Source organism: Calonectris borealis, chromosome 18, assembly GCF_964195595.1.
Source record: "Calonectris borealis chromosome 18, bCalBor7.hap1.2, whole genome shotgun sequence".
In the NCBI taxonomy this organism is placed as follows: Eukaryota; Metazoa; Chordata; class Aves; order Procellariiformes; family Procellariidae; genus Calonectris; species Calonectris borealis.
The window spans coordinates 7,088,040-7,364,675 of NC_134329.1; the positions used below are offsets into that span (position 1 = coordinate 7,088,040).

The window sequence follows — 276,636 nt, forward strand, 5'->3', positions numbered from 1 at the left end:
AAGCATTGGAACAGGCTGCCCAGGAAAGTGGTGGAGTCGCCATCCCTGGAGGTATTTAAAAGAAGTGTAGATGTGGTGCTTAGGGACATGGTGTAGTGGTGGACTTGGCAGTGCTGGGTTAACGGTTGGACTCGATGATCTTAGAGGTCTTTTCCAACCTAAACGATTCTAAATGAAATCGTCCAAACCCCACGGAGAGAGGACAGCTCCCGTTGCTGCATAGCACACGCCAGCCCTGAGGCTCCTCTGTACTGCCTTGACACCCTCTCCCTCTGCACCTGGTATTTAAGGGCCCTGCTCTGTTGCTCTCCACCTACTGCTGTTAGTTTTTGTTTTTAACTGATGCATTTTGGGGATTGTTTAGAGAAAGTATTTCACGTCAGTGCCAGGAGAGGAGGCATCCGGGAGCGCTTGCAAGCAGAATGACTGACGCATGCAGCTTCTGAGAGCACCTCGAGATGGCAGCTGCTGATCGTGTCTGTGGGCTGGCAGGTAACAGTCTCCCTCTTCACACCTCCCCAGATTAATTCTAACGACCTTTGCTAGCCAAGTGTCTGGTACACCCTGTGTGTCTTTGTGGCTGAGTCCTTGTTCGCCTGACATTGCTCCAGGTGTGCCAGAAGGCTGTTTGTAAGAGGAGAGCAGTCTGGAGAGTAGGAGAGTCGACAGCAAGAGGCTGAGAGAAACAGGGGAGCGACAGACAGGAGACAAGAAGGATGTGAAGAAATAAAGTCGTCCTGACAGCTGCAGTGCAAGTGTGCAACGTACCATTCTCATGGCTGTCTCATGCACATTAAATACGTGAGACAAAAAAACCAGCGTGCTTAGAGGACAAATCTCACACCCTTATCTTACTGGAAAATTGGACCTTACTTAGTAAAAAAGTAATTTAGCTGCTATATTCTGAAAAGAAAGTTGTTGCTTATGCAATGAACGTATAAGCTAAAACTCTGCTTGAAAAATGCCATTTTCTAGCAAGTTTTTGGGAGAAGGAACCCAGAGTCCCTGTGAACTCATGTTTTGTGGATAAATCTCATCCTGGAACTCAGTCAGGCTGTTCTGATAAAGGTCCGCAATGACTGCTTTCCTCTGGCTGTTTCAGTTCAGTAACTCCTCTCGTTGTACTGACTTTATCTACAGTATTTTACCCAGTGAAACAGAACAGACTTCTTGGATCATACAAAGCATTGAACTACAGTTTCTTTAACCCACATTTTCTGAAGAGGAAACATAAAACTTGCAAATCAGGAAGGTGTTGGTAGACCAGTTTTATCTACTGAGGCTTTTCATTTTTTAATTGCGATGGGCCATGCTGCCTTTCATTCCAAATAAACTGCTGAGCTCCTTTATGGTAACAAATAGCTGGAACAATGCCATTCTTCAGCCCAAATGCGTCATCACCCAATTCAAAGACAAGTAGAAGGGTGCACAACTGAAGAGTCGTGTTGTTTATGGAAATCTGTGTGTTTGTGAAGGATAAGCAGAAAATGGCAAGAGAGGTGACAAAGAGTGGAGAGCAGAGGGAGATACCAAACACATCCTGACAAGTTCTCAAAACCTGTTCTCTGAAAAAGCCTTTTTTTAATGCTTTTGAGAATGTATTACAGAACATAATTGCATTTCATGCAATTAAAATTGGTGTTTTTTTCACACTTTTAGGGTAGTATTCAGTTGCCTAAGCACAGGCATCTTGATCCATGTGAGAGAGCCCTAAGGTGCCCGAGATACCCACATGGTCCTGTGTGATCCACCGTACAGTCCTGTGCAAAATCCACAGCTGGAGGCCACAGGAGATACAGGTACCTAAAACGGAGCCCATGACGACGTGTAGGCATCTGGATTCCACTCCTAGCCACAAAGACTTCATTAAACAATTCTTCTCACTATTTTTAAGGAAGCTAGGTCAGCTGCTAGTCCTTTGTTATAAATACTAAAACCTGCTAAGATTTTCAATATTTAGTGTCACAAACTAAATCTGTGTGATGTTGAACAACTCCCATTCACAAACTGAAGCATGTTTGGTTTTCATAGCTAAGCCCAAGCCTTTTGCATCATCCGTTGTTCCCTGACCTGAATTTGTACAACGTAATTCTTCCTCACTGTAGCGCTTTTCACCTGTCTTCATTTGACGTTGTCTTGTTGATTTCAGGCCATTTCTCCAATTTGTCAAATGTATTTTAAATTTTAATCTTGTCAAATGTCTCCTAGTCATCTTCCTAGCATATATTTCCTCTTCATTTTCTCCTGCAGGCCTTTCTCTGCAAAGGATTCTTCTGTAAATGCAGGCCTACGCACAAATAAACCGTCCCTTCCACTTGAAGGAGAAGGCCTACAGGAATGAATGTGCCAGGGTGACAGTGTATCTTTTTGGGTAAGTAATTGAGATTTTTGCAAACTACTCTCATTCTGCATCTGAGGAGTGCACGCTCGGAAGCCCTACCAGATCGCTACAAGAGATCACATACAGGAACTGTCCTTGGGTTCCTGAAGCGTTCACTGTAATAATGTAATTTTCGGCAAAGCCCCTTGCCAAAATTGAGCGGTTCTGCAGCCCCGTGGGCTGGTGTCGTGTTCCCTAGGAGACCCTTTGTGTCCTCCCGGGAGCGGAGGCATCCAAACCAACTTGGCTTGGCTTTCCCCGTGGACGTCTCCATCCTCTCCACTCCATTTTCTCCGAGTCTGCACCCCGCCGATGGGCTGGTGGTCAGACCCTGATCCCTGGGGGGACGAGGGCCGGCGGTGACACGGGAGCCGAGCCCCGGCCCTGGCCAGGCTGGCGGGTCGCACTGCCGAGCAGGGAGGGGAAGGGGAGGGGGCCGCTGGCCGCCGGGCCGCGGCCGCCCCGCCGCCTCTGCCCGCCCCGCCGAGCCGAGCCGCGCCGCGCCGCGCCGAGCCGAGCCGAGCCGTTCCCGTGCGGCTCGGTGCGGGCTGCCGGCCGCCGCCGGAGCTGTCCAGCCGCCCGCGCCTGCCTGCCCGCAGCTCCAGCCATCCCCGCCATGCGAGAGCGATGAGAGCAGCTCCTCCAGACGCAGCCCGGCAATGGAGGATGATTTATTCCAGCTGAGACAGCTGCCGTGAGTAGCACCGATAGGGGAGCGGGGATGCGCAGGATTTCTTCTAAACGGGCTGCAGGGATATTGTGAATCCTGGTGATTTTTAAGGGAATTATTTCTAGGAAGTGTCTTAGGCCCTGGGAAGCAGGCCGTTTTCCTTGTATAGCTGCCTGGGTTCAGCATCCTGGGGGCATGCAGGGATCCATTTGTTATATAAATTCACTCAATTTTTATTTTTTGCATTAACTTGATGGTGGTAGAAATAAGGAGGAGTGGAATAAAACCGTGGAAGTGCCAAAAGATTTTTTGAGAGGAAACATTACTATTGCATTTGCAAGGTGGATTGCATCTGTAAATAACGTTGTGCTAGGGAAGGCATCTTCCTCAGCTTCTTCCTTCATACCGAGAACTGATTGCAGATCAGAACCTTTTTTGCAACGGTGTGTTTGCAGTGAGTATCATCGATATTTGCTAACTGTATGTTTTGGAGAAGCAAACATTACTGCACAAGGAAAATGCTGTTATTTGTGAGGAACTCCTTGCTGTTGGGATGCGGTTGCTGGATCTGTGCAAAAAGGTGATAAAAGCATTGCTGCCTTTTAACACAGTATTTCCTTTCCTTTTCATGAATGCAAAATGTTTCCTTTAAAAACAAGTGCATTTCTCCTAATGCGCCATTATCAGGTGCTTTGAAACATATTCCTATTTATAAATCATTGGCTCTGCAAGGCAGGGAATAAATGCTTAAAGTCGATTTTAAATATTAGTGAGCTCATGTCAATTACAAAGCAAACTGTCCCATAACATTTCTAATAAGTTGGGAAAATGGACATGAACTCCAGTTATTTTCAAATGCTGAGTTCGGATGCATTCAGCTTATCAGTAAAAAGAAGAAGACGTGATTTCATTAGGCCATTTTTCCCAATCTTTTTTTTTAAAAAAAGCAAAACAAAACCAAAAAATGTTCTAAAGTACCTTTCGGTGTAGGTGTAATTAGACTTATTCGGTGCTGTGAGATCTTGGAAACAAATGCAGCTCTCTGAGATGTCTCAGCTGTGAAGAATTTTGCAAGTATGGAACAGTAAATATCACTGTGTGTTTTCTTCTTCATTTGTGTCAGTTTGTTTCATAGATTCCTAAGTGATAAACATATTTTTTTTTTATTTCCTGTGATGAGGAATGTGGCCAGATAGCTCTCTGCTCAGATTACCATTGAAATATTTACGATTTTCAGATCAGTCCTGCCTTTATATAGCATCTGGAACCATCATCTCCAAAATGGTCAGTTCTGAAAGTCTACTTAAACAAATGTTACAAAATAAGAAACAGGAATACAGGCAGTTTGTGATCAGGTACTTGAAAAGTCAGGAAGGTTTTTATTGGCATGTTTAGTTTGCCTGTGGCTTTCTAGGACACTGAACAGTTACCAGCATAGGTTGTATGAATGATTTTCAGTCATAATCCCATGGAGTAATGGCACTTTAGACCTCCTGAAATCTAGGGAAGAGCTGTCCATATACTTCAGTGAACTTTGCACCAGGCATTGAAGCTGCTGAAGTTGTATTAATAGTCTTCCTTTAAAAAAACACAAATATAAAAGTTTACTTCCTGTATAGTTAAACCAGGTGCTTGTAAAGCCGTTGCAAATAAGATATGCATGGTACTTTGATATTAATTGTCCTTTGTAATAAAAAAGTAATCTCATGGGCATACAAATTTCAGTGTTTGTTTGCTGAGAGTATGTGTTTTGTAGGTCATATGAGGATTATATCTTCAGTGACAATTTTAAAGTGAGAGTAATAATTACTTGTGTTTATCCTATCGGGTCAGCAAAAGAAAATTCAAACGAAGATAGTTGTACTGAGGTTAAAAAACCAAGCAGGTTAAGAGAATTTAAAATTGCGTTTCTCCATGACTATGAACCTGAATTCAGATGAGTTTCATTGGTTTGTTTGTCTTTTCTTATAACTGAGTGAAGGATCCTCTGCATACCCCAAATCAGAATGTGAGATAAATCCTAGTTTCACTGCAGTCAATGTCGTTTTCTTGCTCATTTCGAAGAGGCCTGGGGTTTTACTCTGTGTTCTTATGTTTAAGATCTTCAAATGTTATCTTAGAAAACAAAATTTGTGACTCCGTTATTTGTCTGCCAAGACATAAAGGCCAGAGAGAAGGCTTTCAGTTTCCTGCTACAGATGAGAGCATTACTAAAGTAGTACAAGGAATATTTGCCCCATACAGGTCTTGGAATGCCCTGTTTACCTGAAAAAATCATCCCAAAACATCTCAACAGCCTGTAAAGCAGACTGTCCTAAGGATGAGTGATAACCTCACAAAATAGTCACTGTACTTCTCTCTCTCTCCAGGTTACTGCCAGAATATCATTAGTGAGTATGCGCAATTCCCCAGATGGGATGTGGTCAAGGAAATAATATATGTGCCAGGACTGTGAGAAAAAAAAGTTTTGTATCCCTTTGCTTTATGTTTCTACCATAGTGAAATCTTAAGCTGGACTGAATGGCTGGTCGTGGCCAGGACTTCTCTCTTTGTAAAAAACCCCATGGGTGACCGAGATGTTCATTGCTCCATCCTCTTCTCCACCATTGAACCAAAATCCATTTACAGGAGTTTTGTAGATTGCCCATCACTTTGCCCTTATATTAAGTATTGGTTGTCATCAGCACTTGTGAGAGAAAATAAGAGTTGAGGTCTTGCCAAATACAAAAAGTCTTTCAGGTCACCTTTAGAAATGTCATACATGTCAGTTTGCTGCAGCTGCAGTTGGCAAGGATGCTGATAGTTTAGTTTTGCTGACCCTTAAACCAGAGGATTAAACTGAACTTCAAGAGGCTCTCTGCTAATTTTTATTGTAGAATTAAAATGTTCAGGTATTGGAAGTCAGAAGAGGTAGTAGCAAGACTAATTTAATCTATTTCCAAAACACTATTTAACCGAAGTCCAAGAAATTGTCTGTTGCCAAGGTGAAAAAGTTACACCGATGTTGCAAGTAAGTGAAGGAAGCTTGAGGAATCTGTTACGTTAAATATGGTAGATTTGTTTCAAAATCTTTCTTTGGTCACAGGAAACCTAACTGACGGAAAATGGACCTCCTCTATACATGAAGCGTTGCACAAAATCACTCTAACCAAAATGTCAAAGTTGTGTCAATTTAACAAAGTTTTGTTTTCATGTCGTCTTCTCTCTGTGGCCTTGCTGCAGAGATCAGACGATTATCTCTCAGCGAGTGCCAGAAATGATATAAAATACAGACAGCTGTGAGCATGAGACTCTTGTGACAATCATCATATGCCAGGGCTGTAACTGGCAGGCAGGTACACTCTTCAGTCTTGACTTGAACTTAATGAAAAAAGACGTATCCTTTGATTCACTTTCTTACTCTGTCCCACCTCATTACCTAAGAGATTAAAAAAATGCACAGATAAACCAAGTATTGGAAATCAAATAGTTTCTTAAAATACAGGTATTTAACTAATTACATAATATTCAGGCTTCAGTTTAAGATAAAAGATGAAAGCAATCATATTTATAGTCACGGAATCATCACCATAATGGAAAAAATCAGTCAATTCACTGAATTATCTTATGAATCCTACTTCACTAAGTAATGTTTAAAAATCTGACAAATTTCAGGAGTTCTGCTTCTCCTAAGACACAAATCACTCTTATGAAAACAATGTGGAAAATCTACAAGGACAAAGCACTTGTTTCAAATTCAAATAATTCAAATTCAATGACACAGCTATGTCTAATTTGCAATAAGTCTAGGCACAGAAAACATGGTTATCACTAAATATGTATAATTTCATCATATTTTTATAACCTGTATGTTTTTATAACTTTATATGTTAGCATGATAACATCCTCTTTGTACAAACATGATGATTATATCACATAGCAATGTATCTCTGTAGTTTTTCCAAAGCCAGTAGCAACCAACAGGATACCCTGTCTAAAAGCAGATACAAATACAAGTCACAGTGTTCTCTGTGAATGTGAAATGGAGACAGGAGGGTGGGGAGAAACCTGGCTGCTCTTTGACCAAATAGGGCTTCAAGACTAACCAAACACAGCTTCAACCTGGAAAAGACCCACCAAAGTATTAATTCTTGTTTCTGTATTCTTAGGGTGGTCAAGTTTCGCCGCACTGGGGAAAGTTCAAGGTCGGATGAGGATGTCATTTCAGGAGAACATGAAATTCAGATTGAGGGTGTTCGGACAGAGCTAGAGCCTATTGAGCTAGAGGATGGAGCTGCAGTGCCAAAAGAATTTGCCAACCCAACTGATGGTGAGTAGGTTTCTTGTTTTTCTATAAGGAAAAAAGTGTGGCCTCTTCCTTTCAGTTATGTTGCAACTAGGCTGAATACATTTGGTTTAGAGAAGTTAAAGATCCCCAGATAAAAGGAAACAATAACACAGGCAAATTATGTTACACCTGAAAATCATGATTTAGCTACCTTATTCTCTGAGGGATGCATTATGTGTTTGTTTTTATATTACCCGTATTAGACCCTTTTAAGGAGTTGTGTATCCAGTTGTCACCACCTATTTCATACAGGAGGTTTGACTTAGTTTCCTTTAGAACTGATCAGTGCTCCTAAAACGTCACCAAGTTCCTGGAGCAGTTGCACGTGGCTCACCTTCAAGGCTGAGCATGAAGCCTCTGCCGTGTTTCTGTCTCCTCCTCGCCTAGAGGACAAGAGGGACAGAACGAGTGTACATCCCAGCCTCTGCTTTCTGCCTAGCAGAGAAGTGCTGACTGCCCTGAAGGCAACACCAATTTAGAAGATATGAGAAGTGTTGTTCCTGTCTTAGCACAAGGCATACTAAAATTTTGTAGGATGACTATTTTCCCAGGGACTTATTTATTACCAAATTGATGCAATAGGAAGCCAGAATACCATGGAGTGAGCTCAATGAGTTTCTCAAAAGACTCAGTGCATCAGTGCAAGTCTGCAGATATATGTAGAATTTCTACATCGCCCAAAAAAGTGCAAGTGATGCAACAACCCAATATGCTGAGCTTCAGTGCCATCACATCAAATGCCTGGGTTGAAGTCACAAACTGAGGTCTTGCGACATCTCTGCTTCGTTTCATCAGTGAGATTTTGTCTGATTTCCTTTTGGTCTGTGTTTTTGTCTTTTGCTTTGTGGGGATGTCCAACTCTTAGCTAGATAAGCTGTGGCAAATGTACTTTTTAAACTGCTGGAAGTGTTAAAACTTAGAGACTTAAATTGATTTAAGCAACTTGAATATGAAAATGTATTTTTGTTGTATATTTCAAAGGAATTTGACATATCTCAGCTTCTTCAGATGGAACAAAATAATGAAGTCATGACAATGTGTGGGAAAAAAGAACCATCAGCATTTTTAACAGAAGTATGTTTTAAGATGTATGTGTCTTGAACAAATTCTTGATTCGAATAATTACACTTTGACTCTCCATGCAATAAAATATTCGTCTGCATTTTCCATCACTTGCATAGTACCCCTATGTGCTGTTGAACAGCTCATATACTTCTCACCAGAGGAAGCTGCAATTCAGTGGCTGGTGGAGTCACTCCCAGGAGTAATAGGCTGAACGTGCTGCAGTCATTGGTGCTACGCTGGTTTACTTCTATGTGAATAAAATATTCTAGGAATATTTAGAATTATTTTGGCTTTGGCACAATTCCTGAAGAACATAGAGATTTTCCTGAGTAGGAACTGTATAAAAGCTAAGTAGCTCTCTGTTATATATTTTAGATCTCAGTAGATTACCCAGTTAATAAGTAATTGCATTCACAGAAAATGCTGTCTCAAGGGATGGCTTTTACTCGGCCATCTTACTCGGCTCTTACTCTTACTTCTGCACTAGAATTGTTTTCTTTCTAGATACTTTCATGGTGGAAGATGCGGTGGAAGCCATTGGATTTGGAAAGTTCCAGTGGAAGCTGTCTGTTATTACTGGATTAGCATGGGCAAGTAATTGTTATCAAGGTCAATTGCATGATCATCAGTTGAAATCTCAGTGATTTCAAATAATGTAGCCGTTCTCTGTTGACAAAAAGTCTCCAAACAGATAATTGTACAATAAAGAAGGAATTTTACTTGAAATTCTAAATGACAGCTGGGCTCAAACTTGTTATGTGGGGGTAATGAATAACATTGATTTCTCTGTCTCTGAAGTTCTTATAAATCAGGCTTTGAAAAATCATGTTGATTCTCTACTTCACATGCTTGTTTCAAATGGAAAGGGTACTAGGCTATTCCTGCAGAAGCATATCTCAGTTTTCATGCAGTGTTTTTACCATGTTCATCCCATTAGCTACAATCTCTGTTTTCTGTATTAGTCAGTAGTATTGTAATCTCAGTTTCAGGTGAACAGCAATCCAGTACTTCTAGTTTTAACCTTGATATCAAGAACAGAAAGACAGGCTTGGTTTTCACTTTTCTGCTGTTTCTGAAGCACTATATGTTACATCTACATCTGTGGTACATTTTAGGGTAATGATATCTGGAGCCTGTATTTACCAGCTGTTGTCTACGTATTGTCTACAATCTGCTGTGGTTTAGATGCTAAGTCAGTAGTGGAATTTGGCCTACAGATGATGTATCAATATCTTTGATATAAATCCAGAAGTAGTGTATAAGGGAGAAAGGGAGTAAGTTACAAGGTAATAAACAGTTCTGACTGAATCTGTGTGTGAAGGAGTTGAAAGCTCATCCCTGTAATATGCAATATGGAAGTGACTGACCAGACAAGCCTCCTTGAAATCACCCACTGATAACTTTTGGTTTGGCTCTTTGAATCCTCTCTGCCAGTGTTACTAAACATTATGACAATCAGAAATTAGTTTAAAAGTGCACCTGTTGCTTTTTCTTTCTACACTGTGTACATCCACTGTACCTTGCAAACATAACTGTTTTGTTTCACCTACAGAGTGGGAATGGCACCAGCAGAAACAAGGTTAATTTCAAGAAGGTATATTATTGACTGCTATGTCAATCTAATATTTAGGCCGTTATTTATTTTTGTTTCTTTTTTACCCTTCTAGATGGCAGATGCTATGGAAATGATGATTTTAAGTATCCTAGCTCCTCAGCTTCATTGTGAGTGGCGATTACCAAGCTGGCAGGTTGCATTGCTCACATCGGTAGGAATAATAACTGACAGCTCCTGTATTCTGTAAGGTTTTTCCACTCACTGTTATTCAGACATTATGCTTTATATCCCAAAATTAAATCTGTTCATGGCCTTTGCAGATTGCCTTTGGCTCAGAAGAATACAGGGGTCTTTTTTAAAAGCCAGAGCTTAAAGAAATGAAACTCAGTGAGCACTGAGAAAATTTTGCAAGTTTCAGGTTCAAAGTTCCATGTAATTTCTGGAAAAATACATAAATTGACTCTGACTCATCCTAAAATTCAAACCGTTTGATTAATTGAAAAAAAGGATTGGTAAATTTTTACTTATCTTTCTTGAAAATCTTTCTCTTTTACCACATTTAAGTTCACTTGTACATAGACAGACTGAGAGCCGTGAGAGAGAGCAAGCAATCGCTTTTCGAGGTGGATCATCCTGTGATCTTTGCAAGCAGAGCTCCTACAATACCACCTCTAAATATGGTGCTATGATGTTGGAAACATGCAATGCCTTTAGGGATAAGAAAACTAGTTTTGGGACAAATGACAATATGCCATTGTTGTATTTTCTTTTTCCTTTAGCTTTTGATGCCATTTGTGTTGTTGTGTAAATTGGTCAAAATGCTCAGTAGAGTTAAGTCAGTTTCCCATACCTGAATGCAGCCAGCCCATGTGAAGGAGGGTCTCATCCCTTCTTTCATCTTCTTCCATTTATCAAAAGCTCAAAAATATTCAGCACTGGTATAATTCAGTAGTTCACAAATTAACAGGTAAGATAAGGGCGAGGTGATGACAAGTAGCCTGGCAGAGATTCGGTTTATTTATTTATGTGTTTAGATGCCTGACCTCAACAAAAGCAAGGCAACTACTGAAAATGGGCCCACCACCGGAAGAAGCTGAGAGACCTTGGCTTGAACAGTCTGCTGACCCCCACCCCCATTCCTGGGCAATAGCAAATTCCCTTTCAAGTCAATGGAAGTGAAGTTAGGCTAATGCTGAGTGACTTTTGAAAAATCCCACTGTATGAATAATTATCTTTAATAGTCTCTACTGCAAAGGAACTATACCCAGAACACCTGGACATTTTGCTCTATTGTTAGAGTTGAAATTTTCTAGTTTCACTGTGAAGTTGTGTTGTCTTTGCTGTCATGTGGAAATTTTCACTTGTCTTGTTGTTAAGGGGAATATTTTTTTCTGGTGTTTCACAGGTTGTGTTTGTGGGAATGATGTCCAGCTCCACCCTCTGGGGAAACATTTCAGACCAGTATGGGAGAAAAACAGTAAGTCTTCAGCTCCTGTTGGAATATTATTCTAATATTTCTACAGTGTGGAGATTTCAGTGCATGATGTTCACAAATGTCATAGTCCACATGTATGAAGCAGAATTAAGCAGAGCCAGAATTGACCTCTCATGAAATAAAAGGAGTTTGAAGCTCTACTTTACATTTTGTTAATTTGTGTTACAGCAGAGACTTTCTTTTCCTCATGCTTGTTTGTTAAATACAGGGCCTAAAGATCAGCGTGTTGTGGACGCTGTATTATGGGATCCTCAGTGGTTTTGCACCAGTGTATAGCTGGATCTTGGTGCTGAGGGGCCTGGTGGGCTTTGGGATTGGAGGAGTGCCTCAGTCGTAAGTAAATATTCACAAGTCCAAACTTTCTCTTTTCTATTTATTTTTTAAAAAATGCTTATGTCAAATTGAAGACATGCCTCTGTTCAGTTGTCCCAAACCCATTTTTTTTCTAATTATTTTGGAACTAATATATTAAACTCTGAGAAGGCTTTGAAGATACCTAACACATCACTGAGGTGAATCAGATTTACAATGACTTCTATGTGAAGAAGCTGGGTTCCTAAATGTAATATGTTATATGCCTTAAGTCTTTAAGCTTCTCTCATTCCCTCAGGTAAACCATGAGGGGAAAATGAGAGGCCCAGAGAGCCCACCCAGAAGTGGGTAAAACACAGCAGACAGCATTTTGTAGCTGTGCCCAAACGCTGCATTGCTAGATTGTATTTGCGGAGTCCATAAGAGACGACGTGGTCTTGTTGCAAGATTGGTCATGACCTAAACACTAGCATTTAGAGGTAGAGCTGAGCCCTGAGTCCTGATTGTAAAACTGCAGATTATTGTTCAGTCAGAGCCTGAACTTTCACGTCTGAACCTGAGTTGGAATTCCAAAACCACACAGCCCAAACCTGGAGCACTGAAGATATCTTGATGGCTCAGACACATTTCTAAGAAGAAGGTAGCATCAGGGTATTTCTCTATTACTGTGTCATTCCATTCACTGAAGAGGGGATCTCTAAATTTTCCACCTGGAATAAATAACTCTGCTCTAGCCTTTTAATTATAAATGTAAAGGGAAGAGTATAGCCATTCTCTCTCTGTGTAGTCTTTTATCCTTATTAATAATTGATATTTTGCCCCATGGAAGTGCTATTTCAGAGTAGTTAGAGTCTAACTTTGATTGATGGCTCATAGACTTCTTCACAAGGCAACTCAATATCCTGTCTTTTCTATTGCCATTCCCAGATAAAAGATTCAGAGCTGAGATGGAACATCACAGTATTATTAATTTTCTTTTACTGCTCTCCTGCCCTCCCTTAGAAGCTGCACAAAAGCGTAACGTGTATGTAAAATAGGAAAGTCCTTAGACCGCTGTGTATTGACCAACGGTGAGGCAGTTTCTGCCATGCAGTTCCAACTGAGCACAACTGGAATGAGGGAGGAGAACAACAAAGACAAAGCGTCAGAGTTAATAACGCCTTGTACTGCAAACACATATTAATGATGTTCCACAGAGCCCCAGTGGAACAGCTACAGCACAGCTAGTGCCATTTTACAGAGGGGTGGATAATGTACAAAGGCTACGTGACTTAATGAGAGACAAAGAAGAGCCGGTTACAGAACTCCGAGTGGATTCCATTGCTGCTGAGTCTGTTTCTTGTTCTAACTAGAATAGTGATTCCTTTGACAGAGAAGTAAATATGTATGAAGCAGGGAAAGTAGCTCCTTTCTAATATCCCTAAGTAGGCTATGTAACTTTGGATATGAGTGGCTGAATTTCAATGGAATGACATGGGTATCTTAATAATTGTAGATTCTGTAATGGGTATGAGAGAAAGACTTTTATGAAAGGTGCTATTAAAAAGAAAGCATCCAGCAATAATAAATTAACTGACTATAGCAGATATCCCTCTATCCATACATATGTAGGAGCTGCATCTGAGAAGCTGTGGCCTCCTGTGGGAATTTTCTGTGAGATATTATCTAACGCTGAGTATGACTATTCATTCACAGCGCCAACATCCAGACTTGCAAAGATATGGAGAGTTCTCTTAGGAAAACAGTTCTATACAGGATTAATCAGCTCCTGTTTTCTGCTGTGATATATAGGGGACTGCTTTACATTTCATTACGTGATTTTACTTCCTTCTCCTCTTAATCACTGATTTAATATAATAATTGTGTGCAACTTTGTACTTCGATGAACTGAGTTCTGGGAAGCTACTCAGAGATCAATCCACCATTTGTCAAGTTAGTAGGAGTTTTGTCACAAACATCAAAGAAAGTCTAAGGAGTTTAGAGGCAGAAACAGGATGAGTCAATGGAATGCAAACAGAGTAGGAGCAAAGAACGACAAGTCTTACCAGACGGTTTGAAGAAGACGAGAGAGTCTTGACTGGCTGCTGGCCCTTGCGTTCATCCTCAGGAAACACTCACAGAGAAGCTGTACCATTACTCTTTGGCACAGTCATGAAACAAAGAGTCTGCAGAGTTAGATGATTTCTTTTTGAATTCCCACAATAAAAGAATGCAAATTATTTTATACCAGTAACAGGATCAGACCTTGAAAGTATTCACCTCTTGGAGAATTGAAACCTGGCAGAGTAGACTGATTTGAAATTCTCTGAGCCAGTTGTAAAGCCCTGAAGAAATACTTTACCCAGCAAGAGTTTGTGTTGAATGCTGATGGACCACACTGAAAATAACAGGCATAATGCCTGTCCCAGACCAGAGCAGGGTTGTGAAAACATGTGCATCAAGAACTGCTACATTTAGCTAACAACTATAGGGTTACAAAATCACATGAACAGAGCAAATTCTGTCCTCCACTGCAATGATGAACTAAAGGGGTTTTGTTCTGATTTAGAAAGGGGAGTCTGAACCAGTGTCCACAGTCTTGCGACTCTGAGGGCTAGGAAGGGTTTTGCGTTACTACTATGGGTTTGGCAATTTTAATAAAAGGCAAATGAAATGTTTGAACCTCTCTCATTGCGCCAACGTGGCATTTTTCTCCTTCTGCTAACATGACATTTTTCTCAATGTTCACTCTTTACAGGGTAACCTTATATGCTGAATTCCTTCCAATGAAAGCCAGAGCAAAATGCATTTTATTAATAGAGGTGAGCAGTGTAGCTATGCTTACTGGTCCCTAGAGGGACAAATTCTGCTATTGGTTGCGTCCATTCAATCCTACTGACTAGAAATCTCACACATAGTCAAATCTTGATTGTCCAAATTAGCGTGGAGCTCCGGTCCAAAAGCAGCATAAAGCATTCATGTAACGCTCCACTCTTTTTGTGAATCTGCCTTTTTGCAAATTAACTTGCATCCAGTGCTGCATAATTTGCTGTTGTTAGCACAAGGGGGGACATTTGGGTGTCACCTAATTTCATGGTGAAATCAATCTACAACTCAGTAATGGATAGTGGAGAACTGACTGTTCAGTAAATGCAGGGCTAAATTCAGCTCCCCATATTCAATCCAAATGTATCAAAGTCACAGAGAGCAGAATTTTGCCCTATAAATACTTTAAGGCAAAATTCGCAGCCCTTTAATGGATGGTTGAAGGGTCAGAGAACAGTACTATTACTTGTCTGCGTCAGTCAGTTTGGAAGGAGCATCCTTGTGGAAAACTCACCAAACTGAAACAGCTTCTCAATGCAAAACCAGTCCTCTAAGATACCTGCTGGCTAGTCCTACATTCAGTTGATTAATCTTTCGTAAATAGAGTTCAGTAGATGAATTACTCCTTTCTGTGTCACTTTTTTTCTGGCAGTTTGGGTGCCTCTGAGCAACCCTGTGTTAGAAATATATTCTGAGCGTTAAATAATGAGCTAAGTGGATTCATAATCTGAAGGAGAACAATCCTGCATGCGTAGGATATCCAAGAGGATGCGAGCTCCATTATTTGCTAAGAAGGTATCAATTCCTTGTTTGGTTTTGGTAAGGAAAGCAAATACCATAAATCTCATGGTGGTAGCTGGGAATAATACTCACAGACAGATACATTAATAGTCATTTTGCTTAAGAAACACCATGTGATTAGTTTATTGCTTATGAGAAGCTACCTACAGTTAAACATGAGTGTCTAGAGAAAGTCGATGGTACGTTTTCAGAAATGAATATTTTAGCTTCTGCAACATTTAAACAAATCCCCTTAAAATGTCTGGACTCTATTTCCATACAGTGCATATTTGAAATGTCTCTGGCATTTCTCTCGCCAGCTGTCCCTACAGAGCACATCCTGGAATGTTACAAAGAAGGAGGCCTTAAGAGCATTCTTATTCTCATTTGTGACTGTTTCTTTTCCCTTTGGCAGGTCTTTTGGGCCATTGGGACTGTGTTTGAAGTCCTCCTAGCCGTGTTGGTGATGCCCACTCTTGGCTGGCGGTGGCTTCTCATTCTTTCTGCCCTCCCACTTTTGCTCTTCGCTGTCCTATGCTTTGTAGGTATTCTTTCGAAGGCGAATGTATGTTCCGTCTAGCTACCACTTCTCTACCTGATTCTGTAACCTGGTTGAAGGAAATCGTGACAGTTTTGAGTTCTCTGTTGGTGTCTTCTTTGAAACATCTGAAATAAGGACAAAAATGCTGATGTTTCAACATGGTGCTAGTAAAAACATTCCAGTGAGCTGTGTTTATGTGACTGTAATTGCTGGAGGACAATGATGGGCTGGAATTTTGTGAAACCATATCAGGCCTGGAAACCTCTCCAATTTAATGACTTTGTTTCAACTAAGCTCAGTGGAATCAACAACTTATCAGAAGCTGTTGTGATTTCCCTGATTGCTCTTTAGATTTTTAAATTATTTTGTCAAAATCATAACTTTTATAATTAGTGTCCACTTAAAAAGTCCAAATCAGGGGTAAAATCTGCATAGTGCAGGTCAGATTCTAAAATAAGACATATATCACTTAAACCTGAGCTTCAGTGCACTGTTAGGTAATATATTTGCCAATCACTCAGTCTTCTCAAAGATATATGTCCTTGTCAGGTTGTTTAGCAGCTCTTGTTTTTTCTTAGTCACTGACATTGTTTCTCAGAAATACCTCCAGTTATACAGGTGCTAACATGCCGGTTTTTAAAAGGAGCTTAAAAATGCAAATTTTGGAATGCCTAGAGCATCTTGTTATCTGCCCTGGATGCTTTGCCTTTCCTACTGAGAAGGTATAATGTAAAATGCCTAACGAAGGTAACAGAAGGGAAAGATTTTAGACTGGAGTTTTTGCAGTTTCTAAAAGCCTATTGAGGAGTTTGACATTTGGCAGAAAAATGGTTCTCTGAATTGTTACAGATTAGTTCTGTAATCCTTTCTTATGCGAATGGTCTGCTGCAGTCACTGAGATTTCCCACTGTAAGCCCACAAAGAAAATCCCCAGTTTGTTTATTGCTGTGTTTTTGACATCATTGTGCATGTGCTCTGTTTTGCTCTTAGTGGCTGCCAGAAAGTGCCAGGTATGATGTATTATCTGGAAATCAAGAAAAAGCAATTGCCACTTTAAAGCGTATAGCAACGGAAAACGGAGCTCCAATGCCTTTGGGAAAATTAATTATTTCCAGACAGGTATGTACAGGTAACAGGCACATTAATAACGTGGGATGCAATGGAACTGTGCTACATTCATATGTATTTTTATGAGCAAATAATCAATGTTAACTTTAATTTTAATGTCTCAACCAGTAATAAAAAAATGAGATATGATCATATATGCCTCTTTTACAGTGAGGAAGACTTAGTTTCTCATTTTTATTTACATGAAAATCCTGAAAGTAAAAAGGACCTTTAAAATGGGCATTAATATTATTTAACCTCACTCTAAGACCCTGTTATTAAAGAAAATCAAACCTTGAGGCTACCGAAGAACTCAGATCAGAATTCCCAGATCTGAACTCATGAGACAAGATGGAATTTGAGTCTTTAGCTGTACCTCATTTTTAATCTAATCCTGATTTTCTGGAGTGGGAAAGCTGCAAGCTCCTATTCAGTCCTAATGCATGGAGTAATTCAGGCTGTTACTTCTGAGCTGCATATTACTGTATGAATTGCATTGGATTTTTTTTCATTTCAGCTTTATATGGCCAACTTTTCAGCACCCCTGTCAACATTTAAAGCAGCTCTACATTTACAGAACAAAGAGTAGACTTTTATAAGAAAAGAAAGTTACAAAGCTAGCCAGCAAGGAAGGACAGCAGAGGGAGACCTGTAGATTTGAACAAGAGCAAAATTGTAAAGCTAGGCAGGAGCCTGTTGGTAATGACAGTGTCTTACTAATCAGAGACGTAGGTTTGATTTTCTAAGGTCTGGATCAGTGAGGATTGGAGCTCTTGTGCATTTCACAAATACTTGGTTCAGTCACGGTAATTTTGATGCGCTGTGCAGGAACGCTCTCCAAGTTTTGGATGGTTTTGTTTTCAGGGTGGGGTGGGAAAGTACTTTTCCTTAACCACAAGTTTATGGGCTGAGCCCTCCACTCCCTCTCTCTAAGAACCATGCAGTTTAAAAGGGGTCTGCTTGCAGGAGGGCTGCTTGTAGTTCCTCAGTTCCTTACCCTAGATCAGAAGCCCTGAGGGGCTGCTCTAATTTACAGGAGCTGGCTGTGGGCCACATGAATCATATGCCACCTGTGGACTGGCAAACTTCTGCTTTACCTCTTTCCAGCCCCACCTTGTTCTGACAGATCCTCACCTTCCTTGTGGAGGAGTAGCGTGCCCTATGCGTGAACTGTTTTTCATATCGTTATGCTCCTAGAGAATTCCCCTTGGCAGAGGAATTCTTTACTTGGATCCCAGCTCCAGTGTGGCTCCTACAACTTGAAGAGCCCTCACCTGAAACCAAACACTCACCCTGAGATATAGTACATAGTAGTGTGTATTTTATTATCCCTTGCCGCTCTGCATCCTCCAGTCCAGGACCAGTGAGTGCCCTGATCATCTGACTTCTGCTTGTTTTCAACAGGAAGACCGAGGAAAAATGAGGGACCTTTTCACGCCCCATTTTAGATGGACCACATTGTTACTCTGGTTTATATGGTAAGAGGAAATATAAATGGCTCAATGCCAACACAATTCTAAATGGTTTTTAATGGAGGTATTTTACAGTATCACTAAAATACAGCAACTTCCTCCTCCTCAAAAAAAACCCACCTGTATTGATTTGTAATTTATTAAACCACCCAATCGCTAGCATTCTCAATCTAATTGCCCTTTCATTTTCTAAATGCTGATAGGAAATAGCTTTGAGGTAGCACTTAGTGGAAGTCCTCACACAGTAGGTTCCATTTTGATTCATGTTGTTTACTATAGGTTTGACCAGCTGAGACTTCCTCTTTAATTTTCTTCCTTGCAGGTTTTCCAACGCTTTTTCATATTATGGGTTAGTTTTATTAACTACAGAGTTCTTCCAAGCAGGGGACGTCTGCAGCAGTGAGTACCAGTCCATTTTTTCTTTTTAAATATACCCTGTTAAGTGGTGGAATATCTTTTATTAGATCACCTTCTGCTGTTAGTTTGGAAAGAACTGTGACTGCCAGCCTGAATTTTAAGGCATCTACTTAAAGGGTTACTTATTTTAAACATTTTTGATAGGCTGTTTCTCATCTCCTGCACAATGCAGAGAGGTCCTGCAGTGTCTCTGAGCCCAAAATGTAAAACAGCAAGACAACCTTCAAGGGAGACCTGTTAGAAAAAGTATCTGTTCTTCTTGAGAAAAAAGTGATTGAATAAATGTAAGTTTCCAGATTTGACAGGCTTAATTAGTTCTGAGATAGAGATTGCTGCTGCCATGGAGCTCCCAGGTTCTCAAGTTGTGAAGACCTGCTGAGAAAAAAGATAATGGTGGGAAACCATCACCCTTTTTGTTGCAGATTTTTGTGTTTAAAAAAAAAAAAAAGAAGTGCTTTGACTGCATTAAGAAGAGGCTTGAAAAGTTTGATTCCCCAGGGGAAGCATGACTGTATTCAGAACACTTGTGATTAGTGAAAACTGTCTGATAGTTGGAAAATTATGGAAAGAGGATGGGTAGTATTGGGACAAGACACAGATCCCAAGCTTGTACAACAGTGTATTAGCTATTTGAGAGGTCTAACTCTGCTCAGCCTCCACAAAGGAGCATGCATCTTTTAAAAATACTTGTTTTCACAAAGACACGGTATTATTCAGTCTTCTCAAAGTATAGATTAAGTGTTAGTATCCCAATTTATGTAGGGAGAAACTGAATCATTGATGTTAACTCTGTTCACTGTCATGAGCCCTGCACGGAAAAATAGCTAAGCCTGTACAGCTGATAAGGAAGTGTAAGTTTTCGTTCTGATAGTGACGGTTGCAGAGGTAGGACATCCTGCCACAAATAAGATTATAAACTGTTCAGTTTCAGCTGTATCTTCCAGGTAGAACATACCTGCTGTGCAGCAGGGTCTTTTCAGTACATCCTTTCTATCAGTTTCAGCAGTAAGAGTAATAAAGACATAGCAGGACTAAAGGAAGGCAAGCAGAGATTACTTAAAATATATGAAATGATTGGTTTTCTACTTTTTCCTCCCACAGTATCCAGTAGAAGGAAAGAAGTTAAAGCAAAGTGCAGCCTGACCTGTGAGTATCTGACAGAGGAAGACTACACTGATCTGCTCTGGACCACCCTGTCAGAATTCCCTGGTAAGTGGCAATAAGAAGCACCAGTTCTTCATTGCCAGTGGCTCTGTGATTGGAATGGGCTCTGGTACAAGCAATGAAAGGGGCTCTTCTGTCTGGCCTAATGCCAATGTATTTCCCACAGCACTGGAGCTCCTTGCTTGGGCTACTTGATATATGTAGTGCACACAGTAGTTGTAGCTCTCTTCACTGCCCGTGTGATCGCTACAGATAAAATCACTTGTAATTGCTTTGTGAAGCTATGTGACTATGGATTCTATCCAAGCAACATATTAGGTGTTCAGAGGAAGAGTAACAATTAAATCACTTGAACTTTTATCCATAAATGACTTTCCAGAACTATTTTAAAAGGATCGTGGGTACAGTGAATCAATGGAGAACTTCCTTCCTAAAGCTCTGTGTCCAGCCTCAGTCGTGATTTTCAGTCGATTTCAGTGAATTTCAGTGAACAGTTTGACACGGGACAAGCAAGATAGTAAATATGTAATAGCCATTGTTCCTTCAGATGTAGAAGATGATCTTTCAGTATTAATCTGTTTGACATAATACTGTGAGGCAGTGGTCAAGTTATTTTCACTGTCCTAGATTATAGTTTCAGGGACAAATGCTCAAAGAGAAGCCATTTAATAGGTGAAAAGTTTTAAGTTTATGACTGGTAAATATGTGTAGTCCTAATGGGAGGACTGTCCTGCATAACAGTCATTTTGGGGAGGATGTCGGTGCACAGTGGACAGAAAAGAGAATATGTAATCTTGTATTGATGCTATAGCTGAAAGGACTGATGTGATCCTGAGACATACTAAGGTAGGAGTAAGAAATATTAACAGGGATACCTCTGAATATGACACTGGCAACTCTGATGCTTGAATAATCCCCACACTTGCTGTACATCCACTTTTTAAAAGGATCTGGAAAAGTTGCATGAGAGAGAATACTTAACATTGTGAGACTTACAGAGCTTGATCTATTTCCTTTATCAAAGAGGAGGTGAGAAATAATTTGATGGCAGCATATAAATAACGCAATGGAAAGAAAATACTAAGTTCTAAAGAGCCCTTAAGTCTACCAGTAGGAAGATTAGCAGGGAACAATGGTCAGAAGTTGAACAAAAGATATTCCAACGAGACATAAGGCAGGCATTTTTAGCATTCACGTTGGTAACCACTGCAATAACCAGTGGTTAACAGAGTTGATTGCTCTCTCCTACTTCAGTGTGTAGCCCCTGGGTGTGTGGGCATGTGGATGTGTGGACCAGTGGGGCTGTGAACATGGAGCAAGACTCACCGGCTGGGACACAGAACTTCTGTTTTCATGTGGCACCAATGGCTGGGACAACCCATTCTACACCCCTGCCTGATGCCTCTGCGAGCAAAGTATTTTAAAGAAAGAGATAACTAAATTTCAAATCTAAATAACCCAGCCTATGTTAAACCCAGCTGCTGCAGCCTCCACCTTTGCTCAATTCCCAACAGTCAACTTGTCTCCTTCTACAGGTGTGTTAGTAACACTATGGATTATTGATCGGATAGGTCGCAAGAAAACCATGGCCCTGTCCTTTTTTGTCTTCTCCTTTTGCAGTCTTCTGCTCTTTCTCTGCGTTGGAAGGTAAGTAAAACCCGGTGAACAACTGGTATATCTGATTCATCCATGTTCTCTCTTGATTACGGCAGGAGAACTGGAAGTGGTGGTTTGAAAAGCCGTGAGATGGTCATGCTCGACTGGAGAAAGAATTAAGGATGGTATTAGGTTTTCTCACCAGAGTTTGGAAGGAAACTAAGAGAAGCAGGAGAGGAGAAATCCTTCACTATAATCTTGCGGACAGAACAATCCAAAGGGGAAAATAAGAGCTTATGTCTGAGTAGGAGGTGACCATCGGACAATTTTTAAATCAGATCTGATGTCCTGAGCCTCGGTAGCAGCTCTCTGCCGTTCATTACCTATGTTTCTCCAGGCTGACTGTATCAGGGCAGTGCTTCACAACCAAGCCCAGTCTCTGCCTCCCATTCAGCTGCTTCACTTGTCATGGGCTCTTGGTGATCTAAGTGCTATGGCACAATTACGTGAGAAGCAATAGACACAGACTGGCGCAACCTCGAAGTTGTATACAGTATGGCTGGTGGAGCCTGATGCTGGCATTGCAGATACATGGGGCCCGACTTTCAAAAGAACTTGGGTTCACATTTTTGTATTGTTCAGTATCTGTCCTTCACGCAGATTTTCCAAAGAACAAGTCAGTTGGCAGCTCTGCCCTTGAATCTCAACAGTACCAAATTTCCAACTGAGCTCTGAGAGTCTGCCTCTGACTGCATCTGGCCTTCATGCCACATGCATGCGACAACGTCTGTACCTTGGGGTTGACAAACAAGGCAATGACCTAACAGCCCGAGGAGAGCTCTCTGAATTTAAACCTTTTCAGGCACTGTACAAAACCTTATAGTACAGAAACCTTGTAATAAGAAACCTTATAAAGTTGCAAATATCCAGGTGGTACGTAGGTTCATGTCTTTTAAACAGGAAAGCTGCACTCTCATTTCCTTCTCATGTGTGCCATTTTTTTGTTAACACCATTCATAACGTAGAATATGCTTTTCTTATTTAGATAAGCTTAGGCATTCGCTGCTTATTTCAATAGGCCACAGCTGTCAGTTGGAATGAATACACTTAGAAAACTGATGTGATTGTAGGAATGCAGATTGTTTGGCATCATTGTTATATTAAAGGTCCAGAAAAAATACAAAGGATTCATTAAAAAAGAAAAGGAATCGTTCTTACAAATTTAGCATTTTTATTGCACTTGCCTCCAAGTTAAACAAACAGATTGTACAGAACAATCCCAAACACTGCTCTCCTTTTTATTCTCACAGAAATGTTCTTACTGTGCTGCTCTTCATTGCAAGAGCTTTTATTTCAGGAGGATTTCAGGCTGCTTATGTTTACACTCCTGAGGTAAGGAGGTTGTTTTTGTAATGAGAATATTTAAGGGGAGTGAGAACATGGTGGGAAAGTCATTTTTCTGACCTCTTCACAATGGACCTTACCCCAGATATGAGTTGATGATCTGATTGTCATTGTCTGACAGAACTTGCTGTAATACCACTTATTAATTTCCATTGATTTAGGAGACTGGAGGGAAGAGAACTTCCCACTAGCGTTAATGGGCTGATGCTTTGTTCACAGGTTTATCCAACAGCCACGCGTGCTTTGGGCCTGGGAACATGCAGTGGAATGGCCAGAGTGGGAGCCCTCATAACCCCGTTCATTGCACAGGTAAAATCCCTTCCCCTTCTGAGACTGAAGGCACAGGAAGGTGATGGAGAACCTGCTTTTCTGCTGTGAGGGCCAAACCAAGGGCGATTTGTGCATGATGTGTTGAAGGAGGGTCGGTTTTGCCTGTTCCTTGAGGAGAGTTCAGGCTCATCTCTGAATTTACCTTGCTCCAGACTTCCATATGTTGGGGGACAAATAACCAAGAAGCAGGCTGCTGGATGGATGTAAAGACACCTCGGAAGCCACCACCTGGAGATGGGATTTGTGAGAGGCAGGGAATTTCTGTGCGTGGTGCAATGCCACCTTTCTCTTGAGATCCCAGACTGAGGTCCTGGGGGCTACAAACCTTCAGGGTATGTGGAAAGAGCTAGGCGGGGAGGTTGGGGGAGCCAGGCTCCACAGGGACAGGTCTCAGAACACTGTGTCAGAAGCAGTGGCTCTGCAGATGGGTAGGTAGAAAACTTGTGATTTGCTTAAGTCCTGTCTAATACGTAAGGGCAGCAGCACCTTGTGGCACTTGTAATCCAGACTGTTTTGTCAGTGTTTAATAGGTATGTGTAATCATTGAGGAAAGAAAGTATGCAGCAGTGCATGTTAAACATTTTTTCCAATGCTGTAATAAAAATTCCTACTACTACATTACTATTTGTATTTCTTTCTGTAGTAGGGCTCAGGCTATTTTGTATTTTCTGCCTTTTTTCTGCAGGTGATGCTAGAATCTTCAGTCTATTTAACACTGGTGGTTTACAGTGGATGTTGCCTGCTGGCCGCTGTGGCTTCCTGCTTCTTGCCCATTGAAACAAAAGGTCGTGGCTTACAGGAGTCCAGCCACAGAGAATGGGGACAGGAGATGGTTGGGAGAGGATCTCATTCCCCAGGAGTTACCAGGTCAAACTCTGGATCACAGGAATGATGGGACATGAAAACCTGCTGAAAAAATGAATGATACGAGCAAGATCTTTTTCACAAAAAATCCAACCCTGAAGCATAGAAAGCTGACCATACTGTCACTGCCAATGTCATGTGTCAAACTGCAGGAACTTTTGGGTTGAGCCTAAGCAAATTGTGTCTCTGCTGCTCTTTGCTCACACACATAAAAACTTTACTTCTGTATTGAGAGGCATTTGATCCAGATATCATTTGAAGTTTAGCAGGAAGGGTTTTTCTTAAGTCTGTTGTGCTTGCATGGTCAGCTATTCAGCTTAAAATGTCCCGTGTCAAGCAAATAGCTAACTGAATGCAACTCAGTATAAGCTGTAATTAAAATAATGTACTCTTGATGCCTAAAAACAAAAGATTAATATTTATTGCGTACCTGGCATAGCACACGGTGGATTCCATATACTACAGAATAGGTTTTATGAATTAGATGCCTGCCTTGCACTTTTTAGCCATCAACCACAACAACAAAATGTGATAACAGCAAATCAACCAATGCTTTCTAGTTCCCTTGCTTATCGGTTCTGTTCCTTGAGAATTAGCAGGCACTGATTGCTTGGAAACGATTTTCTGAATGTTTCTCCCATCCAAGGCAGGTAGTTTGCATCAGTGAGGAGTGGTATTTGTTGCAGAGATGGAACCTTATATGAGAAATATAAATCCTCATGGTTTGGAGCAGAATTTGACTTTTCTAACATTGCCAGAATCATTGAGCACTCTGTCTGTTGCTTGGTGAAGACTGCTTCAGCTGTACTGGTGTCTCTTTGTGTGTGGAGATGCACGCTGTGGTTTTCTGCATGGGTCCAGGTATGTTTCTGCTCAGTTTGCCTAAGTAAGTTCTCGCGGTGGTGTAGCCAAAACCTTTGATAAAAATGCCTCAGTTTGAACAGCTGTGTGTAGCAGTTTGGATGGAGCTGCTTTCAAGTGTCTCCCAACAGAAGCTGGCCTCCTGACAGCTGGGCAGAACTTTTCGATAGCTGCTGATTGTCCGTGGACTGTAACGTCAAGCTGGTGACAAAGGAATGTAGCTGGCATCATGTCGTAAACGAACAAAAATCATAGGAAGAGCCGAACTGCAATCATCCTTAGATGAGGAACTTCACTCCTTCAGATGTCGCTCCTCGAGGTTGATGATTCTGCTCTTGTTGGAGAATGTAACAGAGTTCAGGTGAGGATAAGTTTGTCTTGTTTGTCAGAAATCCGTCACTATGCAGGAAGTCAGATTTCAGAGTCTGTGGGTGTGCAGCGAAGAAATGCATAAGGAAACTGAGACATCTCATCCACCTCTCAGTTTATTTTCAGGATTCCAGACTATGGAACACACAACCAAATGTAAGTGAGATGGACTAAATGCTAATCACTAGGCTGTGGGAAGCAATACATTTTTATAGTATGTGTGGTCAGTTGTCTCACGTACACACAGTTAAGTGTGCAAGAAATTTTTGCACAGTAGAATATTTTAAGTATTCTGAGAACTAGGCCCCTTTTCTGTAGGGCAAGAATAGGTCACTGAGTCCATGTTTGGGTGCAATACAAATGAACACAGTTGGGGTTCAGCTTTCACTTAGGGTTTTACAGCACTGCAGTTCAGTATAATGCTCCAAGACATGTTAGGCTGTTTGTTTATAGCACTGAAGGAAAATTAGAAGTGGATGATTCCTTAAAGAAACTGAGGAAACTCAAACAAATAAAAAAAGGCCAAAGAGGTTATTGATATTCTGTGTGTGGGTATCTTCTACTGAGAAAAGTTAAAGTTTGACAAGGCACCAAAATATCTGTCCATTCATTTACCACTCGATGATGGTGACTGCAGTGAAAGACTCCAGAAGCGGTTGGTCTAAACAGGCAAACTTTCCTTTTCACAGTATCACAAAAATGCAGTTCAGCTCACAGGGGATCCCACTTTACATGTGGCTGATGGCATAGAAACACACCGTTCCAGTGGCTGTTGCTGTGTGCTGCTTTGGTTATCTCTGTCTCTGCTGTCTCTGTATCCTGTGTGCTCAATCTCCAGCAAGCTCAAGTTCCAGTCGATCCCCAGTAAACAGACAGGGCTCTCCCGGCGCTGACAACCAGTGCAAATAATTTTTTTTCACCTCCTCCTGTCAGGCTGTAGTTGGGTAATTCTCCCTAATGCGCTGTGCAACTGGGGTAGCTCAGTGCTGCCTCAAAGTAGAGAGAGATGGACTTGTTTCCCTTGGACTGTCCCTCCGATGTGCGAGATGGACAGGACATTGGCAGTGAGGAAGCAGTTCCTGGATGCGTTTAGATCAGATATTAGACCACACGTGTGACCAGCGAGCTAGAAAACCTGCTTGCCTTTGCGTAGTATGGATGGTTCACCTTTCAATGACAGTTCTGACTGCCATCTTCTTCCTCCTGTTGGTGAAGGCACTGGAGAGCATGCCAGCCCACACCTGACGGGGGCACATCCAGATGCTTACATGTCTCCCGCCATGTGGGCTTGCCATGAGCTGTGTTTACTGTTAGGTGTACACCCCAAAACTGGATGGCCTCTAGGAGAATTCAGGAGGGCGTAAGCCTGCATTAGAGGTGAGAAAGAATATAAAGTGCATGACATCCATGGCCTGAAGGAATGCCACCTTACAGCCTAGCTGCTAAGTTTGTTTGTTATTGAGCGCCTTGAGTTAAAATTCTGCTTTTCCAGTGTTAATGTTCACATATCACTTCATTTTTTTTGAGTCAATATTCAACAGTTTTAAAGGACTGCATTGCAATGGCCTTCAAAGTGTGCATTCAGAGTGTTTTAGGTGAAGTATATGTATTTCATGAATTTGCACATATGTATACATGAAATAAAACATTTCCCAGGTAAAGATTTATATGTAATGCGAAACCTTTTGATGCTGTTGAGTAGTTCAGTTTTAACCTGTGACATTTACAGTATTAAAAAGAATTGAAGGCATTTTTGCTTTTCACTTTTTATGAATTCTGCATTGAAAATGTATATACTGGTATAAATGCCACGATTGGTCCTGCTGAGACGTCTTCATACTCTGGGTCTTTGTCTTAAAGACAGTGATGCCTAAAGCATGATCCAAAGCTCACTGAAGTCTGGGAGAACCTCCCACGGACATTCGTGGGCTTTGGGTCAGCTGAATAGAGGACGACGGGCAGGAGCCCGCCACAGCTGATCCCACCCCACTGAAATCAGGAGGAGCCTCTTGGGCACTGAAGAAACAGAACTGAAGTTCAGGTTTTGCAGGTCCTTGCATATTGTTAATAATGGAAGGACATTTTAGATTGTTCACTAAAAAACTGAAGAACATTTGGGTTGATACACAATAGCCTATAAATAATCACAAGTCATATTTTGTTAATATGGCAACACCACTGATGTATATAATAAGCTTCCAAAGATTGTTTTACACACTGTCAAGTATTTTTCACTGATGAAGGAATTAATATAGCTAGTTCATTTAAAACAATAAAGTGAGATGATTTTGAATTAAAATTGAGAGCAAACAGAATTGTGGGATTCAGAGATTTGCTAATTGTCCAATATATTAATGTGCAAAGCTGTTGTGGGAAAAATAATTCTCCAAGTGTGCTTTGATGGAATGATTTATTATTCCTAAATGCTTGCCGAAAGAACATTGAATGTTTTCCTGTGTTTGAATGTACAGTTTCTAAGCTGGATACATTTTAATGTTTAAAAACTTTGTGTATATCAAGCTTGTTGTAAAATACTCCTTTTGTTCCTATGTTACTGATGCAACATTGGATAGTTTAATTCCACACTAGATATTTTATGTTAAACAAATAAATAGTTTTTTCAGTAAAAATGCTTTTGGTTGTTCTGTGGGGCTTTTACAAAGGGTCAGTAACTTTACCATTTTTTTTGTCTTGATATTTAGAGATTTGAGAGATATGCTGCTCTGTGGACTCAGCTGGATATGCAAGGGCTCAGCACTTTGCAGATCTGACTCATTTTGTGTGTGTGTTTTGTGCATTTGGACATAGAGAAAAGTCACAGGATTCATGTTCACATTATAAGTAACCTCACAGATAACTACAGCTAAATATTTTAAAAATTATCTTAAGATCTTTAGTTGCTTTGTGCATTTAATTCAGTTTGGACAATAAAAACCAGTCAGTTTTGCTTCTTGCCTGTGGGTAATTTCTAGCAATGCCTTTCATGCTGCAATATGTGATTGTAGGTCACGAAGGCATGTTGGGAGGAGGTGGCTTAGCATGTGGCTGGACTTCGGGGCAGGGAGGGTTCCTTCTATTTATGTACTTTTTAATGTAAACTTTTCTTTTACCTATCTTGTTTTTATAAAATATAATTAAGTGCATAACCCTGACTGTATTCCTTTGCCCTTTAAATCATATTCTTATTTTGATGTCCAGTAATTTACAAACATAATGATGTTCTTGTCTGAGTCAAAATGACTAACGATCTGCAAATACTTTGCATGCTAATACAGTGTGTTCTCATCTCGGCGTGCATTAATCTTCCTTCTCACAGCTTGCACAGCCATTGGCAGTCCACTGGGATGAAGAGTCTTATTTCTGGGAATGGAAACAGTTGGTAACTGCGGAAGGGTTTGTATCGCGGAAGCAAGACTTAGGGAGAATATTCATTCTTCTGTGTTTTCTGTGAACTTTTTGGCATCCTCAGCCATTTCTAAAGCTCATTCTGTTTTCCAAAATGCCAGAGCTGCTGTTTGCTTACAGAGGATAACTTTACTGATACTTGATGTATTTCCAGCTTTGTTCTGTGTCACAGGCAATTGTTGTTGAGAACTGTGAGTTCGTAAAATGTGCTGATGCTGGCCGCTGGAGATGGCGTTTTGTGCTTGTCAAGAAAGTACGTGCAGTAGCTGTCCAGACATCCCACTGACTCTCCCTTGCCTTACCCTTGCCACAGAAGTGAACTGCAATCTCATGGCTCTTCTGTCCCAGTGTTTCATCTGTGGCTGCCAACAGTGTAAAATACCTTTCTGTCGCTCTAGCCGCAGAACGGAGTGATCAGCTGAGCTACATGAGAGCGTCCCAAACGTTTCTGAGCGTGAGTTCTTCATGGGCCGGGGGCTACTGGCAACTACACGCAGGCAACCAGGTAATGTCACACAATGGTATTTCAGGTTCATTTGTCTACTCAGAATCTGAAATGACAGCTCTTGATGAAAATGTTCAGGAAAAATGTGTGGGGAGACATGGAATGATGATCTACAGGGATATTTCTATGGAATTAGCATTTGAGGCCCTATCCATGCCATCATTAAGAAGAGAAAGCACCACGCACGAGATATTTGAATATTACCTTTATTGTGAACACATATTTAATTGTGGCCTTTTAGAAAATAAGCAAAATTAGACTGCAAATAAAATTACACATCTAATAATTTCTGTTCGTTTTCTAAGAGGCCGTGTAAGATCACAGGACAGCTGCTCCTATAGGCTCTAAGATCAGAAGAATCAACTGCTTATTGCAAGCTATACAATGATTTGCTACACCCCTGCTAATCCAGTGTAGCTCCTCTGAAATCGGATGAGTGGTTTTGGATTTACAGCAGTGCAAATGGGAGGACAATACGCTCCTTAATATCTCATATTTGGAATAAGTGAAATTGAGTGGATGCTATTTCACTGAATGGCTTCTACTGAAGTGGTATCGCAGACCATTAGGTTTAGCATTAATCAACGGTAAATTTTCTCCAGCTATTGTTTCTTTTTTCTACCCTTTTCTTGATTATACCCCTTTGAATGTGGCTGCAATAGATCAGGTGAGCTGCCAGATAAAGTGGGAAACCCTTTTGACAGACAGACTGGACGTGACGGGGGCTCCTAATTTTCCTACGTCTACTTTTGTTTTTTAAGCACACTGCAGAGGTGCCTCAGCTCCCAGACAACAGCAGGCTCTTTAACGCACAGCCACGCTCCGCTGCCTTCCGAGGACGGACACTGGTCTGCCCTAACCTGTGCCGTAACTCCGTAGCAGCCAACAGTTTCCCTGCGGTGGCAGCTGGACAGGGCTGGCCTAAGCGACTGTGTTCTGCAGTCGAGCGACACCAGAAAGCACAAATGACCACAGCTATCATAAGGTGTTTTATACTTTGCAAGGATGTGAGGAGCGCTCGTGTTAGGCCAGAATCACAGTCAGAGGAACTTCAGCACCTGCTCTCGTTGGTGCCTTGGACTCGAGTGCCACAGGCATGAGAATTCCCATGCGGTGTCACTTTGCCAGCGCTGCAGGTGTCGTAGCAGAGGCAAACACACTTTTACAAAAGGAAGAGAGGAAGGGAAGGGGACAGGGCAGCAGCTGCTGAGAAATTCTGGCCCTCACGGTGAGAGTAACCATTGCTGCTTTTGTAAAAGGGCACACAATTAGCAGATGCACTCAGCAAAGCTCGTCAGAGCTTTCAGACCGCTCAGGGTGTGTAAGCTGGAGAAGTATACAACGGTCACATAGTGCTCAGTGGAAAATGAGGTCGCTGGAAGGTCTCCCAGGGCCACGGCTCTGCTAGCACAGTAACCTCCTGACAAGTCTCATATGCACCCACAGGGCAGCAGCTCTCCTGTGCATGGACCATTTCCAGCAGCACTGAGTGCTCATTGATTCCTACAGAGCCTTCACAAGCTTCTCTTTTCCTTGGTGAAACTGAAGCAGCATGTCAGGAGACGGGTCCTTCGGCAGGGAGCAACTCTGGTGCCAGGCTGTGGCCAGGAAACGTGCACTTTTCATGGGACTGTTTTAAATCCAGGTGCCCGGGAGGTAAAACGAGCCCAGCTGCACTGCAGCATCTCTCATTCACTAGGTGCAGCTGCCTGGTACATCACAAATCAGGTTGATGAGCTATTTCTGGCACATGGAGTCAGAGGGAGAGAGAAGCTGCATCACAGATGAGTAAGAAACAGTTGGCTTATCTGCGGAGGAGAGCGAGCTAGGCACTGTGTGCCGGGCTTGGGACAACCGCTAGCCTTTGGATTTGAGGTAATGCTTCTTGACCATTCAGTACCTTGTCTGTGATGTTTTTGAGAGCAGGAAAGACAAGTGGCATGGAAAAATCAGCCAAACTCTATCTTCAGAACAGTGCATTGGCTCCGTAGCAGCAGCACTGAACACCTCCGAAAAGTCGTACCCTCCTGGGAGCTGTCCCCAACTCCTTCGGGAGGCACAACCTACCCGAGTCAGCTCCCCTCTCCGAGCTGCTGCTCCAGCCGTGTTTCACAGCTGGAGGAAATGAGAAACTGAAGGGCCCGTGGGAGTTTTAGGGACGAGAACAGCTATTTTGCGTATGCTCTCTGCTATATATAGAGCCTGGCAAGTACACAGGGCTGGAACATGTTGCTTTTGTTGCTAAAAACATCATTTGGAAAGCCCATTTTAGGCAACTGCTGCTGTCTATTGCCAGATACACTAACCAGGTGCTGTAGACCCGTGCTTTGTCCTGGCATGAACGTAAGAAAAGCTATTGTAACTGAAGCATGTGCTTTTAGAGCTGTTGTTACTTCCCTGGGAGCTTCAGAGCTTCTTCCTACTAAGGAGCTTTTGCCTCCTGGGGGAAGCTTGCAAATCTAATTACATGCTGGGTGTCGGAGCAGTCAGTGAAGACCTCAGGTGCCACTGGCTCGGTTTCAGATCCTGTCCCATCGTGCAGATGAACTGCAGGACTGTCAAGATTTCAGCTGAACCCTGCCTGCCCTTTGCAGACTGATCCCTGGGACAGAAGTGCACTTGGCCACAGATAATTAGTCCATATTTTAAAGCACTTCCTCTAGGTAGGTTGTGCAAGGCCAGGGTGGAGGGAACTCGGCCGTCTGGCAAATGGCAGCAACTGGAAAACGAGACACTGCAAACCAGTGTTGGAGCTGGCAGGAGGGTCGAACGGCCCATGTATATCACTGTGTTATTCGCATCTTTCTGCTGTGATTTCTAAGCTACTGCTCTCACGATAATCCCGGGTGAACAGGCAACTCACAAGCGGGGCTGCGGCGGGCTGGCCAGCTTCTTTTCCTGGAGGATGCTCCCAAAGAGCCTGGCTGCTGCCATGGCACAGCCCCAGTGGCTGGTGATCCCGAACCCGCCGTGGCCATAGTTGTGTATCACCTGGGGAGAAGAGAAGGGATCAGTGCCGGGAAAACCACGCTGGAACCCTCTGGGGCTAAGGGCAGTAAGGAGCCACGATAGTGGCTGGGAATGTCTTTAGTGTCTTTAGATCGACCCTTCGATCAGGGAGCTCCCGGTGCACAGCTCAGCGACCCACTGCTCTTTCCCTCCATCTAGAAGCCGCTGGAGAGGCAAGAGAAACTCTGCGTGGTTCAGCAGGGCCCCGGAGCATGCTCTGCACCCGCTGCTCCAGCCACCCCGAAACGCAGCAGCGTGGTCCTCAGAGCACGTTACATCCTACCTAGTGTTTGTTCCTGCCAAGGTACATTACTTTGCTTCAGCGGGAGCCCTGACTCATCGCTGGGATCAATAGCCACACCTCTCCCGTGCCAAGGCAGCACAGATGTGATGTGCTGATAAAGGAACAGAGCGATCCATAAATGAATTCAAATACAGCATTGCTTTGAACCGTGCTCTGGGCTTTGCCTAAATACAGCGTTAGCTGGATGTCGGTGTTGCCCTGCCGAGGTCGCAGTGACTGACGCACAATTAGCGCGGTGGTTAACGGCACTCGGTATCCGGGGGCTGTGCACGGTACCTCTGCCTGGAAATGCCCATGGCGGAGGGTCTCCCGCTCCAGGCGAACCCAGGGGCGTGCTGGTCTCAAGCCGCTCCACTCCTCTACGATCTTTGCTTTCTGAAAGCAAAACCACATCAGCGCCTGCCCAGCATTTCTCCGAATTACAGCAGCCAAATGTCACCCCACCAACCGCACAGCGATCTGTGGGAGAAGGGCTCTTGCAATGAGCGGGGACAGAGGGTCCCTCATCCCTGCTGCTGCACCGGCTCCTGGGATGCTGCATGGGGTGACTGAGCAGAACACTTTGCGATCGCAGCCCGCACATCGCCAGCCTGCAGCAGAGCCGGCGAGGCAAACCGCTCTGCCAAAGCCCCGCGCTGCCTTTCCTGCTAATCCAGGGTGCAACGGCAGCGTCAGGAGTCGATACAAACCAGCCTCACCACACGCCAGCCTTTCTCTAATGCAGCAGCACCAAAAGGTGGGGGGGGACGCACCACGGCCAAAGGGCTGGGACCTCCCAAAGCTTTTGTTCTTATTTTTTACCAGCTATATCAGTAATTCCTTTTTCCTACAAACCTTGTCTCAAAAGTAATGCCAGATCCTGACCCTGCCTGTACAGAGCCCGAGATGTGCGTGATGAACTCAGCCAGGCACGCACAAACACCGAGCCGTGCCACCCCGCCGTGTTTTACCCTCTTGCTGAGAGCTAGGTGCTGCTGTGGGGTGCACGCAAAAAGCCCGGGGTTCCTCTGTGCGCACACTTCACCCATCACTGGCGTGTTTCTCAGCGCAGCAGCTGACACTGCATAAGCAATGGTCGCTTTACAGCTCTCCTGGCCTGCTGAAGGCAGACACCGCGTGTTACTCGTATAAAAATTCAGATTTTTTGTCCTCAGCATCCTTCCCCGGCGGCCTGAGCTGCGCCCGGGCTCCCCATGCCCCCTCCCTCCCCACCTCCCGGCGGTGGGCGTTGCGTTGGGGTCACCCACCTGGAGAGCAGGGAGCAGCCGGCAGCAGTTCTCCCAGATGGTTTTGTGGTCCTGGGCGCTGTTTTCTTCGTTCCAGTTGCCATGCTGATAGATCCCTCCCAAGACCGTGAACTCACTCCTGCACCAAAAGCCGAAGGAGATAAATGGTGGTGAGTGTCCCCAGCCGTCCCTTGCGGGGCCATCACACGGAGGGACGCTGCGCCTGTGTGATTTATGGGTCCTGCTACGCCCTGAGCCTGCAACATATTCCTGCCGGAGAAACTCTCACGCCAAGCAGGCAAGAGAGCGGTGCCTGCGTGCCTGCTCATGAGCAAGTCATTCATTAAATACTATCAGCGCCCCAAAAGCCCTTGCCTGGGCAAACCAAACAGCTGATTTCATCTTCTGTCAAACAGGTCTGCTCCCGCCTGGCTGGGGAAGAGAGTCGGAAGGAATGGGATGCCTGCAGTGGGGAACACAAAGAACAGATTTCTGTTGCTGCCACCCCAAAACTCCTGCGGATTAACAGAGGACAAAAAGCAGGTTAAGGCTGGGGGGAGCTGGGGGTGTCTGTGCCTGATGGACCCTTCTAAAACCTTGCTTGAGCCCTGGGAAGCACAAAGACAAAAGGGCTGAATGCTGGGGCGTGCAGGAGGGGAGCCCCGGGGCTGAGCTCTCCAGCGTGGAAGAGGTGTCCCCCATGCCTGGGTGCTGGACCCCGCTGCTTCCCTTGAGAGCCAGCCTGGTGCCCAGCTATGACAGCTCAGGCTAAAATAAATACAGGGAGAGGAATTCATATGTAGCTGGGACTGTGATCAGAAATTGCTGGGAATACTTTGCTTGGGGGCTGTGAGCATTCAAAGTTCCTATTTACGTAATGGCTTATTGCCGAATCCTGAAATACCAGCACAATAGGAAGTGCCAGAAATGCAGCATCCAAGCTACAGCTTAAAAACCCCTCTCCATTGCCAAAGCGGGGTAGATGGCTGCTCTCAGGAGGAAACAGAGGCGGGATGAACAGCAGACGTGTTTATTTATCCTGCAATTTAGCTCCCTGAGTACATGCATACGCTGCTGCCTCAAATAGATCCCAGCTCCCCTAAGAAAGCTGCTGGTGGGAAGCAGGTGGAAAGCGCAAGATAAGTGCTGGAAGCTGGGCTCTGCCCGGGCACAGCCACTGCCGCTCACTGAGCGCGGGAGATGGTGCTGTCGGGGCCAGGATCTCGTTTCAGCCCTCCTCAGCCCCATGCGGACACTGAAATAAGGCTTTCCCTTGGGATTCCTCCTTGGTTCCTGCAAGGAGGCGGCAGGGAGCCCTGCGTGGGTGCTAAACCGAACGGGATGCCCTCAGATATCTCACCAACAGCTGCCGGCACAGCTCAGGGTAACAGTGCGGGGAAGGCTGAGCTTTTTAGGGTAGGTTTTTATTAAAGTAAAAAGAATTCCTGCCACTGGTTTTAATGGGAGCACGGATCAGAAGAGCCTTTCCCCCTGACGAGCTGCTGTACGGCAGTTTTGTCAACGCCATTGACAAAAGAACTGGGTCTAAAGGTGAAAACAAAAGATCTCTCCCAAAATGCTTGCCCCACTGTCAGTGTTTGGCTCTTTCGAGGGCCTGGCCAGGACTGGTGTTTTGCTTTGGCAGGATTTGCCCCTTGGAAAAGGACAGGTCCAGGGACATTGAAGCCCTGTGGTGCTGCCTGATCCAAGAGCCCAGGAACCCAGGACCAGCCCGGACCCCCCTCGCGTCCGAGTGCCGAGCCGGGCTCTGCGCAGGAGCTTGCGCTCTCTGTGCCGACCACGGGAGCTCCCTCGCTTTGCCTGCCCACGTCCCTCTGCTTTCCTTCCACACCGCAGATAAAAGCATCATCAGGCCGGGTATGACCCCAGGCCTGGGCTGCTGCGACAGGGGTGCTGCAGGGCAGACGCCAGCAGGGAGCCGCGTCCCAGCCGGGGCTTCAGGAGCCCTGGTAGCGTCGCCAACCCTGCCTCGCTGTCACCTACCCCGGTATGACGTACGGCGAGTTGTAGATACCAGATTCGATGTTGTGGGTGATGATGAAATGCTTCACCCACGGGGCCAAGACCTGGGAGACAAAGGGGAGAGGGTCAGGGAGAGCTGGAGAGCGGGGTCCCCGGCTCGGGGAGGCAGCGGGAGGGACGGGGGCAGCTCAGTGAATGCAGATGCTGGGGTCCGCACGTGGTGCCCTCTCTTCTGCTTGGGCTCTATGTAAACCACGGCGCTGGCTTCCCTGCGCTGCCGCCTTGGGGAGATGGGGAGATGGGAGGGCAGGTAGGCAAGCGGAGGAGCTTCCTACCTGGCGTGAGTCTGTGTTTCCCCAAATAATCATCCTCTTCTCCCAAGGATTTTATGTCTTTTTATTACTAGCTTTATGCCTCTGGCCTCCCGCCACCTTCACCCGACCAAGAAACGGGCTGGAGACTCGGGGCATCCCCACGGCTGAACCAGGAACGGGATCCAGGCTTTCTGCTCTGGCCTCCCCCCCCGAGGGTTTTACATGACCATAGTTTGCTGGGAATCAGGACCTGATCCCAGCGTGGGTCCAGCCCACAAGCCCGCGATTTGCCCCAGTGGGCGTATCTCATAAGGTGGCTAACGAATGGCTCCTCCAGAAAAAAGAGGGGGGACACAAGCCCTGCACCCACCTCACCTTTATGACCTGTCCGCGGCCGGGCTGTAGCTCCGGGTCGGGCTGCAGCTCCCCTGCGCGCACCCCAGTGCAGTTTATTACAACATCCACGCCCTGGGCAAACATCTAATGAGAGACAGACGCGGCGCGGTGAGCAGTGCACACAGAGTGATGCTTCCGAGGGCGCTACCCACGGGGGGCACGAGAGTCGTGCATCAAAGCCAAGGCATGTACTCGGTCCAACAGTCTGGTAATGAATAAACCATAAGGGCCGGATCCAGGGCATAGCTTCCCCGGCACGGCTCCCGCAGAGACCCCATGTGTGCAGGCAAGGAGAGTGTTTGCGGTTTAAGGGAAAGCTGTACTGCCCGTGCTTGGCTGCATCTTCACTCAGTGCCAGCCAAATGCGCTACCCCGTCCCCTCTCAGCCATCTCTTGATGCCCAACAGCCTTTATCTTTCCTGGTGGAATTTTTTTCCTAGATCTTGGCGTAGTCTTGCTGCTGTCCCCTGGCCCATCACTCATGCCAAGGGACATCCCAGAGCAGCACATGCCTGCTGGATGCTGCTTCTCCACGCTGGGACGGGGCTGTGCCCGCTGCCCCGCTCTGCCCCAGCTCGACATCGCCACTCACCTCCTGGAAAGATTCAACTTTCTTATGGAAAAACTTCACTCCTCTCTGCATTAACCTGGGAAGAACAAGTTCATTTGTTACCAGCAAATTAAAAGCAAATGTACCGTTCAAATTAGCGCCTGTAATGAATACCCAGAGTAGGTACGGCTTGTTGCTCCTTGTAATAAACATCCACGGTCTTCTCATGGTTCCTAATAGTCTCCAGTCATTAGCTCATTTCCCTAACGACCCAGAGCTACCGAGGGTGATTAGTCCTGCTAAGCCCTGCACCAGAGCCCAGGCTTTCTGCCGTGGATAGGGCACCCGCTCCACGTTAGAAATGGCAAGAACAACACCAAGCCCCAAATGCTCCCATAGCTAAAAGTCGCAAAGTGCTCAGATGCAGCTCTAAGTACCCCATTACTTGAATTTTTATCATGCAAAAATAGGCTCGTGCAGTAACTGTTAAAGTGGGGAGTCTGTTACCCCACTGGGGCAATGAGCTGGAATTCCAGACCCTCCTCCCCACTTCCCAGGGATGCATCCCTGCCTCCCCTCTCCTTCGGCTCATCCCACCGTGCCCTCGCCCCTGCACTGCTGCTGGGGGTGAGGGCTGCTGAGAGCCGCGGAGGATGCTCAGGTCCCCTGTGGGTGCTGTCACCTGGAAGCCACCAGCACCAGCATTTTCAAGCTGAGCAGGTCAGAGGTGCAGCAGGACATGGGGTGGCCGCCTAAAACCACTGCTGCCTAAACTCAGCCACCAGCTTGGCATGAGAGAAGGATCCGGGGCAACACCTGATGTGCAGGATGAAAATCCACACCTGCCTCCCACGTCCTGCCGGCCAGAGAAACCGGGGGGAGCGGCAGCTCTCCCGCACCGGCACAGCCCCAGCCCCAGCCCCAGCCCCAGCGCCGCCGCGGCTCCGCACTCACCTGTTGGTGAGCCACGGCAGATACCTCCTGCACTCCAGCATCAGCGCCGTGTTGAACCAGCCGTAGCTGAAACCAGACGAGGAGAGGAAGCCATAAGGACCCGCAGCAGCTTTACATTAGCAGCCGCCTCCCGCCCCGGCGCTCCCGCCAGCCGCTGCAGCTCCGGGACCCCTATTCCCCCTCGCACAACAAGTGCATGATTTTTTCCCTTCTGTTTACAGCCTAGAACACCTTCTGCTGATTTTATTCCCCCAGTTTGACAATATCTGGTGAAGTAAGAGAGGGGCTGGAATGGTTTATATGCTGGGCTCCGGCTTTTTTGCTTTGTTTGAGATGTTTCCTACTTATTTTAAGGGAAGCGGCTGTAACGAAGCAAGGCCACTTATGCGCCCGCAGTTTCTCATCCTCGCTGCCCCTCGACAGGGAGGCGTCTGGGACCACCCAGCCATACCTGACCCGCCTGGGGGAAAGCACATCAGTGACCCTCCAGAAAATGGACTGAAAAATACCTGTAACCAGGAAAGAGTTCAAGCTCTTTGGGTGTCAAGTTCCTGAATCCCAGGACAATGTTCTTCCAAGACGGGTCCTGCAGTAGTGAAAAAGGCCCAAGCTCGTTAATGAAGCGCATCGCCGTGCCATCGTGGGACAGAAGCCGGGGGGGACACAGCCCACCCCAAAGGAGCGCGGGCAGGCGTGCAGCTGCGGCACAGCACGGCCGGCGAAGCTCTGCCGGCTCCCACCCTTGGAGGGCTCAGCCCTCACTTCATACCAGTATTGCATCGCGGGACCCAGAAAACACCGAGTCCCGGGGAAACTGTCACAAGACAAACTTGGAAGGATTGGGAAGCATTCAGAGCATCGTCTGGGAAGAAGTACAACGCTGCCCACCCCCGGGCAGCCTCCGAGCTGGAGCCCTTCCCAGCCCTGGCTGTGACTTGCTCCTTACCGGCACTGGCTGCGTAAACAGGTTGTAGCCAGAAATTAGGAAAAGTCCCATTTCCTTCGCGGCCGGTGAGCCCAGGTGCCCGAGGAGGTAATCGAACGTCTCTTTATTCCAGAGCCTGCGATGAAAACAGGAGAGCGGTGGCTCTGCCAGCCCCATGGAGCTGTGCCTGGGCAGCTCAGCCCCTCGTGCGCCTGCCGGGGGGGACACGGCACCAGCCGCCTCCTCCTCCTCCTCCTCACTTACGTCTCCTGCAGGTTGCCGTGGTCGCTCAGGTAGGGCTGCCACAAGCTGGCCGCCCCATCGCTGGTGGTGTGGGGCGTGCAGCGATCCGCGTGGACCTCCACCTCCAGGGAGGGCACCAGGCCGTGGTACTGCTCCTGGATGCACAGGGCGGTGGAGAGGCCGATCACCCCGGCCCCGATGACGGCCACGCGCATGGCTCCGGCTCTCTGCAGGAGGAGAAAGGCCTGAAGGGCAGCGTCGGGGCTGGGGAGCTGCTTGGACAGGCTGGGGCTTCCCGGGAGGGAGGGTATCAGGTCCTGCAGGACCCAACCTGGCCTCGGCTCTGCTGCTGGGCTGCAGGGAAGGGGCTGAGCTGCCCTCGGTGCATTCGTGTGCATTCCTTGTAAAGCCTCCCAAGTCCTCTTCAACACCTGCCTGCGCTGACCAGGCACTGAAATCACAGATGAGGGAGGTGTAGTTTGCTACGCTGCCAGGGGAACGTTTCTCCATTGCTTGGCACGGCATGCCTGGCTCTACCCTTGGGTGCACTGTAGCCACTGGTGACCAGTAAAGCTGCGGCTCAGCTGCCCACGGCCGCGCTCCTCTGCCTGGCAGAAAGAGCCGCGGTTGCTTCGTGTCCTGCGGCAGAGCGGCACAGCCATCGGCATCCTCCTCTCCCTCCCATCAGCCAGCACGCCGAGGGCGAGCGGCTGGGAGAGGTGGGAGCACCCACCCACTCGCACCGTCTCCCACGGGACAGCGTGACCCCTCCGTGCCCAGCGACCCAGCCCCGCTCCAGGGCGCCTGGCTCTACCCTTGGGGCACAGATGAAGGAAATGGGAAACAGCGGGTGTTTTCCAGGGAGCAATGCCAGTGCCATAAATGCAAGGACGGCTCCTCCCGCTGCTGTTGCCCTCGGGGCTGCCTGCACGTGGGGGCGGCTGTGCCACCGCCCCAAACCCTTCCCGGCACCGGCTGGCTGCAAAGAGGGTCTGCAGCCCCTCTCGGTCCCCTGGCTCTTCCCTCTCGCCGGAGCTTTCCTGCCTTGCAGCCTGGAAAAAGCCCTGTGGTCCCCGTCTGGGCAGAGAGCGGCCAAGGACCGATTCGAGGAAGGGCTGGGGGTACAACGGGGCAGATCACCTCAGCCTGGGTCACATCCCTGGACGCTCCGCTGCCGGCGTGCGGGTAGGGGGAGGGACGCCAGCAGCACGCCAGGCCTGATTCTGGGCAGGATGAGTAAATTCTAGCTCATAGTTTTATTTGGACAAGGTGAAGTGCAGCATTTCTGCTGTGAAAGGCAGCCCGCAGCGGGACTGACATTTGCTGGGATGGAGGGATGAGTCATCGGGATGGCGAAGCACCGGCAGCAGTGGGAGAGCCGTGCTGCTTCCCATCTGCTGTGGTTTTATAACCCACGGCCGGCAAGAACCGGGGCCACCTCCTCTACCTGCAGCTGCAGGGACTCGCCCCGGGCTGTCCCTGCAGCACCAGCCAAGGAGGTATCCACCTCGCCGGTCAATAAATAACGGAAACACACGTTTTTCACCAGCTTACCTGCAGAGTGCGCGGTCCTCAGGGCAGCCACCGCGTTTTTCAGAGACTTCGACGGAGCCACCTTTTCGGGGCGGCTTGTTTACAGCTCAGCAAACTGCCCGCAGTGCAAGGTCTAAGTGCCAAGGGCAGCGGGATCGCAGCCCGCCCCCGGGCAACGGGGCCAAAGTCTTTGCTCCAGACCCGGGGAGGTGGAGTCCCCCGCGCCGGACCCCGCACGCCGCTGGCAGCTGGCCCCGGAGTCGCTCCTCTGAAAAGAAAACGGGGTCACCACGGTCTGTGGCAAAACGCCATCTTGACGTTTGTCACCATGGTGACTGCTGGCTGCCCCGAGGGGTCCTGGCGGAGGGGGACGTGGGGACAGGACTCCCCAGCCACTGAATGCCTGTGCGATACGGGAAAATTGGATGCTCTGGTGTTGATTTTCACCTGGTAAGAGAGAAACGGCATTGCCTCCCTCCCGACAGACCCCAGGCGCTGTGCCGCCCAGTTCCCCCTCTCAGGGGTCAGATGGCTTCGTTTCTCGTTTCTAAGCTGCCTCTCCCTTCACAAAACCCATAACTTTGGGTTCTGGGCTGAAAAGCCAGGTTTCTGTCGGTGCGGATATCATTACCAGCAGCGGAGACAGCTCTGGAAGCACGGGTAGTGCTTGGGCAGAGTTGCTACAATTAGGGATTTTACTGTGCCTAAAGCTTTTATAAAGAGAGGTAACGAGGATAAAAGATATGGGAACCCATCTCCCACACAGTCAGGTTGCAGACACGTCTCTGGAGTCCCCGGGCCCAGTTACGCAGCGTGACCCACCGCAGGGGATGGGAATTCGGTCCCACAAAAGGCAGAGGAAAGGCACGGGCAGGCGTACGCCGGCCTGAGCAGAAGGGTGCTTTACCCTGCGAGGTCAACGGGGATGGTCCGGGAGGGTTAAGTCTGCGGGCTCACAGGGCTTAAGCACCCAGTACCTTTAATGCTTTTGGGAGCGCAGCACCGCTCGCACACATTTCCAACCCCGAGCATCGTTGCGGGGGCTGCCTCTCGCTCCCGGGCAGGGGCAGCAGCACCAGCGAGCGACCGACCCCATCCAGGCTGCCTGGCCGGCTCCCGAGGGTGGCAGCTGGCGAAGCCACGGCTCGGGATCCCGCTCTGGATGCCATGAAGGAGGAGGCTCGTCCGCCTCGTGTGCTGCCTCATCATCGCATCCTCCCAGGGACGCTGCCAGGAGAAGACAGTGTCCGAGCCCCGGGCACCCAGCCCCTCGGACCCAGGGTGCTTTGGCACAGCGTGGCAGGGACGGAGCGGGACAGGCAGACACCCAACGGCCTGAATTATTAAGGGCTTTACATACAACCAGCAAAGCCTCTTATACTAATTACCCCATTACTCGTCTGCCTCTTGCTTTTGGCACCGCTGACCCCTCGCACTTTCTTCGGTGGGGTTTGAAGGATGCTCCTGGCCGCTGCGCCCCGAAGCCCTTCAGGTGCTTTAGGGGTGGAGCTCAGACCCTACCGACCCTTTTTGGGGTGACCCCCCCAACCCCGTGCCGAGGGGCTGGACCCCCGCTGGGGCGGGGTGGCCCGTGGGCGCGGCCGCCCCGCCCAGCCCAGCCCAGGCCGGCCCGGCCCGGCCCAGCGCGGGGGTCCCCGGGCGCGGCCCCGGCCAGGCGGGCGGGCTCCGGGGGACGCACCGCCCCGTCCCGCCCCGGGGCCGCCCCCGCCGCCGCAGCGCCCTCGCCCCTCCCCGCGGCGCGGCGGCCGGGCGGGCTGCGCAGCCGCCGGGGCGGTGGAGGCGGCCGGCGCCCCGCAGCCGCCGCTGTAGCCGGGCCCCGCCGCCGCCGCCGCCGCCGCCGCCATGGCGCTGGTCACGCTGCAGCGCTCGCCGACCCCCAGCGCCGCCTCCTCGGCCAGCACCAGCGAGGTGAGACGGGCCGGGCCGGGCCGGGCCGGGCCGCGGGGGGCAGAGGGGCAGAGCAGGCCCCGGCGGCGGGGGAACGGGGAGCGGGGCGGGGCGGGACGCGGCCCCTCAGCGCCTCGGCTGGGCCCCCGCGGCCCGCAAAGCTTCACGGCCCGCGCAGCGCCAGGCCCCTCCCGGCCCCTCACAGGCCCTGGCCCCCCGCAGCCCCTCCTGGCCCCAGCCCCTTCCCCTCGCAGCCCCCCGGTGCTGCCCAGCCCCTCTCTGCCTCAGCCCCCAGCCCTTTGATGCTGCCGGGCTGAATCAGGCCCGGGACCCCCCAGCCCTCTCCCCGCTCTGCCCCGCCGCACGCCGGCCGTCCCCTCCTTGCTTTTCCCCCACCTCAGCCCTCGCCCGGCAGCAGCTTGGGCTGGCTAAAGCCCGGGGCGTCCTGCTCCGCTGCTCCCTGCCAGGTGAGGCCCCGTGCTGGGCCTGTCTCTGGGGAGCAGCTGTGCTTGCTGGCCCCTGGGCCCCACACGTTCTCCCTCCCTGACGCCCCACGGCCGCCGCCACCTCCTGCCCCAGGGATGCTCTGCTGTCCCCGCTGCTTGCCCCTCTGTCCCTCTGCAGCCCGTGCTGCAATGGCACTGCCTTTCCCCCCAGGAGCTTCTGTCCCAAGGCAGCGGCGGGCAGTTCCCTGCCACCGGAGCAGCTCCCGTCCCGCTCCACCTGTGTGGCGTCCCCGTGCCATGCTGTCCGCTGCCGCTGCTCGCTGCAGCGCAGGCTGCACCATGCTGCTGCCCTCTCCTCCTCCTCGGCTCTGCTGCTCTGCAGCCATGCACCCGCTGCTTAACCTGCTGCCCCCGTAATGCGGTGCTCTGCGCGTCCCTGCCCTGCCGGGACAGGCACGCTGTGTGTCCCAGCTCTGCTGCACGTCCCTTCGCTCTTGTACCCCAGAAGCGCCTTCTCCTGCCTCTGCCCGGCCTTGGGCTTCTGTCTTCCCGCACCGCAGCTCCCACGTGCCATCCAAACACAGCTGCACCCTCCAATTTCTTTTTCGTCTTCCGCGTGCATCCCTCTTTTCCATGTCTTTTGTGATCCCCAAAGACAGGCCCGGTGTTTCCCTGCATATCCTCCCTGTGCATCCCTCCCCCCTCCATCTTTCCTTTGGCGCTCACTGCCCTTGGCTTCGCTCTGTCCCCGCTCCCGCCAGGTAAACAATCCTATTTGTCACCTGTCAGGTCCCGGTGACTCCCCCGATTAGCCGGTCTGAGGGGGGAGGACGGGAGGGGGACGGTGCCACGAGGCTCACGGGTTCTCCCTCGCCCGGAGGGGCCGCGGGGGTTCCCTTCGCACGGCCCCCGCGGGAGGCACGACTCATCCCTTCCTTTCGCCGACTGTTCTGCCGTAGATCCGTGTCCTGTGGTTTGGGCTCCTCAGGCTGCAGGGACCCGGTGTTTGGACCGCGCTGTGTTCACTGAGAAACTTGGAGACAGGACTTGTGCTTTTCCGAGGATTTTTCCGAAGGAATTTTCTGGGATTCTGATTTAGACAGAGTCTTAAACGAGACCTAGTGGCCACCTGATCTACACAGGTGGAAATGAGCTGTAACCCTGTTGCAGGCAGTGGAATTAGACTGGATTTAACTGGTGCAGGTGGGAGAGGAGTCAAAGCAGTTTGCCTCTCGCCTTGCCATGTACATCTGCGTTAGGCATTGCATTGTGTAGGAGCTCTGTGTCCGCTATTACTTTTTCAGTGGGGTGACCGTAAGAGTCTCCCTTTCCCTTTGAAAATGTTGCCCCGAAGTTGTCACCTGGTTTTGTCCATGCCAGGGCACTTCAGCCACTGATGTCCGTGCTCAGGTGTACTTTGGTGGCTTCCACCGAAAAACATCAGCTCCCATTCTGTTCGAATGGTCCCTTCTGGCATGAAATACCATAAAACTGTAAACCGTCCTTTTCCAAATTCAGCGTCTCGTTTTTACGAAGCTAATTTCAAAGGAAAATCCCATCAAAAAGTGCCAGCCTGTTCACTGATCTTTTATGATCTTTCTGGCAAGGAAAATCAGGGCTCTTTGGGGCTACATCAATAATTAGAAGATTTTTTTAATGGAAAATGGTGATCATACATCCTTGCTAATTGTGAGTACGCTGCTGCAGCCTCTTTTAACTCATGAGCCTGAAGGAATTTATAAAATGGATGCTGCCGCCTGCAAAAGGCTTGCTGCCGTGTTAAAGTAGCGTGCTGTAAATTCTTAGGAGGAGAGAGTAGTTCATACACACTTGCAAACTTGCACGCACTTGTTGGCTCTGCTGCCGTCTCCCTTCCACGCCACCTCCCGCCCCGTGCCAGGTCCTTCTGCCCGGCCGCGCTCTGCCCAGTCCCCGGGGAGGGGTGCGGGCGCGGCTGGTGGAGGTCTGGCCCCGCCGCTGGTGTCCGTGCCGTGGTGGGATCCGTGGGGCTGGCGAGCAGCTGCAGGTCCACGGCATCACGCGCGTGGTGGATGCACTGTAAAACCCGCCAGCTCGGAGGGATGCAGAAGCCTTGTTTTGGTTTTACTGCAGCTTTTCAACAGAAGGGAGAGTCGACTTTGAAAGCAAGTCAGCTTCTGCAAAAGATGAGCCTGGAGCAGGTTCAGGGGCCAGCTCTGCTGCAGAGCTGACGACAGTCATGACTTCAGAGTACAGTTGTTGAGAAAGAAGAAAAGTTTTTCTCCCCCTTGTTGCTACGTGACAGACCCAAACAAACAGGAGGGTGACCTTACCAAGGTCAAAAACCTGCCAGACCTTCCCAGGGCTGGGGGGATCGGCTGGCGGGGGGCACTGGGGCTCGGGGTGTTCCCAGGGCTCTGCCTGCTGCCCTGGCCGGGCTGGCTCTGCACTGCTGCTGCACGCTGTAAACAGACTAAAAATAGCGATGGTATGTTTCTCGCCATCAGCTGCAGTCATTTTGGATGGGATTTGTGTATCTCTTTTCCTCCAAATGGCTATATTTCTAATATCCGGCCTGTGTGGTTGCATTTGGGGTTTTTTCCTGGCATTACTTGGTTCTTGCAGACTGTAAACAGAGCAGCTCCTCTGCGCTTGGCCTCCTGAGTCTTAACTTGGAGGGGTGGGGAACAGCCCAGGTCCTACGCACACACAAAACTTCAAGCTTGGACATTTTACATGAAACTATTTGCTTATTTTTTACTTCTACAAAACCATCTGGAAACAAGTAACCCTTGCGGTGGCCCTTATTTGATGTGGGTTTTAAGCAATGTTGTAGTAAATAACGAAACGTTCCCCGAGTGTTAGCGCTGATGGAGCAGGATTTCTTAAAGGCCTGTGTCCCTCCAGCCTCCTCAGGCTCTGGTGTCCGGTGTGTTGCAAGTTTGAAGGTTTCCCTATTGCTGGGCGATCTGTAAGGTCCCTGCTTCGCGTCCTGGGTCTGAACCATCTCCCCAGTGCAACCTTGCCCCTGAGGGGATGCTCCTGGCCCCTTCTCTTCTGTCTACTCAGGCAGGACTGAAGAAGGGGAATTATCTTTAAGCCTTTTTTTTTTCGGTCAGCTCTGGTTGCAATTAGCCCCAACTCTGGTTTTCTTTAATATGGAGTTTTGTCCAGAAGCTAATAGAGAAGTTGAAGGGGTGGCTGGCAAGCACAGCTATGTGAAAATGTTTCTCTCAGAAAGTAGGCGTAAGTCAGCTAGCACGCTTCTGCTTTAAGGACAGTAAATAAAGCATAAGGGCCAGTAATGTCTCCTGAGCAGCCAAATTTGCTTCCAGGGGGATTTTCCACCAGTGTCCGGAGGAAAAGTGGCCCGTTTAATACATGCCTGCCATCAAAGCAGTGTGTTTATCAGGAAGGCAGCAGATGTAGGACTTGTTGATGACTGGGCAGCCAGGTGGGCACCATCCAAGCCTCGGGACACGTCTTCTGCCAGCGTCCAGATGGAGGTGGCCTCGGCGAAGCGGCAGCTCAGGGACGGCGGCGGGTCCCGCCGGTGTGCGCGGCGGAGCTGCACATCAGTGCCGGGTTGGGGTTCAGGTGCTGGAGGCTGGGGCAGTCCCAGCTGGGCAGTTTTGGCTGCATCCGCTGGAGGGCACTTGTGCTGTCGCTGCATGCCCTGAATTACAGCATTAATTTGCGCCCAGCTCTTCGTTAGCAGCCTTTCGCTCGGGACAGGTTCTGCCCTCACGTGTGCGCTCAGTGGGAGCGATGTGCATGCACTCTTGGTGACGTCGAGGTTGGCGATCTTCAAACCGATCTGCGCTCTAGGACCAGCTTGCAGGATTAGGACCTAATAGCTTTAAAATCCCCGTGAGCCCCTTTGTCACCCGGCACTGGGTGCTGATGGCATATATGGCCAGGGAGTCTCATTTATCCCTGGCACCAGAAAAAAAACCCCGCAGAAAACCACCACCCAAAACCTGTTATTGCAGGGATGGTTTTAAAAGGCCTGGGGACTTTTTCAAAGTTGTGGTATGGAAACAACCAGCATGTAACTTTCTCTGTATCCTTCTTTTCTCCCCTCAGCTGGAGGTTGGCAGTGATGAAGAGCGTAAATTAAACGTGAGGTAAGCAGAGCTATTTGGCTCTAAACATCGTTTCCACTGTTGTTAATTGTCTGCCATGTTTCTGAGTCCTGATCCCGCACGGGACCCCAGCCTCAAACGTGTACACTTGCCCGGAGGGGATCGCATGCTCTGCAGAGAGCTGAACACCGGGGATGCTCTCTCCCTTATCAGTTCAGTTTTGAGACGAGCGTTTAATGGACTGAAAGCATACAGGAGGGTTTGTGGGTTTTTTTCCTGGTGGGAAGGAACTGGAAAATTGCTCGTCAGCTCTGGCCACAGCACTTAACTGTTATCGCAGCATCTCTGTCTCTGCTGCTGCTCTCTGAGGTTGGGGCTCTGGGTCGGGGAAGGGGGGTACGTTCCTAGGGTGGGTTGGGGAGAGCTCTGCTCATTCCTGGGTATTAACCATCAGGAATTTGACTCCTTTGATATAGGGGTTGTGTAGAGCTGCTTTCTTCATGCAAGGGGGAGGAAAGGGCTGAGGTATCCTGCTGGAGAGGAGAAAGGCTTCTCTTGCTGACATTGTGCAGAGATCAGAAGTAGTAACGATAAAGCTAGTTTGGTGGGACCCTGGCCTAATGGGGCTCTGAGTAATTACATGGAGCGTTCACTCTAAACCCAGCTGTTGCAAACAGCTCTTACCCTCTACCCTGTAAACCGCAATCTGAGAGATAAAGTGTAAAAACACAACGGCGGTTCAGCAGGCTTGCTCTCCTCTCCTTGTTACTATTTCCTACTTTAATTATCCCAATTTCAGGTAAAAGCAAAGCCACTCATGCGGCTGCTTGGAGTTCGATCTTGTTGTTTCCATCCCATTTTATGTTTTGAGACCTGCTGTTGCAGAGAGATAAAACTGAGATGCTGGTGGCAGTGGGTTTTCTGTCGCAGTCTGATGGACTGAGACTGGGACAAAGTGGAGTTGGTTTGAAGTCTGGTTAACCTTGTGGTTTTGGAATGGCAAGTGGATGTTAGAGTATAGACGTCTTTACCCTGCAAGTGAAGTCAGAGAGCAGAAAAGCACCTTTATGGAGTAGGAAAGTATCAGGCCTTGCTATTTCTGTGTCCCAGGGGTGATTTGTCGTGGCTGCAGCCCGTCTGGGAAGCCTGGTGTTCGGCAGCTGTCCTGCTTGCATGCACGTGGGGCAGAAATGTGCGTTTGGTTGCTGTGGTCTCCTGTGTACGGGCATTTAATGGCAGTTTGTAATGTCATTCGTTAGCTTTTTTTCTGGAAAATGCAAAATTCAGTATTCCTGGTTCTGCTCCCAGCTTGGTTGTGGGCTTATTGTACAATTCAAGGCTCAGGCAGGAACCTGCTGAAGTCATGAATAGCAACAGATCCTTAATTCTTGTGCTTTTTCCCACGTTGTATTAAATAGAAACCCTGAACCAAGCAGTATGATAGCCTCTTCTTTTGTGTATATGGTTCTCGTGCTGAAAGAGGAAATACAACTTTATCCCTCTTCATTGCAAATGCACTCAATGACAATGTACAGATAAATCGTTGTGAGATCATTGGTTTTGTGGCTACCTTTGGTCTGTCTGGCCTTTTTGCAAGCCAGGCGTGTGCATCCATCCCTGATCAGAGCAATCGTGGGGGTAGATGTAGTGAGACTGGGCTTAAAGGCTGATACTTTTCTACTGGCTGTTGAAAAATGCTGCAGCACTGACTTTAGGTACCGAGATCGCAAGAGCTTCCTCTGTCCTTCAGTCTCTTGGGGCTGCTCTTCCGTGTACGATTTTCAGGATAAGAATCTGGTAATTAAATCACTAGACAGACCTCGAGAATAGGATGGCTCTTGTGCAGAGCCTTTGCTGTACTCGGGGGGAAGCACCGCCAAGGACTGAAGAAAATGTGTGGCCCTAGTGTGGACACAGCGTAGGTGATAAATGAAGCTCCTCTGGCGGGGAGGTGGGTAGATCCTGTCCCCTTCTTGCTGGCAGCTGCTCCGGATCAATTCGCCGAGACTTTACCCGGTGCCCATGGGGTGGCAGAATTGTTCAACTTCATTGTTGAAGCTGCTTCTCCAACAGCTGAGTTCAGCTCTCCTCTGAAAAAAATGCAGGAATGGGCTATGATGATATTTGTGAATCTTTAAATCCTGGTCTAGCCTTGGTGGAGACTTAGGTGACAGCTGTGCTTTGTCACATGTGCGCTGGGCGCAGGGGTCGCCAGCCCAGCGCCTGGCTTTGCAGACCTCAAAGATCCTAACGGTTAGAAAAAGGAAGGCTTGTTGGAAACAAGACCCCGTCTTGCTGCCAGCTCAAACTGCGTTTCATCGATACAGGGTGAATGTGCTATTACACGTTTATGACATAACTTACTCATCCACTTGCTGAACAGATTATTTTCATTCATTCCAAAAAAATTGCAGGATTTTCATTCGAGACTGCTTAGTTGAATCTGGTTGCATGAGCTATCTGATTTTTTTCTTGGAGGAATGGGTCTGTATCGTGGTTTTATAACCAGCTGTGTGTCTTGCTGCTCTCTGGTCGGAGAGCAGCAGGCCTTCCTTATGGTTTCTCTCATTCCAAAATGCTTTTCTTTCTGTTTTCTCCGTGAAACAGCTTCTACCCTAAAATAGACCGAGGGGACATGTTCTAGGTTCAGCTTTTCTTTCAAAGATATTGTTGCTATCTGCATTTTCTTAGACATTAATGTGATTTAAAGTCGTCTTTTTCGCTCACTTTCCAAAAATTTTGTGGAAGCCTCAATAAGGTAACACCCACACTGTTTCCAGCAGACACCCAGGAGTCCATTTTGCTCCCCAGTGGGTAAAGATTCCTAGGAGAAGAAAAAGTAAGAGCACAGGCTCAGATCTAACAGCCCAGTCGGGCTCGGTGCAGCTGGTGCAGACAAAAGCTTGCATGTCTGATTCTCTGCGTTATTTGTGTCTGCTGAAATCTTCCTTCGTGAATGCTGATCAGCCATGGGATGTTGTGGCTCGATCCCTTTTTTTCCCTAATGGTGCAGCACACCCACAGGAGACATCTCACCCAAATCTTAATAAAACTGGCGCAGTTACGTCAAGTCCATGGGAGTATGCATTAGCTTAGAGTTAAGCACAACTTAAGTTTTACAAGATCAGGGTCCACTGAGTTCAACGTGAGCCTTGTGTGCACAGTGCCTGCCACCTCATCGCAGAGCCACGTCGTGCTCTTCTAGCTCAGAGCAACCTCCGAGAAGATGATAACAAGCGCGGGAGAGACCGAGAGCAGAGCTGAGCTCTTTTCCAGCAGACTGCTCTGGGAGGATGGGGTATGTGCAATTTTTCCTACACTGCTTTTTGGTGCAACCCGATTGACTTTCATCACTCACCGTTGGTTGGCTCTCCAGCACCACGTCAAAGGAGATGTTTTACAAAGCCAGTCATGTTGTGAGTGTTGGCTGTTTCTCAGATGCAGTTGGCAAATGCAGCAAGATAATCACTGGTTTTAATTACAAACACAAGTAAGTTTGTTTAGCCAGTCATTCTGTAATCTTTGCCATTATTGGCTTTTCAGTTGCAATCTGAATGCGGTCAGAAGCAGGGCCAGGTGAGTGTTTTCGGGCACCTTCTGCAGGGAGATGGAGGTTGAACTGCTGCAGAAGGGCCTGGGAGTTAGTTGTCTCCAGCCTCTGATCAAGCCTGAAGATCGTTATGGAAAGAACTGTTCTTACTTGGCACCGCTAAACCCAGTTTTAAGAGCTGGCAAGAGCAGCTGTGGGAGGTAAAGGTTTTCAGGATTGGGCTTGTATACATTTGCAGAGTCTTTTCAGGGCGTACGCTGCTCCGCTGCCTCTGCGTGCTGCACGAGTGCGAAGTGGAGAGCCTGCATTGAGAGCGCTGCCTGCAGCATCCAGCGTCCTGCTGAACAGAAAGTGGTAGAGGAGGAAGAGGAGACTGGGGGTCTTCCTCTCTTTGCTGATGCCATCCTGTGTTCCTCGACAAGTTACTTCATGTTCCCGAGCCGCTTTCTCCCGTCTGCAGCCTGGCAGATGACTCTTAGCTCATCTTCTGAAACACTCAGAGTAAAGCGTTAGGTCTGTTCGGTTTTATTCAGCATTAAAACCTTTCAGCTGTAAGAATCGTATGGCTTTTGAGCTCTTGGGAACTATGGCTGTTTGTGATGGGTAGAAGGCACCACATCCCCCTTGCTTTCCGCCTCACTTACTCGCCTTTGTGTTTTGCATGATTACCTGGTCAGGAATGAACATGCTCCGCCACACTGGTTTGATAACCAGCTCTGCAGTTCCTTTAGTTACTGCTTTTTTGTTGTAGTTTAATGAAGTAAAGTAATTTTCTCTTTTGAAGGTGGTGGAGTTACACTGGGCATTGGTTTGACTTGGTTTTGCGTTCGCTGCAGGAATTAGGTGGAGCCCTCAGGTTGATGAAAACTCCCTTTGCAGCTCAGTGATCAAGAGGAGGAGTAATTGCTGCAGACAGACTTTACAGAGCATCGTCCCAGCTGGCACAGGCCGGCGGGCTCATCGTAAGGAGGCTGTTTGGTTAAAGTCGCTAATAAACCAGACTCCTCGCGGGTGCCACGGCTGGCCTCTTCGGTGTGGAAACTCGAAGAGCGAATGCAGCCGCAGCCCACTGTTCAGGCTCTTCTCCGTGCAGCCGCCTGTTTGCTCTGCACAGCTCTTCTGCGCTCTCTGAGTGCCCACCACGGCTGGGGATGTTTATACGTTATACTCTATTGTATATTATATTTTAATGCACCAAAAATTATTTATTAACACCTTGATCTTTAACTGTTTTAGGGATTTATGAGCATGTTTTGCTGGAGGCAGCATTGAGTGAATGGCTTGTATCCGCAGCTTTGAGTGGCCGTGTTTATGGTACTGGGAAGGTGCACGGGGCTGGGGGTACGCTGTCCTGAGGATTTATTTGTGGGGACAGCGGCTCATTACATGCTTGACAGGTCCTGCTCGCTGCAGTATTTATTGTCTCCCAGTTATTTGGTGGGAGATCTTGGGGCAGAAGTTGCTGACTTTATCAACCGTTCAAAACAGGACGCTGAATCACATCCTGGCAAGGCTGCAGCATCCTGCCTTAGCGTGCTCCATACAATGGGGAGGCAAATTCACAGGCTCGTGACCCTCGGTAACTTTCTGGCCCGTAGGTGTGGCCGTGGAAGCCGATGGAGATATAATTAGGCCTTTACATTTTGTGGTGGGTTGTGTGGGGACGTTCAAAGACCATGGAGCTGAGAAAGCGTGCACTTATTTGACTTATTTAAGATCTGGCCTTTCCAGGAAACTGTTGCTGACTTGAAGTTGAGCAACGCGAGGAGTTTACTTGGATGTAGGTAGAGTAACAGCAGGAGGCCTGGCAGTTTGAAGATGTGGTGATCAGACCCTTTTCGGAATTGTATCTCCTTTTTTTTTCCATGAAACCTCAGCAATTTGGCAAGAACCAAAACTACTGGCTCTGCTATCAAACGTACTGGCTTTGCACTGAACATTTTTTTTTCTGTAAAAGGCCAGTGTGGTTACTGTTTATTTAGGTGTTAAAGCTGGGTCAGAAAAATATTTTGGTTCCAAATGCCTCTTGATTTTAAATACCTTAATCTTTGATAATCGGTTGCCAAGATCTGTGAGTCAGGGATTTCTCATACAAATCAGAGCTGTGGTCTGCCTGACAAGTGCTCTTCAGATGTTTTTGGAGAATGTGAAATGGACACAACGCTTCATAGGCATGGCTTTACTTTTAATGAAGTGTGGTGAGTTTTTTATTTCCCAAACATTTACGCATCCCTCTGCAGCATTTGAATCCCCGATGCAGAATCACTTTACTGCTACACAAAAAAATCGGAAAGCAAAATAAGCCAAAAATAAGCCCAGCCTCAAATGGATTAGGATGCAAACTGCAGCCGTTAGTTGTTTAGGTTTATATAGGATCAGAAGGACTCTTCTCTGCAGAGCTTGCCTTCCCTCTCTGAAAGTTTTAGAGTTGCAGTCCAGGCAGCAGTCAACGGTGTTGAGCTTGTGCAGCCCAGCGAGCTCTGCATCAGCTCTCCGTAACGTGAGGTATGAACGTCCCTAACCAGGGTGCGAGCAGGTGGTGGTTAACGGCTTTGCCGGAGCCGCTTGTGTGCATAGATGTCTGCCCCTAGCAGCCAGTGCAAAGGTTTATCTTTTGCCACAAGAGAGGTGGGTTTCCCTGCGTCCTTCCTGGGACAGGAGCAGGAACACAAACCACGCCTGCGGAGCAGCCGGTGTGCTGTGTGTTCGTACCCACCTCAGCTGGTTCCTCGCCGTTGGTATGTCAAGGTATTGCCCATTGCACCAAACTCTCCCCAAAGTCCCAGTACTGACGTAACATTTGTTGTAGGACCCGGAGTCTGTGCCTGACGCTCGTCTCGCTAGCACAGAGACCCTGTGCAGGGGGACTCGCCAAACTGACAAACCTGCTCACCTATGTTTCTTGAAGAAATCCTTGCTGGAAGAATCGCTAGTGAAGGCAGCTGCTGGGGGATCTGTGGTGCTGACCGCTGAGCAGAAAACCTCTGGGGCTTAGCATCGGGGGCCAAGGCATCCAGAAATGCAGGGAACGGGACAAAATGGTCCCTTTCAGATTTTCCGGAAAGCTGCCAGGTTGCTCGTTTGCCCTGTCTGCCGCCCAAACGGTCATGTCCAACACTCGCATCCCTGCGGAGACCGCTGCCTGTGGGGCTGCTCGCCGCGTGCCTGCGTGTGGGCATCTCCCTCCAGCCCTGTAAAACTTCTTGGACTGCAGATGTCTGCTTCCCTCTGCAACACTGATTCTGCTTGTAAAAGATGGGTTTGGAGTGGAGGGGAAAAAGAAGGATGATCCTGGGGTTTTTATGAACACTTCTCTGTCTTGAGGTAGCTTTGCCCCTGGCTGGCAGTCTCCTAATTTCTGGGGTGCTCCTCCTCCCCGTGGGGTGCTGGCTGCAGACCCCTGGGGGACCCCAGGCAGGCTGCGGTCTAGCTAAACACTAGAGGGGGTGTCAGGGTTGAGCTAGAACTTTTCTCGCTCTGCTTTTACCCCACATGATCCGTCTAGATTTATTTTATTTTATTTTTACGCATTACCAATGTGTCAAGTACTCCCTGGTCTCTGCTGCCTTTTTTGGAGTCGTTCTGAAACCCGGCTAAGCTATTTTTTGGGTTGCTGTGCCGCCGCTGCCTGTAGGGTTCTCAGTCGTGCTTCCTATGCTGTTGCCCGTGTCCTGGCTGACCTTCGCGCACGCCGCTTGGAAGCTGCTTTCTTAATCCTTGAAACTATTATTCACCTTCCTTTTCTTTTCCAGTGGCGCCTTTGGAGAGTTTCCACTTGTTTCTCTGGCCTGTCTCCGGGAGACACCGCTGAGTGGGTGAAGTGGGGTGACTTAATAAAATAGTTTAAAGGATTAAAACAATGAGTTGACGGGAGGAATGCAGGAGGATCGGCCGATGTGCCGACAGCTCGGCTGGGGAGGAGGACGGGAGCAGGATCGGCTCCTGCCCGGGAGTGCGGGCGGGAGGCTCTGCCTTAGATGTGCCCTCCACGGCAGGAGCCTGGGGGCCGGCGTCGTCCCACCTCTCCTTTGGCTGGGACCGAGACACCTCCACGGCACCCCCGGGCTCGTGGTCTGTCCTCCTCCCTACCCGCGGTCATGGAACAGCTATGGCAATAACATGACAACAACAACATCTAAAAAAGTGATTTGTAGGAAAACACAGGGTGTCTTTTGGGTCTTTTAGTGTGGGGGAAGAAGGGAGCCACTGTTTTGGGAATAGCCGGCTTCCCTCAGACCACCAGGATGGTGCACGAGGCTGGAAAACCAAGTTGTTTGCTATCGCTTGGACCTCTGTATACGCCTCTCGCGCTTCCCTGCGCTGGCTGCCGCCTTCCCTGGCCTTGCCCTTGGAGTCCGTGAGTCTGAGCCGCTGCACGGAGGAGCATTGCTCAGCCCTCGCCGCAGGGGGCTGGGGTCAGTCCCCAGGCGCAGGCTGGGGACACGGGTGCTGGGAGTCTCTGTAGGGTTAATACGGAGCGAGAGAAAGGTTTCTTTATAGCAGTTGAATGGGCAGTCAGGCAGGCTGAGGCTCGGAGAGGGTCTGGCCCTGGCCTCCTGGGACGGTGGCTATCACACAAATGACCTCATGTTTCAGTGGGAATCTCAGAAATGCTCGTTGCGAGTCAAACCGTTGGTTCCAAGCACATGGCGTAGCTGGATGATGCTGTGATCAGCCTCGTGCCTTTTTGAACTCTGCGATTAATGGGATGAGCGAAAAGGCTTTCTTTTTCCTTGTGAAACAATCTCTTATTTTATTTGGCTTTTCATCATCCGAGTACTAGGGATTCCTAGAATTTTCTCTTTTCCTAGCCTTTTGGGAGCTGTTCTGCTAGCTTATTTTGCGCAAGACCGCTGGAACGGGGAATGATCCTGCTAATTTGTTCGCTTCCCTCTTCCTGCCCTTTCTCTTGGACGGTTTATCCCAGCAGCTCCCGCGTTGCCTGCAGGCACAGCCCGGGTCGTGCTCTGCCCTCGGAGCCGCGCGCCGCCCCGGCGTGGGGTACGCACGGCTGACCTGGTTCGGCTCCGTGCGGAGCTGGGGCCATCGCTGCTCGAGCCCGATGCATCGCTCACCCGGTGCGCAGGAGCGGCTGGAGGCACATCATCAGCAGTCTATTTATGTTAGGAAATTAGCTTTTGTGGGCTTCATGATTGATTTCATTTTTTTCTTTTTCCTCTTTGTGCTCGAGGAGCGCTTGTATCTGGCGCTGTGAATGGCCCGCAGTGTCTCAAACCCTTCTCAGCATTCTTGCGCTGTGGATGTGGCCCACGCCTTTCAGCCGAACAATACATGCTCAGACTCCCCTTTTGTTGCTGCGCTGCTAAAAACACGAGGGCGAAGCCTGCCGGGTCTTCCTGCCTGCCTGACCGTCTCGCTCTCCTTTGAAATAGATGGGGAGATGTTTGCCCCTGCGGGGAGGCATTACGAGACCCCCCCGCAGCGGAGGCTGCTGCTTGGCCCCCTCGCAGGCAACTTTTTGCCGTTGCATGATGGTGCCCCGGCTGCCTCTGAGGAAGGGGAGATGTCCTCCATGTGTCGGAAGGAACGTCAGACCTTGCTGTGGTTCGCAGCTTACGTTTTGGGTTTCTTCTTGGGGTCTTCAGCTCAGGAAGTCTGAGTGTGATGACTTTTTATAGCCCATCAAAGCCGCACCCTAACATAGCCACAAGTATGGAAAGAGCTTTCCTGCCTGGCTTTTTTTTTGTAATAAAATAGTATTTCAGAAGACAAACGCTTCCAAAAGTTGCCCTGAAAGTAGCTGCCTCTGGCTGAGGTGCATCACAGATTGCAGCAGAGGTAGAGCACTGCAATCCAGGCGATGCCGGCAGCTCTCGCCGAGGTCAGCAGGTGTATTGGGCACCTCAGTCCTGATCACGGGTCAGTTCGTCAGCGTATCACAAAGTCTACGCATGTGTGCAATAACACTTCGTGTTAAAACAGCATTGCACGTGTTGAAACTGGGTCTTCCCTGGTCCTGCTGCCTGGGGAGGGCTCTGCTCGTCCCTCTGCACGGCAGCCCGCTCCGTCTTGGGTGAGGCAGGGGTGGTCGTGGCGATACTCTCAGCTCTGCTTGTAAAGGTGATTCCTTTAAGTTTCGTTTAATTTTTCTGTGTCGCTGGACTCTGCGTGACTGGTGTGTGACACAGAGCAAAGGCCACTTGGAAACACGCAAAGTACTTTTTTTTAAAAGCATGAGAAATGACCTGCTGCTGCTTTTAAAGGCTCTCGTTTCTGTTTCTCAGGTTGTACAGTAGCACGTGAGCGATCAGCTTTGAAGTTCATTTTTCCCTGGCGCTGTTTTCTGTTGCTCAGACCCCTTCTGGAGGCCCCTTTCTTGGTCAGGAAGTGTTATCTGATGTGCCTGCTATCAAGCCAAAGCAAGCAGTCAGCGAGCCTTAATCGTCGCCTTGGCTTGGGAAGCAGGGGCCGCGCAGCTGCCCCCTTGCCTTCCTGCCATTTCTCTCCCCGCATCTTCCTTCCCGTTTGATGTGCTCGTTTCCAGTTTACGTTGCTATTTCGGTATGACTGCGCGATGGCCCTCTGGCTCGCTGCAGCGGCGCGCTGGCTTAAAATCCACCCTCCGGCGCGTCGAGGGCCTGGCCGGGCTGCGGGAGCGCCCGAGGGGACTGGCTCGGTCCCTGACCTGCGGCACCGCGGCAGAGGGGTGCACCGGGGAGACCCCCCTCCAGGGCTGCCTTTCGTCTTCCTCCTTAATTGCCTTGAGATGGCTGGGCTTTTTCCAGACTGAGAAGAAAAGGGGGAAAAAATCAGTTCTCTTCCTCCTTGTCAAAGGGGCTGTGGAAAAGGGAAGTGCGTTTAATTTCGTGGAGCCTGGGAGGCCTGGTTTGTTCCTCACCTTATCCGTTTGGAAACGTTTGGGGCAGAAGATGCCGTAAAACCCAAGGAACCGGGAGGCTTTGTTCGTGCCTTTGTCAAATTGCGACCAATTTTGAATATTGCTGTTGTGTTTTTTTTTTTTTGCCTCAAACACGGTCCTGGTTGCAGGAGGGCAGCTCCTCTGGGTGCGGGTAGGAGGGCGGGCGGGCCTGCTCCTAGCCGTGGCGCTGATGGATGCTGTTGCGGGGCTGCTCCCGCGCCAACGCTGCCTCTGGGCAGCCTGCTGTCAGATGAGCCCAGAGGCCATCGCCGTCCCCCGAGCGCTCCGGCTCAGCCCTGATGGATAGATGACCTTCTCTGCCCCCGCACCGCGCGTACGTTTTGTTCCATTAATGAGGGGGAAATTAAGAAACTTAATTTGACAGAGATTTAGTGCCCGGAGAGCATGATGGTGCGGCCCTGTGCCTGGGCAAGGCTCCACTGCAGAGCTGTTCTGGAACATGGAGCTCTGCGCCTGAGCCGCACAACACACGACAGGTCAACAACGTGGGAGTTGCTGCAGGTAAAAGCTTAAAGAGAAACAGAAAAGCTTCAGGTGGGAGCAGATACCTTGAAAGAACATCTGGAATATTATCTCTTTGGGCGAGGAGGATGTAACTGAAGTGTGTCGGCAGGCAGGGGTGAGCGCTGGATGTCAGCTGAAGCAAGCTTTGACCCATCGGGCACACGTGCCTCGGTCCCCTGGTCGTGCTGGGCAGCTCCTGAGGACAGCCTGGGCCCGGCTGTGCGAGGAGCAGCCCCCCTCTCGGCTCCCTGCCCTCGGACCTGCCCCTGGCCGGAGTGCGGGGCTGCCCGAATCCCCGAGGGAGAAGCAAGGCAAAGCCAGGCAGAGTGAAGTCTGCTCTTGTTCACTGCGTGAACTCAGCACCAAAACGTGCTCTAAGAGTAGAGCTGTAAGCAAGCGGATCTGAACAGCACTTGGGCTAAATGAGCTTCTCGGTTGTGATCAGCGGCAAACACAAAGATAACGAGTTCGTTACGGCTCCAGAAATACCGAGGGTCGTTGCAGGTCTGGTGGTAAGCCAGGCTCCTTGGGCATCCCATGCACTGAGCAATCCTGTGGCAGTTTGGGAGCAGCAGGGATACCCGGCCAGACGCAAACTCTGTTGTTTCTGTGTTCTGCCTCTTTTAGCTGGATACTATTTTTTAATTCTTAGACTAGAAGAGGCTGCTGAATCAACCTCAGGCTTGGCTGTGTCTTCCCAGGGAAAGTGGTTTTCTCTCTACTGACTTCTGTGTGTGGATATTTATTTTGAGATGAGTTATGTAGCTATAAGATATATGAACAGAGTGTTTTCTTGTATCCTGCAAGATGATTACGTCTTATGTGGGATTTCCCATTAAAGCAGGGAACTCGAATACCCGAGGCATGCAAGGTTTCTTCCTGGGACACACCACAGCCTGAGCCACAATGGCAAAGCAAGCTGCTTAGGGAAAATTGTCCTGCGACTGGCAGCTGGCTTCCAGCTCGCTCTGTCTGTCCAGTAACACGAGCAGCTCTGTCTCTTGTTACGAAACCCAGTATTTTTAACAGATTGCTTATTGGCATTTGTGGACCCGGGGGGCGGCATTTTGTAACGATTAAAAGGCACTGCCTATTGTGTTCTTAAGCAACTTGAAATGTAATTGATGTGTGTTGCAGTCACGCTCTTCTGGAGCTTTCCCAAAGGGGAAGAAATATTTCCTTTTCAAGTTGAGCAGCACGGGGCCAACGGATGGAGCAAGGGACAGTGAAGCAGGAGACGCCGGAGCCTGCTCTCAGCGGTGCGGTGGCCGTTAAGCACCCTCTCCTTGCCAGCCTCTGGGTGCAGAAGGGTGCCTGCGTTACGGACAGCAAAGCACCGTAGCTGTCTGTACCCTCCCGTTGACACCCTCAGCATGTCCCAGATGCTTGTAAGCATAGGTTTTTACCCCCCTTAGGGGGTAAATGCCATTCGTTTGGTAAGCTGAGGTTATGGAGTGGAAAGGGGACTGGTCTGCAGCTGTACTGGAGAACTAGGGAGCACCAGGGTCCCAGGGCTGTGACAAAATTCGTGGGCTCTGCATTTATTTGAGAGCCTGAAGTGACTCCTGTAAAGTAGCTGTGCTGGTCAGGATTCCTGGAAGGGCACCCAGGGAATGGGTGGTTTCTGTTGTGCATGCCAGTCGGGCTGGGTAAAAATTGGACAGAAGGCTGCTTCTCCCCCTGGTTGGGCTAGTGGGACTGGTGAGGCGCGAGCGTGTGGTTATGGTTTGTGCCTAGAGAAGGAATTAGTCAGGGGTCTGTAAGAAACAAGTCTTCAGTGAATTTTATTATAGCCAGCCACTAACAAATAAATACCAAGCCACCTGAAAGACTTTCTTGTTCAGTCGTAGCTCAGTAACTCGCGACTCACCCCGACAATCAAACTGCGGTAGCTGTACAGTAAGTGAAGAAGCATTTTAATGTGACAGCTAATGCCTTTGTCATATGTATATTACAGTGGTGGCATGCAGTGTTTTAATGGTAAAGAAACAAACAGGCATTAGTCGATACGATGCTTTTCATCGAGTCCTGTCCCAGGGAATACGGACTTTCTACAGCGACGGGCTGCTCTGCTTTGCGGTTGCTGATGGTCGTTGCCTTCGGAGCATGCAGGAGGAAGCAAACAAACAAACAAGTCTGGAGGAGGGAAATGATTAGACGAGCCTCAGCTGGTTTTCTCCCCTCTTGAATGGCCCTCTTTCATCAGGATATGTTAGGACAAGTGCTTTTTCAAGCCAGGATATCAGTGGAAGACACAGTGTTCTGTAAAAGTCATCCAGTTCCTGGGTAGCATCAACAGACGCGATTTCTCTGCTCCGCACAGAATATACGGTCAACCTTTTCTTTTCCTTCTTTTCTTTTTATTTTATGGGTTTAGAAGCAAAAGGATGTGAGTTTTACAGCTAGTTATGAATCTTTTCGAATTTACTGACTTCTGTCTGACTCTTGGGCCAGCACAATGCTTCTGCTGTTCAAAGAAAACCAGTCCAAATTAGTATGTATACGCCACTCGTTTTTATGCTGCTAACAAACGCTGCTTACTAGGGCATTTATCACTGCTGCCGAGGGTCAAAAGTTGGGGATGTTCTGTAATGATAGGCTTTTTCTGTTCTTTAGGAGATCTTTTTAAAAAGGCTGGGTTTTTAGTTGTTTATTGGAACTGCAGGATTTAAAAGGGTTTTTTAAAACTGGGTTGGAATATCGTGCCTTGCCTTTTTCTCACTTTTATTTTGTCAGCTGTCTTTTAGAGCAGTCGTATGAAGTGACTGAGAGCAAAGGGTGTTCCTAGAGCGGAGATAAGGGACGGTGTTGGGTAATGTGGCTGTTTCAGTATGGTGTAAAATACGAGCTTTTGCAAAGAGGGGCTTGGATGCGTTACCTCTGTACGGCACCGCGCTGGTCGTATGGAAATGGGAAATCGGGGAAATGTGGAAATCGGGGAGCGCGGGTAGTGCTGGGGAGGGGCGGCAGTCCGAGTCACGGCGAGCTGCGCTTTGCAAGGTTAGTGCGCAGTTTAGGAAACAAACATTTAAATTAAAAAAGAAATCTTGCTCTCAACAGGTTCTTTGGCTTTGCTTTCCGGTTCATTTCCATGCAGATGAATACACGGTGACAAAAATTTTGCTTTGTGGGTTGTCCTTTTCCTGCAGTCGCTTTCTGCTCTTGCAGCGCAGCTTTCTCATTTGCCTGCAACTGGGAATATTCTGCTTTATTGTAAAAGATTTCCTGACTGCAAGGGAGGAGAACATCAAGCGAGATGAACTGTCAGAGCAGGAGTTACCGATCCCTTTGGGAAGGAGCTCTGTCTCTTCCAAGGTTTTTCCTGCTGTAGAAATCCCAGTCAGTACTTTATTAGGGATAAAAGAATATCCTTTGGGATATTTTTTCACTTGCCCAAAGAAATATTTCCCAAAATTCTTGGGGCAGGAATACTGTGATTTATCTCCTCGTGCATTATCTAACCATTCCCTTCCTCTTGCTTGCAAAAACAGATGAGTGCGCGTGAAGCTGGGATCTAGCTGAATATCCTATACATTGTGTTGGTGTCGCTGCTTTTGTGTAGCTTCTGGCCTTTTTTAATGCTTTATTGTGAGATCTGGTGTGCGAAGGAAACGAGACTCTTCCTGGCTCACTTATGGAATGAACCAAATTCCCGATTGCAGAAATTCTTGCCGTTAGCTTGTGTGCCAGGCAGAGCAGAGCCGGTGTTTCGGATCACAAGCAAACTCTGCGCGGCTCCTGTTCAGACGCAACTGGCTAGCGAAGTGAGTGGTGAGTGCTAGAATACTGTGGGAGTGTAAATGGAGAAAAGCTTGTTTTAATTAGCGTGCAGTAGTCCTGCTGGCATTTTATTGATCTGATATATGACTTGTGGAGCCTGGAACTTAGGCGAAAATTTTAGTTCACTTTTTAAAAGCAGCTGAAATCTCAAATTTAAACTTGATCCAGATTTTTCGGGGAATTTTGCACCCTGAAGATTCAGCTGAAAAATGAGGAAGCTTTGCCTGGGAACCCTGGCTGCGTTCTCAAAGAAGGGAAATGCTAAACTTGCAGCAAAAGCTGAAAAGACATGAAATTCATGTCTGTCTTCACAAAAAGACTAAGGTAGAATGGAGCATTAGTGCTCACTTCTGCCCAAAGGCAAGGACCCCAGATGAAGTACAGAAGAGACGAGTGCTGGGAGTAGTAGCTCCTGTGGGATCATTTTCTGTAGCATAAGTAACTCCCGTGTAGCAGAGTCTCATAATGGAGCACTTATATTTAGTAGATAGCAGACAGTAATTAATGATGATCTATGTTTGGAAGTGTAGGGCGGCAGAAAATTGGGCTTTGTAACAAGGAATGTCTCTTGTGATGTTTTGAGCGGTGTAGGAAACGCAGTGTAAGCAGTTACTGTGGCAACTAAAAGGTAGCTTCGTAGATGTTGATTTTCAGCCTTGTGGGAAATGCTAACTTTACCGCTTACGTCCAAGTCTATTTCTAAAACGCTCGCGAGGGCATTGTGGTACTATGTAATTAGGCTTGTGCTGGTGCTTAGTGTAACTACTGGTTTTGTTCAGCCTTCTCTTTAGTTATGCTCTGGGGCCTGTGTGTCATTTGACTCTGTGGAAATATCGTTATGTATTTGCATGTTCTGCGACCTGCCTTCTTATCAGCAGTATTTTCCAGTATCTAGCCAGAGCAAAGGAAAATCTTTGCTATTCTGTCGGTTGTTTTTTCCCCTGAGGTTTCAGTGCAGTTTCCTTTCTCTTGTGATATGCAGGTTTCATCTGCCCTCCCTTCCTCTTTCAAACTACAGTTTATGGTTACATGTTCTTGTTTTTGCATTCCAAAGACATCTCAAGAAGTGAAATTAGTAGGAACTGATTGACTCGGAACCTGATCTTTAGTCATTTTACAGGTCTAAGCCTGTAAAAAGTCTTACCCTCTACTGTTTTTAAGTTGCAGAAGTTGATAAACAAATGATAAAGTCATTTCCAGCCCATGACAGCTCAGGCAAGTATCTCCTGCGATGGCCAAGTAATAAAATGTTGGTGGAAAATGACACATGAATAATCCATGAATAATGCTGGAGCCATGCCATGCAAGTGGCAGGATCAGCCTTTGGGAACAGCTTCTCATGGCAAAATCCTACTACGTTTTAGTGAGGGGAAGCCCTTCCTTCCCTCGGCGTGCAGACCTGAGCACGCATTTTGCTGATATTTCCTTTCAGTTGACTTCCTCTGTCATTTGTTTTCCAGCCTAAGCGAGAGCTTTTTCATGGTGAAAGGCGCAGCCCTTTTCTTACAACAAGGAAACAGCTCCCAGGGCCAGCGAAGTCTCCAGCATCCTCACAAACATGCAGGTAGTGGATTAAATCACCTACTCAAATTCTTTTTCCCTCTTGCCTTGCTGCTCATCCCGTCCACGCGGTCGGGCTAATAGCACGCGTGGGTGGGTGGATGACTCCTCGAATTGTCGTAGTGGGCCTTGTACGACCTGCCGAGTAAAACCAGGTTTTCAGCCCACTTGATTTGAATGGGAACGTATGATTATTGAGTCTTCGTTTAAACTTCCGTCATTATCTCGGCACTGTAACTGGAATAGAAATTTATTCTCTGCAGACATTATGGCATTCAGCATGGCATTCTTTAGGCAGGGATGCCTGCTGAGCCAGGAGGTCTGCGCTGGATATGAGTCCCTGCTTTCCGCAGCCGCAGGTGAAGAAACGTCACTCGTGCTTCAGTGATTTGATCTTTGCCTTCCCCTTTGGCCTGTGGGGAGGAGAATGGATGGGCTGAGTCACAGGGCTCTCGCACCTCTTCTGTAGTTACCGAGGTCCTGATTCAGCACATTTCTCCGAGTGCTCTCCCAGCCTCCAATAATCTGAAGCTTTCGGGACTTTCGGTGCCAGCTGACAGCATTTGGTCTTTTGAAACTACCTGTTGCTGGTTTTGTTTGCTGTTGCCAGTAAGAGTGAGGAACATTTTACAGGATTTGGGTCTCTGGGTAGACATATGTTTCTTAGCTCCTTATATCCCCTTTCCTGGTTTCAGGAAAATCCCCTTTTCCGTTAACTCATCACAGTCTGGCCTGTAAGAGTTTATCATGGTTTAAGAACAGACCCTCCTTCTTGCCCCAGTCCTCTCCAGTGTGCCAGACTGGTGGGAAGAAATGGTAGGGAGTTGTACGGTGAACGTACATAGGGATCAATAAGCAGATAGGGGGTTCAGGAAAGCGGATTCTACTTACCCGGTGGTTTTATGCCTTCTGTCTTTGACAGTTTTGGAATAAGTGATTACTGGGAAAGAAGAAAGAAGATCATCAGGGCGTTTTGAGAGCAGGAGCATGTGGGAAAGGCACAGTGTGGTACTGTGCGTCTGCTGCTTAGTAAACACTCCAAGCACAAAGAGGGTGTTTGAATGCCAAGCTTGGCTTTGGGTTTCTTTAATTGTCAGCAATTTCATATACCCAGCAAACATCCTACGGAAGGAATTTTATCTTGTATGGAAAGTTATGAGTGCATTACCGAGTTATTAGATGTGAACTTGTTTTGTTTTCTTGTAGATTCCTTGTTCCTTTCGCTTGCTTTCACCAAACAGAAATGTACCCTCCGCTCTAGAGCCTAAGGGACTTGTTGCATGAGCAGCACTGTGAGATAGAAGGGATCCATCACCCAAACCGGGCCACTCCTGCAGCCCTTCCTCCTCAGAGGTTTCTTGTGTTCAGATATACCCTCCACAAGGCCAGTGGGGCTGATCCCACGATGCTACGTGTGTTTCACAAGTCAAAGTTTTTCTTTTCTCCTTTGTTCCTTTTTTGTTTTTTCAATCAGAGTTGTTCCTCCTGCCTGTCCTCCACGCCCGTATCTTTCTGTCTTCTCTAAGATGCTCTAACAGGAAGAGTATCATCAATTGTGCCAGTCACAGGTGGTCTCAATATATTTGGTGGCTTCCAAATACTGTAAGGTCGAGTTCTCACACAGCCAGATAATGCCCACCCAAGAAGCTCACTTCTGTTGGTGTTCTTTGGGACAGCAAAGTTAATTGGCCTCCCTTAAATGGTATTTTTTGACATAGAAACATCCAATTTCATTAAAGGTCAAGACTCTGCTGATTCTGAGTGCAGCAAGTGAGAGACCCTTTCTGATTATTTCTCTGCTTTCTCTGCAGGTGATTTGCCCCAGCACCTCCAGGTGATGATCAACCTCCTTCGCTGTGAGGATAGAATCAAACTGGTAAGAAAAGATGCATTTTCCTCCTCTCCTTTCTGTTGGAGGCATTTGAAACAGACCTGTAGAGGTTCATGAAAAGCACTGGCAAATCCTAGGTTTCAGAGTCAGCTTAACTCTGTGCTGGTTGCCAGCCCTACCGCATTTTCTGTCCATTCCTTTTGCCCTGGTCCTTACATCCAGGAAATGAGTTGGGTCAGGAAACTGATCCCTCTGAAGTGTGTTTGTTTGGTTAGATTTAATTTTCCAGTCAGCTGACAAACACTAATACAGGAGAGGAGACCGGAGCTTGCTGGTGCTAGTGGACACTCTTAAGTCAGTCTTGAAATTGCATCCAAATGGGGCTGCGCTTTCTTTAAAAGAAATCTGCAGGGGCTGTAAAAGTCACTGCAGAAACGTCTGTGTCAATTATCCCCTCCAGCATGACTAACGTACTTCAGTGAAGGCTTGTGAGTGGAAGAATCCTCTGAGCCCACCTCTGTTTTCAGTTCAGTGCGTGACCAATGGTTTTACCAACTTTCTAGTTGAGCCTCTTTAGAGCAAATCTTCAGGTTACATTTTTGTAGTATTTCTCTGAACTGGGGCAGGTAATCTAGGCTAATCTTCTCCCCACCCCATGCCAAGTCAAACTGGCAACTAGCCTTGCTGGAAGATGGACCAGCTCCCCCCGTGTCTTTCGTACTGCAGCTAAATAAAGCTGTTGGGCACAATCACACCTTAAAAAAAATATTGGGCAGCAATGGAAGTAATAATTATCCAAAAACTAGTTTGCAGAGCTTGATGACCTTTTTCTAGGCTGTCCGTTTGGAAAGTGTGTGGACAGACCGAGTCCGGTACATGGTGGTCGTATACAGCAGCGGACGACAGGACACAGAAGAGAATATTCTGCTGGGTGTGGATTTCTCCAGCAAGGAGAGGTACGTCTAAGGCGAGGCTGGGCTTGGAAATCAGGCAGGCTGGGTTCTCTGGAAAGCCTGTCAACACCAAGCTGTCCCCAAGCAGTTGCTTTACATGTATCTGCAAATTCTGTCAAGAGAAAGGGCATGTGTTAAGTTTTCTGACCAGTCATGAGGGCGAGAGGGTGATTTTCTTTTTTTGTTCCAGAAAGCTTTCAGTCTCCTTGGAATCTCTGGGCTCTCTGGGCAGTTGTGGGCAAAGCATTCATGTGTAATCCATCTGCAGGGCTGTGGCACCTACCTCGTCTGTGGTAGTTTGCTGTCTGCGCGCTGCAAAATGCTCTTGCAGGCACATTGGCAAAACTGGAACTTATTCTGTCCCCCAGACTTCAAGCCTGTTGATGGTATGATGCAATGGAGCTGTTTTTTGGGGGCGTAGCTTAGTTGCCAAATAACGTCAAAAATAATACTGCAAAAGTACCTCCAAAACCAACAAACACATGTGTCGGTAATGAGCTCTTTCTTTTGTCTAACTGATAAAAGCACATAATATTTTGAAAAGCAAATAAAATATTTTGTTATCGCAGACCCTCTCACATTTATTACAGTTCTAGGTGAGTAAACCAAGGCAGAAAAGCTCTTGGCTTGGAGAGATAGGGCTGGTTTGGCAGAGCTGGAGTTAAGTCAGAGCTTCCAGACTGTTGTTTCTGCTCTCCAGAGATTTAGCAGGCTGCCATGTTGTGCTGGTGCGGCCACTGTGACTTCTGTTTTCTTTTCGGAAAACCTCAGTGGTTGTTTCCATTGCTGTAAGTGGGAAGGAGGGAGCTTTTGCACTGCAGTGAGATCTGTAGGGAAACTCCTAGCTGTCCCTTTCTAATGAGATTATTGTCATTGGCTTTGATGGTGCCTCTTGTATCTGCTGTTAAATTACTGCTGTTAGCGTTGCAGAGGAAATTCTAGTGTAGCCTTTCCTTACAGCACACGCAGTGTGCACCGGCAGTGAATGTTTGCGATGTCATCTTCCGATCTGAAACAACCTTGCGTAATTTGCCTCTGGTGATTATTGATGTGAGACAAGAGGAAAGATGGAAAAGTTATGACAAATCCATCCTAGCTGTAAGGTTAGCTGCCATTTCAGTTACTGTCTCTCCTGAAAGCCAAAGGTTTTGTTAATTAAGGGTAAGTCTCATGCATAAAGAAGTCAGTTGGCATTAGCGACCTCACTGAGTGACTCCATGGCTCTGTGTTGGGGCTGAAATGTCACTGCTGAGCTGTAAGTGTTCTGACTGCTGACAGTTTGACTAGTCGGGCGCTTTTGTGGGTTTTATTCCTTTTACATGTGTTTAATAAAAAACATTTTTTCATGCAAAGCTCTAAAGTGCACATTATCCACATGTGTGTTCAAACTGGCCTGTCAAAGCCTTTGATCTGCTGTAGAAAGCAGCTTAAAAAAGAAAGGAAAAGAACAAAACAAAACTGAATTCTTTGCTAACTGGCTGTTGCTGTATGCATCCCAATTTCCTTTAAAACTTTAATATCTCAGTAGCTTAATTATTTACTAGTTGAAGGTTACTGGCCCCCATTATAGAACGGTTTTCTTGCCAGATTGCATCTCTGAAATGGAAGTGTTCTTTTGGGTTAGGTAAACTCATAAAATCCATTTTTGTCTTTTCTACCAGCCAGTGATGAAGTGAAAATCGAACACGCAGTCCTTTGAAAGGCCCCTTGGGTCCCCTTTGGAAAGGGCGGGCGGCTGCTCTGCCACCTACCCCGGCTTGCTTTCTGCCTCGCCTTAGTGAGCTGGATCTCTGCAGCCAGATCGCTGTGATCTGCTTTTATGTCCTGCTGGGGAGCTGCCTTGCACTGAGCTTGGAGGCTGAGAGAGCAGGAAAGACGTTGGGGCAGATGCTGCAGTGCTTTCTGGCAGGCTCTGGAGGGGGAGAGAAGAGCTGGTGGTTTTGATTCTTGCCTCTGTGATGTTTCTCCAGCCCTGCGGAGAAACTAACGCTAACACCAGAGTAGACCTTTAGACTTCAGCTGCCGGTCTCCTTGTGTGTTATGCATTTGATGTCCTGAGATATTACTAGGAATTACTAGAGAAAGGCTTGAGGATTTTAAAAATTAAAGAGTATTAATAATTCAGGATATTGGCATGACCGCATTGTGGCCTATATTTAACATCCTGTATAACAATCTCTCTTCCAGTAAAAGCTGCACCATAGGAATGGTTCTTCGTCTGTGGAGTGATACTAAAATCCATCTTGATGGTGATGGGTAAGAAACCACATTAAAAGGATAAATGTGAATGTCCTTCCCTACTTGGGGGCTGCTGTAGGAGAGGTTCTCCATCACCTTGCAAATGAAGTTCCAATTTTGGATTCATGGCTGCAGTCCTCTTGTTCAGGCAGTGCGTTTTTGTCTTGCTGCCCTCAAACTGCTCGGTGGAACCTGTGATACCCAGTGAATGTTCTCTGAAATCCCCCTCGAGGGGTGGAGCTCCCATTCCTGGCAGCCTGCGCCGGGAAGGGCATCCGCTTGTCATTCTTATTTGGGAGGATGTTGGAAAATCGGTGATGCAGATTCTCATCCCTGATTCCTTTTGACTGTGAGTGCCCCTATAGCTGCCTTGCAGTAGCCGTTTGTAGAGTGCAGCTTGTGATGCAGAGAAGAGCAGTTTCTGACTGGTTTTTTTTCCCTTCTGTCTGTTAGTGGCTTCAGCGTGAGCACTGCAGGGAGAATGCACATCTTCAAGCCAGTGTCGGTGCAAGCCATGTGGTATGTGTGTTAATTAGCTTTATTGAGAAAGAGACTGTCATTTCTGCGAATAAATTAAAAACAAATAAACAAACTGCATTTTAGCATTCTCCATAATTGGTATTTAGCGAGCTGCAGCAGAGATGCTGCTTCCCTGTGTCAGCAGGTAGCAGTACTATAAAGGAACGATGAGAATACTGATCCAAACCCAGGATCTTCTGCTTCTGTTCAGAGCAGCTATGTGCTCTTCAATGTAAGGGAAATGGCAGTAGCGAGACGAATAAACATGAAAGACCAACTTGAATTCATCAGGCTGCAAACCCAGTCTTTCTTCTCTCTGCATATTTTTCTAACTGGCTGAAGGAGGAGTCTCGGGACCCGTTGCCAATCTGATGGCATTCCCGGCGTTCTGCCTCGTTACTGGGGCCAGGCTGGGGTTCCTGCCGCGCGGAAACTTTCCGTGCCGCCCCGGGTGCCTGTTCACCTTTCAGCTCCTGTCACCCCTCCCATGTGCAGGGATTCCAAAACACTGAAGCAGAGGTGGCTGAATCAGCAGCAGCTGTGCCAGCAAATTCCTCCTTGAAGAGGAGAAAAAATGCATCTCTTTTGGTCCCGCACAGAACAAATGCATCTCTTTTGGCCTGGCAGTTTGCTGGCTCCTCTTGGAGCCTCGAGAGATCCTGTCCTCGTGGCATCTGATAGGGAAAAGGTACAGATGTAGAGAAGGATGTCGTGCTAGGGATGATTTGGTACAGAAACAAAGGAAACTCTTGTTCCTGTCATTTTTTTAACTCGGCCCCTCCTGTTGGCAACCTTAGATGTGGTTAATGTATTCAGTACAATGACATCTTCGGAGCAGAGCCTTAAAAAAAGAAAAAAAAAAAAAAGGGAAAAAAATGAGGAGGGAAGGAAGGAAAAAGTAATGCTAGAATTTGCAAAAACAAATGACCCAATCTGGGCCTTGTCCCTGGAGCATGTCAGGGGCCAAGAATGCTGGTAAATATGCATTTGACTCCTCGCTGAAGGTGGTTTGAAAATTGTCCATGTTCTTTATTTTCCTTTGGTCTGGCTTTACAAGTTAGCTAATGATTAGATCCCAGAGCGACTTGTGCTTTGTGCTTGCCTGTTAATCAGGAGAAGATTTCAGCCTCTGCCTTGGACCGGCTCTTGAGAAGACCTCTAAGGTGCAGTTTGTGCCCTCTCTGAACTCTGATACAATAAATCTGCTGCTCTCAAAAAGCAAACTGCAACAAACAATGCTGAAAATCTTTTTTCTCTGTGAAAATTTCTCAGATCCTTCTCTGTCTGTCCCAGCTGCTCACATCTGCACAAATTTGTTCTCCAAACTTGCAGGTCTGCTTTACAGATCCTCCATAAAGCCTGTGAAGTTGCAAGAAGGTACAACTATTTCCCAGGTGGGATGGCCTTGGTCTGGGCCACATACTACGAAAGCTGCATCAGCTCCGACCAGAGCTGCATCAATGAGTGGAATGCAATGCAGGACCTGGAGTCCACCCGCCCCGACTCTCCAGCCCTGTTTGTTGACAAGTCAGTTCTGAATTTTATTCGAAAAAGTTGGCTTGGCTCACGGGAGAAATGTCCCCTTCTCCCTTTTCTTCTCCAGTGGTTCATTTCCTTTCCTTTTGTGAATGTCTTCAACTGTTTTTATTCCATTATTCTCATAAAAATTGCTTTTAATACAAGTCTTCACCACACTCCTCTGTACTGTACAAGTTGCACCGTATGTTTACTGCCAGCTTGGAGACACCCTCTCCTTTGCCTTTTCAGGCCAACTGAAAGGGAACGAACAGAACGGCTCATTAAAGCCAAACTCCGGAGCATCATGATGAGCAAAGACCTGGAAAATGTGACTTCTAAGGAGGTAAATATAAAAATTTGCGCTATTTCATTCTTCCTGCTAGACTCCTTTTCCAGAGAGTGCTGCACGATGAAGAGACACCATCTGACTAGGTGTCACTGGCTTTGAGTGTGTATTTCCAACTGTTCCGTAAGGGTTCTGCTCTTTGGCTTCGCTATACCTGTTTCTCCAGCAGGGAAATCGGGGTAATACCAACATCAGAATGCATTTTTCAAGACCTTAATAACGAGTATGTGACTTCCATGTGCATAGCGCCTGGTTCTTTGCCGACAGAGTGGCATCAGAGGTGATACCTGCATTACAGTTGGTTGTAGCACATGTAGGCATGTCCAAGCAATGAATTTGCAGCCGCTTATTCCTCAGTGTATCCCCGTGAGTTACGCAAGCAAAGGCAGCATTCAAAAGATGCCGTTGGTGGCTTGAAGCCTCACAGCTGTGTTAGAGGAGTGTCCTGATCTTCACTTGCTTATGGGCAGTGTAGAGCAAAGTATATGCCTTCCTTTCTCCTTGTTGCCTTCATTTTAAGGTTTTATTTTCTTTGTTCCTGAACAAATGTCAGAGGGGCTTGCAGACAACATTTTGCTAGTCAGTTTATGGATGGAAAAATCACAAGTCAAAGCTGGTTTGGATCCATCCCACGGGCTGGTGTAAATACGTCCAGCCGCAGTGCAGACATATTCAGAGCAAATGGTAATAGTTCTCTCTGGGTTGGGGTTTTGTTTGTTTTTCAAGGGAGGCTATTAACATGCAGGGCTTTCCTTCCTAAAGCTTAGCAGCGAAGGCTTCGGATACACTCTTGTATAACAGCCGTGTTACAAGTTGTAGGCGTAAGCTGAGAACTCGTCTGTCTGTGTTCTTAACTCTTGCTGCAGTCAAGATGCTTTGATTTTGCTGCAACCGTTTTCCATGTGGGTTAAACAAAGTTGTGCTGCTTTGCATTGCACCTTCCTGAAGCTGCGGTGCAGCGAGAGGACTGTATGGCGGTGCCCTGGCGTTTTAAAAAGGGAGAGTACTAGAAATATCTCGCTTCACCAACGCTGCTGCCATTATTCGCTCCTTGCTTCTGATGGGTTTCATGTTTGTTAGCTGCTCTCCAAGGTCTTGCTTTTTCTCTCTCGAATTATTTTTAAGAAGCAGGTACCCCAAAATACGGATGTTATCTGAAGCTTTAATTACAGATCTTAAATCTGGGGGCTTAGCATACTTGGAGAGATGCCACATAGTGAGATTTCTTGTCTCCAAAAGGTCGAATCCCTCTTGCTGTTTTTAATGAAGTACAGAAAAAGTGTTTTGCAGAGGAGTGGCAACAAATGTTTCTGTTGAACAAACGTGATTCTAGGTGGCATCCTTTGTTTTCTTCTCTGCAGATACGAAATGAGCTGGAGAAACACATGAATTGCAACTTGAAGGAATTCAAGGAATTTATAGACAATGAAATGCTGCTTATCCTGGGTCAGATGGACAAACCATCTCTGATTTTTGATCATTTATATCTGGTAAGCTGCAATGTTAGGAGTTCCAGAATAGCAGGAGGTTCAGTGGGAGTGATCTGACAAGTCACTGGGCTCAGGGGATTTGGTGTTAAGGCTGACTTGTGCAGCATGAGCAAGAAGTACAGCCCGCCGTCCTGCCCTTTGTGCAGACTTTACTCCAGGAGCCATACTGCTTGTAAAAGCCTGCAGTAGAGAAGCCCTTTTTTCAAGCTACGTTCTTGTTTCTGGCACTTGATATAATGGTTCTTTCCTGGCAGGTTGATCCTGTTGCAGGACACACCATAGCGTAGCTCAAGTTCTCTCTATGCATGTTCATTTTCTGTTTCTAGCAATGGAGATTTTCTTTTATGACAAAGAAAGGGTCTCGCTGTGGGTGCTGCCCCGGTGTGACAGCGTTCGCGCTTTGACTCTGATTAGGGTCACTGTGTTGTTTTTCTCGATTGAGCTATGAAGTTCTGTACGCGTGGCTGGAACTATGTAAAGAATAAGGCTGAAGGTGATGTGCTGTGCAAAAGCAGAGAACGGTGCCTGTTCCCTCTAATCTTTTGCCACTAGATGGTACTCCAAGCAAAACCAGGCACTGCCATCTGGAACAAAGACTTGCTTGAGATGAACACATTTGTGCCCGTTATGCTTGGGTCTTTTTTTTTTTTTTTCTTCTGGAGAGAGTCAGAGGAAGTGGTCATGTTTGAGGGCAAAACCTTCTTTCTAAACCCTTTTTAGCTTACTATTTTGCAAGTATGGGAGCGATTCAAGGTGTAACCACGCCCATAACTTTCAGGATTTGCCTCACTTCTCATATACCTGTGGTCCCAGTCATGCCACACATAATCATTTTCTTTCTCTGCATTATTTATAGCTGTGGTCAAAAATGCAGAGTGGCCAGGGGCAGTGATTTGGGATGTGCTTCTGGCCTAGAACTAGCTCCTTAGGTGGGGACATAATGCCCTTGTCCCCTTCTTCAGGAGGTCCCTGCCTGTTCAGGTCAGGACATCTCTGTGCTGAGCTGCAGCGCTGGCTGCAGTGGTGCCTTGTTGCTGTTTCAGAGGCTGTACCGGTATTTCAGTGAGGCTGGGGGATTGCAGAACCTTAGGAAGGAGGGAGGGGCTCGGGCTCCTTTGAAACATGTGTTTTGTGGCTGTTGCAGGGGTCTGAGTGGAACGCCTCCAACCTCGAGGAGCTGCAGGGCTCGGGGTGAGTACTGCACCTTTCAAGCACCAGCCTTAGACTCTGAAACCTTCAGGCGTTTGCCTTTAACTTACATTCAGCTCTCTTGAGATGACATACGACGTTTGTAGACTGTAGGGATGGGTTTGGGCCCATTCCCAGCGGTGTGGGTAACTTACCATCAAGACCTTGGTCGAGAAATCTTTCCTACCTCATTTCTATCGATCACACGTAGAGTGGAAATAACAAAACTTCTCGTTTGTGAAGTACATCATGATCTCCGAACCCCCTATGTGTAGCAGCCGAGCGTGAAATGGCCATACATATTGTTGTGTCAGGTGTGAATTCCTGCAGGCTGCAGAAGAGCAAATATTACAGTGCTAAGCTTAGGAAAAAACTCTATCTAAATGGAGCAGAACTTCCTGTGGATGAGCAATCTCCATCTCACCTGCCCAGACAGGCAGCTGCAGGGCTGTCTTTCACCACGCTCTCATCACCGCACCACTTCTTGGCTTGATTTACTTTCACGCTTTTTGGACGAGTGAGAATTTTGCATATAAATATTTGCTGCTTGCCCAAGGCATACACCAACCCTGATGTGAGAAACTGAAAAATATTGCTCAACAGCATGACTAAAAATGTTTAATTTGGAGACCTTGGGAACAGATGTCTGAACATCTTTGAACAAGTAAATCAACAGCGTGTTAATACTTTTGATCTACAGGGAAGGCATCTTGACATGCAGTGTCTAAAAGTCAAAGCTGGGCAAATTCTGAAACAAATACCCTGCGTCCTTGATTTGTCTGAATGATAGGAGGTAATAAATCAATATGGGCATTCGTTCTCCCCGGGTACATTGTAGTCCCTGCTGTAATATTTGGCAGGAATCGAGAGATACCATGTGACTCTCATTTCATATTTTTGGTCAGAAAGAAGAGAAAGGGACGGTTTTGCAGCTAAAGCCTGCAGTTGAAAATTGAGATTCCTGGGGTCTGTTCCCAGCTCTTGCCCAAACGAATCACTTGCAGCCGACGCGCGTTTCTCCTTCCAGCGTCCCAGAAGCTGTGTGTGGCACACAGCGAGGAGTTTGATTAGGTTACAAAGCCTCGGCAGACAGGATAAAATAAACAACTCCCTCCTGTGCCCAAGGTCTTCTGACGCTTTGAATGGGATATGCCAGCGGTAGAGATGGGTGAACGTGCGTGACCTGCGTCACCGCGTCTCCCAGGGGTTCGGGATTAGGGCTGTAGGTAAAACCTTACAGTTTGTGTCAGATTTCCTGGACTTCACAATGTTGTCAGTTCCCTTTCGTGACCATGGCAGTTCAGCTTCATTTTTCTTTTCGTTCTCCACAGCATTGACTACATCTTGAATGTGACCAGGGAAATTGATAATTTTTTCCCCGGTTTGTTCGCATATCACAATATCCGAGTATATGACGAGGAGACGACAGACCTCCTGGCTCACTGGAATGAGGCGTACCACTTCATAAATAAGGCCAAGTAAGTGGGCTGGGTGACGCGACTTAGTGTGAGAGCACATCCAAGCCACGGGGTCTGACACCGCGCCCTGCGGGTTTCATCCAGCGTGGAGCTGGACCCTCCCTGAAGCCACCCCACCACTGCAGGAGGCGGCAGGGCTTCTGCATTACTGCTTTTGCCAGGAGTTTTCTGTGTCCCTGGAACTTCCCCATACCTCCTCTCTTCCTGCACTGGCACTAACCTGTTCCTAGCCGATGATACATATTATTATTATTATTTTGTTTTGCTTCCAAAAGGAAACGGGGACATTTCCTCTTCTTAAGAAGTTCTGGAAATACTCCAACACGTGTCCACGTTGGACTAGTCCCAGCTGTCTCTGCAAACAAGAGATGGTGACGGAGCCCGTCAAACTCTGCTGGGCTTTTACACTCAGGTTGTTCCTGCTTATCCCTGTATCCAAAGACTCGGGCAGGCAGGCAGGAGGCTTCATGGTGGTCTCTGAAACGGCAACATGATTGAAGCTGCCCTTCTCTAACTCCTGACTTTTCTGGAGAGAGATTCTTTTCATGGCCCACTTAGTCCAAAATGTTTGTCACCTACTGAGCCGTGGTGTTAGGGTGGTCAGGGGGACAAAGTCCCTCCGCCGTGTAAAATGGTAACAACAGATACCATAACCAGAAAGATGAGACGTATTTTCCTGTTTGTCCTTCTGCAGGAAGAATCACTCCAAGTGCCTGGTGCACTGCAAAATGGGTGTGAGCCGGTCAGCATCTACTGTTATAGCCTATGCAATGAAGGAATTTGGCTGGTCGCTGGAAAAGGCCTATAATTATGTGAAGCAAAAACGCAGCATTGCAAGACCAAATGCAGGCTTCATGAGACAGCTTTTGGAATATGAAGGCATTTTAGATGCGAGGTAAGGCGACAGGATGAATAGAAAGGTGACTTGCGGGAAATAAAGGAGCTGACGTGAGGCAACCTCTGGTGTTTTTGTGTGACAAAATAGTAATTGATCTCTATGAAGTTCTGTTCAGGCAATAGGTTCTTCTGCCGATGTCTTGCACACATGCGTGTCATGCTCAGAGACGCTGGCAAAGTGTGCATGGTGCTGAAGACCCTGGTCTGAAGGGTCCTCTTTAGAAGGGCAGACGCAGAAGCCTGGGCTAATTGTGTTTTTCTAAACCTTTTCCATGCCAGGGCTCCCTGGATGGAAATTAGCTGTCTTGTAGGGAGATCTGCTCTGGTTTAATTCAGTGAGGGTTTCTCTGCGTTTGGGAAGCATGTTCGTATTTCTCAGCAGCCAGTACTGTTCAGCAAAACATTGTTCTTGTTTTATGAGGCAGAACTGAGCTCGGGCAGTGTTGGAGGCAAATCATTTGCAGTTCTGGGTGACCATGCCAATCACAAGGCTTTGTCACTGCAAGCGCTGTAGTATCTAATAAGGGTTTCTGCATGCACTGCTTGGCCTCTGCTCTACTGGGGGAAGAGGAGGAAAATTTTTCACTCTGGTTCAGCAGGAACTGTGCCAAGAGACGTGCAGAGATGTTGGTTCAGCGTGTTGCTCTGACGAAGGGCTCTGTGCCCCGCCGCCCTGAGGGTCTCCTCCCAAGGGCTGTTCCCATCATGGGTGCGGTGCAGGGCGCTGCTGTGGGTCTGCTGGGCCGAAGAGACTCTGGAGCGGGCAGGCGGGAGGGACAAAATCCTGATGCTAGAGATGGTTTTGCCCAGGTGGGACTGCCAGGCTGGACCCACCGTTCAGCCTGTCAGGTCCAGTTTGTGGAAAGGGACAAATGTTCCTGGAACTGGGCATCCTACAGGTCAACGGTGGTCACTTGTGTCTTTGTCCTTTCCCCCAGCAAGCAGCGCCACAATAAGCTGTGGAAGCAGCAGGCAGAGAGCAACCTACCCCAGAACACAGACGGCACCACGGGGTCGGGCGACTTCTTACTCGAGAGCTTAGACATCGACCTGGAAAACCGCCTGGCTGACCTGGACACGCCTTCGCAGTCGGCGTTCCTGGACAACCGCGCCGGCACAGAAGTGTCTGTGGGGTTTAATTACTGCTTCCGTCGCCTCTCGGACACGCTGCTGGAGAACAAGATTCCTGGTGACAGGGAGGGCTTTTTTCACGTGGAGGAGCTGGAGCGGGATGCGCTTGCGGAGCGCACTGCCTCGCTGGTGGGACAGCCTCCGTCGGCGCGTTCAGAGGGGAGGCTGCTGGAGGCGGCCAAAGCCCTGGAGGCAGCGGAGCCGCTGGCAGAGCTGAGCAGTTTCAGCGAGAAGGAGGTGAAGAAGAAACTGGACTTCAGCCCCAGGAAGGGAAGGATAGTGCTGGGCCCCGGGGACCCAGGGGAGGACGGTGTCAGGGAGGAAAACCCGATGGAGAAGTGGAAGCGGCGTTTGTCCATGCACAAGGAGGAGAGCAGGCTTAATAGAGAGAACTTGAATAACAACAACAGCAAAAGGAGTTGCCCAGAGGATTTTGAGGTGCGTATGGAGTTGAAATGTAGGTGATTAGCATGGCTGACTCTACTGCAAGTGAAACTGCTCTTCTCATCTTCATAGCACAGTTTCATTTGACTTGGATAAAGCCTTTCATTCCATGATGAGCTGCTTCCTTTTCGAACATGGCTTTGCTTGCCCAAGCTATGGATTTAGATGCCAGAGGGAGAGCGCACGCATGTGAGTGCCCTATAAACTGCTTTGGGCGACTTGCTTGCATGACCGTCGCTTGGTACCGCACGGTAGGTATTCTTCCGTTGAAGGTACTGTCTGCTGAGAAAGTACGTGCCTTTTGTTCCTGCTGCAGGGCCTTAGGAGAAGTGGAAATGGGCTTCTGCGTGGCTGTAAATATATCTCGTGGTCTGTGCCTCTCGCTCTGCTTATTGCTGATGTCTTGTTCTGTGCACATTTACCTGTACCTGTTTTCTTTTTTGCAGCATGATGCCGTGTTCGGGATCCTCAGTAAGGTCAAGCCTTCCTATCAGTCTTGCGCTGACTGCATGTATTCCTCGGCCAGTTTGTCTCCCGACTCCTTTGGGGAGCAGTGCGAAAAGTTGAACCCCGGCACTGCGCGTCGCAGCACCACCATCTGCACGCAGCCAGCCCTCCTCTCCCACATCAATTCCAGCTTGGCGGACCCCCTGCCCAGCAAGGCGCACTCGGAGGAAGCAATCAGAACTAAAAATAATGAGGCTCCGCTTCCTCTGTTGGCAGGAACTGCCACTTTGGAGGCTGGCGCTTGCAAATCACTTGATCAACACTGCAGCGTTTTGGAGAAAGGAAAAGATGCACCAAAAACCCCGGTGAAAACTCTGCTGCCCAGGAGAAACTCGCACTGTGACAAGAGCCTCCTTAACGCAGAAGCGGTAAAAGAAGAGTCTCTAGCCAGAAAAGATAGCAAACCCACCAAGGATCTGAAGTACTTGTTGTTCAGCAAAGACTTGGAAAAGCCAAGTGCAAACAGTTACTTGATGCAGCATCAGGAGTCTCTCATTCAGCTGCAGAAAGCAGGCTTGGTTAGGAAGCACACCAAAGAGCTGGAGCGGTTGAAAAGCCTGCCCTCGGACGCCTCATCGCTGCTCAGAGAGGGCCCCCTGAGCAGAGTCGACTCCGGCATTGCGGAGGAAAGCGAGGTTTTAATTTCGCATCACGGCCTCGTACCTCTTCTTCAAGCACCGTTGATACCCGAAGATGCAGAAAACGATGTGGAGAAGTTAGAGGTGAAACGCGTCTTGGAGGGGGTCTCTCAGAAAACCTCCACGCCCGTCATGTGTCGGTTGGAGCACACGAGCAGTTTCACCAAGGACTTCCTGAAGACCATCTGCTACACTCCCTCCTCCTCCCGGAGCTCCAACCTGACGCGGAGCTCCAGCAGCGACAGCATCCACAGCGTGCGGGGCAAGCCCGGCCTGGTGAAGCAGCGAACTCAGGAAATTGAGACCAGGCTGCGGCTGGCTGGCTTGACTGTGTCTTCTCCTCTGAAAAGGTCCAATTCTCTCGCCAAGCTAGGATGTCTTAACTTGTCCTCTGAGGATTTATCAAGTGACATGGATGTGTCAACCATAACGGACTCGAAAGAGGCCGTTTCAAGCGAGTCTTCCGTGCTCTGTGAGCCACAATCCACGCTGAGGAGTACAGACGTCCCCTCCAAACTGGCAGCGAAGCCAGCGGTCAGAAACTTGAAGAACACGCTTTGGATGGGCAAAAGTTGATGCCTTGAGTGGGGGGGTGGATTTGGGGGTTTTTATGGCATTTATTCATTGCACCGATGCAGTTTTATCATCTGACTTGCAGTAGTTCATCTGATGCCACCTCTTCTTCCCCTCCTTGTACTCTAAGCGGGGAGAAAAAAAACCATAATGGGTCATAACGAATGGCACAAGGGAAAATAAAATGTGTTGCATGGCTTAGAAGAGGACTTTGTGTGTGAATTGCCTGTTGTCCTGCAGGATGCTATTTCTAGTACTGTTTGCCAAGTATAATAATGTGGTTTTGTGTGTGTGTATATATAGATAGATATTTGTATCTATTTATCTATCTATCTATATATATAAAATGCTGAAATAATTCTGTTTCAAAGACTCAACAAAATAATTAGTCATGACTTTTTTTTACAGAACAAACACAAGTCTCTCGTTAGGGCACTTGTGGAAAAATCCTTAAAATGGTGACATGAACACTACCTCTGTTCTTGCTGACTTTTAGTCTCGGTTTGTTGTTTGTTTTTTAAAAAGGCTTTTCCCACAGTCCCTGCCGTTGTTGGAAGGTATTCCCTTAACGCTAACTGTAAGGGCCTGGAGGAGCGTGGAGCCAGAGGCTTTACCGCACCGAGTGTCCTAGCTGTGACGTGAAGGAGTATCGAGCTGTGTTCGTGTTGGCTGTGTGACCTGCTGGCGTTAGTCCGTCTTCGCTGCGTGACCGGGTGGATTGTCATAGTCTCGTGTTGGTGCCGGAGTGACACCCGGACCGTGTCGCTGTCGCAGGCTTACGCTCCCGTGGAGAGGCGTCTTGTTCTTTGGGTGTTTTTGCTGTCGTCGTGGTTTGTAATGTCCCAGTGCTGATGACGAGCCTGGCCAGTAAGTGACCGTGGACCCTAGTGAAGCTTTGTGTAATGCTGTGTCAGTGTCGTAGGTCCCGGGTTGGGGACCCTTCTTCATCGGGCTGCTGGTGGCACCGTGCCGGCGGGGTGGCCGAGGCGGGACGGCTCTCCTCGGACTCGAAATCCCGTAGGCAATAGGTGAACGCCTGTCTTTTCTGATTATTGCTGTTGGCTTTGGTAGAACAGTTCCTGCGTTTGCCGGCAGCCTGGGAAGCTGTTGACGAAGTCCGAGGGGATATTTATGCTGGGTGTCAGGAGGCTGGGTGGCCCCAGCGCGGGGGGCCGGGGTGTGCGTGTCCCAGCTCTTGCAGGGCTGCACCAGCCTCCTGCCAGGGGTGACAGAGGCGTAAATCCTGCCCTCGGCGGGGTGCGTCCTTCGGGGCGAGCAGTCAAACAGAAGCAGGGGCTCACTCCAAAGAGAGAGGGATTTTGAAGGTGACGTGAGATCTCCTTTCGGAGGAAAGCTGGCCTGAACCTGCAGGGAGGAAACCGGGGGCTGCCCGCGCTCTGCCTCGGCGAGGCGCGCGTGGAGCTGCGAGCGCTGCAGCGATCGTGGCCGAGGAAGCGCGTCCCTTCCCACGCCAGAGGCTGGCTCTCGGGGACCGGTCTCAGACCAGCGTTACCGTGCGCTCCTCTTTCTGCCCTGCTGTGGGAGATGCTTGAAACGCAGCAGTTCACCGATGCTATAAGAAATGCACATTTTCTTAGAATATGTTGGGCAGCCAGCCAGGTCAAGAACTGCACTGTGCGAGATGCGCTGGCCAAGTCAGGAGGGAAGAGCTTGAGAAGCGTGTAGGGGATGTGCCCCAAACCTTGGTGCTCTCCGAGTCCCGTCTGAAACCGTGCTGGCTGCTTGTGCCTTCGGGGTGATCTTTCGAAGCAGGCTTGGGGGTCAAAACAGACCTCGGTGATGGCAAACGGATGAATTTGCTCGTTTAGCAACCAGGCTGTGAGTGCGAGCTCTCCCACATTTTAAGATCCCCATCGAAAGCCATTCTTAAAAATCCCCTCCTTGAGGTGGGGGAGAGAGCAGGGCTGCAAGCAATCGTTCTCAGAGTCTGTATTAATCAGAAATCCACTGTCTTGAGAAAGGGAGCCCCGTGTTTTACTGTCCTAAATGCCCAGAGTTTACCTTTTTTCCCTTAAGCATAAGACCCCACGTTTTTATATTAACAGTGTGAGGACTTGTAGGGACTGGCAATCAGTCAACAAACGTCCCTCCTTAAAGACTCCTACATTTGATGTACGTTTTTAGCTTAAGGCACGCTTCCTGTTTCACCCGTGAAAGCTGGTGTGAAGCAAAGGCTGCTGCGCGAGGGGACCCTGGAAAACGCGCACAAGCTTTTGCTTTTCAGGGCTGAGAAAACGCTGGGTCGTGTCCAGAGTAGGACTGAAATACCGTCTACCCGATGTCGGCGTACCAGGGGTGCGTGTGCAAGTCCAGATCTGCAATGAATTTCCTATATTTGTATCATCTTTGCTATCCGTGTGTACGCCCAGATTCTGATCACGGCAGGGGCAGACAGCGGGGGCACGCGGAGGCCCCGGGGCTGTTCGATGCCCGCAGGGCTCGGGGCAGCCTCCTGCCCGGCGAACCTCCGCCTCGCAGCGCCGCGCTCGGCTTTGGTCCAGCGCAGTTTGACCGTCAGCCCCGGCTTGCAAGGGCCATTTGCACGCTTATTTTTTTCTGCTATATGTTACACCGGCACCTTTCAGCGCTGCAGACACTTCCCATTGCTGCCCGGCCAAGGGAAGAATTGGGGGGGGGGGTCAGATTTGAATAAATCCAGAAAAATTCCGTGAACATACATATTTCCTTCCTGTTTTCTTGAGTGCCTGCCAAGCTCTGCTGCGTACAACCCACCGCTTTCCCGGGGCTCCGCGCCGACCGCCTTCCCCCCGCCTGGCGCTTGGACTCGGCTCTCGCTGGACCAACCCCGCCGCTTCGCTCGTTGGGCTCGGGGCTCTGTCGCTGCGTCGTCGCGACGCTGTCGGGATAGAGGCACGGTTTAGTGGGAGTCGGTCTCGAAGCCGACGTGCGCTAGAAGCACTAGTGTGCCATTTCGAAGGTTTTTGGTAGCCAAACCTGTGATGCTTGCAGACTTCATTAGATTTGTTGCATGAGAAGGTAGATGTGTTTGTCCTCTCCCACGTATTGTAATTGTTCTTTTACAATTGAGTGCCTTAATAATAGTTTACAAATACTGTGTATTTATGCTGAGCTGTTAAACTCTGCTGTTTGCTGTTCTTTTTTTTTTTTTTTGGTGCTTTTGGTGTTTCCGGTGGCAGTGAGACCGTTACTGCTTCTGCCTATCGACCTCCCGGCCCCGCCGAGCTGAGCGCTGCTAACCGCTTCCCTTCTGCTCTCCGTGGCGAACCCAGAGGGCTGCCTCGAGACGCCGCCGTGCCGGCTGCAGCTCCCAGTGCCCCCATTTATCTATGCATCGCTGCAGAAACGCGGAGGGGGGGTGTCCGGGGAGGCGTCCCGTCGCCGGCCGGCCGCGCTTTGCTCAGCGGATTGCCGGGTGTGAATCCAAACCCAGTCCCGTTCTGCCAGAAAACCCGAAATGCACAAAACTAGCACCTCATTTCCAGTCCAGGCTTTGTCGGTCTGTGTGATAGCAATAGCCGTGCTCCCGGTTGTCCTTTCCACGAAGGTGGTGGTTGGCTCGGTCGTGTCCCGCCGCCCCCCCTGCAGGCATCGCCCGCTCTCTGCCGGGGCGGTGGAGACCGTCCTGGTTAGACCCTGACCGCAGCCCCGGAGAGGAGGGGTGGGTGAGTAACGTGTAGCTGTTCCAGTGCATTGCTGTACTCTAGGATAACAATGTTCCTTTTATTTCATGGTATTTCTTAATTCTGGTTTTATATTTAAATATGCAGTATCTTTTGTACTGTACGTTCGCGGTAGGGGATGCATAATGCACTTTTTTTTTTACTTTTGTTTGTAAAAATGTACTGTATATTTTATGTGCTTCTTGTGAGAAAAATAAACTTTTTTGTTTTCCTTTTACAAATGAGCTTTGCAGCAATTTTTGGAGGTGGGGAAGGATCGGCCCGGCCGTGGGGAACAGGCCCCGCGGGGGCGGAAAGAAAAGGCGGCGACGGGTGCGTATCATCGGAGCAGCAGCCGCTGCCTGGCTCCCGCGGTCCCCTGCCCCGTGTTATCTCTTCCCGTCCGTCCTGGCTGCGCTCCCCTTTTTTTGGGTCCTGGCTGTTTTCTGCCGCCCCTGAAGGCCAGATCGGGAGATGCCTTTGTCCCTCTCGGCTGTGTCCTTCAGCGCTGGACGTGTTTCAGGTGCCCTGCCGGGACAGCGAGCGCTGCAGAAACGCACCCGAGGCGTCAGACGGGCTCACTTGCAGGTTTTTTAAGGGGAAAAAGGAACGAAATAGAAATATGCTTAATTCCTGGAGGCAGGAGTAGGATGGAAATCTGTAATTCTCGGCCTAGCTTCTTTCCAGAGACCCCAGGCTGGGTTTAAGGAGAAGCTGCTCACGTTTCGGCGCGCGTTCCGCGGCACCGAGCGGATGTTGGCAGCGGAGCGGTGGTGCCTGTGACAGCGATGCCTGCGCCGCGCTGAGCCCGCCCCGCATGGCGCACGGAGAAGTGCTTGTCTGGAGGGGGGCTTGGTGCCGCCGCAGCAGCGTGGGCTTTCTAATTCCCACAGACCGGTGCTACGGCCTCCTCCGAAGAGCAAATCCCCGGTGTGAAAGCTGGGGAGCTAAATCCCGGGATGCGGCTCTTCTGCCCCGAGCCGACCGGTCCTGCTGCGCCGCGCGATCCAGCCGAGGTGGGACCAGCCCTTCCCGGGCATTCACCAAATTTTGCCTTTAAAGGCAAACAGCGAGCATCTGTCTCGTGTGCCTGCGAGGAATCTTGTTACCGCCTGGGATTGTTCTCGCTCTCAAAGCTGCTTCGGGGAGGAACATGTCAGTGTTTACCTTGGCAGGGTAGCAAAGCGCAGGCTGGGGATGCTCTCCAGCTTTGGCACGCTTGCTAATTGCCTCAAAGAGTCGTTAACCCCCACCAGAAACGTTTGCTTTTTAGGGGTTTTTTGAGGATTGATTTGGCTTGGGGTTGGCGGCTCTCTGTCACCCATCAGTCGAGCGCAGCAAAGCGTGATTTAGTGCTGCCCTCCCTGCCCCGGCGCTCGGCCCGAGGGGCTGCGACGCTCCCCCGGGCCCAGCCATCGGACCTGGGCAGGAGCCGGCGGCACCTCCCGCTGACTTCATGGTGCCAATTTGCCAGCTCCTCACGCGCACAGAGCTCAGGCCACAAACTCATCGGGGTGAATGAAGTGACTGAAGTCCTACCGCAGCCTTAGCAGGGGCTGGGTTTGATTCCGGTGTGGTGAGGGTGCAGAGCTGTGCCAGAGCGGGGGGCTGGGAGCACCCTCCTGTCACCCTGCAGCCGCATGTGGCACGTGCCGGCTGGTGCCGCCTCGCGTCACGGCACGGTTCTAGGCTGCGCTCGCGGCTTTGCAGGGACTCGGGCGTGGGCAGCAGCTCACCAGCCGGGAGAATAATCTGCAAATGATGGAGGACAGAGCCCTGGGCTCCCTGGGGTGGGTTTGTGAGGGGTTTGGTCTTCTCCGGACTCCTGAGAGCACCTCGGGTGGAAATGCGGCTCTTCCCCCCGATGCGGGAGCAGGGTGCTGAGCTGGCCTGCCGCTGCGTGGGCAGGCACCCTGCGGGAGCTGCAGCATCAGGAGCTGGAACCCGCACCCGACGCTGCCCTGATCAAGGACAGAGACCCCGGGCTGAGTCGCCCCGGCACGGAGCGCTTGGCTTCGTGTCAAGGCCTTCCGAGAGTTGCCCAGACATGCTTAGGTGATGACACACGAAGGAAAACAGTGGGAGCGAGTGTGCGTGTGTGTGTACAGCTTTTACACGCTGGGGTTAACTCTCTCCAGCGCCGAGCCGCAGCAGAGCTGGAGAGCTTGTGCCGAGCTGGGAGCCCCAGCGGCGCCCGCACGCCAGAGCTCCGGTTCGGGGAGGCAACAGCCTTCTCGCTGTAGCGTGCTTTTGAGGTCCTTGGGGCAGAGTCCGTCCCTTAGCCAACGCCATTTTGGGGTCAGATGTTTGCTGTTAGCTCATTTAATTCACACTTCCCTTGGCTGATTCACAAGACGATGCTCCCTGCTCGTCTCGGCTTCCCAAAGATGGAGATCTCCCCACCGTAGCGGTTCGCAGGCCTGCATCTCGAGAGTCGCAGGTAAGAGGTCGGAGGGAGACAGGACTGTGAAATGGCCGGAGGGTGCCCTGTGGCTGCCGGTGAGTTCGTGTGTCTTTTTTTGTTCCTGCCACGATTGAAAGTTGGTTCTTTACGGAGCGGTTCTTGTTATGGCCGAATGTTACATCCTGTTGTGATGTTGCTATGGCAAAGCCAGGCAACATCTGGAGCAACACAAGTTCTCTCGGGCGACCGTCGGAGGGTTTATTTATAGCCTGGCAGGCGAAAGGAGATGCCTGAGCATGAAGTCTCTGTGGGCAGACCATGGCGGGGGCAGCCGGGCACTGGGTGCCCTCCTGGTTGGGACCCGGGGCGGGGGGAAGACGCGAGGTCCGGCCAGCCCCTCGCCTGCCCCGGGGAGGAGCCCGCAGGCGGTTCCGAGCAGAAATCGGACGGGAGCGGATCTCCTCGAGGACCCCTGACTCGGTTCTTCACCCTGATGGGAGGAGGGTGGTTCCCTACCAGCGGTTCCCGGTTGGGTGCTGGGGTGGGGTGACCGCAGGGGTGGTGAGCAGGTATTGTAATGATGTTGTTGGGGGAAAAGGGAAGGTTTGGCAGGTGACTGGGGCCGCTTTTAGCGAACAAAGCGATGTGCGGAGAGAAGCAGCAGGAAGGACACAAAGGCCAACGGCTGCACTTCACCACCAGCAGCCGACTGCAGCAAAGAGGAGAAGCTGCAGCTCCGGCCGTGGGTCTCCAGCTGCCTGCAGCCCCAGGTGATGCCTCTGTGTCTACTTACACGGGGTCGTGGCCGGACGGCCCCGCTGGCTCTGAAGAGGTAGAAATGTAAATATTTTTCTAAGCAGAAGCTGAGAGTCGGCGCTGCTGATGTGAGACGAGCTGGCTCCTGCAGCGGATGGAGGGCAGGGGAGCCATTGCAAGGGTGCTGCTGCTGCAGCGCCTGCGGCGGCGGGGCCTCTCGGTGTGCGCGCATACGCACACGCGCATTTCGTGTTGGTAGCAGCAGCTCTGCTGCTTCAGCCAGGGGAGCTGCTCGGCTGGGGAGCAGCGGGTGAGCCGGTCGGGTTCGCTCCAGCCTCGCCCCTCGCCCTGGGCGCTGCGTATTCCCTAAAAGTCTCTTCCTCTCTGGTTTGCAGGATGGGGCAGCGGCAACGTTGCTGCAGCTGCCATTTCCTTTTATGCAGACGGGTCAGGAGGAGAAACCGCGTTGCTCCCGTGTCAGACTTTCCCGAGTGTTTAATAAGCAGCTCGCAGGAAAGCGGTGCAAAACGGAGGGCAGGGCAAACCCAGGTCCAACGACCCAGCAGTGCAGGTTCCACACCAGCCCTGGGCTCTACGATCCCCACACAGGGCAAGCCAAAAAAACCCAAGATGATATCTCTGGATGATGATGGTTTGTGAGAAACCCAAAATGTATTTGGCTTTGGCATGGGGGACCAGGGCATTGACTCAAGGGGAAGAACCCCGAGTTATTGATCAGCTCATCGTGCCAACGTCACACGTGCCTGCGTCTGGCCAGTTTATCCTGCGGAGAGGTGACTTGGCTTTAAAATTTGTCACTCATGCAACTGTCAGCAAATTTTGCTGCAGCATTTCAGTACCTGGCAGGATGGGTGCTGCAAGGTCCCCCCCACTGCCGGCGTCAGCAGCGACCATCGCCTGCCCCCGGCACGGCTCGGTAGCCCGGCCACCGGCCCCAGTCCTGCTGGGAAGCGGTTGTGTTTGTTTGGGGCAGCCTGGGTAGGGATTTAAAACTTCCAGTGGTAACAAATGGTGTTTTGTCTCGCTGCAGAGCCGCTCTGCAACGTGCATTGATAAAAAACAACCCCTGCGAGGGGGCCGGGCTGATAAGGGCTGGGATAAGGGCTGGGATAAGGGCTGGGATAAGGGCTGGGATAAGGGCTGGGATAACGGTCGTCCCTCGCTCCTTCCCCTTGGCGGTGGCTGGCGCTCGCTCCTGAGCCGGCTCGTGGGGCAGGGGACGAGGCGGTGGCATCACGAGAGACCGTGGTGCAGGCGTCACCCACGCAGCTCGTATGAGTGCGTTGGCTGTGCTCAGAGGGCTGCCGGGGTCCCTGGGGGCTCTGGATGAGGCCCTGGCAGGATTTTCCAGCCCCGCTGAGGGTCAGCGGGATGCCTTTAGCCCGGGCTGGTGGGCAGGTCGCTGGGGGCTCTTTGCAAACCCTTCGGGCTGACACTGGGGTAACCCAGCCCCTGCTGGGAAGCAGCACCCGGCTCGGCCCCGGCACCGCGGAGGTGCCTGCGTCTCTTTAGGGACCATCTAGGTGTTTTCCTGCATCCTGCCTCGGGATGCTTCCCCGGATGGGGATCGGGCGGCCGGCACCTCGTGCACCATAAAAGGCAAAGCGCTGGGAAGAGCTGCTGGGGTGGGAGCCTGGGCGGCCGCCGCGGCTCGCTGCAATGCCAGGCATCCCGGCTGTGTATAAACGGATTAGAGCCCTCCAGCTCTCCCGCTCTCCCTCCTTCCGGAGAGTTTACAGGAGCCCGTTTGGCAGAAGGATTATCCAAAGGGAGGAACTTTCTGCTCGGAGGGTTGTTTAGAGAAGTGCCCAGAGTGTTAATAGGGATTTTTGATAAGTTATGTTTTGGAGTCTCCTAAGGGAAACTTGTTTCTGAGGCTGCTGTCAGGCTTCTCTGTTTATCTCGGGTAGACTTTTTTATGCCACAGCAATTCCCTTAGCAATAACGTATTCCCGCAGATCATTCCAGCCGATCCGTCTCTGCCCTGCCCGCGCCGTGCAGGCGGTATCTCTCCCCGAAACGCTGGGACGCAGACCAAGGCTGCGCGTCGCTTCCAAGGAAGGAGCGCTGGGGGAGAGGCGCTGGGTCCGTCGGGCGCAGGGCAGGGAGGCAGGGAGGAGTGCCAGGGGCATGGATGCGGGTTTCCAAGCTCTCCGTGAAACCCACGGAGGAGCTGACGGAGGTGATCCTGCCCAGACGAGCTGCAGCAGATGACCTGGCAGTAAATCTCTCTGGAAGCAGCGGGATCGGAGGGAAGCCAGGGAGGATTGCTGCACGGGACCGTAGGGAGTTATTGCTGCAGCAGGTTGGGGAAAAGAGGCGCGTCCCTGAAGGAAGATGCAGATGGGCAGCAAGTCCTGCCTGTAAAGTGCTGTGGAGCAGCAAATTAGCAGCTGGGGGGTGCTTTTCCAGTTATTCAGGTGGGATATATTGGGGTAGGGACCAGCGTAGCATCAGCTCTGACAGCTGTTGTGTTAGGAGAGAGCCTCCTGCCCTGCCGCAGAGGATGGGCTCCATCGCGCCAGCGTGCGTTTTCATCTCTGCTGGCCATGAGGCTAAAAACCGCCGATTCACATGACCCAGGCACGGAGGCTTCCAAGCTGCCTCCGTCTCTCCCAGTAGCAGAGGAAGGAGAAGGCGGTGCTGAAAGTCTGCCGAGACCCAAGGTGGGAAGAAATCTTGGCTGGCCAGTTTCGAGGCATTTGGACCAGGAATTACGGTGACTGAGCTCCCGGCCATGGAAGCCTCCACCTGGCAGTACTATGGATATTTACGGGATGACACAAGTAAGGCGAGGGGGAGAGACTGCGCTGCTTCCCGGGGAGCCTCCTCAGGGACCCGCGAGGATTATACTCTGCTGCAACTCGGCCAGGAGGGCCTGGGGCACAGGCTGGAAAGGGGGGACCTGCCCGACCCCCGCAGCGACACGCAAGCCCCTGCCAAGAAGTCAGAGACGAGCAGCAGCGGGCAGAGAGGGCAGCGGGGGCTGGCAGGGGACCCGCGCTCCGAAGACCACCCCGTGTCCAAAGGGTGCAGGAGGGGGGAGGAGGGAGAAGCCCCTCCGAAGGTGTACGAAATGGAGGTTGGGCACAGGCGGGCGGGCACGGGCAGGACGGTGAAGCCGGTGGTGTACAGGCTGGAGGAGAGCGAGTACAGGCGCCTGATGGAAGAGGCAGAAGCAGAACCTGAGGAGGAATGGGAAGCGACAGAGCACAAGGTACCTGGGATGCAGGAGGGCTACCCAGGGGATGGGAAGGCGGCAAGTCCGAGCCTAAACCGGCTCAATGCTTTCCAAGGAGTCCTGAGGAGGCAGATAAGCCGTTCAGACTCTGAAAGTAGCGCAGAGAGCCGGCAAGTGAATAAACTGACCCTGAACTCTCCCTCGGAGAGAAACAAGCCGAGTATCCCCATCAGGTCAGACAGCTTCGAGCGAAACGCCATGCTCCTGGATTACATTTTGCAAAGCAAACAGGAGGCAACAACATCTGTTTCCTACGTCCCCAGAGAAAGCAGCAAGGCAGCTGAAAGCTTCAGGCAGGCGGTGAGCTTCGCCCCCCAGCCTGACGGCGCTCCGGACCTTTGCCAGAACGGCCAGACCGGCGAGGAGGACCTGGCCAGGAAGCCCGAGCCAGACAAGCAGGTAGCGAAGAGCCTCGAGAGAATGGTCTCTGCGGTTGCAAATTATGCTTCGGTGGCTAGAGACACTGAAAAGCTTTCGAGACAGAGCAGCAGCCAGCTCCTTGAGGGCAGGGAACAGCTCGGAGGTGAAGCAGATGCAGGGATACTCGATTCATACAGCCCGAAAAGAAGCCCCCCGGCCCCTCCTGTCAGGTCCCACAGCAAAGAGAGCCTGGCTTTGAGTATGAGCAAGACTGTGGCAATGACGGAGGCGCTGCTGGAGCCCCGCAGCGATGCAGCGAAGCCTGCCAAGGAGCAGTGGGCAGCTGCAGGAGCGGAGCAGCTAACTGGAGGCAGGACTGCGGGAGGAGGGGGCTCGGAGGAGCCGGAGCGGAAGGGGAGGAAGAGTCAGGAGGATGAGAAAGTGCTTAAAGTTGCCGACGCCAAGAAAACCTTCGAAAAGCCCAAGCCGGCGGAGGGGAAGGCAGCGACGCCACCGCCCAGCGCTGCCAGAAAAGGTGAGGCGTGACGGCTCTGCCTCGCGGCGCCGAGGGGCCGGGGTGGACCCGGAGCCGAGGGCTGGTGGTGAGGGGAGGTGGGAACACGGCGGTCGCGAGGCTTTTCAGAAAATACCTGCCTTGTCATAGACGGGATGCGCTCGGGGCAGATTTAGCGATCTATGGTCCTAACGAGGCAGGACAAAAATCAGGCATTGATTCAAGGCTACCGGCAGCCCGGTAAAAGTACTTCTTGCAGTGAAACTGTTTCGTGAGAAAGGGATTTGCTTTTTAAGACTCTCCTGTGTACAAATAAGTATAATATCCAGTACTCCTATATTGCTTTTGATGAACAGATACAGTGCAGAAGCGCCCGTATGATACTTTCTCCCACTGTCATGTGGGATTATTTGCCTCGGTCTCTCTAGGCATTGCGTGAGCCAATATAATTTTGTTTTAGCTATGGCATAAAAAGGAGGCATTCTTTTCCTTAGGTTCTTTTTCTCCTGCACTGTGACTTAGCTGAATAAGCCTTTCAGGAGAATGACATCAACTTGGAAACCCTTTCACTGAAAAACTATGGATAAATGAACTTTGTTGAAATTTTACTGGTAAAACAGCAGTTATGCAGAAATAGGGAGAGATTAAAAATGAGTGTTTGTATGAGAGTTTGGATCCTTCAAGAACATATCAGACCCATGCTGGTTAACTTACATCCTCTGTTTATTGACAATCTGCAATTGTGGATTTCCTTATAAGGGAAAATACATGTTTTAAGGCACAGGAAATCTATGCTAGCTTTGAACTGAATAGCAAGTTTACTTAAAAAAGAGGTGTCATTATCCCACGGTGCTTGGTGCATTGTGCTGTCAATTACTCTCATTCACAAAAGTCACGAAACCAAGTCAGAATATGAATATTGCCACAGAGTTTGTATGTGTGTCAGTGATAACAAAAAGCCTACAGCAATGAAAAACAGATCCTATCCTCTCAGGAAGCATCTGAAGACACATTATCATTCTCACGATGGAAAGAAGTAGGGTTGTGAAATATCTGTCACTGCAAACTATCTGCCGTCTGACAGGCTTAGGCTCTGTACGTGAAGCAGTGCTAGTGCTGGTATTATCGGGGTGTCTGGATCTACGCAGCCTCTCCACTCCTCCTCGAGTGGGAGATCAGTCTGATTAAATGGTACAGCTGATACGGCGTGTTGTCATCAGCCAGATCCGACGGAGGGATCTTGTCATCAGCAATGAGGCATGCGTCCTTCGGGGGGGACGGAGGAGCAGGTGGGTGCAATAGGTGATCTTACAGAGGAAGGGAGTTAGAAGGGACTACAAGAAATCATGCTCCATCCCTGAGGCAGTACTGGCTACAGCTAAATCACTCCTGACAGATGTTTACCTACTTGTTCTTCGGAAGAAATAGGGAGGGAGCTATTTCAGTGCTGAACTGTGAAAATGTTGCAATAAAGAAGAGTAGGAATAGCTTCTCATTTTGCTATATCTGTGACACAGTCTGTTTGTTTTTTTTTAAATCTGTTTCTAAACATATATCTTCCCAAATCTCACGCTGCCTAACTGAACACGAACATCTCGCGTATATTTACCATTATATGATTCCTTCTTTATACCTCTGATTTTTCCAGCACCAACTTGATCCTAGGCAGCAGGGAGAGAAACAGAACAAGATGGCAAAAGGATTCAAAACTGCTTGAATAATGAGGACAAGACTAGGATATGTGATAAGTGTAACATGGAGTGCTACAGGAATCACAGCGCCAAGCCTCACGTTACTGCTCACTGCTCAAAGCCCCTGCTCATTACGCGGTGCCTGGCCGATTTTTTTCTGCTATTCAGAATGCTAGGAAGTGTCAATCCCAGGATATTCATGTTGTAAATAAAATACAGCTTGCTTCTTTCTTTTTTTTTTTTTTTTTTGTGTTCTGCTTTCTTGTCTCTCTCTTTCTACTTAATCATCTGGTGTAGTGGAGATAGCAACAAAGAAAATCCCATCTGTTGCAACTAATTGCTTCATTTGTATTTGGTGTCCCAATGTTTTAATTAGGTATTGGGACCACCTCCCCTTTATCACAAAAATGGGAATAAAGAAAGAAAAAAATATTTCACAATCCTGTACAATGCTGGAGAAGAAAAATACATGAGGAACTAGACTAGCTTGAAATTAATTTAGAGATTTCCTTTTGCTGTAGAAACTGTAGGCAGCACGTATTCTATGCTTCTCCTGTGGACGAGTTGGTAGGGATGTGTACGCCATCTATATTACTGCATATAACATGCATGAGAGTGTGTATATGTAGTAATAAATGTGCTTTATGAAATGTATTTTAAATCATTAATAACAATAGCATAAATTATTAATACCCATCCTGACCTAATGTTCACTTATCATTACTTGTCAATCTCCAGCATCTTCCACCCACGCCAAGCAGCACACAGCCGATGTCAGCGCAAGTGCTCGCTCACCGCAGCGGATCTGCATTACCCTTTGGGGAGGGGGCTTGCGATCTGACCCCAATTTACTGGGTCTGGAAGTAGCGCAGGGACTCGTTCGATGTCACGCAGAAAGGTAGGGCGGATCTGGGAATAAAACTAAGGGGTGCTGACTCCTCTGCTTTAATTCACGTATTCCTCTTTCCTCCTTCTCCACATGCTCTGATACGCTCTCATACGCTTCTCCCTTCCTGGCTGTTATTTTAAAAATCTGATTGAACATATTGCTCTCCTTATCTTCGTTCCATAATTCTACAGCTCCCCTTTCTGGCCAAGGATTGAATAAGGCCAAACCAAATGGATTTTGCTCTCTCTCTCCACACAAACACTTGGAACACTTTGCCGGAACTGGGGAACAGATCAGCACAGGGCAACACTTCCCTGGGCAGAACACGTCATTACAGGACTGATTAGCCGTAATCAAGAGCTGTTATGTGGTGGCTGTTAGTACAATTTTGTCTTGGCAGCTGCTCAACATTTGATGATCGTTGAAATGTCCCTTAAATACCAGACTTGGAAGCAGTTTAATAAAGCTACCCTCGCCATTCAATAGGTGCCCAACAGACATTGAGAAAACAAGGCAGAAGGAGTAAATCTAATGCTACTCCACGCACAGAAAATGGCTTCGGGTTTGTTTGTTTTTTCCATTGCAATCAGTTCAGATTTTCCTGCATTAAAAACCCATTGCATTCCAGTGATGTTATGTGAAACGTAAGATCACATCACCGATTTCAATGGGAGCGGCTCTTCTCAACGCTGTTGAATCTGGCCTTGCGTATCTAAATCACAAGAGCCATAGAAGAAGAAATAAAAAAATACGCAACTTTCAGGTGGGAGAACCTAGTGCTTCCTGTAAAGTTGTTTAAATAGAATAATAAATCAAAAGGCTTCAAGAAATAAATAAATAAATACTGGGCACAAATGTCCTTCAAGAGTTGTATAACTTGGATATCTGCAAACCCGAGGTCCGAAACACAAACTGTCATGTACAGCGTATTTTGCGTGACTTAGAAGTTAAGCTGCAAAATAACAGGACTTTAAATTGCTGATCTCTCTAAACCCTCTGTAAGCCGTTTTCCTTCATTCAGAATATATTTAGCAATGAGGATTTAAGCAAATTGAAATGTTCGAGACAAATTCATCCCTCAAGTGACTTTACTGGTTCTGAAAGACTGGGTTGCCGTCCACCTAAGATTGCTCAAAGACTCCAAGCCAAATTCTATGATGTCAGCTGAAGGCCAAAGAAGCCATCAAAATTTCTCCTAGAAAGAGGCGCCGCAGGTGTTTGTGTCTTTCTTTACCTTTTCTAACTAACACCACCGCGCTGGCAAGGAAGCTGTCGGGCATACCGAACGCGTTACGTATAAGGCATGTCAAGATTATCATAGGAACAAACCAGCGTGATTTACTGCAGTGATGGAATTGATGCATATTTGCAAGCAAGCTAAATTTAGCTGCTGACATAAGTTTCAGAGGTGGAGTCTGTAGACACGGTGCTGTTTCCGTATAAAGGCTGTGAGACAGACTGCAGCAATCGTGCATCGATGTAGCAGAGGGTAAAATATGTGGGATGGATAAAACTAGTGAAATGTATTTTTGAATAAATTCTGAATCTTTTCTGCAAAATTTAATAATCAGGCGTGTTGGTACCGATAAAATGGAAGGACAAACTTTCTTGCCCTTATAGCTGCAAGAATTTGGTAATAGGATATTTTCCTTTACAGAAATTAGAATTTCTGACATATTTTGACAAGTTGTTAGGCTTACATCACTCTGCCTATAATTTAAGTACTGTTTGTTAGAATTATTTTATTCAGCTGAAGTGATGAAGATTACTGTTTACAGTGGGACCAAAGAACATGTGTAAAACTTTAGCCATTCTTTCTGTTGTTGAAGACTTCAGCCTGAAATTCATGTCATTTCTTCACCACCTTGTACGGTGAGCTGCTGCGATCTAAATGCCTCATTAATCCAGGCCAGGATCTGCGTGATCTTTGGAGCGTTTCCATCCACACGTTTAAGGAAGCGCTAGCAAAAATTCAACAGGTATCATTTCCTTCTGAGTCCATCCTTAGCGACTCTCGCAACGACATGTCGAGCAAGCTGTGCTGCAGGAGCATCCATCCCTGCAGCGACAACGTGAACCAGGAACCAACCGTTCAGGTGGCAGTTATTGGGAGGATTAGGTTAAAATCAGATTTCTCAGGACAAATTTCACTTCGTGTCCTCTGTGCGTCGCTCTCTTTTTACATGGGTGCCAAAAGTCTTCCCTGGTTTCTCTTGCAAGCTGTTGGGTAGCGCTGGGTACTGCTGCCTTCGCTGTTGTTTTTCAGTCCAGGGTAAAGCATCGGCTGGTATGTGATTAAAATATCATTTCACGCTTGCCCACTCTTTTGAGCTAGAAGGAGCTATACGTACGTATATTTTTAAGTACCATTTTATATGCTTGTATTAATTGTTTTTTATAGAGTTTAAGCCACATGCACAGGTTTGAGACTCCTGATAAATTAATGGCCGTGGGACTGGCAGTCAAGATACTCGGCTCTATCACTGACTCATTGTGTGACCTTCAGCAAGTCACGTACCTACGTGGAAAATATGAATCACAATCTAAACCCACTGAACTACAGATTACCTGCAGGTCTGCTCCGAGGCTGCCGAACTGCTTTTGTTTTCTTCTTTCTTAGCTTTAAAGAGATTGTTTGAGGGAGGAGGGTGGAGAGTAAGTGTGCTGGGCTGGCTTTCAGAAGGAAGGTATTAATTTCACAGTAATTGGTGCCGCGGGCAGTGCGTGGCAGGGATGCAGGCTTGCAACTCTAATCTTTGGGTGTGTAATTTTTTTATCAAGGTGTTGCTCAGTATGTAAGAGAGACTTTCCTGCTTGTTGAATCAGTGGTTAAACTAGTGTCAAAGTTTAACAAACGTTGGATAACATTTGTTAGTTTAATGTGTAGCTACTGTAGCATCTGATGTTTCCATCAGCTGTAATCAGTCAGACCAGCAAGACCATGACAAATGCATCTGAGAGGGTTTCTGCATGTTTCCACACCCGGCTATCACTTAACAGGGTAGTTCACAGCCCTGTTGCAGTTTCACCGGGGGAGAGGAGGGTGCTCAGCTCAGCTCATCACAAAACGCGTATTTCTCCAAATTCTGAAGGATTATAAGGGGAGTTACGTGCGTGTCGCTCCCCTGAAAAATTAGGCCCCTCAAGCACCTAACCACATGCAAACGAATTTGCAGATATTGGCCAAAACGTATAAGGAAGCTAGAGTAGCTTTTGGTTTTGGCCATGTATGGTAAACACTGTGCAACGTGGGTACTGATCTAGCATAATTCATCCGCTTTTCAAGTTCCCCGGAGGAACAGAAACACGCAGCCTTTGAGAGTGGTATTACCCTGCCTGCCTCGAGGTATTTGCTACAAAGGTACTCACCTTCTTACTGTGTACTGTATTAATAACTGTTAACCTCTCTCATTGAACAGTGGAGATAAAAAACCCTCTTTACAACCACATAAGCCAGCATCCCCAAAAGCGGCTTTACTTTTAGCGCAATGGGGAGAATCTTCGGTTTCCAGCTACTGTCCTGCGCTTCTCATGAAAGTGTGATTTTTAGCAGGGGATTAAGCTCTCCTTTTGTCCCCGTCTTGCCGGCAGTGCCGCTTTCCACAGCAGCTACAGGCCCCAGCAAGTCAGCATGACAAAGTGAGGCGACATGGTTGTTTTTCTTGCAGAACTGATGCTTCTCTTCAGCGTTGCTTTTGTCGACAGCAGGCTCTGGCTGTGCCCTGCTCGGCCCAGGGCTCACGAGGAGCCGCATCCGCGGGTTTGTGCCTCACTCGTCGCACCAGCGCTCGCAATTTTCGGTTTTGCTGCCGCAGTGCCCCAAACCCTCCCTGTCCCTTTGCCAGGGCATCCCCACCTTTGCTCCCACCCTAATCTAAAGCAGAGGACGGGAGTGTTGTCCCAGCTGGGCCTGTGAGGGAAGAGGCCTGAGGCAGGCTGGGGCGCAGCGGGGGCCACGGCGGGGCGCCGACCCGGCAAGGGGCTAAGCGCCTGAGGGGAACCGGGCTGCTGCGTCCCCGCCGGGGCCGTGAAGGGGAGAGGGGACAGGCGGGGGGCCGGAGCGCGGGCCCGGCCCCCTCAGGGCGGCTGCTGAGGGGCGGCTGCCGGGCCGCGGCTCCCACCGGCCGGGAGCGGGGAGGGGGAAGAGAGAGAGCGCGCGACCACGCGTGGCAGCGAGCGCCGCGCCGCCATTGGCTAGCAGGGCCGCCACTCACTTTACCGCCCCCGCCCTCCGCCGGGAGAGGCGGGACGGGAACGCGCGGCATCAGGCGGTGCCGGTAATGAGGGGGCGTGGCCCGCCGCGGGGAGGCGCGGCCACGAGAAGGCGGGGCCTCGCTCCGGCGCTGCCCGCCCCCGCCCCACGGCGGTCAGTCGGGCGGCGGCGGCGGCGGCAGCGGCAGGCGGCGGAGGCGGCTCCGCCGGGCTGAGGAGCGGACGCGGGGGAGGCGGCTCGGGATCGCGGTGCGCGGCCACGGGGGAACCGGGGAGCGGGGCGGCAGCGGGACGGCGCCCTGCGGCGCGGCGGGTGGCAGCTGGCGGGGCGGGAGGGTGGCGGGCGGCCCGCTGCGGGGTAGGCGGCGGTGCCCGCGGTAGGGCGGCGGCGGGCGCCGGGGCAGGGCAGGGCAGGGCAGGGCGGGCGGGGGTCCGGCCGGGCGGGCTCTTCCTGCTCGGGGCCGGCCGCTGCCGCCGAGCCCTTCCTGAGGCGGCGGCCGCTGTCAGCGCCCGGGCCTGCGGCGGGAAGCGCCCTCCCCACGCCGGCGGTCGGGCGCCCGGGGCTTCTCCCCCGCTTTCCTCCTTATTAGGTAGCGGAGCGGCTCAGGGTCGCCCGCGGGTTCCGGCATCCGCCCGGGGCTCGCAGGTTGCCGGCAGGGCATGCCCGAGGCGGGGCCGGGCTCTCGGGCCGCAGCTCGGGCAGCCCCTGCGCCGCACACCTGATGCCCGCTGCCAGCCCCGCCGCCTTCCGCACGGAGGGGCCGGGGGCTTCCTTTTGTTCGGCAGGTTTTTTCCCCCTTTTTTTGGGGGGGGGGTGGTGTTTCCTTTTTTTATTATTTTCCCGTGGCGATGCAGCAGCGGCTCGCTGGCACCGGCGTCGGCGTGTCACCCCCGAGCGCCGCGTCCCCGCTGCCACCCTGTAACGCTGCAGAGGACAAAAGATGAGGGTTTAGTTTTGGTTTTGTTTTTTTTTCCTTTACCCTCGTGTTGAGCGGGTACGTGTCACGCCGTTATTAATGGTTCTTCCGAGTCTGTTGGGGAGATGTGTAAAGTCCTGGGTTGTGTGACATGTTCCTGGGGTTTGTTTTTCTATGCAGAAAGCCACGTTGTTTTAATAGCGATATGTCAAAGGCCAGAATTTAAGGGTTAGTACTTATCCGGGCTTTGTGAAATTAGCTGCTTCTCCGCTCATGCACGGAAAGGTGTCCGACGTGCAGCCGCACGAGCGCTCAGCTGTGGTACCCCGGTCTAGACAATGTGATGCGGTGGCTGCACAGGAGACAGGTCTGGAAAAAAAAAAAAGGGACTGAAAGCTGACTGGAAACAAAAGTAAAACTGATTGATGCAGTTTTATTGTTAAAGTGATATGCGTCTTGTGTTTTTTTTAATAGCTGTAGTTTCAGCCTTGTACGTGTTTGTTTGAGCGTGTCTGTTCAGCCTATTCGTGCAGATGTGCGGGTGGATTAGTATAAGCAAGACCAAGGATGTTAGCAAGATGAAAGAGTGGCATTTTGAATATCCTAGGCTGTGGCTGGTTTTTTTTAGTTGGCTGATACCGATTCTGGTTTAATTTTAGGCCAGGCTGTATCCAAATTAGCTGACACTACCCTCTCTCTTCGTGTGCCTCTGTAAGCACATGCAGGAGAGAAGCTCTGTGCCTGCTGAAGTGTGGGAAAATGGTGTGAACTGGCACGGTCCGTCCTGTTGAGAAGCGTGTTCGTATGTGCTGAATGTGTGATGGCTAGAGAAAACAGCGGGTGTCTTGTGCGTGAGGCAGGAGAGGATATATTCGATTTTCATTTGAATAACAAGCATTGAATCATCTTTTCGGCTCAAGGGGAAAAACAGATGGTGTGCACTCACCGAGACGTTTTATTGCAGCTAATATTCGTGTTTGCTAAAGACTGCGTACACAAAGGTAGAAGATCAAATAGTGTTGTGATAAAGTCAATGCATGTTTATTTTGTGTATATATTTTTTTAGTATTTTCAGTAGCCGTAGTAAGACCTGACACACTCGGGTACACGTCAGGGAGCATTAGCTTTGTGTTTGTTTTAATATAGCACGTTGTAATAGTAATTTTTCAATGGTCACTTGTAGCCTTTTATACAGATTGCTTTAATCAGCATTTGTGTGTCTCTCTTTATATTCTCTGTTGGCATTACTCTATCTTCTACTGAGCTGCCTTTTCAAACATCATTGGATTTTTTCAAGTTAAATCTTCATGCTTATTGCATCTGTCACTTCTGGGATTCACTCCAAGCAAAAGGCAGAGATTCAGTTTAATGGCAATGAGAAGGAATGCACAGAAGGGTAAAATATCAGCTTTCCTGAGTGATACAGCAAAGGACGCCGAGAGATCTGCCCTCGGTAGCTGTTCCATGCATCACGTTCAGTATCAGACTTTAATGACGGCTTCATAAAATGGCTCATTAAAGCACAACGTTGCATTTTGATCGTAAGAGAATTTATGTTGTTGGTTTTAATTTGATTATCGATTCCGAGGAACGTAACTCGGATGCCAGCTTCCTATTCTGAAGACATGAGCAAAACACTTCCTGGCCTGGGTTTGCAGCTTGGTGAGGTCATCAGCGCACCACTCCCAGGGCCAGGAATGTCCTTTTAGGCAAACTCACAGGCACATTTTCACTTGACTTTTGAAGTATGGGTTTGTTTGTTTTGATTTTGTTTTACTGAGGCTTTTGTGATAATCTCGGTCCTTCTCTAAGGATGTGTCGGAACAGAAACTCACTGAGGATTTGAAGTGCCCCAGTTTAAGCGTTTACAGGGCATACGAACAAGAATTAAATGTCTGTTCTCTTCTAGCTCTTTCCCTGTAGTCTCCCCCACCTAATATTTTTGGTCTGCTTACATTCTGGTTGTTAACTCTGAAATTAGTCTGATCAGAAACTGCTTACAGCTTCAGTTTACAGTCACCCTGGTTATGTGGCCACATGTGAAAAGTCAGATTGTTGGTGGCTTCAGGCTGACAGGACATGAACTGGTGTTTTTTTGTCACTATATGCACAAAAGCAGGTGGTGGTGGCATTGCTGGGGTGAACGCCAAGTCAAAACGAAGGCAAAAAGGTTTAGGTTAGCTGAAGTGGCTCAGGAAAGCTAGCGGTGGAAGTGGATTATTCCAGATGTGTTGAATATACCAGTATAGTTGGGAATCGGTTACTGGGCCCTTTCTTCCTATTTACTAATAGGATTGCTTTGTTCTGTTTTTCCTCATGTGAGTAACTATACTAAAAATGGATTATTTGTTTCTTTTTGAGGTTATAATCATTCAGTACATGACTTTATATGTGTTTTTTAGATGATGGCGTAGGGCACGTAAAATACCAGGGTGACTCTAGAATTACTCAGCTTCTTGGCGTAGCAGCGACGAGCCCGGGAGGTCCCACGGCAGGTCTGGCTTTGCGCTGGAGGACTCTCTGATGCCGAGTCTGGCGCTGATGGTCCTCGGAGGAGCAAACTGGAGAGGATCCTAATGGAATATACCAGCCATTAGTTGTATTACCAGCCATTAGTTGTGTACATGCCTGTGTGGTTTGTGTAGTGAATACAAATCTGATCAGAATTAATGGCTGGATGTGGAGGTAATGATGTAGCTATAAAGTAGAAGGTGACTGTTGGGCAAATAGATAATTTTACTTTACTCCTCTCCCGTGCAGTTCTTCGTGCCAGTAAGACAGATGTAATCTCTTTACAGCAGACATCTTCGTAACAAGTCACAAAGTACTCCTGAAATGGAAGAGGCTTTTGTGATGGAATACCATAAAAGCTTTAAAGTCCTGCTCTGTAGGTCAGGAACTAGCACGGAACTTGACAGAGAAATAATGAAAATGGTATCTGCTGCTGCCTCCTAAGGGAAAAAACCCACGTTGTTCTTTCGAAGGCTGCCAGCCTGCTGGCGCTCTGGTGGTGCTCGTCGATAGAAGAGGTCTCCGTGGTTTAGAGGTGACGAAGTAAAACATGGGCTCTTTGACCAATCTTTGCTTTTCTTCTTCGTTAATGAGTTAGACACCAAGGTAGAATCGCCTGCATTGGAGAAAGGACGATAGCATTTCTTCAACATTATCGCTTTGCTGCTTCAATGTCATTTGCTTTGTCTTATCCCAATTTTGTTGATGATAACAATGAATGATATATAATATGCTTTTGCTATGAGCATGTAATGACTCTTTTGAGGTCTGCCTCTCAGTGGGAGAAGCTGGATGTGGTTGGATCGGTTATAGTGACTCTGTTTGACATTGAGCTGGGCCTCTCGATCCATCATAATTAGGTTTTTCTTGTTTTCCCTTTTAATAATTTAATTTGAAAAAGCAATGGAAATCAAATTAAAACAGTAGTGGGATCTGACTTAAAGTGATTAAGGTTCAGCCTGATGCGGTCAGGCGCGCTGAGATGAGCTCGCAGCTTTCAGCTGGAGTATTGCTGAGCTGCGCTCAAGGCCAAGGGCTCCCTGTAGGAAGGATCGTGGTTTCCCTGTGGCTCTCCAAATCTTGGCCGGCCATAGCATTCGTTGCATGTAACCTATGTATGTACAAGCATATACGTAATCTATGTACAATTCTTCGTAGCCGAATATTAAGGCAACCATTTCTGCAGTCTTATCAAATATGCCTGAGCAGGATTTCATAAAACTAGATGGGGATGGTGTGCCTAAAACTACACCTTGTTTGCATCCCTGTGTGAACCTAGGCAATACTTTACACCTGCAGTTCCTGGTATAAGTAGTCCGTGGAAAATGGACTTCAAATCACTCTGGTCGGAGTATTTAGAAAGATGGGAACTTCCCCTCCTTTCCCCCTCCATCCCCCTAGTTCTACATAGAGTTGCCATAGAGACTGTGTTCTGGAGTCCTTGAAAATCCGTTGTTTATCTCACATAAATGTATAAACCTGCTGTATTGAAACATCACATTTTGAAGCATCCTCTTCCCAAGCAGATCTGATAGGGACTTGACATCCTACGGTGCTGCAGATTTGGGTATTGGACATGCGTCAGGCACAGTCAGACAAACTGATAATGGGTATAATTAGCACCACCAGGGATTAGCAGGCAATAACAAATTCAAGCCGTAGTAAGCACTCTGTCCCTTGGGAGCCGGGCAAACTGGCAGTACTGGGCAGATGATCACTTGATATGGAAGAAGTCACCAGCAAAGCCTCGATGGCGAGGGCCTCAGCTCAGTGCTAGCGTTACCTCTTGAAATTGCGTTTTGTTTTGTTTTTTTTTTTTTCCCTTCCCCTTTAAATACTTGAAAACTTCACGCTGTGTTAGCTCGTGCTGGAATCTTGAGCACTGATGGACTTGGGGGATACGCTTGGCATTTGCTTGGCATTTTTCATCATACAGTGGCCAGTCAGCGTTACAGTTGTTTCTCGCAGTTTCCCACGTGAAACAGATGGATATCCTTGTTTCCAAATCGGAAATGGGAGGTTAAGCGTTTTGCTCAGGGTCTTGCAGGTACTAGGCTGGCAATACTTCTAGCATATAGTGCGAAGTGTACTGGTTCTTTTACAGGTGGTTCATGTATTTGCACCAACACGCATGGTGGGGGGGTGTGGATAAATGGCCATCCTCACACTTGGCTTTTCAACTGCTAATTTCTTACTGCAGTACTTATATTAATTATACTGTATGTTGGAGGTTGGAGTAAATAGGCACAAAGCTGTCTTGCTCAGAACAGGAGGTGGATTAAATTTTTTTGAGTTTTCAGTGAATAGTTTTTTTTTTTAAGGTTTATTTTCATTTTTGGATCTGTTGAGATCAGTTTGCAAGGCAGGAAAAAATCCTGAGCCAGCTTAGACAAACATGAGTTGCCAGACGTACTTCAGCAATATATACTTCTGCTTCAGCACAGCGTGAAGTGTAGGCACAAAACACTTCTAGCTGAGCGTTGTTGTGCCTTCCAGCATCTTTTTCCTGGCCACTGCTGCTTTCTGGAGCAATTTGTTAAAGTTCTGCGTGGTGTTTTAAGGTGCTGTTGTTTAAAGGTGGGCTGCCCCGGTTCGGGCTCCTGTTTCACCATGCTTTGGATGCACGTGTGTCACCTCTAGACACTTCGCTTTGCTCCCTGGTGTTTCTTTGGGGGTAAAGGTTATCTTTTTGTTCTTTACATGCAGTGCTTGCTACATTGATCTTCTGGTCTACTAGGGGAATTCTTAAGCGCTATGAAAGATCACATAAAAAACAGCTGGAGCTTATCTCAGCATAATACTGAGATACTGTTGTTTTGGCTGGTCTCCTCCAGAACTGCTGTAAATGCCACAGGGACTCTCAAAGGGCTGGGAGTGCGGGTTGCACGTGCAGTAACACGACTGTCAAGCTGACAGGTAAGTAAAGCTTAAAGGTCATCACACACAGACTGTAATTCTTCATGCCCCTTGCTGAAAACCAGTTCCCCAGCTGAGAGCAGCCAGCTGCAGGTCCCTTCCCTGAGAAATCAGCCTTCGCCCAGCGTGTGTCAGGCTGCGATTCTCCCCGTCAGGTAGGCGGAGAGCTGCCGTGGGAGTGCTGGGGGTGTCGGGGACGGCAGGTACACCCCTCCTCCTTGGCACGGGGCGCCTGTGGGTGGAGGAAGGTGTTTTCCCTTCTTGCATCTGAAATCTTTCTTCATAGTGTAGCAGGAATGTTTATTAAAGCTGTTTACTAAACTAAATACGCTTTCCTAAGCCAATTTTTTTTTTCTTGCCTGCCTAGAGAGGTGAGAAAGGTGCTCCGTGCTGCTCTCGTGGTTTGACACCAGCTCGCTGCCCTCTCAGCCGCGGCGTGCAGCGGCCGGCGCTCTGCGCGGCACAGGACAGCAGCCTTGCCTGAAACGGATCAGCGACAGAGAACATCTGTAGGATGGAGGAAATGTGTTTGAACTTGGAACCCTTTGCTAAAACAGATGTTTGAGGGGCTGTAATTGGTACCACAAGATAGGGATTTAAAATCAAGTTAGCAGATTGAACTATCTGGATTTGAGTTTGAGCCTCCTCCAGTCCCTCCCTCCCTCCCCCAGCCCTGATTTCAAATTGCATATTACGGAAACGGGACAGAATGACAATGGTACTCTTTGAATTATAGGCTGCTTGGCCAGAAGAGCTGGCAGGACAGCAAATGGAAATCTGGAGAAATACACACCAGTTCCAACTGTGAGAATTGAGATTCATTTTGCAGCTTATTTGTACAGCATTAAAATCTGAAACGCGTTTGCATCCAGTCTGAACCTTCTGCGTTCTTGTATGCTGAGGATATTGACTTGTCTTTGGCAATTAACCATTGTTGGTTTTATTTCGAGAACATCAGAAGTTCAACCTGAGTGCCTCACCTGTTGGATTGAGTAGCTTGAGAAGTGAAAGTTGCTAAATTGGGCTCTGATTTAGCTAGCTTTTGGACGAAGGTGTCTCTTAGGGTATGCTAAGCAAGCCCATTACTACTTTTTGGAGTAGAGCGTCTCATTCAAAATTGCAGTGTGAGGGACCACACTTGTCTGTGCTGTAACTCCAGTCTAACCATGACCTTGTCCAGGTCTCTGGCCCATCGCATTTGCCATTATGGGGCTGGAAACAAACTTCAGCCACCACGACAGCTGTGTACGGCTGCGGTGCTGGTCCAAGAGGTGCTGCCGTTGCTTGGCCATCCTGCTCCTCTCTGATCACATCCCCCCAAGGCAGCACCGTCTTCCCGGCGGGCTCCCGGCAGGTCTGGGTGTTGTGCTCCATCCAGCAGACCAGCGGAGCGTTTGTGGTCAGGCAGGGCCATCTGGAGAATGCTGCATCCTCGCTTGGTCAGTCTGACTCACACTTGGCTGGTCTATTTGTGAGCCTCGGTTGTGCTGATCTGTTGTTTCTGCTTTATTTCTAAGTTGTGAGGAATTTGTGTCCCGGCTAACTTTATGTTTATAGTGGAGGGCTTTCTGCAGGTCTTGGTTTCCTGATGGTGGCTCTCAGGCTGTAGTGCTACAGTGCTCTTGAAGAACTGGGACGTGGGACCTGTTACCTACGAGACCGTTTATCTCCTTAAAACATCTGTAACATTTATAGTTTCTTCCTGTGGATACCACGGCATGTTGTAATTGAGGAGGAATAGAAAACAGTTTATCAAGTCCGTTGGAGATTTCTCCTTTTGATAAATCTTCTTGTCATTTTTTTAAGGAATGATCCAATTAACTGTAAGCCAGGAGAAGCAGTGTAATGTTTCCAATAATGTCTTAAAGCCACTGGACTCGAACAGGAAACGTGCTTACCTTAGAAAATACTGTGTTAATCAAATTACCTTCATGTCTGCACCTCTTCTTGACTTTTGCAGGATGGGAAATCCTGCACGTGTTGTTCTCTCTGTGCTTTAGGCTCCCAGCACCTGGGTACTGCTCTCTTCTTGGCTTCTAGCTTAAGTTCATCACTGAAGAGGACAGAGCACATCCTGTATCGGGAGTTGAGTTTCAGGTCTGCTGGCTACCAGTGAGCTCTGTCACACACATAGACTTACGTTTGCCGTTTATTTCATTTGGACACGTTCGATTGCTTCAAGTTGTAGGAGAAAATACAGTTGTTTTCTGCTGTGAGCACTCACGTTAGGAAAAAATGCTTGTGCCTTAGCTGGTTAGTGGGGAAAGGTGGGACCTGGTGGTGATTTGGTGAGAAATGAATGAAGCTATGGTGGGGAAGAGCTCTTTCTCCATTCGTAATCACCATCCTTAGCTGGTGCTATGCTTTTGCCCTGGAAGAAGCTTGTGTGTAAGCTTCAAGAGAGCAGAAGAATTCAGCAAATTGGGGTAGCAGCTCTGAACAGATTGATATTTCCTTGTTAGCTCAGTTGCACTGATAAGAGAACTAGGTCAGCTCTATGGAGAAAGCATTTTATCTGCATACTTCTCTTAACTGGAATCCTGGCGCTTGGCTGTTGTAAAAGGCTTGCTGACTTGCAGCTCTGCACCGGGGGTTGTGCTCGCCGTCTCATGTTTTCCTCGGGGTCAAAGTGTGGTCTGAAGCCCCGTTGCTTTCCTCTCCGTGGCATGTGCTGCTTTTACCATGGGGGTGATGCAGTCAGTCCCCAGGGGTGTAAGTAGCATCTTCCATCACGCTGGTGTAATGTCTCTGGCTGAAGTTCATGGGGCTGTTGTTCAGCTCTGGAAGGATATTGCTCCGTCTCTTGGCAGTGGATGAGGGTACAGTGTGTGAAGCATCATCTCTGGTGTTTATTCCAGTGGAGAAAGTGGAGGAGAACAAAGGCTCTTGGAGGGGAAAGGCTATGGCCTTCTGTGGTCAGCCGCTGGAGCAGCGGTGTCTTAAGGTGGGATTCTCTCTACTCCAGTGCAGGGTTTCCCTTTCCTTACCCAGTAAAGCTTGGCTGGTGCCCACCAACTGTGTAACTGTCTCCGGTGGCAGCAAAAGTGGAAGCTGAAATGCAGAGGTGCACTGAGGCATCTGGGATGCTTAATCCTCAGGTGCCCCAGTCCTCTTTTCCCCATGTGTTCGGTACGTTACTTGCCTTTACGAGGTTTTCTCCCGGGTTTCAATGCTTCCCCCCCCCTCCTCTATTTTGCGCTCCTCTGTTTTCATTTTTACTAACCTTTTTTGCCCAGCATGTGTTGAATTGCCCCCCATACATCACCGCCTGTGAGGTTGGCAGCTTCAGTGCCAGCTGACAGCAGATGCTGTAAAAGCTGTAAACCCAGAAGAGGAGGTTGGTTTGGAGGTTGTTGCTCTGGCACCTCTTCCCGCTGCCTCACCGTTTCGGATCCAGGGTTTGTGTAACTGCTGTAGGGTTTCTCTTTGCTGGTTACCCACCCCGTTATGGCCTCCTGATAAATTATTTTGTGCAATGATTTTTGTGTGCATTCATTGCTCTGGCTTTATGGTAGATGACACAGATTAAATGAAACCAGAGAGTGCTCTCTCTTCGGGGTAATGACTTTCAACTGCGGTGTCCTTTTGTCACTGTAAATTACGGTAAATGATGTAACGTTAGACCATAAAGATACAAGCTACAAAATGGCATGAGTAGTAAGATCCCCCAGGAAGATGAATTGCATACCTGGCAATCTTTAAGTGGAAATATCCATTGCATCCCTATGTGCCCGTGAAAGGAGCGTCAGCCCCAGCCGGGAGATGTGCACTCGAGACAAGCGTGCGCGGGGTAAGCACTTAGGAAATAACACGTGCTTCCTGATGATGCCTTAGAAGATTGAAACATTATAGGCACTTCTGACTTAGAGTTCTTCGTATTATAACGGTCTTAGTGTGATTGTTTCAGGGTACAGCTCTGAGTCGTATCAAGTATTTCACAGGTTAGAACCAACACCTTGCACTTTGTCCAGAATAGCAATTTCAGCTTATTTTAAGTTTGGGTTGTGTTACATTTTTGAATGTGCTGGGCTCCCCAGTTGAGATATAATCGAATTCCCTGGTAGTTTGTGGTTTAGGTTCCCATCCCAAAATAGAATCTCGCCAGTGGTATAACAGCTGGAAATTTCAGTATTAAGTTCATATTCCAGCTTTTTGTCTTTAAAATGAAGTGAAATCAGATGGCAGGGTCTTGCTCAACCTAGACTAAAGTAACCAAAGACTGAAAATAATCTGTGCACAAATATGATGTATTTTGGAATTGTGACCATCTGTAGTAGTGTTCACCCCTTCGTTTAAATAACTCTGAACATCTGAAAACAAAAGTTCTGTCAGCAATGGACTTAATATGAATTGATTCGAAATGGTATACCATAGAGGGAATAGCATTATGTTTAAAAGTAGCGGACTGCATCAAGGTATTCCTGGCTGTTCCTTTTTTTCTGCCAGAGGTTTCATGTGAAGTTGTAGGGCGAGCTGAAATTTTTGTGGCCATGTGATTCCCCCCCCCCCCCCCCCCCACTTCCTCCCTTGCCCAAATATTGCAAGACTTAGTATCACGAGGCTGAGTTCATTGGTTCCCTTGATACTTGGAGAGGGAGATGAAGTCCTCCTTCAGCCTTGCTGGTGGCGTACTGGTGACAGTGGCGGCAATGTGCTGCTCTTGTGGGCTAATGCCAGTCGTGGCCCTGAACTCGCTGTAGGACACGCGCTCGCCTTGGTCTCCCGTGGTGGTCAGCTTGCTCCTTTGGGGCTTGTCAGTCTGTGCTCGTTTGGTTTCAAAGAAGGGATGGTCTTCGCTGCCCTTGCTATCTGCATGGTTCAGCTGGCGGAGCCGGCAGCAAACGCTTGCCTGCTTGCTTCCCCCACGGATGTGTCTCCCTCTCCTTCCTCTGCCAAAGGTGTGCTCAGACATGCTGTCCTTAAAACGATCTGGCAGGCTTTCCTTCTGGAGGAGCGAGTCTTCTGAGACATTTGTAAGACACTGTCCTGTGCAGCATGGTAAGGCTGTGAAGTATTTCTGTGGAATATGCGTGCAGCTCGACCAAGCAGGAGGCAGCACATCTGCACAGGCACACCTACCTCTGCTTGTGCCGCGTACAAGGTGCCGTGCACACGCGTGGGTTACAGAGAACCCACGGAGGTTGCACAACCAAGCGCTCTGAAGTTAAGAAATGCCAGAAGTGAGCGATTAGGAAATAACCTGGGTAATACTTGTTCCCTTTTTCACGTCGGCTGTTAGCTCAGTCCCCGCTCCACCGGCCCCTTGCTCTGTTGGGCTCGCAGCGGTGGTCGTGGCGGGGGGATGGAGTCCTCCTTGCCTGCGTGGAGCAGGAGGTGCGATGGGATGGTGGTCTCTTTATGGCCTTAAAACCTCTGCATGCTTATATCCTCCGTTCCATATGCGGCTCTGTACCTTATCTACCATATGATGTTCAAAGCTCTCTAAAGAGTGAATTACTAGATTCCTTGTGGGCTTTTCTCTGGTGCTTATCTCCGTGATGGCCAACTGCTCCGCAGATGTGGCTCGGCCCTGCTGTGAGGGAGGGTGTTTTCTCTGTGCAGAGGGCTCTTAGGCCTCAGGTTGAAACATCCATGGCGTGATTATTGGCTTAGGATTATAAAATACTTTCTATTATGCTTTTTAAAAAAGGTTTCAGCTCTGAGCACTCATCGCTTTTGCAGGTGAGGCCCAAGCATCTCAGCCCAGGTGGTCAGAAAGACCTTGGGCTGTGCAGTCAATGCGTCGGTACTCGAGACGCATCGGGCGCCCGTGGCGTGGGCTGTCCCGTGTTGCAGTTTCACCGGTGGGACCGTCCCCTCCCCCTGCCGGCCCCAGCACCCTGTCCAACCCATAACAAATCATAGAATCATTAAGGTTGGAAAAGACCTCTAAGATCATCGAGTCCAACCGTCAACCCAACACCCCCATGCCCACCACACCATGTCCCTAAGCGCCTCATCTACACGTCTTTTAAATACCCTCAGGGATGGTGACTCCACCACGTCCCTGGGCAGCCTGTTCCAAGGCCTGACCACTCTTTCAGTAAAGAAATTTCTCCTAATGTCCAGCCTAAACCTCCCTTGGCGCAACTTGAGGCCATTTCCTCTGAGGCAGGTGCCCCCTGGTATTAATCACCATTCGTAATTGGTGCTGGTGGCATTGCCTATAGTGTATCTTGATTTTTTTTTTTTTTTCCTCCTTATCTGCTTCTCATTTGTGAATAGTTATCTGAGACTGTACGTTTATTCCAAAGCTGCCATTGAAGCATGTGCAACCTCTTCAGTGAGGCGCTAATTCTGAGGCCGGGGGCTCGCCATCAACAGCTGCAACTTACCTCGACATTTTCCACTTCAGGAAGAGCCTTTCCAGTCCCAAGCACCAACCCTCTAGAAGTGCCGTTCTCCCTATCCCGTGGATTTGTATCTCCTCACCCCCCTTTAACAGTAGCCTTCGGCTGCCTGTGACTTAAACTAGCCTTTTATTTCAGATGTCTTTTTCCAGAAGGGATCACAGTCACATGGGCTGAGCAGGATTTTGCCATTAGTGGGGGGTTTTCCTGTAAGTGTTCCCTAGCAGGATGCGTTTCCTCTTGCATAAGCAGGCTGAAAACCCTCCGAAGCCACAGAAATACATCTGTTGGATTCTCGAGACAGATAAATCCTTTATAAACAGGAAAATGGGCAAACTCATGGTAACTCTTGTGACACATCATGATGGGAGATCAGAAAGAAATGGAATGAAAAGTGTCACTGTGCAAGCACGGCTGACGGCATCCTCCTGCCTTTCTAAGGTCCTTTTAAATGCTGACACAAAGGGCAGCGGCTGAGCTGTACGGCGGGCACAGACAGTGGGAGATGAAGTTAAATGTTTGGTAAAATTCAGCTGGAAGTCACTTGACATTTGGGGGGGGTGGGAAGAAGAGTTTTGAAGGCTCTTTCCTATGTCCCTACCAGGATGCGTAAGATGCCGTGTGTCGCGGAGCGGGATCCAGGAGATCAGCGCAGTCGTAGATCTGTCAGCACTTCTATTGTCGTGGTCTTTGCAGGGTGTCTAACGCTTCTGGTTTAATTTTGCTGAGGGCTGTAACTCTGGCAAAATTTAAACTCCTTTCAGCTCCCAGTCGTGAGGTTTTAAATCCTCCAAATTTGTACTTTACAAAAAAAAAGAAAATATTTCCTGTCTAGCAAGTGCATGGAGATCGTTCCAGCTCCTTAGCTAAGATTTAACAGCACAGACAATGATCTAATTAACTTCCTTTTTGAAAACTTGCTCCAAGTCCACTTCCTAAGAGTAAGTCCCGAGCACGGCCCCGTTGCCCGTGGATGCGCTTTCGTGCCCACTCGGGTATTTCCCAGGTCACTTCCCAGGGGTCCCAGGTCACCTTCTGCATGCGTGACAGAGGCTGAATCCGTCTTGGGGTGAATCATCCCAGAGGTTGGTGTCTCACCTGATAAGCCTACAAGTGGCCAACCTGGGGGCGCAGCCTGCCTGCAGCCTGCCTGCAGCCTGCCTGCAGCCTGCCTGCAGCCTGCCTGCAGCCTGCCTGCAGCCTGCCTGCAGCCTGCCTGCGCTGGTGGCTGCGCGTGGCCCTGCAGAGAGAACCTGTGGCAACCAAATTCAGCTGTGGTTTTCTTGCAGATGGTGGAGGAGGGGATCCTTCGCACTGCAGTATTGAGAAACAAATGAGGATACTAAATGCTCTTCACGTTTTAACTAGAGGCTGGGGTAGGGAGAAGAGGACTTTTTTTTTTTGGTGCTCAGGATCAGGCTAACCCTGTTTTGTTTTTCACCTGCTCGTTTTCTCTGCTGTGCTGAGACATCCACAGTCGCTGCTCTTTATAACTACAGCCTGCACATTCCCCCCCCCCAGCTTTTCTCTGGAGAGCAGCCAGATCAAAATGGCTCTGATCCAACGCCAAGAATCACTCCCTTTGCTATGGAAATGAGGACTTGGAGGCTGCTCACCATGTGTTCATCAGAGAGTTCCTGCTAAGGATGATGAGCTGTAGGTGGGGAAGAGGGCAGCGAAGGTGTGCTGGAACAAATCCGTTTGGAACAAATAAGGATATTTTTGGATACATCTGACTCTTTGCATTTTTTAAAAGTCATTTATAGAAAACCGAAAAATTACCCTTTCCATCAAATGGTGAAAATGAGGGAAATAAAGTAGTAGAATTTCACCACAGGATAAAGAGTGTTTCTCTTCCATTGGAGTGGAAGGGGTGGCAGACCTCCCAGTATCTGATATTTGAGATAAGCATCTTTTTTTTGTGGTGTTCTGGTATTGATCAAGTGAAGGAAAGATATAATTATCCAAGCTATACAAATAATCCTCCTTCTTCGCTATCAATCCACATTCCCAGCATTAAAGCGGACAAATTGCAAAACCCCTGGGTATAGGATAGGTTGACACGGGGTAATTTGCTGCGCGTTAACTTGGCGAGGCAAGTTTAAGCCTTCGCTTTACCTTCTTCTAAACCATCAGATTTTAATCTTGATGCACAGTGGGATGGGAACATTGCCAGTGGGTGAACAGTCATGAAAATCGACTGTGCACAAAGCAGGGTACTTTTCCCTTCTCTTAGACGAGTTGCGCACCCCAGGCAGATGAGCGTGTAGGGTTTTGCTGCAAAAAAAGACCTGCGAGGTGTGTTTTCAGAAGGGAAAGGGCTGAGCTGTTTGCAAGCTTCCTGCGCTGTTGCAGCACGTTGGGCTTTGCAAGAACATCCCTGCTTCTTCAGGGTGGCCTGGTGTCACCTCGCGCGCCAGCGAGGGAGGGAGGAAGGGGGTGATGCTGCTCTTGCACGATGCTCGCTGCAGGATTTGGCAGAATCGAAGCCGTGGATGCAAAAGTCCGGGCAGCAGAGCCCTGCCTGCCGTGCAGAGCCCAGCGGCTTACGGCTGGGAGGAGCCCTCTCGGGATGAAAATGTCTGACAGGTCTCTGAATGAGTCTACACAATAAATTAGTAACTGGGTGTGGAACTGCATTTTTTTATGATGTATCTTAATTGAGCCTCGGGCAGTTTGATAGTACAGCGTGTTTCTCGTCTTTCGGGGATCTTTTAAGTTGAACTTCACCTTTTCTTTGTGCGTGACTCAGTGGGGCTGGGGCTCGGCTGGGATCATGCTCCGAATCCACCCAGGGAACGGGGCTGGTGCCCTGGATGGAGCTGTGCCCTGCCTCATCCACCCACCCTCCCCGCTGGGGACGGCCACGCGTGCATCCCTGGGGAGCCCACCGAGCCGCCCGCGCTGGCAGCGCTCCATCTCGAGGCACGACGTACCATCTGCTTCGGCAGCCTTTCCCCCATCCATTTTGGATAACTTAATCTCTTCCTTTGCCTGAAAACAAAACAAAAACCCGCATCGCACTGTGAGCGGAGCAGTTGTATTTTTTCCCCCCAAAAAATGGGTGCGCTTCACTGCCAGGTGATGAATTCTCTGTCCCGTGTGCGTAGTGGTTTGCTCCTAATATTTCACAGTCCCATCGCATGAAAGGTACCGTCTGCCCTACGGCTTCAGCTGCTCCATCCGGCTGTAGAGCTGAACGTGAACTCTCAGGTGTTGCTGTGCGTTACGAGCGTAAAAAGAAACGGGTGTCTGGGTGCTGCACCCTTACCTGCCGCCGGAGCTGGAGAGCAGCTCCTGGCTGGCAACTTCCCATTGCACTTCGGTGTCCCCGGCTGTGTCCAGCGTGGAACAGGCCTTTTATTTGTGCTGTAAGTGAAGTAGTTGGCAGAAAGCGTATTATGCAATTCTATTAACTGATGTGAAGTACAGAGGAAGCTAAAGTTCATCTATAATATGATAGTAATTATTAATAATTTATGTATAGCTTTTTCACGTGGACATCGTAAGCACCCCAATCATTCACAAAACTTTGCATTTAAAAACTACACCTGTTTTTTCTTAAACTGCGTGAGGGTGTTTGTGGCCCTTCTGTAGCTTTGAAGTGATCAAGTTAACTGGGGAGATTTAACAGGACATGAGTATAGAAATGGTACCGAGAGAAACGCTGCGGGGAAAACCCACCTACTCGCAATGGCTGGAAAGAAATGCAGAGCCCTTCACCAGCCGAGTTCAGGTCATCGGTGGCCAAAAGCCATTGCCAGCTGCGTGGCCCGTGTGAAGGCGGTCGGTGGCCTCCACCCCACGCCTGGGGACAGACGTGGGACCCCGTAATCGGTGCGTTTAATATCCGTGTCTGCGGAGAAGCTGCCTTTTCCCCGCACGGCTAACACGCTGCCTGGGCTGTGACCCTCGGTCTGGGCTTTGCTCTTACCCTCGCACCGGTGACCGATGGCAATTCCACCGCGGCGGGCCCGTGTCGGCGGCAGCTGCCCAGGCTGGAGCCGGAGCCGCTGTGGAGGTGGCCAGTGCCAATTCCCAAATGCTTCAGCTGGACGTGGTCTGGGGGAGCTGGAGGAAAACAAACACTCTGATTATTTTTTTCTTATCTATGCGGAAACCAGAGCATTTCACTCGATAGCTGTCTGTCATGTTAATTGTAACATTTTTCTCCTCTTCAAACATATTACATGACTGCTTATTTCCCAGCTCTGATGAGTGCTTTCCTCTAGTTATTCAGCTTTTTGTTGCTGTTAATTTTTTTTTTTTAACCTCCGAGACTACAAAACAGCGATCATTCTGAAGTCTCTTTTTCGCTGCGCTTTCATGCAAAGCCTTTGCAGTTCGAGACAGACACGCAGCCTTTTATCGCTGTTGCTGCAGACAGGCTGCGCGGAGGGAGTCGGGCTGGAGCCGCGTTCAGAGGCTCTCACTTGAGAGCATCAGGCTGGTGGGTCTGGAGCAAGAAGCTCCGTGGAGCTGAGCAGTTTTTCCCAGCCTCTGCATGTGCTTGGGGACCTACTGGGAGGCAAGATAGGAGGTTATTTTTATTTTTTTTTTTTTTTTTTTTTTTTTTGCTTTCCCTAGAGAATGGGGCAGAAATATTTTTCTCATATGTAAAAGCAAGATGCTATATGGAGGCTCCTCGTTCTCCTGCAAGCCCTGATTGAGGGAGAAAAATCTTGTACGATGGGAAGAGTCCTTCCCAGATGCGAGGGCTCCGTAGGTTGCGTACACGGAGGGCGATACAGTCGCTCACTTCCAGCGTTGGTTTTCGCACGCGGTGTTGTGCCCGTGTCTTCTTCCAGGGCTCGGGTGCTGGAATTTTCCATGGCAGTCCCTTTCCCTCTATTCTAACCCAAGCCCTCTTGAAAATTATTTTTCTGAAGAGAAGGAGAAGTGCTACAGACACACTAAGTTAATTTGAGTCATTAGCTTGTTTCCATTACTCCTTTCTGCCTAGGAAACGAATTTTATTATTTTTTAGTGAGATTTTGGAGTTAGAAGAAAGAAATGGAAGCTAGCGAACATGTGGAACCACTTCACAGGAACACCGGATTTTGAGAGCTTGCATTTTTATTTACATCTTCTGGACCCTGTCTGACTTGAAAGTAAACAAGTTCAATCTGAGACCAGATTTATCCCTGAAAATATGTGGAGACTTGTCTAAAAACTGCTTTTAGGATTAGGAACTTCCTTTACTGCAATAAGAGAATACATTTACAATGGGAAAACTGATGCTTAACCGGCAAATTCTTTCTGTGAAACACCCTTGGAAGTGCAGTTCAGTTGTTTGGTGCAAAGCAGCCTGAAACTTTATTAAAAAAGCCAACACAAAAAGGGAAAACTGGCTGAGAACTTAGCAGGTCTAAAGCAAGGTGCAGGAATAGTGAGTGGAACTGTGATTCTGTGTGGCTGGAAGCCGGGTGATGGTGCAAGGAGAGGGTCCGGTGGAGGTCCTTGGCATCTTCTGGGCAAGCAGGAGGTCTCTGCACCTGTAACTGATCTCCTTCTTTTGACGTTCCTCTTCTCTGCAGACACAATGAGGCGAGTGGTACGACAGAGCAAATTTCGGCACGTGTTTGGCCAAGCGGTGAAAAACGATCAGTGTTACGACGACATCCGCGTCTCCCGTGTTACTTGGGATAGCTCCTTTTGTGCTGTAAACCCCCGATTTGTTGCAATAATTGTAGATGCTAGCGGTGGCGGAGCGTTCCTGGTGCTGCCTTTGCACAAGGTAAGTGCTTTTTGAAAGTTTCTCGCTATTACACGCTCAGCTTTGTTGTCATTTTGGCACTTGTTTATGAATACATGAAGGCTGTGAAGTCTCTGTGACAAATGCTGCTCAGTAGTGCCATGTACGAATCCATTTAATGTCTCTCTAATCAGTCTGATGCTTCCTGTACATTAAACACAGTAAATAAGCACTTTGCTTGACTACTCTGAGCCAATTCTTTATGGCAGAAGTTTCTACGTAGAATCATATGCCTAATGAAGCCTTTTTAGTTATGATAGCAGTGGGCAGGTTTTTCCACTGTCAGGGATTCAGCTTTTTGAGCTCTGCGATCATCACTTAATTCAGGAATGCACCTGAACCTAATTACTCCCTGTATCAGATGGGTGCAAAGGAGTGAGCTGGCTCCACGCAGGGCATTTCCATCGGAGCTGGCCTAGGCTGCTGCCAGTCCCTTCAGTTACTTTTTATATGGTATAAGACAAGAACAATCTGGGTGAGAAAACAGCTCCTCCAAGTACCATGGCAGCTGTCCTGCAGTTGTCCCTGATCACAGGGCTGTGTCTAGGCTTTATACTTCAGCCAGATCTTGTTATCCCCTAGTACCTGACATAGAATCATAGAATCATTAAGGTTGGAAAAGATCTCTAAGATCATCGAGTCCAACCGACATACCGAGGAGAGGGGCTTCATCTGACCTTGGGCAGGGAAACACCCCTTACGTTCTCTGCTGTGCAAAACGCTGCTGAGTCTCCAGTAAATAATCTTTCAGTGAGCCCGTATATACACTCTACTTCTTTCCCTTATACTTTGAATTTATTCGTAGAACCCCAGGGGTGTGCTTTGCAGAACAGACAGAAAAGTTAGGTTCCTGCCCATCAGCCGTGAGAACGGCCGGATCAGAGATTTGGAGGGAGGCTGAAAAGATGGGTGCAGAACCCTTCCTGGCAGTCTCTTACAATGCTGTGGTATGAAGCACGCAAATGAGTAGGAGCGGTGTCTCAGACTGAAAGAAATTCCTGTTGCCCCCCGATACAAAAAATCGCAGAGCGTCTTTCTTCCACCCTTGTTGGAGAGCAGCGCTCTCATCTCCCTTTCTGATGCTCAACCAGCAAATTCTTGTGATGAAAGTCTTCTTCTATAACATTAATTATTTTCTTTGTGACCCTCAAGCTTCTCTTAACTATACACTTAAAATGTCCTCAGTCTGTCATCAGCCCTGTCCTTTTTTCCTAGCTCCGTTTGCAGATCTGCCCTGTTTATATATAGAAATAGTGACCAGAATTGAATATAGCATCCCACATGGCGAGTGCATTACAGGAACAGAGGCAGCGAGTTCTCACTTATGCCTCAGTTGTGCTAAGCGAAGCAAGCCAAACCCCTAACCTCCTTAAATAGCTCTCCATTTTGCTCATCTTATTATCAGCTCTTCTTTGCAAGTATTCTGGTTTGCGCTCATCTTCGGGCCACGTGTCCTGCTCTTGCCCAAGCCATGCACGATGGCACAGATCTCGATCAGAAATTCCTTGCTCAACACAGCGCGCAGTTGCACTTGTGTTGCATCACGACACAATCAAATGCTGACGGCAGAGGACGTGCACCCCTCTTTTTCTCTTACTTCCCAATGTTTTCTCAGTCCCTGGCAGAAATTCCTGCTCATCCTGAGTGATGCAGCCTTTTGCATTTTTAAGTGCCATCTTATGTTTGTTTGCTTTTTATGTTTATTCAGTTATTCCTCCTGCTCTCCTCTGTATTTGTCGTTGCCTTTGTGCCCTCAACGATGTTCCTGTCTTGTCTTATACAGCTACTTAATATTCACATATGACAAGGTTTCATGCAAAGCTGGAGGAACTCTGTTCCTAAACCCCCAGCCTGACACGTTCTTTTGCAATGCAACACGTTGCTGGCTTTGCTCTAACCAGTTCCTCTCTTCCTCATTTATTTTTATAGCCTCGGCTGCTGAAATTGCTCCTCCAGTTCCTTCAACACCCTAACATTTTGATTTCTGTTTGAGCCCGTTTAGCAGAGGTATTCATTGAGTTCCCACAGCAAGATCCTTGCTGTTATATTCGGGAGAGGGGAAAAAAAAGGGTCAATTTTAAACCATGGTTTTGGTATGATTTTAAAATTGAGCCATAAAAATACACTTGCTGCATTTCAGAGCCTTCGGGAGGCTGCCAGGGTCTGCAGGGAAAATGGCCCTCCTATAACTTAATTGCATCGTGTCCGCTCCAATCCAGCGCTGTGCGGGTCACAGTGAATTACTTCTAATGTGGCTTGACCTTCCGCCCAGCCTGCGCTTCAAAGGGCCCGGGCGATCACAGAGAGGGAGTTTTTCCTCATTTTAAACGTTTTTTCCCATTCCAAGTTCCAGTCGTACTGTGTTTTTTTTGTTGTGGCAGCCTTTTTGCTGCCAGGCGGGCGGCTCCCGGCTCCCTCCCCGGCCAGGGGCAGGGGCTGGGGGTCGGGGTGATTTTTGGGGCGGGATGAGCGCCCCGGGACCCCCGCATCGAGCACCCATGTGCCGGGGAGGAGGGCGCCGGGGTGCCCCGCCCCGCCGCGCGCGCGCACCCGCTCCCGCCGCAGCGGCACTGCGGCGGCCGCGGCTTTTTACCTTATATGGTCATGGCAGCGCTCGGGGCCGCCGGCCGCCGCCGCGCTGATTGGCGGGGGCGGGGGCGCGGCGCGGCAAGTGCGCGGCCGTTAACCCCTGCGCGGCCGCGGCCCCGCCGCGCCCCTCGCCCTGCCCGGCTCCGGGGTCCGCGCTGCGGGCCGCGCCGCTCCTCCGCCCCCCTGGCCCCGCGGGGCGGACGGAGGCGGTGGTGAGGGTCCCTCCGGGTGGAGGTGTGCGGGGACCCAGGGGGCTGCATCCTCCCTCCATCCCCGCATCCTCCATCCCCCGGGGCTCCCCGGTGCGGAGCAGCAGCAGCCGGGGCTGGTGGGGCTGAGCGGGGTTTGCTGGCTGTGGAAATGCTTTGTCTGAACTTCCTGTTTTCTTGCCTGCACATGTGCAGGGCCTTTGCCAGGAACTCGCCATTCCCGTGCGCCAGCAAGAGCCACGGCCGCTGTCTGAGTTGCTGAAAATTGCAATTCCCACAGGTCGGTTGGTCTGCGGAGAGACGGCCTCCGTTGGAATGGACCACGTATTTTTCAAAAGCTGTAGTTTATATCAATTAATGGTGTGTAAATGATAAGAGTCAAGCTAATCAGCATTAACGGTACACACCAGGGAAAAACACTGAAAACTTGCCTGCTTATTCTGGACTATGGGTGACTGGTACTGAGCAAAGCGTTAGTGTAGAATATCGCCATTAAACTGGGAACTTGCAGGCTTTTAGAGTTGATTTTCTTTGAGCCTTGTCCCAAGCAGAACAGTGGGTGCACAGGGAGGGAACCCCAGGATAAAACTCTTCAATCAAGTGGTGCCTGCCTCAGCCTTTGCTTGCTGGTGGGCACATGCTGCTAGATTAGATGGAGATCACCTCCGGCATGGTAGGTAGTTACTTAGGGAATGGAGGAAGAGTCAGGCAGGTGAAGAAAGAAGCGATTCTCCTGCTCACGGCCCCCGGAGGTCTCCGGTGTGAGCGGGATGGGTGTGCGCAGCTGCCTCGGTGGCTTTCGGTGCCCAGCTCAGCGGGTAGGTTGGGTGCTTTCCCAACAGCGTTGTGCAGGGGCCGAGAGTCGGTCGTTCTGCCTTGCCCCTGCAGCCCTCCCGTGCTCAGCCCGGGTGGGTTGCTTGGTGTTCGGGTGGCGGGCTTGTCGTCTTCCCTGCTGTGCGTCATTCCCAGCAGGATGAACTCAAGACTGCAGATTTATCTTCTGGGATGCTGTTGGGTAGGGTTGTGCCCCTTGCTGTGCAGCGTGCGGTGGGCTCATCTCCCTTCGGATGGCGATTGAAACAGCAGGGCAGAGATCTGCCTGCCTCTGCTGTCAAAGGAGAGGGGTTGTGTGGGCTACACTCGCCCAACTCAATGGGTGATCCCTGTTTTACAGCCCAGTTAAAAATTTTGTGGATTTCTTGGTGGGCTGGGGAAAGGGGCTTGCAAATACCTGGGTTTAGTGCATGGTTCTGGTGCTGGGTCTACGTTACAGCAGAACTGGGTACAATCTTTTTTTCCCTCCTCGAAAAATCTTTGCAGTTTGTATCTGCAAAGAAAAAAGCTGCTGCAAAGGGTTCCTTTTTGTTTCGGTTCATCTAGAAAGATGCCTTCAGCTGAAAGTCACGTTATGTAAGGCCTTTAGAAGAGGCTTATTCAGTCCCCTTTGCATACACCTTTTATTAGATTTTCCATTTGTGTGCCTGACTTCTTACTGCACTCCCTTTACATAGGCAGCATTCCTACAGAAGCTGTGATCAGATGGGTGCCCTGAGAGGCAATTAGCATGTGGGTGGGTGAGTGCACACCTCAGGAGTGATCTTCGTGAAGGAATATGTTGTTCTGCAAGTGACGTGCCTTAGTGTTCAACCATGGCATATGTAAGTTGTTAATCAGCTGTTCCAGATTCTCATTCCTCCAGGAAGGACTGGGAAAAAATCATCCTTTTCTGAATTGTGTGTAAAATAAAATCGGGAGGTACTGCTGTGATGGGTTCATTGAGCCCTTCCAGCAATTTTAGATGGAGTGCGGATGGAAGGATATGAATTAAAATGAGTTCCTGTCATCTTGACTTCGGCTGCCACGGAGCCCCAGTCAGTACTAGTGCTGTAGGTCTTTTTCATAGCAATGTCCCTGTGAGAGAAGTTTGAAAGGTTGAAGACTGAAGGGATATTTCCCCCTAAATTTTCGTCAGACTTCCATGCAGCTCCAAGTAGTTTTGAATGTTGGGTGGAGGAGATTAAAATTCAAGACAGCTCCGCAACAACTGAATAAAAAAGCAAGACATTGGTGGTTTTTAAAGATCTAAGTTATCTTATGACCAGTGGAATTGCTAAAACCTGGTTTCTTGCAGATTTTTCCTACGTTCACTCTGCAGAGAGCAAATGTTCCCCAGCTCCCTTACTTCTCCTTTCTCTCTCGGTCCGTCAGCACGTGCCCACCTCCCGTGGGTGCCTCGCTAGCCCAGCCGGGGGGCCTGTGCCGCTCAGCGGGGACGTGGGCTTGGGCTGTAGCTGCACCTTCCCTAGTCGGGCTCTAATTTGGATTTCTTTCTTTTATTTCACCTTGGATTTTCCTCTAAAGCTGATTTAAAAAAAAAAACCCACCACGTTTATATTTATCACTACCGGTTTGATTCCAATGGATCATCAGGTTCTAGTGTACTAGGGAAGAGAGGGCAGGCAGTGTGGCTAATAAATCTCATTTCTCTAGGAAAGCAAGCAGCAAATACTCTCCCCTGTCTTACGGTCAGCCAATGGTTTGCACAAATACTGCTGCAGCTTTAAGGCCTTGTCCAATAATGAAAATGGAAGTTGCGCTTGATGGTTTTGTCTGCAAGCAGGTACCAAAGAGAGGTTGTTGCACCTGGAGAGCACCACGCATGCTGCACGGCTGCCTGCCTGTATGCAGCGGTTAAAACCGAGTGTGAGGAGTGGAGTAAGTCCTTGTAAGTTGTGCAGTTGTCCAAGATTCAGATGAAAAATAATGCATGAATTTCTAAGTTGTTGTCTCCATGGCATAACGTCACTGGTTTATGTAGGGTACAAACATACATATGCAAACCATACATATAAGCACACTTAGAGCAGGGCTGCAGGTGGGCCTGAAACGGAGGGTGAAATCCTGGATTAGCTCTTTAAAACTTCCAACTAAACTGAAATCTTGGAAGTCCAGGGACAAAATGAGTTCAACAGAAATGGTTGGAATAGAATGGCTTCTTCCCTGGGATCTGTCCAGACGTTCTTCTGTTTCCTCCTTCCCCGTCTGCATTTTTACTGGTCCCAGTTTGTTTTGCCGTGGCTGATGCTGGAGTCCTGGATCGTCCGTTCCCAGCCCTCGGGGATGAGCGTGTTTGGGTGACGCGAGGCTGTTGTTCCCCGTGGGTGCTTCTGGGTGCTGCCTCCTCGCTCAGCAGCTCTGTCCTCCCTGGATGGGTGCTTGTCTTCCGCCGCCCCCGGAACTGCAGCGGGGTTTTACCACTTTGTCCCAGAGCCCTAAACTTTTAGGACACCAGTTAGTTTTCCCTCAGTTGGAAAGGTAGTACATCTGTTTTACTAAAAGGGGAATTAACTGCTTTTGAAATCATACTTTAGGGGTGGAACAAAAGAGCGACTCTGTATCTTGTTAATTGTAATGTAATTCTGGGCAGCAGGTCTCTCTGTTTTGAATCTCTGCATCTTCTACCCGAAGGGCTTCCTCAGCTGAAAGTTAGGCTGAAATTTAATTTTGAAGTGTGTTTAGGGCTTTTCCTCTGGAAACTGGGATGGACGTTAGCTGAAATGCTGGAGCCGCACTGCGCACCCAGCTCTGAGTCATGGGAGTTAGCAGGTTGGCTTTCGGGGGGTTGTTTGCATTGTCTTTTTCCTTTTTTAAAGCCAGCATGTGAGCAGCTGATTGTTGCAACCAATTTTGTGAAGGATTCTGCAGACAAACATACCCTTTTCCAGCGTAAAGCATCCTGCAGGTGCAACCAGCTCTTGCCTCTCCATTCTCCGGTCAGCTGCAAGCACCCGCTGCAAACCATGAAGTCCCCCAGCTGCTCCAGTCCTCTCCCAGCGGCATGGAACGAACCTCGCCATTGCTGCCTGCCCACCCGCCTGAAACCCTCCGTACTGTGCTTTGAGCGGTGGTGCCAAATCTGCTGGGGCCGCGCTGTGCCGTGGTTTTTTAAGCACTGCTCGGGCAGGGTTGGCTTTGTGTAGGATTCCTACCTGACACCGCGTTTTTCTTCCTTCTGGATGCATCCATTTACGTCTGGGCCCTCCGGAACAAGGACCTTTGTCTCCGGTTCTGTCGCAGCCTGCAATGTCTACAGTAATGTCCCAGCCCTGCAGCTGTCAAGGTGATAAAACGAGAACAGGAACGCTGCTGAGGAATTTTTGGAGGGCACAAGCAATGTTCATAGAGGTCCGGTTTGAAAGCAGTATGTAGTTATGAATGCCTTAAAGTCTCTTATTGCATGGCATTACAGTAGACCTTTTGGGAGTAACACTTTTCGTAATCTTCTGAATTAGTTATGGATGCCTTGATTGGTTTGCTGGGTGACTAATGTCTATTTGTCATGGTCACGAGAGAGCAATGCACTTTCATTACATCCTACTGCAGTATTTTCTCCCAGCTGCCTCCTGCATGACCAGCTGCTGCAGCCAGAGGTGGAGGCTCGGTGGCCAGAGCACATCAAGCTCCACTCGGCTGGAGTTTGTGAAACTTGAGTTTGCTGTAAGGAAAACAGACCGTTTAACTAAGAAAAAAGGAATATCCTCTCTAACAGAGAAAAGGTGCTAGTCGGTTTGTATTTCAAACTTTGGAGTTGTGACCTGATTTCCTTCCTCAAACTTCTGCAGAGTAAGGGGGGGGAATTGCTTTTGCTTGTGCAACTTGATGCCACTTCCCTGTTTTCAATGGCGATCTTAATGAGCGCAGCCACGGGTTGGGGGAAGCAGCTGTTCTCCGTGATATTTTTACCATAATCCATGAGCTGTTTCCTGCAACCAATTGCCCTTTTCTGGCAGAGAAGTGATCGTAAGAGAGTCAAATGAATTCATAAAACTACCACTTTTAGGAACAGTTTTTCTGTGCCGCTTATCTGTCCCTTCTGGATTTAATAATTTTTTTTCTTCTCATCTGTCAGTTTTTTCCGATCTGGGATACATGAAAGCACTAAATGAATTCATTTGGTGAGGTCAGCTTACCACCTGGTGAAGGACCTGCATACTAAGTGTGCTTCTAGTCAACGCCATCCATATTAATGCTAATCCTCAAATTCACCTTTTTGGCTAACTTCTTGTAAAATACAACTCTGAGCTTCAAAAGTTGTTACTGTGATGTGTTGCTCAACCAGAGTCGTAATGGATTATGAGAAGGATTTAATTTCTTGAAGTCGTACCAAGTTAATTTTAAGCTGTGTATCAGCACTTGAGATTTATTTTAGATTCTTAACTAATTAAAAGATTACATTTTAAAAATAAATAAATAACTCCCCAAACCTGGGAGTATTACGGTAGCATGAAAACGCACCCATTTGGCAGCGAAGTTGCAAACCTCGTGGTGTTCTTGTGGCAGAGGCGTCTCTTTTAAAAGGAACTGTGTTTAGAAACGTTGAATTTGGTAATTTTACAGGCTGGCGGGTTTTTTTTAATACCTTACTGCAGGCTTCCTGGTCTTTCCCTTTTGGCAGAGTCCCCCAAATATTGTTTTTAAAGCTCTTCTGTGCACAGCTAATCCCAAACGATGCCAGGAATAGGGGTCCCCTGCTCCGGAGAGGGGAACGCTGCCGGGAGGAGGAAGCCTGCGGTGTAGCCTGCGCGGGCAGTATTTGCAAAACTGGCTTAGAGAGGTGGTAAAGTAACACATCCGAGTTAAAACCAGCTCATTTCGTACCCTGCTGGGTGGTTGAGGGGAAGGTGTGCTGGGTCAGGCCCTGGGATGGTGACATGAGTTATTGTCCCTTGACAGCCCCCCCCGATCCTCTCTGAAGGGTCGCGCTTTCTCATAAAAGTGTTGTGTGGGTTTGGTTTTTTTTTTTTGGTAAAGTGGAGCAGATGAAGTGCATTTAGAAGCGTTGCCGAGGAGAGCTCTTGCTTTTTGTTACGTGTTCAGGAAAGCACCGTGGTTTCCTCTGCGCTGTGAAGACGGTTTTGTGTTTCTGACCACAAGTCAGTAGCTTCTCTGAAAGTGGTTGGACTTCTGCTGGCCGAACTGCAGCTTTGAGCAGCACGGCAGCCTTTTGGCCAGTAAGCCCTTCTGTCCATTTACATCCTTATTTATTCTCGTTCTGCTGTTTTGACGCTATTCTTTGTGGACCCCGGTGAGCAGCTGGGTTGGTCCTCTGGCGCAGTAGTGCAGCGCCCAAGTGTCGCAGTTGATGCCGTGGCCTGTGCGTCTCCCCGGCGTTGTCTTCCTCTGCCAGACCCTGGGGAGCTGTTGTGTTTGCAGGCAGCGTGGTGACATCTCCTTCTCTTGTTTGTACTCTGCTTGCTCCGTTTCGTAAATTTTTGTGAATATGCTTGAGGTTGCCTGAAGTTACTGCATCTCCCACACTGCTTCTAAATAACATCTCGTTTTCCCCATCCTTACTCTGTCTGTTCCCTTGTTAGAAATGGTTTTCATATGTCACTATCCACATCCAGGCAGGAAGAGGGTGCACTTTACAGATGATGCAGATAACCATCTATTCACCGGTAACATGGTGCAAAGATATTTCTGCTCAGTTTGGTTTAACTTCCCCTTTGTGTATCTGCAATTTCTTCTTGATCCAGATGGCTCTGGCCCGAGAAGTGTATGCTGTCCTTGACCAAAACAGCCGCGCCTGTGCATCCGTCTCAAGTTCCTCAGCTTGGTGACCAGACTGAGCTTTACTCTAGCTTGGTGACCAGACTGAGCTTTACTCTAGCTTGGTGACCAGACTGAGCTTTACTCTAGCTTGGTGACCAGACTGAGCTTTACGCTAGCTTGGTGACCAGACTGAGCTTTACGCTAGCTTGGTGACCAGACTGAGCTTTACTCTAGCTTGCTGCTTCGCCAAGGGAAGGGGAAGGGGCCTCGCTCCCTGTGGGAGCTGGAAGCCCGCGGCTGCGCTGGTCCCTTCTGCTTTCGGGCATCGGGAGGTCCCTCTTGCTCACACGGAGCCTCTGTCGTCTCGTTTTCCTCGCTGCCCTCGGAGCACTGCCGTTTAGTGAGCTAATGGATGTACGAGATAGCTGGTTTAAAAAATGAGCTCTGTTTGGGGTGATCAGAAGCAGGCGGTGGGGTGGCCTGGTCCCTGCGGTCAGCTGGCTGTCGCAGGCAGTTGGCTGCTGCTGCTCGTGCTGTTCAGGTTCATCGTGATCAAAACTGAAAGGTGAAGTTTGTGGTTTAATTTGTTCAAATTGAATTTTTTTTTTCCTCCCTCCAGTAATAAATTACTGTAAAAACTCTAAACTAAACTGACAAGCACTCGTGCAGCCTGCAAATAATTACCATAGGCTCCTCTTAGAGGATTACTCCGAGCCCTGCCTCGGAGCAAGAACAGGTAGTCACTGACGTCTCAGTGTTTTAGTCGTGTTTTTTCTTTTGATTTAGGTCTATATTTGTATTTAGCCTGTAATGTGACTTCTGAAATATGTTCGTGCGCGTATGCTCTGCATGATTCTTTTTTAATTAGATAAATTAAAATGGATGGACTATACATGTCAGCTGGATGTATTAATTTTTTAAATCCTATTTCACATTATGGCATCCAAGAGGGATTACACAGACTTTAATTTTTGAATGTCTGGTTTATGGCTTTTCATCTACAACACTTTCACTTTTAATAATTTCAAAAGCATTTGAATCACTGAGACAGTCTTTTTTTGAAACCTAAATTTGGCTATTTAGGGAAGAGTGGTTGTTTTGTTTCTGTAACTTAGTCTGTTTGGATCTATATCTCGTTTTGTTGCTAGTAGAGGTCTTCAGGTCAGTAGTCTTCAAAAGCCAGTGTCCAGCATTATTCTGATCCTTTGTACGTAAGGCAGCGTTGAATAGGAGCAGCCTTCCGCAGGGAGACGGGTAGGAGGCATATGTTAAGAGATGTAACCTCCAAGGTTGGGGAGTGTCATCACCGAATGGCAGAAGTGAAATGCCAGCCATTTCTTCTGCGTGTTTAAACACGAAAGAAGACGACCCCGTCCCAGACCTCTTCCTCCTGCCTCTCTTCTCCCATCGCTCATGAAAAGGCCATCGCGGCGTTCCCTGGAAACAAAACCCCTCGGAGCGGGACCCGGGTTCTGGCCCTGGAAGTGCCGGAGTCTCCTGCTCACCCTGCCGCTACTGCCGTCTGTCTTCAGTTTTTTAAATACTGCTTCCCATGTGTGCGAGACTCGACCAAGAGAGATAACGATGATTAGCCAGAATGATTTTTATTTCCTTTCACACAGGGAAGATGGGGTGTTTGGTGTCTCAGCAGTCTGGGGGGTTGGGTGCTTCAGGATGTTAAGGGGCTCCATCAGCAAACTGTAGACCCGGTCAGCAAAGTCGGCGCACTTGCAAGAGCTGTGTCGGCATCACGAGATTTGCCTCCGTTGAAGTGAGAACATCTTATAACCTTGTTTTCTTGGGAAGTTTATCTATGTAGTGAGCTCAACTTTGGCAGCACGCTGGTGACCTTGATCCTCTGGCTGTAGAGAGCCAGGTACGGAGCAGGGGTGGCTGTGGCAGTCTGGGTCAGCAGTATTTATTCCTGAAAACAGTATTTTACAACTGTGTCCTAAAAACTTTCCATCTAAGCAAAATATTTCTATGATGAAAACAAGCAGATTTGGTAAACTCCATGACCAGCAACACCCTTCAATTAAAGTTTTAGCTTGGTTATCTTTAGCTGTCGCTGGCCTCCGCTGTGAAGCACAGACAAAACCAGAGCTTCACCGTGCGGGCAGAGCCCTCTTCCCGAAACACTGCGGACGGACAAAGGGATGGCGTCGCAGCAAATGCTGAGATGCAGCAAAGCACCCCTGCACCCGAGGGGCAGCAAAGCCCTCCCGTGCTGAACCTCTGAGCCCCTGTCCTGCACCGTCGGGAGTTCCAGCTAGTCGGTGCTGGAGAAGAGTCGCTGGTTCATTCCCTCCAGTGATAAATGAGATGATTCAAATTTCACGGAATTGTGAAAGAGCGAATGGGGAATTAGGAAGCATCTTCCTCCGCTCTGTGGGACGTGCTCTGTGCTGTCCGTGTATTACAGCTCTCTTCCTTGTTTCCCCCCTTCAGACAGGCAGAATTGACAAGTCCTACCCGACAGTGTGCGGCCACACAGGACCGGTGCTGGACATAGACTGGTGTCCTCATAATGACCAGGTCATCGCCAGTGGCTCTGAGGACTGCACCGTCATGGTAAGTGCGTTTAATTTGTCTTGCGGGGCGGCGTTTGCTTCACGCTCAAAATGCTGCTGCAAATGACACTTGTATTTGTAAGGAGACCTCCTGTACTGACGCCGAGGGCAGAGCCCTTGCTGATGTGAGAGTGGTCATGAGCATTCTGCAGACCACATTTTGTCTCGGCTTAAGAAACGATGCTGTCTTGGCTGCAGGACCTAGCTAAAAATTGGAGGAAAAATAGGAGAGCAGGCTTTATTACCTGCGTAACAGCAGAATTTGAACTCTCGCAGCTGGCACTTTCTTCTCGCGTTATGTCGGAGAAGGTGCAACCTCAGACTTCTGAGAAGAATCTCTTCAGCACTGAGATGGCACTTTGAGGAACGGACTTGGCCTGTCTCTTCCTGGCTTTGTCTTCAGGTGCTCTTCCATTTTTCCTTCCCCTGGGGATTAGTCTGATGTTTGGGAAGAGGGAAGAGAAGAAAGAGTGCCAGTCAGTGGTGAGGTGTTTTGATTTGTTGTGCTTTGCAGAAGACTGGGATGGTTCCTTACCTCAAATATCCTGATGGATGTAGTGGTGTGTGTTGGGAAGAGGTGGGGATTGGAGGGGAGCAAGCCCATCAGGTTGCAGAATTGCTTCAGCCCTTGATTTAAGGGTGACGCTTTCATTTTTTCCTGTATCTACAGGTTGTGAGTAGATGTCAAAAGGTTTTTTTAATAAATACAAAATAATCCAAATTCTGCACCTGCCAGCCTTGGTCCTGAGACCTATTTTACCTCAGTCAGAGCCCACTGAACAATAGACGACCTTGCTCCGTGATGGATGTGGAATCCCGTGTATGCGAACACAGCAGAATAAGTGAAAGAAAATCCTTGTAAGATGAAATAATGCCAAATAACTTCAGTGATCTTTGGCCATATTTAGAAATGCTGTAGGCTGAATGTTATATTGAAATCTTATTATAGATCATGTCAGATAAATTCCTTTGCTTCTGTTCATCGTTAAAATGTTTGGGAGGGGATTCATCCCAAGAGGCTTATCCTGGGACAGCTCTTGCCTGTGAGCTCTCAGTCTTGGAAGCTGAAGCATGTTAACAAAATGTACTATATTTAATATTAAACAAAACAACAAGCTTCTGTGTTTGTAACGTTCACTACTGGGCTGGAACTAAGCTTTGAAGGACGCAGGAATGTTCCTCCAGAAACTAGGATCCAGAAGGGCTGCGAGTCGGAAGGAGCGCGCTCTGAAACATGAGCATCAACAGGAGCAGGCGAAGCTGAGGTCCATAGCTGCCTTCTTGGAGGCAAAATAAGTCTCTAATCCAAGTGCAATGAGAAGTATGTCGTGAGGCTCCAGAGGGATTGAATTATGTAGAAAAACCAACAGTGTTCAGTTACGAGTTGTCCAACTGCTCCTGATGTAGACACAAACTGTCTGCAAGACTCTGAGCCTACAACTGCGCAAACAGACGCGATGGTGTAGCTGGCTGCGAGTGTGCGCCCTCGTGTTCGTGTACGGAGCCTGTTGGTGTCACCGTGTCTTGAGTGGAAGGGAGCAAGGAGCGGGGAAGGTGAAATAAGTGAGTCCTCGCTGCGCTTGAAGGAGCAAGCGTATGCAGCTCATGATTTGGAGGATGTTAGGGGCATGTTAGCTGGAGGTTTAAAATGCAGGGAAGCTGAGTGCCAACAGCAGAGATGAAGAAAGCCAAGAGGACTGAAGACTTAAGTTGAATCTCCTGTTAAGTATCGCATAACTTCTGATGGGAAATGATGTATCCCAAATCATTTGGGACAGTTGTTAACTGGGCTGGACGGAGCTAGAGTATGTAAAGAACAACCCTGGCCTGGACTATTTGGAAACAAATTGGATGAGCTAATGAGCCTTCCCATTTTTTAATTGCTTTTCTGTCCTGGCACGGGTAATTTAGCATCCTGTTTTCTTTGCTTTTCTTCAATAAAGGTTTTGGAGTCCTGCTTCCTGAACAGCCTGTCACTGAATAAACTCATCTTACTTTAAAGGATATGTGGTTGTTCGTCAGCTCTGAACTCTTCATTAGCCAACACGAAACGAGAAAAAGTGATGTGGTAGGGGAAATCACGTGGCTTTCTGCAGAAGGGCCAGCTGCTTTTAAAAAAATACCGTATGTTTTTAAAGACCATCTGTGCCTTGGCACTCAAGGATTTAGGATCTCGCCCTCTGCCACAACAGATCTCATCAACGTCAGCTAGACACGTATTGAGGGGGAGAGCATGGCTTTGAGATGCTATCTAACCAATGTCTCCGAGATGAAGAGGGCTGATTCCCTGCAGCCATGACTTTGAACTGTCTGCAGCCTTTGTGTTGCACAAGGAAGGTTAACTTGGCCCTTTCAAAAGCTTAGAAGCGTTTTCATATAAATAAAAACTCAGATCTGTAGAAGGTGGAAATACCCTGTGAGCTGCATATAAACCTTGAACAGGTATGGGATTTGAGGTCATTAGACTAGGGATTGAAATAAGGACTGGGAAAGAAGACAGCTTTTTCTGATACTGCTGGACTTTGTAGCTTGGACAGCTTTAGAGGTTTTTTAACTATTTGCAGCTGCATCGAGATTTTTCTGATGAGAGGCACTTGATAGGTGTGATCTGGCGGTTTCAGGTGGTCAACTCACTAATTCTGCTGTCACATCTGATGCGTTCAGAAATTATTTGGAGGTAGAGAAGAAAAAGATGGTGGGGGGCAATGTTTAGGACCGCTCACCCTTGCAAGACCACCTTTGTGCGGTATAAGCGTATCACTGCGATCCCAGCAGAAGAAAGAGTAGAATGGACCTCTCCAAAACACCACCTGCTTTCTTCTCTGTGGGCGCGTAGGCTCGTGGGGCAGCGAATGCTCTTCCTTCGTCCCACGCGGGCTATTCCTCGGGGCACGCGTTGGCCTCTGTCCCCTCCTGCCCTTGCCAGTTGGAGTGCGAAGCCGACAGATTCCTCTTGAGTTGGCAAATACAACTCACTTGAAGTGGTTCGAGATATAATGAAATATTTGTAGTCTGCAAGTGTTTGAGTATTTCCTCTTTGTGCCTTGTTCCCGGTTCTTCAGAAGGTGGCCCGGTTCATACGTCCAGCGTAGCACAAGAGCCCTAATCAGACAAGCGATGCCGTATAGGTGATGGCAGTAGCCTCTCTGCCCCATTTGCTGTTTTTTTGCCGAATTTCTTTCTTCTTTTGCAGAAGAGCGGGACGGGGAGTCCCCATCTCCTCCGCTCTGAACTGCTCTCAGAAAGACTTCCTTTACAACGCCGTGGCATGCAGATACCTTCTGTGGCCTCTTCTGGTATTCTCTTTGAAGAATGATTTTCTTGTGCCAGCAAATAAGGAATTACTTAAATATTCATGCTTGATATTCTGCTGAGTGACTGTAACGTACTGCAGGTTTTTTAATTCAGCTGGAAAATGTTTGATTATGTAAAGGCTTGTAGATGGTATCAGAGGCCCTTTTCAGATATGGAAAACTTGCTTCATCAGAAGGTGAATACTAATGAGTTTGCATGTAATGGCCAGAGTAGAGTTCATTTGATGGCGCAAATTGTTTTAAAAATTAAACCAGAGCCCTTGCAATGACCTGGGGCACCAACCTGCTAGCAGACAGTTAAGACGTGGTACCAGGGCAGGACGAACCAGGACGGGCTGGCTGTGGGGAAGGTCTTACAGCTGCAAAAAATGGATGCACAAAGTGCCTTTTCCTGCAGCGGTACAAAAGCAGGGACGTAGATAAAACCCAGGGCTCAAACTCATTTGTTTCCTCCTGTAATGTGAATATAGGAATTGATGTTGTTTCTAGAAGTTGACTTAATCTCTGCAGGTTGGTGCAGAGCCAGAAGAGATAGTTTTTGATTCTCTTTAAAGGGTGTAAAAAAAATGCTAAAAAAGTTTGCTTTATTTTCTTTCTCACATGCTGTTTGTGCAAAACCCTTCCCTCCTGCTCTTCCTCTGAGACCCAAACCTCTACACACCACCGCGGCGTGACTTCACTTCCTCGATTGCAAACAAACCAGCCATGTTAACTTAAAAAAACCCCACAAAACAAAAAACAAACCCAACCCAAAAACCCCCACAAGCGGAAGAGTTGGCAAACTGTTACTGATGTCCAGTTAATCTTGCAATATTTTAAGGTTTCCTTTGTCTACTCATCCTGAGTCCTCACCTTCAGCAGGCTGGGTCCTGCATCCGAAGCGAAAGTTCCTTAATTTGCCCTGTGGATCCAATTTCATCCCACGCTGAAGACAGACACCCCACCCTGTGCAGGAATGAGTGGGCCAGGTCGCTTGGGAGCGTACCCTGACCTTTCACACTCCTAGCTTTTTTTTGCAATACCAAGCAGGATTATTAGGTCAATAGTTTCTGTAATCTGCAGAGGATTACACTGGTCTGCAGCTGCTGTAAACTATAGGGGCTTTCCCTTAAAGAAAAAAAATCTGTCTGTCCTCCAGAGGCTTTTAAAACATCCTTTTCATTGGTATTTTGCCTCTGATACCTCCCTTTCCTCCTCCTTTCCCCCTGCACTCGCTGGCTCGCGTTTAAACTTGGTCCTGGAGTTTTCTGGCACGCAAGTTACTCTGCTACGAAGCTGCGCTTGCACAGAAGGATCCCTGCACCGTTCCCAGCTGGGACTGCGCGAAGCAGAAAGGGGGGTCTCGGGGACCCGCTGCCTTTGCTGCGGCTGCCCCTCGGCAGGGAGGAAGGGTGGCTGCAGGGGTAGAAGCTGCTCTCACCCTGCTGCTGTCCCTGCGTGGGTCTGCAGGTCACGCCTGGCCCAGAAGCTCGTGCTGCTCCTGGGTCTTTTTGTGAATAAATGCAATTTTCAAAGCTGCCCTCACAAAGGGGATGAGGCTGAGTGAGTTGGGGCAGGCCACTTGATCACGCCATTTCTCTCAGGGGAAGAAATGGCTGTGTTCATCAAGGCTTGCTGTTTTTAAAGGTTCCTCAAGACTCTGGAATAACCAGATGTCTGGCTTCCGGCGTAATCCTTGGTGTAACATCAGCTTGCGTAGGTCAGTCTTGGCTGTCATGGCCTTTTCGTCTAGTGGAATAGTGTTCTTGGTGTTTTTTCTGTCTCACATCCCCACATCAGCTGTGCCTCAGCATCTCCCTGCCAGGCAGGGCTGTCAGACCCGAGCCGCTCGTGTCGAGCATCCCCTGCCCCGGCACTGGGGTCACCTAATGCTCTGCTGGGCACCTCCCCTACCTCTGCTTCAGAGCCCCTGGCTCTCCTGCATTGCCTCTTCTGCTGGGGTCTCCCAGCTCTCCTGTTCTCTTTCCAACTTTCTTACCGGTTTTCGGCAGCGTTGCATCAGCGCTTACACGCGTGGGGATTTGGAGGTGGTTCATCTGAGAGACCTGCATGCTGTTACGACGTTAAGTGCAGGCACCAGTTTTAGCAGACTGACGTTACAGTTCCCCTGTCAGCAGACATGTTTTAAACTGTTGCTGCTGTCAGGTTGTTATTCCCCAACTGGCAAGAAGAAAGCTGCTTCTATAAAAATTGACGGCTTTGTAACCCATTTTTTTCGTGTAATGGGCAGGTGAAATGATCTGTTGCGGTTCGCAAGGCACGTTGTGCGAGAGCATGCTGTGGCTGCAGCCGCTAGCAAAGCTGGTGTGGAACTGGAAGCGAGCGGGATGACATCCTGCTTCTCCAGGCTGAACAGCTCCAGTTTGCAACCCAATTTTTAACACGTGATTGCTGGCAAAAGCCTCGGTTTATGTCATCTTGTTGCTAGCGCTGTTCCATCAGGCAGGAAGGGGCGGAGGGATTTTCCACCGTTGCAGAGAAATTCTCTGCTGAGGTTGTGTGCCCGTCGCAGGTCGTTCCTCCCGGGATGCTGAAGGTGCTGGGAGGAACGGCGCCGAGAGCTGCGTCAGTGAAAAATGAAATCATTTTAGGGTTATTTAGAGGGTTGCTGGTACGCGCGGAAAATTTTTGCATCTCGGGGGGTTTTATTTGAGCAGCAGCCATCCCTGCGAGAAGGGAGAAACTGGGATTAGCACAAAAATCCATGTCGCCCTCACGCATGTCTGTCTGCCTCGCTTCCGAAAGCCGCTCGGGTCGCATCTGCTGGCTCTGACAGCTTGCGTGGGCATCGTGGGCAGGGTCTGGCAAGCCCTATCCCCTAACTCCAGAAAAAGCAAACAATAGAAGGCGAAGCAAATGTGCTCTAATGCTGCCACCTATCTATAGGTAGCTATAATTGCTCACTGATGGGCTTTCTGTTCCATTTTTTAATGCGCTATATGTAGGTCAAATTCAGTTCAAAGATGATTGTCCAGTGCTGAATTGCAGGAATAGTTTTAGTCGGGCTAATCCTGCCTTGGGGCGTGGGGTGATGGGTTTTGTCTCTCCCATCCCTGGTCCCTGCCGATTGCAGAAGCCGCCTCCTTCGCTGCATAAACCTGCTCTGACTCCGCAGCTGGAATTCCAGTGCTCTGCGATCCGTGGGGGTCTGTTCCTTCTCCTGATGGCACTTTCCTGAAGATGCTTGCAACAGAAGGGTTGCGTAACCAAGCAGGCAAGAAGCGAACAGGCAGTTTTTTGCATTCTGAGGTAGTTTCTGCAACACTAACTTGGGCTGCTTTAACCTTTGCCAGGACCAAACTGCTCTTCCCCAGTTAAATGGCATCTGAAAGGAGGCTCTAAACATGTGAAAACTAATTGCTGGTATTTCTAAAGAAGTAAAAAGTAGGCACCAGTGTGGCAGAAATATCGTCCCTCTGAGGGACAAGCATAATTTGAAAAGACAGCAGCTTGTTCAGATGGAATTTGAGCTGCAAGGCAAATTTGGTTGAATCCTTCTCAGGCAGCGTCTGAGATGAATGGTCTCTGGACGCAGCGACAACGGGGCGTTTGCAGCCCAAGTAGCCGGTGGCTATGTGCTGGCAGCGTGAGCTGGGAAGGGTGTTACGCACAGATCAGCCGCAGGTTTATTGGTGGCTGGGAACGATTCCCTCCCCGATTCTCTCTTCCTCTGTATATTGAGAAGTGACAGCTCGGACTTCTGCCGCGGCACGGCGCAGGATGCAGGAGGCAAACGACTAACGCGTTCTTCAGAGGGGTGGCCCTTGGCTAACCGTCTTTCCTTTCCCCTTTCCAGGTGTGGCAGATTCCCGAGAACGGCCTCACCCTGTCCCTGACAGAGCCGGTGGTAGTGTTAGAAGGCCATTCCAAGAGAGTCGGCATTGTGGCTTGGCATCCGACGGCACGCAACGTGCTGCTCAGCGCAGGTACGGTGCATCAGGGCCGTGGGGCCAACGCGCAGCTCCCCCTCGCGTTTTGTTTGCGCACCAGGTGTTTTGGAGAAGAGCTTGTTGACTCCTTTTCCTTCTTTCCTTCTGCTTAGGGCCGGTGAATCACAAGACTAATGGCGGTGCCTGGGACACCGGGACATGTGGCTCACAGCCCCCTTCCTTATCTTGGCCTTTTATTATCTTCATTTTACAGGGACAAGAACCAGGAAATTGTCTGGAGGCATGAATTACAGTATTAAAATTGTTCCAGACTTTATTTGATCTGCAAATTTCATCCACTGATAACTATTTACCTCTGCACTCTCCTCATCCCTGTTTTCGTATACTTCTATAAAAGGCCCAACTGTTTCTCCTTCTCGCTGATCCCTGCAAGGTATCCCGGGGTCTGGCTGTTCCTTCCGCGAGCTTTCATTTTCAGCATTTTCTAAATTGTCTCCTTGACTGGTACGGTCTATGCAATGAGATTCTTTTGACCACTGAAAAACAGTCACATCATTATGGAAATAAAATGGATAAGTCATTATCCATTAGTATGGTCGCAGGCTTTCATAGCATGACCTTTCGGTTGGAGCCCCGTAGAAGCAGCCAGTCCTTGCAGCTGGACTGTCAGATGAGCTGTCTGTTTTCTGTTGATGGAAATGCCTTCTGAGGCACCAGTTTGGTTTTGATCTGGTTTCCCCAAAAATGCTTGGAGTTGCAGACCTTGTGGCAGTTAATGTAGTGAAACTCGGTGTGAGAACAGACAGAAGAAGGAGGTGATTTTTCTTAGGTAGCTTCCTCAGACTTCTGTACTCACAAGCAGCAAGTTGTCTGTGTCCAGGCAGCCTGGCCGGGATTACTCCTACGAAACACAGAGGAGAAGGGATGCTGTCAGGTCATTGCAGTCTCCAGGGTTCCTCCTGGTGACAACAAACTGATTTTGGATGTCTTTCATGCCCTTTGGGGGTTCAGACTGATTGTTATCTTTTGCCTCGTTACATGTTCTCACCCCTCTGGAGCCTTAGGAGAAATTGCTCAGTCCCACATTGTGCTTTCCTTCCCTTACCTGGTCCTCCAGTCCTTTATTTTGCTGTCATCTTATCTGAGGCTTTATTCTTTGTCTTCTTGCTGTCTGGTCCTTGAACAAAACCACCCGCCTGGTGGTTGTAGTCCTTGTGAAACTGCTGACCTCAGCTTTTGCTGCCTGCCATTCTTTCTCCTCTTTGTTCTGCTCTTTCTCTTGCTGTCACTTGCCTATTTTCCATCCGTGCCACTTTTACTCTTTCTGCCACAAATCTCTCTGACCTGAGAAGGCAAAGACTGGCTGCCAGCCAGTATTCTCATGTATAGAGTTGTAAGAACATCGCCTCTTTGCCCTTGGCAGCTCTTGCTCTGTGGTCCTGCAGCTGAGCCAAGACCCAAGAGCTCCTGCAGAAATCTCCTGCAGTAGCTGTGGGAGCAGTGCCCAAATACTCCCACATAAACTGCCTTTGTTAGGGACAGCTACAGCACCCCTGAGAAGGTGCTCGATGCTTTCAAGGGAGGAGTTTCGTGCCTTCTCTGGCTGCTTGGTGCCCGCTCTGAGCCTGTATTTGAGTGAGGATGTGCTGCCTGGGGCTCCGCGTCCATGATGGTGCACAGACCGCGTTTAAGAGACAGCATCTGAGGCTTTGGAGCTGCAGCAGGTTTTATTCCTTGTTCCCTGCTGCTGGCTTTTTTTCTGTATACACCAGTGTTGTGACTTTAGCTGTTATCTTCTATTTTAGGTTGTGATAATGCAATCATCATCTGGAATGTGGGAACAGGTGAAGCCCTTATAAACTTGGATGACATGCATGTGGATATGATTTACAATGTGAGCTGGAATCGCAATGGCAGCCTAATCTGTACAGCTTCCAAAGACAAAAAAGTTCGAGTTATTGACCCCAGGAAACAAGAAATTGTTGCTGTAAGTTTGCATGATAAGTAAAGAAGCAACTGGGTTTTACTTCAGCAGAGAGTTAGCGAGAGCGTATAGAGAAAGAATCTTCTTGCTTAGTATATACACCATGTTTAGTCATGTTTTTCAAAGTGAGGAAAAATTACAGAAGGGATAGCAGCGGTTGAAGGATTTGTCTGGGTTTATCGGGATTAGTGTTTGAACTAGGATTTTAGGGCTCAGTTTTAAAACCTGCAGGAGTGTAATTCCACATCTAATCCTTTTGTATAATTACAGTTCCAAAGTTGTGTATGCAAAGCGGAGATTTAGCAGCCTGCATATGTGTCGTAGCTTGCAAAGAAGTCTTCCTTCAACCTTGCAAGAGTCTGATAGGCAAAGCTGAAACGAGCCAGGAATGACCACTTCTTTTGTAGTTTAGTAAGTGGTTTCTTCCCTCAAGCATTAGGCAAAGATAGTTGGATGTTGCTCCATGTAGTTGGCATCCTGCATGGAGGAGCAGTGTGTCCTGCCAGCAATTCTGTGCAGCTAGAAGAGAAGCCGCCACCAGGTGGGCTTTTCTGCTCATTGCTAGCGGCTGACCGGTAAATCTCTTCCAGGAGAAGGAGAAGACCCACGAGGGAGCCCGGCCCATGCGAGCCATTTTCCTCGCTGATGGAAACATCTTCACAACTGGCTTCAGCCGCATGAGTGAAAGGCAGCTTGCCCTTTGGAATCCAGTAGGTTCCTGTCCCAGTACTACTTTGCTGTTGTAACGTCTGTTGAGTTACTAGCCCAGACCTGCAGTCGCCCACTAAATTCATAGTTCGTATATTTGAGCATTTTCCCTCTTCCATCTACTGCCTGCTCCTGCGCAGGCTTCCTGTGCCAGAAGGTATTGCCGTTACTTAGGCTGGATGTTCACTCAGTAAAGGAAATGAGTTCTCTTGTACCAATCCCTGCCTCACCAAGAGCAGCGATGGAGCTGGGAGCTGCACGTTTGAAGTGTCTGAGAAGATGTACACAGCGGGCAGAGTGGCTGTGTGAAGGTCACTTCATCCTATACGGTATACGTGCAGAGCAAGGCAGCAACAATCCCATCGTGCTGGCACAAGACTTCCCCTAACATGACTGTGTCACATCTTTCCCTTGACTTTGTGAATTGTCTTGAGTCCCGCTTTTATTGCGTTTGTGATTAAAATGTCCTTGGGGAACGAATAAGCTTGTGAACATGTACAGTATTTGTCACTGCAACACACAGAGCCTTCAGGGTGGTGAAGACACCGCTGCGTGTTCACTAGCTACAAAGAACTGTTCATAATTTAGATGCTATGTTAACATGAGCTTTTTCATTCTTCACTAACATCGCTGGCATTTTTTTATTTCCAGAAAAACATGGAGGAGCCAATAGCCCTTCATGAGATGGACACCAGCAATGGGGTCCTGCTGCCGTTCTACGATCCAGATACCAACATTATTTACTTGTGTGGCAAGGTAAAGAGAAGCTTGTGGCATGACTGGGTGTGTTTAGAGGGAGACTCCTGTTGCATGAATGATGCCTGTGAAATATTCCCCAGGTGTCTCGATTGAGAAAGGTAGAACCGAAAAATTAGCACTGCAGCGATGGTCAGGGCTGCAGACAAATCAGGCTGCTCTGAAATCGGTTTGATCCTCACTCGCAGGACCGTACAGCCTGTGAAGTCTGCCCTGTGGATGTTTCTTTGAGGTGGATTTACTTAGGTAAAGCTGCTCTTAATGCAACAAGTCAGATACCGTCATCAAAACATCTCTTATTGATGTTGACTCAAATGATTGTATGTTAGTGTGGGAGGAGGTACGTTCTAGATGTTATCCTCCTCGTGCTTGAAGATGATGGAGCACGTAGCAACACTCACTGTAATTTTGCAGGGTTATGTAATAGAAAACTGGAATCGCGTGCTCCTTTCTAAAAGCAATTTGTAGGCATTAAGTGCTCCAAAGTGCCCACTTCTGATGCCACAGCTTTGGACTTCCTACAAATAGGAGCCAAAGACAAGATGAACAAGTAATTACAAAGGAGGATCCATACAAGTACGTTCAAGAATCCCATCTTTGTAAACAGCTAATGAGAAATCCTTGGTTTATATCTGCTACCTCTTCTGCTGTTTCAGAGATGCTAGTGTGGTAGAATTGCCTGGATTCAAACTGGTTTATAACCTTTCTGCCTGACTGTGGCAGAAAGTTTAGCTTTTCCACGAGAGCAGATGCAGAAGTTGACACCCCCAGTCTTGAAGCGTGAGCTCAGGTCACTGCACCACAGTATTTTGAAGAACAGCACTTATTGCTGAGAAACTGTTCAGCTAATGTGCGGGGGTTACAGCAGGGACCTGCTTTATGGTAGTTCTGCTGATGCCGTACGGATAGCGAGAAGACAGCGGTGCGCTGTCCGGTAGCGACTGCTGTGAGCAGCCTGAGGTGAGACATACTCGACTGGTAAGCAACGGAAGGTTTAGCTTGAAAAAAAAATAGCTATAAACTGTGCGTTGCTCTGTGGCGGCGATCCTGGAAGGAAAGGCTATGGGTGAGCCGATGGCTGCCTGGCCTGGCGGGGAGCAGGCGTGCGGGCACGGGCAGCGCGGGCCCCTCCAGCCTCCGGAGCGGTCCTCCTTTCGTTTCTTGCAGGGTGACAGCAGCATTCGCTACTTTGAGATCACGGACGAATCCCCCTATGTTCACTACCTCAACACCTTCAGCAGCAAAGAGCCGCAGAGGGGCATGGGGTTCATGCCAAAGAGGGGCCTCGATGTGAACAAGTGTGAGATTGCCAGGTGAGGAGGGGGGCTGTCAGGGCGGGGGGTGTCGTCTCAGCCAGCCACCCCGCACGAGCTCAGCCGCTCGGAAGCGGGAAGTCCTGCTACGGCGCCTGGCCGGGGCAAGCCACGTTCCTGCGGTGCACGTCAGCCAGCTTGCTGCAGCGAGGGAGAGTCCGGAGGAGGGGAAGGGCTGGGGGCCCTCTGTAGAACCCTGGTGTGTGCTCCCTGCTGGCAAGGCAGGCGCCGCTGGCTGGAGGACCCCGCTGTTGGGAAGACCTCCCTGCCACACTGTGGCTTCTGCAGTGTTTGTGGGGACCTGTGACACGTTCACAATTCTGTGATTCTATGGAGCGATACTTGTGCTGGGCATAACACGATATAACCTCAAAATATGCTGGGGCTGGGCTGAGTCTGTTATAGATGAATCAGTGATATCTAGCAGAACACATTGTCTGCAGAAAACCCAGTATCAGGTCGGTTACAGCCTACGCTGTCAACGTATCGATGGTAAACTTTTGGTGCCTGAGTCTGATATCCGTCTCCAGCTTGTACACAGCAAGGGTTGGAAGCTGTTTTCAGGAATTTAGAGAGTAATTAAAGAAGCAGCGCAGTGAGCAGAGCACAGCTGTGATTCAGAAAGCACGGCAAAGGAAGAACGCATCTCAGGAGGGCAGGTTTGTGTCACCGCAGTGGCTCCTGGCCCACCGCTGGTAGGGAACGTGCTGGATGTTGCCCCTGAAGCCTGTTGGTGTTCGTTGATCGTTAATGAAAGCAGGAGCCCCTGAAAGGGAGCAGAGCCTGCACTTGCCTGAGGCACCTGAATATTTCAGCAGCAGTGCCCGGTGGCCGGGCTGGGGACGCTGGAGGTTGTGGCACTGGCCCAAAGCAGGGCTGCAAGGGGTGGCCGGAGCGTGGAGACACGTGTGAGCGGTGAGCAGAAGGCTGGCTAGCGCGTACCTGTAAAGTACGGCCGTGGTGCTTGCCTCGACGGTCCGAGCGGTGGGCTGTGCCTCGCCGACAGCCCCTCCTGGCCAAAGCGCGACCCTCTGAAGTCACCCGGTACCTAGGAGGGGAGCTTCGCACGCACCCGGCTGGTTTTCTCCAGCCCTTGCAGGGCCCTGCAAGCCCTAGCGCAGCCCGGCTGTCGCTCCTTAGGGTTGCTCGTTTCCCATCGCCTCTGTCTCCCGGCACGCTGCTGCGGTGAGCGGCAGAACCGGGGCCTCCTTTGCACGGCGTCGGCTGTCCCCACGTCTAAGTCGCACCTTTTCTTTTTCTTTGAAAGGTTCTTCAAGCTTCACGAGAGGAAGTGTGAGCCCATCATCATGACAGTTCCTCGAAAGGTGAGCCCTACCTCCTGGTTACGTGGTTTGAAGCCAGCTCGTGCCTTCCAGCCCCAAAGCACTTGACCAATTCATCTCTTCTGGCTTGCAGTCGGACCTCTTCCAGGATGACCTGTACCCTGATACAGCTGGCCCAGAAGCGGCTCTGGAAGCAGAGGAGTGGTTTGAGGGGAAGAATGCCGATCCCCTTCTCATCTCCTTGAAGCATGGGTACATTCCGGGCAAGAACAGGGATCTCAAGGTGGTCAAGAAGAACATACTGGACAACAAGCCTGCCGCAAACAAAAAAAGTGATCTCATAAATGCTCCAAAGAAAGCAGCTGATGCCTCAAACACTGTGAGTAAAATCCACAAGCTTTTGGGGATGGTGGCCTGAGACGTGGTTACTGGCATGCTGCGTCTGCAGAAATAGTTATAACAAAGCTCAGGCGTGTAGGACTCAAGTACCCCGGGACTTGGGTGCCGGTGGGCGACCTGGAGTTGAGGTGGTACTTGAGTTGTGGCGTTCCAGGAGAGGTTTCTGTAGCTGTGGAAGATTACTGGGAATTGTGACACAAAGGAAAGCGTGGCTTGTTGGTCCAGCCGCCCACCTGCCTGGGACAGCTTCTGTGCACCTCTTTTTTGCGTAAAACCCCGCACAGACAGTGGGACAAATGAACCTCAGACTGTGCAGCTGCAGGAGGTCGTACACGTTCATAGTGGGGGGCTTTAGCTCATGTATGGTATAGTGACGTGCAGAGAGGTGGAGGTGACAGCTGCCAGTCAAGTAGGTCCTTAAACGCTGTTAAAGAGCAGATACTGGTCCAGCACGTCCTTGAAGCTTGCACTGCTGCCGCTGGCAGCGCTGGTCCATGCCCCGAGCATCGCAACCGCCGCGGTGCCCGTGCCAGCCGTGCGGTGCTCGCTCGCCTGCGCGCCCCGGCACGCTTATGGTGGCAAGAATCCCATTCAGAGGAGCCCCTTGCTTTGAAAACTCCCGTCTGCAGAGCACGTCCCACCGGCTCTCCTAACAAATACGTGTCTTGTCTTGTCTTCCAGCAAAACGAAGCCAAATTGGATGAGATTTTGAAAGAGCTGAAATCTATAAAAGACACGATCACCAACCAAGATGAGCGCATTTCCAAGCTGGAGCAGCAGATGGCAAAGATCGCGGACTGAGCGGGGCGAGCGGCGCTGGCCCCGCCGCCAGCCCAGGCACATTCCAGTTCCCCAGTTCGGCAAGCAGCAGCGTGCAGCATTCCAGTACGAGCTTTCCCGTTCTCCTAAATTCACGTCAACGAGAGCCGATGATTAAAAGCCAAGCTTTTTAGTGAAAGATTTTTTTTTTTTCTCTGATGTTACAATGAATTTATGTGACTGTGTCAAACAAGTCAAAAAGAATAAGTGCTACTTTTACAGTCTTTTTTTTTTTTCCAGATGTTATGAATTCTTGAAAACAAGTCCATTCTGACTTTCAATGTTGTGCCCAAATATCTTTTTCTAGATTTAGGGACCAATGCCACATTGTTCTTAACCATTTTTTAAAGTTTCCAAAAAAAAAAAAAAAGTTGCTTTTTATTTTTCTTATTTGCCACTTTGCAGTATTTGTGTTTTAAATTTAAAGGGACAGCACTGCGTGCGTGGGCGTGCGTGTGTGCGCGTGGCGGGTGTTTATACTGTTCAGAGAACAAAACCGAAGCTCTTTTGTATAAATCTTCAATTTCGAACAATCAGATCGGTTTCCTTTGCAGTGTGGCTGAGGCTGCTGCTGAGACCCCTCAGAGATCGTACAAGCTGCCTTTCCTGCCTCCCTAACATGTCCCCAGTTTAAAGAGACAGTTTAAAGGAAAAAAACATAGTTCCGAATGAGGCGATTCCTCCCTTCTCCTTTTACGCCCTACAGAACTTTTAAACTAGCATCGCGTTGCCCTTTTAAAATAGTCCCGTGCTTTGGATTCCTCTAGCCGTGTCCGAACGGGTATGTTTTACTTGCCTTTTTATTTTTTTATTTTGAGGCAGAAGTTATTTCACGCAGGAAATGTTTTTACCTTTATCCACGGAGAACAGCGTTCGAGGTGCGCCGTGGGACGCTCGCAGTCCCCCGGTTCTCCGTGGTGTCCGTTTCAGCTGTACGCGTCGCTGTAAATACTCGTTTCTGCACCACCACGCTCTTTGGCTCATTGACTTTAAGAAGCTTTTCAAATCTGCGAGCTTGCAGTTCTCTGGCCCCTCACGTTAGTGCTGATGTTAGAAGTTTAGACTCTGCTTCCCAAGCAGCATTCGCGGTAGCTGGGTGACTTCACCGTGGCGGGTCTCCGGAAACAAAATGCCTCCTTTATTTTTTATAATTTTTTTTTCCTCTCTCCGTCATTCCTGCCTCGGCACCCCACCATGCCGTAAAACTTTGCAGGAAATTACTTGTTCCCGGATCGGAGGGGTGACCTCCATCCCGGACCCCCTGCACTCCCAGGCCTTCCGACTGGAAGGGACTGGGGAGGGTGGTTTTGATCCCAGTTTGGAGAACTGGTTTCTCACACCGGTCCTTTGAGATCCTCGGGGGAGAGACCCAGTGAGCACGCTGGGCTCGCGACCTCCTCGTGGAATTTCTTGGATGCCTCAGCTCAGCAAACCTCAGCTCAGCAAAGCTCTGCTCAGGTGGGGTCTCCCCTGCGAGGGGGGCTGCGAGGGGGGCTGCCTGTGTCAGGGACGGGGCCGGCACGGGTCCCTGCTCGCCGGCTGCGTCCCTGGGGCACGAACAGGATCCGTGCCACCCCGGCGAGCTGCGCCAGGCTGGATCAGTGCTGCCCATCCCAGCACAGCCCGTCCCCGCAGCGCCGGGGAAATGTCGGCAACCCGTGTTGAATCAAAGGTGGGCAAAGACTATCGGGAGCCGTCGGCTGAGGAGCCTCGGAACCTGTCCCAGCTGGGGATCGAGCCCTGAAGCAGCTCGCTGCATCCCCGACGTGCCTGCACGTTGGCGCGCTTGGGAGCGGCCGCAGCAGAGCGGCGTCCCCCGGCCCAGGGCGTCCCCGGCGGCTGCCGCTCGGCGGGGGGCACGGCCCTTCCTCCCGGCTGAAGTGATCTTTGGGTTTTTTTTCCCATTAGGTTAGCTAGAAATCCTCAAATTCTCCATTTTTTCCAGTGTTTGCATGTTCAGAACTTACAGGTTAAGGATTCTCTGTTCCGGAGGGATGTCTGTGGGTGCGTGAAGGGGAGCCCGCACCGTGGGGACGGCCAGGCGACGTAGCGGGAGAGGCACGAGAACGGGAGGCGAGAAGACGGAGGATGTGTTATAATTGCATAGCATGAAAGCTTCGTAAAAGTGGGTTTTCTTTGTTTTAAGTGGCGAGCACAGCTGGAGGGATGAGCATCCCCTGCCCTGTGTCCGCGACCGCTGGATTCACAGTCCAGAGGCTCCGGGTTGTTTGAATGTTTGGTGACGTTTTTGTATTGCAGTAAATGGCTGAGATAATGTGGGGTGGTTTTTTTTTTTTTTTGGAAAACAAAACCGAACGTAATGCTCCCCCAAACGGTGATCTCTGTGTTGATTTGTGTGTGTGACTTCAGGGCTGTGTGCTTGGGGACCTTTTGTTTTTTCTAATTGGAGGGAAATAAGTTTTCTGAGACGCTGGTTTGAAATGCCCAGAGATCGGTGTGTGGTAGACGGTCCGAGGAGGGCGGAGGAAAGGCCGCCCTGGTTTTTAGTTTATAGCCTGTATTTTATTTAAATGAACTGATGCCTAGCCAGGCTCAACCGGAGTCAGTGCCTGAAGCTTTTTGTAGCCGTGATATCCCAGAAGAGAACCAGTGACGTCCTGAAAGATGCGCTCTTATAGAGCGGCCATAGTATCTGTCCAAATATTTGCTTCCATTTTCAAAAGATAAAAGTCATTGATTATAAACTTCCTCTGGTTTGCTTTTTCTTTGACTCTCTGCGTCCTGCACCCACGGCTGCCCGTTAGCACGTGCCCTTTGGGTTTTAGACTATCCAGGTTATTAAATGATGGCTCTACCCTTAACCACAGCGATAGAAACCCGAGCGCGGGGGGTTGTGGCGGAGCGGGGTCCGTCCTCTGGGACGCCTCCGTCCTCGCCTGCTCTGTCCCCGCAGAGCCGGGGCTCCCCAGGGTCGCACGAGGACTCGCTGGTGAACCCGAGAGCTTGGCTGGGTGGGGGACGCCCTCCCACGGACTTGCTGGGGGGTCTCGGGGTAGCGCAGACCGGGGTGACAGGGTCTCCGGAAGGAACGGCACCGGCTGGGGGCTGCCCTGGAGCTGGGGGGGCTCGTTCTGCTCTTCCCCAGCTGAAACCTGCTTCAAGGGCGCAGGAAACCCTGCGATGGCAAAGAAAGCCCAGGCTGGGGATGGCATCGCTCGGTCCCCAGCCAGGTTTGAGAGCCTTCCCCCAGCGCAGCCTCCCCGGGGCCGCAGCGTTTCACCCTGCCCTTCACAACCGCCTTCAGCTGCCGCGGGTGCACCCCGGCCCCGGCACAACCCCAAACCCGGCCGTGCCTTGGGATGGGACAGGGATGCTCCGGGAGAGGCGATGCTCCCTGGCCACCCCCGCACGCCCTGGGCCCGTCCCAGGGGATGCTCCTCCCTCCGCCGCAGCCGCTCCTGCAGACCTGAACCCAATTTTCCATGCGTGTTTTCCCACGGGCGATGCGGGGCTGGCAGGAACCGGGATCCTCTCCCAGCCCCCATGGCCAGGAGATTTGGAGAAGGGATGGGGCGAATCCGGCCGGCGGCACGGGGGGGTCACGGCCCTGCCGGGGGCAGGCGGAGGCGGTGGGGCTGTTCACGGCCCCGGGCAGCAGCCGCAGGGCGTTTGCTGCGGATGCGCTCTTGCAGCACCCTTCCTGCGGCTGCACCTCCCGCCTGCTGCCGCGCCGGTGCTCGCGGTTAGGGCGGGGTATTTCCCAGCCGGTGCAGCGCCATGCAGCCGGGACAACGCCCGGCAGCCCCCGCAGCCCCCTGAGAGCTCCTTGGCCACAGGCTGCCGTCCTGGGGACGTCGGTGCTGAGAGAAGGGCCCCGGCGCGAGGGGCATTGAGCCAGGCCCTCGCCCTCCTCCTCCTCTTCCTCCTCCTTGCGTGCAAAGGCCGTTTCCCGGTGTTGGGGTACCTCCATGTCCCCTTTCGAGGCACCATGACCTGCCTCCCCATCCCGTTCGTGCCCACACCGTGCCCGGGGTGGGGCTGGCAGCCCCGGCGCCAGGTTTGCCGTCACTTCTGCTTTTGGGGCAGCGCGAGCCCCAGCACGCAGCTCGGCAGAGCCGCCGGTGGGGCCAAGCTGGCTGGGGGGCACCCGCAGGGACCCCAGCACGCTGGAGAGGGGCGGGAGGCCCCTTTTTGGGGTGCACCCCGCATCCCGGCCGCCCTCGCTGGCGGGTGCAGCAGCCCCTGGCCCTCGGTGACGTCCTTCCCCCGCCGGGCTCTCTGAAACCACAGCCGCTCTTCCGTGCCCGCCTTTCCGTCCCTGCCCGGGCAGGAGGTGCAGGCGGCCTGCGACGCCCCTCGGGTTTCGGCAGTTGCCCGGCCCCGGGGCTGCCCTCGTGCCCCCGTGATGCCTCCCGGCGCTGCAGCTCGGGGTCCCGCGGCGTCCCCCGGCAGAGGTGAGCCCCGACGGGGGGGTGCCGGGTCAGGGCTCGGCCCCGGGGATGATGTGGGTGCAAAGGGGATGCTCGGCGTCCCTCGGGGCGTGCCCGGGTCCCCAAGGGGTGCCACGCACCGTGCAGTGCTGGTCCCGGGGGTTTTTAGGAGGCGGGTGGGCGCTTTGGGGATGTGGGAGCCTCCTGGGGATGCTCGGCGCTGGGGCGGCATTGGTCGGCGTTTGGATGCTGTTGGGTGTGGGGACACAGGGGACCTCGCTGGCCTCCACCCACCGGGGCTGCCGGGGGCCGTTGGTGTAACGAGGGGGGGATTTGGGGTGGGTTTGGGGCCGGTTTGCCTCTCCTCCCGCTCCAGAGCAGATGCACAGGCACATGGTGGCCCCGGCCCGGGAGCCCCGCGCCCGCCCGGCCGGCGGAGGGGGAGGCCGGGCACCCCAGGGGGGGTCGATTGAAATGTGTGCGACATCCCCGCGGTTTCATTTCTGCACGGGGAGTCATCCTGCAGCTGCCTGTCCCGCAGCAGCCGCCGGCTCCATCGCGGCTCGTTTCCCATTTCCAGACTCTCGACTTCCTTTTCAAAACTTTCTACTCAAGCGGAGCCGCCGGGGCCGAGCTCCCGCAGGTGGAGGCAGCTCGGCTCTGCCGGCCACGGCTGGAGGAGGTCGGGGTTCACATCCTCCAGGTCCCCAAAACACAGGGCCCCTCTCCGGGAGGGAGGAGGATGCTTCGCCCATGTGCGATCCCTCCCTTGGGGCCACCTCCAGCCTGCACGATGGAGCTCAGCATCCTCTCGCAGGGAGGGGGCCCCGATTTCATCTGCCCCCTCTGTTCCCCCCGCAGGTCCCATGGCGCCGGGCTGGGCCGTACTGGTGATGCTGGTGCTGGTGCTGGTGCTGAGCACCCTGCGGGCGTGCGGGAACGTGCCGCTGCCGGAGCCGGGGCAGCACCGCGGCGTGCAGTGGGTCTGGGGGGCGGCCGGGCAGGCGCAGGCTGAGTCCCTGCTGCTCTCCCGCAGGAAGAGGGCCGACGGCGGGCAGCAGCCCAGCGCCACCGCCGCCACGCCGGGGCATGGCCACGCTGCCACCGCGACGCCCAGCAGCAACGACACCGATTCCCCCGAGCCCGACCTGCTGCTGGGCTCTGCACCGCCGGCAGAGCCTGGCACCGATGCCAGCCTGCACCGGGCGTTTGTGGTGCCCACCACAGCCGATCCCCTGGACGAGACCGATTCCCCCGACCCCGACCTGCTGCTGGGCTCTGCACCACCGCCAGCACCCAGCACCAACGCCAGCCTGCACCGGGCGCTTGTGGTGCCCACCACAGCCGATCCCCTGGACGAGACCGATTCCCCCGATCCTGATCTGCTGCTGGGCTCTGCACCACCGCCAGCACCCAGCACCAACGCCAGCCTGCACCGGGCGCTCGCGGTGCCCACCACAGCTGATCCCCTGGACGAGACCGATTCCCCTGATCCCGACCTGCTGCTGGGCTCTGCGCCGCCGCCGGAGCCCGGCACACGGGCAGCACCCCAAAACAGCATCACCACCATCCCCACCCGGTTCACGTCGCTCGGCGAGGAGGGGACGGTGGCCGGCGGCACGGACAGCAGCTCCTCCGCGGGGCTGCGCTCGGCGGCCCCCCCAGCCCTTGGGCCCACCACCACGGGTCACAGGAAAGTCAAGAAAGCCGGAGCTTCCCCCGCGCCGACTCGTTCAGCCCCTTGGGCCGTGACGCCCGGGGGGACCGCGGTGCCGGTCCCCTGGGACCCCAGCGGGGTGATGGGCAAGTGCCTGCTGGCCATCCTGCTGCTGGCGCTGGTGGCCGCCACCTTCATGGTGTGCACGGGGGTGCTGGGTGCCCTGCTCTGGCGGCGGGCGCGGACGGCACACCGCCGGCTCAGCCACACCGAGATGGTCTGCATCTCCTCCCTGCTGCCCGACGGCGAGGTGGCCACCAACGGCCCCAAGGCCGGCCCGGCCCGGCGGCCGAAGCTGCTGCTCGACGGCGAGGCCGACGGTGACAACCTGACTCTCAGCAGCTTCCTGCCAGAGCACTCCTGAGCCGCAGGGACGGGGTCCTGCACCCGAGAGCGTCGGGGGGGCCGGCGGCTGCGCCGTGGGCATGGTGCCCGGTCCCCGGTGCTGCCAGGCGTGGAGCCACGGGCAGGGGACCCCCCCCTTGGGTTTGTGTTTTAACTCGGACTGGCGTGATGGGGAGATGCTTTCCCCCGGAGCGAGCTCAGCCCTCGAGGCCGACCCCATTAAAGCGTCACCCGGACATGGTGGTCTCTTCCTGCTGGGGATGGCGCCCGCCAGCCCCCCGGCCCCCTCCCCGCTCCACCGCCTGCCCACATCCCCCTGCCAAAATTTCGCTTCTCCATCCTCCTCCCCCAGCAGCAGCCCCAGCCCCCCCGGGAGGGAGCAGAAATGAAACCCGCGGCCACCCCTCGCCGGGCAGGGGGCCAGACCCCGGGGGCTGGGGACCGCAGCCCCCGGCACCCCCTCCCCGCCTGGGGCTCGGCCTCGTGCCGCGGCGTGGGAGCGGAAAGGGTGGCGGTGCCGGGGCGGAAATGCCAGGGGGGGACGGGGACGGGTGCGCTCGTGGCGTAACGTGTTCCTGCCCTGCGGTCGCCTGCAGCGAGGCGAGGGGACGCCTCCGGGACCGTCACTGCCTGTCGGGGTGGTCCTGTGCGCTGCCGGCGCGCCCAGCGCCCGTCCCCGGTGAGCAAATGGTGGTGGCAGGCTCCGGGCCTCGCAGGGCGGCGTTGGTGGTGGCTGGGGCCGGCAGGGACGGGGAGAGCAAAGCCGTGAGCAGCCACCCCGGGTCCCACCGTCTCGCCCGTACCCGGGGGCTGAAGGGGCTCAGGTTGCTCCCACCTCCCCCCGGTGTGCAGGCGTCGGTCACCCCTCGAGCCACCCGCCCAAGCCCTTCCCTGCGCCCGGCCCTGGGGGAGCCACCCAAGGGAGCAGAAATGGCCCAGGGCTGTCCCTGCCTGCCAGGCTCGGTGTCCCCATGTTCCCATCCCTGCCCCACCAGGCTCAGCACCCCCACCTCTCCATCCCCATCCCTGCCCCACCAGGCTCAGCACCCCCACCTCTCCATCCCCATCCCTGCCCCACCAGGCTCAGCACCCCCATCTCTCCATCCCCATCCTTGCCCCACCAGGCTCAGCACCCCCACCTCTCCATCCCCATCCCTGCCCCACCAGGCTCAGCACCCCCATCTCTCCATCCCCATCCCTGCCCCACCAGGCTCAGCACCCCCATCTCTCCATCCCCATCCTTGCCCCACCAGGCTCAGCACCCCCATCTCTCCATCCCCATCCCTGCCCCACCAGGCTCAGCGTCCCTGTCCCCACATCCCCGTCCCTGCCCCAGCTGGGCTCGGTGTCCCCACCCCTGCATCCCCACCCCTGCCCTGCCAGGCTCAGCATCCCCATCCCCACCTCCCCATCCCCACCCCACCGGGCAGCTTACGCCGCTCTCGATGTTTGCAGCGCACGCTTGGGCAGCGAAGCGTTTCGGCACGCGCTCCGGGCGTCGCCGTGCCGCCCCGTCCCCAGCGGAGCCCGGGGTGTGCCGCCACCTCAAAAGCCACTTTCGGGGGTGGCCACCTCGCGCTCCCGCGGGCGGGTTGGCAGCACGGCGGCTCACCTGCGCCCCAGCCGCCCCGGCCCCGCTGCCTGTTTACATTCGTGCTGTGCTTCGGATATTTTCCATCTGGGGCCGAGCAGCCTCGCCAGCCCCGCTCCCTCCTGCAAATGTAAATGTTTACGGGTGAGTCAGCGCAGGCGAGGGGATCCGCAGCCCGCGGCAGTGGCCGGTCCCCGGATGGGACGCCCCGGCCGTGGGCTCCCCGGGGATGCCACCCTGCTCTGACCCCACAGTGTCCCCATGCATGCGGATGCCAGCGCCCTGCTGTGCCAAAAAGCAGCCGCAGGAGTTCATGGCTCAGCCGTAACGGGCACGAAGGTTTATGTGCCTCCGGGCTGCCGGGGCCAGGCTGGGGAACAGGAGCCCGCGGGGACCACTGTCACCCCCAGCCCCACTTTCTTTCGGAGGCGAAGGGATGCTCCCATCATCCGGCCTCACCCCGCAGCAGCTCGTCCAGCCTCTGCCCCCGGTCCAGGCGAGGATGAGGCTGGTGGGTCCCGAGAAAGCTGGGGATTTATCCAGGGATAAAAAGGAGGGATTGCTCCCGCTCTCGCCCAGCCCCGTGCCTGCCTCGTGCCTGCTGCTCTGGAGCAGGAGCCCAGCAAGGATAAACTTTCCTCCACTGCCGGAGCGTGAGCCGGCTGCCGGGAGCCGGGAATCGCCCTATTTGGCATAGTCCGCAGGGCCTGCCGGGCTGCCATCTCCCAGCTCACGGCAAAGGAATCTGCAGGAAGCCAGCGCGGTGTCGCAGCAGGATCCTCGGGGCCGCCCCGGCGAGCCTCTGTGCCGTGCAGCGGGGAGGGCGGCGTGCGGTGCACGGGGCTGTGCGGGGCACGGGGCTGTGCGTGGGGCTGCGCACGGTGCGGTGCACGGGGCTGTGCGTGGCACGGGGCTGTGCGTGGGGCTGCGCACGACGCTGTGCACGGGGCTGTGCGGGGCACGGTGCTGTGCACGGGGCTGTGCGTGGGGCTGCGCACGGTGCAGTGCACAGGGCTGTGCGTGGGGCTGCGCACGACGCGGTGCACGGGGCTGTGCGTGGGGCTGCGCGCGATGGTGGCATGATGCTGTGCGTGGGGCTGTGCGCGGTGCTGTGTGTGGCACGGTGCTGTGCCATGCATGGTGCTCTGCACACCGTGGTGCAGCTCCGCAGGATCCGTCCCCTCCGGGTATTTCGCTGGCACAGCAAAGCGCAGCCCCACAGAGCAAATTACAAGCAGAGCCGGGCCGAGACCTCTCCAATTGCAGGTTACCGCGGGTGGCCGGGCCGCCCAGCCGAGCCCTGTGGGTCCCCGCCTTCCAGCTGCCCCAAATTACAAAGCGGGGCCCGGCGGCACAGCCCTGCCCAGCGCCAGGGGCCGAGCCCGCCCCAGCCGCAGGCAAAAACGGCATCGTAATGGCCGGTGTGCGCTGGCACCGGGGGCTGCCCGTCCCCGCACCCCCCCACCCCGGGAAGAGCCCAGGGCGGGAACGGGGACCCCGGACGGGGCGGTGGGGACCACGACTGCGGAAGGGTGGGGACCCTGGCCAGGGAGGGATGGGGACCCTGGATGAGGAGGGATGGGGACCCTGGACAAGGAGGGTTGGGGACCCTGGCCAGGGAGGGATGGGGACCCTGGCCAGGGAGGGATGGGGACCCTGGATGAGGAGGGATGGGGACCCTGGACAAGGAGGGTTGGGGACCCTGGCCAGGGAGGGATGGGGACCCTGGACAAGGAGGGATGGGGACCCTGGCCAGGGAGGGATGGGGACCCTGGACAAGGAGGGTTGGGGACCCTGGCCAGGGAGGGATGGGGACCCTGGCCAGGGAGGGATGGGGATCCTGGACAAGGAAGGATGGGGACCCTGGCCGGGGTGGGATCGGGACCCTGGACACGGTGGGATGGGGACCCTGGACAAGGAAGGATGGAGACCCTGGATGAGGAGGGATGGGGACCCTGGGCAAGGAGGCTCAGCCCAACGCCAGCATCGCTGGGCGCACGGGGGGGAATCGCAGCCCCATCCCCATCTGGGCTGCAGGAGCGAGTCCGGATGCTGCTGGCACTCCTCCAGGCCAGCTCGGCTCGGCAGCGCGGCCGCCCTCGCACCCCTCGGCCTCTCCTCGCCTTTCCCCCTTCCCCTCTAAGATTTCAGCACTGATCACTTAAGGCCGGGAAAAGCCGCTCCAAGCAGCTGCACGGAGCCGCCGGCTGCAGACAGACGGACGGACCGGTTATTTCTGGGAGCCACGATTACATTCGGTGACGCCGGGAGAAACCCGACCGGCGCCGGTTCCCCTCCGGCTTCCCGGTGCCAGCGGTGGTGGGAACGGGCGCCCTCACCCCCAGCCCCATGGTGGTGGCAGTCCCCAGGCATCACGATGGCTTTTTTGGGGGGATCTGGCCGGGTCCCCGGGGAGGCGCGCGGAGGCGAATAGCAAGAGGATGAGGTCACCCGCCGGCGGCTGCAGCCTCTTGAGCAACTTCAGCCGAGGCGAAGGGGACCGCGGCGGGGTGGGCAGAGCGCTGCTGGGGCGGGGGGGCCAGGCGATGTCCCCGGACCCCCGACCCAGAGGCCGTGCCCTGAGGAGCTGTGTGGCGACCGCTGCTGCATTGGCCTGGGGAACTGCAGGGGTGGTTTTCTGCACCCCTGCCTGCACCCCTGCCTGCACCCCGAGGCAGAGGTGCCTGTGCCGGAGCATTTCCAGACTAGGGTGTTTAAGAAACGGTCTCCTGAAATGAAGTGGAGGGGTCCAAGCTCTGTCTGCCCCCGTGCCACACTGCCAGCCTCCAATAATACCAGGGCACCGAGCCCGACACCCTCCCTGTCCCCCCCGGCCCCCTCGGCCGTGCCCCACCGGCTCGTGCCTGTGCCCTGGTGGGATGGCAGGGCTGGGCACGGGGGCAGGATCCAGCCCCGGGCTGGGGTGCTGGGGCCCAGGCACATAGTGAAAGGCAGCTGGGTAGGAGCTCCCAGCAAGGCATCACCGGGAGGCATTTTAGGGGTGCCAGCCCCCCATCCCGCCATGACGGCTCAGCCTCAGGATGGAGTTTTACCTCTGTTGTCGTGGGCAAAAACACCCTTGCAACAAACCTCCTTTGTGACCCCCTTCCCCAATTGCACCCCAAAAAGCGTCCCCTTCCAGCAGTGCTGCCGGCATGACGGGGGCTCCCCACTTTGCTGGCAAGGCAAGAGGCCGGGAAGCCCCCCCAGCTGGGTTTGGGCTGGGAGGGGGCTGGGGGCTGCCTGCCCCTCGCCGGCCTCCCGTGCTCCCTCCCCAAATCAGCCCTAATGAGAACAAGCTGGTCCCGGGCTGCGGCACAGGAGGAGGAGAAGGAGGAGGAGGAGGAGAAGGAGGAGAAGGAGGAGAAGGAGAAGGAGGAGGCTCCATCCCAGCAGGCAGCAGAAAGGGGCACGAGGAGGCGAGGTGTGCGGGACAGACCCCGTCCTCCCGGCTCCCTCCCGCCGACGCGGTGGCTGCAGGTGAGGTGAGGATCCCGCCGGCAACGCCAGCCCGGCCCCCCAGTTTTGGGGTGGCTCCTTAGTGGGGCTCAGGCTGCCCCATGGCCAGGGGTGCCGCGGCAAGGGCTGGGCAAGGTCTCTGCCGCGGGACGTGGGATGGAGCCGGCCGCATGGCCGGGCACCCGGGCACAGTTCGGAGGATGCTGCACCTGGAAAACATCAAAATTGTGAATTTCCCGAGCGTTCGGGGAGCGGAGGGAAGCGGAGCGGGGCTCCCCTGCGTCCGGCCAAGCCGGAGCTGGGGATGTGCTGCGGGGCTGGGGGTGGGCGAGGATGGGGCTGGGGCTGGGCTGGGGCTGGGCTGGGGACGGGGATGGAGGGCTGGTGATGGCCACGGCGACCGGCCCGGCTCTTGGCACTGATCTGGGCTTCGCTCAGCCCCTCCGTGGCCGTGGCTGCTCGCCAGCTCCGCTTGCTAACGGTGAATTAATGCCTTCACCTTCCCGGGGACCCCTCTCCCTGCCGCAGCCGGGGGCCCCTCTGCGGCAAAGGCGGCGGAGGGGGAGGATGAAGGGGCTCGTCCCAGCCCCCCAAAACCCCTTGTCCTGGCGGTGCCACCGTTACCGCAGCAAGCCCAGAGCCCATGGCAGTGGCAACGCCTGTGGTGAGCCGGCAGGGTCGGGGGTCCGGGGGTGCCTCCTGCCTCTGCCGCCGTTTGTTTGCTCTGGTTTAATGCAAACCAGATTTTGCAGCTGGGAAGGAGCCTGAAAGCCAAGTCCCGCTGCTGGAGTCCCTCCCGGTTTGCAGCGCTGCTGGGTTGGGTTTGTTTGGGGGAGGGAATGGGAGGTGGGTTAGGATTTGGGGGGCTCAAGGATGGGGGAATCATCCCGGGGAGTTCCCGCCGATGGACACGGGGAGCTGGTTTGTGAGACCTTCCCGCGGGGCCGTGCGGAGGGCAGAGCTCTGGGAACGGCTCGATGGCGTTACATGGCGCGGTGCAGCCGAAACACGCGGCCGTCCCCCGGGGACGCGCCGCAACGTGCTGGGGACGGTCGCACCCCGCTCCCGAACCCACGGGGGTGCGGAGCCCGGCTGGGCTCATCGCTTTGGCTGCGTGCGGGGATGGGAAACACTCGTCCCATGCCCCACAACGCGCTGTGGGCTGTGCCTGCCGGCGTGGGGCACATCCAGCCCCATCCCGCACGGAGGAGCACGGCACGGTGAGGGGACGGAGCTGGCAGCCGCCTTCACCGGGGATGCTCGGGCAGCCAGGACCCCTGGGACCCCCCGTTCATTGCACCCCAGCTCCAGGGCTGCCCCTTTGCAAAGGCTCTGGGGGGTCCCACACCCCGTCCCGGCACCGCTCGGCTGCCGCAGCGGCACCAGGGTGAAATCCTGCCGCCAACCTATTTTTAGCCATGCTCAAGCTGGGAATCATTTGTAACGGTCTGCGCCGGGACGAGCGGTTGGGAAATGCCGCTCGCGCTGGGGGCCAGCCCCTCTGCAGCGTCGCCTGTGTCAAAGTTTCCACTGGAAACCTCAATTTTTCAGGAATTTTCTAATCAGCCAAATGACCGTTGTCTGAAGCGGGCTGTTGGCAGCGGCCCCGGTCCCCTCGCCGTGCACGCAGCGTCCCCCAGGCTTGAGCAATTCGATTCAGCTGGTTTCCATCTATTTTTGCAGTGCGCCGTTGCAAAACAAACGCAGACCCTTGCTCAGCGTCGGGGCGAGGAAACCGGAGCTGCGTTTTGCTTTTCTTAAGGAAATTCAGCCGGGTGAACGAGCGAGCGCCCGAGCTGACCGTCGGTGCTTTGACGCTTGTGCTTGTCCCTCTGTGCCGGAGCCGCACGCAGGGCTCGGGGTGGGCGCACCGTGGGGCTTCGCTTGGGGCAGGGCTCGGGGGTCTCGCGCCATCGGGGTGTTAACGTTTCGCCCTCCCCTCTGCATCCCGCAGGCCGCCGTGCACGAGCCCCAGGGGAGATGGCGGTGCGGCCGGCGATGGGCGCGTGGCGGCTGCTGCTGCTGCTGTTGGCAGTGGCCCCGGCGCGCTCGGCAGCACCCCGGCACGCCGCGGTGCTGCCCGACGGCGGGGGCAGCGGGGACGGTGAGGAGGTCTCGGCCGCGCCGCCCGTTCACCGCGTGACGCCGGGGACCGGCCCGACAGTGGGGGACGCGGTGGGGACAACAGTCACCAACAGCTCGGCGCCGGGCGGCGTGCTGGACGGGCTGGTGGACTTCTTCAAGGAGTACATGCTGCTGGTGGTGGTGGTGGGCTCGCTGTCCTTCGTCCTCCTCTTCATCATCTGCGCCGCTGTCATCGTCCGGCAGAAGCACAAGGCGTCCGCCTACTACCCCTCCTCCTTCCCCAAGAAGAAGTACGTGGACGAGCGGGACAAGGCGGGGGGGGCCCGGGCTTTCAGCGAGGTGCCCGAGAAAGCCCCCGACCCCGGCGCCGAGGAGCCCCTCGACTGCAGCCGGCAGCTGCAGGCAGACATCCTCGCCGCTGCCCAGAACCTCAAATCCCCCCCCAAGGCCCCGCTGGCCAACGGGGCGCGGGGGGAGCAGAAACCACCTCCCGAGGAAGAGGAGGAGGAGGAGGAAGGAAGCAAAAAGTTGGGCGATGAGCAATCCGCCGAGCCCCCTCCCCAAAATCCAGGCGCTGAGGAAGCGGCGGGCGCAATGGGAGCGGGGAGTGAGGCGGCCCCCGATATGCCCCAGGACGGCCCCCCGGCCCCCCCTGGCATCTAGGGCAGGGACTCGGTCCCGGGCGAGCCCGAGGAGCTGCCGGCTCGGGGGGACGCCCCGCGGGCACGCGATGGACGTGGAGGTTTGTTGTTCCATATGTACGTGGCGGCTCGAGGAAGCCCCGATGAAGCCCCCCCCCCCCCCCAACTCCCCTCCAACCCCCCCAGGGCCCACAGACCCTTGCGCCGGCAGGACGCTGTGGCAAAGCCATGGGGTTTTTTTGGCAGATGGTGTTTTTGGGCAGTGCTGGCGTGCCGCCAGCCCCATCCTCCTGCTGTCCAAGGGGCTCTTCCCATCCCCGGGCACTGTGTGGGCGCTCCCCTCCCAGCTCCGGCTCTGCCCCCCCCGGCGCTGTGCCGGGCAGCCCTCGCCCTCCGCCACACACCGCCAGCTTTCTCCCAAATGTAATTTTACTAATTAGTGGCATCCCAGCCCCTGCCGGGCTCCTGGCCGGGAGCTGCATCCTCCGGGCAGAGGCATGGCACTGCAGCCGGGGGGTCTGTGCTGCCATCCCCCCTCTGCGGGGAGCAGGGCAGGGGCTCGGTGCGACCTCAGGCACCGAGGAAACGAGGAGGGGATGACCTTGGCATCCTTGCCCAGCTACGGGGAGAAGGGAAGAGGATTTAGAGGCAAGGACCCGTCCTTTCATTTTTCTGCCCCGAAACCGTGACCCGAGGGCAGCCCCGAGCCCAGCTGGACTTTTGCCTTATTTTCTTAACCCCTTCAGCTAGTAATAAAGACGTTTCCTACGCAGATCTCCTCTCCCGTGTGTTCCTGCAGCTCACGAGGTGGCCGAGGCACAGTCCCCATATCTGTCTGCTCCTCCAGGGCCCCCGCGGCATCACGCTGGTGTTGGGGCGCAGCCGGTTTCGGCTCCAGCCCCGCGGGGTCCACGTGCCCCCAGAGCCCGGCAGGCGCAGCCGGCCTGGCCATGCTTCGGGGTGAAGGTTATCGGTGGGGGTGAAACCCCGGGGGCCGGGGGACGCGTTTATCGTTCACAAAATCTGTACGCCGACACGCCGATTCTGGGAAACTTTTATCTTGCACCCCGCAGCCGAGGGCGGGGGGGCTGCGGTGCTGCCGCTCGCCTCGGCACGGGGACGTGGCAGCGGCCATGGCAGGCAAACCTGGAAGGCAAAACAGCCCCATATCCCTGTATCCCTGCGTTCCCATATCCCTGCAACCCCGCTTTTTGTCCCAGCCGCGGGGCAGGCAGGGATGTGTCCCCGTGTCCCTGCATCCGGACAACCTTTCCCCGTGGAAGAGCGTGCTGGCTTTTACCTCCCTCCTGTCGAGGGGCTCTCGCGAGCACAATGAGCCCATTCTGCCCCAAAGCGGACGTGGGCGTCTGAAGTTTTCCCTGATTTTTTTTTTTTTTAACTAGGAAACCGCAGGGCTGTTCCCAGGGAGCGAGGCACATTCCTCGCTGCAGGAGGGCAGCGGGAGACAGGGGCCGAGCCGAGGGACGTGGGGTGGTGCCGAGCCGAGGTACCGCAAGAGCGGTCTTGTGCGCGACAAACCGCAGCAGCAGCACGTGGCCTGCTCTGCATTAAAAAAGCCACCAAAGTCGTGGAGATATATATCAGAATGAGCCACTTATTTTTAAATGCAGTTTTTAATGTTTTTAAAACATCCTAAGTATGAAAAAAGGCAAGTAAGGTTTCTTGGGTGGTTTAAAAATCTTAAGAGCAGGCAAAGGTTTCAAATGTATTTTCTGTTTGTTTTGGAAATCTATGGAAATACTCCCCTGGAAAAGAGCAAGCGCCAGAAGGCACAGGAGAGCACGCTGGCCTGGAGCGCAGAGGGCAAGCCACGCCAGAGCACCACAAAGCATTTAATTTTCCAACACCGCTGTGCCGCCAGCTCACACGCTCAGCCTGCGAATCCTCAAGTAGGTGAAGTCACCCACGCTCTCCCCACAACCCACTCCTCTGCCCCGCGGGATGCAGAGGCGTCCCCAGGGTGCACAGAGCGACCCCTGCTCCCCTGGGAGCTTCCCCTCAGCTCTCCACCCCAGCTACGCTGTTCCCCTCCCGGGTGCAAACCCGAGGCTGTATTCACTCTCTTTTAAGAGACTACTTGGCCAACCGAAGGGTTGAATTCTTGCAGAAGACACTCCAAAATTAAGATTGTTCCTCTAATGGGAGCGTCAAAAAAAAAGCGAGCGTTAGCCGTGACAGGACGCGAGCAGACGCCAGCCCTGCTAGCACTGGTCTGCGCTTCCCGGAGCGGTGGCACCCAGCACCCGGCCGCTTCTGGCTCGTATTGTCAGTGCCCTCTAGTGCCCGCCGCACCCCGGAGGAGAGGAACGAGCACACGGGTGGCGAAATGAAACGCCGACACAGCTGTAGTTTGCGGGCAGACACGCTGCCCCACGGTCGTATACTGCACTGATACACAGGCTGATCTGCAGCTGTCACATAAACATTAAGACCAAGGCAACGTTTCCCACTAAATTCTGTAAAATATTAGGCAAAACTATACATTTTCCAAAAAAGTGCAGCCCTTCCAGTACTGGAACAGCAGGATTTTCTCTCCAGAGAGAAGCCGCTGAGTTCTCTACAGTTGAGCAGTCTTCTCCACGCTAACATTTCACACACAGTCGTGACAGGGCACAGGCTGCTGAAATACCCACATCCCGGTGGTGTAAGCACTACAAGAGTGGCTGTACACACGTGAACAGTGACGCGTTGTGCGTAAGTTGTGCGTATCTTACAGCTTCGTTGAGTAGTGCGCAGGATCCTACTGAGAGCTAAAATAATTGCACTGCAAATTTAAGTGGAATGAGAACAAGCTTTACAGTCAGTTTAGGCATTGTTTGCTTTCTTCTCCGACTCTTCTTTGTTTGGATCCTGCTTCAACTTGTAATCAGCCAAGGCAGCCTTGATTGCGTCTTCAGCCAACACTACAAACAAAACAAGGATTTCAAGGACAAAAAAAAAATCGTTGAGAACAAAGGATGCCATAAAAACCAGAGCAGCCAGCAGTGACCACCACTGCAGGTAGCACTGGCCGGCATCTCAGCAGTAGAATGTCAGAATCTGAACACTTATTATCAGTCTGCTAGGCTACGGGGTGCAAAAGATGAAAGAGATACGAAAACTCTTAAAATAACCCTGAAATCTGAACGTAAGCAAGTTTCTCTTGCGGGACAACTCCAGCTGTTCCGTGTGCAGAAACTTTATTTGGAAAACAACATTCAGAAGCATCTGCGCTATTCCCAGAACTCTCCCTCTCAAATACAAGCCTGTGTTTGAACTGTCTCCGTTTGGTCCTTTACTTACTAGAGCAGTGCAGTTTGACTGGAGGAAGGCAGAGCTCTTTAGCGATATCCGTGTTCTTGATTTTCAACGCTTCGTCAACCTGAAACGCAGCGTGAGTGTAGTCACTGGTCATGTGAGGTACAACACGGGCTACACAGGCATTTGCTGTAAGAGTGCGTTAATGCTGCAGAGCCAACAGAATCCACGCGGAAGAACGCCTCAACTGCCAGGGCAGCGAAAGACGTCGGAATTAAGGAACGTCTCAGATTGAGCAGTGGTGGGAATACACGAAAGCATACCAGTGTGACAGAATAGGTGCCACTGGGGGGACTGCTCTACGCTTACCTTTTATCATAATATAGAAATGCATTTCTTGTCTGGCTAAAAAAGAATATAAATGATCTAAAGACACTCCGTAACTAAACTTTCTTTCAGAACCCATGATCAGCAGGTTTTTGCTTTCTGCACAAAACACAAAGTACTTCCCTGCAGATTAATGGAGGTTCTTGGAAAAGGCAACTATACTTCTAGAAATCAGACCACTAACAGGGTTGACAGACGCTGCTTTGTAAGCTACCGTACCACACTGCACGAAGTCAGCACTGGGATTCCTAGGCCACCGTTTCCTACACGGTCCCAACAGAGAACACAAGCAGGTTTGAAGCTTTGAAGGCTTTCTGCGGTGTCACCTCCGATGCCGGCGGGGACCCTTACCGTTTTCCCTTTGACCCACTCCGTCGCCAGCGAACTCGATGCGATCGCCGATCCGCAGCCGAAGGTTTTGAAACGGGCATCCACGATCCTCCCGTTGTCATCCACTTCCACCTGCGAGAGCATAGGTGGCACCTCAGGGGCCGGCTCGGCTCCACCAAGCGCCCCAGAGCCGCTTTCTCGGGCCCAGGCAGGGCCCTGGCTCCCACCGCGCCCTCGGGAGCGGGACAGGGCCTGCCCGGGCCCCAGGGCACGCTTCAGGGCGGGGGTGTGTGAGGAAAGGCCGCGCTGCACCCGAGGGGAAAGGGGCGGGTTTGGGCCATCCAGCAGCCCCAGGCGATCCCCTCCCTCGGTGCCAGCGGGTCCCCAAGGTCACCTGCAGCTTCATGACGTCCCCGCAGGCCGGGGCGCCCACCAGGCCGGTGCCCACGTTCTTGGCGTTGCGGTCGAGGGAGCCGACGTTGCGCGGGTTCTCGTAGTGATCCACCACCTGCCAGGACACCGCATCACCAACAGCCACCGCGTGTGTCCCCCCCTCCGCCTCACCCCTGCCTCCCCTCGCCCCTCACCTTCTTGTGGTAGCCCAGCCTGGCCACCGCCTCCCCGCGCCCGGGCCGCAGCAGCGCCGCCCCTGCCACCCTCAGCGCCGCCATCTTGAGCCTGGCGGGGGCGGACGGCCCCGCGCCGCCCTTTTATAACCTCGGGCGGGACGGCCCCGCCCCCCCCTGGCCCCGCCCCCGCGCTGCCTCAGGCCTGGCGCCGCCGGGCGCTCCACGTTTTACCCCGAGCGCGGCGGGGGTCGCCGTGCAAAGGGGGTGAGGGCTGAAGGCCGCCTGCGGGAAAAAAAACGCGGTGTCGCTAAAACCATCAATAAACGCTGTTTCCAATCACGACGGCCGTTTTTTATCGCGACACGGGCGCATGTGCGGGCCGCGGCGGCCACACTCAATATGGCGGGTGGGTGGCGCCGCGTACGCCCCGGCCCTCCTCGGAGGCCCTCTGACAGCCAGGCCCCGAGGTGCCCGCGGTGCCGCCGGAGTCTCAGCCGAGAAGACAAGGAGTCCGGCCCCCGCGGCGCTCACCGCAGCGCGGCCCCGGTGCGGGTCCGAGCGCGGGGTCCTGCGGGAGACGGCTCGCCCCTCTCTTCGTAGCGCTCGTCCCGCGGCAGTGCGCGGCGGCGGGACAGGCGCTGCAGGGACAGCCCCGGCAGGCGGCAGAGCGCGGCTGGCTGCGAAGGAAGCTGCATAAGATGGCGGCGGCGGGAGCCGAGGCGGCTGCGGTGGCGGCGGAGGAGGAGAAGCGGCTGCCGGAGGGCGACCCCGAGTCGGGGGGCGACTCAGAGGATGAGGGGGACTCGGACTCATCTGGCGACGGCGAAGACGAGGAGAAAGAGAATGAGGCCGAGATCCAGCGGCTGGAGGAGCAGGTGGGGCCCGCCTGGGCTGGCGGCGGCGTGGGGAGGGGGCGGTGGGGCAGCACCGCGGCCTCCGCCCGGTCCCGGCTCCTGGCCCAGGGGAAGCGGTGGTGGAGGCCGGGCCCTGCGCTGGTGGCCCGCCCGCGTTGCTATGAGAGACGCGCCGGTCCCGCGAGAGGGCCCCGGGGCTGTGGGGAAGGCTCGTCCCGGAGAACTGAGGCCTCCCCTCCGGGAAGCCTTGGAGTGGGGCGGGAACCGGCCTTCGTGGGGTCTTCCTTTTTGTGACTGCCTGCTGGAGTGGCTGCGGCGGTAATGGAAAAAAAATCCATGGCTGCTCCTGTAGTTTGATGCTGGGAACTGTCAAGACGTGAATGTTTGGAGTCTGTAGCGGAAAATAGGCGGTTTGGGGTTTTTTGGAGGGAAATTGGAGAGCCCTAGTAGACAGTTTGTACTCCACCAAAAAAAACTTTGGTGTTTTTTATTACTTTTGAAGAAATTAAAACACATTTGGCTCTGTTGAAGAAGGCTTTCCTCATCTTGCACTCTTGGGTCTGTTTCTGCAGCTGGTAGCTGCTGTACTCCTGGTGCTGGCATTTGTACTGCTGAGCAGTAGCCTTTAGAGCTTAGAGTTGTAGGCTAAGCTCTAAGCTGGACTTTAAAGCTCTATTAAACTTGGAAGTGTGTTTTATAAATGTTTGCTTGTGACCTGAAAGCATCTTGCAAACAATAGTGAAGTTTGATGCAACTATTGGAAGGTAGGTGATGTCTCAGCTGTGTATGTCTCCTCATACACAGAAGAGATGTGTATGCCACAAAAGACAGTATGATGTTCTGTTCTGCTAAACGTTCTCTGATTTCTTCATGACCGTCACTCAACAGTGCATTTAAATTTTTTTTTTTTTAAAAGCTTTCCATCAATGCTTTTGACTATAACTGTCACTTGGATCTGATAAAGCTGCTGCGCCAGGAGGGAGAGTTGGTAAAGCTCAGAAGAGCTCGTCAGAAGATGAGTGAACTCTTTCCGCTTACTGAAGGTACAGACCATTTTCTGCGTATGTTGCAACCCATACTGCTTGAGCATCATCTGTGTAAAATACCATTCTTTCAGTTGTGAAATAATGTGTTTGTGCCAGGCTTCAACAACATTGTTCTAGTCCAGAGAAACCTGAAAGAACAAATTTGGGACTTTTTAAACTCTGAATGCTGCTGGTGTTAATGGCCAGCATTGAGCTTGGCCTCTGGCAGATGCAGGGTAGCGAGCCTGTTGCAGGAATTTGAGTTCTTGCAACTGTGCTGTCCTACCCTGTCCTCTGCAGAGGCTGCTGCAGTAGAGTGGAACTGGTGCGGGGGGGTGTTTGTGTGTGCCCAGCTACTCCAGTCTCTGGTCTGTCGATCTGTTAGCTGCGGGAGTTGCTGCCAGGATGCGACCTGCCGTAGACCAGGGACAGACGTATGTTTGCTTGTGCTGCCTTTGCTGTAGGGCTGGCAACATACAGCTGTGGGATGGCAGCACTGAAAGGGCTCCAGTCACTTAGTCAGTGAATGTGACTCAGAACCCAGACAAGCTCCTACAAAAAGTTAAATTTCGCAGGCAAGCAGCAAAAAACACGATGGTGGTGGAAGTTGCAGGTAGCCCTTGAAGGGGGTGTTTCTTTTTTATTCATAAAACAGAGGCAATGTAAATATTGCAGAGGCTGTTCTGCCACTGTGCTTGGCAAGGGAAGGTTTCCTTCTACGCATGTGGAAACTTGCAGCCTCTGAAGCCATTTACTGTTTCTTGTAAAAGCGTGAGGAAAGGTGTACCTCTGGATGCCTCTGTGGTTACTGGTGCATACTGATCCTTTGCCCACGGTACTGATAAATTGCTGCTTGCAAATTCTGCTCTCTTTAAACAGAAGTGTACTTGCTCAGTACTAATTTGAAAAGGTATCTACCAAACTTTTCTTTTAGATTAATTGTGAGTAGTTGTGGAGGCTAAAATTGCTCTCTTCTCTTCTTAGCCCTCTCCCCATTTTTAAGTCTGTTACTAAAAACTCTCATAAAAAATTCAACAAGTGGATTTATATTATTCTTTCTGAATGTTGGTGATGTATTCTAAACTTCTTCCTTTCAGAAATCTGGCTGGACTGGTTGAAGGATGAGATAAAAATGGCTTCTGAAAGCTCTGAGCGGGAGAAAGTTTATGAGCTCTTTGAGAGAGCTGTGAAAGACTACATCTGTAAGTTGTTAATATATGCTGTAAAATGTATTGTGTTGCATTCAGATTATGGCTTTCTTTAACTAGGAAAGCTTCTTCCTTCTGTAATAATGCAGAAATTGGCTCAAAAATATTAGTGTGAAGTAAGCCTCAGCTTTTCTGAAGCACTGGAGTTAAAGGTCATTCAAAGGCAATGCTTTAAGTACTATTGCAGTCTTTAAGATCTCCTAAACGAATGTTGTAAAAAGTTTTAAACATGTATTTCACACTCCTCTAATCTCTAAAAGCAGCAGGTATTGCGCTCACTTAGGGAATGCTTTCTCCATTACCCATTACGGGTTCTTCAGCTCTTTCTGTGAGGAAAGTGAATGCTTTTAAAAGGCTCATTTCTACTCCTGTCTTCTGTGTTGGTTAGCACTGTCTTTGCTGCCATTTCCACTATGTGACAGCTCTTTCCGAACATAGTTACTGTCTGTGAGGAAGCGTTTTTGAAACCCTGCGAAGTAGGTAACCCTAGCCGTGCTGTGGTACCAGGCTCTGATCATCCTCATTAAAAGTGAGGGAGGTACGTAGTGTCTTGTCTTTCCATTTCGCAGGAGCTGCCTGCAGCCATAGCTTAAAACTTTTATCTTAAAGCACTGAGTAACTGCGTGCTTTTTGGGTATTGTGGTGAGGTGCTGAAAACATGAAACCTGAAGAAGCAGAGAGGGCTTGGTAGCATTGAGGCGAATCCCTTGCAGAAGCTATATATAAAATGTCACGTTACAGCACTGGCATAGCTAGCCGTACAGTGTTGGTGATCGTTCAGGAAGAAGGAATGGAGGGGTGAAGAACTGAGAGGGAGTATCCTCTGGATCTGCTGGGAAGATTGCACTTGGGGTTTGGAAAGACGACTTCTGGAGCCGGAGATGTGCAATCTAACATCCATTTGTTGGATAGTCTCTGCTGAGGGTCCCTGAACGAGAGCATAGAATAAAATAGTTTAATTTTTCTTTACTATGTTGGATGGTAAAGAAAATTGTCGTGTGTTGGTCTATTTGTGGGTGTTTGGGAAACAGAGAGATGCCTTTTTTATTTTTGAGGGGATTAGGTCATCCGTTTCTCATAACTTTGTTTAGGTCCTGAAATTTGGTTGGAATATGCCCAGTATTCAATTGGTGGCATTGGTCAGGAAGGAGGAATTGAGAAAGTTCGCTCAATATTTGAGAGAGCATTAACTGCGGTTGGACTGCATGTGACAAAAGGAACAGCTTTATGGGAAGCATACCGCGAGTTTGAGAATGCCATACTGGAAACGGCACAGGTAAGGCCAGTCTCGTGGGCTCTTGGAAGAAGCAAGTTGTAGTGTGGTTTCTGAAGTCATCTTGTGCTGCCCCCTCATCAGTCTCCTCCGACAAAAGAGGCTGTTTCTTTTCAGCTGTAGAAACCTACCCTTTGGTCTGGGAAAAACATTCTGTGTATTTAGTTGATATAGTAATGGATTTGTGTTTAAATAAGATCATAAAATCTCATATCCAGAAGCAAAGTTTCACTCTGCTGCTTTAGCTTGAACTGACAAGAATAGCTTTAAATTGAGTAGCTTCATTATGAAGCAATGTTCTTGCCAGCGAATATTTTTACACATAGTCAATCATGTTTGTTTTTCTAGACTGTTTTGTACTTCAGCTTTTAACTCATTCATTATTTCACTCTTTTTGTGACTTTTGGATGATAGTATATTATCCCTGGAACATATTGTTTGACATCTGCAAAAGATACCTCTACAAGATGGATATTTCTATTTTTTTGTCATTTACTACATAAGATATGGAAGTTAAGATGTCCCTGCTCATGGCGGAGGTGGGGTTGGAACTAGATGATCTTTAAATGTCCCTTCCAACCCAAACCATTCTATGAAATGCTCTAACAAAGGAGTGATGGGACAACACCCTTTCACTCACAAACAGAAAGAAAGCTGGAAGTTTTAGATCATCTGTGCACACACCAGGGATTTATTGAAAAACTATTTGGCAGCCCAGTGGGTTTGTGAAATGGCATGATCACATGCGGCTTACTTTTTTCAGGTTATCATTTCCCTATGCCTGTGTCAGCTTTCAGTGAGGAATGCTTTTCACATTCATCCAGCTTCTGAGTCTAGCAATTTCCAAGTTTTAGCTTTCACAGCAGTGACCTGAAATGCAAGTTGGCTGCGTCTGTTCTTCAAGGATCGTGTAGTCATTTGGAGCCCAGACCCCCAACCCATAGGCAATACCCCATCGTGTTCATCAGCTCAGGCTTGAGGGAACTGATTAAATTTCAATCCTTTTGTTTGTAGCCAGCTCCTGGCAGCATTCCATCGCCTGAGCAGCAGCAGATGCTCTGCAGCCAGCTTGAGAAGATCCACACGCTGTTCAGGCGCCAGCTGGGGATCCCGCTGTTAGGTAAGAGCTGGTGCACTTGGAGAGATGGCATGGATACGCTGTGTTACGGCGATCCAGGCATTAGTCATGATTATTCTTTTGGTAGAGCCACACAAACTGCAGCTGTAGTTTTGAATTTTTTTAATCAATGACATTTGGCTGTCTTTAGGGCCTCTTGAATGATGCACAGATCCCTTTTGTTCAGAAATACTCGTACTCATTGAAACTTGGTTTATCTGTTTCTTCAGTACATAGTTTGAGGCTAGTTAAAGTAGAAGTGATGACCACAAAACATGACAATTAGGAACTAGGAATTCAGCTGTGATGATCACTGCATAAGAACCTTGGTTGGTAGGGATAGTACACGCTGACAGCTGGATTGTTAGAATTCTGCCATATCTGCTTCATTCTTTGGCTTTGCTTATGGGAGAAAGTTAAGCACAGTTCTTTGACTTCTTCATTTGCATATTGAAAGAATTTGCGTTGGTCTCTTTTCTTTAAAGCCTTGGGAAAATCTTGCCACCTTGGTAAGATGAAGCCACTGTGTAAGATGAAGCATCTGAACCCTATAAGCATGCGGTAATGTGTGCAGTTAAGATGCAAAAGTATAAGCAGAAATACAAATGTGTTGCAATCAAATATAGGTTGAATGTTGATTATTTAGCCCAATAAGTTATTGATGGGGTTTCATGTCTGTTTTAATAGATATGGAGGCTTCATTTGCTGAATATGAGGAATGGTCAGAAGACCCAATACCAGAAACAATAATAAAGAATTACAAAAAAGCTCTACAGCAATTGGAGAAGTGTAAACCATATGAAGAGGCACTGGTAATGCTGTTACTTATAGCTTGCTTTAAAACGAAGAGTTAATTGCTTTGGGTTTGGGATTTTTTTTTTCCAAATTTTATTATTTTTCTAGTCACAGAGATAAAGCAGCAGTGTATTGCTAGGTGACTCTTCCAGCTGTGAGCAATGTGAGACAAGAAGCCTCACAACTGGGAATACTGGAAACTATGGAATCTGTTGACTGTGTCAGGCCACCCTAAGGTGCACATGAGTACTCTGGCTGTTTCTTCCAGCATTGAGGAGCATGCTGTGCTAAGAGGAATAAAAAGTAGGGATCTGAATGGCTTCAGAACCAGGGTGGTATCTGGAGAGATGTGAAAATCAAAAGGCATTGATATTCAGAGGCTAAGCTCTTGTGTGAAATTGTGCATGAGACCTACTCTGAGCAACAGCTGAACTGTTTGAATCATGCTCTCTTCAGAAGATTTTAATTTTTTGTATGTCTGTTTGTTTTATAGCTGGGTGCTGAAACACCAAAGCTAGCAGAATATCAAGCTTACATTGATTTTGAAATGAAAGCAGGTGATCCAGCTCGCATTCAGTTGATCTATGAGAGGGCTTTAGCTGAGAACTGCCTTGTGCCAGATCTTTGGGCACGCTACAATCAGTATTTGGTAAGGAAAAAAACTAATGTTTGCAGTTTTATTGTCCTGGTTTTTTTAATCTTAGTGGCTGATAAATGAACGACCAGTACGTTCTACCTCAGTCCAGTCCCTTAGTCTTTAAATTCTTCAGAAACTGATTTTCACCTTACCTTTGGTTTCTTCCTATTTTCAGTGGTGTGTTTATTGATCAAGTGAACATTTGCTCACTTTTTCCTCCAGTTGTGTGTTTTCTCTGCAGAATTAAACTGGGTGTGGGCATCGAGGCTTGCGCTATCTGGCAAAGAGTTGACTAGATGTCACCAGCTGTAAGCTGTGCTGTAAGCCCTGGCGTTGTGTCTGGTAGCTAGTCGTCCAGAGGCATTGCTTCTGAGGACGTTCCTCCTTTTCTTCTAGATTTTGTAGGCATAGCTGTTCAGTGCTGTCTGAATCACTGGGGAGCCTGCCTGTCCTTCAGGAGACACAGATAAATTAATGACAGTACTTGTTTGAGGGCTGCCAGTGCTCTCCTGAATATCTTACAGTGGAGAACAAAGACCTAATTTACCAACAAGCCAAAACAAACCCAGACGTTTAGTCTATATTTACATGTGGGCTAGTTAGTGCACTTTGAAAATCATATTGAACTTGAGAGGCGGGGTTTTCATGTGGACAGAAGGTCCGTCTATTAAGAGATCAGTGTAACTAGGTACGGGAGGCTTATCTAGGCTGAGTTGCTCCGTCATGTCTTTATCTTACCAGCTTGAGACAGCAGGTTGTGGGTGGAACAGCGCCTGCCTCCCTTGAGTAGGCTGTGTGTGCACCCTCTTTCTTGTATCCTTTCCTCCCCTCTTCTAAACATACTAAGAACAGTTGGGTATTTACTCGGTGCCTTTATTATATTTATCTCATTGGCAGAAAATACCTAACTGGCTTGGTTAGAAGTAGACGGTTAGGTATTGCAGACTGAGTATGGCATGGAGTTCTTGTTTGTGTTGCTCCTGAGCGTATCCTTTCTGTTTTGAAGGTGTTTACTGGGTTTTTAGGACTACAGAATTTAAAATACCCATCTTTTCTTAGCTTTTCAAATATAAAATAGAAGTACTGTTTTCAGGTGTTGGCTCTTTATAAGCTGGTATGTCTTGGGCTCTCTGGCTAATAGGAACTGAAAACTTCGTTGTATGATTATTTCAGGACCGGCAGCTGAAAGTGAAAGAGTTGGTCTTGTCCGCTCATGACCGCGCTGTTAGGAACTGTCCCTGGACGGTTGGGCTGTGGATTCGGTACCTTTTGGCGATGGAGAGGCATAGAGTTGATCACAGCATTATTTCTGGTAAAGAAAGACCATCTCAGCAAGACTTCTTTACACTACAGAACTGCTGTCTGCACTCTGAATAACGTGTGACAAACGGTGACCTGTAGGACGCTGTAGGATTTGTTTTCATCCTGCTGCGACAGTCTTAAAGCTGAGGAAATGTGCAGTAGCATCCTTCCAGGGCAAAGCTGCTTTTGTTGAGCAGCTTCAATTCTGAGTGAGCAATTTGCTTCAACTTTGCATGAACGTTACTGAATTAAACTGGCTTTTGCATTCGCTTCCTAAACCAATTTAGCATATGTAGGATTTCTTGTATTTTCCTGTCTTCCTAGAATGTAAGGGGTAGATACTTCTTTGTGCTAGACACTGTAGCTTGCTAATTTTGTCAATATTTGAAAAGTAAATATGTTTGTGTGGGCGTGTTTTCCCCGTTTCTTTCAGAAATGTTTGAAAAAGCTCTGAATGCAGGTTTTATTCAAGCAACGGACTATGTAGAAATCTGGCAGGCGTATCTTGATTACCTGAGAAGAAGGGTGGATTTTACACAAGGTATATATATGTGTGAATAAATATTTAAACTGTTTTCTGTGTACTCCTCCAAAACAGTGGTATTGCTTTTTTAAAACTTCAACAGTAGTTTCGTATCTTTCACAGAAATTACTTTCTGGCCAATTAGTGTCTATAAAATATATGATCTTAGTTGGTTTAAAGCAGCTCCTTGCGGCCAGAATAGATTATGCTATTGCAAAAATGCCCTGCCTTATATTTTAGGTACTTGATGGTTTCTTTATTGTGTATGTAGTGAGTTTTACTGAAATCATAAACTTTGGCTTCCCCTCTGCCCCCAATAAAATCATTGTGGGTGTTAGGCAAGAGGTTTTAGTGGATGGGAGATGAAAATTAAATTATTATTTTAAGGCCATTCTTTCTTTTTTTCTAAAGACTCGAGTAAAGAACTAGAAGAGCTGCGGTCTGCATTTGCACGTGCTGTGGAGTATTTGAAACAAGAAGTAGAAGAGCGTAAGTTAAATCATCCAATATATTGTTTTCTCTTGTTCAAAATAATTGTTATAAGACTAGTTCTCCACACAATATTTAACTTGTCTTCAAGTGTCTCGAACATTTTAAGAAAGCTGCAGATAAACATTTCATCTAGAATGTAGAACTTGTTTAATAAACACTATTTCCGAGAGCCATTCACAAACAAGACTTATTTTTATTCCCAGGATTCAGTGAAAGTGGAGATCCATCCTGCACCATCATGCAGAACTGGGCAAGAGTTGAGGTGATGTTTCTGTCTGCTGTATTGAAATTGCTAGACAAGAGGAAATGGATCGTTTTAACATTCCAACCACAGAATGCAATCTTCTTGTACTTTGGTGTTTTGTCTGGGTAACTTCAATGAGTAAATCTTTCTTCTTCCACTCCTGTGTCTGGACTGGTCAAGCACATAGTGTAGCTTCAGGCTTGAAGCACGACATCCCAGGAAGGAAACAGAATTCTCTTTGAGAAAGTTGTCAGGACGGTTAGCGTGTTTATACTGCTGTGACTGCAGTATGGCACAGAGATCTGTGAGTAACTTGGTTAGCGGGCTAGCCACAGTGGCTTGGAACTGAACACTAAGCCTGTAAACTGCCTTGAATCCTGCCTAATTCACTGCTGCCTACACGAACTAGTTTCAAACTAGTACAGGTATCAATGTGCCGGTGCCGTCACTGCCTGTGAGTGGATGTTTTATTTTCCCTCCTTTGCCACAGGCTCATACGAATCAGGATAAGTCATGTTACTTTTGTGCTAGACTTTCTCTGTGTATAATGCATGGAGTGGCTTGCCGAAGTCTCGGCATTGTAATCCTCCTGAACGAGGGCCTGAATCTGAATTAATTACTTTCACTTTCTGTCCACTTAGTGGAGGGAGAAAGTAGGTACGTCCGGGTGTGATTCAGCTTATGCTAAAGCAGTTCTAGTAAGTCAGCTGTCTAGCGTACTCATGTACCGCTACAGTTAGATCAGGTGAATCCCACTTGGGTGTCTTAATCCATTTCCCCTCTTCCCCTGCTCCCTTTCCTAAGCACTTCTCCCTGCTCCATTTCCTAAGCGGTTTTCTTAGACTGAGAACTGGTTTTGCGTTTAAGTGCTCTGTTAGGTACATTCATGAGTAATGACAAAAGGAGAAATTCAGAAGCAACTGTCTAATTTTTTTATAATGACCAAAATGAAATGTATGTGGGAGCCAGAAACCAAGATTGATGTAACGGGTGGGCAGGGAAGTGTTATTCAGCAGTAGGATTGCATTAGGTGTTCGCTTTGATCGCTCTAAGGAGCAGATGTACCTGGGTCTGTGTGCATCATCTGTGGTGTTTTCTTGTTTTGGGGGGTCCGGGGGAGGCAGGGGGGTAATGGTGTTGAACAAATAATCCTAAACTTTATCGAGTTCTTTGGATGCTATGTTTCAGGCCCGCCTATGTAACAACATGCAGAAAGCCAGAGAACTCTGGGACAACATTATGACTAAAGGAAATGCCAAATATGCTAACATGTGGCTGGAGTATTATAACCTAGAAAGGTAAGAGCTTTGCTGGTTGGAAAAGTTAATTAACTTTTTAGTTTCCTCATCTGTGTGAGACAAGACTTAGATGCTTAGCATGGGTATATTTCACACGGATTTATAATATGCTTTTGAGGTTCTTACAGCAGCTCAGTACAGCAGTATATTTCACAAGTATTACTGCAACAATGTGTAGTGTGAGTTCGCTGGGGAAGGAGAGAAAACATTTGCACAGAATGTAGTTAACTGTCCTGTCTTGTAATCTTGATGTGGAGGGTTGGCTCCTTACTGCTGTGGTTTCCCTCCTGCAGAGCTCATGGTGACACCCAGCACTGCAGGAAGGCCTTGCATCGAGCTGTGCAGTGCACAAGTGACTATCCAGAGCACGTCTGTGAGGTGCTGCTCACGCTGGAGAGAATAGAAGGTAACTAACTGCACGTCGTCTCGTTTTACCCAGTCTAGTTAGTGTACAATGATACAGAGTGAATTTTGATCTAGTGTGTTGTATTCTGGTGAAGGCTTATTTTCTTTTCACTACTGTAGTATACACAAGCAGCTCTTTTTTCTTTTTTTCTTCTTTTCTGGCCTGACTTGGAGTCTGCTGAAATTACTGGGTTTTTCCATGCCTTTTTGGAGTGTCGTATTATAAATGAGAGGTTTCTGCCCTGCTTGGGTTTTGTTTTCTTTTTCTTTGAAGGCTACTCGTTATATTTAAAATTTTCATGTGTAGTGGTTATATTAAGAGCAAGTTCCATGAACTCATTGACTCTTATTTTTCCAGAATTGAATTTTTAAATTATGGGAAAGCTAAATACAAGGCTTTTTTTTATCCTTCAGGAACATTGGAAGACTGGGATGCAGCTGTTCAAAAAACAGAAAACAGATTAGCTCGAGTTAATGAACAAAGAGCAAAGGTCAGAATTTTCTGTGAACTACCTAAGCAGTTTATAGGAAATACCTATATTAAGGTTGTGCTTGTCTGAAGGTCAGATTTCTAATGTTCGTTCCCATAGATAAGCCTGGGTTGTCTTAAACCCTCAGAACTATTGATTTTAGTTTAAAACTATCGTTAATGTCTTTTGATGTTTTTTTATCTTTCACCTTTTGACTCTTGGATTGGATATAAGAGTAACATGCACTCCAGGAAAGCTATAAGAGCAAACAATTGAGATGTGCTTTAAATGATGATCCTATTAGCACTGTGTTTCATGGAGCTTAAGAAAAAACCCTCCAGGTTCAGCACTCTAGAAAATAGCATGTAAGAATGCTCTCTAATCTGCAGTCACTAGAAAAAAAATCTTCCATATTTGTAGGCTGCTGAGAAAGAAGCTGCTCTGGCAAAGCAAGAAGAGGAGAAGGCTGAACAACGAAAGCAGGCTCGGGCAGAAAAGAAAGCTTCCAAAAAGGCTAAAAAAACCAGGATTGGAGACAAGCGCAAAGCAGATGACGATGATGAAGGTGAATGGGGACAAGAAGAAGAAGGTAAAAAAAAAAAAAAAAAAAAAAAAAAAAAAAAAAAAAAAAACAAAAAACCTAAAGCTTCAGACCTCTGGGAACAGGGTTATCAGTTGCCTCCCTTCAGCTAGAGGCAGATGAGGGAGTGCCATTGCTGGTGTCTTCAGAGCTGCTGTCTATTCAGGGTCTCTTTCTCCTAGGAGATCTTTGTGGTAGTGAAATGAAAGCAAGACTAAACGGTTTTTGATCAACACAAGTATATGTTTATAAGAACTTCTATAGGGTTTTTAGTTTTTTCTTATTTCTGAGAAATAGTGATTTTTTTTTTTCTTCTTTGTTTAAAAAAAAAAGTCATTTTCCTGAGTCATCAAATGACACTGAGGCATGTATCTAAATTGGGTTATTCAGTATTGTAGCAGTCTCTTGGAAGGTGGTAATAGAAGATTTTAATAGATTGCTGCCCCTGGGAGTTTTGGGAGCTTTTACATTTTTGTGTTTCTTAATCTAAAAAAAAAAAAAAAAAAAAAAAATCCCATTAGACAAAGAGAGAGAACATGAATCAGTAGTTGTAACTGACAGAAAAAGGGAAAAAAAAATCCCTGTTGCTTTCATCTAAATACTTGCTGTCTTGGTCAAATAATCTGTTGTTACTCATTCTTAAAAACCTGAGGGAGATTTTTATTTTGTGTCTTTAAGACCTGTCATTGTATTTGTGGTTCCACATGCCATTTCCAAACTCCATAGTAGTAATGAGGACAGCTTAATTTCAATGGTGAATGAAATGGTGTAATTTTTTCTAGTAAGGCTTTCAATTTCATTAATCAGCAGAGCAGCCGAGCAAGAGACACAAGGGAGATGGTGATGGCGTACTTCTTGAAGAAGACATGGAGGTAGAAACCGGGCTGTTTGGAAGAAGTGGACCTGAAAAGCCAGATCGCCCAGCAAACCAAAAGGAAAAGGCATCTACCAGTCGAAAAGACATCCCCAAAGTTTTACATGACAGCAGTAAAGATAATGTCACCGTCTTTGTCAGCAACCTTTCCTACAACATGGCAGATCCTGAAGTGAAACTGAAAGAGCTCTTTGAGAGCTGTGGGGAGGTAGCAGAAATCCGTCCAGTATTCAGCAACAAGGGGACTTTCCGGGGCTACTGCTATGTAGAATTCAAGGAAGAAAAATCTGCTGTCCAAGCTCTTGGCTTGGATCGTAAAGTTGTGGAGGGAAGACCAATGTTTGTTTCTCCATGTGTTGACAAGAACAAGAATCCAGACTTTAAGGTAAACTTTTATCCTTTCAAGTAATAAGTTGAACAGTGGGACTGCATAGGAAAGCTAGCAGAATATGTTGCTTCCAGAGGGCTTGCGTCTAATGAATTCATGTTGTGCTAGTTTGGAATGGTAATGTTATGTCTTAGCAGTAAAACTGTTTTCTGGGAGTTCTTGCATCTTATGTTACTTTGCCATAAACCAGGATTGACATTTGCAAATTTCTGGAAATCTTGAGTAAGCTAATCTGAGCAGCTTGTTAATGGTGTGAGGTACCCAGATTCCTGCTTGAGCATCTTCATCTGTAAAGTACTTTTGTGGTTGAGTCATACAGCTGTGGGCAGTTATTACACAACCCACTGGTTCTTGTTAGTGGTCTATCCTAGATATCAGCTGTATAATCAGCAGGTTTCTGCATTACGGAGTTATTGTACAGAAAAACTTAATGGTTCAGATAGTGACAACTGAGCAAGAAGACATTATCAATGGCCCTTCTCATTGCGAAGGAGACATAGGTGTTTAGGAGCATCTCAGTTCTTAGAATTACTTGCAAGTCCTTAGTGTACGCCTGTATGTTTATGTGCAAATATCTTTCAAGATACTACTCGTGACTTGAAGGGGTATCTTTGTATCATGCAAATATGAAGTACTCTGATAAGCTTTTGGAGGTGTAAGAGGTTGAAATCCTTGGAGTCTCTGACTGGTTTGGTATCTAACAGCCTTTTCATTTCTTCAGGTGTTCAGGTATAGCACTACACTGGAGAAACATAAATTGTTTATATCTGGTTTGCCATTTTCCTGCACTAAGGAAGAGCTGGAAGATGTGTGTAAAGCACATGGGAATGTGAAGGACATTCGGCTGGTCACCAACCGAGCTGGAAAACCCAAGGTAGGCATCCTTAATGCACTCTTAATTTTAAGAAATCCTTCAAAAAGACGCTCTTCATGAAGTTTGGATACAGAAAGTAAGCTTTATATTTTAAAAGTTGCCAACCTGGCTTTGCATTAAAACTTGTAGAAATGGATTTATACAGCCCAGTGTGCCTTTGTGCCAACGAATAAGAAGTAGGAGGGGAATAGGAATTTTTCCAAAATACTTCTTAAATTGCACAAGAAGAATGCGTGATATAAATGAGATGGAGGGGAAGATGTTTACAGCACTTTCAATATAGTAAAAATAGGCATTAGTCAGCCTGCAAAGAATATTTGTTTTAAAGTAACTGACTAGATAGGGTTCACCTGGTATAACCTATTCCCCCCCCCCCTTTCTTCAGTTTCTTGAGGCTATTGTTCCTAACACCTGCTGCAATAATAGATTTGCCAGTGAGAAATGAGCCACCTCTCTCTGACAGGGCTCATTATTTCCATCCTGGAATAAATGACTTCTTGTTAAATAAGAGACTCTAAACTAGCTGCTGCTCTGCCAAAGTTCTGCCTGACACCTCGGCCATGTCTGCATGTTGGGCACTTCTAACAAGTGCCATCCTGGTGATGATGCGCGTGTATTTTTAAAATGTATTTCCTAGCTCTTGGCAATATCTCAAGTATAGGTCCTGTTGCATGCATCCCTTGTAACAAGTGCTCTCTGTGTGTACCCCAAGTCTTGCAAGCCATGTTCTCAGCTTAGTTTGAGCTGGGATTCTGTCTAAACCACAAATAAATGTACTTTCAATGTTATATAAAATCTGATGTGTTTCCTGTGAAACTGGATAATCAAAAAATACAGCTTAAGGGTTTGACTGTCATTTAGAAAAATAACAGTAATAGAACTGGGAGGTGTTGCCCCGCTGTAGGAGCCTGCCGTGGCAGATGCTGGGGTGTGCCCTTTTGTGCGTTTGCTGGAAATAAGACCCCGTTACTGAAGGTGCACCAGCAGCAGTTAGCAGCTGGTTACCAGTGCGGTTAGCAGCTCTTGCTTCATGAAGTCAACGCGGATTAATTTCTTGTAGAGGACGCTTTTGTCACCGGTCCCTGTTCTCAGGGCAGCAATGCCAATCTCTTAAGAGACAGTGCCTGTCAGTTCTGTTAGAGGTGGGTTTTACTGCTCTTGAAACCAAGGTGGCCGCATTGGCCCTATGCTACCGGACTTGATTCCTTAGTTGTAGCTTAGTGAAGAATCACAGGAGAGTTTGTGTGGATCTTTCTGTTCTAGCTCCATAGATTGGTTTATCTTTTCTTCCACTCTGAATCCAGATCTGTCTGATACCAGATTCAGCCTGGATATATGTGTAATATACATTTAGAAGTGAAGACTTACCACTGATGCAGTACTTCATTATATTTACTTTATGGGGATCTTGGGTTTTCTTCTTTTTTTTTTTTAATACCTCTCCCACGAATTAGGGCATCGTGAATGAGAGTCAAAAAATGCAGGTTGTAGATATGTGTAGATAATAATTTTTTTAGCTAAAAGAATACTGGGACTCTTAGCCATGTTTAGGTCTGCTTTCTGTACAGTTTTCTTATCATTTGGCCAAATTATTAGCAAAAACTGTCATGCAGAGAAAGAAGCACTAAAACTGATGTAGGTTACCTCTTTTCTTTATTTAGGGCCTGGCCTATGTGGAATACGAAAATGAAGCTCAGGCCTCGCAGGCTGTGCTGAAAATGGATGGCCTGACAGTTAAGGAACACGTCATCAAGGTGGCGATCAGTAACCCACCTCTCCGAAAGCTGCCAGACAAGCCTGAGGCAGGCAGAGCCTCGCAATTTGCAGTACCACGACAGGTTTATGGAGCGTAAGTATTAGCAAGGGAGACTGCTTGGCAATGCTTAAAAAGAAAACACTGAGTTTCTTTCTATGCTACAATGTAGGAATCTTATCTAGAATATGAGAGGATGTTTAAAAGGTGCTGAACCATAAAAATTTGGGTTGCTGGATTGATGAGGAAAAGCAGATTTTTCTTCTTTACATTACCAACAGAAACAGGTCTGTAGTGACCTGTTATCAAGTGTTAGCTATCCCGTTGGATCTGATGTTAGCACCTGAGCACTAATAACTTCCACATCCTCTCGTTCTGGAGAAACAGCCATTGTTCACAGTGAACATTAAGGTTGCTCTTTCATCTTTTAGAGTGCTCCTGCTGCTTAGCATTGCATTGGTGGTGTATTGTACGTGCCCTGTAGATAAACGCGCAGCTTCAATTTCTGGGGACTGTTGGCAGTTGTCTTCTGCCGGGACTTAGATATACTGTTTCAAAGGGCACCCACTGAAAGCTTTGCTCTACTTATTACTGAAACGAATGACAGGAATAATATTTAAATGAGCGTTCCTCATAGCAAACAAAGTCCTTTTTGTTTCCCCAAGCTAAAACGGTATGTTCAAAGAGCACTGCGATATTTTTAAATGTCACCTTTTGTTCTCCAGGCGAGGGAAGGGAAGGACACAGCTTTCAATGATGCCTCGAGCGTTACAGCGCCAGAGTAATCCTGTGGCTAAGGCTGAGAATGGGATGGTCCAGAACTCACCAGCAACTTCATCCGAACACCCTGAGGAGCCTAAAAAGATGTCCAATGCTGATTTTGCCAAGATGCTACTGAAAAAGTGAGCAAAAAGTCTGCAATCAGCAGGTCTGGTAAAATGTGAAATGCCTTTATGGAAGCCATGTTGTGTCCTTATGCTAGCAAGGAGAGAACGCCAGTCACAGTCATGTGTAAATACTGTTCTGGACTACTGCATTCATCGAGATCAGTGTAGGATGGTACAAACCCCGTTTTTTCCTCTGTTTCCAAGAGCAAAGAGTTATACTACGTTCTGGTAAAATGGCGTTATATGATTCCTCATATTGAGGGTGACGAGGGGGGAAATATTTCCTGTACAGGTTGGATGCCACATCAAGTTTTATGAATGCTTTACAAATATTTCTCTTTCATTAACGAATGAGATGCAATGTGAAAGCCTAGTGATAACCTTGTCAAGCTCCACTGGTCAGTTCAGATTGTGATTGCAGTCATTCTCTCTGACAACGAACCCGTTTTACACCCAAACACACACACGCAGGGACATTCATCTCCTTCCATTAAGAGTTCAATGGCAGATGCTAGTAACTTCACCACAATGGCCTATTTTAGTATTGGGAGAGTTTCTATACATATGTGTGTATATGTATATACACAAATATACATATATATGTATTCAGTTAACGTTCTGTTCAAGTTGACCTGTTTTTTATATTGTGTATTTGTAAAAGACATTCGAATTATTATTTTTAAGTGTCATGAGATAATACTTAGATCTGGTAATTTTTGTTTCCCATAAAAGCTGTACATGCTGTTGCTGAGGACCATTTTTTTTTGTTGTTGTTGTTTTTGCTAGCTAGCTCATACGTCTCTTGCAGGTGGTTTCTGTATGGTTTTGTACAAATGTGAAGTGCAAGCTGACGTTTCTTGGTTTATTAAACTCAAGTTCTCAAAGGTTTTCTATAAATACTGTTGCTTTTGTTTAAATGTGGGTGTTGGAATTGCACTTATCCTATGGCAGCTGGGTAATACTGATGTACCTCGCCTCTCGGGTGCACCGAGATACACAGTGTCACTTACATACCTTTAAGTAGCTCATTCCATCTAGTATGAATATCCTGAAACCACTTCAGTAATCACCTCAGACTTTAAAATAATCCGGTACGTGATCTTGGATAGAAATATTACTGCTTGTCAACTAAAGCTGCTGCTAACTCTGGAAGTCAACACACAGCGGGGTTGAATGTGAGGGGGGACCCCAGTACCAAGTTCACTTGTACAACACAAGCACTGCTGCAAATAAACACTATTTTCAGTGCTTACGTTCTGTGCTGCTTTGACTTGGCTTTACTTTGAAATGATGAGTCTGCTTCATAGCTTCGAACCGTGTAACGTTGGCAGTTGTGGCGATACGGCAAGGCACCAAGTGCTGTCGGTGCTTGTTCACAGTATGGCGTGTGGCCTTTTCTGTGCCAGAAGCTTGGGCTAGCCATCCAGTATTGTACTGATGATATGATGGGATTGTAGCTCAAAATCAGCTTAAACATTCCAATAATGCTTTAATATGAAGCTTTGATTTGCAGGGTGAGAATGCTAAGGCTGGCCTTGCCCTGACGGCAGGCAGGCACGTACAAAACTCTAGTGATGATTTAAGTTTCCTTTGGCTGCTGGTGTTGGACTTGCCGATTCAGAGCCCTCCGTAACGCCCCACGCTGCAGTACAGTCATATGCTGTTGAGGGAACCAGGGTGTGTGTCGTGTAACTTGCTACTCCATGAATGGCTGCTCCGTGACCACTTCTTGGCTCATTCAGCAGAAGAGCATTTTAAGAACAGCCTATTCCAAACAAAGACTTTAATATTAAAATAGTTTATTAATCTGTTACTAAAATAACATATTTCCCCCCCCCAGAACTCTAAAGTGCAGATTTTACTTATACTCACCTTGCACTACAAAAATAAGCATGCTTTGTAAGGACAGAACAACCTTCCTCATTTATTGTTTGCTTTCCCTGTCAGGAGTAATCGGTACACAAGCATGGAGTGGTGCTGTAGTATGTGGGTAACTCCCAGTCTTGTCCTATTGTCTGCTTGTATAAAACATGTCCCAGCTACCTTGCAGGTAAGAGAGTGTTAGAAGGGAAGAAACTTAACACTGGCCTGGGACAGTCTAACAGCTTATGCAAAGGGTTTAACCTTAACAACACTCTAAACTGGATTGAATCGAAGTTTTCTGAACTTAGAGGTGTTGGGATCAATTACGCTGTTACACAGCCGGCAGACGGGAGTGTAGGGAGCTATTTTTCTATGTAGGCTGCAGGGGCTTTTACCTTAAAAGCAAAGCTAAGGTATGCTTCTTTGAATTGTACAGCAGCTTCCAGGTACTATACTAACTGCCACTGCAGCACCAAGAGGCCTCGTGTGATTCTTGACGCATTTATGGCAGTAATAACGTGACCTAGTAATTAACTTGAAAAGTTCTCTCATGTAGATCGAAGAAACTTAAGTTTTTGGCAGACTTGCTCTATGCATTCTTACCAAATTGGCATAACTGATAAAGGTTGTCTCACGGTTCCGTATAACAACCTTTTCTGCCCGCAGCTTTGCAGAAGCAAGCTCTTTTCAAACCCTGAACTGAAATGTGTGAGGACAGCTGCAGTTTCCCAGGGCTCCTGCTTGGTGAGGTGGGCTCTGAGGCCAGGCCTCGGCGCGCTAGGCAGTCCTTCTGCCTGAAGTACAGCAAAAGCGCCTCGCAGTTCAGTGAAGTAAGTCGGAGAGCATTTCTTCTCTTGTTCCAGTTGCGTCATCTGTAATCTTAAACCAAGTACTTCCCACTTGTACAAAACTCTCCCTAGGAAAGGCAACTGAAAGTAAACATGCAAAGTGCTACTGAAAACAGAAACGGGAGGGGAGACGTGCCTTTGCTGAACTGGAGTTTAGCCTCCTTCCTGATCAGTACTGTCAAACTTGTACGACTGACAGGAAAGAGTCTGATTAACATAGGTGGGAGAGTGCTGTTACTGCAAGCCTTCTGTTTTGAGGTTTTTTTGAACGGGGAAGAGGTAACACAAAAGCAACGACTCGGTTAAGACTTTGTCTTGCCTAGCAGCTCTTTGACAAGGTAAGACAATGCAGTTGACCGACTAGGAGAAGGGTTGTGATTGAAGCAGCTTCCCAAAGCTTAATTGAAGGGAGAAATTAAATTCTACTTCAGCTCGTTGAGCCCCTCTGACACCTCTCCCCACCTCCTTCCAGTAGCACAAGCAAGTTACAGTGCACAGTCAACATCAACAGTTCACATTTCAGCTTGGCATAATGTATATAAATAAATTATATTAATTTAATCAAATGTAAGACACTTTAAATAAATGAAATGCTAAAGAGTGACACCTCCTGTCGAGTTATTTCCCAGCAGGAATACTGAGCGGCTTGGCATTCTGTTCTCCCGCGCGTTCGTTGGCTCCTGGATGTCCGCAACCCTCAAGTCTTGACGGGGATAGTTTGTTTGCATCCAGCAGTGCTGCCATCTGCCTCAGGTAAGCCCACGGAGTATTCTGTGGTGGCGATGAGCAACATGTCCAGAGTTGTCTCAGTACACTTAGCAATGAAGCGTATGAAAGGCCTCACGTCGCCCTCGTTGGCTACTTCTAAGACGTGATAATACTCGGCCCGCTGCTCCTTGCGGATTGTGATGGGCGGGTAGCCTGCCTGCATTAGTATGAGGTTCATTAGCAGGCGCGAGGTCCTTCCGTTGCCATCTACAAACGGATGGATGTAAACCAACTTGTAGTGGGCTAACGCGGCAAATTCCACAGGGTGCAAGCTCATGGCATCTTCCGAGTTAATCCACTGCACAAACTCCTGCATCTGTTTCTCCACGTCCTGGGGATGTGGTGGTATGTGATGTCCCACAAACACCTGAGTAGTCCTGAACCGCCCTGCCTCCACCGGGTCGGCGTAGCCCAGCACTCTCCGGTGTATCTCCAAGATGTCACTGATGGTTACGGAGCCTATCCGCGATACCAGCGTGGTATTGATGTATTTCAAAGCTGCGTGCATGCCAATCACCTCGTTCTGCTCCACTAAGCTTTTTCCAGGAACAGCGTATCTGGTCTCAATGATGTGTCGTATTTCTGACAACGTCAGAGTGTTTCCTTCGATAGCAACCGTGTGGTAGATGTGGTGGTAATAGGACTCCTCCATCACTCGGCGCAGGGCAGAATTGCCTTTGGGGATCGCCATCACTTTTTTAACCTTGCTGTCAATAATGCTAAAATACCTCTGATCTATCTCTTCAACTAAAGGTAGCGTCCGGTCCCGATTGATCAAAGCCTTCTCATTGCAGGGAGAAATGGTTAGTGCTTTGGAGTACAAATAGTCAGCTTGAAGAATGTCTTTTTCCTCTTCAGAAAAGATACCAAATTCATTCAGGGCATCCACATAATCGGGGTCCATTTTGAGGGCATACACAAAGAGTTTGTGGGCTTTCTCCCGCTTTCCTTGGCGCTTCATTTCGAGGGCTTGATTCAGAGCCGCTTTGGCTTCCAACTTCACTTCTGAAATGCAACAATAACAGATAACAGGGTAGTGAGGTTTACTGAAAACCTCTGGAGACCGTTACTGTTCACCAATATAAAAATTAAATAACGCCAGTCTATAGAACTGTACCAGAGAACTTGTATTCCAGCCTTTGCCAGGCTACAAGCGCAGAGGCTTATGCCACGTTTACAGGCCGAGTACGCAGCAGCAGAGCCGTTCCTGGCAGGATCTGTGAGCGGCGCGGCTCAAGCTGGCCACAGGCGTGTAGCCATCCCAGCAAAACTCGCTTTGGCCACCAGGCTGCTTTGTGTGGGAGGACACAGAGTCTTAAATACGTTCTCTTGGCAATAATGCCAGTTCTCTTGCTAGAAGCACAGCCCACAGCTGCTAACAGCACTTCTGTCCGTTTTTCACTGACCTATCAAACATCTTCCCAGCGGTAACAGCTGTAATGCGAACAAAGATACAGTATTGGAATTGTAATTATTCCTTTGAATGTTTTTCAAATTAATGTCCTGGCCAATAAAGGCAAAGACCGCAGCCTGTCGTTGCCAGAAAGGCTGTTCTATGACAGCCAGGATTTCAGGATTAATGCTGTGTATCCCAGGTTACTGAGTATTAAAACACACTCCGTATTCCAGTTACTTTAACAGAACTTACTAGTACCGAAAGAATGAAGAAAAACTTCCGAGAGACAAAGCCGCGCTGAGCACGCCAGCACATCGCCCTTCTGCAGCGCAGGGCAATGGAATGCAGTTGGGCTGCTGCCGGCAGCCAGGCTGGCGATGGCATGTCTGACCTCTGAGTCGTTTACAGCTGCGTTAATTTGCAGTTGGGCAGTAAGAGTTCGTTACTATTATGGGGTACAGATCATCAGGTTGGGGGTGCGGATCTCCAGATGCGGGTTGTTATTATACAGCAACTCATCTGCTCCCCTGCACCCGCCCGAGGACACTTACCTGGGGAGGCTTTGCCTTTCAGCACCAGCAGCTCCAGCCCGTTGGAGGTCACGCTCAGTCCGGTTGTTTGTCCTGTGTATCTGGTGACCCCCGAGGAGCCCGCGCCCAGTTTACTTTTCAGGAAGGAGAGTCCTTTGAGCACTGCGTGGCACTGGTCTTCCACAGCAGCCAGCGGGAGCAGCAGCATCATGAGCGAGCCCAGGAGGAGCACGAGCACGGCCGCCCACCTGATGCGGACCCACAGGGTTATCCATTTCAAATCGGGATCTGTCGCCATAGACACGAGGAACATCTCCTCTCCCACGGCTCCCACCTGGGAACAGAAACAGCTTTAGCCAGCGCTCCGTGTCACAGGGCAGGCGTGGGGCTGGAGACGTGGCACCTGAGCGGACTCGAGCATACGTGCTCTGGGTTTCTTCGCAGCTATTCGGGGTTACCCCAAGCACCCACCTTCTCCTGCCACCCCTAAGCACGTCAGGGCAGGGCACATGCAGTATTCAGCGTAACACAAATCCTTATACGTTAATGTGACAGCAGCAGCATGAGGAGACGCTGATGTGCAGCCTGGGCACCGGGCTCTGCCAGCCGGCTCTGCAGGGATGAAGCAGCTCTGTCCCGTACAGGTATGGCACAGCTACCCATCTCCTCCCTCCCCCAGCTCCCAGCCCTCCTCCGGGCCTGCGACCCGCGAAGCCAGAGGCTCCAGGCTCCTGCGCGTCCTCCCGGTGTGGCAATCCCTCCCCAGACCCCCCGGTTCCCCTTCAGCCGCCGCTCCTCCTCCAGCTCTGCTCACCCCACCTTGGCTCCGCTCACCCCCAGCTCCCCGCTGTCCGGGCCCCCCGCTCCTCCCCGCTGCCCCGGCCCGCCGCCTCCCGCCCTCCCCCGACGTCGGTCTCCCCTCAGGCCGGCATTCTTCTCGCCACCGGGCCCGCCGCGGCCCGGGCCCCCGCAGCCCCCAGCCTCCCCCCCAGCCGGGGTCCCCCTGGCCCCACCAGCACCCCCCGCGGCCCGGGGTCCCCCTCACCCCCCGGGTCCCCCCCAGCCCGGGTCCCCCCATCACCTTTGCCGCCTCCCGGAGCCGCCGGCTACTGTAACCCCGCCCTCTGGGGCCCCGCCCTCCGCGCCCTGCCATTGGCTGAACCGCCTCTCTTCTCCTTTCTTATTGGCGCTCACGGCGGATCCTTCTCTCTTGTGTTCCGCCTCCCTTCCTGCCCTCGGCTTCCTGTGGCGTCTTCCGGGTAGCGCCACGCCCCCGGCACGGGAGAGGCTCGTGGAGGGTGACAACTGGTGAGCGCTCACGCCAATCGTAGCAGGAGCAGCCAATGAGAAGGGAAGACGGAGGAGGGGGCGGGCCCAGTTGCTATTTAAGGACTAGGAGTCCGCCCCTAGTTGCTATGCGACGGCGGCGGCCTGGGCTGGGAGGGGGGGGCAGGCCGCCGTCGTTCTCCTCAGGGCAGGGCTGCGCTTGAGGGTGCAGGGCCGGGATACGGCAGCTGCCTGGTGGTGCGGCCTTCTCTGTGGAGACCCGCTCTGAGGAGAGGCTGGGGATGGCCAGGAGCTTCCACCAGCGGGGCTCTGTGATGTGGGGAGCGCAACAAACCGTCCTCAGTGCTCACAGCTTGTTTATTTGCATGGTAAAAACACCTGTTCTGTTTGATAGAAGAGTTCTTGTCACCTATCCCTGGCATTTCTGGAAAAATACTTCTTTTTTTTGCCTTAAGGCAGAGTGTGTCAGTATGCTCCGCAGCAGGGCTGTGCCTCTCCCTTCCCTCTGCTGGAGACCAGGAATGGGGAGAGATTTGACAAAGCTGAAGGAAAAGAGAATGTTTTAGGGAATTGCAGGTAAATCCCTCAGAATTCAGTATCTGGTAAGATAATAATACCAATACCCTTTTCTACCAGATGCTTACACAGCAAATCATCACTGGCAGGGAAAAATAACCTGGTTTGTCAGAAATAAATTGTGGCAATTCAAACTATTTTTCTTCTTTGTAGCTGACAATAGTGAAAAAGCAGGTTCGTTAAATACAGGTCTTGTGTTGTGAGGGTTTGGAGCTCTCCCGCGCGACGTGCCCGGAGGAATGCTGAGGAAGATGGGGGCCTGGATTGCTTCTCTGCAGATGGTGCATACTGTGCTTCTGCGCGGCACAGACTTTAACAGCAGTCTTCAGCTGCGATGGCTGCTCTCGCTGTAGGGTATTTCAGGGGAGGTTTTACCAGCATCTGTCCTTTCTGCTTTTGGTTACTGTTATAGCACTGGCTGGGGTGAAGGAGTAAAGAATGTGTCTAAAACTTGCTTGTGATATCAGGTTTGGTTTGTTGGCAAGAACTTTAGAAGAAAAAGGAGCAAATTTAAATCATTTTAGTAAAATGAACAAGTGTTCTTTAATATGAAGTTCAAGAAAGGCAAGTACTGCGTTTGGGAAGAGGAATTCAGGCCCAAAATATGCCCTAATGCCTGCCCGTGTGTCTGCCTCTGCCCAGGCTGTCCATTGGGAAGCCTTGGAGAGGAGCCAGCTCTCAGATCCATCCTGATGTTTTGAGCACAAACGCAGTATTCTCTCCTTCTCGGATACTGTTCCTCACAGCCTTGCGTTTCCCTTGTACCCGTTGGAATGCACCAAGGGTCCCTTTCCTGAACAGTGACTTGAAACCAAACCTTTCAGAGGAACTACTGGTTGGGTGGACCTCCAGTGACGAGGACAAGACACCTTTGTGCCTGAATGATCAAGGAACACAGTATGGGGCGTGCTGTCACATAGTATGGATGCTGTCTGTGCACAGCATCCTGATCCAGGTTAGCTTTGTGCTGCTCCTATGCCGTTCTGCTTCCTCTGCAAATGCTGTTGCGTTACATGGAGGTTTCCAGAGACAGTCTTCCTTTTCTTGCTCGTTTTCAGTGGCAAAGGCAGTAACCACTCTCTCAGTGCTGGGGCTCTTTCAGATGTTTATTGATTTTACCAGGATTGACAAAAGCAGCTTGATGAACTCAGTTCAACCAGCGTCCCTAAAAAGAGACTGACAGTACCTCGGCTCTGAGACCATTCAGCAGCAAATGGAGCCCAAGGCGATTCCTGCAGCACAACATTACCATGTCCTCCAGCCATTTGGAGCCTGCCAGAGCCTGTTAATGCTGAAAGATAAGTTTGGGGGATAATTAGCATTTGCTCATCTATCTGCCCTTCAAGAGGAAGCTTCGACAGAAATGTGTATTTTCCTCAGTGCCAGTGGTATGGCACCCAAGCCTGATTATGGAATAATTATAGAGCGATGATGTATTTTCCTTTTAAAAATGGTGAGAAGCACATTTAGAATCTGTTCACCAATTAAATCTGATCCAACAGAGGAGAACAACGATGATAGCCAGGAATGCCTGGCATCTCATCCTGGCTTTGACGCCTCTCGGTAGCCTTGGAGCGGTACTTCTTTGTGACTGCTGTGCTAGAAGCCGACGATGCCACGCTGTCCCTCGGGGATGCCAGCAGTACTGCTGATACTTGGCATTTCTAAAGCTTTTCCTCAGCACAGATCTGGGCCAGCTTGAGGGTTGCCATTGCACCATACATCACAATTATTTATGATTTTATCAGTAATAGCGAAGGGAGATCCCAATGTAGATGGTAGGAAAAAGTAGGGCTGTGAAACGCTGGGGCTGTAGCCCTGGGTTGGCCTGCTGGGGCTCCCTGGCAGCTCTCGGTGTGGTTGGACATGGACGTGTCTGCAACCACGGTTGTGCCAAAGGGCTCTGATCTGGACCCTTAACCTCTAGGCGGAATTTGCATTTGAAATGGTGCCTTTGGTTACGGCGTTGCAGAGGGACTCTGGAAACATTACGGTTGTGTCATGGGAGAAGACGTGTAAGAGGCTGTTTCTTATTACTTAATATTTGAGGCTGAATCCGGTGAATGTGGAAGCGGAAGGGTCGTGCAGCCGGTAGATGGCACTGACTCATTTTGCTGCTCCGTAGGAACCTCCCAGTGTGCTGCAGTCTCTCTCCTGGACCTTTATACCTTCTGCTTTTAGAGGCAGTGATCATGAAAAACATATTTTAAGGTTGAGTAAGGCTCTGGTTTCCTTTTGGAACTGTTTGTATTGGGATAAAAATCACCTTTCTGTGCGCTGAGGTTTTTGGGATCTATTGCTGATGAGGTGTAATGGTGGCTGGCGTTTCTCTGAAGCTTGCACAGTGCTGTGTCTGATGGTGGCTGTTAAGCTATCCTTGTGATAATCTTACCTGGCATAAATTTGGAAGCTGTGATAAGGCAGAAACATTAGTGGTGTGTGTTTCTGGCTTTCCTGGGCTACATGTTAAAAGGAAAAAAAAAAATTGCAAAAGAGCACAAGTCTTCTGAGGAGCGGCTGAGGGAACTGGGGTTGTTTAGCCTGGAGAAAAGGAGGCTCAGGGGAGACCTTGACACGCTCTACAACTACCTGAAAGGAGGTTGTAACGAGGTGGGTGTTGGTCTCTTCTCCCAAGTAACAAGTGATAGGATGAGAGGAAATGGCCTCAAGTTGGGCCAGCGGAGGTTTAGATTGGACATTAGACAAATTTCTTCACCGAAACGGTTGCCAAGCATTGGAACAGGCTGCCCAGGGAAGTGGTGGAGTCACCATCTCTGGAGGTATTTAAAAGACGTGTAGATGTGGTGCTTAGGGACACGGTGTGGTGGTGGACTTGGCAGTGCTGGGTTAAAGGTTGGACTCGATGATCTTAAAGGTTTTTCCGACCTAAATGACTCTATGATTGTCTGCCCTCCCCTTCCAGCCTCGAGTCCGGCCGTGCTGCAGAGCGGCTGGAGGTGGAGCGCTGCAGGTCCAGCATCCACGGCGAGCCTTGCCATGCTGGGGATGCTGGTGGTGGCAGTGATCTGCTTGAGGAGCATCACTTGGGAAAGGCTCCTTGTCTGTATGAGGGTCTTGTTGTCAGGAGAAGCTACTGGATGCAGAGACAGAATTGCATATTGAAGTGTGGGATTTTAATCAATGAACAGATGGGCAAGTAAGAGATCAAATGCCTGGTGGTAAAGCTGTCACCCAGGTCAAAGCAAGGTTGTTGTGAAAAACGGTTTTGACATTCTCTGCTGCACTGTTTGCAAGGCAAACGGAAACCACGTCCTGGATCGAAGTGCTAGCGAGCAGCGCAAAGACCAAAGGGATTTTTAATTAAAGAGAAAATAGAAGGGTAAGCAAAAAGCAAGAGCTAGATTGCACTGTGGTGATTACTTCTAGCTGCAAACCAAAGACACAAAGTGAGGGAGTTCAAGGCTAAGTGAACGATTTAAAGCTCTTAGTGCAAACATTGAGAAGCACAAACAGAAGACTGAATAGATAGCTGAAAACAAAGCTCTGAGAGGGTGCAGGAACAGAGGGCTTTGTTGGCTCTCTCAACAAATAATGAGGAATGAGCTTCTCAGACAGATTGGTTTGCGGCACTGGGAATAAATGGACAAAAGGAAAACTTTCAAAGCAATACTGCAGCTGAGCACAACGTTATTTCAGCTAAGCTGGGAGAGAGCTGTTCTAACATCAGACCAGTAAGCTTGTTTCAACCAGCAGGTGCCAAGCAAAGCCACTCTGCAATGTCTGGGTGTAATGAGGAATGCAATTTAGAGGGAAGAAGGGAATAAGGAGTCCCATCTGTGTGGAAGAAAAGCTCTTTCATTATTGCATTTGTGGTCAGCGCAGTTTTTCAATCAGCCGTGCATCGCTGCGGGTTTGAAGGTCTGGAGGGCTGTGGGGCGCAGAACTAACCATCCAAAGCGAGCGGCGAATGCTGCTGGGCTGGTACGGTCCCCAGGCAGGGAGAGAGGTGGAAATGGCAGCACTTGGGATGCCTCCCTGTTCTAGTACTTGTGAAGAGTTTTCAGTCATGGTGCTGGGAGCTGTGGAGAATGGGGAGCAAACCTGAAAACTCTTGGAAAAAACCAACATATTTTGTGGGAGAGAACATGGTTTCTCGTGGCAGTTCCTGTTCTTGCTGGCTGTCCTGCCTTGGAGTAAGAAACATCGGCTTTACGGAAGTTGAGGGCTGTAGAAAGCCACAGTCATACATGATCCCAAGGTTGAAGAGGACGTTTCTCGGGGACCTCAGTCTGTTTCTACCACCTCATTAGGGACTTGTCGGCCATTTACTCGCAGTCCCCAAACCCCGTGGGAGTCCTGCCTCAGAGGGGACTTGGGAGAGGGGTAAGGCAAGTGGCTGCACGCGCATCCCCAGCCCGTCCTTGAAACTGAGGTGGAAATGCTGACTCCATAATAAGAGTCATTTTGGACTAACTGCCACATATACTTGACTAATGTGACTCCACGCCAGGCAATCTGGAAATATATTAAACCCGTGAGCTACTGCAGCAATGATTTGCATGTCAATAACAGAAGGGAAATTGCCTCCCACAGTCTCCTCTCTGGGTTTTGATCCTGTGAAGTGCCAGGTATCCCCAACTCCAGTCCATTTAATTGATTGCAGGAGGCAGTGGAGACCTCCTGGGATAATGAGGGCTTCTGGGGTAGCTCAGCTAATCTCTTGCTTTTACCTCCCTGCTCCTCTGGCTGAGTGAGGGGGGAGTTCAGCTGAAAACGCACAAAAGCAATGCTTGTTAAGAGGGATTTAGCATCAAAGTCTACGTAGGCACATGTTCCCGCTGTCCATCCTCCTGGCACGCTGCACAGAGCTTAATCAGTCTCTGACTGAATATCGGGGAGCATGGAAACCTGCTTAGGACACGGCACAAGGACGAGCAGCTTCCCGATAGTGATGCAGGGGTGAAAACAACCTCCTGACCCTTTCCAGGTGCCAGAGGAGCAGTCGGATCGGGGCAGCGCTCGCAGTGCAGCCTGGCAGAGAAGGGTGGAGAGCTGCCTGTGCCGCAGCAGAGACCTCTCTTCCAGCAGGCACGCTTACTGGGGATGCGTTTGCAAGATGCATTATTTAATAGTTAAAACTCTGCACACTTGCTGTCTCCAGAGCTTGTAATCTAGGACAAGGAGGGCTAAAACAGGCAAGAGGGTAGGTGTTTTGTAGGAACACATTACAAAAGGAGCTATTTTACCTTTTAAGATTCTCAGCTCGCCTCTGCTAAGGCATTGACAGCTGTCAGAGCTCAGCAGGTGTCCCGCAGAGATTTGGGAGGGCAAGGCAACAACCTGTCAGACTTGGAGGTGGCACTTCTCCTCGCTAATGCAACGGTGGGACAGACTTGGCTGAAGGTGGTCCTTCCCACAGGTGGAGAGCATGAGGCTGGCACCGTTGGGGTCTCTGGGGGCCTGTGTGTGTGCTCGGGGCGATGCCTGTGCCATCGGCTGCAACGGGGCTGGAGGCAGTGGTGGCCCTGGTGGCCACGGGCACCATGCTTGGGCTCTCTCTGCTGAGGGATCCTCTTCTAGTCTTTGATGCCCTCAAGCTCTTCTGTTCTTGGACCCACCCTGTTTAGATCTGGGAATGACTTGATCCTCATTACTCTTGCCTTTATTTATTTTTGTTTCTTGGTGATGTTCAGCTGCAGAAGGCTTTTGGCAGCTGAGAATGGAGCCAGCGGTGTTGTCCGGCTGGAGAGGCAGCTGTCCCTGTCCTGCTTGCTTTGGCTTGGGGGACCAGGATGTCCTTCTGCTGCCTGCCAGAGCCCTGGGTGCAGGATCTGAGAGTGGTGTGGGGACAGCCATGTGCTATGGAGGGCCACGGGGGGCTGCTGAACAGGGGGACGTTTTTCCTCAAAGGTGCCAGGAGAGGGGACGATGCTCGGTCACCATGGCAACTGCAGCCAGCGCAGGGATGCTGGGGAGGCAGCGGTGTCCTGGCAGAGGTGCTGGGGGATGCTCGGGGGGCTGCGAGTGAGCCCGGGCTGGGCTGGGTGCTGGAGGCCAGCGTGCCCTGGTCCCGGGCTGATTTCCGACATTTCACTCTTCTGATCAGTGCGGGCTGCCTGCGAGGGTCTCTGCTCACCCGGGACCGCCCTGAGCAGTGTTTGATAACGAGGATGCTCCCAGAATGCAGTCTTTAAGAGCTATTTAAGTTCCTAAATCCCAGGAAGTGAAGCTGGGGCTCTGGAGCAGAGACCGCGGTAACGGCCGGCTGCTCTGGCTTTGCTTCTCCGTGAATCTAAGTTTCCAAAGGCTCCTGGAGCCTGGGATATTCAAATGGCTCTTTGTATGTGCTGATTGTTAAAAGTACAGACCAAAGCAGGTGGACGAACACAAAGCATCTCTGTGGTTAGTAACATTGACGTGGAGATCTGATCTCGGGAACTCTGCTCGACTGTTTGCTTAGCACCTACGCTTAGAAAGAAGCAAGGCAAGAGTTGGAAAAAATGGATGTGCAAAGCAATCTGTGCTGCTCTCAGCAGAGCTCAGATGCTGACTTGAAAGCCCTCTTGGAATTACGGAGAAAGAGCATGTGTAGTTCACAGCTTTCCATGGCGCGCTCTTAATTTTCCTGCATGCTGCTAAATGAAATGTGTCCTCTGAAATTCTTCCAAATTAAAACTCAGTCTCCCCTCTCCCCCCTGCCAGTAACGGTGCAGAGAACATCCCCTGTTTATTACCAGCAGGGTAACTCCATCTTTATCAGGTTCCTCCAGCACTCTGCAAAACTCAGAGTTGTTAAACATCTCACTTTATACGGCTGGATTTAATTACTTTGGAGATGGAATGTTAAATCTCCTCTGTTGGGCTTTATGGCTTTCAACAGGAAGAGGCTGAGCTGGAACAGGAGCAGCGTGTAAATCTCTCTCTGTGCTGGTATGTAGGGCAAGCACCGTGAGCTGCTTTCGCAAGCTCTCGGCGTCGCATGGAAGCTCCTTGCTGCGCCGTACGCGTGCAGCTCTCCTCTGCCGATGCCAGCAGAGCCCCGGCACCACGCTGGGCTCGCCCCATCTGTTCCTGAGCCCTCGCTGCTGGCCGCCTGTTCCCAAAAGGGGGGATGCTGGGGTGGGCTGCGGCAGGCTCCTGTTTGGGCTGGGTAAAGGGATGGGAAAAACTGAGTGTGGTGTGCTGGCGCTCCGGTGCTGGCTCCGTCCCGGCCTTGTCCTGCGGGACGTGGGCGCAGCGTGCTGACGGAGCAGGACCGAGCTGCGCCTTTCCCCAGGAATGCAATGCAGACGCTGTGGAAATAAATACAGTGCAGCTAGGGCACGCACACACGGCTCGTGCCTTGTCTGTCAGCTCAGGTGATTTGTCTGAACTCGCGTGCTGTCCTAGTGGTGAGGAAGCCTTTCTGATGAAGCACCGTTGTTATCGTTGCTTGCCTCATAGCCAACTTGTTACCTGCTTTCTGGTACTCGAATCTCACGCCTGCGCCCCTCTGCCTGCCGCCCCCTCCCTGCAGCTCCCCAGCGGTCAGCCATTGTCAGGCTGAGCTCCGGCTCTCTGCCCTCCCTCGCTGCAGCTTCCTCGCCTGCCTTTCGCTCAAATCCAGAAGCTGCAGCTTGTATCTGTGCCGTTTATAGCTAAAGATCAGCTACTGCCAGGTGAGCCTAAACCCCAGCCCACGGTGTTGGCAGCTGGATGCAGTTCAGGTCCTGAAAGTGGTCGCACATCTGTTGCTTGTGCTGGCTGGGCCAGCACCGTGCCTTCGCACAAAGCAGCCAGGTGCCTCCCTTTTCTCGGAGATCTGCCCATTTTGGAAGCAATTGTAAGATTGCCATTTCTCCCAGACATGGCAAATGGCTTCAGGCAAGAGCTGAGAGCTCTGTGGAATTACTTCAGTGGAGCCGATGCTTGCTGAATGTTTCGGTAAATGGCCAATGCTGGGTCATAATTCAGTGCAGCTCCTCCGGGGACGGAGCCGTAGTTCAGCCAGCGGTGCTGCACGGTGTAGCTGTGTGCTCAGTACGAGTGCAAGCCAGGACGATGCTCTGTCCCTTGGTGGGGATCAGCGTTCAAGGGCTTTTTACTCTAGAGGGAAACAGGAATGTTTCTCCTTGTTCTGCATTCATGCACTCCTGGCTGATGGCACATCTGTGCCACCTATCCAGGGCTACCAAGGAAGAGAAAAGCCTGAGGATGGAGGTGGCCCTTTGCTGTCCCGATGAGCTGTGGTCTGGGAAGATGCCTGGTGATTACCTGGCCTCTGCTCTGGGAGGGCTGGGTCACTCGTTAGTCCAGCTACCAAATTAGTGACAGTCAGATCGTGCAGAAAACAGCAGCTCGCCTGGGAACCCTTGAATGTCAGGAGTAAGTAGTAGCCTCATCTTGTAGAGTTACTTTATTTGCAGACGTTTAATTGAGGCTTCTGCTGACATTTGGGTTATGTGCCTCGCCAGCCGTGGGCAGCAGGCTGGGCAGGCTCCTGACGTCCCAGAGCGTGAACCTGCTAATAACTGGGCTTCTGCAGAACCCAATCTTTGCTGTGTTTTTGTTCTTGTTTAGTTATTACATTTAGTCTCTAGTGTCTACAGAGCTGACAGCTGGTAAAGATTTGCATATGGCATGAAATTAAGTGAGTTCATTTTAATGTCTAATCTGTGCAAAGCTGAAATTTGGTTTCTAAAAGCCTTGCTTTGCCTTATCATTGCTGGCACATCTGCTTCATGCATTAGCCTTTGATTTCTAAAAGTTTATTTTCCTTGTATTTCACCAGGACGAACAATTAGAGCAGATCTTTGCAATCTTTTGTAAATGCTTTAACACCAGAGCTCAGGATCCTCCGGGGTGTGCAGCAAGTGTTCTGCCTAGCCGTTGAGGAACATCCTTTGCATTTCCAGCGTGCCTTTCTGCTGGGCCCTTCCCAGCAGCGATCTGCCATGAGAAGCTCTTCTAGCCTTTGCCGCCACGGCGTGTTCAGCAGCGTACTCTGGGATTGCACAACGGCAGCCATAAACGGGCTCCTTCCAGCCAGCACCTCTTTGATCAGCTTCCCTCGAGTGTGCAAAAGTTACTTCTAAGCCTTCGCTCGTCCTCAAAGTGTGAAGGCGGCTTCAGAACTGGGCCGCGCTATTTATTTCAGTTTCTCTTCGGTCTTTTCTCATTCATGTCTGGTGCGAAGTGTTGAGAAGGAAACCAGCTGTGCCCAGCGTGGGGTATGGTGGGGAAATCGCTCTTGGACCTCATCGATGCTCAGGGAATACAGACACAGTTTCTCGGGTGCGGGGAGCCCTAGCAGGTCTTGCAGCTCCCACCTCTCTGTCCCTGAGATCAGAGCGTGCCCCGTCAGGGCTGTTCTGGGATGAGGCAGCAGGTAAGAGTGATGTGTGAGAGGGCAAAATAACACAGCAGCTGCTAAAGCTGAACCAGTGACTTCTCTCATATTTAACAGGGCCGTTTACTGGTATTCTAAGAGCAGAGAAAATGCAGGATGGACGTTGTAAATGCTTTGTAGGAGCCGTTTCCTTCATTGCAAAGGAGCTGGTGGACTGACCTTCCAGTACGCTGTGCTCGTGGTGCCCAGCTTTGGCAGAAGATGACAAAAGCATCTGGCAGGAGTGTTTGATGTTTGTGAGATGTCATTTCTGATTCAGGTCTCCACCCCAGTAGTGTTTGGAGCATCTGGGAATGGAGATGGAGCACCTGAAAGGAGGTTCTTGAATATTTCCAGTTGGGAGACAAGTGAAATATACTCTGAATCTCAAGAAGTGAGTGCTGAGAAGGCATCCATCCAGCTGTGGCCTCGCAGCAGAGTTCTTGCAAGCAATTACTCTTACACGGATCAAAATGGCTCAGGTTTGTTCATGCGCTGAAGGGGAGTTCAGATCCAGACAGCAGAGAAGGGGATGCTGGGGCAGAGTTGCTGGGAACAGACGGATGGGACTGGGCTGGGCTGGGCAAGACGGGTCCCATCAGGCTCCCTCCAGCACGACCGTGATTCAGTAACGCTGAAGTTCAAGAGCGCGCTTGACTTGCTCTTTTCTCATGTTCTGCACCAAAGACCTTGGCATCGTTCAGACATCAGCTAACCAACTCCTTGGGATGCGTCTCCTTCTCCTTCACCTGCCTTTTCAGCTGGGGCAGGTGAAGCCTGGGGCGGTGAGAGGACAGACTGGGATCGTGCAGCCGGGAAGCTGGGTCAGAATTCAGCCAGTGAGGAGTCCCCTGCTGCTGGAGAGTCCCCGGCCTCCCCGCGTGCCCCGGGTGCGTGGTCTCTGCTTGAAAAGAGGCAGAAGCAGGGAGTGGATTTGACAAGAGCACAGTAGTTTCGGGTTTGTGTAATGAGCTGGAATAGCAAACCTTGTGAATCTAGCGATGAGAAAAGAGTAGAGTGCACTGCAGTTGTCTCTATGGGAGGGCTGACCTTTCTGAGCTTGAAATTCAGGGCTGAGAAAGCAAAATCCTAGCTTTTTGGCAAATGATACGAGTTTTCCTCCAGACCATCTGGAATGGAGTTTAGGGTTGGGTTTTGGTTTGTTTTTTTTTTGCTTTAAATTGTGTTTTATTTAGCAGGCAAGACATCTAGAGACTGGATAAGGAATCAGGCAGGGGCAGCAAAAGCAGCAGGCCTGCAGCTCGTGCACAGAAGCCATTTGCAAAGGCTGTGATGCTGCTGAACAGCCTCTTGCTTTAGCCTCCCCAGCACGGCCAAGAGAGGAGCCGAAGGGCTCCTGCGGGCTCTTCCGTGTCAGCAGGGTCCAGAGGGAGCTCCGTCCCGTCCCTGCCGCGCTTGGCCCTTAAGGGTGCCACCAAGCACCCAGGTTTGCCCTTCGCTGACCGAGGAGCCAGACCTGGGTTTGAAGAGTCTCCATCGCTCAGTGCTCCCAAGCGACGTGGGGTCTGAGCCCTGGGTCTGCCTAGCGCCTGGGTAAGGGACGAGGTGGGGCAGCTGCACGTTGGCATCAGCAAAGGCCCAGGGGAGTCAGAGGATGGTAAATCTTGTCTGTGGAGGGAGAGCAAGTTCTAGCAGAGATGGGTTGTGCCTTCGTCTCACCCAGGCTGCGGTGGGGTCATGCACACCTCCTCTTCGCCGGCGTTTATTAGTGCTGTTGCTCAAAAGATCCTGGCATAACTAAGGCTCTTGGCTCGGGCGGCTGCTCATTCAAAGAAATCAATTCAATTAAATTGGACTGCACGGAGGCGCAATATGGGTGCGAAAGGCTGTGGCAGAGGGCTGTAAATCCTGCTTTCTGCAGCACTGGAGCTGCCCCTGCGCTTTCCGACTTCCCCCTTTCTCTGAAATCAAAACCCTTTTCCACCTTCTTCCCTTGTCCTTGCTTCTGTTCTTCTTCAGGAGGAGAGGAGGTTGGCAGGGCAAGAATTGCAGAGCTGGAGAGACGATAAATCGTCGCTGTATTTTGCACGAAGCCACATGGAGCTGCGTGCTCCCTCCGTGGGCAGTGCTGTGACCCAGGCTCCGCAGAAGGGCTGCCTGGCCGTGCTGAGCATTGCCTGCCCGAGGAGTCGGCCCTTCCCAGAGCTCCTCGCCTCCTTCCAAAGAAACGCTAATTTGCTAGGGGTAATTTATTTTGCAGTGGTTTTGCTGCTCGGGGGGCAGTAAAAGGAGACAGATTGATCTCAGCTGTGTTTGAATGCAGCTTCCCTGCCGGCTTCTGCGCATAAGTGCTGCTGCGGCTGGGTTCCCTGCTCTGCCACGATTGAACAAAAACACACAAACAGCTCCTGGGTTAATGAGATTAAATGTATCCAGTGGAACATCTCTATTTGTCTGGAGTGTGCTTCTTGTCCAGGCACTATTTAAATCTGTGTTTGAAGTCATGAGCCTTTGCAAATCCGCCTCTCTGTGGGCACCATCTCTAAGTTTTGGTCTGAAATGGGGTTGAAATTTCCCCCTTGGGCTCATCAAAGCCTTCCTCAGTGCTGAGCCGTGCCGGCAGCCAGCCGACGGGCTGATCCCCCAGACCCGGGTGGGGACTGGCCGGTTGTAATGCAGCTGGTAGCTCCCTGCACTTGTTTGGCAGCTGAATGGGAGGAGTGGGGATTTTGAAATAAGCACGGCAGGGAAGAAAACCCCATGATCTAAAGCAAGCGAGCGAAATCTCATTTTCTCCTTGAATTTCAGAGGGCTGAGCAGCAAACAAACAATTATTTCCCCGTGACTTTGCTGGGTAAATCTATAATTCCTGAGCGACAGGGGACCAGCGCTCCAAAAGCGAGCTGCTGGCTGATGGATAACCGGGGCGACGGCGGGGACGACGATCTGCTGGCACAGAGCGCTCCCACCGCCTGCCGCACGGTAAATCAGCGCGGCGGGGAGAGACCTCCTCGGGGCTGCAGAGATGCCTCCATCCCTCGCTCCCGGGACCCGCCGCGGCTTGCTGAGCCTCGGAGGTGTGGGGCCGAGGTCTGGCAAGGTGGAAAATAGCGATGCTGTGAAGCGATGTGTGGAAGGAGCAAGCGATGCCATGTTGCGTTTTTCCCCCCCCTTGGTGCACAGAGTTTTATGTACTGTAAAATTTGTTGTTATTGGAAATGGCGGTTTGGCTGGGGTTTGTACAAGGGAGTGCTGCTAAATACAAATAGAAGGCAATTGTTATTTCTTTCAAGCATAGCTTTAATTTTTCTCTAATCCCATGGCACAGAAATTCAAATCCTGTTCTTTTGTGGGGAAAGAAGATGCTATTTCCTCTGCCTCTCTCAACAGTTATTTTGTAAATTGGAGATAAACCGAGTGGTTCCAGTGAGGTTGCTAACGGTGGGCAGGGGGTCAGGCTGGGAGCAGGGCTGTGCTCTGAGGTCCCGGGGGACGGCTCCAGCTCCCTGCAGCAGCCTGTTGCAGTTTTAATTTCCAAGGAAAATCAGCAAAAGCCCCCTCAGCCCAACTGGCTCTTTTCTGGTATTCCAGTGATGTTCAAGTCAGTCCTCTGCCTAATTAGCTTGTAAATATTACTGAAAGGTTTTTTTCTCTTTTTAGGCCAAGCACACCATGTTAGACAGTAAGTGGAAGGAGAAATGCATTATGCAAACCATGAGGGAAAAGCATCTGTTGCTCTCTCTCCCGCTCCCAGCACAACCTGCTGCTTAAATGGAACAAAGACACAGCTCTGAAAAGGACCTCTTCTTGTTGGGGAAGAGAGAGAGACACTTTGAGGTGTCGGCATTGAAGTTTCTCTCAAGGACCATGCAGCTGGGGCATAAAATGTGTTGGGAACCACGGCGGAGGGTGGGGAATGCACCCCCGGTGTTAGCAGGGGGATGCTCGCTGGGTGCACAGGGCAGGAGCAGGGTGAAATCCCCCAGAAGAGGCATCAGCCTTAGTAAAAGTGTTTGACGGTCGCAATCGAGCAGGAATTAGGGAGATGTCCCTGTGTCAGCTGAGTTACCTGCACCCGACAGTCCTGGCGAACAGAGCTGGGGTCCCCTGGGTGCCGCCTGCCCGCGCGGAGCATCCCTCGCTGCTGCCCCTGAGTGTGGTTTTCATTGCGGAGCCGCTTAAAATGTGCTGGGCAGGGGAAAGCTCGGCAGGGCTGGGGCTGTGCCTGGAGACTGAGGCTGGAGAAATGCAATTTAGCACCGTAGCATCCGATCAAAGTGACTTCACGGGGTTGAGAGGGGCATTGGCAGAGCCAGAGCTGGGGGCAGGCGGGGACGAAGTGTAGCCTCAAACTGTACTCCTGCCCCTTTCCCATTTCAGTTTTGATTTTCCCGACAAAGTTTGGGCAGCTCTTGGCTTCTGGAGTTGTTGGAGAAGCTGTGGTATTTCTTGTTTTGAAGCTGAAAATAGCCTGGAATCGGCTCTTCGTGTTTCCTGGAGTCTGCTTCGCTTTCCAAACCTAAGCAAGAGTCACCACGACGCAAGCAGGAATTAAAAGCCCTTGCAAGCCCTGGATTGAGGTCCGTGTGTATTTTACGGGCCCGCGACAGCTAATGTAGGAGCTGTTCCCCCGATAAGCATTATTTTGGATCACAATAAAAGCCACATCAGATCAAGGCTTTTGGCAAGGCTCATTTTATAGTGGTTATTAAAGGCTGAAGTGAACTGCTTGGGGATGGGCCCCAGGGTGCATCAGTAAATAGAGAAAGCAGAGGATCAAATAAAATGAAACATGTTTTGGGTCTCTGAAAACCATCTTTAGAAAGAGCTTGGCATTATTATTACTTTCAGTCTAATGTTGTTTTCTGCCTAAGTAATGTCGGGGAAGTGTCTTGAATAGCTTCTTAATTTGCGAGGGTCCCAAAGGCATAACGTTCGGAAAGAACCGGATTAACACTTATGAAAAATAAATTACAGGCTGAGTGCTCGTTAGATGATTTTGAATTAATTTATTGATCTGAGGCTGGAGTGTTAGAAAATAGAGGGGAAAAACAACTGGCGGCACTTTATCCCCAAACACACGCGATTCTTTCACTGAATAAACGCGGGGATCGAGCAGCAGTTTTCTGGTGACCCTTTTGATTTGAGGAGCTCATCGAGCTGCATGGAGGGACAGAGCTGCCAGGCTGGGGGCTCCCACGGACCCATCGGGGCAGGTGGAAAAGCCCGAGGGACTTTGGTAGCCTGGGATGGCCCAGGGGAAGAGCGGGATGCTGTGCCCTGCTCCATCACGCGCAGCGATAAATCTCCCTCCTGAAGATGCTCTCTACCGGGAGCTGAGTGGTAGAGAAGATGGAGCCAGGCTCTTCTTGGAGGCACAGTGAAAGGCAAAAGGCAAGTGGCAGGAGGGGATGCTCCACTGGCATAAGGAAAAAACCCTTTGCGGTGGGGGGGGGTCACCCCTGGGATGGGGGCCAGGGCGGTGGTGGGGTCTCTGTCCTTGGAGATGCTCAGAGCTCGCCTGGAGAAGGTCCTGAGCTGCCTGATGTACTGGGAGGCTGGCTCTGCTTTGAGCCGGGGCTCGGGCCAGGTGATCTCCAAGGTCCCTTCCAACCTCAATTAATCTGTGATTAATGAAAATAGCTCCAGGTACAAGTGTGCTTTTACCCAGCTTGAGCTCCAGCTTGCCCGTCCTTGTTGACCACGGCAGCTAGCCAGCACGCAGGAGCAAGTGGTGGAGTAGCAGAGCGCAAACCATCAGTGCCCTTGTGCAAAAGGCACCCAAACAGGGTTGGCTTGAACAGCAACATTTTTTTTTTGGCCAAGTTTTTGTGGAAACTGTAACAGGCATTTGCCATTCAATGTGATTTTCTTTTTTATTGCTGCTTTCTCGGTCTGAGCGAGCTGTGCCCTCTCTCGAGGTGCTCTCTGCCTATTGCAGGCCTGCTACAGCGAAATAAGTTTCAGTGAAAGCTGGAAACTTGGCAAACTTCTGCGATATAAAGTGAAGCTGGTGTTTCTTTTTAAAGGCTGAAAGCAAATACATCCCAGGAACCCACGGTCCATTAAAAACAAAGATAACAGAGTCTCTGGGTGCCTCTCTGCTGGCAGTCGTCTGGCTTCCCATATTTACTTGATAACGTGATGGCTAGCGCAGCAGGCACCGATATCTAAAAATAACCGCGGGAGCTGTTCCTTCGGGCTCTGAGCTAATCTGGTTTGGGGGAAAATGGTCCATAGTGCAAGCTCGGGAAATCACACTACTGTTTTTTTAACGTAAAGTAGGATTTGCAGTACTGTGCCGTACAAATGAAGAGCAGCCGTAATGAGATATTTATCACGAGGCACGTGGTGTGTTTTTCCATATGGGTCAGTGCGGGTGTGCGTCCCACCACGCTGCTCTTACTGGTGTTACTGGTCCTGCTCTCGGTGAGGTTCTGGTTCCAACACACTTGTTTGGGGCTCCCTGCCCCGGGGTCGGTGCGATTCCCTCTTGCCGTGGCATCGCTTGGAGCAGATCAGCAGTGCCCACCCAGCCTCAGCACTGTCCTACTGGTTTGTACTGGAAGCAGCGGGATGGGGTTGCTGGGGATGGCTGTACCTATTGCCACCCTGGATGGGGGAAAGGGCTGACCCAGGGAGCTTGGATACTCCTGGAAGATTTATTTGCCCTGAAGGCTCCTGTGACAGTGACCCGGGTGTCGATGGCTGGACCCTGCTCCGAGCTGCCATCGGCGAGGGGGGCACTGCTTGGCACGGGCTGGCCCCGCGCTGGCACGAGCGGGGACCCTCGGCGGCCGGCTCTGCTGGGATGAGCTTGGGATCCTCCACCCGCTGGCAGCAGCGTCGCCGATTTACACCCCGCTGATTTACACGACCCCCCGGGCCATACCTTAAAGTCAATTAACTCATTAACTCTGCATACGGGGAGCTTTGTCTTAAAAAATAAAGAAAGTGAAATTTTCACTCTGAACTGGGTCAAAACCTTTTCTTTCCTTTTTTTTTAATTTTTGTTTTTCCCCTCTTTCCTTCCTGGAGACAGGTTTGGACTTCGTTCGGCAGCGGCAGCTCGGCCGTGGGGATCTCACGCTCTTCCTTGACACCGGACACGAATCCTGCCGAAGGAAGGGGAAGGAGAAACCCGCTGATGCTGAGCCATGGCCGTAAATCCCGGTGCGTAAATCCCACGGCGAGCGTCACTGCCAGGGCTGTTTTGGGGTCTGAGCCTGGGTGCGAGGAAGAGGGGGGTCCTGATGGAGGAGCAACGCTTCAGATGAAAGGATTTGCCAACGTCTAATGAAACAAGAGCCTCCAGGCTTCCATTAATTAACAAATTAGCTCATCAAGAGTCTCCCTAATTTGTCGAATATAAAGCTGCCCTATTAATTAAACAAGAGGACAGATTTTAATTTGCCTGGCAAAATCGCACATTTAATTGATAAATGACTCATTTAAACCGTTCTTGGTGAAAGTTTCCAGAAGCAGCGATGGGGGACGAGCGAGCAGCACCCGCGCCCGCGCCGCGCTCCCCCGCATCGCTGGGCTTGGGGACCACCGCCATCCCCTGCCGCTGGCAATGATCCCATCACCTCTGCTCCTCCTGCCAGCTGCCCTCCTCTCTAGCGCCTGGCTCTGTGGGTGCTTCGTTGACCCGTCCGCTAATTGGGTCTGATTATTTCCTCTTCCCCTAAATCCCTTTAGCTCGCTGTTTTCCATGGCTGGCAAATTATTTAGCAGAAGCTCCGCACCAACTGCTGGCCAGCGGTCCCTGGGGTTTGCCGGGGCCGGGGAGGTGCCGGGCTGGGGGCGGCGGGTGCCGCGGCACACGGGAAAAGCTCTCGGGGCTGGGGGTGCCCGGGAAATGCATTACCTCTCCCTCGGGAATTACCGCCCCGTCGTTCCTCCTTGAAGGCAGCTTCAAAAGACCCGCGCCGGTTCGTGCTCCCTGCTAGCGATAAAAGAGCTCACCGCGGTCACTCGGCCCCGCGGCCGGAATTTTTTCCTTCGCTTGAAGGACAGGGGGATAAATTGGAGGTCGCCTGACATTCAGATGATCTCCACGTGGGATTAATTGCTCGCACAACATCTCCCCGGCCAGATGTGCCGGGGAAGCAGCATCGAGCTGGGGTACCCCAGGTTCCCCTTTACCAACCTTTTTTTTTCCCCAAAAAAAGTAAAGAGAATTTTTAACAGGAGAGTGGGTGAATTATGAGGAGTCCTGCCCAAGATTTCAATTTAGCTCTATTGATTTATAAGGTCTTTTCAATTACTGAATCCTTCTCGGCGGCAGCGTGCGGAGCAGCTGTACGTGAGCTTCATACTCCATGGGGCCGGGCGCTGTGGGGGGGACCTTCCATGCCCGCTCCAGGCCGACCGAGGCACAAATAATGAGGATTTCCTCTGCAACATTTAGTAAATAAAAATCAGGAATTCATTAGCACAGGAACTTATCCTGTATGAAGAAAAGACTGGAGGAAAATGGGAAGTGCGGGAGTTATCATGAACATAATATATGGAGCAATTTGAATTCAGGAGAAGGCAATTTGAAATCTTATTAAATTTTCTTCTTTTTTTTTTTTATTGTGTGGGCATGGTTGAGTGATTTCTGAGGGAGCTGGAGATTAAAAAAATACAGGGACAAGAAGAAGTGACCTTCCTTCGCTGCTGGGCTCGGGCCGTCCCCGTCGCCTCATGGCTCTCGGACGGGAGCTGCCGGCTGGGGAAGACACAAGGGGTCAGGAGCCCGAAAAGCTCTGAAATCCACCCAAAACCAGAGCAGCCCCCGCAGTTTCACTTTCTCTTCCTAGTGAGTGCTGGAGTATTAGAAACCTTTTGGTGTAAAATGACTGCATTTTAAGAATTTCATTATGTCGCTATGTCACGGGACATAAAGCAGAGGCAAACCTAATTAAATTATCGAGAATTAAATTGCCGGCCCCTCCAGCAAAGCCTGGGGGGAGGCGGTTGATCCCTCCAGCTTTGCAAGGGATCCAAATTACTCGGCTCAGCTCTTCTCCCACCAAAGCCGGAGCCAAGCTGCCCGGAGCCATAGGGAAGGATCCCAGCTCAGCTGCTGCGCCGGCCGCGGGAGGGAAGTGATGCTCATGGCGGATTTATTTATTAAGTTCCATAATTAATAGTGAAGACATCCGCGGGAGAGGCAAACCATCGAGGACAGGGGGAGGGCGGGATGGTTTTGGTGCTATTTGAAGGAAAATCTAAGAAGGCACCAGGCTGCAAATACTGCAGTTCCTGCAGGCTCAGCAGCGCTGGTCTCCTCCGTCAGCGTGGATGCGGCCGGGGGCTCGCGCGGGGGGACGGTCCCCAGCCCGGCTCCCGCCCTGCAGCATCGCTGCTGCTGACTCTGCTTCCCCCGTCCCGGGGCTGGTTATTTCAAAATAACCTTTGCGGCCCTTTGATGTGGCAGCAATTTCCAGAGGATTTCCTGCCATTTTGGGAGAGGCCAGGAGCGGAGGGGGCTGGGTGCGGCCGTGCTGCCCCGCTCTGCCTGCACCCAGCGGCACGCGTGCGGGGTCTGGCCGGGGCGATGTGGCCGGTGCCTTTCCAGACCCCTTTGCCGAGCCACCATCGCCGCCGGTGCGGTGCCGGGGCAGCCGCTTCAGCAGCGTTGGGAGCGCTGTCGGTCGCAGGAGATGAGAACGGCACCGCGGCCGTGGCACGTCACGCCGCATCCTTCGGGAGAGCGCCGTATCCATCCCCGTTAGCGGTGCCAGGGCTGTCTGGCGAGGCGAGGGGTGATGAAAATAAATCTGCTTATAAATAGAAAGGTGTGCTCCCTGTGACAGGGGACGTTCCCCGTTGCAGGGGGACACAGGGACAGACCTTCCTGCCCAGCCTCCTCCTTCCCTGTGCATTTGAGAGCCAGAACAGACATCACCGGGCTGCCGCCCTTCGCTGGCCGCGGGCTCATTGGCACGGCCGGTTGCTCATCCCCACGGTCCTGGGGTGATGGGCCGCAGCGGTGACACACAGGACCCGCAGCCTGGGTCCGGCCGGCTCCGCTGACCCCATCCCACATGCTCTGGGGTGGAGTTTTAACCCCCAAATCCCACCGAGGGTACCAGGAGTACCCGGCACGAACCCTCTGGGCTGCGTGGTTCAGCCTGGAGGAGCCTGGCTGGGGCGGTTTGGTTTTCCCTTCCGAAGGCAGATAGCTCCGGTGCTGATGCTGTTCCTCATCTCCGGAGAAGGGCTGGACCGCTGTTACGGCTGGTAGAAAGCAGCTTTTCAGCCACCCCGGAGCAGGTCCATGACCTCCACCGGCGGATCCGCAGCAATCTCAGCACCGGCCTCGCCGCGTGGATGCGACGCCGGTGCTTCCAGCTGCTCCTGAAACTCCCCCTCCCGAAGGCTCCGCAGGGGCTGGGTGTGCCGCGGCCCCTCAGCAGAAGCGAGGAGCGGGGTCTTTAATCTGCCGACGGGTTTTGCTCTGCGAGATGGAAATTGGCTGCTCTGAGAGATGGTCTCGGGAGGTGCTGCGAGCCGGGCTGTAAAGGTTCGGATAAGATGATGTCTCACCCCCGCGTCCCTTGTTTCTCCATCATTGCTCCATGCATTTATACCATGGGGCTGGGAGCGGTGCTGTGGGGCTGGTACCCTCACTATGGTCCACCCCACTGCCCTGATGCTGGGAGATGGGGATGGAGCCACCCCAAAGTCGCCTGCTCCAGCTGAAATTTCAGGTGCTCCTTCACTTGGTACTGCAGGGAGGGCACTTTTGGGCTGGGGAATAATATTTCTCCCCACCGGCAACTGCCAGCCAGAGCAAGTAAACAGCAGCTCTGCAAGGAAAAGCGCTCGGGAGGTAATTACAGCTTGTGACGAGGGCTCTGAGCGCGGTATCGCCTGGGGTGAGCGGCTGATAAGCCCTGTGCTCCCCGGGGAGCGGCGTCTCGGCGAGGTGCCCAAGGCCGCAGCGTCCGCCGGGGCCAGCACCAGTGCGGTGATGCTGCGTGGCCGGAGTCAGTCCCCGAGGGTGCCCGGCGCGTCTCCGCGGGGTCTCAGGTGGGTGTTTGGTTTATGAAATGTCTTTCCTCTAAGTGGCAGTGTCGGAGGGAGCCGTGCTGTCCTCTGCCTTACCTGTCATGACATTTTCAAACTAAATTTCCAGCCATTTTTATATTTTTTTTTTTAATATATATATATTTTTTATATGAGCTCAATATAACTGCAGCAGGGTGGCCCCGCTCAGCACCCGATGTGCACAGGCTGGGATGATGGGTGCAGGGACACCCCACCGCCACCCATCCGTCTGGGCTCCGCATGCCCTTTGGGCACCCCGAGGGGGCTGATCCGCCCGGGGAGGTGCAGGGGGACGGGCCGTGCCCTTTCTTTGACCGTATATCCCCATAAACCATGTGTTTAGGCAATTGTGAACCTGAGCAATTACGTTATATGCAGGGTTCCCATTTTCTGCCCCAGTTGATAATGGAGACAGTAAATGCAGCTCCTGTGTTATTCCCCGCCGTGGTTTGATACCTGTTTCTCAGAGGGCTCAGGTTAGAGCCCTTTCTTCCAAGGTAAAAAAAAAAAAAAAAGCAAAATGGAAGTAATTTAAATAGACAGTTCATGCTGCTGGTGTTCCAGCAGCTACCGCCAGCTCTGTTTGGTGCGGTATGTATTATTTATGATGTTTCATTAATATGCAAATCTGCGCCACTTGATTGGCTCTCCTGGCACGCTTCCAAGGCCCTTATAAATGATATTAGTGCCTGGCTGCCTGGCCCCACCGCCGCGCTGGGGCTGGGGCGAGCGGCGGGCTCCGGGGGGCCGGCAGCCAGCCTGGTGCGGTGCAGCGGGGCCGGCTGCCGCCCCGGCGCGGTGTGGCCGCGGTGGGAGCCCGGTGCCGGGCTGGAGCTGCTGCCGGTGCCTGCCCGGCTCCGCTCTGCTCCTGCCAGCCCAGCATCTCCCCTGAGCTCCCATTTTTCTCTCCTGCTGCTTTTCCCCCGCTCCAGTCTCTTTGCAGGCAAACCCAGGAGTTGGCGTTGCGTTTTCCAAGCTATGATATGTAGGGGGGCTCAGGCTTGTTGGATCACGTCTGCCTCCGCCGCGGGGTGCGAGCGAGGCGGTGGGAAGCCGGAGGTCCCTCCCTGCAGAGGAGGAGAGGAAAAATCCCATAAAAAGCCGGTGCCGGCACCGGTGCTTGGGGGTTTCTCTCCCCAGCCCCGACGAGGCCAGAGCGGTTTGTTTTACACGGGCTCCTACCGGCACGCAGCGGGGAATTACATCTCATCCCTCGCATCCTGGGTAAAAGACGTGATGCAGATGCATCTGCGGGTTAATTAAGAGCGAGCAGGTTGCCCGGTGCAAACCCCGCGCTTCCAACCCCGCAGCCGTGGGCAGAAACCTCCGCCGGCTCTAACGAGGGATGGGGGAAACACCCCAAGAGCCCAGCGCCCGACATCGCCTCTGTGCTAATTTTCTGCCCAGCTGCGGAGGCGCGAGCAGGACAGGGCATGCGGCCCTGGGCCGGGCTGCCGGCCGGGGGGTTCCCGGGCTCCGGAGGACACACGGCTGCAGGAAATTAAAGCTGGATAATTGCAGAAGACCTCTGGCAGGGCATGTAATTAAAGTGCGGATTTGACAGCGGGTGGATGAGGGGGGCTCTCCCGGCTCAGGGGATTGCCAGGGTGGGAAGGAGCTTCTGCTTGGGGATAAAACCCCACAGACAGAAAATAGCCCTGTGCAGGGGGTAGCGATGACCGTCCTGCTGCTCTGCGGCTTCCCTTGCTCCTCCTTTAACGCAGGCAGCTTTGAGAGTAAAAGTCCATGGCAGGAGCGGTCCCGGTGTGCCGGGAGCCCGGCAGAGCCGCTCCGGATTTACGCCGGGGGAGCGGGGCAGGACCAGGGCAGCTGGCGGGGACCGAGAGGAGCCGCTCCGAGCCTCCGAGCCTCTGGCTCCAGCGCCGGGGTCTGGGGCTTCGGGGACCCGAGCGGGTGTGCAGGAGCCGGGGACTTCAAAACCTCATCGGGGGCATTTCAGGCCCCCGCTGGGACGTGGGTTTGATCTGGGGAGGAAAACCAGAGCAACCAAAACCCAGCCCGCGCAGTGCTGCGGTGAGGAAGGCTGCGGTGCCCTTCCTTCGTCCTCCTCGCAGAGCCCGTACGGGTGGTGGCGAGGGTCCCCGCGGGTCCCCGTGTCGTCCCCGGGATGCGGCTCCGCTTGGCCGAGGGCAGGCGGGAGAGGAGCCCAGATGCCGTTTGCAGTGGGGGGCTGTGGCGTGCGACCCCGTCGATTCCCTGGCAGGAGACGCTCGTAGCTTGATTAACATTGTGCTTTAACGATGCTGTCCCTTTTGCTCCCAATTAACTCGGCAGCACTGTCACAGCCTCCCCACACCACCCCAGCCTGGCATCCCAAAAAGAGACGGGGGGGACACGAAGGGACCCCAAGCCCCCAGCAATTATCCCGGTGGCCAATTTAATTTGCAGGCGACAGCGAGAAGGCCGTGGCAATCCCGATGTTGCCCACCCCACGCCTGCACTTTGGTGCTGCTGCTCAGCTGCTGGGGCCCTGCGCGGGAAGGAATTGGGGAGAAAAGCCTTGAAAATGCCACTTCCCCGTGGTGGGGGCTGTGGGAGGCGCTGCCGGAGCTGCCTGTCCCTGCCTGCATCGCTGCCCGCGGCTCCCGGACTTGGTCCTTACCCGTGCTGGGGTCTTTCCCGCTCTGCCGGGGGATGCGTGTACGATGAATTCATCTCTGTTAAATGAAAATGGTGATTTTCCCACCTGGCAGATGCCACTTTGAGTGCAGGTCTCACGGCGGGTAAACATTAATTGCGGCACGCCTTTAGATAGGAGCAAAAAGTGACAGGGCTGAATTACTTCACTCCGGTCCCCTGCTGCCAAGCCGTAAATCACGCGCTGGAGTTTATAGAGACTTTATAGAGACTTGGGCTGGGCAGGATCAAAATTTTCTGAAGAATAATAAGATGTTAATAATAGCCTGCCTTGGAGATAAAATTAGCAGAAGGGTTTTTTTGCTTCTATTAAAGTCAAAGCTGGGTTCTTTTGCCTTCGTAGCGGTCTCTTACATGGAGAGAAGTCACTCGTGGGGTTGGATGAAATGATGCTGAGCTCCTTCTAGCGAGGGACGGCGAGCCCAGAGCATCACCAGTGCGGTTATGAACTGGTACATCCATTAGCTCGCCGATAACCTCTCAGTACCTAGGCGAGTTGTTCATTTATGAATGTTTTATGTGACGTCCCCTTGTCATCTCGGCACAGGCTTGATGTGTGTTTAGCCTGGCTGCCGCTGGCGAGAGCACACGCTGTCCGTGGCCGTGCATGGGCAGGGTAGGTGTGCCGGCCGCCTGCTTTACACCCTCTTTAACCCTCGAAAATTCACATTTGCCCACCCCCAGGTTGCACAGCCCCATCATGGCCCGGGGGGTCCAGCACCGGGTTGGCAAACCCGCCTTGAAGGAGCATCACCGTCAGGATGCGGGGATGTTCCCATCTCCTGCCACTCGCTGCAAGACCCGTAAGGGTGCAAGGCTCGTGGGTCCGAGCTGAGACCTCCTCAACTCATCACATGTGCGCGTGCAGAGCCAGCCAGGCCGCGGCCATCACCTCCACGTCCCCCGGGAGCCGTCACGAGCTGGGTGACCCGTGCCCGTGCCCCAGAAATTGCCGTGCGGCACGTCCTACCCGGCGGTGATTGCTGGCGGGCACCTCTTTTATTGCTGCGAGCGGCGGAGGTGGCTCGTTTCGGTCCCGCTCCCGGGGGCTGCCAGCCCTGCTGCCCACCCTCCCGCCCGCCCGGCCCCCCGCTCGGCCCCGGGGTCGGTCCTGACCCAGCCCTGGCACATCCCTGGCACCTGCCCGGCTCCCGGGGTGATGCCACGCTCCGGACGAGCCGCACATCTGGGAAGAAAGCTGACATTTTAATTTTTTTCCCCCGTAATTAAAAATACATGATTCATTATGCGCTGCTGCTCTGCGAGCATGTGCCGTGAGTGCCAGGGTGTCCCGCTGCTTGCAGCCGTCCTGTCCCACTTCCCGGGTTTCCCCAAATCCCTCATCTGCGGGGATGCTCTTGCCTCTTATTTCTGTGCCAGATTTACAGGCGCTGCGGGATCAGCCGGTTCCCGGCAATCCCGAAGATGCTTTTTCCGTGCAGGATGCAGCCCTCTGAGATCACGCAAGTCGTTTCAGACCATCACCCTGAGTCAGAGCGGGGAGAGCCGTGGTTTCCAGCCGGGCTGTGAGTGGGCAGGCGAGCCTCCGGCAAGGGGGCTCCGGTGCCCTTGTGTTGGCCTGTCCTGTCTGCTCCGGACAGACGGACGGATGGGTGGTGTTGGGTCAGGCTTGGAGTTGTCGGGACAGACGGACAGACAGGCAGCGTTGGGTGCACGGCCAGGAGGGTGGGTCTGAGTGGGCTCAGCGTGTCCAGAGGGACGGACGACGTTGGAGCGGTCCGGACAGACGGACAGACGGACGGGCGATGCTGGAGTGCTCCGGCCAGAAAAGGACGCTGACAGCGGAGCCAGCAAAGGTGACGGTGGCCACAGGTTTCCTCCTCCTCGCCCTAAATCCCCTTAGCAATGGATGATGGGTGTTATTTCTAGGCTCTGGTTCCCACCTGGATGGAGTCGACGCCGCACCTGGCTGGAGCTGCAGCAAACGGCTCCGGTGCTTTGAAGACCGGAGCCGTAACGAGGCAGGGATTTACGGCTGCCATCAAGAGAGGCGAGGGGCTCTGCTCCCCCAAAGTCCCCCCCCGGGTTAGATTAGGCTGTCTGCGAGGAAACTTAATTGATTCTTTAGGATAAAGCCTTTTCATCTGCACAGACAAGCCGAAGCATTAATTCTGTATAATGTGACACGGAACATTTGCGTGCAGCTCCGCGGCACGGCTTTCCCTCCCCGTGCTCCCTTTTGGCCTCTGATTTGTTTTCTTTCCAAGGCAAATTCTGAATCTGGCTTCCATCAACAGCACTAATTAATCCCTTTCGAAAAATCCCAACATTTATTTATTTTTTTAAATAATTTTCAGATAACGGGTGCATTTGGGGAGCAGCTTCTGTCCGTCCTGCCAGTCCCAGGGGAGGATTGCATCCAGCGCGGGGCTGAGCTTTGGACATCAGGATGCTCAAGCCGCGTCCGGCCCTGGGAAGAATCTTTGGGGGGACCCCAGTGAGGGCGCAGGTATCCCCGGCACCGCTGAGCAACTCTCTCATCGCTCCAGAAATAGTCCCACTGCTGGCATGGGCTCAGGAATAAAACATATTTTGCTGTTATTTTTAACAGGGCTGGGGAGCGCAGCCCCGGGGACCTGCACCAAGGCCACCCCTGGCCAAAACGAGACCGAAAATGGCATCGCTTGCCAGAGACCGGGCAGGGATGCTGAGCCTTCCCGCAGTGAAGCAGCAGCTATGCCGCTTCCCAGCCCGGCGCCCAGCAGCCCCGCGCCCATCCCCACCGGCTGCCGGCGAGGGGAAGCGGGATGAGGCCATCGGCACAGTCGGAGAGTGCCGACCGAAACGCCTGTCTCTGCAAAGCCTTGCTCCGTGGAGCAGTGATTGCCCTGAAATTAATAGCAAGGAAAACTAGATTTGTATATAAAAAATAATCATAAAGAAGAAAGGTTTTATTATCGGGGTTTGTGCAGTTGAAACCCTTTGCTGTTATAACACAAATCCAGCTGGTGGCTTAAATAACTGGGTATTTCCCGAGGGGTTTATCAGCCGTGTCACATCGATGGTTCTGGTTTTGCCGTGAGGTTACAGGAATATCGCCTCTACCTGTACTTTGTATCTGGCCGCTGCGGTCCCTGCACGGGGGACACCGGCTGTGGGAGGAGCACAACCTGCGCATTTTTCGGGTGATGCTGAAGTGTAGCACGAGTGATGAGCCCGGATTAAGCTCCAGCAGTTTCGTAGCCGACGCAAGCCATTAAAGCGCTGTCAGCGTCGTCCTTCTCCCCAGGGGGATGCTTGGCATCCAGACCTGGAGCCCTGGCAGGGCTGTGTTTAACCCCCCCCATCCTAAATTGCCCCAGGGCCAGGGGGTTGGTGGCCACTGTGCCACCGAATGAAGGGAGCAGGGACCTCAGGAGAGGGCAGGGGTGCTGCTGCATCCTCGCACCCACCAAAGTCCGGCCGAGCTTTGCGTGATCACAAACGCCCGAGTCTTCCCCTTTTCCAAACCCAGAGCTTGTGGTTTGCTTTTTTCCTTCTGAGATGCAGACGCGAGCGGACCTGGCCTGAAGTGGTTTCCCACAAAAGATGTCACGGTAAAAAAAAAATCCACTCTGAGTCAGAGAAAAAGAGACAAATGCCACGTTTTCCGCAGGAAAGGGTTTCAGGGTGATGTGGCGCCCGGAGAAAATGCTTGGTTCTGGCAAAATTAATACTTTGGGCGTAAATTGGGGGTACAGAGCAGGGAAGACCTGTGCTGGTATCAGAAGCTGCTTGGCCATGAACCTGTTTTAAGGATAATAAAAGCACACACTCATGCACAGCACACTCATTGCACGAGCAATAAAAATCATTTTGAGAAGACAAATAAAAGGAATTTTATTTCTCCAGCCACTCTGAACAAACAGAAATGCCCCGCTCTCGCGGCACGGGTTTGGGCTGCGCGGTGGCTCCGGGACCCGGGGGTGGGTGAAGATGCCGTGCCGGGGTGACGTAGCTGCCGTGCCGGGATGATGCTGACGCAGGGGCACCTCCCTGGGAGCGGATTGGGTCCACGGGGCGTTGCTGCCTACTCCCTGTGGTTGCCTCTGCTCAGCAATAACGTGTAACATCTACCTGTGAAACCCAAATTCTCCCTGTGCTGCCCCGTCCTCAGGCACGGCCGTATCCAGCCTGGATATCCTACCCCCGCCATGGGGATAAAACGCCTCTCTCCAGACTCCTCCTCGGCATCCTCCGCGGGAACCGGCACCGCGCGGTGCGCAGGTGCTTTTTAGCCAGGTATCCTAAAGAGGTGAGCACTCTGCACGTGGGCCTCTCCGTCTCGCTTTCCCCTCCACCAACTCATCAGTCTTTTTTCAGTTTAACTTCTTCCATATTGACCCAGAGAGGTCTCGGAGGCAGCGCCGGCGAGGGGGGAGGAAGGCTCTCGCTCATCCCACCCCATGCAACGCGGGCTCAACCCTGGTACGAGATATCAGAGCAGCCCCCAGAGAAAGGCAGAGAAACCTGCAGCCGGCGGGGATGGTTTTTGGATACGCCCCAGGACCTGTGTCTTTCTGGGGAGATTAGCCTTAAAAATCCAGGGGCTGAGGTGTGAAATTTAAAATGCACTGAAGAGGTTTATTCTCCCCGGGCTGGGCTGGTTGAAGGCAAATCCCCGGGAGCTCAGCTGCAGCCTGGGCAGTAATTCACCCCCTCGTAGCCTCGGGAGCTGATCTCCCTGGAAAGCCCCAGCTTGTGCTAATTAACCCTGCAACCTCCATAAAAAGGTGGTGGTCCTGGTGGTGCCCTGGGATGAAGCTAGGCTGGAGGTTGGTGCTCAGCTTGGGGGAGCTGCTGCCCTCCTGGGACAAGCCCCTGCGGGGGGGGGCGGCTGTGACCACCATGGTTCCCCCCAAGCTGGGGGGCCGGAGACAGCTTGGAGATGCTGAATTGGAAACCAGGTAGGAGAGACCCTCCCTGAACGTTCCCCATGAAGCAAAGGTGAACTGGAGCTGGGTTGAAGTTTTTGGCTCCATATAAAGCCCCCGAGCTAATGGCTGGAGCTGGGCTGTGAGCCTGGGGGCTGCAGTGGGGGCCCTGAGCATCCTCGAGGCTGTGACCCAAGGGGCTTTGCTGGGGCAGATGCTGCTGGTGATTCCTCATCCTGGACCAGGAGCTCCAGGTGTGAACTTCCGTGGGATCCTGGGACCGGGAGGCTCCCAGGGAAACCTGTTGCATGTTTGAGCCTGGGAATAGCAGGATGGTCCCCAGATATCAGCCCCGGGATCTCGGTTTGTTTTTCCAGCTCCTCAGCAAAGGGTGTTTGGACATGTCAGCGGTTGTGGTGGGGGCTGATTCCTGGGTGCTGGAAGAGCAGTGCCGCAGAGACGGGGCACGAGCAGGCTGGGGTGGGTGCCAAAGGAAGGTTTCGGTACGTGACGGCTGAGGCGCATCTGGGAGATGTGCCCCCGCGCAGGGCTCTGCAGGAGGCGATGGGCAAGAGCCTGCGCTGCCTCCGGGGACGTGCCAGCCGGGGCCACCAGCCCCTGTCATCGCTTGCCCGCAGGGCAGCCGCGGTGTATGGGGGGTGGAAAAAGCAAAACCCCAACCAGTCCCATGGTTTTGTAATAGGTCAAGCTGCAGGAGAGAGAAACTAAAGCTGTGCAGATGCTCCGCGCGGACACACCAGAGCCGTTACATCTGTTCCGGGGGACAGGCGAGGTGAGCCTGGCTTGCGTTTTGATGACGTGCTCGTTACCAGGCTAATTGCTTCCTTGGCAGAAGTCGGAGGCTGGCGGATGTGAGCGGGGCTGGGTCACCCGCACCCCTGCGTGGGGGGGAGCCCAGGGCAGGGTGCCCTGTGCTGCTCGGGGTGTTTCACCTCCTGCTTTTCACCTCAGCTGCGAGTCCTCTAATTCCCACTGAAGCTCATTGAGTGCCCTGAGCCCCTAACGAGCCCCGGGGGATGAAGCAATGTGTGCGGGAGCCTGGTGCTGCTCCTTGTCTCTCTCCCTTTGCAAAGGGAATTGTTATTCCCCAGCAGGTTTTACTGCTCCAAATAATTATTTTTGGTGGAAAGATGTAGGAAACTCTTGCTCTCACCCGAGGCAGGGCCTCCTGTGGGAAAGGGGTGAGGCTGGTGGTTCCTGCTGAGCGACCAGCATCCCCTCATCCCAAACTTTCCTTGCTGTCCTGGGGACCGAAAGCGGTTCCTGGTGAGGAGGGACAGACCCCGGGGCGCTGCTGGATCCGACCATCCCAAGCACCAGTGCTCCCCGTGCCTCGGTGGGAACCACCCGAGACCTCAGCTGGGATTTGATGCCAAGAGCCACATCTGCTTGTAAATCCCCGGCTGGGTGACGTCCTGTCTGTCACCTGCCGGGGGGCTCGGAGGCAAGAAATAAGTGAGTTGATAACGCTGGAAGGGATGTCCTGCGCTGGTGTTTAAAAATAAAACAAAGTGCGCGTGCCCAGCAATCCCTCATCCCTGCGCCTGGAGCTGTTGGTGGCCCTCGACAGCTCCCGCACAAATCAGAAACCACCGATAAATCGCCCAGCGCGGGCGCGTCCATCACTCCCCGGCTCGGCGGCTCCCCCCAGGGGGGAGCTGGCATCCTGCCCCCGCGGCAGCGCCTCAGCCCCTTTTGGGATGGGAGCGGGCGGGTGGCAGCCGATGCGCGGGGCTGTTGACGGGGCAGGGTCCTGCTGGCAGCAGAGCTGTGCGCCAGCAGGATTTGCAACCCGTTGCATTAGCCCTGCTTTGCAAAGGAGGTTTTTCAGGTGCCGGGGGGTGGGAAGGGGCAATGCTGGAGCCGTGCCCCAGCCCCTGGGTGTGCATTGCTCTCCTGCATGGGCCACTCGTGTTTCTGAGCACGGCTCAAGTACCTAACAGTGCTCTGCAGAGCCCTCGGGGGTGCTTTGCCTGAAAAAGGTGCTGTGTACCCCACGGCTGATGTGTTGGCTTTAAAGCTCCTTTCTCTGCGTGGCCTGATAGCCCAGTGGGAGCTGAAGGAGTGTTTACGACTGCGGCTCTCCCGCTTAACGGGCGCGTGCCCTGCCCGTGCGAAGCCCGACTACGGACGTGAAGGCAGCGGGGGACTGAACTGCCCCTCCGCTGTAACAGCCGGTGCCGGTGGTGGCCGGGGCGGTACCGTTACCGCAGCCGGAGGGAAAAGCGTCCTCCCTGGAGGAGGCATCCAAGAGCTGTCCCGGGAGGGAGGCACGGCCTGGGGACAAATGCGGCAAAACTGGAGACAAAGGAAGGTGGGGAAGGTGCTGGGGGGCACAGCAGGAGGGCGGTTTGGGGCTGAAACAGCAGCTTGCCACCGGGGCAGGGATGCCCTGTCCTGCCCGTCCCGGCGGTGGGATGCGGTGGGATGCGGTGCCTCCAGCAGTGCTGTTTCCAGCCTTGGGATTGCAGCGGGGTTCGGCAGCGTTGTCCCAGCCCAGACTTGGCTGTTCAGAGCCCTGCTGGGTTCCCGTGCTGCGTTGCTATTTATAAGCCCCGAATTGCACAAGGTTGGGACTGTTTTTTCCGTGATTGTATCAAATCAGCGAAATGGGGAAAGCAAGCAGTCTATTTGACATCCTGTATGTGGGCTTTTTATTTGTGCAATGAGTTTTCATTTCCACTTGGATGGCGGGCCAGTAACGGGATACGTAGCTCATGACCACAGTGGGTCGTGAAGCCAAGAGCCGGAGGGATGAGCTCCCCACAGCCCACCCGTGGGAAAGGCAGGGCCACGGTTATCTGTGGGGATAAACCCAGCCCTGAAACGGGGCAGGGTTTGGGGCTGGGAAATGCGGTAGGAGCCCCGTGCCGAGTCCTCGCAGCTGATCCCAGCTCCCTTTCCAGCCATTTCGTGCGTTTTTTTCCCCGCGGCTCTGCCCAGGGCGAGGGAAAGTGCTGCTGAATGACGGAGAAAGCTCCCCCGGAGAGGGAAAAGCTTCGTGCAATTTCTTCCACATTAAGTGTGACATCTGCTTCGGGATGACTCAGGCGGGTTCCCACCGCCCGCACAGCAGAGGAGAGGAGGGCCAGCACCCGTACCGGCTGGGTCGGACCTGCTGGGCCCCGTCCTTTCACCCTGGCTCAGCAGGGAGGTGTTCGGGGGCTTATAATAAGCCTAAATCAACCAGTTCCTGATACCACTGAATTTAGAGCTATAATCGCTTTCCTCGGTGTGGGTGGCACTCCGTGTGCTTGCCAGGGATGTGGTGGATGCCAAAAACTCCGCCGGCTTTGGTGCCCAGCATTGCTGCAGGAGCTGCCAGCCCCGTGCCCGTGCCCCGAGCTGTTCCCCGCAGCTGCTCCTGCAACGCCGCGGCGTTTCTGCACGGTCGCCGTCCCTGGGAACGGGCTGTTTGTCCTTCCGTAGCCCGCTGCTGCTTGCAGTGGTTTGCTGAGCAGGCAATGCTGAGCGCCTCGGAGGGAAATCCCAAACCGCAGCGCAGGGCAAACGCTCGGAATATGACATTTTATCCCAAGTCAGCGTGTTTTTAACTTTGCCATCTTGCTAAGCACAGGAATAAGTGCCTGTGGGCAGGATCCTGCGTCCTGCCTTGCCCAGTGGAAGTGGCAGGTGCCTGGGAAAGGACTCAGTGGCAAGGGGATGGACTGATCCTGCCCAGGCACGTTGCTCAGCTCCTGCCCCGGTGCTGTGGGGTCTGCAAATCTCAGCCTTGCTGGGGAAACTGAGGCCGTGCCGGGTCTTGTCCGTCATCGCAGCACGGCATCACTGCGGCGCTGTGCCCCGAGGTCAGCATCCGTGGCCGAGCATCCCCACCACGCCCTGCGGTGGTTTTTGGGGTGCCCCCGGCTCCCACCACGCTGCCTGTCCCGTGCACGGGCTGCGTGCCGCCCGGCGCTGCCTGGGCTCTGCATCTTTCTGGGCCTCATCCGGGAGCTGGTCTGCAGTCGCCCTGTTTGACTCCAAGCACGCTGAAGGGGATAACGTTAGTTTGCGGTTATTTTTCCCCCCTTCTGGCTTGGTTTGCAGGATGCTTTGCAGGCTGTCTTTACAGCCAAGGATAATTAATTAACCTTCATTAATTACCCTTAATGTATGAACATCCTTTCTGCTAGGGAGACGGGTGAACTGGCTGGTGGCAAACCCAGGGCAGTGCCGGTGCCACTTGAGCCGGCGCTGGTGTGTCCCGACGGGGCAAATCCTGCTCCTTCCCCAGGCTGTGTCCTGCCGGCAGGAGGAGGGTAAAATGGGGGGCATCGCCCCCAAACCTCCTTGTGCTTCCCAGGCGATGCCTTCGCACGCAGACCGTGGGGACCCAAACCCTGCGCTGGCTCTTATCCCGGCTGGGTGAAACGCCGGGGCCGGGGCGGCTGCGGCTGCGGAGTGCGGGGGCTGCGCGGGGAGGGAGGGGATTTTCTCGGTGCCACATCAAGCGCGGGGTTACCCGAACCTCCTGCTCCGCGGGGGTGGGGGCTGCCCTAGGAAACCTCCTCCCCATTAGGGGCTGGGGGCCAGGGTCCCCCTGAACCCCATCCCTGCATCCAGCCTTGCCCGTCCCTCCTGCCTGGGGGAAGCCGGTGCCTCTCACAGCCCCCCATGCCCCCCAAAAGACTTTCTTTGCATGTGTTAATGGGGCTGGGGTGGGCGATGGAGCTGCTACCGCAGGGTGAGCCGGGGCTGGGGGTGCAGCTGGGAAGCGGCTGCTGCATCCTGGCGGTAATGAAAGCCATCGGGGAAACCAGCCCCCGAGCGGCAGCAGCGGCGTTTGGGAGCCAGATTTGACAAAGGGAAGTGACTCAACGTCTTGGAAGGAGTTGGGGGCGGTGGGGGGGGGGGGGCGGCGGAGGACAGCGGGTGACCCGGGGTGGGGACAGCGCGGCGGGGTGGCTGGCAGCCACCTGCCTCCCCTCGGGCTCCCCGGCCGGGGCAGGCATCACTCCGGAGCCCTCTGTGCTTCGTTAGCCCTCGTTAGGGTGGTGTGCTCCCGGCTTGGGGGACGGGACAGGAAAGGAGGCCCCTTGGGAAGTGGCTTGTTGCTTCCTTGTGCTGGGTCGCGGTGGGATCTGGGCCAGCGTTCCCAGCTCCCGGCGTCACACCCTCTCCCAGCTGTTGCTTGCGGAGCATCGTGCTGCCAAGAAAACCCCGGCGATGGATGCTGCCGCGACTCCTTCCCCCTCCCCTCGCCCTTAAAACCGGCGGGGAGCGGCACTGTGCCTGCGCCTGGCCCCGCGGCACCGGGGTCCGCGCGGGGATGAGAGCCCGCTCGCTCCCGCTGAGCCTTCAGCGCTGGGGCTGGGCTGAGCGGCTCCTCTTCCTCACCGGGCACGGGGTGGCCCTGGCACCCCGACTTGGTCCTCCCCAGCACGGAGCAGCAGGAGAGCATGGCACTGCATGAGGTATTTGGAAAGGTCACTGGAAGGCTTGAGAGGGGGATACTGGGGGGACTGGGGTGTGTTACTGCGGGAGAGGACAGGACGGGTCCTGCTGGCAGAGCCAGCCTGTGCAACCCGCCCCAGCCAGGACCATGTTTCTCTTTTTGCTGCTTTTAGTGCTTTTGGGAGTGAACTGCATTTACGGCTGATGCGGGGGGACTGCTTCACCTGGGTGCTTTGGGGTGAAATGGTTTGCACCCCGCTGGGGACCTGCCGCATGCCACAAATGCCACAAGCATGGCATACTCTGCATCGCTGCTGGCACCCAGCACCCTGCGGAGCTGCTGCCCCAGGCTGGGGGTCCCGCAAGCCCCTGGGAGCAGGACACCAGCGTGCCGGTCACGAGCCGCCCGGGTTGGCACATCCCCGCCTGGTGCAGACGTCTGGGCTTTTTGGGTCTCTTCTCCTTTCTCCGAGCCGGACCCGCTGATCCGGGCGCATCAGCAAGTTTCCTCCTGATTCAGCCGCGGGGGATGTTGCAACGCGGCGTTGTGCAAAGGCGGGCATCGGCCCGCGCTCCAATTCCTCTTTTTCAGCCCCTGGTTGCGGGAGCCCGTCCCCAGCCACTTGTGGCGGGTTCATGTCCCCACCTGCACGGGGCATGGCGGTGGCCGCAAGCTCCCCAGAGGCATCGCTCCTCTCCGGGCATCGCCCGCTGTCCCCTGGGTCACGGCTGGGTGGCAATTCTCCCGCTGCAGTGCTGCCGGCTCTGAGGAAATTGGGATTTCTCCCTTGTGCGTGGCTGAAGCTGAAAGCTGGAAAACGCACAATATTGGTGATGCCGCGTGGGGGGCTCTGCCCCGGCCTCGCTGCTGCCTCCGATTGAACGTGATGCTGCCGGCGCAGGTGCGAGGTGCAGGATTTTGGTGCAGCCACTGCACGCGCATGTAGTTTTAGTGTGTATCTCCCTCTGGATGGGCTTCCCTGGCTCAGGGCAGAGGTTTGTGGCCGGCCAGGCGCAGCCCATGCCGGATGCACCGTGCCTGCCGCAGCCCTGGCAATCAGCACCCACCCGCAGGCGCGGGGCCGAGGCCAGGCTGCTGTTCGGCTGCTGCCCCTCTGGTCTGGGTCCTGGGGCAAACTCGGGACCCGCTGCCAGATCCAGACCCACCGCGGTGCGTGGGGCCCAGCTGGAACAGGCAGGACCTGGCGAGCGTGCCGGAGCGGGGAACGCGCTCCCCTTCTGCCGTGCACCCCAGGGACGGCTTTGGGTTACCCCTCTCCTGCGTGTGCGAGGCCAGGGGCATCCCCGGCGGCGGGGCAGGGACACGGGGGTCCTGGGGAGCAGGGACGTGGGGCAGCCTGGGGTGGAGGTGCCCCATCCCGGATCTCAGGGGTCCTTCAGCTGTGCTCACCCCTCGCCAGGATCAAGAAGACCACGGTTCTTTTGCACCGGCAAGGAATGCCCAAACCCTGCCCGAGGGGTCCCGTGGGATTCCCGAGCCGGCTGCGGGCAGCACCGGGGCCGTGGTGGATGGGACGCAGCACCGAGGGCAGCCGGCTGCCCCGTCCCCTCTCCGTGTCCAGCTGAACCGTGCAAGAAAGCGCCTCTGCCCGAGGTCCTGAGTCCCCACATCCTGCTGCCGAGCGTCGCTTCCCCCTTCCCCGGCGCTGCCCATCTCCGCGCTGAGCCCAGCAGCTGGTTTATGCCACCGGCTGCGGTTTGGTTTTTTTTTTTCCTCGTCCTCCTATTGGCAATACGTGCGTGTCCTTCTCGGGATGAGAAAGCTCAGCAATATCCACAACACCCTCCGCTCGGATGCCGAAGCGACGTAACCCCGGGGTCGTTTGCGTACAAGCCCTAACGAGGTTATAGAAGAAACAGAGATGTGTAATCCAGCCTCTGTGCGCTCAAAAGCCACGGGGATATATCAAGCTCAGGTAAATACCTCTGGGTTTATATATATATGAATACTTTTTTTTTATATATATATATATTTGGGAGGGAGGGTTTTGCTGCAGCCGGCTGGAAATCATTGCTTCGCTCAAGGGATTTGCAACCGGTTGAGGTTTTTTGCTCCCCTGTTATTTTAAAGTGGGTTTGGCACGGCGGAGGACGGCAGGCGGCGGTGACCTCTGGGGTCCCAACGCGCGCTGCGCGTTGGGACCCCGGAGGTCATCGCCGCCTGCCATCCTCCGCCCAAACCCCCCTATTTTTTTTCTAATTTTCCATAAAACCCCCCGCTTTTTTGGAGACGGGATTTGCAGCCTGCGGTGGTGGGAGCCCCCACGGTGGTTTTGCATGGGGGGAAAACTGCACGGAGGGGAGAGGAAGTGGGCGTGAATTTTAGGCGGGGGGGGGGGGGTGGGTGTCCTTATAGCGTGGCAGTGTCACCTCGGTGGGGACAGGGAGAACAGGGGACTTTTCTTTGCCGTGCTGATCAGCATGCAGCTGGGAGCGCAGCGTGCAGCTGCGAGCCGGGGGCTGGAGGATGCTCCTGCGGATCCGGGGTGGCTTTTTCACTTGGGGGGGGGTGCTGAGTTCTGCCAGCCCCGATCTTCCCCCATCCCCAGCACGGTCACGTCTGTCCCTCCGGCAGCAGGAGGGACAGAGCAGTTTCCTTTTCTTGGTTTCCTTCCTCTTTGTACCCTCAAAATCCTGAGCAATTGAGAGCAGCTGCAGGTGGCACGCGAGCTGCTGCCCTTCGCCTCTACGCGGTGTCCCCAAGGCGTGTGCTGGCTTTGTCCCCGAGCAGCCGTGATACAGCCCAGGCCACGGTTAGGGACATCCTCGCTGGGCTGAGGCAGGTCCTGGAGCCCTAAAGGGGATGCAAATCCCCTGGGATCTCAGCCTTTCATGCCCTATCCCACCCACTCGGGCTGGTGCGATGCAGCAGAAAAAGGGAGTTTTATTGGCCTTTTTATTGCTTGCAGAGTGCCAGGAGAGCCTAGAATTAATAGCAACCTATATATATGAAAAAAAAAAGAGAGAGAAGAGGAGATGAAAGAACTTTTATTATCTCAGAAGTAGCTTGAGTCATTTTAAACAGCACAGAAAAGCAAACTGCCCTTTTTAAAGAAAAACTTTGCCTGTGTAGGTACAACCGCCCAAGATTTTCCCTTTTAACACTCAACCCTTCACAAGAACAGAAAGGACGGGGAGCAAAGGGCCGGGGCCGGGCCCTTACTAACGGGGCGGCTTTAACAACTCGGGCACTTTGTGCCGGGGAAGGACGGGTTCTCTTGCCGGGCTCCTGCAGGAGTTTTGCCCTGGGAAGAGCTTTGCACGACCTGTGTTTTGAGGTTGAACACCAGTTTCTGGCTGGATTGGGGTGCGCTCTCCCTCGGGGTGACCCCACTCCGGGGGCAGCTCGTGGGGACCCGTCCCGACCCGACCTGCGCAGCCTGGCTGGCTCTGCCCAGACAAACACTGACTCACGCTGTTATTCTGTCCCTCCCTGGCACAGCTGGCTTTTTTAAGGCTGCCTTTTCCAGCTATTCCTTTTTTTTTTTTCCTGTTCACACGGGTGGGGGACGCAGCCTTAGCCGGCATGCGGGGAGCAGCCGGGGGGGCCGAAGGCTGCCAGGCACGGGGGTCCCGGCGGAGCGAGGAGGCGAGGGCTGCTCCACGGCGGTGAAGCATCTGAATGCCATGGGTGCAGGTAGGGCTCGGGCTTCCCCGCCGTCCTGCAGCCAGCCTTGGGGCAGAGCTCTGTGACTCAGTTTCCCCTGTGGGGACTGGCTTTGACCCCTCCCTCTGCTTCGGGGGTCCGGTGACTTGGGGGAGCTGCCAGCCCGAATCCTTGCTGGCAGGAGCCCCTGTGCTCGGCGTCAGGCTGTTGTGGCTGCTCAGCATGCGGCTGCCTCTCCAAGGCATCCTGCATGCCGGTCCCCTTCCCGGTCCCCTTCTCAGCTGGCTGGAGCTGGAGGGGGTTCAGGGACGGGTGGCAGGGCTGGGACCACGGCTGGGGAGCAGCTTTTGGGCAGGCCTGGGCTCGGGGTTTGGCAGTGGTGTCGTCTAAGTTCTCTTTCGATGGGCATGTGGCTGGTGTCTGATTTACACCGAGGGCTGGGGCTCCATCCTGGGCATCCTCGTGGGGACCCGGATGCTGCGCAGCATCTCTCCCTGCAGCAGCTGTTGCCATGGCAATTGCTGGCTAAAATAAGGGTGAACTGGAGCTCAGTACCCAGAGCTGCTTTCCCATTCCTTTTGTTTTCTTGCAATCCCTGGCGTGGGGCTGGGAGCTGCCGCCGTGGGGCTGGATGCTGGATCCTGGTGGGGACGTCCCCGCCGTGTAACCCCAGGCTGGAAAAATGTGGGTGGGATGGATGGGGTGGCCTCAGGTGCCACCTTGGGATGGGGCATGCATCCATCTTCCCCAAGGCATGCTCCCGCTGACAGCGGGACTTGAGCTTGACCAGAGCAATAACCCCCAAGGGACTGGGACCAGCGTCTGCCATGGGGGGAGATCCAGGGCTGCGGCAGGGCTTGGAGGGGACCGGTGCGGACAGGTCCTGGGGGACATCGAGATGCTGCTTCGCTCCGTGCCCTTCCCAAAGCTCCTCAGATGAGCGACCATGTGTTTCCCCCAAACATCTGCCTGCAATTCCCACCTCTCCCGGAGCAGGGCTGTGCCGGGGCTGCCGGCACGGCGTGGGCAGCCTGGCTGCGCTCCTCCCACGCGTGCCGGAGGAAGCGGGTTTGGGTTTGGGGTGCGCTGGGACCTCGGAAACCGCTGCTGGAAGGAGGGGAGGGGAAATGCTCAAATGAGAAAAAGGCAGAGCAGCTGCCTGGGGGCGGCAGCAGCTGTGCAGGCAGGGGTGCAGGCAGGGGTGCAGGGCATGGGGGCTGGCAGTGGTGAGCAGAGCCCTGCCTGCTTCCTGGGGGGGTCTGTCTGTCCTATCCTCGGGTGTCGCTTGCATTCTTAGCACCCCGCAGGCGCTGAGCGGGTGCTGTGGGGGGACAAGCACTAACCCAAGGGCACCCCAATTTCCCCAGTGCTGGGGGAGTGCTTGTGGGGACCCCTGTACAGGCACACGCTGGTCCCATCCCGGTTCTGTAACATTGTGTAGGTAAAAGCGTGATGCACTTTGACAGCACAGGCAGGATCTTGTGTGCTCAAAAGCTGGTCTGCTTATTTTATTTGATTTGATTTCATTTTATTTGATTTTTTTCCCCCAGCCTGTATCAGTACCTCCCGTAAAAGCATTGCCCACAGGCGTGGGGGAGGCAGAAGGCAGCGCTGGCAGCCTGCCTGTCTCTGTAAATGCCTGGTGCAGGCAGCTGAGAGCTCGGGCAGCACCCATGCCCGGGCGGTACCCGCTGCCGGGGGGCTGAGCATCCCCTGCCCTCCCCGGGCATGGCCGCGTCCCCTGCCTGCAGCTCCGGCCAGGCTCCCCCCGTTTCCCCGTAGCCCCGGTCACATCCGTCCCCCGCCCGTCTGGGCTGGCCACGGAAGAGCTTTCGCCCAGAAAAGCTGGATTTGAACATTTTCTGCTGTTCTCTCCGTTTCCTGTTGCCTTCCCAAGAACAACATCCCTGACCTCATCCTCCCCCGGTGCGCGCCGGGATGCTGCCGGTGCGCGAGCCGCCCGTCGGGAATCCCACCCCGGCGCCCGCGGGCCGGACTCAGCCTTCCGCGGGTACCAAGACAAATACAGCTGCAGGAATGACGGGGCCCGCAGCGGCCGGCTGGGCTGAAAGGCTATTTTGGGTAGATCCTGTGCTCATTTTTGTTGAGGTGGGAGGACAGAGATGAATAGACCGAACAGGGAGCGAAGCGGTTTTGGCTCGAGCAGGGTATTTTCAACCCAGAGAGGAGCGTTGAAACTCGCTCATGGTTATGTGGCTTTTTTCTTTTTCCAAGCTTTGGGTTTTTTGCAATGAGAAATGGTTTGCGGTGAGAGGAGGTTTCACGGGGCCACCCCTCAGACTCTCCATTTTTCGGGAGGATTTTTCGGAGGCAGGTGGGTATTTGCTGGATGATTTGCCGGTGGCTCTGGGCTCCAGCCCCGGTCCCCATCCCACCCCCGGTGCCCAGAGCCATCCCGGGAGGTTCACGGCGGGTTCGGCAGCTGCCCGTCCGCTGCCTTGGGGTTTGCGATAGCTTAGCACGGGCCCTGGAAACAAACCCATCGTCTGCCAAACCCCGTGGGGACACAGAGCCATCGTCACCCCCTCGTCCTGAGCGGGGACCGGGGCAACCCCGCTGCCCGACCCGGCAGAGGTCTGGGGTGGGTTTCTTTTACATCATCTGCCTTGCCCAGCTTCTGAAGGGCAAATGTTAAAACCCAATAAAAAGAAAGCGGGAGGGGGGGCGAACAGCAACATAAACAGAAAATTCAAATAAATAATCCATTAAATACAGCTTTGAAATGTCAAGCTGAATGTCATTGCGCTTGCTGGGCTCGGCGATTAAAAAATAATAATAAAGAGGAGATTTTACATTAAAAATACATGAATGGGCACAATTGGAAGAGGAGCCTGTAATGCTGCAGGAATCCCTCCCACCCCCCCGGGCAGGGGACTGATGGGTGCCGCAGCGAGCGTGGGGTCTGGCTGACCTCGTGGTGGTGAGGGGCAGCGGTCTGTCCCGGGGGGTCCCTCGCTCACCCCACGGTGACACCAGGGTGGAAGTGGCAGGCGGGTGGCATTTCTTGGGGGTTCTGGCAGAGCAAGTCCTGGGATCGTTGGAGCTCTCCAGTCACGGGCGGTGGGGTGGGATGCGATGGGATGGGATGGGATAGGATGGATGCAGGACTCTGGGCTCCCCCGCCTTTCTGCAGCTTTGCTTTTGGAAAGGCGATGACATGGAAGCCGCTGGTCCGTAAAGGCAGCGGCCAGGACAGCTCATTACCCAGGAACATGAATAGTCAGCGCTCTAACGGCCGGTTCTGCTGATAGTGTAACTTCCTCTGGATCATCAACTTCAATTCATCCTTTCGACGATCAAGGTTTTGCCGGGGCAAGGCCTCCTTCCAGCTCAAACTAATTCCCCAGCCTTGTGCTAAAACCTTATTTATTTTGGCTGCTTATCGTCTCCTGGAGCTCGGCAAGGGGGGAGGCGACGGGGCTGCGATTTAAGCCCCCGGACGGGGACTTTGCAGCGATGGGAGCAGCAGCAATAGCAGGAAGGAACAGGAGGAAAAGCCCAGGGAGAAACAATAGGTTACAACACAAACACCACGGGGATTTCAAAGCAGGGAGGGTGATGCTCAGGGGGACCTTTGAGCTGAAACTCCCTAAAAACAGGAGGGTGCAGCCTGGCCAGGCAGAGCCACGTCCTTCCTGCAAGGACAAGGTCGGGTGCGATGCCCCGACCCGGGGTTCGCACAGAGCTCGCCCCTCCTGCCGCAGCTCGCTCCGGCACGCTCGGGCTTTGCTCATTACCTGTGGTGGCTCTTGGCTTCAACCCACCGCGGCTGTTCACGGGGAGTGGTTGAACCCATCTAACGCGGGGCTCTACGCGGCTGATGGAGACCGGCTCCTGATGATGGCAAACAGCGCTGTAAGTTACCACAATTAACATTTTAAAACACGCAGGGCACCGATTTAATCAGAGAAATAACCGTATGAGAGTCCAGCCACCTCACGCATATTTATAGCTTTAATTATTTATAACAACATTACCGTGGGCTTGATCGTAGAGTTCTTTGCATGTACCTGCTGATGCTGGCTCGTGAGGGGTGCTTGTGCCGAGCGTACGGTACAGGATTTCTGTACTGGGTTATCCCAAAAGCTACTAGGATCGTGCAGGACCCCAGCTCCAGGGGGGGGGTCCCCAGGCCAGCACAGCCCCCCGAGGCGCGGGGCAGCACCAGGCTGCCGGGGAGGCTGCACAGGGTTAAATAATTGCGGCGGCGGTGGCTGAGTCTCCGTTTCCTCCCATAACCCCACGTCCGAGGGTGAATGGCCTTGGTTTAATCTCGGCTTCAATATTACAGCTCCGTCCCTAGACCTGCGCGGAGGGAGCTGCCTTCGTGCCGTGGGACGCTGAACCGCCGCCTCTCCCCGCATCCCGACAGGCGTCCGGCGCGGAGCCGCGCTCACGGAGAGGGGAGGTGAGCGGGTGCAACGCCGCTTTCACCGGGCCGGGTGCCGGGCATCAGCAGGGCGCGCACTCCGCTGCGTGCTGCATTTTCAGTCCAATTTTTCAGGAGAAAAAAAGAGAAGAGCCGTAACATTTTGCAGATTGGAAGGTCTCAAAGCTGTTAACGAGCTGTTAATAAGCATCGTTCTAGTTTTTCCCCTGGAAGTAGGCAAGTAATAGACGTTTTTTGCAGGATGAGGCTACAGCCACATCCTGGTGGAGACGAGGGCCTGAATCACGTCCTGTGGCTCAGGGAGCTGGTGTCTCTCTTGGCTGGGGGGTGGAAACCCAACGAGGAGCCATGGGAGCATCTTCCCCCGGGGCCAGCGGCGGGTTCCCCATGGGATCCCCCATACCCGTGTGCTCCGTCCCCTCTCTCCGCAGCCTCTCGTGCCCACACGTGTTGGGGGGCCGGCGTCCCTCCCGCGGGTTGTGCTTGCTGTGGTTAACACCATGTGTTTGCTCAGCAGGAACACGCAGAGAAGCGTCACCAGCCGGAGAGCCCAGGACTGACCGGACTGTCATTTATTTACAGATAATGGCGCTTTCCAATTTGTCCAATTACTTGGATGATGTCGATAACTACAGTGACTACCCAGATTACACCTATGAGGAGACCAGCAGCGTGTGGACAGACCCATCCCACGACCCGAAGGATGTTGCGAGGATCCTCTCCGTCGTCATCTACAGCATATCCTGCGTGTTGGGCATCCTGGGGAACGGCCTCGTCATCGCAATCATAACTCTAAAGATGAAGAAGTCGGTCAATGCCATCTGGTTCCTCAACCTGGCCGTCGCCGACTTCCTCTTCAACATCTTCCTGCCCATAAACATTGCTTACACGGCCATGCGGTACAACTGGATCTTTGGGACAGTCATGTGCAAGTTGAACTCCTTCCTCCTCATCCTCAACATGTACACCAGTGTCCTTCTGCTCACCACCATCAGCTTCGATCGCTACGTGTCAGTGGTTTTTCCCGTCTGGTCTCAAAACCATCGGTCGACCAACCTAGCGTATTTAGTTTGCGTGATTATCTGGACCATCGGCATCATTATGAGCTGCCCATCTCTTGTCTTTCGAGACACGGCACAAGCCCACAACTCCGTGATTTGTTTTAGCAACTTTTCCCTCTCCAGGAATAGGTCTTACCAAGCCCTGGCACTAATGAGGCACCGAACGGTGAACATCACCAGGTTCCTCGCCGGGTACATCCTTCCCATAACCATCATCACTTTCTGCTACATCGCCATCGTCTTCAACTTGCGTCGAAACCGCCTTGCCAAGTCCAAAAAGCCCTTCAAGATCATCGTCACCATTATAGTCACCTTCTTCCTTTGCTGGAGTCCCTACCACCTGCTGAACCTCCTGGAAACAGAGCCCGACATGATCCCGCGCTCCGTGTTTGAGATCAGCATCCCCATAACCACGGCACTCGCTGCCTCCAACAGCTGCATGAACCCCGTCCTCTACGTCTTCATGGGCCAGGACTTTAAGAAGTTTAAGGTCACCATCCTTTCCAGACTGGTGAACGCCCTCAGCGAGGAGATGGGCCACTCCAGCATCGTTCACAGGAGCTTCTCCAAGATGTCTTCAATGACCGAGAAGGAGACGACAGTCCTCTAAACTCAACCTGGATGTCTGCAGGAGGGCCATAGTCCTCCGGTGTTGCCCATGCCCGCCACTATGATGGTGACCGCCCTTGTGGTGGCCCCTGGCGTGGGACGAGCATGGTCCAACGCTGTCCTATAGCATATTCTTCGACTGGTCTGGCTGCCTGGGGGCTGGCAGGCATTGGAGACCACCGCTCTGTGCACGTGGAGAAGATACAACCGCCCTTAATCTTTCTTTGCGATTGCACCAAACTATTTAAGAAAACATTTCAGGGCATTCCTGCCTAATCTATGCATTGCCTGGCCTGGCAAGGGCGTTCCTGCCGATTCCAAAGACATCGTTATGGGGAGACTGGGCGGAGGATGTGCCTGGGAAGGCACCTCTGCTGCCAGGCTCCCGAGATGGGTGGCTGGGTGGGCACCCATCATGGATGATACCTGCTACGGCAAAACTAGTGACGCTCTTCCTATGTCCTATGTATGCATATAGCTACTCGTGTTAACGTCCTAAAGTATATTGGTACTAGCGCAATACGTTTTTAACCGTGTTGGGGGCTCTTTGTACCCAGAGAGGCCCTGGGAAGTGTCTTCATAAGCGGGGATTGAACATCCCAACCTCGATGATCCAGGAAATCTTGCATGTCTCCTAAGTGGTCCAGACCCAGGGCTGCCTGCCAGGGTGCGGGACTGGGCTCGTGCACAGGGTCACCGACATGGAAAACTGGGAGAAAAAAGAGGGAAAGATTCATCTGAAGTGTCTTTTGCACAACCCCCCCTTCGATGGGTACGTTTCACATGGTACATTTTGCGGAGTGGTTTGATGCTTGGGGCCGAGAGTCCCAGCAGGTCCTTGCAAAGTGCCCGGGTGGCAGCGGGGAACAGGTCCATGGGCTGGGGAGTGCGGTCCTGGGGGAGGACCTGCTGTCCCCTCCTGGATCCAGGTGGACCCGGGGACTGGCTCCGTTGATGGCTGCTCCCTGGTGTCATCAGTCAGTCCTATGGGAAGATTTTGTCTCTTCCCGACCTGGCAGCAAGTAACCTGCCCATCGCTGGTGGGAGGCTCTGCCGCCGCACACAAATCTCTGCCGTGAAGGATGGGCCGAGCCACCCTCTCTATCCAATTTCATGCACAGTTAATTTGGGAGATCCTTCACCATTTGGGCTTCTTGGCTGTGACACCGGTGTCACGCTTATTTATGTGTTGGTTTCTCCGTGTCACCCAGAGCCTCTCCCTCCCAGGAAAGTGAGGAATGAGTCCTCCGCCTGCGCCGGGTGCCCAAGCAGAGCCGGTCCCTGGAGCTGGGTTCGGGCAGTCCCCAGTGGTACCAGGGACATTTCGGGGGGTCCCTGGGGGTCCCAGCCCATGCGATGCCCAGGGGAGCTTTGTGCAGGGGCCGGCACGCTGGCAATTGAGAGTCTGCTCACAGGTGCCCGCAAAGGCTGAGATATTTATTTACAGCTTTTTTTAAAAAAACAAAAAATGGAAAAAGAAGCGAAGAGGCCGCTCCCAGGAAAAGGCACGGAGCTATTCACAGGCTCCCGCCAGCAGCGGATCACGGCCGACACAGGTACAAACCGAATCACGGAGCCCCAGTAACTGAGCTGCAGCGCCGAGCTGCGGGAACACCGTGGATCATAGCAGACGCTGCGGCGGGAGCTGGATTTCAGACAGATTATGGGGCGTCCGCTCCGCCCCCGGCACAGCCTCGCTGATCTACCTTGATCTGCATAACCTCGTTAGCGTCGGCATGATGGGGAGAGAGCGGAGCGCCTGCACCCCGTGAAGCTGTCGGCGCGTTCCTCTCCCGTTACACGGGAGCAGAGGGACGCGGCGCTGCCTGCAGCGTCCCTGGGGCAGGGATGCCGACGGATCCGGTGTGTTGGGCTGCAGTTTTGGCGCTGCCGGAGGGTGTGAGCTGGGGCACGTTTGTCCCCCGCACCGGGGCAGGGAGGTGGCCGTCCTCGCCAGTATTGCGTGGGGTGCTGCAGATGCCGTCTGCTAAAAGTGGGGTGCAGAGGCGTTGGGGGATTTATCCTGAAAATAAAGGGTGTCCAGCCTGAGCCCAGAAGGGGAACACAGCAGAAGGATGGGGATTATAAAGAAAATTAATGACAGATTGGTGACTGCCACCTGATAGGGGCTGCTCTCAATAACACGGGGTGGCTGCAGGGCACCCAGCCCCCAGCCACAGGCGTCTCCGCATCTCCTGGGCGCTGGGAACCGGCAGGCTGAGCAGCGCTGGCCACTTCCCCGGGGAGCAATGCCCCGTCCCTGGGCTGCACCGCATGCCATGGCCGAGCCCGGGGCTGCTCCCGCTGCCGAGCCGCCTGCGGGACCCTCCGCAGGGGTTTTTTCCCACAAAACCTGTGCACGGTCCATAGCCTTGGAAGATGCTGTGACCGAGGAGGCTGCAGGGGAGGAAGGCTTTGGCGGTGGGAGGAGGCTCCCCTCGCTCGTGTTACACGGTATTTAATTACCTGCTGAAAGGTCGCAGGGCTCCTGCGAGCAGTCGGACAGGACGGATGGGACGGAGAGGACAGACAGGCACTCGGGGAGGCGAGGGGGACACGCAGAACTGACAGAGGCAGAGCAGGAGCCCAGGACCCGTTTGGGGGACAGGGTGCACCCCAGAGCCAGCAACCACTGATGCTTTTCTGGGCTCGGGGTTTGGGGCCGCTGAAGAGCTGGGGCAGGAACAGCCGGTGCGGCTGGGCTCGCCTTTCCCTGCCGTGGGCCGGGCAGTGTGGGATGGGGGGAACTGGGCAGCCCCTGTCCCTCGAGGACCCAGTGCCATACCATCGCCCCTTGGTCCGGTGCCGTGATGCTCCCAGGCCGTGCTGGAGTGGGGATGCTCCTCACTAATTTTCGTGGCTGGATTTTGCAAGCCCATCTATTATTACTGCAAACAGCTTTCCAAAAAAAAAGTGATGACTTGGTACATAACCTTGGGTTAAATCATCATTATAATAACAGCTTGGGAAACCTAATATTTGAGTTCGTCTTTGTAGCTGTTTGCCTATTTAATAAAAAAACCTGTTTTACATACACATATCCCCAGTACGTGCTCAAGCTCGTCGTGTGGAGCGGGAGGGATCCCAGGGCTTTCCAGTAAGCAGTCGCTTCCTAGTGTGTATTCCTCATCCCTGGTGCTGAATTTGGGATTGCAGGAAAGCAGCCGGGAGCAGAGGGGCACGGGGATGCGGGGCTGGGGCTTTATGGCCAGGAGCCAGCGACTGAGATGGGAGCGTGGTGCTCCGAGCCTCCCGGGTGGGCGATCTCCCAAAGATGCGCTCTGTGGGATTCCCCCTTTAATTTGTCCCTGAAGAGTCCGGATGGCTCTTTAGGGGGAAAAAGGTATCTGTGCAAACCAAAGCGGCTGCAAGGGCACCGTTTCCCCTGTGCCCGCAGGAGGTGCTGAGCCCGGCAGTGGGGGCTGGTGTCGGCTCCCCCCCGCCCGCTCTGTTAGTCGTGTCAGCCCGGCGTGTTCTCTGTCAGATAAGAGCTGGCAAACGCTCTGTTATACTGGTCTGGAAGAGGAATTATTGATGCCAGCGCTGAGCTGGGGCTCTGCTTGGGAGCTGTCTGCATCTCGCCCGGCGGAGGCTGGTTCCCCCATCGCCCCCTGCACCCCACGAGCCCCCCGCAGACCCACCCCCTCCCTGGGGCTGTTTGGGGGGACAGGGCAGCGGGGATGGGGTGGGCTCCTGCATCCCAGCGGGCTCCCGGTGCCCCCCCGACCCCAGCATCCATCCCAACACCCCGGGACTATCTGCTCCGACCCTCCCGCAGGGTTCCCCCCCTCCGGCAGGGTTCGGGATGAGGATGGGGAAGAGAAGGGGAAAATCCCCCGAGTTTCTCCCACTGGACCCTGTAACCCACCAGGCATTGAGCGAGCCGGGGAATATCGGTGATTTCTGTTCTCACGTCGCCCGTCAAGGCAAGCAGTAAATAGATCAAACAGAGAGCATTAAAAATGCATATATACAAAACAGAAACAGGGCAGAAATATTCCTCATAAAACTTCAGCAGCAGAACCACTCTGTGCGCACGAGCCTCTTACCCAGATTTTTTCTTTCCCTTTCAGCAGCGTGGCAAAGAAACGCAGCTCAGTATTGCCCCAATTCCTCCGATATTGCCCAAATACTACAGGCGTACCCCGGCATCTCGTACAGCGGGCGAAGATGCATCCTTTCAGCTCTCCTTTTTTTTGCAGCGCCAGAGATTTTGTTCATCCAGGGGAGGGAGGCTCGCCCTGCCGTGTCCCCTACGGTGATGGGAAGGTTCGATATATTAAATTGTGGGTCCTTGGAGGGGTCCCGCTGACCCCGGTCCACCCCGCTCCTGCAGGGACTGACGGACTCGCCGCTCAGCGGGGAGACGTCCTTAGCTATGAATTAGCGCCGTCCTCTTGATTAATGCCGGCAGGAGGCTAATGACACTGTGGCCAACTCCAGGGTGACGTGCACAAACTGTGATTAGCGTCCAGCTGCGGGTGGCACGGCTCTGTGCCGGCGCGGTGGCAGCCGGGGTCTGCAGCCCCTTTTGGGGCAGGAGTCGGTGAAATCGGTAACTGGGGGTGCACCTGGGTTTAGCACCTAAGAGTCAAAGGGTGAATGGGATCCCGAGCCACCACCAGCCCCGTAAGACCTGCAGTTAAGGCTGTCATGGGGGTCGTGATTTTAGGGTAGGTCAGGGCTTGCTGGGAAAGGAGAGCAGCAGGTTTTGGAGCTGGGACACTGACCCCCAGCCCAGGACCCCCGGCCCCACCCCTAGGACCCCGACCCCCAGCGCAGGACCCGCATCCCCAGCCCAGGACCCCAATCCCCAACCCCAGGACCCCATTCCCCAGCCGCAGCCATCCCACCTGTCCCTACCCCAGGAGCCCGTGGGGGTCCCATGCGCCCCACATGCTGCGGGGTTCGGGACCCCCGGGCCCCCGGTGATGGTGCTGCAGCACGAGGGAGCCCGCGGCTGGACCGGTCCTCGCCCGGCGCATCCTCGTGGCGTGCCAGCCCTGCCTCGTGCCTCCCCGTGCCCCTCCCCGCAATTACCCGCCGCTCGCAGGGCCCCGAAACTTGGGACTGGGTCTCATCTCACACGAGCGGTTGGGAAATTACTCCAGAATATACCAAAATAATTTCTGTGGAACAGATTACCATCCTTAATGACTGTTCTTTTTCAATTAGCTGTCACAGCTCTGAAATAAAGCTGTGCTTTCCTTCTCCGATAAATCACTCTCTTTATTTGGAATTGGAATTAAGAAAAAAAAAAGAATAAACATGTTACCCTTTCCCTTTCCTCGATGCCAGGCGGGTTGGAGCCATGTTTAAATTATCTCCTCTGCATTCAGGCAGATTGTGAACCGTAAATTTTACGGAAAATAGTAAAGCCGATAAATAAACATGCTTCTTTTGTCAGGGATGAATATTACTGCTGCTCAGATTTATAACTCGCATCTCCCCTACTTTATAGAGCTTTTGTGAAAGTGCTGTCGCAGCTTCTGTATTATGCTGCTGAGGTGGGTTATTTCCCTCTCATTTAAGCAGCAGCATGAACTTCATGTGTGATTTAATTTGGGAGGAGGGGGAACCCCTTCCCTCGGACCCCCCCCCCCAGCATCATTTGCATCACTGGGGTTCATTGCCCAGAACCCCCTGAATTCACCCCAATTCTGCTGCCTTGGCTGGGGGAAGGGAGCTCCAGCCCGAGCCGCTCTCCGGCATCATCTCCTCCGCCATCATCTCCTCCATCGCAGGGACCGGCCTGCTGAGTGCAAAACCCACATGGAATTGGGGGAAATGCAGGGGGTTTTGGTGCAGACGCCGTTGCCAGGGCAATGGCTGGGTAACCATCCAGCCCGGGAGGGAGGGTGCTGCAGCCTCCGCCAGCGCAGGGCCGAGGAGGCAGGGAAACGCTGCCAGGGATGAGACACTGCAGAAAAAACGGTGATTTTTAATGCAGGAAGCCGGGGAGGGTGGTCAGGGTCCCCCCCGGCAGCCCCCAGCCCCACAGCGGGGCCGTGCGAGCCCAGGGATGCTCAGGGCTCACCGAGGCTGAGCCAAGCGGAAAGATTTGCTGTCTTTAAAAATCAGGGTGGAAATGCTGAGCGCTGCCTACCCTGCCTGCACATTTCGGTGCTCTCCAACGAGCCGGGCTAACGGCATTACGGAGGCAGCCGAGCTGGGCGGCTCTTACATGTCAAGAGCTTTGCACATGAAAATGATGCAGAAAGGATGGTCGGCTTCTCTTTCCGGGGTAATATAAATTTTATTATTGCGTGCCAGTCCCCCATGGTAAAAAAATAGCCGGGCATTAAGCTGATACTGCTGGTGCTCAGGGAGCTGCATCCGTCCTTTCACTCTCAGCTCTGAGGGGGTTTGGTGGAGGCAGCGATGCCCCCCGGGCTGTGCGGATGGGGGGGTCGCCGGGCTGGGGGTCCCCAGGCTGGGGGCAGTCCCCCTCCGCGCTCCCCACACCTCCCCTTCCACCTTTCAAGCTGCAACCCAGGACGCAGTGCGCGGTGGCTGCACACAATGTTGTCTCTTAATTGTTTTATCTTGGAGATTAATTGGCTTTTTGGGTTTAATTACTTCTGAGGGGCGGAAGGGAACGCTGTCCCTTCCGCAGACGATGCCTGTCAGAACAAATCACGCCCGGCACGAGTCTCGATCGTTGCAAACCCAACGCTATTAAAAAAAACGGATTTTACCAACTCCAGATAAGAGGGCGATCGGCCAAGAGAAAAGGAATAAATTGCACTGAGCCTGCTCTTGCTCCGGAGCCGAGGAAGGATGGGAGGCAATGGGAATAAAGCCCGCAGTAAATCTCCCTGCTCCCACCACGCACCCGAATAAACCTGTCTTTAAGAACACTATAAAGGTAATAAAACTCCCAAGAAAGAGCCACTTTGGTTGCGTTGTCAGTGGTTTAGATGCAGGAATAACATTAATGTGATTAACGGCGGGGGGAGAGGAGCCGTCCGCCAGTCGCTCCCACGTCCCCGGGGGCCACCCAGCCCCTGGGCTGGGATGGTGGGGGGGTGCCGGGGTGCTCGGGTGGCCCCACAAACACACGGGAAGGCAAAATAGCAACAAAAACTCTCCTTTAATAGCTGGATTGACCTGAGGATTTGTTCTGACCGAGGTAGGCAGCCCCGGGGCCGCCGCGAGCGAAGGAGCGTGGGGTCAGCTCGATTCCCGCTGCCGGGATGGGGCTCACCCGCTCTCCTGGAAAACCTCCAGCCATTTGTCAAGGGAAGAGTTAAAAACAGGGCAGCTGCTCCCTATAAACACATTCGCCCACCTCTGGCTCCCCGCAGCCCCGCAGAGACTGCGTGCAAAGAAACGGGGACCGGGAGCCCCCCAGCCCTGGCATCGCTGCCCATGTCCGCTCTGCACGCACGTTAGAAAAATATATTTTATTTAAATTCTCCTTTTTCTCCGTGGAGTTTTCTTCTCTCTCTTTGAATATAGATTGAGCGGTGTCTCTAGATTTCGACCTGTGCATGTATTTCTATCAAGACCAAAAGTTAAAAGCCAATTGTTAAATACCTAACTCTAGAAAAGGCTGCGTACAATATATGGCTTTTGCACCTACATCCAAAGGGGACTTGCAGGTTGGAAGGAATGGGGGGAGCTCGTTTGCGGCAAAGCCGGGCTGGGGACGGGCTGGGAGGGTGGCGCGGGGTGGGGGACGGCCGGGGACCGCATGCAGCTCTGCACAAAGCCAGCCTGGCGAACGGCGCCTTCCCGATGCACACGGAGATCCTTTGGTTTCGCTTGCTCGTCGGCAGGCAGCGGGCGAGGGGGTGGGCAGGGCGGGGGTCCCGTAGCGGGGATGTGGGCAGGATTTGGCCGGAGGGACACCAAAAAGCTCAGCCCCAGGTTTTGCTCCCCGCTGCCGCGTGGGCTCAATGCAGCAGGGTTGCAGCACGGCTCCTGCTCACGACCCCCCAAAACTGCTTCTGGGGGGGCTCTTCTGGGGCGTGAGCTTTCGAAATGAGGCAGGGACATGCTCATGGGTCCCGCGAGTTCTTCTGTCTGTGGCCAACGTCCCCCTCTCGAGCATCGCCCACACGCGTCGGGGTGGCTCCCACCCACAGCCCCTGGGTGGGGGTCACGGGCTCCCCCAGGCACCAGGGGTGACCGCATGGATGGAGCAGCAACGCTGCCCAGTGCTGCGGCTGGGGACGCCAGCCTCGCCCCAGGGACCCCCTGTCCCCAGGCTCGGGGAGGGTCCCTGCGGGGCCACCTCGTTCAACGGCACCGCTCTCCCTGGCACAGCCCTCCCGCTCTCCACAACCTCCAACCAGGATCCACGGGAGCATCACCCTCGCGGTGCCAACCCCCCGGGTCTCTCCTCCTTTGGGAAGGCCGATGGGCTCCATCCGGGGATGGGCAGCAGCCTTCCAGGGATGGCCAAGGACGGGGATACCCACCCCAGGGGAGCGCGGCAGCGTGCCGGTGCGGGAGGGTGCGTCAGGCACGGCACGAGCAACGCAGCGTCCCCGCCAGCCAGCCCGGAGGGACGGGCACAAATAACCCGCTGCGTTGCCAAGGAGGGCTGCAGCAGCCGAAAGGGGAGCGGGACGGAGCAGGAACCCCGCGGGGGGGAAGGCACCCGCATCCCCTCGGTGGTGCCGCCGTGCCCGGGTCGGCGTCGGCCAAGCAAGCTCAGCGCTGGCTGGGGACCGTTCGTTGCTCATGCAGGGAGTTGATTAACAGCTAATAGCAGCAGATGGAGAATTAAAAGACAAGCCACCCACTGGGTGGAAGTAGGCAGAGGCTGGGGAGACCGAGCCTTTCCTCGCCACGCCGGGTCAGGTCCCCCCGCCATCGTCACCATCATCTCGGGTAGTAGTCATCCGGGACCCCCGACAGGTTTCGGAGTTTCAGAGCCGTGTCCACCATTTTGATGTAGCCGCTGATCATCTTCCTCATCTCAGGCGTGTAAGGGTCATACTCCAATTTTCTCAAGCCGGAGCGCTTGAAGTTGCCGTCCTTCTGTCCCTCGACGCAGAGCAGCCTGTCCTCGCAGGCGGCGATGCCCAGCAGCCCCACCATGCGCTGCAGCTGGACGAAGAGGTCCCGCTTCAGGTCCTCGAAGTGCACCACCAGCACCTTCTTGCCGTAGCGCAGCCAGTCGAGAGTGTGGGTCGCCCACCACGGCGCGTAGTTCGCCACGAACTCCGGCCACTCTGGAAGGAGCAGAGGACAGGGTTAGCGGGTGTCCCCCGTGTCCCCCGCATCCCCCATCCCAGGGCCACCGCCTGCGCTCCCTGCTGAAATCTTTCAGTTATCCTTCTCGCTAGTTGATCCTCCCATAAAAATCAGGTGATAAAAGGGATAATGAAACGTCAATAATAAGCCACAACTCTCCTGGCAGCGCCGTATACATCTATCTCACGATGCATTAAAGCTCTGGGTATCTGCCTCTTCCTCTTGTCCTCCTCACGAAACCAATGCCTGATTAATAGCTTAACTGTATTTAATTCCCCAAAGAATCATTAAACACAGTATCTGTTTCATTAAACAGATACAGGACAATTCACCTTGTGTAATCATATCACATAAAACTTTGCTTTGGAACAGCTCCAGGGATATCGTAAAATTAATGTTACGGAACCAAAGGGGGGTTTCACGGTGCCCACGGCCTCTGTGGGCTCCGCAGAGGCTTTCCTTCCCACGGGGTGGGAAGGAAAATCACCCCCCAGCCCCAGCAGCTGGGGAGAGGGCACGGCTTTTTTCCAAAATTGCCCCAAAATTAGTTCCTGGGAGAAGGAAACAGTTTGGAGAGCTGGGCTGCAGGGAGCAAGGGGGTTTCTGCAGGGAAGGCTGGGGAGGGGAGCCCCGCGCCCCGTCTTAATTACTCATCTTTAATCGCTTTTTGCGTGATGGTTTATTTAACCACTCCAACTGCAAACCTGGCACAAACTGTCCCCGCTGAGCGTTTGCTTCCCGCGCTGGCGGGAGGGCAGGCGGTGCTGATGGTCCCACAGGGACCCCCCGGCTCCACGGCCAGGGGCCCGCGGGGGGTCAGGGAAACGGGGGTCTCCAACCCCTCCCTGGTGCCGAACCACAGGTCTCAGCAACCCTCCCAGCCTGATTAAAGTCCTCAAGCGATGGAAAATCTCCATCTTTCCGGGCAAGCTGTTCCAATGGTTAGTCAACCTGACAATTAACCCATCAGCTAATTACGCTGTACATCCTCTGGATGAGAATTTGGGGATGGGTTTTGATGGCGTCCAAATCGGACCATGCTGGGGTGGAGGGAAGGGTCCCTCTGCCTGTCCCCCCCCTCCCCGTGGGGGCACGAGGTGTGGGGCAGGCGTGGGGGGGTTTGGGACCGGGAAAGCTCAGGAGGGTTCCCACGGTGCCGGAGCTCCACCGAGGGGATCGTCCTGCATTCCCCCTCCCGGCTGTACCTATAATCTGCAGTTGTCCTTTGGGATGGAGCAGATGGGGATAAAAACTAGCAAGGGGCTCGTACCCCACCGCGGCGGGGGCGATGCCAGCCCAGGGACCTGCCCAGGGAGAAAAGCCTCCGAGGAAGCAGTGGGACATTTCTCTTCCCTGGTTTTACGGGATGGGGCGGTGGGGGGAGCGGGGCTGGGCCGTCTCCGGCGCTGCAAGCACATGGCGATAACGAAATCCAGGCACATAACAGCAACAAGAGCAAAAGCTCCCCTTAAATAAACTCTGAATTAAGGGTAGCAGATGTTCAATCAAGCTAAATATTTTAACTCTTTCCAATGAAGTCAATCCCACAACAGCAATTTGTAAATTGCTATAATTAACAAGGCTCCACAATACGCCTGTGCGTGGGAAAGGTAGCGTCTCCGGAGCAGCTGGGCGCACAGAAATAACACCCTGCCGCCGCCCGGGCCGTCGGCTGCACCGCTCCTGCTGCCAGTGCCGGCAAGAGGGAGAGCGCGGCAAAGGGGCAGGGGGCTTCCCCCAGCCCGGGGGGCTGCGCAGCGGCTGGGGCCGTTCTCCCGCGCCTCTGCCTTGGGGAAGGACAGATAACCGGGGCCTGGAGGGGATCTCCTTCCTCCAGCTAATTAACTCAGGCGCGCGTGAGATCGCCCTGGGAAGGCGGAGCCGGAGCTGTGGCACTGCCCCGTGGTGCTGCCCGTGCCAGGGCTGGCTCTGCCGGGGAGCGGGGCTGCCCGTCCCCCCCGACACCCGCCCTGGGCAGGGTGGTCCTGCTGGGAGCCGGCCTCGGTGGCAGCATGGAGATGCTGCAGGCTCCCGCCCGCGCGTGCGGATGGAGATGTCTGAAGGATCCTGTTATTTTTTTAACCTCTCCTGCTCTCCACCTGCCCAGCCAAGCGCTGGGGCCCCAAGAGCTGCTCTGAAGAAGGGGCAGAGTTTGGGTCCTTGGGTCCTGCCCACCCGACCCCTTCCCTCCCCGCTGGCACCAGGCTGCTGTCAGACTCGTGTCCCCGGGCACTGCCACCTCTGCTGCCCTTGTGACCCAACACAGCACCCAACAGCCGAGCACCGCCGCTCCCCCACCCCGTCCCATCCCATCCCACCCGCGTGGGAGCCCTCGGCCGTGCTAGGCGATGCTGCCAGGAGATGGGCACGGGGACCCCAAAGGGGTGGCACGGCCTGGGACCAGACTCGGGCTTTGCTGGGCTTTAACAACAGCTTTATAGCTCCGGCGGCCGGGCTGGAGCTCGCCCACCCGGGTCCCGTGGGAGCGGGGCGGGGGCAGCCGAGCCCACCCGCCTACCTTTGCCCTTCCAGTGGGCGTGAGCCGCAAAGCCGATGTGCCCCCCGTATTTGCGGTTGAACTCCGCCATCAGAGCCTTGTAGGGGTTTCGGATGAGCAGGATGGCCGAATCGAAGGATTCGATCTCCTTCTGGCCGCTCTCGTGGGTTTTGATGCAAATCGTCCTCCCGCTTCGCCAGTGGTCCCTCTCGCCCTTGAACCCTGCCGGGACAGAGCAAGCGGGAGCCTGAGAAGCAGCCGGTGCCGATGTGAATAAAAATAATAAAAGCGAGCCGGGGAAAGGGAACGACGGCGGGATATCGGGTTGTAAAATACAGTTGGATAAAAGCAGTTGGGGCTTGAAGTAGAATTCGCATCCCTCTCCCAGATGGGAATCATTTATTTGCCCGAGTTACGAGTCAAGCCACGATGTACAATTCACGTACGAGGGGCTGGGGGGCGGGCGCGGGGACCGAGCAGGGCTGCCTCCCCCCCGGCCGTGCTCGGCTCTTCTCAGGCCGCTCGGCAGCCGGGCACTGCACAGCCCGGCTCTCCTCCAGGACAAAGCACACTGGCATTCAGTAACTGCGTACTGCGTTAATCCACCTTATGCTTATACTGGTGGGGTCAAGAACATATTTTTATAGCTATAATCTCCCTGACCACAACATTTAAACCCCCCCAATAAATTAAGAAGGGTAAAAAACCCCATGTGGGGCTGCAGATGAGCCCAGGGGCTGCAGTGATGCCATGGGGGGTCCAGAGCGGGGACCGCCACCCCCCACGTCCCCTGCATGGAGTAGCAGGGCTGAGCCCGGCATCGCTCCCGGCCCCTTTGCACCCCCGGCCCCTGCAAAGCACAACCCAAACTACCCGGGAACAGTGTGTCGGCGGCGGAGCTGAGCTGAGGGGGGAGATAAGCGGTAAGTAGCTGTATTACATCAATTATAGATGTGTAATTTGCTTTCAGCAGCCGTGCCGTGCGACGCAGGGACGCAATGGCCAATTTGCCAGTTGCCTGGATACCTCCAGGCCCTCCGACACGCTCAGCCTAGAATAAACACGAAACCTGCACTCGGTCGGATGAGCAAAACCTCGCCAAGGCTTTCGCCCGGTGATGCTCCCCTCCGTGGGACGCCCAATGCCGGCTGCACCCCGGGTGGGTGCCAGCGCCGGGGGCTGATATAGTCTGGGCTCCCTCCCTCAGCGCAGAGCATCTCCATCTGATGATGAATTTAGCAAATCTTGAAGAAATGTGCGTCGCTGCCTACAGCGTCAGGCAAGCGGGGCTGTAGGGGGTACCCTGGGTACAGACCTCAGCCAGCTGTGGGGGTACCCCGGGTACAGACCCCACCAGTACCCCAGGCACAGATCCCAGCTCCGCCACGGCCGAGGAGGGAAGGAGGCTTTCCTCTCAGAGCCACAAAAGGGGAAGGAAAAGCAGGGAGAAACCTTCAAGGTCTACAAATAAAACTGTTGTAAATGGCTATAAAATGGGGGAACTGGTCTTCTCCCTCCCCCTTGCAATACGGTGGGTTATTGGGAGGAGCTGGCTTCTGCCTGAAAAAGCTGCATGCCTGCTTCAAGTTTTTTTGGCTTGAAACTTATCCTCGCTGCTTCATTCGGGGTCCCCAAAGCCCACGTGCTATCAGCCCTGGCACCGATACGGTGGGCACAGCGCTGCTGCTTTGCCCCGGAGGGCACAAGAGGTGGGAGCGACAGCATCCCTCCTCCGTTAAATATTTATGGGCAAATATCCGTGTTGCCCGGGACGGGAAGATGGATCTCCAGCAAATCCTTCAGCCCAAGGAGAACAGGCAAATGAGATCAGCTCCCTCCTCACCCCCGCCCCGTGAGCTCATTTGCACTGCAAATACTCATTAATTTGGGTGTCGGTGTTCCCCGGGTGCCCTGACATGTCGCTATTTTTATCTGCGGCTACTCAGGAACCACGTGGGGACATTTGTCCTCCAGGATACCGGTGCCACCAGCACCACCCGCTGCCAAACCCTGAAGCTGGAAGGCTGCATGAGTCCTTCTCACCACGCAGCTGCGACTTTCGTTTGCTTCTCACTTTATGCATCCCTGGATGAGAGTGCCGAGTCCGCCAACGCCAGCTCCTGGGGAAATCTGATCACAAAACCCCATCGGCCTTTTCTTGGGGCAAAAAAAGCAGGAATTGCCTTGTTTGCCAGGGTCAGAGCTGCTCCGGTTCCTCCTCTAGAAAGTTCCAACCCCCACAGTGGGTTAAAAACCACCAGCGTGATGGAGAAACCCCAGTTCTGCCCCAAATCGGTCCTGGCCAAGGTCGGTGGGCAGCACGGGGAGGTTATGGGCAGGGCACACGCGACGTCGGGTCCCTCCGGTACCCTTTGAGCCAGGACACATCCAGCGCAAACCACCCCACGGAGCAGCATGGGTGGTACCGGCTCTGCCCTCCCCTTCCCATAGACCCAAGGGATGGCACCAGGACCTTCTCCCAGCTCAGGTGGGACCGGTGCACCCCCGGCAGCGACCGCCCCCTCACCTTTGTTGTAGAGAGACCCATCAAAGTAGTAGCTGCCGGTGTAGAAGCCGGTGGCCAGCTCGATCAGGTGGCGTGCCCAGGTGTTGCCGGCGCCGGGGAAGCTGGCCAGGGCCACCAGCTGCTTGGCATGGGTGGGGAGAAACCTCCTGTCCATGCAGCGGTTGTCTGCAGCGAGAACCGGGCAAGGCACGTCAGGGCTGGGGCAGGTAACGTGCTGTTCCTACAGAGAGATCCCTCTTCCTCACGGCGAGCTGCTGCCTCCCGGGAAGATGCTGGGGCTGGGCGCGCGGAGGCGGCTGCTACAGGGAAAGGCGCCCTGCCTAAAGCACGTAGGGACACCCCAAAGAGTCCTGAACGCTCCAAAGGGTCCTAAACACCCCAAAAAGTCCTAGGAAGAGGGCAGGAGGTGCTCTGCCATTACCGGCTGCTTGCTGCCTGCGTGATTCGGGGAGAGCGAGTAACACGGGTGCGTTTGCCAAGCAACGCTCCTGCTTTTCGTATCGACGAATGCACAAGGGTTTCCAACACGGCCTCAAACGCCCAAGCAGGGATCGTGTCAAGACCAAGCTGCTCTCAAGCAAAACCACCTGAATTTGGGTCCTCACTTGCTCCATTCAGCCCTTTCCTCTCCCATTCAGCCCTTTCCTCTCCCAGTAACAGGTTTCCCCTCGCCTCCTGGTCTCCATCGGTCCCACCGCCGGGACCCGCAGGGCGGTGGGGGACAGGAGCCCTCTCTGAGCAGCCTCCCGGGGACTTTTTACCTGGTCACAACTTTTTTCCCCCCATATTTTTCTCCAGAGCCTGTCCCCCCCGGGCTGACAAAGCTCCGGTTCACTGGTACTGCCGGTGACAAGGAGGGACAAGCGCCGGCAAGGAGGGATCCTGCTGGAGGCAGATGGCAAACTGCTCTCCCTGCAGCTGAGTCAGGCAGTAATTAAAGCTGTTTGTTCAGGGGAGGATTGATTTCCCAGGAAATTAAAATAAATGGTAATTTTTAATGAAAGCCAAATAGATGCTGCAAGTTTACGCTCACTTTCTGCCAGCGTTCCCGGGAAGGGGATGGGAAACCGGTGCTGGCACCCGTGCCGGGGTGGTCCCTGCCCGTCCCCCTGCCCGGCAGCGGGCAGGGCGAGCCCTGCGCCGGCTCACCTTGCACTTGGGTCTGGTAGACGAGGAGGTATTCGGCGGTGCCGCAGCTCTCGAACTCCTCGCCGGCGCATTTCTGGGCGCAGAGCTGCTCGTCCTCGCGCTCGTGCAGGGTGAAGAGCGTGGTGGGGAAGCCGCAGCGGCAGGCGGTCCCGGCCAGGGCCGACAGCGGGTACTCCTGCGGGGACGGGCGGAGGGAGGGCAGCCAGCGGCACCATCCCCGTCCCCCTGCGGCAGACCCCTCCTCTGCTCCCCGCACCCATCCTCGCCGCCCCGGCCCCATCGTGCAGCACAGGGCGGTTTGCAGCATCCCTCGAGCCGGTTGCACAAGCAGCTCGTTGCAGACACCCAAAAACACCCGAGCCCCGACTTTCTCATGGCACAGCTGAGCTGCCTGCTGGTGCGGGCAGCAATGCACCGGGCGCTGGTGCTCCCGGCAGAGCCGGGGCACATCATTTGTGAGTTTGCCACCCGCGCCGAGGTTACTAAGAGCCCCCGGAGGGCCCGGCGGCCGCCTCGCCGGCACTTCCAAGCCCGGAGTTACGAGGCCCATTTGGCAGCTGACAGGTGATTTACCGCCAGGCTGCGGCAGCGCCGGGTTAATGGAGGGGCTCCGGTTATTTACACCTCCCGGCCGCAGCTCTCCGGGCAGCGATGGGAAAGGGGAGCCAGCGATGGAGCAGCCGCTCGTATTTAACTGGTGTGATGGTTTACTCCCCACTGTCCTCTGCTGGGGGGGCCACGACGGGGCAACAGGACTGTCCCCACCTGCAGGCTTTTCTCTTCCTCTGCCTGATAATTTACCTAATTTTAATTAATAAATACTCCAGCATTGCCAGCCTTTCCCCTGCCCCAGGAGCAAACTGCACTGCAGCATCCCTGGACCAGAGCAGGACCCCGCAATGCTCCTGCCCCGGAGTCAGTAGTTTGGATATACATAATTACTATAATAAATCGGATTAAAATTTACCCAGTGTGACCCTTTCTGATGATGAACATTTAGATGGTGAAGCTTTTGACCTGCACCCCCCCGCCGGCCCCCCGGTACCTTCTCGGTGCAGAAGTCCACGCACTTGTCCACGGACATGTTCAGCATGAGCTGGCTGACGGGCAGGGCGATGGAGACGTTGTCCGGCCGGCGGAAGCACCCCCGAAATATTGCGCTGCCGTCTGCGAGGGAGAGAGGCCACAGCGATGCTGAGAGCGATGCTGGCCCGGCCATGAGGAGCAGGGGCTGCACCCCAAAAACGATGCTGCTGCCACCCTGTGTGCCCCAGGCTCGGGAGCAAGAGCCTCTGCGTGCCCTGGCATCCCCGTCCCCGTCCCCCCCGCTCCTCTCCAGCCACCCACCGGCACAGCAGCTGCTTTTCTCCAGCTCTCATCACCCTCCGGCTGTGGAGCTGCATTTGCTAACAAGCTCACCCGGCTGCTTACAGCACAAAATCGGAGCAAAAGCCCCAGCAGCAAAGTCGGGTTTATTTTTTCCTCCCTATATTTATCAGCTCGGTGATCCCAGGCTGCAGGAGGGACTGGAGCCAGTGAGGAGAGCAGGGCTGGGTCTGGCCTCATCCCCCCTCCAGCATCAGTGCCCTGAGGGGTCCCATCCCGGGTCCTCACCCCCCGCTGCACATACCCAGCACCCTCGGCCCCTCCCCGGGGCTGCTACTTCACTGGGTGCCTGGTGGTGGGAGCTCTGAACGCTGCCACCCGCCTTCCCACTGCTTGGGGATGAGGAGAGAAAAGCAGCAAATGTGGGTAATTATAGTGCTGCCTAATTGGGAGCCAAACGAGCTTCTGATGGGGAGCACCCTTGGCTCTCTCTGGAGCTCCCGCGCATCCTTCCTCCCGCAGCCAGCTCACATTGAATACAATGATGGTCCTGTTTGGCCATCAGGAAAGAGGTCTTCATCCAAAGTCCCCCAAAATGCCCTGAATTCCCGGTGAGGTCCTTGGGGCTCCCCGCTCCACCCAGCCCCGGCCGGCAGCCACCCCCGCAGGGGGATCCCCGTGTTCGCAGGAGCAAAACTACCCCGGCCACAGACCTGAACCACTTTCAAACCACCTCTCCCGAGCTGTCACCCGGCTTACGCAGCACGGCGACGCCGGGGCTCGCCCCTGCCGGCACTGTGAGGGGTTCCCCCCATTTCGGGGTCGAGCCAGGAGCCGCATCGATGCCGCCGACTTACATCTCCTGGCGGACTCCTGGGCCAGCTCCAGGCGGTAGATGGAGAGGCGGTTGACCCCGCCGCAGGTGTTGCTCCTCTCCCCCTTGCACTCCATGTTGCACTCGGACTCGCTGGCGTTCGATGCCTGCACCTTGTGCCCGCAGTAGCACTCGGCCCCGAATTCCAGCCCTGCGTAGAGGTAGCCCCTGGGGAGAGGGAGACGGGGGGGCTCAGCACGTCCCCGGGCATCCCCCCGGCTCCATGGGGTTTTGCAGCAGCATCCCTGCTGCAGCCAGCTCAACGTGGAAAGCAGCACGGCATCCCAAGGATGCATTGTTGGACGAGGTGATCATTGTAGGTCCCTTCCAACAGAAAATATTCTATTCTATTCTATTCTATTCCATTCTATTCTATTCTATTCTATTCTATTCTATCCTATTTTATCCTATCCTATCCTATCCTATCCTATCCTATCAATGATGATCCTATCGATCATCAAGCAGGAGACAGTGACGTTTCTTACAGGCAGGGAGGATGTAAGGGGTGGTGGCGGAGCAGGAATAAGTGATGGGGACTTTGCTGGGCTTCAAAGCGGGAGAGCTGTGCCGCTCGGTGCAGACTGGGTTTGAAAGGGGAGGACTGCAGCACGGGCGGGCGCTTACCAAGTGCCAGCGGGGCTGGAAACCCGCTGGAGAGGGGCAGTGCCGGACCGGCAAGTCCTGCCGCGGGGCTGCTGGTGCTGCGGGGGGGCGTGGAGCAGCCCCGCGTTGGCACCGCCGAGGCTGCGCCGCAGCAGTCAGCTCGGCTCACGGCACGCGGCCGTCACGGCGAGCGTCCTGCTGAGGTGGATGAGCCCTACGCAGGGGACGTGCCACTGCCCCAGGGATCGGCGATGGCCCCAGGTGCCGTGGGATGCCGCACTGGTGGGCTGCGGCTCCAGGGGGGAGTTTGGAGGCAGCAAACTGCAATGCTGCCCGCCCCGCTGGCACAGACCACGTTTAGGGCACATCCTTCGGGTAACGCTGGGAAAAGGAGAAAACTTCTGCAGCAAGGGATCCGTGTGCCTCCCCAGCTGCTCACGGACGTGCTTTGACTGCTGGGCAGGTCTGGGGAGGGTGTTTTGGTGGGGGACAGCGTTTTGGTGGGGCCACCCCTGGGTGGATGGAACTGCTCAAGGCTCCCCCAGCACCGAGTCGGAGCCCTTACACCCTCCTGCCCCCTACAAGGATGGAGCCCATCATCTCCCCCTGACCTTTTTCTGGGGGCGGTCCTGGAAAACACCAGGGAATTTAAAAAAAAAAAAAAAAGAAAATGACATAAATCTAAAGAAAAAAGAAGGAAGGCGGGAGGAAGGGGAGGGGAGCAGCCGGGGCAGGGAGCTGCGACAGCAGAGAAACGCTGGCGGTGTGCGGGAATTGATGAAGACGCGGTGCCCGTCTCCCGCCCTACCGTTCAGCACAGTTGTCCTGGCAACGGAAGACTGTCATCTTCTTGTAGTCGAAGAAGGACACGCCGCGCAGCGTTCGCCGGCGAGTGTTGTCCACGTAGCAGCCGATGTATCTTGCTGAAGGGAGGGGAGAGGAGAGGGGGGTAAGAACCAGCCAGGGCTGAGCCCACCGATTCCCACCCCCCCCTTTTGAGTTTCCCCTAAATAGGGATGCGCAGCAACGCGCCCTGCTCGTTTGCTTTAGAAACACGTGCTCTGGGTACAACATGCCCCTGCTGCAAGGAAAGGTAGGTAAAGCCCAGAAACACCCGCTGTGGACAGAAAGGATGCGGTGGCTCTGCACCGAGGCTTCCGCGCGCTGTCCTCTTCCTTCCCGCCGGCCCCAAAACTGAGCAAAGCGGCTCCGAAAAGAGATGAGTTACGTGGTAAAATAACCCATCCCCTTCACTCTGCCCTGCCAGGAACACAGGGGTGGGCAGAATGGAGAAATACGGTTTTAAACAAATTTTCCTCAGCCAGCAGCTCATTTTCCCCAGCCCCAGACATCGATGCGGAGAATATTTGCCCAGCGCTAACACTTGGCAAAGTAAAGGCTGATGCCTGTGCTGAGAGCAAGTGAAGATGCCGGTAGACAGGGAATAGAGCTGTATAAATAGTTAGGATGAAATAATTTATTTGACAAATGTAGCCTTTCCCAATAATCTGAAAACAAACAGCCGTCTCCTCGCCTGCGTGCCTGTTGCGACGCTCCATGTCGGCTGTGGGCTCTTGTTAGGGGCGAGCGGGTCCACGAGCCGTCCCCAGGCAGCCCCGCGCCACCAGCGCCCGCCCTGTCCCCACTCAGTCTCCTCATTAGGTGCCCTCATTAGCGCCCTCGTTAGTGCCCTCATTAGGGCCCTCATTAGTGCCCCGCTCCTGCTCCCACCTGAGCATTTGCTGTAGGGAAGAGGTATTGCCGCCAACGCAGGGATGTGGCGTTGGTGCAGGGATGCTCAGCGTCCTCACTGCTGCTGCTGCCCGCGGAGGACGGGGGTTTTGGGAGCCGGTGGGATTAGCCATCCGGTAATCAGCTAACGAGGTGTCCATTAACATGTTCTGGCAGAGGATGTGCAGGTCGGCCAGCCAGTGCGGGTGCTCCAGGGAGAGGGGAGGGCAGCCCTGGGGACCAGTGGCCAGGTCTTGCTGGCCTGGGGGCAATGGTAGAGCTGCCTTGGAATCCCAAACCAGTCTGGTTCACCTCGCTCCCTGTTTCAGGTATGCATCCTTGGGGAATATAACGGCAATCTTTCGCTTTTCATTGTCCTGAAATAGCTGCTCCACTCTCAGGGCATCTTCTGCCGGACGCTGGCACGGGGCGACCCTGTCCTGGAGAAATCCCGGAGCCCGTGCCATGGCCACTGGCCTCTGGCTTTGAGCTGCTGCTGCAGAGTCCCAACATGGGGACACAAAAGGAGAGGCTCCTGTCCCTTCAGGGCCACCGGATCCCAAGCCAAGGCATGGTTTTTCACAGCACCAAACACCCCTCCAGCTGCACCACCCAGGGCTCTGGCCCCAGCGCCCCAGCCGAGGGGCTTTGGGAAAGCACCGGGATATCCAGCAGCAGAGGACTGGGCAGGAGCAGGGGTGAGGGCTCCCCTGCTCCGGTCAAGAGTGAAGCCATGGCTCTAGGCAAGCAAGGTGCATCGTCCTGTACATGATTACCACCCCGTGTCCATCACACACCAAATTATCCCTCTAATAGCAGAGCATCTCCACACGTGCCACTCCAATACCAAACCACACTATGGGATAATACTTCTCACCTCCTTGCTTGCATTTTGCATCTGTTGGGGGGTCCCTGAACCAACTCCACGCGTACACCCCATCGCTGGTGTGCCCCACGCATAGACCCCCACCCTCCCCACCCCCTGCACAGCGCAGACCAGCGCTGCAAACCGGCTTCCCCCAGCCAGCCTGCAGGAAGGCGGAGGAGAAAGATTGAGAGAAATGTGCCTGATGATAACTTTAACCGCCAAAGAGTCATAACTCATTGCTCCCAATTACTCGCAGCGTAACGTGGCATTTCCGCAGCGCTGAGCAGGTTTCGGCAGGTCAGCTCATTTTGGTGGTGACAGATCTAACCGGTGCAGGACTACTCCAGTCATTTGCCCAGAGCCGGTGACTGATGTGCATTACCTTCAATCCATTGCTCTTGACGTATGCGTGCTGCAACTTATTAGGAAGGCAACTGGAATAATTAGGGAGATAGGAGGACAATAAGTGAAGGAGGAGCGAGCAGGGGGAGATGCTGAAAGGCGCGTGGTCAGGTTAGGCACAGCTTGCAGGAGGGTGCTGAGCAGCGAGAGGGGGACCTGCCCCAGCACGCAGCTCTCACGAGGCCAAGAGGAATTTCGGAGTATGTTGGAAACGTGCGTGTGAACAGACACACAGATCCACCCAGCAATAGTCATTAAATTCCCCAAACGTCTCAGTCTTCCAGGAGCTAGGCTGGTGACTGGAGCCGTTGGCATTGCAAATTCAAGTTTAACATCTTAATGTAAAGCTTAACGTAAAGCTTGGTCTTCCAGAGCTCAGCTCTTGGCCGTGGTGCAGCACATGCGCACAAACTGCTTTGGCGCTGGTGTGCCCGTCGGGTGCTGGCACGGGGTGCAAGCAGGGACCCCCTGGGCGACGCGCCCGCGCTCGGGGCCAGCCGGTGACCCCGCTTGCGCGGGGAAGGGAGCCGTACCCCTGCAACACCGCCCCGACCCGCGGGGCGCGCTCAGGGCTGCTCCCCTGCCCCGGCAGCAATCACGGGGGATCCCCTGGGGATCATCCTGGCAAATCCCCCAGCCACGCTCTCCAGAGCGGTGCCATCGGGACCCAGCTCCCGTGAGCCGGGACAACACCTCCGTCCGTCCATCCTCCCCCTCTGCTCGAGCAGCCCCTTGCCGGGCTCTCCCGGCACCCACCGCCGCCGTTGAGCAAGCTAAAGGCAGAACAGAAGCGTTTTCACAGGGCTGTGCTGCAGGGCGACGCTTGAAATAAAAATCTGCCCTTCATTTTCCAGCTGGTTGATCAAAAGCCTCGCGCTGGGCACTGAGCCCCCCCCGCTCCCTCTGCAGCCGCCTGCCCCGCAGAGCACCGGCGGCTCACCCCGGCCGCATCCGTACAGGTCCGGCATGTGAGAAGGGGGATGCTCCACGCGAGCGTGGGAAAGAGCGGGTGGGTATCGGTGGCAGCAGCTTCAGGAAGGGCGGCCCGTGCTGACCACCCCTGGGACAACCGCGCCGGTGTCGGAAGATATGGGCATGGCTTCGGCTGCGTGCCTGGGGCGGCCGGTCCCCCTTTTTTCGTGGCATTGCTTGCACACGTGCCCCGGCTGGGAAAGGCTGGAGATGTCCAGCAAGGGACCAGAGATGGATGTGGCAGAGGAAGCGATGCCGGGCACTGCCAGGCTGGGGCCAGTGCTTGCTCCCCGTGGCTTCACCGTCCAAAAATGCCCCCCAATTTGAGGCAGGAGATGCGCCTTCGCATGGGGATGCAGAGGAGCCGATGCCATGCCCTGGCAGACGGGGCTGCCCTCGACCCGCACCTTGGCCTGACCCTGGGGCTCCACCAGCGCAGCCGGGAGAGGGAGGAGGAGGAAGAGGAGGAGGAGGAGGAGGGAAGCACATCACCCCGGCAAGCCAGAGCCGCACATCACCCTAGCTAAACCAGAGCTGATTTTAGGAGCAGGATTCCCTCTGGAACAATTTCACGTGGCAGAGCCTCCACAGCTGCCTTGTTAAGCCATCCCCTGCTTAATTACCACCGCCGTTAAAATCTGCCTGCTCCTGCCAGACGGCCGGGGAAGCAGCGGGCATTTTGGAGAGGAGCAGGGGGGCGAGGCGGGGGCTCAGCGCCCGTCCCCCCAGGCTCCGCCAGCCCCACGGGCACGCCGGACTTGGGGGATTTCTTAAGCTGGAGAATTTCTCCGCACCATCCTGCTCGGGAGCTGCCAAGATGCTCGTGCGGTGGCATTGCATCCCCGCCAGCTGCCAGGTCTGCGCTGGCGCCCATTAACCGCTCCCACGCCGAGCCTTCCCACGCGAGATTAAAAAGGGGAAAGACGATATTCCCAGACCACCTACGAGCAGCTAAAGCCAGCGATGCCCGAGCCCAGCATCCCTTCCCCGTCCCTCGCAGCCCCCGCCGTGGCCGGGCACGGGGAGGCGGCGGCGCCGGCAGAGGTTAATGGCGGTGGACGCGCTGCATGTGGCCGGGGACAGGAGCGCTGCTTGGGGTTTTTATGGTGACGGACAGCTTGGGCTCGCAAACCATCTGGTGAGGATTCGCCAAACGTCAATTCGCATTAATGGAGCAATGCGGCCCCACGTGCCTCAGAAACGCTCCCGGAGACCCCTCTGCGTGGGGGCACGATGGGCAAAGCCCCTTTCATCTCATTTTAGCATGAGAAAGTCCCTTAAGCACCACAAGCCATTCCTGGACCGTGCACCTTGCCTGGAGTGAACGTGAGCACAGACCTGCCGCGGGGCCGGTGGCCGAGGAGGAGCCTGGGTCGGGGGGACCAAGCCTGGCTCGGCATGGTGACCCCTGTGAAACCCCCAATTTGCCACGGGGTTGGGGGTTCCTGCTTCTCTCCGAGCCACACACCCCCTGCTCCATCACGGGTCCGGGGAGCAGCGGCTCCCAGCCGGGATGCCCAGGGAACCGCGTGCACCAAGCAATGGCAGCTCCTGAGCAAGCCCGGCTTTGGGGCACGGACTTGCTCAAGCAAAGCAGCCTTCACAGGGTTTCCCCGGGGCTCCCCGCAGACGTGCATCCTCCCCACCAGAGATTTCACCCACGCTGGGGCTCAGGAGAGGGGAGCGAGCACCGACAGGCAGAGAAGAGCATCCCGACACCTCTCCAGCAGTTCCCGCTCCCGACTCCCTTCTGAGTTTCCTCGAGCAGCCGATGCTGCAGGTCCTGAGGCACCCAGCACGCCCCAGCTGCGCGGCGCTGGAGCGATAAGCTGCATTGCTCCTTCTCGCCAGCCCACTTTATTAACAAGAAATCCTAACGGCTTTCACAGCAGCTGAAGGTGCGAGATGCTCCTTCGCCGGGGGGGCTGCAGAGCGGGGCCGCGGGGTGTGTTTGGGTGAGGTTTGCTGGCACTGGGTGCTCGTGGGTGCCAGCGAGGGAGGCGATGAGCCGAAAAACCACTGGGAATGCAAAAGCCCTGACGGGCAGCTCTCAGCCACCCAAATTCAGAGCGAGCGTGCAACTCCCTCTGCACAGAGCTGCCTTCAGGATAAATAGATGACATTTTAAAAATCAATGAGAACTGCCACATTCGCTTATCCTTGTTCGTTCGGAACGGTCCCGCTCAACACCACGCCACGCACCCCAGGCAGCAGCCAGGCAGGGACCTCCTGGCCTGAAAGGCCAAAGCCCAGCGCTGCCTGCCCCCGCGCCTGCCCCCGCGCCTGCCCGCACCTCCGTGCCTGCCAGGCGATGGCAGCCAGCCCCCGCCCGGGCACCCCAGCCAGGCCAACACCAGGCCACGAATCAGGGTTTAGCGTTCATTGGGGCCACCAGAATTAAAAGCGAATTTGAGCCCGTGGCACAGCCAAAGGATGGGATGACGACGGGGTGCAGCCTCTCCCCAGCTGGCACCCCCAAAAGCGCCTGTCCCCAGCAAGGGGCAACTCGGAGCTTGAGGATGCACAAGTGGGAAAGAGCGAAAATGGAAAAATGGAAGCGAATTATTGGTACTTGGGGAGGGAGGGAGGAGGGGAAGGCAGGAGGAGAAGATCTTTCTGGGAACATCCTCTGGACCAGCGGTCTCCAAAGCGGGGTGCAGCACCCCAGGGGATGAGCAGGGAAGTCCGTTGGGGTGCAGGAAGAAAATCTTAGCGCTCGAGTAGCACATGCATATGGTTTATAAATAAATAAATACAGATTTACTGGGGATGCATGCTCAGAAATTTGTTCCTGGTAAGGCTGCACGACCAAACCAGCTCAGAGACCACTGCCCCAGCGCACGAGGCTTTCCCCGGGAGAGGCCAAGAGGAGGGACCCCCGCCCGGACACGCGTGTCCCCAGCCCTTACCTCTGTCCTCCTCCTTCTCGCGGCCGCTCCTGCTCCTGAGCGCTCGGCTCCGGGTGCTGCCGTAGTCTCCGGCTTTGCCCCTCTCCACCGGTTCCTTGGAGGTGCTTTTGAACCGGAGTCCGTGCCGCCGTCTCCCCTCCGGCATCGTCACTGCCGCCTTGAAGCCGCGGCTCAGCTGCATCACCCCCAGGTAGGGCAGCCCCGGCCCCTCGCCGGCCCCGGGGCCGCGCTGGCTCCCCGGCACCGTGGGCTCCCCGGCGAAGCCCGAGTGCAGGAAAACCAAGCTGCCGGCCGCCAGGTAGAGAGTCAGCAGCATGAAGAAACGCATGGGTTTTCGCCGAAAGTATCGCTGGAGTTTTACCAATAATTTGGCCATAGCGTCTTCATCCCTTCCCCGGCAGCCGGCGCCGCGGGGGAGCTGCTCTCCGGCCCCAGGGATGCTCCGAGGGGGGTTTTATCCCCCCCGGGCTGGAGGTGGCTCCTGGGGTGTACCAGGGGAGCAGACGGGTGCCCCGAAACCTCGGTGGGGGCTGCAGGGTGAGGCCGTGCAAAGCTATTGCCTGACCTTATAAAGTCCAGGAGGGCTGGGGAAGGCAGCGGGGATGGATTTCGGGGTCCCCCTCATGTGCACGGGGGTTTTCTCCAGCGCCGGCTGTCACCACCGTCACCCAGTTTATTCTCCTCCCAGCAAAGCCCCCCGGCCGTGCCCCGGAGACTCGGCTGATGGAGGGATCATGTTAAGGAAATCGAGGGTTTGAAGGTGATTTGAAAGCCGATCAGCTGACGCAGCTCTTCTCGCTCGCCTTTCCGCTCGGCGGCACCGGCTCTCGCAAGCATCTCTCTAATGGAAACGGCCCCGGCGCCCTTTCAGACAAAGAATGAAAAGTCCCTGGACGCGTCTCGGGGCCTGAAATGCTGACTGGGACCCTTTGTCTAACGAAGCCCCATTCATCTCACTCCCAGGGCAAGAAATCTCCACCTGCAAGTCAAAGAGAAAGGCACACTTAGGAAAGCGTCCCAGACGCGGGGGCGATCGCAGTCCCAGGAAGGATGCTCAGGCTCCCCGTCGCCTTTCAGCCCTGCGGAGGGGCGGTTCGGCCTCCCCCGGGCACAAGGATGCGGGACGGGCAGGAGACGCCGGGGCAGCGGGAGCGATGCCGGCTGCCAGCAGCCTGGGGTTAGGGACGGGGATGCGGGGGTGAGTCCCGAATTCGGGCAGGAGAGGTGCTACAGGAAGGCTCTGGGGCACATGGAGGATTTCTGATGTCACCCGATTTCACCCACAAGAAGATGAGCTGTGCATGCACACATGCACGCACCCATCCACATGTGCATGCACATGCATGCACACACATGCATATGCACGCATGCACATCCACACACTCGTGCACACACACTCATGCACATACTTACGCACGCACGCTCATGCACACGCATTTCACCCCTAGACCTGACCGTCTCTACGCACCAGCCAGCCCCGAGCAAAGCCCCCAGAAAGCGAGCGCCTGCCCTGGGAGCCGGGTGGGCAGCGGGGCTGGAGGCTGCTGCGAGCGGGTGCTCCAACGCCCGGGCACCCCGCCAGGCTGGGAGGCCCCACGGGAGCATGACGTCCCCATGTCGTCCCCAGCGTTGCTCTCCCACGTACCCCCGTGGCTGCCTTTCAACCCGTCGTGCCCCCAGCAAGGCTTTTACAAACATCGAGACCGGGGCATCCTCTATTTCCAGCCGGGACCGAAGGGCTGAGCATCCCCTGCCAGCCGGGATCAAGACGGTGCTGTCCCGGGAACGCCATGGCCGGGGCTATCGGGGCCATCCCTGGTGGCTCTCGGCACGGGGCGGGCAGCCAGCCCGGGGAAGGGACAATCCTCTCCAGCCCCACAGGGGCTTTTCCCTCGGGGGGATTTCTCTCCTCCCAACCCCCCAGCGACAGAGGATTTGCTCAGCCCTGCCCGGGACAAAGCCACGCCGGGTTGCACGGTGGGTCCACCTTCACGGTGGCAAACGCCACTGCCACCGCGCCCCGCTGGCACATCGGCGGTGGTGGGGACAGCCCCGTGCCCAGAGCGTGCTGCCTGTCACGGACTCGTCTTATTTTAGGAAAGGAGACGAAAATAAATGGAAAGACAAAGTGCCATTAGTTTAATGGCCTCTATGTTCCTGCCATCTGTCTTCAGTTGATTAAATAAAAAATATTGGTGGAACATATGGCATGAATTATACATAAATATTTTAATTTGGGTTCCCAGAGTGGTTTTTCAAATACCCCTGGCTCTGCCGGGTGGCGCTCAGGGCTGGGCAGGCTGCGTGGGGTGGATTGCTGGTGGGGCACAAGCCCCTCGGGCTCCCCCAACCCGTCCCCTCCCCGGCCACGCTCGGGGCCAACGCAGCCTGAGCGAAGGCTGAGTAAACTCGGAGCAGCAGCCGAGCAAGGAGACTGCTTGCTCTTCAGGCTTTTGCATCTGCAGGCACCTCCGTGGCGGGAGGAAGGCAGCACCCTGGCACAGCCAGGGCGGGGGCTCCAGCCCCCACCACGGTGGGTGAGCATCCCCCAGCCCGGCGGTCCCACGGACCCCTCGGAGCTTGGCCGCTCTCCCGCGCTCCCTGGCCGGCGGCCAGCGGGGAAGAGCCGCTCCGTGGGAACCCATCTTCCCTTCCCACATGAGCTGCTGCTCTGCACTTCTACCCACATTCCCGGGGCTTTATACGGGTGCTGAATATGGGGCGGTTTGGGACACTGCTGGGGTGCAAACGGGACGGCCCCGGGACTGTCCCCGGTCCCCAGCGTCCCCGCTGCCGCCCACCCTCCTCCCCGCCTGGGCTTGGTCCTGCTGGGCTACGGCAAGGAAGCACAGCATATAAAGAAGGGGCTTAAATGACTATCATTAAGCCATCTGGAGCTCATCCTTCTCCATCATGAACTGTGGAGTCGCAGGTCAATTACTGCACATTTGCATATTTCCATTAATGCTTCTGCTAATTGTCTGGAGGAGATAATGTACTCGGCTTACGGCTCCCTTGCTGGCTACGGTTTACAAACAGCGAGTGCGGCAAATAGAGCCGGCACCGATGCTCCCCGTGTCGGCAGAGGCTTGGGACATCGGGGGGCTGACTGGGGGGGGTCCCACCCTGCTGGAGGCCATCCGGGATGGGGGATGCTGGCAGCACCCCACGGTGCTGGCTCCATGCACCCCACCAGCCCTCCCATGTTGTAAGGGTGGATCCATCCCCGGGGTGGAAGGACCAGCCACCTCGGCTGGACCCCGTGGGTCCCCGTCCCCACCGCAGCCTGCAATGGCGTGTGTGCCCCAGGGGTTGCATCCTGTCCCCCCCGCTGCCTGCAGCCCCCGCTGCCTGCACCCCGCGCTGCCTGCAACCCCCTGCTGCCTGCACCCCCCCGCTGCCTGCACCCCCCCGCTGCCTGCATACCCTGCGCTGCCTGCACCTCTCTGCTGCCTGCACCCCGCGCTGCCTGCACCCCCCCGCTGCCTGCACCCCCCCGCGCTGCCTGCACCCCCCCCGTGCTGCCTGCAACCCCCGCTGCCTGCACCCCCCCGCTGCCTGCATACCCTGCGCTGCCTGCACCTCCCTGCTGCCTGCACCCCGCGCTGCCTGCACCCCCCGCGCTGCCTGCACCCCCCGCTGCCCGCACACCCCCCGCGCTGCCTGCACCCCCCGCTGCCTGCACCCCCCCGCGCTGCCTGCACCCCCCGCTGCCTGCACCCCCCGCTGCCCGACCGGGCTCGGGCTCTGCCTCCCGCAGGCGGCGGGGCAGGTCCCGCCGGGGCTGGTGCCCGCCCAGCCTGTGGCCTGGCTAGCGGACAGCAGTGACACGCTTTACCAGCCAAACTACCCAAGCTAAGGGGGACGTTCAGCAGCCAGCGCGGTGCGGGGGCCAGCGCTGTCGGGCTGGGCTTTCGCCGGCCGCTGCGGGCGGCCGGGTACGAAGGCTGCCAGGGAAACCGCTGCGGGCCGGGAGCCACGTCTGCTGCCTCGGCGCCGGGACAGCCGGGGCGCGGAGGGGGTTTGTTCCCCGGCCCTCGCTTGGTTGTCACCCGCCGTGCCCAGCCGGGGCTGTCAGCGGGGCTCTGCTCGGGGCCAGAGGACGGATCCAGCCCTAGGGATGGCGTGGCTGGAAAGCTGCCCCCGGCTGGAGCCGGATCCCCCAGGCATCCCTCCTGCACCCCCGGGCCCCCATGGCACCCAGAGCCCCAGCAGGGCAGAGCCGAGCGGGGGCATTTCCCAGGCACTTTGCACCATTACAAGCAGGCAGCGGGTCCAGCCGGGGTGGAGGGGGCTGGTTCTTCGCCTACCTCCATCCCCACGCTCCTGCCAAGAGCCAAAATCCTCGTCCCGGCAGCGGGATGCCCGGCTGAGCATCGCTCCGCACCCAACCCACTCCCTCTGCGGTGGCAACAGTACCGCGGCCGGCAGAAAGCAGGCGAGCTCTGCCCGGCGGGTTCGGGGCTCTGCAATTACTTGCCGCGGGGCCGAGGAAATCCTCATTAATTTGCAAGGTTTATTTTCCCCCCGCTCCGCGCAGAGCCAGCATGTGGGAAGGTGGGGACGGGTCCCGAGGGGGCTCAGCTGAGCGGTGCGAGCACCTCTGCGACCACTTGTGACCGGGATGAATGAAGCCCCGATAAATTATACATTTGGGTCTTGTCTCCAAATTGCTCTGCAATTATTGAGCACCAAGGTTCAGTTGCCTTCAAGCACCACCTCACATCTGACCACGGCAAAACACACTGAAGGGCTCACGTGGTTCCCCCAGCGCAGGAGAACAATCAGCCCATTAAAAACAGCAAATTAACGAACACAAGAGTTCCATTAGGACGAGAAGGCGACCGAACTATCCAATTTCATCACATCATTAGCATTTCTTATCAGAGGGCCAGGGAAAGAATAAGGCTTTAAAATACAGCGGGATGGGATGGAGTCTAATGACCACAACAGGGCGACGTGCCCAGGGGCCCTTGTCCTGCCGGAGGGCTGCGGCGCGGGCACTAACCTCGGTCCTGCGCCGCGGGGCAGCCCCGGCATGGGGGGAGCACAGTCCTGCACCCTGCTGAGCACCCTTGGGTGCACAGCACAGCTTCCCGCTGAAATGCTTCTGCTGAGATCTGGAAATGCGGCCGTGTGCAGGACCCAGTGCATGGCATGCAATATCCAGTGCATGGCATGCTGGACCCAGTGCATACCGTGCAAGGACGCAGTGCATGGCATGCAATATCCAGTGCATGGCATGCAGGACCCAGTGCATGGCGTGCAAGGACCCAGTGCACAGCATGCTCCCTGGACCTGCTGTCACCCAAAAGCCACCCACTTTGGTGCAGGGACCACGTGCCCTCTCAGAAAGCCACGTGTCCCTCCATCCCCACCCTCGGCTCTGCACGGTGCCGGCAATGGGTGACTGCTGCCACCACAGAGCAGCTCCTGCAGCTTCACACCCTCGTGCCTCCCCAGCGCAGGCAGCGGGCGACGGCACCAACCAGCGACACCAGCATGAACACCCTGGGGCACTGGGCACCCTTGGGGCTGGCATCCCTCGAGCCTTTCAGCCCCCGTCCCTAGGAGCGTCCTGCGGCGGGAGCTTGGCGTTGCTGCCCGGGCAGAAGCTGGGCACCTCGAGCTCCCGGGTAAACCTGCCGTCTTCTTCTTCAGCCCCAAGAAAACAGATTTTCACCCTTTCTCACTCTTTAAAACAGAAGCAGCAAATGAGATGCATCGGGCTGAATTTAAATACCTGCTGGGAACGAAACTGAGCTAAACTGGGACATTGAAAATCGAGGTTTCCATCGCAGCAGGGCCCGTCTGGACCATCTGATGCATCTCCCCTCGAGCACCCAGCACCCACCGGCTGCCTCTTCCAGGGGCGAGCTGAGCGCGCCGAGCAGCTGCCTTTAAATCGAAGCAAAGTTTATTTATTCAGCTGCTCCCTGCCATAATTTTGCTGAGAAACACGTTTGTGCGTCCCCTCCGCCGGGAGGGGTGCGGCAGGAAAGGTTCACATGTGCTTAAAAACAGCTGAGTCGGCAGCTTTCGGGTGTCGCAGCGAGCGGTGGCTGCTCCGTCCCTGCCCGGGGAAGCAGCTCGCCCCAGGGAGCTGCGTGGGGCTCGGATGCTCCCCAGGCCCATCCTTCCCTGGAGAGCTTTTAAATCCCTTCCATAGGCCAAGATATGCAAAGGAAAAACCTCTTATTTGGGATTTATTGGCCTGATTCGTAAATCCAGAGCGGGACTTGCCCATCTGCTGATAGATTTCTGTGCAGGATTTCCAAGTGTGTTGGAGGGTTTGTAAATCTTCTCCCTCGCTGGGAATCGATGGAGGGGCTTAGACTGAAATTAGGCGGCTGACTTTCTCGCTTATGGGCAAAAACGGATTTTTAAATATTCTGGAGGAGATTTATCGACGGTCTCAGTGCTTGCCCAGTGCGAGGGGAAGCCACAGCCACGAGCCCAGCTGGGCACAAGGCACCGAGCTCGGGAGGTATCGCAGATCCTTTCCTCCGGAGGGACGAGCCTGCCCCAGACTAATTGATTAACGTCTGTAAAAGGCCTCGAGATCCACAGAAACGGGGCCGTGCTAATTGCACAGCCTCCTATCAGCGCTCCCTCCACTCTCCAGAGGATGAAAACCCGCCCTGCACCAGCCCCATTTCTGCGCGGGCTGAGGAATAAATAAACCCCGGGGCGATGGGCTGGATCCTGCCCCAAGTTATTTCAATGCACCCAGAATGATCGGCCAGTGCTACGCAGAGAAGCCCAGGGCCTGCAGCACCTCCCAGAAGGGCTATTTTATTTAACCAAGCTGATTTAAGCAACTTTAACCCCATTTTTAAATATTACATTTGCTGTTGAGGTGCCTGGGACTGCAAATTCCCACGAACGCCCCAGACCCCCGTGCGGGGGATGCTCATCCCACCCAGACCCGCAGCCGTCGGACGGCACGGGGTGGGGGTTTGCTATGGGGCAGACGAGGGGCTCCCGAAACAAATCCAAGCCCGAGGGTGCAGCAGGGCCGTCCAGCCCCTGAAAGCAAAGAAATGCAGTTGCCTTCAGCCACTGATTTCCAGGTAGTCCCACCTCTGCAGCACGCAGAGGCTTGCGGGGCTCCGCTCACTTCCCCGCGTATTTTGCTTTACAATGGCCCAAGCGGAGCTAAAAAGGGGGGTTTTTCCCTGGCGCTCTGTTCCTCTGCATGCAATTACATCAAAGCCCATTCCAGCCTCTTGTAGGATGAATTCCCCTTGCAAGTGTGAAAGTGGCTCATAAAGAAAAATGTTTTAAGCCATGAATCATATAAAAAGCACACGCCACGATGCCGAAGGCAGAGAAGGAAATAGCTGTGTATTCCGGAGATTTAGGCAGGCAGAGGATACCGGGGAATCGGTGGAATGATTTAAATGAGCCGGCACAGCAGAGATGCTGCAGCCCTTGTACCCAGTATCCCCATCCTGGCTGCTGAAACGCACCCTACGTTACATTACTACTATTTTAATTAATCTGCCACAACCCCAAGCGCGTGTGTTATCTGACTCTCTCCGTCAGCATTATCCCATCTCCCAGTACCTGGGTTTCCTTTGGCAGGGCCGGAGCACGTTTGTGGAAGGAGCGGAGAGCTCCCTCGTTTGCTACCGTGGCTAATTGCGTTCGGAGAGCCACGCGCAGGGCGGGCGCTGGGGAGCGGGCAGGATCCGACTCTGTTTTCAGCAATAGAAATGAATACCCCGGCGCAAACCTCCCCGCTGCATCCCGGCCAGCCCCCGGCATCCCTCCCCGAGCATCCCTGCTGCCGGCGTCAGCCCCATCCCTGCGTGCGATGCTGAGAAACTGCTATTCCCCCATTATTTCCACATTTTTCCTTGGGAGGCCAGAACAGGAGCTCTCTGGCTCGGGGGGTTACTGAACCACCCGCAGCCCGTTTCCCTCCCTAATCTACAGGCTGCTTCGTGTTCACGTTTGGATGTGAACTGGTGGTGACATACGGCGCTGTTTGGGAGAGGTCACCCCGGGGAGGTCCCGGTGACACTAAGGGATGCTCCCCGGACCGCCGCGGGGTCTGCGCTCCCTCTCCCCCTTCTTGCCATCCTTGCCCGTGGCACCCTTTCGACACTTAAGCCCTGTGAAAAAGGTGATTTAACTTCATTCAGATGACACTGTCTATCTGTAAATGGGCTTAACCTAATGAGTTTTAATACATATTATATTCTAGGTATTTTATGCCCAGTCTGCAAAATCCAGTTATGGTTTTCAATGAGACTTAGCGAGCTGAGACGTGCACCAGAGGGGATGTGCGCTCACACGGGGCTGCTCCGAACCGGGCGAGGAGGAGGAGGAGGGTGGGAGGAAGGCAGGGGCTGTCCTCCAGGGAGACACAGCTGGAGCCCAGCCAGCTGCCAGCTCAGCAAAGCCTCCCCCCAGGCCAAGCGCTGCCTGCAGCACCCCGGGAGGACGAGGTTTAAGATATAAGATATAAGAGCTGGCCTGTTTCAGATGCAACGCCGGGGCTGGCCAAGCACTGCAGCAGGCAGGGCCAGCCACCTCCTGCGGCAGGGAACGCAGCGGGCAGGCAGCCCCCCGTGGGTGCACAGCCCCCCCGTGGGTGCACAGCCCCCCCCGTGGGGGCTGCGGCTCTGGGGGAGGCACTGCTCGTCGTCCCCAAAGCCTTCAGCCATTCCTGCAGCTGGCTGGGCCGTATCCTGGCACGGGGGAGAGCGCAGGCAGAGCGCGGCTGCCTCGGCGTGCACGGACACCCGCACCGTCCCCCCCCGCCGTGGCAAAGCAACCCTGAACCGCAGCCACTGACACATCCAGAGCCTGCGGGCTCCGTATTTCAAGAAAAGCCGCGATGCTGCTGGTTCTCTCTCTTGTGCTTAACGATGGAGCGGCCAAGTGGCGCGGTTTTATCCCCAGGTTTTGAGCACCGGCACCAGTCCCGGCTGCTGGATTCACGGGAGGTGACAAGACTCAGCTGCCACGCGCCAAAGGGAGATGCCCCAGGGATGCACCCCACCAGCAGCTCCTACAGGACCACCCCCCCGCGGTACATACAGCAGCATAAATCCCATAGGGACCATGATGGAGTCCATGGGGGCCAGCAGTTGGGATGCAAACTGTGACCCCCCCCCGGGGGGTGGCTCAGCCCCACCGAAACATCTTCCATGGGCACTACAGGAGGGCCCAGCACGTTCGGTCCACGATTAATCCCCAGGGTCCTCCCAGGCGGGGAAGAGCCAGAACTAATTTGCCTGTAAAGCCCAGGCTCAGTTCCTACAGGTCTCTGCCGCGGAGACTTCGCCCAGCCCTCGGTAATCTGGGATTATACGCAGCGCTGGGGCAATTAAGAAAAACAGCTTTTCAAGCAGCAGACAATGCCTTCTGCAGCCTATTCAAATTAATATAGTGAGAAAGATTATTTCTTGCAGCCCCTGCTTTAAAGCCTCCTTTCCCGCGGGGGCTGATTTCTTTCTTTTCCTGCACACCCAGCAGCATTGCATCCTGCAGCACGCGGGAGACGGAGGCCCAGTTTGGGAAGAGATCTGCCTTTCCCATGAAGGCTGCAGGCTCCAGGAGGGACCGGGGTTACCCTGAGCCCAGCCCGGCACAGGGGACAGACCGGGCTGGGAGTGGGTGGCCAGGGCAGGGGACAGTGACTGCCCCCGCTTGTCCCCATGGGATGGAGGCATCGCACAGTGGCCATCTCCCCCCAGCTCCCGCGGCAGTGCTGCCGGACCCCTGCACATCGCAGCCCACCGCAGAAAGCCCAGCACAGGAGCATCGCACCGGAGCGCTTCCCAAAATGACCCAGCTGAGGTGGAAAGCCCCAGACCCGCCCCAGGGGCAGCATCCCCCGCAGCCCGGGGGGAGCGGTGGGCAGCGGAGGGTGAGCCCAGAAATCGCTGCAAATCCACAAAGAGAGCAATCGGCTCCGCAGATCACATCCCAGCCCTCGTGTATTCCCCTGGGTCCCCCCACATTGCCTAGGATCATGCTAGCAAGAGCCAGGCCCTGCTCCCCCCAAGCCCTGGAGATCCCCGTCCCACCTGGGGCAATGGATGTCCCCAACAGCAGGGTGGACATCTCACTCCTCGCTGAGCAGCGCTGAACAGCAGGTCCCCCTGCCCCATGCCCGTCCCCCTGTCCCAGGCTGAGCTCCGGGCTCCAGAAGGGACCAGCACATCGCAAAGGAGATACCAAAGCACAGAGATTTCTATTTCGGAGCAGAGCCAGCTCCCTGCACGGCTCGAGGCAAGCAAGGACTTGGTAGTCCCAAGGGGGACAGGAGGTTAGAAGAAGCAAGGATTTTCCTGGGGTCTGCTGGCCAGCATGGACCAAGCTGGGAGAGATGCTAAACCCCCAGAGAGGCTGTATCCCCCGTGGGGCGAAGCTGGGAGAAGGGGATCTTGCCTCAGCCCTGGAAAGCGTGACTTTGGGTGGGAGCCTGGAGGGCTGGGGGTGGCCCTGGGGACCCAGCCTTGCGTGGGGCTGTGTGGGGACACGGTGCTGGGCAGAGGCTTGGCTCCAGCATGAGGCTGCAGCGAGTACGAAAAGGAAATAGTGGTGAAGGAAACGTCAGAGCGCAGTGCAGCTGGAAGCCGGGGATGGGGTAACCCTGTCCCAGGCTGGCCAGAGCCCGTGGGCTGGTGGCCAGGGTGCGAGTCGCTGCCAGGGTGAGAGCAAGGGCAGCTTGCCGTGGCGCTGCGGGGCTCGGTGGCACCCTGGTCTGCTGCTAGGGCCAGGGAAAAAATCCCCTGGGAAGGACGAGGCTTTTGTCTCTGGGAGAGGAAAAACAGCCGCACGCCCTGGCTGGGCTGTGAGGGGACGAGGGCACCATGGGGGCTTCCCCAGCCCCAGCCAGGCTGCAAAGGGGCAGCATCAGGGACCCTAAAGCCGGGGGGAGGTCTGGGCAGGGGTGAGCCGTGCCGGACCCAAGCCCCTGCAGCCTGGACTCGCCTCCTTGGACACGGGGCTCTGGGAAAGCCATCCAAAAGCTGAGCAAAACCCCACGGGGAATTTTCCCTGACCACACACCACTCCCCACCAGGCCTATGCACGAGTGGCGCGAACAATAAATAATAACAACTGCTAATGAATCCCGGCTCGGAGCAGCCCCTCGTGCTTAACAGTGTCGGACATGACAAGGGCCGGCCGGCACTTGCCACCCAGCCAGGCGAGAGGTTTCCCAAGCCCAGGGAAGGGGCAGCCCGTTATAAAGGATAACTTGGCACAAGTCCCTGGAGCGGGGAAGGTTACGGCACTCGGAGGGTGGGAAGGTGCAGGTGGGCCAGGGCCAGGCTGGGTGGGGGCACCCCGGGGCCGGGGGCCTGGTCCCCGCTGCCGGACTGTGCTTCCCGGCTCCCATTTGCCGAGAAACTTTATTTAATCCTGCCTTCACGAAAGAAACTGTTTATAATGCTTAGCTCAAGGTAACCTTCAGGCGGTTCTCCAACTGCCTCTGCTTTTCCCGCACGCATTTTTTTTAACTTTATATTAAAATATTCCGGTAAGTTGTCAGCATGGATATCGAAGGAAGAAAACAAATAGGGGAGGTGTTTTCGGAAGGATTACCATCTCTCCCCATTTCCCTTGCCGAGATGTTCCTGCACAAAGTCTCGGGAGGAGGAGGAGAGCTCTCTCCCTGCCTGCTCCTCTCCGAAGCAAGAAACCCTTTCGAAAGCAGCAGAATACAGAGCGAAAAATCTCTGCCGAGGCGAGAATTATTAACAACTCCTGCAAAGCATCCTTAACCCCTGGGGAGCCGGCAGGCTCTCCCACCTCCTCCCTAACTTCCCCGCACACGCAGCCCGCATCTTCCCACGCACACCCCCACCGAGCCGACCCCCCTACCCGCCGCCGGGGTCCCTCCGCCCCGGGCTGGGGGCTCCCGCCGCTCCCCCCGCTCCCCCCCGCCGCATCATGTGTTGCGCTTTTCGCCCTTTTTTTTTTTTTTTTTTCCCTTTATTCCCCCGGTTTTAACCCGTTCCCCCCCTCCTGCTGCCCCTTCCCCGCAGCCCAACTTCGCGACGGAGCCCCCCCCTCCCGCCTCATCCTCCTCCTCTTCCTACCCGCACCGGGCGCTCTCCCAGGCCGGCCCGGCCGCCGCCGCCGCCGCTCCATGCACCGGTCGCCCCCGGGAGCGGCGGGGCCGGGGGTGGCCGCCGGGCTCTCACTGCGGCTCGGCCCCCGCCGTGCCCCCGCCCCGCCGCCGGGGCTCCGCTCATGCCGGCCGCGGGGGGGGCCCGGCCCGGCGGCTGCCGCTCGGCTCTGCCCGCAGCCGCTCCCGGGCGCCGTTACTTAACGCCTCCATCCAGCTCCGCCGCCGCTCCGCTCCATCCGCCGGCCTGCCGCTTAACCCCTTCCCTCCCGCCGCTCCGGCCTCCGAGCCCCCCCGCCCCGCGCCGCCTCCCGCCTCGCCGCTTTTTTTTTGTGTTTTTTTTTTTTTCTTCTTTTGTTTGGGAATGAGGGGGGTGGTGGAAAGCGGGGCCCGGCCAGCCCCGGCCCCGCCGCTGCGCTCAAGGGCGAGGGATGCTGAGGGTGCGGAGGGTGATGCTGGCCCCCCCCCCGGGGACACGGCCCCGGCACTCGGGTCGAGCCAGGGATTTATTGAACGGGGCTAGCAAGATAAAAATAAATAAAATTATATACATGTATTTGTGTATATCAATGAAAAATTGAATCTGAAAACTTCCCAACCCTGGGAGTAGGAAAAATTACGTTTGTAAAGTGATTAAGGTGAGAGAGGATTTCCCCCCCCGCCCCTTTAGTGGCAACTGTAAGCCTTGGGGGGGATTTTTAGGGTGTGCTGGTGGCAGCTGGAAGCCCCTCGCCTGCCTGGCTGCCTCCACCGCGGCGGCAGCGTGCCCGGCTGCCTCCCGCTCCCCCGGCACGCCGGGCTGCAGCACAGCCTCAGCCCCTCGGGTCAGGAGAGAATTAAAAAGGGATCTAGAGAAAATACCCCTGCCTTAACGTGACTAAGGCAGCAACCTTCACTGGCCGTGGACCCTTCTCCCGCAAGCATCGCTGCCGCAGATACGGGTCTGGGCTCGGAGGGCTGCATTTTTCTGGGTGAGGCACCCAGATGGCCCGGGGCGAGCGGGGGGACCCCGAGCAATGTGCCCCCACGGCCGCTCGTGGCTGCGATTTGCTGGGGTTCGTGCATCCCAGTATCCCACCGGCAGCCCCCGCTCCCGGGGCCAACGGTGGGGAGGCCGGGAGTTTTGGGAAAACAGCGGCTGAGGGGAGGGACAGATCCTGCTACTGACCCCGCCGAGGGAAACTGCAGCCTCAGCTCGGTCCATGTTGGATGCGAGAGCATCCATGTGCGAGGGAACCATCCGAAACCGCCCCAGGCAGGCGCAGGCAGGCGCAGGCAGGCACAGGCAGGCGCACGGACCGCGGCAGCTCGTTTCCATAGGAAACCAGGCTGGCAAGCGCTGCCTCAGCTCCAGGCTGCAGACTGAAGAGCTGTTCGTACTATTTTTATCCTCCCGGTACTAGGTTTCTTGGGTTTGGCCATGCAAACACCCCAGCAGCGCTCCCTCCCTCCGGCCAAGGGGGACTGGGGGGGGCTGGAGGGAGATGAGACCTGCGGTCGGCTGGGGACAGCAGCAGCAGCGAGGCAGTCCCCTGCCCGGGGAGCCCTGCTGGGTCGGTGGGTCCCACCATCCGAGGGCTTTTCCTGCCTCCAAACAGCCCCATTTTCCCCACAAAACCAGCAATTCTGTCTTGCATTTTGTAAAAACAGGGATGTCTTCTCCGCAGCTCCCCAGCCGGGTGTTTGCAATTCCAGGTCTCCCGATGGGATGTGCGGTGCCTTCCCCCTGGACCAGCATCCATCAGAACAAAGTTTGTTTCCTGCAAATACCTCATTGGCTTCTCTTTAAACCCCCTCCTGCGCCATGGGGAGCTCGGGGCTGGAATATGCATGGAAGGCACATATAGGCATGGGGGGTGCCGCAGGCAGGCCAGGGGCAGCAGCGAGGGAAGCATCAATGCCAACACATGCCTCTGGGTTTTTGCAGCACGCACAGGCCGGAGGAACAAGAATTTGCCCGTCTCTGGCAGATTAGCTGCTCAACAGCCATTTTGATGGGTGCAAGGGAAAATTTAGAGTCATGGGTTTAAAATCGCGTTAGCAAAAACAACTTTCAAAGAGTGTTTTATTTTGCTTTTTCTGGGCTAGGCTTGCCCCAAGAGTGATCAGGGATCCTCCTGAAACATCAGATAGATGTTTCTTATTGACCGTGACATTAACGAAGTGACTCCAAATTGCACTCAGCAGCCTGAGCTGCTCCTGGCGCTGCTGCACCAGAAGGACCTGGTTCTGCAGGGCTTTAAGGGTGTTTTTCACTCCAAAGGCCTCAAGATTATTGCCAGGGGACTTTTGACATTGGCCTTAAGTGTCCCCAAGTACTAATGTCACCAAATAAATCCCTACGTCAGGGACGTCGGGTTTTGAGCCAAAAGTGACTGCCGAGGTTTCTGCAGACAGCCTTATCCAGGGGAGCGGAGCCCACGGCGCTCTCTGCCCTGGCACCAGGGTGACTTTCATTGCATAAGGGCTCAGGGCAAACACCGGGTCCCCGCTGTGGCGGGGACACTGGAGCGGCCGTCCCCTCCTCCCTGCCAAGGTAGCAGGCTGCAGCCCTCATTTATGGGTCTTTTCAGAAACTTCTAATTACCCAGGCTGTCTCAGGAGGGCTCCTCAGCGGGGAAAAAAGAGGATGTGGTGCATTATAATAGTAAAAAAGGCTGCATAAAATCTCATTTTGAGGATTATGAAGTGCCAGCACAAAAAAGCTGTAAACAGGATGTCTGAAAAGATCTTAAGCATAAAGGTCAGAATCTACAATTTAAATGGGTCGCTTGTTGCTTTCTTGCTCTGTGCCACTAATGAGTCGGGATATAGAAAAACAAGTTTGGTTTTGAAGCCACATTTTGGTCCTTTTGTGATTTGAAATGTCAACTTTTTAGCAGCAAATTTTTTTACTTCAGCTGCAGGAGTGCAGCTGAAAGGGGTTTCTCTCCCCCTGGTCCTCCGCATCCCCGTGGCAGCAGCGGGAGGGGACCAGCAGGGACAGGGATGCTCGAGGCCAAGGCCTTTGCAGGTGGGTGATGCTGCAGCAGATCCCAGCCCCGGGGGTCTCCGGCTGCCGGTGCCGTGGCACGAGGCTCTGCCTTCCTCCCAAGGATGAGGCCGGCGCTTGCAGACGTTGCCAGGCACTGGGTTACTAAGGCGGTGGCATTCAGGGAATGGCAGGATAAGGAGCCTCATTTGAGTCATTTACTTATTTATATCCCCGCTGAGCCCCCAGTGTGCTTCTGCGGGGGCTCCCACCTCCTGGGGAGTGGAAAATGTGCCTGCAATCCTGGCTTTCCCAGAGGTTTCCATCGGGGAGCAGCTGATTAAAAGTCAATATTCAGCAAATCTCGTGCTCTCGGTGCTTGTCTCCGCTTTGGCCAACCTGAGCAATGCGGGGCAGAAAAGAGAGAGCGAGCCCAGAAATAACGAACGCTGCAAACCAATGAGCTTCTGCTGGCAGTACGGACGCAGTTCCTCCTTTTCCATTTACATTTGGCGTCCTTATAACTTTGGCAGGAGCAAGCTGAAGTAACTGAAACGGGGGCAAGGCAGGGTTGCCCTGGTTGTTTTTAATTAATTGCAGGGGCGAGTTTTGGGGTGTGCGAGGGGTCGGAGCTGGAGGTGTGTGTGAGCCCTGGTGCCCTGAGCATCGCTCTCGTCCCTGACACCATCCCGGGCACTGGAAAGGACGGGCCAGCCCTTGGCAGCTCTGGGGGAATATTGTGAAGCGGCTCTGCTGCCTTTTTGGCATGGGGAGCCATGCACCGTGGTCCCCCTCCAGCAGCTACAAGATGCTTGAGGGTCCCCCCCAATGCTGGCATCTTCCCGGCCCCCCGGGAAGGAGCCATGGTCCCCTGGGACCAACGTGCACATCTGCCGGAGAATACATCTCCCAGTAACCGTCCCCTGAGGGCTCGCACCTCTATCGCCCTGATTTTTCTTAATTAACTCATTAGGATGCCAGCGAAGGTGATGCGAGTCTCCCAGGAGGGACCTGCTCTCCCGGTGCAGGCAGTGCAGGCAGCGACGGCTGCCCAAGCCCTGCTGCCTGCAAGCTCAAGAAATGCCCGGCGGCTGCAAATCGAGGGGGTCATTTTAGGGTTAAAGGAGGAGAAAAAAGGAAGGGGGATGTTGTAACGCTGAGACAGGCTTCTGCGGACACTGGCCAGAGCCGTGGGGCCGGGAGGATGGACGCAGGCCTCTGGCACCTTGGCATTGTTTTTGTGATTATTTGGAGTGGGGAGGAATTAATAAAAAAAAAGCCCCAAACAAGAAAGAGGCAACCATGTGGATTAAAACTGGAAGGAAGAGGATTAAGAGATTGAAGGGAAAAGAAGTGCAGAGAATGCAGATGGAGGGGATATTTCCACTTTCAACCATTCTGCCTTCGGAAAAAGGGGAAAAAAAAGATTTTGATAAGCTCTTTAAAAAATGCATGAGGTTTCCGTTTCTCTCTTTATTTATTTGTTCCCCAGGATAAACTCCTGAAATACAGCATCTCATTTGTCAGCAGGTCCCGGGGCAGCAGGGCATAAATCAGATTGCCTTACTGATATATTATAAAAAGCCAACCCTCTGCGGCTGTGCTGCCATGCTGGCCTGGGGCAGGAGGGGACAGTTTGGGGCAGGAGGGGACAGTTCAGGGCAGGAGGGGGTGGTTCGGGGCAGGAGGGGATGGTTCAAGGCACATACAAGAGGTTGGGCAGCAGCTCTGCATTGCAGGGCTCTGCAGGCGATGCATTTCTGGCTGGATCCAGCCATGCGCACACCCCCCATGCAAAAGAGAAGGGGGCTGACAGCCCCACAGCCCCGGGAGGGCTTAACGGGGTGGCCTGAGGGGCTGCATGGGGTGGGAGATGCCGCCCCGAGCGCTGGTTCGGCTGCGGGTGCGGGGGCCGAGCCCCGTCTCGCCCGCGCAGGAGCCGTGCAGATGGGAGCCGGCTTTGGTGGTCCCCGGGGAGCTCTGCCCCAGGGAGGAGAGGACACGGGGGGCTCTGGGCTCTCCAGCTGCGCACGGCGAGGTGGGAGCCGGCACCAGCCACCCTGCCAGCATTCAGGGACAGGCTCAGCTAACGCACCCCACGGGGGAACCCCGGACAGGGCTCCCACGGGGCAGCGCCGTCCCCACGCGGTCCAACCCCGAAGCATCCTCAGCAAGGGCCATTTGCCCCCTAAATATAAAACAAGAAGTGGTGCAGGAATTCACCAGGATGGGACATTTTGCAATCGATTGAGCTGCCACCGGGCAACCTTGGGCCCAGCACTTAATTTTTCTGGGCTGGTGCAGTCTAAAATGCAGATGAAAATATCTCCCAGGGGTGTCCTGAGGCTTAATGAGTATCGGAGAGATGTCCTGAGAGCAGCGCTGCAGTCCCCGTCCCCGCAGCCTACGTGATGGCACAGCCCAGCGCAGCACCTCCCGTTAAAGTTCAAAAAGAGATTTAATTTTAATTTCTTTCCACTAATTGATGGATCTGTTTTTGTCTTTCACATGTTTTGTAACTTGCGAACTGCCCATTGGAGCGCAGCGGGTGCCGGGCTGTGGCTGTGCCGCGGTGGTGCCGGGAGGCTGCGATAGCCGGCACCACCAAACCCTTCCTCGCAGCCCCCAGCGAGCGGCCTCTCCACGGTGAGAATTTCTTCCTGCCCTGCAAACTTCTGGCTTTTGGGGCAAAAATGTTTGAGGGAGGGAATTTTCATGCCCCTTGGAGGGTCTGCAGGGACCTGCCCGGGGTCCCCCAGCAGCACCCGCCCCGGGGGACCCGCTCCACGCAGAGGGGACGACGGCAGCAGCACGCCCAGGACTCGAGCCCCTGGGATGCGGGGAAATAAATCATCGGGGCTGGACCGTGCCTGCAGCAGGTCCTGGGGCAGCGCGGGTCTCGGGTACGGGTCATGCGTGATTAAATGTCCAGGGGACGGTGATGGATGTGGGGAAGGGCTGGGGCGGGGGCACGGGTGATGCTTTCCCTCCAACCCTGGCCCGGGCAGGGGGCAGCTCCGCAGATCTTCCATCACGGGTGGAGAGGGCGTGCAGCAGGGCTGTAAATTTGCTGGCGAGCAGTTTGTCCCCCCCTCTAGAAGCGTGGGGGCTCAGCCTGTGGCCGTGGCTGCCCCTGGCCATGGCCCTGGGGGTGGTTTTGGTCCGTCCCCAGGGTGGCCGGTGCATCAGGGCATCCCCAACCTGAACAGGTCCCCAAATCCTCGTGGCAGCGGCTTCCCCGCTGCAGGGGAGGCAGCGCAGGTGTTTCGCTGGGGGAGGAAGGGAGAAACCATCTGCGTGCGCGGATTCGTCCTGATGCTTCAATGGAGGAGCGGATCCGGAGGCAAAATTGCTTCGCGTGGCTTTGCTACGGGATTTCAGCATCTTCGTTTAGCGCTGGCTGATAAATGAGCCGGCTGCTCCCCCGTGCTGTGCCAGGCGGTGCCGAGCACTGCTGCGGCGGAGCAGCAGAAGCCGGAGATACTCCTTGCCCTCCCCGGGTCTGGTTTGAGCTCGAGATGCTGCTGGGTGGGGAAAAGATGGGGCACAGCAAGGCGAGCCCAGCCTTGTTCCTGCTTGGAATAGGAAAAGTTGTAACAACCTTCAAAAATCCCCATTTTCACCCCGTTTCACCATCTTCCCGCGGCAGCTCCCACGACGGTCGGCGATTGTCGCTAGTGAAGCGATTTGCTCTGACCTCTTCCTCGCTGCCGAGGAGCACCCGAGGACCGGGGCGAGGGCAAGGAGATGGCTCCCGCGGGGCTTCGCCCAGCCCCGGCTGGGGACTCGGGCTGGCACAGGGGTGCAGCGGCCGCTCGGCAGAAGTGCAGCTCTCCTCTCCTTTCTTGCAAAAGAAACAAGCTTTGCCTGTGCCATCTGGAGCCATTCCCCTTATTTTAAAGGTGGCCATTGTATTTTTATTTATATTTTTTTTATTATTATTATTATTATTGTTGTTGTTATTGTTATTGTTATTATTGCTATTATTGCTATTATTATTATTGTTATTCACCTGGCTGGGAGCAGAGCTCGGTGAGGGCTGCCCTTCTAATGGCACCTGGGAGACTCCTCCAGATAATTCCTGTCAATGTTAATGCATTGAAGGGAGAATAAAGCCCATAAAGTCCAGATCTGCTTGCTCCTGTACAAAAGAGGATGACTATTTCAGCCATTCCCCGGCGTGATGAAGGCCAATGGTACATCGCAAATTAACTGCTGGTAAAATGCCCAGTGCCGGTGCTGGTGCCGGAGAGCGAGGTGGGTTTCGAGGGTGCCCAGGCCGGCAGCTCGGTGCGTGCTGGGGTTGAAGACAAGGCGAGGGACAGCATGGCATCCCCTATGCACACAGCACCGCTGCGGGGCCGCATCCTGCCCCGGGCCGGGCAGCCAGTCTGGCTCTGACAGAGCCACGATCTGCCCTCGCGGTGCTGTCCTGGCTTGGGTTTCCATCCCCCATCCAGGGGTGCCCCAGGGCTGTCTGCTGCAGACTGCTCGGACCTGCCCCAGACCCGGCACAGCCACAGCCTCAGCCCTGGTCCTGGTCCTGGTCCTGGTCCTGGTCCTGGTCCCAGTCCTGCTTCTGCTCCTGGTCCCAGTCCTGGTCCCAGTCCTGGTCCTGGTCCTGGCCCTGGTCCTGGTCCTGGTCCTAGTCCTGGTTCTGGTCCTAGTCCCAGTCCTGGTCCTGGTCCTGGTCCTGCTTCTGGTCCTGGTCCCAGTCCTGGTCCTGGTCCTGCTCCTGCTCCTGCTCCTGCTTCTGGTCCTGGTCCCAGTCCTGCTTCTGGTCCTGGTCCCAGTCCTGGTCCCAGTCCTGGCCCTGGTCCTGGTCCTGGTCCTAGTCCTGGTTCTGGTCCTAGTCCCAGTCCTGGTCCTGGTCCTGGTCCTGCTTCTGGTCCTGGTCCCAGGCCTGGTCCTGGTCCTGCTCCTGCTCCTGCTCCTGCTTCTGGTCCTGGTCCCAGTCCTGCTTCTGGTCCTGGTCCCAGTCCTGGTCCCAGTCCTGGCCCTGGTCCTGGTCCTGGTCCTAGTCCTGGTTCTGGTCCTAGTCCCAGTCCTGGTCCTGGTCCTGGTCCTGGTTCTGGTCCTGGTCCCAGTCCTGGTCCCAGTCCCACAGGTCTCCCACCCTGGAGCCCACATGGGAAGTAGCTCTAGGCATTGCAGCAGGAAATTCCCACTGGAGAAATGGAAGAAACCTCATCCCCGTGAGAGGCCTGCAGCCCTGGGATGGGGACACCGAGGGCAGCTGAAACGCTGTGGGTTGGGGGCTGGAAGGGTTTTTTCGGACCGATGCCTGGCACCGCTCGGAGCCGCTCACCGCCCGGTTTTTCCACCAGCCATCCTTCAGCGCCCATCCCAGCCCGAGCCTCCCCCGCATCACCTGCCCTTATTACCGCTTTCTGCTGCTCACCTTTCCTCGTTGGGGGGTTACGGGCGAGCCGAGCACACGGCGTCCCCCGGGCGCGCTTCTCCCCTCCGGTAAGAGGGAATTAATTGCTGGTTTAAAAAAGAAAGGAAGAAAAAGAGAAAGGACTTCCCGAGCAAAGCAGTGCCCACCGAACGGTGGAAACAGGGCTTGTAAGGGAAAGAAACACCTAGATGTAAGTATGTATATGTTCTATACATATGTATTTATAGAGACGTGTGAGGGCCAGAAGCTCCATAGTGATGGCACCCAGTGACTCGCCAATGTCTAGGCTGGGCTGGACTCACGCTACAGCCTCGCTTTCCTACCTACGCACCTATTTTCAGGAAAAAAACCCTGGTTTTGAGCTGCCTGCCCCTCTGCAGGGGGGCAGAGCCGTGGCATCGCGGGTGGGAGGGAGGAAGGCACACGTGGCCGTCACTGCCCGGTGGTGCCCAGGCACGGGTGGCATCGCTGCGGGGTCCCGCAAAGCCCCAGCTCTGCCAAGGGGTCCGAGGGGCTCCCCGGGGGTGGCCCCTCGCTGCGGCTGAGCTGCCGGCCGTGCCGGATCCGGAGCCCGCGGAGCGCTCGGGCACCCGGCAATCCTGCGCCCGCTGCTCCCTGGCCAGAGAGCTGCCGGCACGCAGCCTCCCCGGCCCCGACCGACAGCAGGAGATTACTGTAGCTTTGGAGCTGACACGTGTAATGGCTGTGTCCTAGTTTTTGAGAGCAGAATCCAGCGTGAGAAAAAAAGCCACAGTTGTGGTAAGAGCAAATATAGTGACTCGCTCTCACACCGGCTCTTCTGGAGTGTTACTAGCTGTAAAGCCCTGCCAGGGTCACATCCTCGCAGGCTGGCGTGTCCCCTGGGAAATGGAAAATGGTTTGTTTGTCCCCCACCTTCTCCTCCTCCCCAGGGGGAAAGCATCTCCAGACGCGTTTCTGGCTGTCTGACACGGCCAGGCGGTCATTCCACCTCCTGCGGGATCAGGAGCCGAGCATCTCCCAGCCCTTGGGAGACACACCTGGCAGTGTCCCCATCTCCGTCCCTGTGCCTGTTCCTGGCCTCATCTCTGTTCCCATTCATGTCCTTGTCCCCATCCCCATCCCATTCCCATTCCCATTCCCCATCCCCATCCCATCCCATACCCATCCCCATCCTCACCCCATCCCCTTCCGCATCCCCACCCCATCCCCATCCCCATCCCCATCCCCACCCCATCCCATACCCATCCCTATCCCCATTCCCATCCCCATCCCCACCCCATCCCCATCCCCATCCCCATCCCCATCCCCATCCCCATCCCTATCCCCATCCCCATCCCCATCCCCACCCCATTCCCATCCCCATCCCCATCCCTATCCCCATTCCCATCCCCATCCCCACCCCATCCCCATCCCTATCCCCATCCCCATCCCCATCCCCACCCCATTCCCATCCCCATCCCCATCCCTATCCCCATTCCCATCCCCATCCCCACCCCATCCCCATCCCTATCCCCATCCCCATCCCCATCCCCACCCCATTCCCATCCCCATCCCCATCCCTATCCCCATTCCCATCCCCATCCCCACCCCATCCCCATCCCTATCCCCATCCCCATCCCTATCCCCGTCCCCATCCTCACCCCCATCGCCACCCCCTAAGGGGGTTAGGGGACACAGGGGCACAGCCCATTGCCGTTGAAAGGGCAGTATTAATTTCACCGTTGGTACTAATTACTAATTGAGGGTCCCCACTCCCTGGAGCAGAGGCTCCCGGAAGGCGCCGGCGGGCTGCGCTCTCCTCTTGGCACAGCTCACCCAGATCGCCCGCCCCGGCTGGAAGCATCAACCAAAAATGTGGCGGCTAAATCTAACATCCTCGCCTGGCCGCCCAAATTGAAAGAATCGGTTAAAGCCACTTCATCGCCAACTGGTGGCCAAAGGGAGCCGGACCGGTGGGGAGCGGCGGGCGCTGCTGGGGTGCAGCCGTGGTCCCCCCAGCATCACCCCCCTGGGATGATGTAATTCAGCCGAACGTGGATTTACTGCTGGTGCTCCATTATCACCAATCAATATAACAGTTATTACTTAATGGGCTAAAACTGTCATTCTAATGTCCCAGATCTGCATGTTATGGCGCGGCTAATTGGTACAGAACTGATTTGGGGGCTTAATGAAAATGTAAATTCAGGCACATTAATCAAACAATTATTTCGTAACCAGGAGACAGACGGTGCTAAACCTAATTAAGAAATAAACAAAGTTAATCAGTGAGCTGAAAACATTTACCAATCATATAGATATGTTGCAAGAAAGAAATACTAAGCAATAATTTATTAAAGATTCCCAAACCTGCTCCTCTTCTTAATAACCCAGCGCTCTGGCTTCCAGGAAGCACCATCTTGATTTTATTAAAGCATTTGTTCTGCTTTAAGGTCTACTGGGCACCAGAGAACAAAAAATGTATTACTCTGCAAGACGAATAATTGCATCAATTTAAAATAATAGGGCCGGGGACTGAACGGGGGTGTGTGGGTGACACCTAACGTCGAGACCGATGCATTTTGGGCTTAATTATCAGCAGTTAGTGCTTTTCCAGCTCAAAAGTTAATTCCGATTCAGACATAAAAATCGCAAAAAGACATAAAGATGGAAGCCAGTGGCATTTCTCTTTTCTCTCCCTGTTCATAGCTCCTTGTCAAAACCTGCTTGACTGGCACAATTCATGTGCATAAATGGGGACATTTCTCCCCAAACTTCCTTCTGCCCGGAGCTGATTCCCACTGCGGTGATCTGAATTCCTTGCGGCATCGCCGTTCTTCCCGCAGCCTTGCCAGACGGTGCTGAGGCTTTGGGCTCCCATCGCCGAGCATCCCGGGGGTCCAGCTCCGCTTTGGGCAGAGGGGGACCACCCGGTCCCCCCCCAGCTCCCCGTGTGTGCTGGTGAGATGAGACGGGAGCCGCCGGCGTTTGCCGCACCCTCCCCGAACCAGCCCTGACGGTGATTCCACACGGAGCCATCAGTGCCAGTGGGGATGGAAAGCAGATGGCAGGGTCAGCACCAGGGCTGCAGGCAGCTGCCTTCGCCTGGGTCTCTGTGGGGTGCTGGCGGCAGGACCCTCGGTGCCCCCCGCGCCCGGGGGCACCCACATCCCCAAGGCTCCCCCCGCCCCAGCGAGCCGCAT

The 276,636-nt window shown here is 52.7% G+C and overlaps 11 protein-coding genes across 23 annotated transcripts; 7 read left to right on the forward strand and 4 right to left on the reverse strand.

Annotated features, from left to right (window-relative positions):
* Positions 1-2,863: 2,863 nt before the first annotated feature.
* SVOP (SV2 related protein) lies at positions 2,864-28,133 on the forward strand. Its single transcript, XM_075167563.1, has 16 exons — positions 2,864-3,074; positions 7,199-7,359; positions 8,947-9,032; positions 10,110-10,208; positions 11,403-11,474; positions 11,701-11,825; positions 14,542-14,605; positions 15,805-15,930; positions 16,921-17,049; positions 18,442-18,515; positions 18,832-18,908; positions 20,028-20,135; positions 21,626-21,737; positions 22,997-23,078; positions 23,310-23,399; positions 24,106-28,133. Exons 1-16 carry the CDS (start codon positions 3,040-3,042, stop codon positions 24,310-24,312), a joined length of 1,647 nt encoding a protein of 548 aa, XP_075023664.1. The 5' UTR covers positions 2,864-3,039; the 3' UTR covers positions 24,313-28,133.
* A 1,481-nt stretch (positions 28,134-29,614) lies between these two features.
* DAO (D-amino acid oxidase) lies at positions 29,615-41,186 on the reverse strand. Its single transcript, XM_075167101.1, has 11 exons — positions 40,883-41,186; positions 39,350-39,555; positions 39,107-39,221; positions 38,670-38,746; positions 38,161-38,226; positions 37,249-37,303; positions 36,636-36,740; positions 35,968-36,050; positions 33,985-34,102; positions 33,014-33,112; positions 29,615-32,415 (listed from the first exon to the last, which is right to left on the reverse strand). Exons 2-11 carry the CDS (start codon positions 39,541-39,543, stop codon positions 32,284-32,286), a joined length of 1,044 nt encoding a protein of 347 aa, XP_075023202.1. The 5' UTR covers positions 39,544-39,555; positions 40,883-41,186; the 3' UTR covers positions 29,615-32,283.
* A 19,131-nt stretch (positions 41,187-60,317) lies between these two features.
* Positions 60,318-83,229, forward strand: SSH1 (slingshot protein phosphatase 1). Its single transcript, XM_075167564.1, has 14 exons — positions 60,318-60,728; positions 63,475-63,578; positions 65,386-65,450; positions 66,240-66,361; positions 68,546-68,614; positions 69,050-69,115; positions 70,448-70,642; positions 70,883-70,976; positions 72,341-72,469; positions 73,614-73,660; positions 74,989-75,135; positions 75,830-76,030; positions 76,971-77,601; positions 78,054-83,229. Exons 1-14 carry the CDS (start codon positions 60,643-60,645, stop codon positions 79,326-79,328), a joined length of 3,231 nt encoding a protein of 1,076 aa, XP_075023665.1. The 5' UTR covers positions 60,318-60,642; the 3' UTR covers positions 79,329-83,229.
* A 6,932-nt stretch (positions 83,230-90,161) lies between these two features.
* Positions 90,162-144,207, forward strand: CORO1C (coronin 1C). Of its 5 annotated transcripts, XM_075167568.1 has the most exons (12): positions 97,242-97,324; positions 103,338-103,419; positions 115,307-115,506; positions 127,323-127,445; positions 134,555-134,684; positions 136,454-136,635; positions 137,223-137,342; positions 137,992-138,096; positions 139,264-139,409; positions 140,677-140,734; positions 140,826-141,071; positions 141,773-144,207. In XM_075167568.1, exons 3-12 carry the CDS (start codon positions 115,312-115,314, stop codon positions 141,890-141,892), a joined length of 1,425 nt encoding a protein of 474 aa, XP_075023669.1. In that variant the 5' UTR covers positions 97,242-97,324; positions 103,338-103,419; positions 115,307-115,311; the 3' UTR covers positions 141,893-144,207. The 5 variants fall into 5 exon arrangements, with proteins under 5 accessions (XP_075023666.1, XP_075023671.1, XP_075023667.1 ...); XM_075167565.1 differs by lacking the exons at positions 97,242-97,324; positions 103,338-103,419 and adding an exon at positions 90,162-90,304; XM_075167566.1 differs by lacking the exon at positions 103,338-103,419 and having other exon boundaries at positions 97,233-97,324.
* Positions 144,208-146,175: 1,968 nt separating this feature from the next.
* On the forward strand, positions 146,176-148,619 carry SELPLG (selectin P ligand). Its single transcript, XM_075167571.1, has 2 exons — positions 146,176-146,325; positions 147,163-148,619. Exons 1-2 carry the CDS (start codon positions 146,277-146,279, stop codon positions 148,380-148,382), a joined length of 1,269 nt encoding a protein of 422 aa, XP_075023672.1. The 5' UTR covers positions 146,176-146,276; the 3' UTR covers positions 148,383-148,619.
* A 4,411-nt stretch (positions 148,620-153,030) lies between these two features.
* On the forward strand, positions 153,031-156,962 carry TMEM119 (transmembrane protein 119). Its single transcript, XM_075167611.1, is given in 5 exon segments — positions 153,031-153,256; positions 153,291-153,398; positions 153,401-153,439; positions 155,176-155,188; positions 155,368-156,962. Coding segments are annotated over 5 exon segments (1,101 nt in total). The 5' UTR covers positions 153,031-153,109; the 3' UTR covers positions 156,162-156,962.
* Positions 156,963-158,506: 1,544 nt separating this feature from the next.
* On the reverse strand, positions 158,507-160,851 carry ISCU (iron-sulfur cluster assembly enzyme). Its single transcript, XM_075167610.1, has 5 exons — positions 160,702-160,851; positions 160,509-160,622; positions 160,136-160,246; positions 159,443-159,521; positions 158,507-159,063 (listed from the first exon to the last, which is right to left on the reverse strand). The coding sequence occupies exons 1-5, from the start codon at positions 160,783-160,785 to the stop codon at positions 158,966-158,968; spliced, it is 486 nt and encodes a 161-aa protein (XP_075023711.1). The 5' UTR covers positions 160,786-160,851; the 3' UTR covers positions 158,507-158,965.
* Positions 160,852-160,887: 36 nt separating this feature from the next.
* SART3 (spliceosome associated factor 3, U4/U6 recycling protein) lies at positions 160,888-182,164 on the forward strand. Of its 7 annotated transcripts, none has more exons than XR_012676433.1 (21): positions 160,888-161,558; positions 162,454-162,580; positions 163,660-163,764; positions 164,862-165,046; positions 166,058-166,163; positions 166,848-166,972; positions 167,449-167,604; positions 168,766-168,904; positions 169,328-169,435; positions 169,829-169,906; positions 170,113-170,171; positions 171,342-171,451; positions 171,745-171,857; positions 172,271-172,347; positions 172,747-172,915; positions 173,714-174,165; positions 174,890-175,042; positions 176,704-176,891; positions 177,521-177,697; positions 180,212-180,375; positions 181,023-181,108. XR_012676433.1 is itself a non-coding variant. In XM_075167597.1 (21 exons), exons 1-20 carry the CDS (start codon positions 161,382-161,384, stop codon positions 181,099-181,101), a joined length of 2,883 nt encoding a protein of 960 aa, XP_075023698.1. In that variant the 5' UTR covers positions 160,888-161,381; the 3' UTR covers positions 181,102-181,146; positions 181,426-182,164. The 7 variants fall into 7 exon arrangements, 6 of the variants coding, with proteins under 6 accessions (XP_075023698.1, XP_075023697.1, XP_075023699.1 ...); XM_075167597.1 differs by lacking the exon at positions 180,212-180,375 and adding an exon at positions 181,426-182,164 and having other exon boundaries at positions 181,023-181,146; XM_075167596.1 differs by lacking the exon at positions 180,212-180,375 and having other exon boundaries at positions 181,023-182,164.
* FICD (FIC domain protein adenylyltransferase) lies at positions 179,465-184,289 on the reverse strand. 3 transcript variants are annotated; one of them, XM_075167606.1, is made up of 3 exons: positions 184,169-184,289; positions 183,109-183,421; positions 179,465-182,166 (listed from the first exon to the last, which is right to left on the reverse strand). In XM_075167606.1, the coding sequence occupies exons 1-3, from the start codon at positions 184,238-184,240 to the stop codon at positions 181,091-181,093; spliced, it is 1,461 nt and encodes a 486-aa protein (XP_075023707.1). In that variant the 5' UTR covers positions 184,241-184,289; the 3' UTR covers positions 179,465-181,090. The 3 variants fall into 3 exon arrangements, with proteins under 3 accessions (XP_075023707.1, XP_075023709.1, XP_075023708.1); XM_075167608.1 differs by lacking the exon at positions 184,169-184,289 and adding an exon at positions 183,996-184,004; XM_075167607.1 differs by lacking the exon at positions 184,169-184,289 and adding an exon at positions 183,559-183,742.
* Positions 184,290-226,194: 41,905 nt separating this feature from the next.
* CMKLR1 (chemerin chemokine-like receptor 1) lies at positions 226,195-229,791 on the forward strand. The gene is made up of 2 exons (XM_075167572.1): positions 226,195-226,289; positions 226,854-229,791. The coding sequence occupies exon 2, from the start codon at positions 226,857-226,859 to the stop codon at positions 227,940-227,942; it is 1,086 nt and encodes a 361-aa protein (XP_075023673.1). The 5' UTR covers positions 226,195-226,289; positions 226,854-226,856; the 3' UTR covers positions 227,943-229,791.
* Positions 229,792-235,022: 5,231 nt separating this feature from the next.
* On the reverse strand, positions 235,023-253,391 carry WSCD2 (WSC domain containing 2). Its single transcript, XM_075167609.1, has 8 exons — positions 253,007-253,391; positions 246,933-247,047; positions 245,505-245,689; positions 244,367-244,488; positions 243,322-243,496; positions 242,173-242,337; positions 239,667-239,867; positions 235,023-237,126 (listed from the first exon to the last, which is right to left on the reverse strand). Exons 1-8 carry the CDS (start codon positions 253,380-253,382, stop codon positions 236,774-236,776), a joined length of 1,692 nt encoding a protein of 563 aa, XP_075023710.1. The 5' UTR covers positions 253,383-253,391; the 3' UTR covers positions 235,023-236,773.
* Between the last annotated feature and the right edge of the window lie 23,245 nt (positions 253,392-276,636).

Bases quoted from the DNA above. Each gene is read 5' to 3' on its own strand.
- SVOP (XM_075167563.1), top strand. From the start codon at position 3,040: ATGGAGGATGATTTATTCCAGCTGAGACAGCTGCC. The intron at 10,209-11,402 runs GTAGGAATAATA...GGTGTTTCACAG, and splicing joins AGGTTGCATTGCTCACATCG to GTTGTGTTTGTGGGAATGAT. The intron at 23,400-24,105 runs GTAAAATCCCTT...TTTTTTCTGCAG, and splicing joins TAACCCCGTTCATTGCACAG to GTGATGCTAGAATCTTCAGT.
- DAO (XM_075167101.1), bottom strand. From the start codon at position 39,543: ATGCGCGTGGCCGTCATCGGGGCCGGGGTGATCGGCCTCTCCACCGCC. The intron at 36,741-37,248 runs GTGAGTGGCGAT...GTCTCTCATTAG, and splicing joins AAGTTGAATCTTTCCAGGAG to ATGTTTGCCCAGGGCGTGGA. The intron at 34,103-35,967 runs GTAGGTGACAGC...CTTTTGGTGCAG, and splicing joins TCGCCGTACGTCATACCGGG to GAGTGAGTTCACGGTCTTGG.
- SSH1 (XM_075167564.1), top strand. From the start codon at position 60,643: ATGAATCTTTTCGAATTTACTGACTTCTGTCTGACTCTTGGGCCAGCA. The intron at 65,451-66,239 runs GTAAGAAAAGAT...ACCTTTTTCTAG, and splicing joins GTGAGGATAGAATCAAACTG to GCTGTCCGTTTGGAAAGTGT. The intron at 70,977-72,340 runs GTAAATATAAAA...TCTTCTCTGCAG, and splicing joins AAAATGTGACTTCTAAGGAG to ATACGAAATGAGCTGGAGAA.
- CORO1C (XM_075167565.1), top strand. From the start codon at position 115,312: ATGAGGCGAGTGGTACGACAGAGCAAATTTCGGCACGTGTTTGGCCAA. The intron at 137,343-137,991 runs GTAGGTTCCTGT...TTTTATTTCCAG, and splicing joins AGCTTGCCCTTTGGAATCCA to AAAAACATGGAGGAGCCAAT. The intron at 138,097-139,263 runs GTAAAGAGAAGC...CGTTTCTTGCAG, and splicing joins TTATTTACTTGTGTGGCAAG to GGTGACAGCAGCATTCGCTA.
- SELPLG (XM_075167571.1), top strand. From the start codon at position 146,277: ATGCCTCCCGGCGCTGCAGCTCGGGGTCCCGCGGCGTCCCCCGGCAGA. The intron at 146,326-147,162 runs GTGAGCCCCGAC...TTCCCCCCGCAG, and splicing joins CGCGGCGTCCCCCGGCAGAG to GTCCCATGGCGCCGGGCTGG.
- ISCU (XM_075167610.1), bottom strand. From the start codon at position 160,785: ATGGCGGCGCTGAGGGTGGCAGGGGCGGCGCTGCTGCGGCCCGGGCGC. The intron at 159,522-160,135 runs GTAAGGGTCCCC...GCTGCGTTTCAG, and splicing joins AGTGGGTCAAAGGGAAAACG to GTTGACGAAGCGTTGAAAAT. The intron at 159,064-159,442 runs GTAAGTAAAGGA...TTTTGTTTGTAG, and splicing joins AGTCAAACTGCACTGCTCTA to TGTTGGCTGAAGACGCAATC.
- SART3 (XM_075167596.1), top strand. From the start codon at position 161,382: ATGGCGGCGGCGGGAGCCGAGGCGGCTGCGGTGGCGGCGGAGGAGGAG. The intron at 165,047-166,057 runs GTAAGGCCAGTC...TTTTGTTTGTAG, and splicing joins CCATACTGGAAACGGCACAG to CCAGCTCCTGGCAGCATTCC. The intron at 169,436-169,828 runs GTATATATATGT...TTTTTTCTAAAG, and splicing joins AAGGGTGGATTTTACACAAG to ACTCGAGTAAAGAACTAGAA.
- FICD (XM_075167606.1), bottom strand. From the start codon at position 184,240: ATGGCAGGGCGCGGAGGGCGGGGCCCCAGAGGGCGGGGTTACAGTAGC. The intron at 183,422-184,168 runs GTGATGGGGGGA...TTCTGTTCCCAG, and splicing joins GGCTCCGGGAGGCGGCAAAG to GTGGGAGCCGTGGGAGAGGA. The intron at 182,167-183,108 runs GTAAGTGTCCTC...GTTGCATTTCAG, and splicing joins GAAAGGCAAAGCCTCCCCAG to AAGTGAAGTTGGAAGCCAAA.
- CMKLR1 (XM_075167572.1), top strand. From the start codon at position 226,857: ATGGCGCTTTCCAATTTGTCCAATTACTTGGATGATGTCGATAACTAC.
- WSCD2 (XM_075167609.1), bottom strand. From the start codon at position 253,382: ATGGCCAAATTATTGGTAAAACTCCAGCGATACTTTCGGCGAAAACCC. The intron at 244,489-245,504 runs GTAAGTCGGCGG...TCTCCCTCGCAG, and splicing joins CCAGGAGTCCGCCAGGAGAT to ACGGCAGCGCAATATTTCGG. The intron at 239,868-242,172 runs GTGAGGGGGCGG...CTGTCCCGGCAG, and splicing joins TGGGTCTCTCTACAACAAAG to GGTTCAAGGGCGAGAGGGAC.